Below are 288,358 nucleotides of genomic sequence, written 5' to 3'. Positions count from 1 at the left end.
TGTTTGTTGGACCGCCTCTTGTTCTTGTTGCTTGTCATCAAAAAATCAAGAACATAGTCATCAACATTAAATGAAAGAAAGTCGTGATCCTAAAACTCGGGTGTGATTCTATTTCCCTTGAACTTACCACTACGATTTGAACCAGTAATTTGTATAACAATAAAATTGAAGTAATTTGAAAAATAAATGAACAAATGAAAATGATCGACAATCGATATTTTGATAATAATGAAATAAAATTTGAATTGAAAATTAGAGATTGAGAATTAAGAGAGAATTGTATGAAAAAAAGAAAGAGATGGGGAGCATTTATAAGAGTTGATGTCGGAAATATTTTTTTAAAAAAAATTCAACAGTGAGCCCGTCGGTCTGGGTTGACCTGACGGGTCGATCATTGCTTAACGGTCACGTCATCATGGCCATCTATTTTAAAAGATGATAATAATTAAATATTACCAACCCACTGGGTTCGACCCGTCCAGACCAATGGGTCGACGTGTTTTAGACCCCAAAACTGTAACCAGGCAACCTTTGGTCAGTTACGGTCATGGTTCTGAGTCAAACCCATTGACCTAGTTAACCGAACTGTTGACCACGAGACAAGACCCTGTCTGGTTTCAACCCGACCTGTGGCTAGGTTTACACCTCACTTTCTTGGATTTGCTATAATTCTACCTCATTTTTCCTTTATGATATGTTCATGGTTTTAATATCAATCAAAAGCTCTTGTTAGATCTTCAAAGTGTTGTATTTACTACCTCCAATAAAATGATATGCAGGTTATAAACAAGAATACAGCTTTTTGGACAAGTTCTGGACATTTTTCGACACTTCAACCGTCATATTCATGTTGTTTAACCACTTTTCTAAACTCCAACTGGTTTGACTGTGCTGGTTGACATGCTTGGTTGATCGAGCTGGTTTGACCGATTGTTTTGATCCTGTTGTTCCAAGTCTGGCTGGTCGTCCAACTGGTCCAAGGCCAGCTGGTCCAAGTCGGGTTGGTCAACTTATTTAATTATAGCTCTTGATTTATTGATTTTTGGGTAATGTGATGAACATGAAAATTTTAGCCTTTTGTCTTTGATTTCCATAGAATCAATAATCACTTAATTTCGAGTTTGTATAAGAAAGGTATGCCAATGATACTAGACTATATACATGTTGGAACTTGTTCTTGATTTAATGCATAACCTGAAATTACATAATGGTTTTGCACCATTTTTAGATCCGAACTAGTCTTCAGCTTTGGAATATGATTTGTAGATTATTGTGTTAGGTTCGTAACACATATTGAATTGTTCCATTTTGATAATCTATCTTGCATATATTACCAATATTCAAGATCTGGTTATGTTAATCTGGTTGCAACTTCAATTACATTCAGCTTTATCTTTCGTCGAGTTGGTTTGAAATATGACTTGAAGAATTTTGAGTTGGTTGTTCAATCGCTTTAGTTTCTGATCGTTTGGATCACCGAGATATGAGATATCATCGAAAACTTCATTCTGTCAGAAACTAAGTTGTGTTAAAATTATATTTTAGTAACTTATCATTTCTAAATTGACATTTAACTAAAATCTTGAATAAATATGTTAGGGCACCCACAATGGGTGTTATAACCCTATCTCATATAACGCCCACTCACATTGGAGAGTGGGTGTTAAATGAGTGCTATAAAAAAATATTGGATAATTAGCGACGGTTTGTGAAAAATCGTCGCTATTTGCGACGGATTTTCACAAACCGTCGCTGAACGCGGGCCCCACACACGTGATGAAATTTTCTTATTTAATGTATTGGTTTAAATTTCAAATTTATATTTTTTTAAAAAAAATTCGGAAATTAAAATAAATAAAAAAATGTTAAATTAAAAACTAACGGTTGTTTTTATTTATAAAATTAAAAAATTGTTTTAACGGATAATTAACGGCTAGTTGAACATATTTGGTCACAATACAACAACAATCCTTGAATTAGTATTTTGCATCTTCTCTTAAGTTTAATTTATTTTCTTTTATTTTTATGCAAGTGTTATTTATTATTATATGTTGTACCGTTTAATTTTAGGTTTATAATAAATGTTTAATTTTAAATAAATGACACTCATAAAATTACGTACTAAATATATAAAAACATATTATTATTAATATAAAATAATAATAATTCAAATTTCTTAAAAAATTTGAAATTGAATATATTTAATTTAAAGTAAGAATAAGATGAATGAGTGGACAGCGGGACCTACAAATAATGAGTGTGAATATTAAAATGAATGTGAGAGAATAGATGTGTTAATGTAATGTGTATGTGGCATGTGAACCCTACGATTTTTGATGAGGTGGTGGGTGACCCACCAATGCGGGTGCTCTTAGAAATAAAATAACAAATTTGTTTTATCATCAAATCAAGATTGTTTGTGTTCTGGGACCCAACATAATAATAACATATCATGTCGATCTAATTAAAACATGAATATATTCTAATAAAACAATAAGCTGGCTTAGCTCTTCCGATGATCTTAAATTCACAAAGTGAAAAACTATCAAGGGTCATTTTCTGTGTCACGCCCCGGGACGGGGGTTGGTTGACACCGGCGTTGCTCTCAAATTTACATTCGAAAACAACAAGCCTCAGAGTACAGAATTCAGAAACCAGTCTTTTATTCATAATATGGAATAAATCAATTGTCTGTTACAACTTGAATACTGATTGTTTTACAGCGGAAATGTAAAACCAGACATAACAGTGTCTTAACAGATACAGCGGAATTAACATAAACATAAACTGAGAACAATAGTCTTCTTCACCAGCCCCAGAACTGGATCTGTTCTTCTTATTCTAACTTTTCTTCCTCGTTCATATCTGAGATGTGTTTGGTGGGTGAGTGATATGATTGTCACTCAGTAAGCAGGGGCGGGAATAACTCCCAGTTTTCAAAACCATTTTTAACAGAAACAGTAATACGAATAATATACATAACTCTTTATTTCAGAACAGAAATCAGTATTCAGAAATCAGTAATCGAAAATCATTATTCGGTATTCAATAATCAGAATTTAACAAGTAAGCACTGAGCACGTTCGTGAATTTCATGGCTAAACTGATATCAGTCCCCTATATGTTCTCTCCTCTAAGGGGTGAGGCCAGTAATCAGTAATCAGTAATGTTCAGAATATATAGTCCTACCATTAGTTCAATAAGTTTCAGTGCTTCAAAATCAGATATCAGAAATCAAAAATATACTTTGCTTTAAAACAGAAATCATCAAACGGGTTTCAAGATATTTATACATAAGCCCACTTACAGTAATTTGCTAAATATTTCGGTTGCAGTCTTCTGGAATCTGGTTGCCTCGCTATTGGATTTTACAGCTTCGAAATATGCACTCTCTTAGCTCTAATTTCAAGTGAAAACTCAAGGTTTTGGTAACATCAATTTCAGGGATTGAGGGTGCTATTTATATGTCAAAATCTGACTGTTAGCCTTCCAATTAATTATTATAATCTGCCATTAACAGCCTTTATTCCATGTTAAATGCTTCAATTACCAGTCCTGAGCAGAACCAATAGCTATCTGCTGGAATCTCGCTACTAAACTCTTCTGCTGCTGGATTTTGTCTGCTGGATTTTTGTCTGCTGAAAAATACCATCTTCTGAAATATGAGTTGCTGCTGGAATTGATAGCTTCTACTGAAATCTGCTAACTGCTGCTGGAACTTCAGGTTCTCACATCTTTCACCAACTGTACGACAAATTTTAAGAATTATACGTCTCAAGAATCCTTAAATATCCACAAGTACAAAATATATGATTTCTCCGCCCGAAATGCGAGTATTTTCGGCAGGCATCGATCTTTCTATGCTTTTAGTCTTGGTTTTCCTCAACTACTAGTTTAAGAAAATACCCACAATGGAAGTTCCATCTTAAAATCGACAAAACACTAATCGTGATTGCTTGTCAAGAAATAGATGCTAAAAGTAGGAAAAAAAAACTTTCAATTTGGAGAAATAAGGTGATGATGGCTAGGACACTTGGAGAAGGTGAACTAGGATCTCCTTGAATAATCAAGGTTTTTTACTGTTTAGAATAATTAATAAGGGGTATTGCGAAATTATTTTATCTCGAATGCAATAGGCATACAAAAGTTTCACTAATAGAAAATTTTCTATTATTTTATGTTTCTAACATAACTATTCATTTATATTTCTTTCTAATCCAATAATTCTTACAAAACTATTAGTTGATTATATTTATTTGATTCTTTAACGTTTGACTCAAATTCAACAAAATATTTATTGTTTACCATTTCTAGCATAAGTCATTTATCATCATATTAGACGAACCAAATGATGTTTTATAATTCATTTTTCACTCTTATTTTGAACTATCTATTCCATTCATTTACACTAATCACTTGCAAATCCCACAATTGGAACAGTACATGAATTGAAATCTTACGCAACTCCGAAATAACTGTAGCTAATGTTATATTAGACATAAACAATTGTAAGTTACCAAGCAAATTAAATTACTCTTGCTTTTTTAACCTGTCGCATCTAAAACTAAACGGGGAATGAAAATATGATAAGAATAATTATATTTTCATGCATGCAAAGAACAAGCAGGCAGTAGTAAAGAAATGGAGCTAAATTTTGTCATCTGCCAATGAAAACTCCACTGAAAATCTGACTGTTTCCTCCCAGTGATGCTTCCCATTCAATGGATGACATCCGGATTCGAGCTAGTGCGATGACCGCTTCGCGTATCTCTGGCCTGTCGAGTGGATCGTCGGCTAGACACCATTTTGCAACTTCTGCCATCTGCACATTTTAGAAACTAGTCAGCAGCTTAGTGTCTAATAGAATTTCTTGAAACTAATTATACATGTCTGAGTCTACTACATAATGCAGATGGAATCGATGTAATTATCGACCTTGTATACGTCGTCGGGAGGGTAATTCCCTTTGAGATTTCCATCTATAATCAACTCCAGTGCGGATTCTGGATCTTTTTCTTGGAAGACCTTGTTTACCTGGCCAAATAATATTGAAGTGAGTTTGACATTTGATATTTTTTTCTCTGTTCATACATTTTCTGATCAGTGTTTTGATTAAAGGGATTTTTTTTCCATTTGCTTACTTCTGTGATGAGTGATTTCATTCTATTCGGCTCCTTGTTGTCACGTACTAGTGCACGTTGACCGGTTATTAGCTCAGAAAGAACTACTCCAAACGCAAAAACATCAGTCTTGGTAGTCACTTGTAGCTCTTTCACAGCTCTGCAAAATTAGACCAGATGCATGTTAATCAATGATTTTTTTTTTTATTTATTAAATGGGATAGTTTTGTGGTACTCGATAAAATTTTGTTCCAGGAGTTTAATGCTTACTCCGGAGGAAGATATCCCGGGGTTCCAACTAGTCTAGTTGCTATTAGCTCATCTTCATTTGTTCTACCAACAAGCTTTGCCAGGCCAAAATCTGCGACCTGTGGAAATGGGAACATATCACATTTTCGTGGAATATTGTCATGTTTGATGATGTTCACGACTCATGATCCTTGATTTAAACTATGAAATGCATCAGATTTGACAGTACCTTTGCTCTAAGGCCTTCATCAAGAAGAATATTCGCTGTTTTTATATCACGATGCACGTATTGTGCTTTTGTGTGGTCGTGGATGTATTCGATTCCCTTTGCAGCATCAAGTGCAACTTGCATTCTTGCAGTCCACGACAGGGGCTGGTGGCCTGTTTAATAAAAACTCTTATGCAAGAACTTTCTTCTGGTTTTTAGTTCAAATAAACCTTTTATGTTAATACCTTTCAGTAATGGATTGTGAAGATGATCGCTGAGAGAACCGTTCTGAATATACTCGTAAACCAAGTATAGGTGGTCATCTCCACTAGCATAACCCAACAGCTCCACCTATAACATGAATTCGAGCCATAAAAATCGACCCACTTCGACATTATAAAGGTAAAACTCGGTTCTTGTTAATGAAACATTGAGACCTCACCACATTAATATGATGTATCTTGCACAACACCTTGAGCTCAGCAAGAAATTCCTTGGACTTGTTAGATCTCATTTTCTTGATAGCAACTTCCTGATGTTACCACATGCTATGAGATTAATATCGTCGTCCATTGAAAATCGACTAAGAAATTGATAAACAATGAAGGCTCTTCACCTTTTCCCCAAGCACCCCATGATAGACATTTCCAAATCCTCCTCTCCCAATTATTCTACTTTCATCAAAGTCACTTGTAGCCTCTGCAATCTCCTCAATACTGTAACATGATGGCTTTTCCGACTCAAAAACTGTTATATCTGTGAAACCAAAATGTTATTAAAAGGGGTTCTTCAAACTTTTGACAACGATAATATATGAAGAAACACTACTGTTCTATGTTACCTTCCATTTTGTCTGTTTGCAGGTACTGTTTCTTCAATGATCCAGACTTGTGAGCACTTACAATCTTGGAAAATGCCTCTGGATCTTGCTTGTTTTGTGCCTTGCTTTTCTTTCTCCGGAAAAGGATTATGGCCAACGCGCACATAGAAAGTAATGTCACAGCTGATAAAATGGCTATAATTATAGTCCCTTTGTGGAACTTCTCTGAAAAATGGAGAAAACAAAGTATAGGAAACTTAATACCTTGAACAAATTTAGTTGGGTGGTTTACAAATAAAGATATTTCAGTGGAGATCTTGCTAACCTTTCTTTGTAGCAGGAATTCCATACTTTTCCATAGGCACATATAGATCCATCCAAGATCTATATATGATGGATTTGGCGCTAAATACGAGTTCAAGCTTTCCAATTGTCCATTTTGAGCAGAAAGTAGAACCGAAATAGAGTACACCGTATCCTGTTCCTGAACCGTATAAGTCACCACAACTTGAGAATCATCATCCACACAACCACAAAGAAGATGTATCGTTTCTTTCGTTCCGCTCACGAAATCCCTATCTATTCCTTCATCCCACGCTTGCCCGCTAAATTTCTCATTCGAAACATTTAGAAGACTTGTATTGCTCTCTGGATTGTAAACTACATCATAGAAGTATCCATCTGTCCCCTCAACATTCTTGCAAGAACAGTTTACAGGAACCAAGTGGTCTTGTTTGTTACCATGTTTTATAGTCTTGATTTCCGCTAAATCGACAGAGTACAAGGAAGCAATCTCATCCTCCTGAAGTCCGTTTTTCTGGTACAGAAGAGCGTTACACGAATGTATCTTCGCAGAGCAAGCGAAAGGGAACTTATGTTGGTCAGAAGCTGAGATTTTCGTGATCCCACACAATAGAACAAGAAGAAGAAAGAAAAAGAGACTTATTCTTTTGGAAGCCATAGAGATTCTCAGCATGTAACTAGCCTTGTGTAGGAGAGAAACAGGCAACAATAAAGGAATGAAGGAATTAAACATGGTGATAGCCTTTTCCCTTTGTCATTACATGTTTGGTAGTTTATTCCCTATTAATCCTCCATTAGTTTATATGCTGGCAGTTAGGGGAAACTGTGAATAATTTATTCACACAAGTTGATATTTTATTGGTGCTGACAAAGCCCTCCATCCTATGGTTTAATACTCAAGATTTGACATATCAATCCCATGTCGATGTTCACAACACGCTGAGACGAGGCAGTTGTCTCTGTTGTGTATCAGCAATTTCCCTCATTTTTGTGGCCGCCTCACCGGCCCCTATGTGTTACAACGACCCAAGCATGGTGTTCAGGCTATTCTATGTTTCAAAAGATATAAAAATATATAGTTTTTGGTACTTAAAAAGTTAATAATGCACTTCATGGGCTACACTCGGAGATGATCCAGGCCGTCGCATGATGGATTCGGCACCCATCGTAGGATAGGAGATGAATTCTATGCAGCTACTTGTGGAGATGCTATAGACATCTAAGATTTTCTTGTTTCTTACATGGGAATAAATGAATCTACAAGCAAGTCTGTCGGCTAAACTGCAAACATTAGGAATATTTATGTTAACTACAAAACATCCAATCCTAGTTCTTACACTTGGAAGTTGAAAATACTTCGAAGACATGGCATCATCATTTGATTGAGGTAAATATCCCGTGTTGCTTCTGTATAATATATTTTTGTTTTTCAAATAGGTAGTTTAATTATGAAATTTTTGAAAATAAAAATTTCAAAATATTTTATTTAAAAATGAAAAAAAAAGTGATTTATCATGTATGTGGGAGTTAGTTGAAAAAAAAGGAAAAAATTGGTTAGCGATGTCTGAATTTAGAACGAATCTATACTTCTATACTATTTTATTAAGTTTGAGGCACTTAGAGTGACTAACTTTGGTGTCATGGTCTGTTTTAATAATTATATATATTAATAAAATGTTAAAATTTTAATATAAGTTTATATGTAGTTCAACGAATAGAGTTATTATTTCCTGGAGTTTAGGTTCTGAAGTCATTTTTTTATTCTTTTATTTTTCAATTTATTTTTTAATTTATATATCAAAATTACACTGCAGTCCCTCACTATTTCTTATAATTATATTTTGATCCTTATTTAAATATAAATCAAATGAATTATAAAAAAATATTATACAAGCACGCAATGCGTGCGTCGGTGCAGCTTGTGTAAAATATGATGTTGGGCACAACTGAAAAAAGAAAACTGGTATAACATGTCAGTACCAAAAATAGTTAACAGACTAATTCGCGAGCCTTGGGAATTAATGACATTGACAACTGAAGTCTAAATACATCAACCGGCCGAGAAATATGGAATAATTGGAAACATCCAAGCGGCTCTATTTTTTTTATTTTATCATTGCTCGCATCGCAATCACTTTTCCATTAATCAATCAATTAATCTTCCATTTTGTTTGTTTATTTAATCCTTGATGATGATTCGGGCGAGTGACAAAGTTTTTCTTTCGAAAAAATTATATTTTTGGTTTTGTAAATTCTATGTTTTTAATTTTTGATCTTGTTATAATCAAGTCTATTTACTTGTACTTTTTTCTTCTATTTTGTCATTTTCTTTCATAGTGATAATGTGAAATCGAACACGTTAGTGATGTTTGTCACCAGGTCAACAATTTTTTTATGAGACATCATCATTTTTCGGTGAAAAACAATCATTTTCCCACGACACTCCAGGGCATCGGCGAAATAACTAAATTCGGAAAAAAATAGTGGACTAAAGCTATAAATTGACCTATACCATAACGAGAAAAAAAAAACATTCAAGTTATATGATTAAAAATTATAATTTTTCATTTTCCATTGGTGCTTGATCAAGTATAGATCATAAAATGTTCAAGAAAAAATCATAGGAATATAAAATTAATCACTTAATTAGTTTATTACAGGGAAAATTACAATTTTAATTATATACGTTTGCTACTTTGTAATTTTGGTCATCTATATTATCAAATTTTAATTTTAGGCTCGTATCTTTTGGTTTTTGGCAATTTTAATTTTTTTTTTAATCCGAAGTGCTTGTAGCACTATACACATCAGCGCTACATCAGCACTACAATGGTGCCAAATCAGTGCTATATTGAAAAAAAGACTACAATTTCCAAAAAATTAAATACAAAGAGAACATATCAAAAATGAAATTCGATAATATAATATATAGATATCGCAAAAATACAAATATAAAGGAAAAAAAAGTTTACTACATATGGCAGCTCGATGATATTTTTTTTATTCAATGGAATATGATATGGATTACATCTCCACAGGATTTTCAAACTTAATTATTAATTTATCCTATCTGATATCATGTTAGAAATTATTTATTAGAAATAATTTTTGTCCAAAACTCGATGTTATATGAAGATTTCTATTTTAATATTTTTAGGTTATGGATGAACATTCCATTTTCTTCACTGTCTATATATGCCAATTTCTTGGTGTCACTTTATGACCTTGCAGAGGTATGATGCTTCAATCCTTCTAGACGAAACACCTTCAGGCGAGGATGTGGAGAAGAAAGCAATGTTAGAATTTTTCTCAAAAATCATGTTTCTGTACGTATATAAATATGATAAAACTACATGCGGAAGCGAATCGAGCGTTAACTCCGGCCATCGAGAAATTTGTAAGTTTTCTGATTTCCTTTCGGTTGAAGCCTTCTAAGCACTCAACACACTATGTAGATGATGTATATTTTTCTTATGAGGTGTGTGCTTAGGGACCTCAATCGTCTCTATTTATAGGCGTTTCTCATACCATCGATGAGTGTATCGGGAGCCGAGAGTCAAAAAAAAAATCGTGTACGCATCTCAATTTTCTAAAGTTGAGGCTGCGTACGTAAATTTTGTCAAAATATATAGGCAATAGCCGTCGTCATTTCTTACACATTTAATCTTCTTCTTATATGTTTCATTTTATTTTTTCTTACATTCTCCCACTTGACACATATGTCTCATTTGCCATAGGAGAAAACAAAATACATGAATCATGACGATAGGTCATCTAAAACGATCTTCCATGTATTACAATGTATTATATCTCTCAATCTGTATAACTTAATGAATAAACCTTATGTTTATTCGAGGATCCAACTTTATTGATATTTCTCGAATTAATGTATGTGTGCACAACAAATATGAGAAAATATCACATCATAGTTTCATTAACTTTGTTTTTTACAACAAAATTACATAAAGGAACCAACTCTCATTCTTTCAGTATGATCCTTAAATTTCAATGGTGGCATGCCTTTAGTCAAATGATCTGCAATCATCAATTCAGTGCTAATGTATTCGATAAGTAACTTCTTATCTTTAACACGTTCTCGTATGGCTAAATATATGGATGAGCATAGTTTGGTTAAAACTGAAATAACCGATCGAACCGAAAATTTCGGTTTAAATGGTTCGGTTTTTCGGCCGGTTACGGTTTCAAAATTAAAGAAATTCGGTTTTTCGGTTCGGTTTACGGTTTTGATTCCCAAAAAATCGAAATAACCGAACCGGCCATATTATATTTAACTATAGGGCTTTTTGTGTAATGAGCTAATAAATGAGCCTTAGTCATGTGACAAGTCCAATATTGACAATTGGAATTTCAAATTGTTATTGAAGCTCATATTGTTAAATGTATTGAGATTTGAGATGCAAAATCTATGTGCATTTTGGAGTTGAAAATTGGAATTTAATGACTGTATATCTTTTTATTGAAGAGCTACTGTTTGAAATTGTATTTAAAATTGTTATTAAAACTTAGATTGTTAAGTCATAAGTGTATTGTAATCGTATATGTTCTACTCATCTACTATCATTGTTTCTTTTATATGTGTTAAGCATCAAGTGATGCATAATTTTATTTCTTAACAAAATATTATAAAACCGACCATATAACCGAACCGTATTACAAAAAAACCGGACCGAACCGTAATAAAATGGTTTGATTTTGGACCAGATATATTCAAAATCAAAAACCGAAAAACCGAACCATTATAGAGAAAAATCGGACCGAACCGACCGACGCCCACCCCTAGCTAAATACTTAATGTCTATGTGCTTGCTTCGACTATCACTTTTGTTATTTTTAGCCATAAAAACAGCAGCTAAATTGTCACAATATATTCTTAATAGGCCTACATATAGAATCCATGAATCTAAGCCTCGAAATGAAACTCTTCAACCATACACCATGTGAGGTTGCATCAAAACAAGCTACGAACTCAGCTTCCATAGTGGAAGTAGCAGTCAATGTTTGCTTTGCACTTCTCAAAGATACAGCTCCACCAGCTAGCATAAAAATATATCCTGAAGTGGATTTTCGTGAATCAATGCAGCCAGCGTAGCCAATTACTTTCAAATTATCAGTTCGTCTGAACATAAGCATATAAAATCTTTGGTCCCTTGAAGGTACCTCATCACTTTCTTTGTAGCTTTCCAATGGTCTAAACCTGGATTACTTTGATATCTTCCCAACATCCCAACAACAAATGCAATGTCAGGTCTAGTGCAAACCTGAGCATACATTAAGCTTCCTGACAGCAGAAGCATAAGGAGTGTTTTTCATTTGTTCCCGCTCTATATCATTATTTGGGCATTGGCTCAAATTGAATTTATCGCCTTTTACAACGGGAGCTATACTTGGTGAACAATCTTTCATCCGATATCTCTCTAAAACTTTGTTGATATAGGTTTCTTGAGACAGACCTAGAATACCTCGAATCCTGTCTCTATGTATCTTAATGCCAATGACATAAGATGCATCGTCCATATCCTTCATATCAAAGTTTTTAGAAAGTAATTGTTTCACCTCATATAACAGATCTTTATCATTGGTTGCAAGTAATATATCATTCACATATAGAATAAGGAAACAAATCTTGCTCCCACTGACCTTCTGGTATATACATTGATCCATGGGGTTCTCAACAAATCCGAATGAAGAGATAATATCATGAAATTTTAAATACCATTGACGGGAAGCTTGTTTCAATCCATATATAGATTTCTTAAGCTTACAAACCAATTGCTCACCATTACTAGAGAAGAATCCTTCAGGTTGTTTCATATAAACCTCTTTCTCTAGTTTTCCATTGAAAAAAGCTGTTTTCACATCCATTTGTTGTAAATCTAAGTCAAAATGTGCAACTAATGCTAGAATGATACGGAGAGAATCTTTCTTAGATACAGGAGAAAAAGTCTCCTTGTAGTCGATTCCTTCCTGCTGAGTGAATCCTTTAGCTACGAGTCTTGCTTTATACCTTTCAATGTTGCCTAATGAATCTTTCTTTATTTTGAAGATCCATTTACATCCAATGGCTTTTAAACCATCAGGCAACTGAACAAGATCCCAGACTCCATTAAATGCCATAGAATTCATCTCTTCTTTCATAGCATTAAACCATAGTTTTGACTCATTACAACTCATGGCTTGTGAAAACGTTTCATGATCATTTTCGGCTCCGATTTTAAAATCGATTCTTTTAAATACACAACATAATCACTAGATATTGCTGATCTTCTTATTCTAGTAGATCTCCTAAGGTTGTTTGGTTGATCAACAATTTTTTGTTGTTTTTCATTAACAACTTGATCTACTGGATTTTCATCAGCGATTTGTGGAACTTCAGTAACTGGTTGTCTAACACCCATTTGGTTTTGAGGGGTGTGAATAACGACCAATCTGTCATTTGAATAAGAAGGTTGTGCATTAATGTGATCATTCTCAAAAATTATGTCATGATAACTCCCACTAATCAAGTCATTTTCAAGAAATTTTGTATTTCTTGATTCCACAATTCTAGTGTTGCGAGATGGACAATAAAATCTGTATCATTTGGATTTTTCGACATACCCAATGAAATATCCACTTATAGTTCTTGGGTCCAGTTTTTTTTCATGTGGGTTGTAAACTCTTATTTCAGAAGGACAACCCCAAACGCGTATATGTTGCAAACTCGATTTTCAACCTTTAAATAATTCAAATGGCGTCTTTGGGACAGCCTTAGTTGGAACACGGTTTAATATATACACAGCTGTCTTAAGAGCTTCAGTCTACAAGGATTTAGGAAGTTTGAAACTATTTAACATGCTCAGCACCATGTCCAATAATGTTCGGTTTCTCCTTTCAGCTACGCCATTTTGGTCCGGAGAACCAGGCATAGTATACTGGGCAACAATCCCATGTTCCTGGAGAAACTTCCCAAACGGACCAGGTGCTTGTCCATTCTCAGTGTATCTACTGTAATATTCTCCATCTCTATCAGTTCTCACGATCTTAATTTGTTTTCCACATTGCTTCTCCACTTCAGCCTTAAAAACCTTAAAGGCTTCAAGTGCTTCGTTTTTATTTTGAAGCATGTAGATATACATGTATCGTGAATAATCATCAATGAAGGAGATGAAGTATTTCAGACTTTTCATGTCCATATCTGGACAACAAATATCTGAATGCATGATTTCTAATATTTTTGTACTTCTCTTGGCACATTTTTTATACTTATTGGTCTGCTTTCCCTTAATGCAGTCCACAGGTCTCAAAATCAGTAAAATCTAAAGTACTGAGTACTCCATCATTTACTAATCTTTTAATTCTCTCTATGGAGATGTGTCCTAATCTTCGATGTCATAGTATAGAGGAATCTTCATTTATAACACATCTTTTAATACCTCCTTGAACATGCATAGTGGTGTTATTATTTTGTAAAGAAATATAGAAAAGACCATCAACCATTGTACCATTTCCAATAATATTTGATTTATAAAACAAATTTATTGATTTATCCAAAAACTGAAATGAATAACCAAGTGGTACAAGTTTTGAAACTGAAATTAAATTCCTAGAAAAACTAGGAACATAAAAGGTCTTTTCCAATTTTAAAATATAACCACTATTCAACACTAGGCAGCAAGTCCCAATAGCCTCCACATGCGAAGACATCTTGTTTCCTGAATAGATGATCCGCTCATTTTCTATTGGTTTCCTTAGGTTTTGCATACCCTGCAAGGTATTTGTAACATGGATTGTAGAACCAGAATCAATCCACCATGTGTTATAAATCATATCAACCATATTAGATTCATAACAGAAAAATGAAGTAGGAATACCTTTCTTTTCAAGCCAATCCTTAAATTTAATGCAATCGTTCTTCATGTGTCCCGTCTTTTTACAGAAGAAACACTTGGATTCTTTCTTTGATATCAGGTTGGGGTGGAATTATTCATTTCCCTTTTCTCTTGACTTTGGCTTGCTTCTTATACTTTTTTTGTGTAGTCATAAATACATTATCACCAGTTTCCATCAACAGCCTTCCTTCATCTTGAACACACATGGTCATTAATTCATTAATTGACCATTTATCCTTATGTGTGTTGTAGGAAATTTTGAAGGGTCCATACTGCTGTGGAAGAGTGCATAAAATGTAGTGTACAAGAAAAGTTTCAGATATTTCCACTTCAAGTGTCTTTAGTCGAGCCGCTATGTCTCGCACACCTCTCACACTGGTGAGCCTTAATGAAGAGAATTCCATAATTAGGGTGCTTGCAAGTGCCTTATCTGAAGTCTGAAACTGTTCATCAATAGCCTTCAGTAATTCTGTGACATTATTATGTTGGTCGACAGAACCACGCATACCAGCAGAGATTTTAGTCTTTATGAACATTACGCAGAGTCGATTAGATCGCTCCCATTTTTCATAAAGATCAACAACATCCGGAATGCTGTTTTCAGTAGTAGCAGATGGTTCGTCTTTCCGTATAGCATAATCAATATCCATCCACCCTAATTGAAGAAGAATTTTTTCTTTTCATATTTTATAATTATCGCCCTTCAGTTCGGGAATGTCACATTTCATATCAGAAAAACTCGCAGGTTGCATAACTGCACAAAATATCATATGCTTAAAATTTTGAGACAATATCATGTTTTACCAATATAATTCATGTTTTAAAAATCTATCGACATAAAATTTGCCTGTGGGCTAAAATTTTAATTCAATAAGATTTTTCTGTAACTTTATGATAAAACTATCAAAATGTATTTTTCTTAACTCCTGTGGGTAAATTAAGAAAAATATAATTTGATATTTTAACCTAATTAGTTATATAAATATAATAGAAATCCTATGTAGGGTAAAATTTATTATGTTTATATAATTAGTTACAATCGATGTCCATTATGTGATCCAAATATACATAATGCATAATTTTTCATAATTAAAAATGTTATGGCTATTCCTCAATTATTTAAAATTATACGGTTCACTGGACGAAATTTTGGCTTTAATTTAATACTTTATATAATAATTATTTAGTAACATAATCAACATTTTCCAAGAGTGCTCCCAGGAAAGATAGGTAGTGCTAAGGCCCTTTAAATATCTAACTCCTAGTCAGAGCAACATTCCTCAGGGAGACCACTGGAAAGTCAAGGAAGTTTAAACCGATCTATGAAGAACTCTCTTAGATCATGTTTTATCATGTCATCTTATAATTATTATTCACTTTAATTATTCACATTTATGTGAATCTTTATAAGCCAAATTTTTTATTAAATAACTTTATATTCACATTTTTACTTAATATGAACAAATAAGTTCCCCATCAATTTTTCTCCTCAATCAGAGTAGTGATAAAGTGAGGATCACATTTACGTGAAAATGTGGGCTCCTCATCAGTTTTTCTCTTTTATCAGAGTAGTGATAAAGTGAGGATTATTTGTTTATTTATGAACATCTAAAATATTTTTATAATATTATATTCACATCTTACTTGATATGTTCATTTAAAATTATAATCAACTTAATATAATTTAATATGAACATAATGTGAATATTGATGTACTAATTATTATTATTATTATTTTTAAATATTATTTGCATTTTAAATTTCAAGAATAAATGCAAACATAATATTAAATTTGCATGTATACATCAAACACTTATTCATAATATTTGACATTGTATCTAACATGAAAATAATTTCTAAACATGTATTAGAAATTACAAAAATTTTAAAATATAATTCCAAGTCAAAATTTATTAATTTGAAAATTATTCCCAAATTAAAAAAAAATGAATTTGGAAGAGCCAAAATTCCAAAATTTGAATTTAATTACTAATCAAATTGGTACCTATAACACAATTTTAATTTTCAAAATGCAATATATATTATTATAATATATCAAGTTGCCACACAATTGATATATATATATATATATATATATATCAAATACTTGCCGACACACATACATATATATTTATAGTTGCTTACACTCGTACATATATATTAACTATAATATCTATTACAATATATTATTATAATATAAAATTTGCATGCAATCATTACATTCACGTGAATGGTTGAATTCATATTAATTGTTTGAAATATGATAGCAGCTCATTTGTATATTTCATCGTCTTCAACCTCTCCTCTTTCTGAAAAAACTAGTCACAACCTTCATGGCCTCATCTCCATTTTCAAAAAAAAATTTACTCATCTCGTATCAAAATTTGAGAATCAAATTTATGAAGAGTTCATTATATATGAATTTCAGAAAAATGAAGAACATTTATTTTCAAGGCAGAGATATCACGGCTCTGATACCAAATGTCAGAATTTTTCTCAAAAATCATGTTTCTGTACGTATATAAACATGATAAAACTATATGCGGAAGCGAATCGAGCGTTATTGTGGGGACCCGTACGCTAACTCATCTTCTTAGTCATCATCAAGATTAATTGGGAACAATTAAATAAATTGGATCATAAAATTTTTTTTAATGTTGAACACTATATAAACAAGTGTACAAAATCTATAATAAATTAGGTCTCATCTCATTCAAACACAAGATCAAGTTAAATATCTACAACAAGATCCAAAGTACACGTCTTGTATAAAATGCAAATCATAACAAACTAATGTTCATCCACTACATATCAAGTGATGAAAATATACTCTACTTCTGGGTCCGGATCTCCACTCTAATCTCAATCTCTCATCCTCTTCTCGACCATGATCATGTCCCACCTGTTGTCATGCACACATACAAACACAACAACAGCCGGATAGCTCCGGTGAGAAATATATTCCCAGTATAAACAATGTATACATGCAATCATATAAACAAATATAAAAGCATCGAACATTTATTAATAACATGTATCATAATCTAAAAGACATGAATCGATATAAAACTGTAAATCAAACTCTTTGACTCTTAATCTCAGACTCAACTCTTATCTAGGGATCTCGGTTCCCGGACTTTGGTACATCATATCGAATCTCTACAATAGGAGTCGATCTACTCCTAAGCAACATCGATATAAACCAAATCTCCAGTGACTTGGCACCTCTGCCAAAGACATGTCACATCTGCCATAGACTCTCTGCATGCTTTGCTATAAATCAATAGACTAAGCATATCAATCTCATGAATTGCAAACATCAATGCAATTACAATAAAGTATGTGGTTTTGGGAAACTCAAGCTATCTCTGACACGAGTCGTATCTTCCCGGTCTAACATTGATTTATACCTTTCTTTTGTCAATATGACGAAGTCGAAGTCTTGAATTCGAAGCTTTCAACACTAAATCTGGCAATGACATTATTGAGGAGTACAATATCAATATACAACTCAAAGTAATACTGGATATGATCGTAACTCAATCTAATTCTATTTCGACGGCATAACCGCACAATCTCGATATACCCAGCAAAACAATATCAACAGATACCAATCTCAACAACTCATAATCAATCAATAAACACCATTCCAATACAAAATCTGCATATTCTCAATCAAATTCAATCTGAAAATGATAACAATTTCATACGGTATCCGTTCTTCAGTCTGATTTCGATTATACAATTACAACAATCTCAGGAACACATAATATAGATTAAATCATGATTCCTTCAATACCATATTTTCAAATCATAACGAAACATAAGAAAACTTACGTCCTTTTGAAGCCTTTCATGAGAGAAGCACGGTATCAAACTCGGATGGAAAATCAGACGGTCGGATCTTGTAAAATCAGAATTCTAACCTTCAAAGAAACTTGAAGCTTTTCCCTAAGAATTTTGTCTCGTTTCTTGACTGAAGTTCTGAAGGAAGATTAATAAATTTACATATTACTTGCATGGTAAGTACATGTGGCTCATTCCATGTACTGCACGTCTCGCGCATATGCGCGACCATCATCTGCGCATATGCACGAGACCTACTATCTCGTCGCAACAGAATTTCTCTGCTCGTGCATATGCGCGCCCCATCTTCGCGCATATGCGCGAGACCTACTGTCTCGGCACTTAGCAATGCTACATGCTCGCGCATATGTGCGCCCTCTTCTCGCGCATATGCACGAGGTCTTCTGCCATGCTCGCGCATATGTGCGGCTCGTGTTGTGCATATGCGCGAGACGTTCTATCCTCGCACAAACCATATCACATGATATCTCAAATCGTGTCTCAGAATGGTCCGTCTATAATAACATCAATTCATCAATCAATAATCTCAGATTAATAGAATAAAAATCTCGGGCATTACAGTTACCTCCGGCCATCGAGAAATTTGTAAGTTTTCCGATTTGCTTTCGGTTGAAGTCTTCTAAGCACTCAACACACTCTGTAGATGTTGTATATTTTTCTTATGAGGTGTGTGCTTAGGGACCTCAATCGTCTCTATTTATAGGCGTTTCTCATACCATCGATGAGTGTATCGGGAGCCGAGAGTCAAAAGAGAAATCGTGTACGCATCTCAATTTTCTAAAGTTGAGGTTGCGTACGCAAATTTTTTCAAAATATGTAGGCAATGGCCGTCGCCATTTCCTACACGTTCCAAATGGCCCGTTCGTCTGCGGCTTTGAAGTAATCGACGAAGCAAAAGAGCGATTCGAGGCCGAATGCCCCGGCGTCGTCTCCTGCGCCGACATAATCGCGTTCGCCAACCGGGACTCCCTCGTCAACACTGGTCTCCCCACCTACAAAGTAGCCGCAGGTCGCCGAGACGGCCTATCTTCCCTAGCAGAAAACATCAAAAACAACTTGCCAGTCCCCGACACGGCCCTCCAAGAAATGATCAACATGTTCAAGAGAAAAGGGCTGACCCTGGAAGACCTGGTCGTGCTAGTCGGCGCACACTCCATCGGCACGGCGCACTGCGGCGTCGTCAAATCCAGATTATTCGACCATCGCAAAAGCATGGAAATGGACCAGAATTACGTCGAACAGATGCGATTCATGTGCACGAGGGATGACAACACGCTGCCGTTCGACGCAGGTCACGCAGAACAAAATGGATTCGCAGATTTACAATGAATTCTTGGCCAAGAGAGCGTTGCTCGAATCGGATCACGTCCTGGCGAAAGACCCGCATGGGAACGATATCATGAAGAAAATGGCGGGTGATCAGGCGGCCTGGTTCGCGAAATTCATCGGGGCTATTGTTAAAATGGGAGGGATTGAAGTGCTGATAGGGAGTCAGGGAGAAATCAGGAGACAGTGTAATGCTGTTAAATTGAGAAGGATCAATCCAGCTCTCATTTGGATATGATTCTTGGCAATTTCGTGGATCGATGATATTCTTACATGATACACACAATTGTTTGATGGAATTTAAATGAGTGGAATCAAGGATAAATTTATAAGTTTACAAATTCTAGACAGTTTCCAATAAAAGAAGTCATTAATAATTTTAGAAATTAATAAAAATGGGTTATACTTAAATACTAAAAATAACTCTATTGTATATTCCAACTCTCAATAGAATTATTTTGGAAGACATGTAGTATATCACTGGTCGATTAATGCTGAGTTCAAGATTCGTGCTTCTCTCTGGAATTCTAGGGGAAGAAGTTCATTTTAGGTTGGGAAAATTCTAAACGGTGGTGTTATTAAATTGATAAACAAAATATATCCAGAGAAATAAATTTTGGTATATTATATGTATATTTTAGCAATTATTTAAAGTCAATGATTTGTTGCAAAATAAAATATAGAGTTTTCTATCCGCAAGCCCAATTAAACTACATTTCATGTAATTCCTCAAGAGTAAATATTATTATAGGATGCACTACAATAATAAATGGTTATTGTGATATTTTTTATAGATAATTTTAATTAAATGTTGTTACAAATACTTAATAATGACACTTGTAAAAAATTAATAATGTATAAAATAAAAAAATATATTAGATTATTTATATTGACATTTTTGATTGATATCATTTTTAAGACAAAAACCTGTGTGAGACGGTCTTACAGGTCGTATTTTGTGAAACAGATCTCTTATTGGGTCATCCATGAAAAATATTAATTTTTATGCTAAGAGTATTGCTTTTTATTATGAATATCGGTAGGATTGACCCGTCTCACAGATAAAGATTCGTGAGACGGTCTCACAAGAAACCTGCTCCATTTTTTATATAGAGGAAAATCAATTATTTTCCATCTTCCAATATTTATCCAACCCAAATTAGTCAGGAAATTTTAAAAATTCGAGACTTTATTTCTAATTTATGTAATAATCAAATAAGCCGAGGACAGAAACGTATTTCCATAAAGAAAATAAACTTAATTATTAGATTATGGATTGGGCCTAGGTATTAATAACAGATGCGGCACTCAACCTTCTTTTCTCTTCTTCAACCGGCGATAAATTCTTTTTTCCATTCAGAATTGTGAAAGATTGGAGTCACGGTTCAGATTTACACGGCGCTTCTCATCTCGGGTAAGTTCCAACTTCGTGGTACTTGATTTCATTTATCTTGTAGGAGATTTGGGTCACGGTTTATCGATTGAACGGTCGAAAACACAGTCATAGCCGAAGCACAATTGAATTAGGTCACGGTTTGTTGTGAATTGGTTCACGATTTGTTGTTATGTGTTATTCTTTTTCCCTAAGTTTCTGGACATTTTGTTTATGATATCCCATTCCTTGTAAAAACGATTTGTTTACGTGGTTCGCTTGATTTTCTGAACCGTGTTTGTGACCACAAAAACTGAATCGTGTTTGTAACCACATCTTGTAATGCTTTCTTGAAGTCCTGGACGAGTTAGAATTTGGATTAACCAAGTTTTTGATAAAAAGTATCATAATGAGGATTACTAGAAGGTTTACTGGTCTCATATCCTCTTTTTTAAGTTTGCAATTTCAATACCCTGTTTGAGAGCCTCTCTAAAAGGATCCCTGACGTTCATTTTTGTCAAAGATATCATGTATTATTTAATATTTTCGAATTTATTATTTTATAATAATAATATAACTCGAAAAAAATTCTTATACATGCCTATATTTAAATAAAAAATTAAATGCCCAAAAATTTGGGTTCTCACAATATATGTGGATTCGAGATGATTTTGGGAAGTTAGGAGCTGCGACTAGCCCGAGAAATGTTGTGGGTTGATAAGACGTAATATCTCTGTAGTCCTTAGCGAGATGACAACCACAAAGTAGTAGACTGAAAAAGTGTAGCCATTACGACAGCGTAGCCGAGCCGTTCCTGTTGCTCGAGCTGTTGTTGCACTGCATTTTTCAATTGTGCAGCTACCATTATTCCGTTTACAATTATATGTGGATTTACCTGATAATGAATTGTGTCAACATGTCATACATTATGTTACATGTTTTTATTTTGATTTTATCATACTGAGTTATTACTCACCCTCAGAGACAATTACTGTTTTATGTGAATGATAATAAGGTGAACATAGCATTATTAGTTTGCTTAGTGAGAATGGTAGTGAAACATCTACTTATATGGTTATGTTGACATTTGAGTTTTCAAGGACTCTAGGATATGAAGGTATTGAACTATTTGCGATGTTCATCTTTCTCTCAGCACCCACCATGTGTGGGGCCTTCGACCCGGTAATCACATGCAATTAAGTAAATAATTGACAATTAATCAATTTTACATCATTAATTTTTTCAAAAAAATAATTAATTACATCCATTTCATACTACTAAGCTCGATTATAATATAAGCAAAATAAATCGAGCCTTTCTGTACTTTACAAAAAGCTAAATTGTCTGTTTTCCAAATTTATAAAAGATAACTTCAGAGTAGTGATTTAGTCGGGCTATAATTTGGGCTTTAAAACCATTAAGCCCAACTTCAAACTCGACTTGAAAGCCCAAGAAACTTTCTGTACTCCACTCTCCCATAACAACCGAACTACACCTTTGTTTCTAGGGAAATTGAGAATTAGGGCTTTTTTTATTATCCTCTGCAAGAATATTACGATCTCCGGTGGTGGCGTCGATCGGGCGGATTTGGGTTTGAATTTCCTGCTTAAATTCGATTAATTTATGTTAATTCGCACTAAATTTTCCAAAAAAAAGTGTATTAGTTTTATATTTTTTGACAGAGGCATAAAGATGGACAAAGAGAAGATGGGGGAACTGAAGATCCAATTTCAGCGGTTGTTGAATGAAACCCAGGGATTTGTTCAGAAAGTTCCGCCAACTCAGTTGTACGCTGCAATTGGAGCAATCTTACTCACATCTCTGTTTCTAGTAATCAGTAAGCCCGCCCGGTCTCAATGCGATAACGAAAACCTAATTTTGTTGCAACGTTGTGAAAATATGGAGTTTTTAGGAAATTTTTCGGGTACATTGCTGAAGATGCTTTGCATATGGGTGGGGAGGGTGGTTGCTTGTTGCTTTGTTGGATTTTCTGTTTACGCTCTTTAGCCGTTAATTGCAGCGTTCTTTCTCATTTGGGGCTTTGCAGAGAGTACTCTGTTTTTTCAATATTAGCATACAGTTTGTTCTTTTTTTCGTATTTTTCTTCCTTTTTTACTTCAAAAAAAAAAATCATAGTTAGAAATATTTTCTCTGGAACTGCATCCCTTTACTTGAGGCATTTTTTACATCCTTAATATGCTAACGAAAATGATGATGCCATTTTCAGCTTCAGTTGCTCCACCGCATGAGGTTTAATGTGATTTGCTTAACTATATATTGTTGATTTATAGTTCGTCTGTTCAAGCGAAGATCATCTAACTCTATTGTACTAACTGGGCTTAGCGGAAGTGGCAAAACTCTTCTGTTTTATCAGGTAACAGCATGAACATTTGTTTCGGATCGCTACTCTCAAATAATTTGAGTGAAGTCCTTTTGTGAAATTTATTGATTGTTTGATGTGTAATTTATTGCTTCCAATAGCTCCAAGATGGATCCTCTCATCAGGGTACTGTGACTTCAATGGAACCAAATGAAGGAACTTTTGTTCTACACTCTGAGGTGACTAAGGTAATGCTTTTTAATATATGCGAATACGAGGATTTTGAATATATAGTTAATTTTTTAATCTTAATATGAAATAAGGTAATGCTAATGTTCTGTGAACCGACTGTTTGGATCATTTAGTTTGAAGATGGATTTTTCATCATATTTTTTCCTGAAACAAGTAACTGAGAAATTTAATCCGTCTGAACCTTATTTTTGTTAATTGGCAGAAAGGAAAAATAAAGCCTGTTCACATCGTTGATGTTCCTGGCCATTCACGGCTTCGACCCAAATTAGACGAGTTCTTGCCTCAGGCAGCTGGTGTTGTATTTGTGGTGGATGCTGTCGATTTCTTGCCAAATATCCGTGCTGCTTCAGAGTATGCAATAGCTTGATTTTCTGTGTACACTTGCATACACAACATCGTGGGTCAACCGCTTAAAAGATTGAATCTTAGCATCTAAAGTTGTTATCTGTTTTGCTATAGGTACCTGTATGAGATTTTGACCAAGACAACTGTTGTCAAGAAAAAGACCCCATTACTACTATTGTGCAACAAGGTTGATAAGGTTACTGCCCACACAAAGGATTTCATCAGGAAACAGCTGGAGAAGGAAATGTAAGATTATTTGTACACCACAAGGTTTTCAATCACTAAAATTTTACATGTCACGTTTAATGGTGTATTTCTTGTATACAAGCGAGCTTATACGTTTTATTGATAATATTGGAGGAGAGAGGTGATGCGTCATATAGAGATATAAAATGATTGATGAAGCCAAACTAGATACTTGACCGTTAAAAGATTGAAAAAGTCCTTCCGGATTGGCAACTTTTTAGGATAATTGCAACTTTACATATCAGCATCATCAGTTACTTGCTAAATTTCTCTTTACCCTGCATAATGTCTCTTTACCCTGCATAGTGGATCATCAATTTACTCTTGGTTTCTTTTTTAATTCAGTGACAAGCTTCGTGCATCAAGAACTGCACTATCTTCAGCAGATATTACTAGTGAACATTCCCTTGGAGTAACCGGAGAAACCTTCGCATTTTCTCAGTGCGTCAACAAAGTCACAGTTTCAGAAGCATCTGGTTTAACGGGTGATGTCACTCAGCTAGAGCAGTTTATCAGGGAACATGTAAAGCCGTAAAGGAATGCCCAAATGGATTGTGGAAGGTCTGATTTGCATTGTGACAACCTGCCTGTGCCTGTAAAAATAGGGGAATGAAGTTTCTTGCCCCCCGATGTATGTTAAAATTTGGTTATCTCATCACGGGTTCTATTGCTCACCATTAGAAACTAGTTAAATTGTTTTTACCATCTTCATTTTCTCGGCGTTAGTGTTGCATATTCTCCTGAGAACTAAGTACATGTGTTCAAGCCATTATATTCATTAAAAATGTTCTTTCAGTCCAGTCTGATGAGCTCTGATGAGGGAGCCAACTCAATTTATCCCAAGCTCGAAATTCTCTTTTGGAAATATACATATGGACTTCGAATTTTTTTTAATCCAAAGAAGGTTTGATTTTACGTGTTCTTATGTATGTAAACGTGAATGCGTATAGCTTGAAAAAGAGTCTGGAAAGTTGCATCTTAGAGAGGCATTGTTTGGCTTGGTCATTGGACTTCTTGAGTTTAATGTAATTTACAAAACGGAATTTGTCAATTACTCTGAAGATTTGAATGGATTTATATACTTCTAATTTGTTATTGCGATCTTTATATAAAAAGATACAATTTTTTTAATTCATTTTCTATGTTAGTTTAATATGATCATTAATAGTGTACTTAATTCAATTAAGATAATTATTAATTTGATTTTATTTTTAAATTTAATCTAATTACATTTTACATATTTAGAATTAAAAAGTTTGAATTGTGAGCTTATTATTTTACTCTTTCATTTATTTTACAATTTGTTATGTTCATGAAGTTCTTTAAGTCATTTTCTATGTTAGTTTAATATGATTATTAATATTGTAGTTAATTCAATCAAAATAATTATTAATTTGAATTTACTTTAAATTTGAGTTTGATTTATGAGCTTACTATTTTGCCCTTTCATTTATTTTACAATTTGTTATGTTCACGAGGTTTTTAAGTCATTTTCTATGTTAGTTTAATATGATCATTAATAGTGTACTTAATTCAATTAAGATAATTATTAATTTGATTTTACTTTTCAATTTAATTTAATTACATGTTAAATATTTAAAAAATTGCTAAATATTACTAACATCTATTCTACTATTATAAATGAGTAGGTCTCTTGTGAGACGGTCTCACGAATCTTTATCTGTGAGACGAGTCAACCCTACCGATATTCACAATAAAAAGTAATAATAATAATTTAATTAATTAATTAATACTATTATTAATATATGAGTTTGAATTGTGAGCTTACTATTTTACCCTTTCATTTATTTTACAATTTGTTATGTTCATGAAGTTCTTTAAGTCATTTTCTATGTTAGTTTAATATGATCATTAATAGTGTACTTAATTCAATCAATATAATTATTAATTTGAATCTTACTTTCAAATTTGAGTTTGAATTGTGAGCTTACTATTTTACTTTTTCATTTATTTTACAACTTGTTATGTTCATGAGGTTCTTTAAGTCATTTTTATGTTAGTTTAATATGATCATTAATAGTGTACTTAATTCAATCAAGATAATTATTAATTTGATTTATTTTTAAATTTAATTTAATTACATGTTACACATTTAAAAAAATTGCTAATATTACTAACATCTATTTTACTATTATAAATGAGTAGGTCTCTTGTAAGACAATCTCACGAATTTTTATCTGTGAGACGGGTCAACCCTACCGATATTTACAATAAAAAGTATTAATAATAAGTTAATTAATTAATATTATTATTAATATATGAGTTTGAACTGTGAGCTTACTATTTTACCCTTTCATTTATTTTACAATTTGCTATGTTCATGAGGTTCTTTAAGTCATTTTCTATGTCAGTTTAATATGATCATTAATAATGTACTTAATTCAATCAAGATAATTATTACTTTGATTTTACTTTTAAATTTAATTTAATTACATGTTACATATTTAAAAAATTGCTAATATTACTAACATCTATTTTACTATTATAAATGAGTAGATATCTTGTGAGACGGTCTCACGAATTTTTTTCTGTGAGACAGGTTAACCCTACCGATATTCACAATAAACAGTAATATTCTTAGCATAAAAAGTAATATTTTTTCATGGATGACCCAAATAAGATATATGTATCACAAAATGCGACCCGTGAGACTGTTACACAAGTTTTTGACATTATAAATATATAATTTTCATTTGTAAACTTACTATTTTATCATTTTGTTTGTTTTATAATTTGTCATGTTTATGAGGTTTTTTAAAAATTCAATCAAGATAATTATTAATTTGATTTTACTTTTAAATTTAATTTAATTACATGTTATATATTTAAAAAAATTGCTAATATTACTAACATTTATTTTACTATTATAAATATATGATTTTCATTTATAAACTTACTATTGTAACATTTTGTTTGTTTTATAATTTATCATGTTCATTAGGGATGTCGAAAATGAACCCGACACACTAAGCCGACACGAAAAATATCTGGTTTGGGTTTATGATTTTCGGGTTCGGGTCGAAATGGGTCAGACCCGAATGCAAACCCGTAAAAAAAATAATTTTCGGGTGGGTTCGGGTCACTGGGTGGCCTGAAAAAAATTCAGGTCAACTCGGGTCAACCCGAACCCACCGTTTTTTAAAAAATTTTTTTTACAGTTTGCACAACTTTTGTCCAAGCTTTCTCACTAAAATAAAGCACAACCCAATTAGAGCATCTAAGTATTAACCCTTGTTGTTGTCGGCTTCTCATTTCTCAATTCTCATCTCGTCAAGCGTATCTTTCTCCGCTTCTCACTCAAACAACCAAGTGAAACCCTTCGGCCTTCTCCACTAATCCGCTTCTCGTCCAGCCGTCCAGGTGAACAAACTGAGTTTTATTAAAGTAATCTCTGTTTGTTAAATATGAATATTTTTACATTTGTTAAATATAAAAATAAATAAAAATTATTTTTAGTTATGCTTTTTATCGAGTTTGTTTTCCCGCAAATGTAAACTTCTCCCACAAATTTAACATGTAATTTTTTTTCACCAAATATATTTTTTTAGTTATTGTTAAAACATTTTTTTACTGCAAATGTAAACTTCTTTTGTTAAAACATATTTGTTTTGGTTATTAAAAAATTAGAAGAACAAATAATTTTTTTCACCAATATATTTTAATTATATGTTTAAACATATATTTTAATTATATGTTTAAACCTAACATGAGGGAAGAAACAAACTTTGTTTACAACTTCTTTTGTTAAATAAAGTCAGTGAAAATTGGATATCATTGTATAACATTGATGATTGAAAGTTCGGGACATAATTGGCCTCATTTGACCATATGAGGAATGCATGTGACCAGATTATATTGAATTCAGTTTGTTTTAGTGTTGTACCTTAATAGTTGGTCACCTTCAGAATCTGCTAATTTATGTCGCTAAGCAGGGGTATGCACACATTTTCTTTGGTACAATTCTTGGAGTATATGATTATGTTAAAATTGACATCCATTCATTTTTGCTTCTTGTAATGCCTATATCAAATGAAGTCTTTCAAGGAATTGTTAATTTTTTGCTTGTAGCTAATAATATTGTTATGTCTTTTAATTGATAGAATGAGTTCAGAACCTATTGGTCTTGTTCACGAGGAGGATGGTGTGGAGGGTGTACATGTGTTGGATTTAGATGTTGATGAAGAAACAGGTACTAACATGCAAGGTCGGGCCTCCGGAAGTGTTAAACGAAAGAGATCTTTAAAATCACAATGGTGGCAATATTTTGAGATGCTTCCAGAAGTAGAAGGAGAAGAAAAGCGTTGCAAATGTAAAGCATGTGGGACTACGTACAAAGTAGACAGTAACATGGGGACAGGTAATCTCCAACGCCATATTCTCAAACAATGTCCTAGACAGAGAACTCGTGATATTGCTCAGGCTTTGTTAGAACAAGGCGATAAAAGTCTTGTCATAAGGTCACAAAAATTCAGCCAAGAAAGATTTAGAGAGTTGCTAATATTAGCAATTGTGAGACATGATTTACCGTTTCATTTTTGTGGAATATGAGGCAATTAGATCAATTTTTACATATTTGGAACCTCAAGTCAATCATTTCACTAGAAACACCGCAAGGACTGATATTCTCAAGATGCATAAAAATGAATACAATAGACTAGCTCAAGAAATTTGTTCATGCCCTGGAAAAATTTGTTTCGCTTCCGATTTGTGGACTTCTATTGCCACTGATGGCTATGTATGTTGACAGCGCGTTTCATTGATTCTAATTGGGTTTTGCAAAAAATGATTATCAACTTCTCTTACATGCCTCCACCTCACTCTAGTATTGCTTTGTGTGATAAAATCAATAGCTTATTCAATGCTTGGGGAATTCAGAGAAAAGGTTTTCACAATTACGTTGGACAATGCCGCTGCAAATGATGTGTTTGTTGGCCTTTTAAGAGATCATCTTAGTTTAAATTGTTCATTGGTGAATGGTGGCGAGTTTTTGCATGTTCGTTGTTGTGCACACATTCTCAATTTAATTGTCCAAGAAGGTTTGAAAATAATTGATTATTCCATTGATAAGATTCGTGAATGTGTAAAGTATGTAAAAGGCAGTCAAGTGAGAAAGAAAAAGTTTGTAGAATCTGTTACCCAAACTTCGCTGGATCCTAAGAAATCACTTAGGCAAGATGTTCCTACTAGATGGAATTCTACGTATTTGATGCTTTCTAGTGCCATATATTACCGACGTGCTTTTAATAATTTGAAATTGACTGATACTAATTTCACACATTGTCCATTGGTTGACGAGTGGGTTCAAGCTGAAAAAATATGCAAATTTCTTGAGGTTTTCTATGAGACAACAACTTTGTTTTCTAGGGTGAAATATCCTACTGCCAACCTATATTTTCCTCGTGTCTTTACGGTTCAATTGACATTAAGTCAAGCCTTGCAAGCTCTGATGATTTCATGAGATCAATGGCCAATCAGATGTTTCAGAAATTTGACAAGTACTGGAAAGATTATAACATTTTGTTGTCCATTGCTGTGATAGTTGATCTGAGGTTCAAGATGCAGTTTATTGAGTTTTGTTACAACAAATTATACGGACATGGTAGTAACGAATTAAGTCTGGTGAAATCTAAATTAGTTTCTTTGTTTAAGAATATATGGGCCTTGCTTCTAAATCAAGTAGTAGCAACACATCTACGAGTTCTCACAGTGGCATTGATGATAATGCTTCTCTTCCTCTAAATTCAGACAGTGGATGCAGGATGTTTTGAAGGTATTTATGATAATTTTTTCTTTTTCTCACTATTTTTTACTTTTCGTTACCAATACATTTAATTTATGATGTAGGAATTTGACACATTTCAAAGAACATAATTAAATGATAGAGCTCAAAAGAGTCAATTAGATCTTTATTTGGATGAACCGAAAATTGACAGATCTTCAAAATGTGATGTTCTTGCATTTTGGAAAGCTTACCAATTTAGGTATCCTGAACTTGCACAAATGGCCAGAGATATTTTGAGTGTTCCAATTTCTACAGTTGCTTCTGAATCAGCTTTTAGCACAAGTGGTAGGATACTTGACCAATATTATCGTAGTGCAATGAAGCCTGATGTTGTTGAGGCGTTGGTTTGTTGTAGAGATTGGTTAGTTGGACCGAGAGGTTAGTGATTCTTCTTGTTATTTTCATTTTAAAGTTATCTGTTTTACTATATTTTATTTTTGTAGAAACTATTGAGGTGAGGTTGGATGATTTAACTGAAAATATTATGAATTTATTCATAAATGAGGATGCTGGATCAAACAATGCTGCAACGGATCATTAATGATTCTAACAATGCTATGATACCTAATATTGAAAAGTAAGTTAAATTTTATAAATTCATAATTTTTGAAAACTTTCACCCTTTCCTATTTTAATTTTTTAAATGTTATTTAAAGGTTTGACTTCTACAAACAAATGTAGAACAATGAAAAAGTCAGAAGATAGAAGTGGAGCTTGATTATTGTCACTTGGTAGTTGAAAATTATTTTGTTATGTTTGAAGACTTTTTGAATAGCTTTTGTTATTATGTGATTGAATTAAATGTTATTATTATCATTATGTGTTTCGAATATTTATCTAATTATTGTGTTGAAAAATTAATACTACACATAGACAATTAAAATTCTATTACACACAATCACAGCATTACACATTCTTAATGAGAAACTTGTGAGGATATTATTAGAAATGTTAGCTATATGACATATTATTATTTTTTTATTTAATTTTTTTAAAATAAATAAATAAAAATAAATAAAATTCGGGTTAGGCGGGTTAGACGGGTTCGTGTTCGGGTTGGGGGTTTTAGGGTTGCTTCGGGTTCGGGTTGAAAAAATTACGCGGGTTGACCCGAAACTCGACCCACCTGACGCGATTGACATTCCTAATGTTCATGAGGTTCTTTAAATTATTTTCTACGTTAATTTAATAAGATTATTAAGAGTACTTAGTTAAGATATTTATTATTTTAATTTTAATTTTAAATTTAATTAACACTGACATCAAATTCATAGAAAATTATTATAATAATGTTATAAATTAAAAAATTGTTAATATTTCGAATATTAAGGTAATATTTGGAAGATGGATGATGAGTGAGGTTGAATAAAATTAAATTATTAATAAATATTAAGATAATATAAAACATCTTTTTCTAATTTAAAATAGAGATATTTTTAGACTACTTATATATCAACATAGATACATGATTGAGAGAAAATATTTGTACGTAAGTGATTTCAATGCCAATATTTAAGCATTTAGTCAATTTCGATATATGATGCTAAAAAATATCCCTAATTAATATATTATCTATTAAATATATGGATGAGTGAGGTTGAATAAAATTAAATTGTTAATAAATATTAAGATCATATAAAACATCCTTTTCTCATTTAAAATATAGATATTTTTAGACTATTTATGTATCAACATAGATATATGATTGACAGAAAATGTTTGTATGTAAGTGATTTCGATGCAAATATTTAAGCCATACAAACATTTAAGCATTTAGTCAATTTCGATATATGATACTATACAAATATCCCTAAATAATATATTATCTATTAATAATATCTATTAAATATATGACTTTCATTTATGAGCTTACTATTTTACCATTTTTTTTTTACAATTTGTCATATTCATGATATTATTTAAGTCCTTTTTATGTTAGTTTAAAAGGATCATTAATAGTGTACTTAACTCAATCAAACTATTTATTATTTTAATTTAATTTTAATTACTTAAATTTATACATTGCAGTCAAATTCATGAAAATATCTACCATATTAATGATAGATAATAATGAGAAAACGAAGGGAGATGAGACGGATGTAATAAAAATAAATTATTAATAAATATTAAGTTCATATAAAACTTCTTTCTCCCATTTAGAGCAGAGATATTTTCAAACTCTTTATATGTCAATTGAGATACGTGATTGAGAAAAATGTTTGTATGTAACTGATTTCAAACAATTTTTTTAAGTCATTTGGTCAATTTTTTTATATATGCTGCTAAATAAATATTACTAAATAATATGCTTCATTTGATCATTTAGTGTTTTTGCAATGAGATGAGTTTTTTACCCTAGCGTTAACATGTTTTATTGTTATATGTCATTTGTGTTGATTATGTTGTATGAATGTCATATAAAATGTCAATATTTCTCAAAGAATAAAATCGTTTTTAAAAAAGAAAAAATTCTTCATCCAGAAAAAGAAATACATAAAAAACAAAGCGTACACAATTCTCAATATTCTATTTATAATGGTATGAGAAAAATTCTAAAGCTTTGTGGACACAATAGATCAATTTTGTGAATTTTTAGTAAATTGAGACATTGAGCCAGTTGCACTTAATTTCCTCCAATATCATCTCGATATATTTCGAGGTGCCTAAGAGGTTGTTTTTGTCTTTTTTTTTGGTCAAAGTGGATAATCAGCTAATTTATAAGATATAAGATGGTAGCATTGAAAACTCATCGCCAAATAAATTCATATTTCATCAAATTAATTTTGACTATCATAAAATGCTCATGAAATCTAAACAGTTGTATTATTAGATGAGATATTGAATAAAACAAATACTTTTATATATATCTGAATGATATCTCATATGCATATTTTAATTACATTATTCGTGTCTTTTCTCAAAATTTTTAAAATGCAATAATTAATTTTGTATATCGTTCCATAAGATATAAAATATTATAAACCAAATGTAAACTCGATAGAAGAAAATTTGTTTTGTTTCAATGAATAATATAATATTATGTTCTAGACACAACAAATGAGATTGAGACTATATTATCCCCTGATATGATGAACGCAATCATTGTTCCAAAACTTCTAAAAAATGACTAACGAGATGACTTTCCTGAATTGCGTCAAATTAAACGAGGACACAGTTCTAATATATAGTAATTTGAATAGATTTTCAAGTATTATTTCTCACAATGATTGAGAAATAATTGTTAAAAATTTATTAACCTTATAGCTATATGTTAATAATATTGATATTAAATATATAAAATTGATATTTCAAATATCACAATGTTTGAAAAAATTACAACACCATTAATTGGTTATGTTGTTGAAGGATATATATGTTATACATACTTTAATTCACAAGTGAAAACCTATCACGACTAAAAGAATTTTTTCTTAAGAGTTAGAGTTGATGATTGTCATAAACTGAAAAATCATTCAACAAAAAAAAAAACAAATAGTCCAAATATAAACTACCGGATAAAAACAATGTAGAAACCGAAAAAATGTCATGATAAAGAAGCAAACTACAAGCATGTCATATCCTAGATGAGGATTCTAAATAAGATAATAAGTATTAAAGATGATCATATACTTGTTGAGTATACCAAAATGGTTATACGCATATTATAAAAACTACGACAAAGTCAAAAGCAACCAAGAAGCATATTGAAATATGTGTCATGTTGATAAGATAACTTTTCCGTTCATATACCGTCTATGGTCATGATTTTTATTTTTTGTGGTTTGATTTGTTTCAATTGATAAATGTTAGCTGTTAGCCATATTTTAATTTATTTAAATATTATCAAAATTTCATTCATATATTTTCAGCAGTTTAGTTGGAACAAGGGGTTTGGTTCTATTTGAGCAAAATAATTTTTTTTATTTTAGCTTGTAGAGGGTTTTTTTATATATATTATTATTATGATTACTCTTAAATCTCCTTTTAAATTTGAGATTTTGGAAAAGTTTATCTGGATTTCTTAATCGCGCTTAATCAAAGCTCGATTCATTATAAGATCTTGATTATTAGATGTATGATAAAAAGTAAAATAGTATAATACAATGAGGATTTTTTTTAAAAAAAACATCGGTTTCTAAAAATGCAGCTTCTTCACACTCGTCAAATACAATTCATCAGAGTTGATATTTATACTATTAATTAAACTTGAGTTATGCTTGATAACAAATTTGGTTATGACACCAAACTAAATTTGAATTTATAACTCTTCTAACTAACTAAACTAATGCAAATATCAACAAAAAAGATTGAGAAAAACTAATTAATTTACAACCTTAAAGAACAGGAAAAACTTTCTTCCTCCACTAATATAGCCGGAAAACCATCGTATAAGTTTCAAAATCGTTAATCCAAAAACCAATCAATAGTAATATATAATATAGCAGTTAATTAGTTTCTCTCTTTTTAAAAAAAAATTTTAAAAACCCACAATTTCATTATATTTTTCTTATCAATACAGGTATCTGCATGCATGCACGTGGGATAATTAATACGTCCTGCGACAAATTATTGACTACTATTATAAGTAAATAAATAAGATGGTAAAATCAGCTACACCAAGTAATTAAAATAAAAAATCACAGAAATAGCAAGAAAACAAAATATAAGATGCCCTTTTTTCCCAGTTCAAGCTATGATATTTAAGGCCTCTCCACACTTTCACTTTCAAGAAAGAAAACGAAAGTCTGACTTACAGGTGAGCAAGTTTAAATATCAAGAAAACTACACATCTCTAATAATAGTTACAGGTTATTTATAACACCCCTTGAATCTTGTGCATATTATATCTATATCTATATATATATACGTATATATGTGTTTTTCCTTTGACTATAGAGTTGGAAAAACAAGTCAAATGATCAAAGATACTGAAACCTTACATTCAATTAAACTACTCTGTCGAAATCTATATATATATATATGCATGTATGTGTGTATGTTTATATGCATATATATCAACCTCGTTTCATTCATCTTTTTCCTCCCCACAATATGTCCACCATAGATATTAATCTGCTTAATTCCCAAGATCAAATTTGCTCTGTGCAATGTGGAGTTTGCTCCACGATTTTACTAGTAATTCATAAAAATATATTTAATTTCATTTGCATAAATATTTATTCAATTTTGCTTTTGGGGCCATTTATTTATTTAATTCTGATTTTGAAAAAAAAAAAATTGCAGGTTAGTGTTCCATGCAACAGCTTATCCTTGGTGGCGACAGTGAGATGTGGCCATTGCTTCACAATACTGTCTGTTAACATGCTGAAAGCCTGTTTTCTTCCTCTCCATCTTTTTTCTTCACTTAATCAATTTCAAGAAATGGTGAAATCCTTAAATCTTTTCTTTTTTTGGGTAAAATTCTCATGCAACAATTAATATGTTTGGTAGCAATGAATGAAGGTAGATTAAGGTTGTTATCGGAGTCTCGATTGGTCTAATTAAATCAAAATTGTTTTACATCTTCGGAGACGTACGAAGTTCATATTTTTATGATAATAATATTAGATAAAAATTCAAAACTCTTTCGTTTCCACGCCTGAAATTCGTGAAATGCGTCGCATTTTGATCTATCCCTTTTAACTGTAACGAACTAGGAACAGCAAAAACAGGAGGTTTTGTACGGAGAAGCGGATGCTGATACAAAACAACGCGGCCCGAATTCGCTCTTTTTCGAAGAAGAAGAAGAAGAAGAAGAAGATGATGATGATGAATATGAATCTCTTGAAATCAACCAAATTATCCACAAACGTAAGTACGTAAGGATACTTTTTATTTTCACTTTTTCGCAGTTCAATTATTCTTCTTGATCGGTACTGATCATGACACGTCCTTGCTGGTAGACCCTTTGGACGTGAGAGTTGGCTCGCTATCCATTAATATGTGATGATATTTTCAGCTATTTTAACAGTCTTTCTTCAATTTTTACAGCTCCAGAGAAGAAGCAACGAGCTCCATCTGCCTATAATCAATTCATCAAGTACAATCAAATCTTGATATCACACACACACACACACACACATATATATATATTCAAAGTTGAAATGGGAAAAATTATTGAAGCATTTGCATGCATGAACCTGCAGGGAAGAAATCAAGAGACTAAAGAACGAGTATCCCAACATGAGTCACAAGCAAGCTTTTAGCACTGCTGCTAAAAATGTAAGTCTATATTTTTCCCAGCAAGAAATATTTATTATTATTTCAGTATAAAAACTCCTTTTAATTAATTGAGAAATTTAGAGTTATTTTTTTTATTTTACTTAAAAAATATTAATATATGTATGTGTAGTGGGCCCATTGTCCTCAAAGTGTAGTTAATGAAGAGGAAGTGGTGGATGGCTTTGGTGCAAAAGACCGAAAGATGACTGTTTACTAAATATGAGGTAATTACGACAGCTTCATGGTTAATTTGCAATAATTAGAACAAAATTATGTAATAAATTAACCTGCTGGATGGATGTTTTTTATTTTTGTTAAGTAAAACGTTTACTTTTTGTGTGTATACAAATGTGAAATAAAAAATTTATTTTTATTTTGTATCAATTTAATTATTGAAATAATTATTTTATTTTATTTTATTTGAACTATTTTTGGAAAGGTCAGACCTAAATATAAGCTTATAGGAAAAAAAACCACTTCATAGCTACTAAATATAAAAATTTTATGCAGTTATATAACTTTTTTTATTCCAAAAATTTTTATAGCAATAACTTCGAAATTATTCCTTAATTCATCATCTAAATCGAAGTTTGGATATTTTTGCAAATTTATATTTAGGGTTCAAAATTAGTTTCCAAGATATTGTTTCTCTTATAATAAAGTGTGTGGCATATATATACTGCCTGCATGTTATTTTCATAGTATTTATTCCACTTTGAATTGCAATAATCATATAATTAATGATTAAATTTAATATTTCTATAAAAATTTCAGGTTCATGCTTTTGGCAGTGGATTTTCCCAAAACAAAGGGAATTGACACAATTAATTTATGGGTGTAATTAATTATCTTATTTATCTTCTTCAATTGATCGGCTATGGGAAATGACTTCTGATGATTTTGATAGCATAAGAACAGTCGAAACTTATTGCAGTTGTTGAATAATTAAATGTTTGTTCCCTCTATACTTATTATTCATATAAGATTTTTGTACTATCAAAAATTCAATTTTAATATATATATATAAGAAAGAATATCTATGATAAAGCTAATAATTTAGCAAATAAATAAATAAATAAATAAATATATATATATATATAGTGTGTGGGTATAATATTACTAGTCCTAATACGTAACACGAAATAAGAAATTTGTTGCGAAACATAGTAATTTTCTGAAGCTATATATCAAACTTCATAGATTTATATAATAAGAATTGAATACTTTACATGGAGGGTAGAAATAACATAAGAAAGAATATCTATTCATTGCACATATATATATATATATATATATATATATATATATATAAACAAAACAAACCCTAGCCAGGGATCATTAATATAATTATTACCAGCTATATAAATAGTACTTGAAATGGAGACTTCAGATTTCTCATGATCAATCCTTCTGCTAGTCTATCTGCACTGGTAATTCGATCTTCTTGCAAATCTTGGTGCCCTTTGAACATACCTATCTATAAATTAAAGAAAAGCTTGTAAAAACCCGAATTTGTTGACGAACATAAGGAGCAAGCTAGACAAAGCTATGATGCGATTTCTTTATTATTATAAATTTTTTTTGAAATCTTTGAATTTTCGATAGATCGAACCCAAGAATTGAAGCGCCGTGAGTCCATTAGAAATTAAACATGAATTCTAAGTATGTGTTTTTTGATGATCATATGTACACTTTGGCGCACAAATAATAGTTTTGAATGTACTTAAGACTACGACTACTACTATTGCAACGTGAAGACTTACTGGTATAATATGGCCTTGGAGATATAGATCGATAATATGATTGAAAGAAGTTCTTGTTCTCTTTCTGCAGCTCCTTCCATACTGCAGCAATAGATATAAATTAATCGTTGACCACTTGCCGATTGATTAATTCGGATTCCGAGTAGATTTATCAAGATTTCAAACAAGTTCCACTTCTGCAAAATTGTGTCGTCTCCAATTTTAATTAACCAAACCATATATTTCATGGCTTTAACTAGAGCTTTCGACTATTCTTCGATGTCAAGGTAATAGCCATAAATAGTCATCGACAAAAGGTAGAAAAATAGGTCAATGGGACATAAAGTTCATTATTAACTACGTACACTTATTATGAACCTAATTAAAAGTACTTATAATTAGATGTAACATCAAAGAAATGTTAAATATCTCCATGTTTGATAATATTATGATATTTCTAGAGCATAACCACAGAAGATTCATCGACAAATCATGAAGATACTTACCGGTGATCGTTACGAGAGGTCGAATTTTAGCATGCTCGGCCAAGGCTTTCACACACTGGTCTCTGTCCATATGAAGCAGCAAGCACCTCTCTATAAGATTCTGAACCTGAAAAATGATCGACAAAAACTTGATAATTAGAACAAATTAGAAAGCAAGACTATATTCGAGGATCTAAGAGATCAAATGAGTGAATATTAATTACCATTCTAATGTAGGTGTGAGGGTGGCAATGCAAGCATGGGAAATGGTTCATTTTGTTATCATACATGGCTTTGAAGAATATGGACAAGATCAATTACAAAGAAGAAAATGGGGAATATTGCAAACAAATGAAAGAGGAAGTTGAATTATGTGAGAAAGAACAAGATATTTGAGAAACCACCTCCCCTCCTTATATATGTGGAAAAATTCGGTATCATGGTCTTGTACTGTTGTACAGATGGCGGGTGGGGTGGGGGGGTGGCGTGGGGTACGGTGGGGGGTGATTGTTATCCACAATATCTGAGTGAAGGGCCAAAAAGGATAGAGTAATCCAAACTAGAGATTCACCTCATCCCATAAAAGATAAGAATACTACACATGCATGCATTTGATTTGTACTTGAGAATTAAGGGAGGGGCGCAAATTAAATCAGGTTGCCTATTCCTACTGGTAAGTGGAGCTGGTACTGGTAGCTGGCTCAGTTCAAATTAAAATTTATTTATTTAAGATTTTATTATTTAATTTTTTAATTTTTTTTTTAATTTAATAATCTTAAAATATATATTAGGAATATACATACATACATATATATATATATATATATATATATATATATATAAATTTGTTATTTTGCATACTTTTCTGTCTATCAATGAGATGATATCAAAAGTATATATCCAATAGGTGAATATCAACTCATTGGTAAGCACAGATGTGCACAATTGGTGGACGATAACAAAATTTTTGTGTGTGTATATATATATATATATACATGTCGACTAAATTTTTGGATCTGTATGTGGTTATCTTCTTTTTTTGGCGGATTAAACATGTGATATATATATGTCGACTAAATTTTTGGATCTATACGTGTTTATCTTCTTTTTTTGGCGGATTAAGCATTGTGATATATATATGTCGGACTAAATTTTTGGATCTGTACGTGTTTATCTTCTTTTTTTTTTTTTTTGGCGGACTAAGCATTTTGGCCCCAAATAAATAGATCTTAATTGGAAGAAACCCTAGTTATGAATTCTAGCATTTTCTCGGTCCCCACTACAACAATAAATGACTATTGTGACACTTTTTTGTAGACACTTTTAATTAAATGTTGTTACAAATACTTAATAATGACACTTGTAAAAAATTAATAATGTGTAAAATAAAAAAAGATATTAGTATAGTTATCCTGACATTTTTAGTTGATGTCATTTTTTATATAGAGAGAAACAATTTTTTCCCACATCGTAAAAAATCATTAAAAAACTAAAATTTGTCACTATAAATAAATGTGAGAATATTTGAGTTGGATAAATATGGGGACGAGGGAAAATAATTGTTTCCCTCCATATAAAAAATGACATCAATTAAAAATGTCATGATAACTAATCTAATATGTTTTTTTATTTCCACATTTATTTTATCTATTTTTCCCTACTCTAATATTTATGCAACCCAAATATTCCCACATTTGTTATTGTCACTATAAATAACATACACGGCACTTTTAGTTGTCATTATAAATTATTTTAACTGACATATAAATTTGTCATTATTACTATAATAACAAGGCATGTATAAATATATTTAAAACATGAGTTTTACTGACATTTAAAATTGTCATTATATGAATAATTAGTAACACGTATGAAATTATCATTAAAATCTTATAATGACATTAAAAAATGTCAGGAAGTTTAAGACGACATTGGAATAGACGACACTTTGTTAGAGGTGTCACTAAAACTTAAATGTCACTAAATATTGAATATGATGACATTTATGAATATCACCATAAGCATTTATTCTTGTAGTGCCCATTTTCTTCAAGTGACATGAATGCATGCATTATGCTGCCACTGACCCCTTTGGGTATGTTTTCGTCAAGTCGTTGTTGCATGAATAATTCAACTATTTTTTAGTTTATATGCCATTGTTTTTAAATTTTTTGTATGGTATTATATTATATAGATATATACATACATATATTATGCATATATGGCAAAAATTGGAATCTACTACGCTTGATGTATTCATTAGAAATGCATGGGTACTGTTTAAGTTATGGATATTGTTAAAATATACACTATAAAATCTTTCTTGTCTAGCTTATAGACACTAACATTAGAGCATCCGCATTGTGGGTGTTTTGGGGGGTGTTATACACCCACCACCTGATCAAAAATCGTGGGGTCCACATGCTACATACACATTACATTAACACATCTATTCTCCCACATTCATTTTAACATTCACACTCATTATTTGTGGGTCCCGCTGTCCACGCATTCATCTTACTCTTATTTTACATTAAATAAATTCAATTTCAAATTTTTTAAAAAATTTAAATTATTATTATTTTATATTAATAATAATTTGTTTTTATATATTCAATACGTAAAATAATTTAATTTTATGAGTGTCATTTACTTAAAATTAAAAATTTATTATAAACCTAAAATAAAACGGTACAACATATAATAATAAATAACACTTGCATAAAAATAAAAATAAATAAATTAAATTTAACAGAAGATGCAAAATACTAATTCAAGGATTGTTGTTGTATTGTAACCAAATATGTTCAACTAAGTCGGCACGAAGTTAGTGATGCACATGAGTGTCACGTATTTCGGAATTTGTTCGGAGATAATCATGAAATCCTCGGTACAAGGTGTCTATTTATATTGAAATTTGCAACGGCTATATTCCAACGGCTACTTTGCAACGACTATTTTGCAACGGTTATATTCATCAACGGATACTTTAAACCAATACATTAAATAAGTAACAACGTTTAGCGACGGTTTTTGAAAATCCGTCGCAAATAGCGACGGTTTTTTCAAAACCGTCGCTAAATGTCCAATTTCTTTGGGCATTAAAATAGTTCAAAACACGTGGGGCCCGTGTGTCAGCAAATCGGCAACGGTTTCTATAACACACCTTTAACACCCAATGTGAGTGCCCTTATATTTGATACTGCGTGTTTTTTCATTTTTGGCACTTTCATTAAGCATATTAATTTAAGGATTAATAATTTTTCTCTTCACCAAAGGGTTATAATTTGTGGTAATTAACGATGCAACTCAAATATTTTAAATCGTACAGTGATTCAAATGTCAGGGGTAACTAATAGCAATTATAGCTCCCCCATCACGTTATCATTTTTCTACTCAATGTTGACAATTCAGTGAAAAATGACTAAAATTGAAAAAATATACAAATTAATGTAATAAGACGAAAAATTTACTAACAAAATGATAAAAATTAAAAAAGTGCAATTTTTTCCTCTAATCGGCTCGAAATTTTGTTTATGCATCCGGGAAAGAGTTTACTATCCAACAACCAGAATATATATATATATATATATATAAAAAAATTGTCTCATTGAGACATTAGAATGGATGGTTAGGCTTAAGGTGTTAAAATTGTCGTTAGTTAGAGAACGATTTTTTATTCGTTGCTAATTCCATATTAATATAGCGTGTTTTTGTAGTGTATGCGAAATCTAAATATGATTTCTTGACAAAACGCACTTTGATCATTACTAATTGTTATGTAATTTTTGGGGAAAAATTCATGTATACTATGTGTTCTAAATAATATTTTGTTTGTTATTTGCTTGAATATTTTAATGTGTATTTAATTTTGTTAATATAATTTTGTTTTTAAAGAGTGATGGGTTCTTTTTTTATTTGAGCAGAGTCTTTCAGTTTCCAAGTTTTTTAATAAAGTTTATAATATTTATTTTGTATAAGTTTTGTATGAGATATCCAATATCTAACCATTTGTTAACAATTTTAATTTATTAACTAAAATTCAAAACCTTTATTATTATTTTATTAAATATATGAATATGAACATAATAAAAAGTATTTAAAAAGACTCTTGGCCTCCATGTGGCAGAACCCAATGGTTTAACCCACTGAAGTTTGACCCATTTAAAATATGACAAAATTAGAAAATAAAACTTAAACTTGAATCTTCTAATAAAAATTGGGTTGCATTTCTAAGTAAATATCAGTAAATAATTATTCATATATATACATATATATATATATATATATATATATAATGACAAATAATTATCAACTTTAATATAAAACTATATTTTTTATATCGATAAAAATATAATAAATAAATATTTGTCACCCGAGCCTGGATTTTGTTTCCGGATGACCGAAGCAAAAATAATCACTATTAAAAAATATACTTGCACATGTAATGCGTATGTCTCGATGCATTAACATATATATGTGTGCGTGCTCCCCTTTTACATGTAAGCTGAGACAGAGAAAATATGTAAATCTTTGAAACTGTTAGTTCACTTGTAAGCAATTGGTAATAATCAAATCAAAGAATCATGCATTTGAATTTTTTAAACAAATTTTCAGACTCTTGCACTCATGGCGTCAGGTGATCCAAGTTTATTCCAGTTTTTGCGAAGTACATTTCAGGCGTTCCAGAATTATTATTCATTTTTTATCAAAAAGAAAAAATTTCTTGACCAGAATTTCAAACTTTTGACAGTTAACTCAGGCCTTGCTCAACAAATTACCAAACCGCGTAAATCTTTGTGTTTTTGTTGATTATTTTATTCCACTTTTTTGATACTATATTTTCATCATTATGGCCATCGTTTCAGTATAAACCCACGACTTGTGATTTATGAAGCTCGTGAAATTCACATATATTGCTCGAAAATAAGGAGTCAATTGCTCTGCCAAAATACCACTTCAATTCGAGAATTTAAGGGGCTTAATGAAGGCACATTTGACCACTCAACATAAGCCTTGAACAACCCAAGAATCGGCCATAATGAGCCATTACAAGCCTTAAAATATGCCAGTACAAGCTGAAATCTTGCAAGCCATTCAGCTTCTCTCTCTTCCACCCTATAAATTAAAGGATCAAATCAAGGCAAAAGGCACACCTAACATCTCACTAGAAATCGAGAGAAAAGGCTACCAAATTCGAGCTTTTTCGGCAGCAAGTTTTGTGACCTCACTCTGTCATTTTCGAGCAAAAATACTGTCCAAGTGTTGTCAATTTCGAAGCTTCCCGAGCGGATCCTACAATTGTCGAAGCACCAGATTTGGAATTAAAAACATTTTGGATCTCTTGTTGGTCGCATGCAATTATCAAGAACAGGATTTGCTTGCACTACTCTCGAGCTTGCATCTCGAGTAAAAGAACAGAGATGGTTAATTCATAGCTTTTCCTCTCAATTCATAAATTATTTGATTTGTTTTTTAAACTATTGAATTTGAGTCGAGTTAGATTTCAAATTGTTTTTTTCGATAACATGCGAACTTATATTTTACTGATATAATATAATTATTAATTAAATAAATATATTTCGAGTATTTATTTTCTATAATAGTTCGAATACCCTGCAAATATGCTCAAATATTTCGAAGCTAAAAGTATTAACAAGTGAAGCTCGAATTCGAGCTTTGATTTTTTTTTTTATATATATATTAAACTCGACTCATTTATGCAATAAGAAATTAGCATGATAACTAAACAAATGCTCCAATACAAATTTCGAAGAAAATAAATACTGCAATATTCGCATCTTTTTATATTAATGTCTTAAAAACAATATATACATTAAAATTTTAATAACGTTTCATGCTTAGTACAGAATTAAAGGTAAATTTGAGTAAAATACATTTTTTCATCTTTAAATTAATATTTAGTACCTAGGTATAATTTTTTATAAATCAGTACATGACAATGTGTAGAACCGAGCGCTTGCCGTTTTACCAAAAGCTATAGCTAGTAGTAATGGTACAACTCAAATCTTTTAAATCACACAGCTGCTCAAGCACCACGGTTCGATCGCTCTACCAAGCAAGGACAATTATTGCACCCAATAATCTCCCTCCCAATAATTGCACTCCTTGCAATCAATGAAAATCGAACCCATGACCTTGGCTCTGATATCAATTGTAGGATCGAGCGCTTGTCACTTTACCAAAAGCTATAACTAGTAATAATGGTGCAACTCAAATATTTTAAACCGCACAGCAGCTCAAGCACCACGGTTCGATCACTCTATCAAGCAAGGACAATTATTGCACCCAACACAATGCCATAATTTTAATTTTAACTACCCACAAATTCAAGTTTACATTTTTTGTCATTTTGTTATTTACAATGGAATAAGAGTGAATACTTATTTTGACTCACAAAATACTTATTTTGGATTTCAGATACTTGATTTGGATATTTGAATACTCCAAATGAGTAAAAAAAATACTGGATTTTCGAGGATTACCATAAATGCAATCATTGTTGGTCTTTTCATTGAAAATGCATTAAGATGCCTTATTCATGTCATTTATTAAAAAAAAATAGTTCATCCCTTATCATGGAATAAGAAAAAAGTACCTATTTTGACCTAAAAAGTACATATTTTTGGGTTTCAATATTTGATTTGGCTATTTGAATATCCAAATGTTTAAGAAAATTAATCGATCCTCGAACGATCATCATAATTTCAATCATTGTTGGTCTTTCATGAAAAAATATTAGGATGACTTTTTCATGTCATTTAAATCTTTTTTAAAAAAATATAGTTCATCAATCATAATGGAATCAAAGTAAGTACTTATTTGGAGTTATAATGTACATCTTATAAAGTTTCAGATACTTGATTTGACTATTTGAATACTCCAAATGTCTAAAAAAAATACTGGATCTTCGAGCAATCACCATAAATCTAGTCATTGTTGGTCTGTTCATGGAAAATACATTAGGATACTTGGTCACGTCATTTATTTTTAAAAAACATAGTGCATCACTCATCATAAAATAAGAGTAAGTACTTATTTTGACTTACAAAGTACCTATTTTGAGGATCCATATACTTGGTTTGGCTCTCTTAATACTCCAAATGTGTAAGAAATTATTGGATCTCGAACGATCACCATAAATTCAATCATTTTTGGCATTTTTTGAAAAATGCATTAGGTAGTGTTTGCAATCAATACCTTATTAGTATTCACTCATAATAGTTAGGTAGTGTTTGCAATCACTATCTTATTAATATTCATCCAAAATATTTATTGGTATTCATAGAATACAAAAAATATAATTATTTTGATATCATATTTATTAGTATTCATTCACAATACTGTTGATATAAAAAATACACCATTTTTGTCATGAGATAGTTGATGTGGCCTCTTAAATACTAAAATTTGTTTATTTTTACTTTCAAAAATACACTTTGAATTTAGTTTTGAATGGCTTATTTTGCGTTCATGAAATAACAATATAATATATCTATATATAAATATTAAAGTATCTAATTTTTGTCAAGTGATACTTGACCTCATAAATACTAAAAAAAATTTATTTGTATTGCCAAAAAATAAATTTGGAATATAATCTTGAGTAACTTATTTAGAATTCCTAAAATAACATTATGATAGCTAAATTGGTAAAGAAAATACCTAATTTTTGTCAAGAGATACTTGATATTGTCCCTTAAAAATTAATTTTTTTTACCAATATTTTTTCATTATATTTATGACTATTCATTTATAATAATCACTAATATTCATTCAAAATACTTATTAAATTTCATTAAATAATAAAGGAATACTTCATTTGATATCATCTTTTATAGTATTCATCAATAATACTTGTTGGTAATCATTCATTATATTTATTAGTATTACATCATTATACTTATGGTTATTCATTTATAATACTCATTAATATTAATTCACAATACTTGTTGGTATACAATAAATAACATGTGAATACTTCTTGATATCATCCTTATTAGTATTCATCCACAATACCTATTGGTTATCATTCATTATACTAAAGACTATTTATGTATAATAATCATTAATATTCATTCACAATATTGTTGGTATTCATTAAACTAAAAATGAATACTTAATTTGATATCATACTTGTTATTGAGTTATTTGTGTTTGTGACATACGTGAAGCCAAAATATTATAACTAAATTGGTATTTAAAGTACCTAATTCGAGTTAATAGATATTTTATTTGGTCTTTTGAATACCCTTATTCCATTTGAGGATTTGAAAAAAATATATATTTAGTGCCTTTTTGTTGGTAGCATCGTGAAATAAAAAACAAATTTCTAAATTGGTAATTAAAGTACCTAAATTGAGTTAGCGGGTACTCAATTTGGCCTCAAAAGTACCTAATTCATTCCAATAGATACTTGATTTGGCATCGTAAATACCCTATTTCATTATTTGGATATGTAAAAAATATATTACCGGGTTATTATTGAGTGACTTTGTTGGTGGCATTCTTAAAATCAAATATGATACATACATTAGTACTAAAGTACTTAATTTGAGTAAGTGAGTACTAGATTTGGCCTCCTCATAAATACCTAGTTCGAGTCAATAGATACTTGATTGGCCCCGTGAATACCTTTATTCCATTATTTGGGGACGTAAAAAAATATATTATGGAGTTGATGTTGAGTGACTTGTGTTGGTATCATCATGAAGTTAAAAATAAGATACCTAAATTGGTACTTAGAGTACATAATTCGAGTCAGCGGGTACTTGATTTGGCATCAGAAGTACCTAACTCTAGTCAATATGTCAATATGTAATTGATTTGGCCTCGTAAATATCATTATTCCATTATTTGGGGATGTAAAAAATATATTAAAGTTGATGTTGAGTGACTTTTGCTGATGATATCGCTGATGGTATCGTGAATTCAAAATATGATACATAAATTGATACTTAAAGAACCTAATTCGAGTAAATGAGTATTTGATTTAACCTCAGAGATATCTAAATCGAGTTAATAGATACTTGATTTGGTCTTGTAAATACCATTATACCATTATATATATAAAAAAAAATCTCAATTGTGATATAATTATGAGCCAAAATATTTTAACCATACCAAGTAACATATCATCGATACGAAATACTAAATCAATGATATCATCATTGCTAAAAAAATTAATTATATCAGCATCAAATCAATTATATAAAATAACATTTTACTAATACAAAGTATCATATTAATATTACCTAAATAACACATTAATTATGCTAACATGTAAATATTAAAACAATTAAGTGATCATACTATGTCGGTACCATTCAATCACCTACATATTTACATTTTCTAAATATATTTTTCCAATCGTCGTCAAGAGAAAACACAAAATTTTCATCATTCAATACAATTGAGCAAATTCTTATCTTATTAACTTTAGTTGGATTATTAATTTAAAAAAAACATAAAAAAATAATGTATATATTGAATTAAGAAATGAGTAGATAAAAAAATTGTCGCATGAATACTGAATGAATTCTAATTAAAATCTTCTGATGAATATTTTACCAATTAATGGTAGAATTAATTGCTCCCCAACAAATTTTAATTGTTACCGAAAATCAGTACCAAATTAGTAAAATCAAATGAATGACGTGGCGCCATCTAACTCGCCCGCCAGCGTGAGCGAACAATATTCAACGGTCTATATTCACCAATACTGTCATGCGGTTAATTCTTAAAAGGCAACGCCGCGTCTACGAAATATATAGGGGTGTTTTGGACAATATAAAAATGAGGTAGGAAATGATATAAATGATCAGTGGCCACCTATTTTCATTCTCTCAGAGAGAAGTTATCGTTCTGTTCGCGCTGTTCTGAGGGAGCTCCATTTATCTTTCTCCACGTTCTCTCCAGCACCTCGCCAGATCTTTACTTCCGGGTGAGGTAAAAATCTGAATTGAGTACGAGTTTTTTTTTTTATTATTTTGATTTTGGTGGATTCGCGATTTGATGTGGTTTTTTGTTTGTATTTTGTTGATTTAGTTTCTGGATTTGTGGTGTATGGCGTGTGATCTGCGAGGTTATTTTTTTCGGGTGAATTTTGGTGTTTTTTGTTCTGATGCGGAGGGATTGGTGGAAAAACGAAGCATTGTTTCGTGTGAATCGGGTTAATGTTCTTGTGGATTTTGTGAATGTGCGGCCGGCTGTCTTAGATTTTGGTTTTGTTACGATCTTATCTGAGATTTGAAGTTTTTACCATGAGGATCTCGGTTAATTGTTTTGAGAAGTTAAAATCCTTTCGTTTACGGATGAAAATTATGGATACGCCTGGTTTGGCTTGTAATTTCTGGTGAAAGTTTTGATTTTTGTGAGCTTTAGCACAGGAAGTTTCTTGCGTTTTATGATTTCTGTTTTCTTAGTTGTATCTGTATGAGAATATGATTATGTACTTGATGTAGGCCTTTAATTTATGTAGCCTGGAATCAAAATTATTGGTGCTCCATACGCATTTCTAGTTTGGAATAATTTCATCAATACTTAATGTTTTCTAATGATATATGATTGATTTAATGAAATCGATGTAAGACTAAGTAGTTTTGATGATTGAAAGTTTACGTGAATTTGATTGCATTGCCAATCGTTAAGAAGGTTGTGTCGGTCGTCGCATGTGGATTTCCTTTAGTTATGGACAAAGGTGTCAGGCATACATATGTTTCATAGTGTCTAGATGTTTAATTGGAAAGGGGGAACAAGAATACAAAAAGACTCACGTTGCTATTAATCATTTATTCTCTCTGCAGACATCTCAGCGCACCTTATCGGACTTGCACATATATTTTTACTGTCCTGATTCATGAAATAACATTTTTATATCTATCTTTGTGTGTTATTATTATTTTTTTACTCTATTTGTGCCATGATGGTTGTTAGGGATCAAAGGAAAGAAAGAAAAATGGGGCTGACATTCACTAAGCTTTTTAGTCGGCTTTTTGCCAAGAAGGAGATGCGAATTCTGATGGTTGGTCTTGATGCTGCTGGTAAGACAACCATTCTGTACAAGCTCAAGCTCGGGGAGATTGTGACTACTATTCCTACCATTGGTATGGCTCTTGATTCTGAAATTTGAATGATGCTGTATCTCTCTGTTTTCATGATCCTTTTCAGTTTATCTCCATTTTATCTTTTGGTTTTAAGCTGGATTTTTTGTTTTTACCTTTCTGGGGCTCTCGTTCCATTTTCAGGTTTCAACGTGGAGACTGTCGAGTACAAGAACATCAGCTTCACTGTTTGGGATGTTGGAGGTCAGGACAAGGTGAGACTTGTTTTTAGTTTTTTGTATACCTTTCTATTTGTATTACTTATTGTTTAAATCAAAACACTTGTTAACTTGTTCTCCTTTCACGGACCATTTTTATCTCACGTGATGATTGATTAAATCCTGTTCCATTATGAATCTATTTGTGCCTGAAGTGGCAAAAGAGTTATTGTTTTTTTAAACTTATTTGACAGATTCGTCCATTGTGGAGGCATTACTTCCAAAACACCCAGGGTCTCATTTTTGTGGTAGATAGCAATGACAGAGACCGTGTTGTGGAGGCAAGGGATGAACTGCATAGGATGTTGAATGAGGTGACAATCTTTTTCTTTTCCCTGTTTGTTTCAACTTCCAAAAAGTCAAATCGTATGGCTGTATTTCATGCTTCATGTTTATGGTGATTGGTTGGGGTAGAAATAAACTGGTGATTTTTTCAGCGTATCTACCTCTATTTGTCATCTATCTACATATTAAATACTCTAGAGAACATAAAAGAGATCCACAGTATTTGTTTGTTTACGTAATGTTATGTTTATGGATAAAAATTGAACTATCATTCAAATACATCACACTGCAAATGCCATTATGATGTTGGCTTAGAAAAACAATGCTGCGTAATGTGCATGATTAACTAGTTGAATAACTGTCTTACCAGGCAGCGCCACTGGTAAAACACTCTCAATCTAGTTGCGTTGATCATTTGTTATTGTCGATACATGCAGCGTTTTCTTTAATATAATATCTCTGTGTACAATGAATTTAATGTATGTTAACTCCCTTCTGGTAGAGTTAAGTGAAAAATATGAAGCCCATAAATGAGTCATTGTAATGAACACATGTACTTTTGTTGCCTTGCAATGGTAATGTTTACCCTAAGGGGTAGGCCGTAGGTGTGGGTACAAAAGAAGTTTTATCCTTTGGCCCTGCCCCTATAGCTGCTATCTGCCTTTTGTGGGACTCTTTACATGAAGCAGTTTCATCTCAGCCAATAGAATTACTAAGATTTTATGACTCTGTCTTCGAATTATTGGTCAAAGCTCCTGCTGATCATTTTGCTCAAAATTTGGCCCCCGTTTCTTCAGGACGAGCTGAGAGATGCAGTGTTACTTGTATTTGCTAACAAACAAGATCTTCCTAATGCAATGAATGCTGCTGAAATAACTGACAAGCTTGGCTTGCACTCGCTCAGGCAGCGCCACTGGTAAAACACTCTTAATCTAGTTGCGTCGAGCATCTGTTATTGTACGATACACACACACAGCGTTTTCTTAATATAATATCTTTGTGTGCAGGTATATTCAGAGCACCTGTGCTACCTCTGGGGAGGGGCTTTACGAAGGACTCGAGTGGCTCTCTAACAACATTGCTAACAAGGCATAAATCTTGATAGCGCTGTTTGTCCCCTTCTGGATCTCTACGTTTTAAATCTCTGGTCTCGTGTGGCTTGTTATATTCTGCTTTTCAACTGTGTTGGATATTGTTTAGGAACTTTCAATTGGTTGTATAACTAAATGGTTTTTCATTATACATTTGCAACATTTTGTTTAATTTTGAATATGTTATTATGGAATTGTTGCAAGAAATACTGGTGACCAGAGTGCATTACAAGATATATATTTTACGATAAATATTGCATATTGGTATTATTTTGAAATATTAAAAAAGCATTTGTGTTGCACGAGAAACCAGATTGGTTATGATTCAATTATGCACTGTAATGATTTTAATACTAAAAACGTTATTTTTCATTTAATTTCCTCTTAAATTTGTAAAACTTGAAATTTGACTCATCATATTCTTTGTTTTTTAGAACCTTGTTTCGTACAGTTGTTTATCTTCTTGTTGTTATTTTTAGGAAATATGTTTTCCATTTAAATCAGTTAATATATAAATGATTGATCATTTATTTTAAATTTAAGAGTTTTAGAGGTTATTGTACATTTTTTCTATGGATGTTGATGAAATGTCTATAGAATTACAATATGATATACCTTTTTTTTAAAACATCCTAAGTTTTGTGCTTCTTTCTTCTCGTAGATGTATTTCCTCGACTAATATATACTGGGAAACATGTACATAGCTGTTAATTTTGGTTTGCTTCTGTAACTACAAAATTGAATTAAAATTTTAGCGGCTCGTTTGGAAGTTATTATATTGGTTTTTGAAATATTATATATTTATAATGATTTATATATAGTTGATAAATTTTTAAATATTAATGATTTATGTATTATTGTTAATTTTAGAAAGATTTATTTTATTTATAATGGTTTGTTTATGGTTGTTGATGAATTCGAAAGATTTATGTTATTTGTAATGGTTTGGTTATGGTGGTTGTTGATGATTTTGAAATGTTTATTTTATTTGTAATGAAAAATGTAAGTTTTTTTTTTAAAAAAAAATTGTACAATTTTTTGTATTTTTTATTTATATATATATTTTGACGGGTTGACCAGCCTAATCTACAACTCGTGGTCTGTTAAGGGTTTCCAACCCGTCAAGTTGGTAGGCCAACTTGTCCCGCCCCATTTGATGGTCGATGGAGGGTTGAGATGTATCATGTCTAGCTAATTTGACGGCTTTATTTATACATATGTTGTGTTTTTTTTGTTCAGTCTCTCTTATTTGTGTCATTTGAAATTGGTCTTTCTTATTATGATATTGGACCGAATTTAATCTCGATCGTTATTGATCTGTTTGTAACTTGTTACTTTAATTATTCATCCCCGGTTTGAGTGTATTGGTGACCAATTTTATTTTTTTTTTCTTATAAATTTTACCTTCTCTTTGCCTAATTTCACATTTTTTTTCTCAATTTCATATGGATAAATATCCAACATGTGGTCAAGAGTCATGAAGGATCATTTTGACACAAATGTTACTAAATCGAGAAACCACTAAACTATATATTTACTAAAATAAGTCATATGCTACAAAAGTTGACATCACATGGGACACATGGCATTTATTTATTAGAATAATGGAATTTTGAGAATTTCAGAAGTTAGATGATGACACCAAATGCCTATGTTGTAAGGGCACCCACTCAACGCCCACTCACATGAGAGAGGGTGTGGGGGCGTTCAAACAATTAAACGCCCCTGTGTCAATTTTTTTTTTTGAAAAAAATTGGATAATTAGCGACGGTTTTTCAAAAACCGTCGCAAACCGTCGCTGAACGCGGGCCTCACACACGTGATGAAGTTTCTTTATTTAATGTTATTTAATGTATTGGTTTAAATTTCAAATTTGTATTTTTTTAAAAAAAATTCAGAAATTAAAATAAATTAAAAAAAATGTTAAATTAAAAACTAACGGTTGTTTTTAATTATAAAATTAAAAAATTGTTTTAACGGCTAGTTAACGACTAGTTTAATAAAAAAATAATATATTCATCTATAAATATTCACACACTACACAAATTATTTCAAACATCAAAACATATTATTCTTCACTCCAAAAATCTTTTCTCTTCCATTTTCATCATCTACAATTCTTTTTTTAAAAATTTCTTAAATCCTACTTTGTTCCGAAATGGACGAAAATTACCGAGGGTTTTTTAGAATAATAATAATAATTCAAATTTCTTAAAAAATTTGAAATTGAATATATTAATTTAAAGTAAGAATAAGATGAATGAGTGGACATCGGGACCTACAAATAATGAGTATGAATGTTAAAATGAATGTGGGAGAATAGATGTGTTAATGTAATGTGTATGTGGCATGTAGATCCTACGATTTTTGATGAGGTGGTGGGTGTTATAACACCCACCAATGCGGGTGCTCTAATAGATAACTTAACACAAATAAAGAAATAGATAACAATACTATATATATATATGAATATCGGTAGGATTGGCATGTCTCACAGATAAAGATTCGTGAGACCGTCTCACAAGAGACCTACTCATGTATATATTTATATACATGTGTGTGTGTATATAAAATTTATAAATAATGGTTAGCGAGCATATGTTGTTTGTGCGGAGGGCATGTGTTATTTTAGATAGACGTACGTGACATGATTGTCATTGAGAATAAATAGTAAAGCTGCCATCATGTTGCACAAATGGCATCATGAATTTATCCTTTTTTTAAGGAAAATAATTTATCCCGTTTCATAAAAAGTTGTAATTCAAGAAAAATCAACATTCGAGTGGTTTGAAATAAAGATTGAAATTGTTGGAAGTTTTGCTATTTGAAAAAGGCAGCTGATAAAATTATAAACAGCCAAAGTCCGAAGCATCATCAAAGGTGATAAGCAGCGCACTAACAAAAGAAAGATAAGGCTTCTGAATCTTATTGCTCCACATTTTTAGATGGAAATGGTGGGTCTTCTTAACTTTCTTGAAATTACTATCTTTTTTTATATTTTGGTGATGATGAGCATGGATTTATTGGCTTTCCGATGTTTGGATTTGCAAAATTTCATGTTTTGAATTGTGTCGGCTGTTGGGTAAATCTTTGATTCTTGAATTGGTGATTCTTGTATTATGTTTTTGCTTGATCCCTGTTTTGAATTTTATTTTTTTTTTGTGTGGAAAAAGATCAATATTTTTTCACGTTTCTGAGATCTTGAATATTCGATATAGCGAGAAATCGTTGGCTCTGATGATTTTGGAGTGTTGCTGAATAATGGGTCTATTTTGGGCTATGTTATCATGTGGAGTTATTTATGTAGACTGAGTCGTGGTACTCTTGTTCGATAAGTCGCTTAAGCTTTGAATGAACAATGGGTACTTCATTTTGGTAATCCTGCTTAAAATAGAATTGCGAAAATGGTTGTTTTGCTTTGTAAAAATCCAGTTAAATTGGATATTGCTCTGAAAACAATTCCCCTCTAGATGTTATTATTCTTGCAGCACGTTATTGCAGTTGACCATATACAACACTTAAGTGATTTTTCCTAGTTCCTGCTACCAATATTGATCTGTGCACTTTTTTTTAGAATTTTCATGGCTGATGAACTCGGTTTTCAGGGCGTGCGTGCTGTCAAGAAGTCGTTTCCGCCTCCCGGAATCTCATTTTTGCAGCCTCCCCCAGGTGTTCCCGAAGTTTCACGGATCACAGGTGCCGATGCAGTAGATGGTCCCTCGCATTGTTCTTTGAGCAGTCAACCGGAAGCATCAAAACATCTGAAGGACATCCATGTGGTAAGTTAAAAGCTGCATGATCATGCTTTTAATCAAATCTAGGAATTCATAAATCATAGTTAACGAGTTAATGATTCTATGTACGCTTGATGTGTAAGCGTTTATCAGTCAGCACGTTTGATGGAGGATTTTCTTGACCTTGCAAGTGACAACACCAGCAAGAATCTTGAAACTTGTGGAGTTCTTGGCGCCTTTCTTGTAAGTTATAAATTCCTTATTTTTGAACAAAAGTGCGGTTGCCAGATGTCAGTGAATTTGATAGTGATGAGGTTTTTAAAGTTGCTATAAAAAAATGCTATGGCCTATGGACGATGCAGGAATCCGGAACTTTTTATGTGACAAATCTAATAATTCCGAAACAAGAGTCTACCTCCAATTCTGTAAGAATTAAAGTTTTTCATGTGGTTCATTTTTTTTTTCCATGTGGTTCCTCTTTAAGAGTGAAACTATTTCTTGGTTGCTTTGTTAAACACAGTGTGTTGCCTTTCCTAAATTTTTACTTAGTTGTTACTTTACAGTGCCAGACTGTAAATGAGGTGGAGATTTATTCTATACAAAATGAAGAATCCCTTCTCCCTATCGGATGGATCCATGTAAGTTTTTGCTACTTTTCTTTCTCGAACTTGCCATTGTTTATCGGAAAAGGTTCAATTCAAAGTCAAACTGCTACTATGAGAGAGTAAAAAGTTGGAAGTGCATATGGCAATTTACATTTCTCCAGATTAAAGGGTGTGAGTTTATAAATCTAGTTTTTTGCTCATTCAACTCTTTTAAGATTTTGTAGACACATCCTTCCCAGAGCTGCTTCATGTCTTCAGTTGATCTGCACACCCAGTACATCTACCAGGTGATCGCTCTCATCGCCATTTCTTGGAATCTTCGACTAACATTATCACATGTCGCATCTAGTTTATCATGTTATCATTTTCATAGCTTTAGTAGTTCACTGATCAATATATGATCAACATGATGTAGCTTGATCACTACAGTTGCCTGTAATTTCGATTATGTGCATGAGAATTATCAACATTTTCTAATCTTCATTTTATTTCGTGACCTGCAGTCCTGCACTATTTTCACCTAATTTTCTGTTGCTAAATCTTGGTTATAAGGTGATGGTACCAGAAGCTGTAGGCATTGTCATGGCTCCAACCGATACGTCAAGGTTTCCAAATCTGGCAGCTTTTACATTTTACTACTATTTCTGTTACCATTAAATCCCACCTAGAGTTTTCTCCTGGTTTGTATCTAAATCAATGTAATATATACCAAACAGGAAATTTGGGGTATTCAGGTTGTCCGAGCCTGATGGAATGCGTGTTCTCAAGGAATGCCAGGAGAAGGGATTTCACAGCCACGCAGAACCAGCCAACGGTACCCCCATATATGAGGATTGTTCAAATATTGTTTTTAATCCAAATCTGAGGTTGGAAATATGTGACTTGAGATGATATTGTACGTACATGTCTGTTTTCCTTATCCTACTCGCGTTTTCTTGAGATGGTCGTACTTGTACAATCAAGAAACTGAAAAATGTATGTAGTATCAAATACTTACTATTCACTATAAGCTTTCTCTCTACCGAATCGATCCTTTGATTCTTAACTGTCTAGCATGCGACGACCTGAAATAACCACGTCTGAGGGTGTTGAAAATGGATATGAAATGATCCTCACAAATGTTCCAGTATCTAGATTCAACTAGCTATAGACTCCCAGAAGTGAACCAGAAACTCTTCCATCAAGTGCCACAAACATACATAATGCATAAGCATTGGTTGCTTTGAGCCTTAGCTCGGCAGAGAAGTCGAGCTTAAGGTCGCGTTGGCATGTATTTGTTGATTGGGGTAAATTGTTGATGTTTTTTCTCATTTGAAAATCCGTATAAAATATTGAAAATATGATAATTGAATATCATATGTTTAAGATCTAATAGTAATATATGATTTTTGAGTGCTCAACCATGCATAACAAGTTGTTATTAATTATTTATTTTTTCGAGTGAAAATCGATATAAAACATTGAAAATTGTAGTATTGATATATGATATTTGAGTATCAAATGTTTTATATCTAATATTAATATATCATATTTGAGTACCCAAGCGAGTGTGATAAATATTGATGTTAATAAAGTTGTTCCAATTTTTTTTTAAAATTCAAAATCTTATCTTTTGTATCATGTTTAAAACAATTGGTATTTAAAAGTCATATATTAGTATCATAATTTTAATATTTCGTACCGATTTTCACCTAAAAAAGTATGTAGGCTGAGGGGGTGCTGAATTTTTGTGTGTGAATTATAGAGTGCATAAATATTTTTCTCTGATATGAACTGAACAAAAACCTATATTTAAATATAGAGATTTAAAAACAAGTTTTTCTTGTTGATTTCGTATTTTCTCGTGTGCTTTTACTCAGACGGTATTTAATTTATTATTTATGTTTTTATTCAGTGAATTACTTATTTAATATTTTTAAATCATAATTTATGATAATATTTCAAATCTAATTTATATATGAATATACATTTAAAATCAACCAATTGTGTATTTATTTTATCACGATACCATATCCTTTTTAGTAAAGATCTTATAATATCAAACACATCAACATCTTCAAAGTATTTAAAATATATTTATCTATACATTTTAATAACTTATTAAATTAATATTCTATAATTTATAAGTTCCTAGAAGAACTTGTAAGAAGATATAATTTGTAAGTTATTTATAATAAATTTACCAAAAACCTCAAGCATAAATTTGTAGTTGAATAATTATATGAAAAATTATTTATATAAATAATTAAAGTATTTTCGTGTATATATATATATATATATATATATATATTGGAGTGAGTTGTCGGAATATTATATTTGTAGATGCATACAACAAAGAACATTAATCTCACGAATTTCATTTGCTTTAATTTTCGTGTGAACCGATGAAAACCAACTCGTCAAAGACTTCAAGCTGTTGTCTTTGACCAACATTTCAGGGTTGAAGAATAATAAGAATTCCAACACTCTCCAAAATACAAAATCCACCAATAAAATATTGCAACCTCTGACTAGTGTCTAAACCCTACTCACATTTGTTCACACAAAATCACAACGATCACCTTTGAATCTCGATGGACTAAAGTGAAATTTTTATATTCTTTTTTATAATTATCGAGGAACTAAAGTGAAATTTGACAAATCATCGACGGACTAAAATGTTATTTGAATTATTGAAATAAAAAAAATAAAAACAAAATGTATAATATTGGTATCATATAAGAACAAAATTGGAAGAAAAAGTTGGTGTCTATTTTTGTCTCTATTAAGCCCCACTTTTATATATAGTATAGATTTCATCCTTAAAATATATTAAATTATCTCTTCTCACCCATTCCTAAATTTGTCCTTAAAATGCCAACGAATGTGATGAGTTTATTAAAAAAAATGACCCTCAACATGGTAGGAGAGATTATATATGATATATAAAAACTTACAATTCATAAATATTATGAGTATTTAAATCAAATGAGTGTTACATCAAATATCAAGTTATGATGAGTATTTAAATCTGTTAATAATTGGTTATAATGGATGTTTAATCGTTTTTATAAAACAAAGATACGAAATAGATGTTACATGAAGTTATTATCAAGTAATATTTATGCGAGATAAAAATCGGACATTATAAATATAATATGGTTGCAACAGCATCATTTTTTTTATCAATCATCAAAACAATAAATGTATCAATGTAAAATTATCACTAAAATCTTATATTTCACACTCATATACAACTAAAAATCAACAAAAAAATTTTAATACAAAAGGATTAAGCTTCTCGTGTCAGCAGTTTATTAGCGTATCCTCGAACTTGTTAATAAGGATGCACATTTCTCGTTAATCCAACGTTAGCATTTGTGAAAAAGCCTATCAATTCCGGCCGGTACGGCAAATAAGACCGCCGTCTGTTCTCCTGATTGGCCTTGTTCTTCAGGTACACCGCGTGGGCGGACAACGGCGCCTTTTTACTCCTCCCGCTCTTCCTCGCCTTTCCTGTCTCCGCCTTAGGAGACGGAGGCCCGACCTCCCTACTCCTCCTCTTCACAATCGAGTGCGGTGGAGCTCGGCTCTTTTTCAAGAAGACGAATGCATCTTTCCCATCGCTATTGCTCCTCCCGGCGAAATCCTTGAACCGCCAGAACTTCGAAAACCCGGTTGAGTTACTCTTATTGCAGGTCATCGACGTCGCCGCCACAGCCTTCCCCGACCACTCGCAGCAGGGTCCGGCGATCTCGTCACTTCCCGGTGTAGCTGACGTCACAAGATGTCCTTCGTCTGATCTTTCGTTTGTTTCCACGAAGACTTTCTTCACCGGGAGCTTCGTCGGTAAGTTCTCTTGGCGCAAATCCTTTAACCCTTCGCCGGAAAAGAATAAATCCCGGTTGAATAAGGGGAAAACCTGCTTCACATCCTCCGCCTCCATTGATGGTGTATTTGCTCCTTCAAACATGAAAGAAAAATCTTCTTCTTCATTATCATCATAGTCGTCATCTTCTTCTTCATCGTCTTCGTCTAAATCTTCGTCTTCTGGATCATTATCTTCATCGTCATCTTCATGATTATTTACAGATTCTTCTTCTTCTTCTTCTTCTTGATGTGAATCATCACTGAGCTTCATGTTTGTCATAAAAGCTTGGATTATTTTTGTTTCTGAATATAAATCATGGCCTGTGTCGATTCTCTGCTCGCCTGTTGCCTCCATATTTGAAATTTGAACCTTCTTTCGACCCGTTTGAATTCGCGGAGTTGAAGTTTGATATGTTCGAGATGAAAGCGGAGAAATTTATATATGAAAAGATCACATTGGGTGTCCTTATATACTGGTCGTTTGTTTCTCTCTCCATAAATTACGTGTATGCGGACAACTTCTTGACCTGGTGTTAGATAATTAAGAACCTTCTAATTAAATATATATATAATTAGAGAAAATTGAAATTACGTCATGTAAAAGTTAAATTACATGTTTATTTTAAATTAAAATAAAATCAGTACAACAATTATTGGAAGTTTACCAGATTTATGTATAAAATGTTGAAAATTATCAAATGGATACATTCATTACCTAAAGCCAATTGAAATTTTTTTTTAAAATTAAATTAATATTTCTATGTTATGTATCTGGAAAAAAAATTTATTATTATTTTGTATATTTTAAAATGTAAATCCATCATGCACAATATTTAATTAAAATATATTTCATATTTTAAACTTATCTGCCTGTAAATTTTTACCTTGTTATTAAGGTTTATGCTAATGGTTAAAATATTGGAAAAAATGTGTATTTTAATGTAAAATATTGTCATATCTAAAAAAAATAACATAAAGTTTTTTAGTCAAACATATACAGTTTCATAGAAAAAAAATTTGTTTGGTTAAAGAAAAACTTACACGTTTCCTATTTCAGCAAAGTTTTTATTTTAAGTAAATATAACACATAAAAGATTCTTGTGAGACCGTCTCACAGTCAATTTTATGAGATAGATTTTCAATATGATCCAACTAATGAAAAATTATTTTTTATACAAAAAAATATAACTTCTGATAGAAGATATGAGTCAGTCACTCATATCATAGATATAGACTCGTGACGAGATTTGCTCATGATAATATTTGTAAAGAAACTTTAGTCAACAATTCAACACTTTCATTACATACCAAATTTATAATCGCTGAAAATGTTTATTGCGCTATCAATTAATATGTAGATAACGGATCAATATGAAATATTCCAGAAGTTGACATTTGACTTTGGCTGCATATATATTTGATGAAAATTTATATTTTCAATTTAATATTAAGTCCTCACTTCTAGAAAACTATTGCTTATTATTTTAATTCGAGGGAAGCATGGCTGCTGTCTGTCTGCATGTGAAATCGCACAACTCTGCTTGAGGAAGAAGTAAAAATAAGGGGAAAGGCGTTCGATAAACTAAAACACGCTTTCTCAGAAACTTTTGACACTACTTCTAGTCTTGGATTCTGATTTTTCAAAAATTGACTTGAATTGCGGCACGTGTGTGAAGATTATATTGAATCTAATTTAATTTTACAAGATGATTTTCGAATTTTGTTTAAAATAAATGATTTTGGAGTTTTGAGGTTCTGGGTCGAGGTTACAAAACAATATTAATTTATTTATGATTAAAAATATGTTATGTTTGATTGTTTTGAACGGACTCTGGTCATCTTCTAATCGTAAACTTGAGTATTGTATTGAATAACCTCTCGAGAAACTATGATATATCAAGCTTGTGACATTTACACCGTTTGATTTGATTAGTCAAATGATATCGTAACAGATGGGTTAATGAGATCTTATCTATGTGGACACTACTTCACTTTATTTCAACGGGTAAGATCTTGCCACACATACAATTTCAAAAAAAAAAAATAGATCTTATATATACATGAGCAAATCCTGACCATCTCATCCTATCATGGAGACAATACCCATATAGATAGGATGAAATAAACCAGATGGGGACTGACCCGACGGAAAGAAAAGACGTGGGCAGCTACCCACACTGGTAGCGGCGGAGCTTCCCTTTGGCATGATATTAATAAATAATTAATATTAATGACGGTAGTAACAGTATATTAATAATTAATATTTAATAATAAAATAATAGAATGTAATAATGTTATAACAAATAAAATATTTATAATTAATAACGATGATAGTAATTGGAAATGATAAAATAAATTATCATTATTTAAATATTTTACATATAATATGATTTGGTTTTGGAAAATAATTTTATTTTATTCTTTTCTATTTTTCTGACACCAGTTATAAGAATAAAATATATATACAATTCAATTCTCATTTTGTGTGAAGGTTAGGTTAGTTTTTGTAAGATCAAGCGCTTGCAAGTTTTATCAAAAGCTATGATAATTGTGCAACTCAAATCTTTTAAACCGCACAGTAGCTCAAGCACCACGATTCGATCTCTCTACCTTGCACCCAACAGTTTTCACATAAACAAAGTTTGCCCAAAATTATTTTACTAGCCATCCTTATTTATTGGCCATATAAATTGTTTGCCAAATTAGGATTTTTCTTCTTAAATGTATTATTAATAAACATTTATAAAAAAAAAAAACAAAGAAAAACGTTGTCCATCATTGTCTAAGAAAATTTCATGTTATTTTAAAGCACTATTACAAAAGTACATCTAAATATGGATATTTATCTATATATGTGAGATCAACGGCAAAATTAATAGAAATCATATTATTAAATATTCATACTCAAATTCACCTTCGGAATAATACCGTAAAGATAACGTCTCATTATTTCATCTTCTGGATCATATACTTTTTTATTTTATATGGTGCAAAGGCTATTTCGTAAATGAATTTGTGTTAACCAAATTAAATATCCATTCTCAACTATATGAATCCGAATTACTAATGAACTTAATTAGTAATTTTCATTAGTAAGTTTTAAAAAATAACCTTGGTTAAAATATGTTTTGAAAAATTGATAAGATCGATTGGAAGATAATTATAGAACTACAATACCTCGTTCTTGAAATATTCAAAAATGAACCGAATACTGATAAATTAAATCGACTTTGATTTTATAACCAAGCAGAAGAAGCTTAAAATAATATCTCTAAAAACAGATTAAATATTTTGTAAAACATTAAAAGATATGGAAGTTAAAATACCAAAAAGGTTTGGTTTGAAAAAAATTATGAAATATTTTGTATGCGATAATTTGGTATTTGAAAAACACAAAAAATGATTCAACAATGCGTACAAAAAAAGTAGCAATAATAAGTAAATGCGATAAATAAATATACACGAATTTGTTTATGGATGTTCGGAGATTAACAACTCCTATGTTACCCGTTCTTCCCTTTTGAAGGTATCACTAGAAGACATTTATTTATACAACCCTTTGTACAAACTCATTTCAACTTATAACTTATCCATTGCCCAATTGAAACTCTTAGTACATTCTCGATTGTAGGCCAAAACCTCATAATTAGCATAATGTTTAATGTCTTTTATGTCAAGACTACGAACACAATTTTAATGCCTTTGTTTAAAGACTATCACACAAATATATTTTGAAGTTCAACTATCTTTTGTATAAGTGATTGTGTGTGTGAGGATTTAATTATGTACATTGTATTAATCTCTCAAATATATCTTTACACACAGAAGATAGCTCTCACTAAGTTAATCTTATCTATTTAAACTCTCCTTTTTGGGTTTGCTCTTATCCTAACGTGTTTTTCTTCAATTAAGTTGCACATGCTTTGAATCTCCATCAATACTTATTTTTTATCTTCAAAGTGTTGTATTGATAGCTTCTAAGAATGATGTAGATATTAGATACAATAATATGACCGTTTGAAAATATTTTTTAATGTTTCTGACATTAAAACATTCATATTTGACTTCCTGACCACTTTTTAATTTCATGCTAGCAGGTGGACCACTGGAGCGGTCCGATCGGAGTCTTGAAGCTGAACTTCAGGAGCGGTCCTGTCAGATTTTGGTGCAGCTGGAGTTTGAGTGATCCGGATGGAGTTGGAGCGGATGGAGTTGTATCAACGACTGGAGTTGGACAGCTGGAGTTTGGCCCAAATCTAGCCGGTCTATTCTCTTTATTATAGTTCTAGATTCATCGATTTTTGGACAAAGTGATGAACATAAAATCGTAACTCTTTCTTTTATATTTTCAAAGAATCAAGAATCACTCGATTTTAAATTTGTATGAGAGTGATATGCTTGATAAACTAGACCATACACAATATGGAACTTGTTCTTCGTTCAGTTCAGAATCAGTACATAACCAACAAATTCATCATAGTGTATCAACCACTTATGATATGATTCAGACTTTGACTTTGGATGATAATTTGTTGATAATTGTCTTAACTTTCAAATGCATGTTGAATCATTCTACGACGTAATTGAGCTGATAGATATGATCAAAATATCATAATTGCTCAAGTCTAGCTAGCCGTTTGATTTATCCGTGACCTCAAACTCGATTTTGCAGTATCATGTTAGCATGAATAACATCTGAAAAACCTGACCGGCCTGAAATATGACTTTTAGAGAATTGAGTTGGCTTTCCAACCTTTTTGACGGATTGTCATTTGAATTATTGGTTTGTGATATATGATCAAATCAATGTAGCTCAATAGATCTCTATCTTGACTTTATTTGAATTTCAGCTTCTCAAATCTTCCAAATTGATATTTAGCAACTATAAATTGAATAAATAAGTTAGAAATTAAGATCGTTAACATCTTCTAATTCAATAAAACAAATCCTCCTACACTTTAGAATGTTATTTATATATTTTTTTTAAAGTTGACGAAAGTTATTTTACTAATTATCACCAATTTTCATCATATACACATTGTATTATTTTTTTCACCGAAAATAAATTTATTTTGTATTTAGTTTTTAAATTGTAATGTGATGAAGTAATTAGATTATACCGTTTCTTATTTAAAAAAATGGAATTATACACTTGAGTTTAGAATTTAAATGTGGCAAAAAAATTATTTAAAATTTAAGCTACAAACCAAAAATCAAATTTTCAATTACCGATGGAAAATCAACAAAATATCTTTTGACCCAATCATTAGTCTTCATGGCAGACACAAAATAAATGTATTTAACATGATGAAAATGAATATAATATTTAATTCTGAAAGTTGTACAGTCTTTTTCCAATGTCGTACAATAGATGTTTTTGGTTGACAAAAGGTTGTAGCATTATGAAATGATACAATAAATCATATACATCATCGGACTTCGAATTATCAATATTCAAATTCTATAATTAATTTGTGGTTTATGTGATCCGAATTAGGATTTTGAATATAGTGGGACTGACAAAATTGAAAGAAGAAATATTTTTCAAATATTTTAAATTATACAACACAAAAAAAATATTATGTTACGATTATCATTAAGACAAATGATATAATTGTTAGTCACATCGCAGAGTGTACTTATTTGGCTGTTAATTGACCGAGTTGTTAGCCACATGAGTCCGATGAAATGTATGTCTATCTGTTGATCTTATCTCATATTTATTAGAGGTCAGTCTGACATTTTCTCTATCGCTAGTCTTGTTCTTAGCTGAGACAATATTACTCTTTAAAATTCGACTTCTCTTTTTTATGACCCGCCTTGCACTAGATCAACCGATGCAACGTCAAGAACTTGTTGCATGAAAACTTCATAAAGAGGTCATCAATCTCACTCATACTTTCACTCATATACATTTAACCCACGTGTATTATATAACCTTTTGCAAGGTATTCTTAGGCCATTAATCTCATAACTTAATTAAGTAATAATTTATAATTTTATTGTAATAATGAATGACTTACTGCCCATAAGATTCGATATTTAAACCACTTTCACACTATAATTTCTTGATCGATGCAATAAATTAAATTAACCGACTCGATTAAGTTAGTCGTATTAATTAGTTGATCGTCCCATATATGTGTCTTGTTAAATGTCGCATTCCTTCTTCTTTTTTTGGATAAAAAAAGTCACATTCAAAACAATTATCAGAAGGGTGAGTGTTAATTTGACTAACGAATTAAACTTTGTCAAAAACCTTGAAAGTTGATAAATTTCACATTAACATCAATTAATGCGTGTTAAAATGGGTTAAAATTTTGGGAATTAATTTGTTTTCACCATTTTGTGCTTCATTTCATGCTATATATACACAATATATATGTGGTACGATTGGGATTCAGTTTTCATCGTTTTACAAGCAAATTTTTACATAATTGTAATTGTTATATGAAAAAATGTTGGAAAAAACATAATTTTATTCCAAATGTTTAGCTAGAGTCTCAATTTGATCTACATATTTTCAATTTAGTCCTAAATCTTTTAAATTCTGCCCAATTTGGTCCTTTAAGCTACCAAAAAAAAAACTTTCAAAATTACTAAAAATACCCCTGATTTCATTATTATTAGAAAATAATTATAGTGGGCCATTAAAATGGAATTAGAGCTTGGGGTTTTTACTCTAGACATACTAAATTATTCTATTTAGTAATTAGTTTTGACAGGGAGGATATTTTTTCTGAAAATATGGATCCGAATATATGTTCGAGATTTATTATTTTACATAATTTATTTCAATACCTTGAAATATTTGAACAAGAAGATTTAACAAATGTTAGACATCACGGACAACAAAGAACATATCAAAATCCTAAGGTAAATTCATGGTTCAAAGTAATAGGTTCCCAGAAATAGTCTCAAATTTCTCTAAACTCTCTGGAGACTTTAGATAAATCCAAAAGACATTACAGAACTATGACAATCAATTATACTATATACCACATAAAATTGAAAAAATCATCGAAAAACAAGAAGAAATTCTTGGGACGTCTAAGAATATTTAAACAAGAATCCAAAATTTAAAACAACCACCAAGTTCTAGTAATAAAATTAAGAGATGAAGGTACCAACATCTTTTGGCACTGAATCTCTTTACATCAAAGATGAACGACGAGGGTGATGGAAAAACCTTTAAACAACGAAGAGAAAATGATCAATCTTATCAAAATGTCTCAGAGAAGAAAATAATCTGATGACAACTATAGAAATGACTGATATAGAGGATCTTCAATACCTTGCAGAGTCTTCTGCAAACATCAAGGTCGTAGATCTAAAAATGAACATAACTGGAGGAATTGAACAACCCTTAATTAGCAAGTTACCACCTCATGAACCACCAAGGGAGGAAAGTGTGGGATCCTATAATAAAAACATGGGAGGAACCTGGATAAACTTCCAGACTGGTGGAAAATCACACAGAGCGAGAACATAGTCACGGAGAAATCATTCCCTTGCACAAAACACCACATATAAAGATTGTTTTAGAACTAATACATCTTTATAGGGTTATGCTTAACCTTGATGTACTGGACTTAAAAAACAGAGAAGATATCATGTATGATTGGACATCAGCTATGAGAATCGCAATAGAAATACTTGATATCAACAAAAAAGGTGATTGGTGCAATAATTGTCTCTGCTGGGGAGAACAACCGAAACATGATGTTTGTACTACGGTACAATTTAAAATATTTGAGTTGCACACTTACCACAAGCTATATCTTTCGGTAAAGATGCAAGCGTTCAGTCCTAAAATTGGTATAAGAGTCAATGCCATGGTTTTAATTCTCATGGATTATAAGGAGTGCAATTATTATGAGTAATATTTTTGGGTGCAATAATTATCTTTGCTGGGTAGAGCAATAGAAACGTAGTTCTTGTCCTACCGTACAATTTAAAAGATTTGAGTTGCATAATTACCACCAGCTATAACTTTTGGTAAAACAAAAAATGATCGATCCTACAAAAGAATTCATTAAACTTTTGAAATGAGTATGATGAGATCAATCAAAATTGCATGAGACATGACTTCGGTAGGAACCAAAGATTCGATCCTAGCCATAGTATCTCTTAGCGAGATAGCCAGAAAATTGGCTACACTATACCAAAAAAGAATTTTGATTTCTGAACCAATTATTGAAATGAGTATGATGAGATCAATCAAAATTGCATGAGACATGACTTCGGTAGGAACCAAAGATTCGATCCTAGCCATAGTATCTCTTAGCGAGATAGCCAGAAAATTGGCTACACTATTCAAAGCACAATTTATAGGGATAAACTATTTTGACAATCAATACATGGATAAAAAAAAATATTTTCAAGCTATGTATAGTCTTAAATTACATAAAATCTGTTTATAAGATTAATATATTATGTTATTTACTAAATATAGATAGAATCCATGGGATGAAGAAAATATAACATTGCAACTTTTCTACAAAAAATTGTCAGGTCCCTGAAAAGAAATGCTAATAAGGAAATATATGTTTTGCAATCCAGATACTCTGGCCAGACGAGCCTCTTTTTTGAAATGAAATTTAGCAAAATTTCGTCATATGACAGCATTATAAAATAATTACAATTGATTAAGGGTTATTAATAAACATACTCCTTTATGTTGTAAATAAAATGATCTTCAATTAATAATTAGAAGTAAGTCACAAAGGCAACGAAGCAAGATTTTAGATCCCACCCTTATGCCATAATTGGAAGAAATGAAAGAAGATCTTCAGAAAACAAGAACAATATTGTCTAGACGGAAAGTGAGATCTTATAAATCTGTACGAAGAAGTGGACCATAAAGATGTAGGATGTCATCACAAACATCGAGCTCATCTCAAAGCACATGAAGGACACCACCAAAAAACATTTTAGAACAGGTTGCACCAGAGCTAGTGAAAGTTTTAAAACTGTAATTGCTAGACATGCGAAGCGAAAAGTCATATTTCGATCAACTGTCTAGAAAGTGATAGAAAAGGAATATAGCACTTCAAATAAAACTCCATATAATGAAGAAGTGATTATTACAAAGATTTATTTAAGTATACCATTTTGAGGATATTCTTTCAGACGAGAATATATGTGAAGAAGATGTATTGAGTCAAGAAAAATATGATGGAATAGAATCAAAATCTAATTGAAGGCTAAGTATTTTGATACAAAAGAGACGAATATTTTTCTGATTTCTTTAGCCATATAACTATATCTCACAACATGGTTCAAAAGATCATGAAAGAAAACTCAAGCCTACAGAGATATCAAGGATTTTCTAATGAACATGTAGAAAAGTTCTTAGGAAATCTTGGCCTAAAAAACAGAAAACATCATCTAATTTATGAAGTTTAATAAGAGCAATGGAAATTCCCATGGTACTTATGGGAAAGCAGAAGGAGATGCAATGAATTTATTTTGAAGAAATAAAAAGAGAAATACAAAAACTAAATCAAAAAGTAACATGAACATGTCATAGATTCATTCATATTGGTGCAGTCCAAATCATGATGATAGTTACTTTAAAGAAAGAATTGATTCACTCGTTGATGCAATATTTGCTACTCGCAAGTGTACTGTGTCTAGTTTTATTAATCGATAGAGAACGGATGTCAATCCCGCAAGGAGTGCAATTTAATTATAAATTAAGTATCACAATTAAAATAATCAGACTTTATTTAGAAAATTCACTAGACTGTTTTTTATTAATTACGAACTAAAATTAATGAAAGCGCGCAAACATTTTAAAATCAGTGAGAATAAGAATCTAGATGTACGATTTCACTTGGTCTTCACTATATTTAATTATCATTGACATCAATATTTATAATTTCGACGTGTTTGCTACCCAAAAATTCTCAACTATTTCTACTTCCTTTCCTAAGTGGTGCGTAGAAATCAACTATCTAAAGTCAATTTCAATATCCCAATAAAAAAATCAAACAATAAATAATTTCAATTGCACAATAATTTTTTTAATGAATTCGTTGGAGTTATCGGCCTTCCGAACCCTATAAAGACCAACAATATAGTTTTCTATGGTTGTAGTTGACAAATCACAAATAAATATGATAATTAAATTATTGGTCAAGTAATTGAACGCAATAAAATCCGAAAAATATAAATAAACAAGAAGAAATTCGCATATATAAGTCAAAATTTTTTAAATAGAGGTTCGATCAAGCTACGTCATCCTGTAGATTGAAGAAATTAGTTCATAACGAAAAAATTATAAAATAAATTAATGTTTTCTGACATCACTAATAGACTAAAATTAAACAAGAAGAGGAGAAGAAGAATCAAATCAGAATTGCGACTCTGTCCCCGGTAGAGATGTACTCTTTGTCTTCGTTCTTCCGCTCTTTTTCTCGTTCCCTTGATTTTTGTGCGTGATTGCAGCTCTCCTCTCCTTTGTGGCCAAGGTCCTAATTTTTATAAGCGTGTGAATGGATGCGAAAGCCCAAGAAAAGCCCGTGAAATTTTTTGTTTTCACCTGCGTGCGGTTGAACATGGTGTCGCACAGCCGCATGCGACCTTCTGTTTTCAGCTGCTAGGCGCGCGCGGGGACGCGTGTTTCCGCATAGTCGCGCGCGTGCTACTGTTCACGGGATTTTTTTTAACGCTTGCGCTTAGTCTGCTTTCTTGTTCGGCCCTTCATTATTCCATTTCAAAATTTAGTTTATTCCTCGTTATCACAAGTTATGCGCCAATGATTGATTCCTGCAGTGATATAAACAACAGCCAAGAACATGTAAATCTTCTCGATAACCGCACACTTTCATGCCAATTCTTTAGGTAATTTAAGTGTAAAACTTGCACTTATCACTCATATTGATATTTTTTTATAAAAGAATGGATAACTTTCAAAATTCGATATTGGGAGCTATCTCAATAGATATCTGTGAAGGGAAAATTATATGAGTAATTTATCCAAAAATTACCTAAAATCTGGCAGATCAAGATTTTCAACTGAGCCGAAGAAAATAATGAAAGAAGGTAATAGACCATACTCTATTAGGTATCAAATTCCGTACGCTATCTGTAACACATTATTCAGAATTATTTATTAGAAATGAGTTTACAGAAATTCCAGATATATTTGAAAAGGTTGCACAATCAACTTATCCAGAAAAGGTTGCTCAATCAACTTATACAGGAAAAATATATCCAGATCCAAGAAAAATAAAATTTACATAGAAATCAGAGTTTCAGACGGTAACCAAAGAGGCTATCTTTCCTGGGAGAAAAGATAACAAGTCACATATAGGGAAAAACACTTCTACAAGAAATTTAACCAGTAACAAAAAAATTTTACACAATAGGAAAATTTAGAGGTATAGAAAGATAGAGGAAAATCGAAATAATATTCGATATTACAAGACAAAGAAATCAATTTTCTTATAATACCATATACTATTTGGAATAACTTATGATAAAAACATACCAAATAATGATAAAGATTGGTGAATTGTATGTTCATATTAAAGAACTTCCAAGAAATTGATTCCTTGTCTAAAATTTTTCGAGAAACATAAACTTTAGAAACAACTAGAAAACAAAATTTATTTATGGTAGAGGATCGGATTTGAAAAATCCAATGACCACAATTCCATTCTCAATATACATTCCAATAGTGATGCTTACGAACAATATAAGATAAATACATTGATGTTTTTATTGATTCAAGAGCTGGAATCTATACAGCAAAACGATGAGTCTTTCCTAATGAATTGGAAGAAGAATTATCTCAGATAGCTGGATGAGATTTCTCAAGTGAATCTTAATCTTATGTAAAGAGATTGAGAAAACATAAATCATAATCATAGGCGCTAGACAAACACCTTAGTACAAGTTAAAAAAAACATCGATTTATTTTCATTATGCATGAGCTGACGTATTTTTAGGAAACAATTTTCTGCAAATGTTCAAATCCTATACACAAAAAATGATATTAGAAGATTACTGTTTACAATAACGTGTGATCACAAAGTCATAGTTCAGAGACTAAGAGAGGTATTTTACAAAAAAATTTCAATCCAGTTTCACAGCAAGTGTGGTGATAAAAGAAAACTTTTAAACCAAAAAATAAAAAAATCCAGACGGTTAGAAGAAACAATACTCCAATTAAGAGCAGATCAAAACCTCTAACCAAAAGAAATAAAATTCCTCAAAATAGGACTATACCAGAAGGATGTAGAGTTTGAATCAAATGTCCCTAGAAGATGTCAAAAAAAATGATCAAAGAGAACTACGTACAATAAAGATACCTTCGCATGGTGGGAAATAAACCAACTCTAAGATACCCTTAAAATTAATGAAAGCAAAGAATATGAACTTGTCAGATGCAAGCCTATCCCGATGAACATAGTTGGTCAAAAGAAAATACATATTATTATCAAAGAACATTTGAACTTTGGTTTAATCAAAGCAAAAATATCACCATATGACAATCCAGATTTTCTCGTAATAAATCATGGTAAAATAAAGACAAAAAAACTCAGTCTAGTTATTATTTATCAAGAGATTAATAAAATTATGGAGTTTGATGGATATGCTATACTTAGTAGAGATAATGTAATTAGTTGTATATGCAATGCAAAAATGCTTTTTAAATTTGATTCGTAAGTTGGGATTTTATCAGATTCGGATGAAGGAAGAAAGGAAAAAATTTACACCTTTCTCCACATCACAAGATCACTATTTTTGGGAAGTATTACTAATTATGTGATTGTCTAATATGCCCGTAATGACTCGAATCCTTATTTTGAATGAATAACTAATTAAGAGATGATTAAATAGTTGTTATTAAGCATTGTTAATGAATTGATAATTCGGAATCATTCTGTATGGATCTACAAGATCACTAGTTAAATGATTTATTTATTTGTTTGTTTGTTGAATCTTGTGATTTGAAATAAATAAAATAACAAAGGTAATGAAACTAATATTCTAGGCAAAAACTTGTGTGAGACGGTCTCACGGATCATATTTTGTGAGACATATATCTTATTTGGGTCATTCATAAAAAAATATTACTTTTTATGCTAAAAGTATTACTTTTTATTGTAAACATCGGTAGGGTTGACCCGTCTCAAAGATAAAGATTCGTGAGACCGTCTCACAAGAGACATACTCAATATTCTATTGTTCGGTCTAGAACATAAATCAAAATGATCCTGAAAATCGATGTGTCTTGACAAATATCAAATATGTACTAAAATAGTTAAACCAAAATATCTTACATAAATTCGATCGTCCCAATGAAGTTAAACCGAAATTTTACTAGCCTTGTCGAACATATAGAGATTGCAAAAGTGCGTGGTGGGCTTGATAGCAATATAATCCAACTCAATCATCATTAATTAATTAAAGATTAATGCATATCATTATGTCTTCAAAAACGATATTTCATAATTTATTAGTTGAATTTTACATAACTGGTAGACAAGGCCCTGGTTTTTACGTAGGAATAAATTGATTAATAGCCTGGACAGATAATACATAATTTTTCCGGCTTTTTCGATGCTAATATAGGTATATATGCGAAAAAGGGGTGAAATATGTTTGGTTTTATAAAAATGGAAAGATGTATTGATTTATTAATACTAGAGTAGGTCTCTTGTGAGACGGTATCACGAATCTTTATCTTTGAGACGGGTCAATCCTACCGATATTCACAAAAAAAGTAATATTCATAGCATAAAAAGTAATATTTTTTCATTGATGACCCAAATAAGAGATTTGTCTCACAAAAGAAGACCCGTGAGACCGTCTCACATAAGTTTTAATTTTGCCTTGATATTATTAAAAGATTTTATGTTTTTGAGACTTTTCAAAAGAGGTTTGGTGCAAGCAATTAGCCTATGGCAAAAACTTATGTGAGACGGTCTTACGAGTCATATTTTGTGAGACAGATATCTTATTTATGTCGTCTATGAAAACGTATTATTTTTTATGCTAAAAATATTACTTTTTATTGTGAATATCACAGATAAAGATCCGTGAGACCGTCTCACAAAAGACTACTCTTAGCCTATTTAATTTACAGCTATTACACAAAGTTCAAAACATCAAATACAACAGGATTGCTGGAATCAACGTAACAAAAAACATCAAGCTTGAACCGAAGGAATAATTGATGATATGTACGTATTATTCTATATTCTACAATAGAATGTCTGTGACTAGATAACTTAATTTTAGTCTTTAAAACAAACCAACAAACCAAAATTTTCCGAAAATATTCTTTTCCATAACACGAAAAAATGCAAATATAACTCAGACATATTTATTCCAATACAATTATATATTTATACAAAATTTAGTTTACTTATTTTATACACACACACACGCATGCATGTAATTAAATTGATGCAGGATTCCAAGAGCAGATTGGTAGCTACAGTGTGGGGGCAGATTAAGGATCACATTGGCAATATTTGTGCCGCTTAAAGCTTGAGGTATTCACCATTCAGGATCTGTGATTGCTGCAGAACCCATTGCCATCCAGAATGGCTTGATGCTTGTGAAGCGAGGCGCTTACTGTTCTCGGACTCCTCTCGTCTTGTCCAAATGCTGTAGAGCTACTTCTTTCTGGTAGTTTTAAGAATATTTGGTCATGTCTGTCGTTGTGCTATATATCAAGGTGGTACATCGTTTTGCCTACTTTGTTTTGGTTTACTCTTCACTTTTGTCTTAGATTGAAGGTTCTTAACTATTTAGTTTGATGGATGTAGCTATTAAAGATTTATCTAATGAATAATTTGATTTCTCTTTAATTTTTTTTTAAAAAAAGTCATAATTAGTCATCACCCAATTAATATCATAATAAAGTGAACAATACATTTTATCATTCAGAAAAATTGCCTAATTAAAACAAAAAATCTAATAGAAAAAAGGGGGGAAAACATAACCGATTTCTAATTTTTGGTTTCTTTTTTGTTTTTGGCAAAAAAAGAAACCTAATGCAAGTGAAAAGTATACCAATTGGCAGCCATTTTTCCAACCCATGCAAAACTTATATTTGAAATTTAGATTCTTCTTATGATTTCATGGCACCGCCGCACTTATCCCGATCTTAGAAGTAGCCTTCAGACGTTATCGGAGAATCTGAATTCCGGCCTGTGTCCTCCGCCGTTATAAGGTGGTTTTCCCGCTCCTCCTCCTCCTCCTCCCTTGGCAGCCATTTTTCCACCTGGGATTTTCTTGTCGAACCCGAACTCTATGTCTCCATCTCTCACGCTGAAGCTGGGTTTCTGCTTAGGTTCCCACTCCTTCGGGCCAAGATCATGTCTCTGTTTCTGGGCTTTGGTGTTGTGGCTTGCCTGCTTCGGATGGTAGCGCCGCCGTCTGTTCAGCCGTCCCAGAACACAAGCCACCGCAGACACCAAAATGATCACGGCCAAGACTACGAAAACAGGTCCGAATGAGCCGTTCGAGTGGGAAGAATTTGGCTGAGTAGCGATGGGAGCGGGGTAGAACTCAACTGGTTCTGATGACATTTTTACGTTTTTCTTGTTTGATTAATTTGTACGGAAATTGGATGCAAAGAGATGGGATTATGTGTGTGGGGAATATTTTTTTTGTTCTTTCAGTGGAAAATGAGCCAACCTAGTAAATAAAGGAAGCAATCAATTTTAAATTCATATATAAGCATAAGTGCTCAAAATCGTCCTGTAATTTGTATTATAAATATTTTGATATTTTAATCAGCCAAAATTTGGTTTAATACAATAATTTTATTTGCACTTTTAGCTTTTCACTACCAAAGTAATCCTCCAATTTTAGATAACATGCGATTTTTTTAAAAAAAATAGAAACTTATTATCAGTAATATCATAATTTAATTTGACTAATTAAACGATAAAAAAACGTATCCGGAGAATTTACAAGATGATTTTCAGAATTTTCATTAATTAGATCAAATCATGTTTAGAAAAATAAAAATAAACACATTGTAAAGATTATATCAAATATACATATGGAATGCAAAAAATAGTAAATTTACTTCTGATTTTTCAAAATTAAAACTTTTGTATTCTCTCGTAGGCATTTTATTCTGAATTTGAAATTATATATAACATATATAATTTTTTTAATGGATCAGAGAGGGATTTGGTTTATAGATTCTTTGACAGTCATTTTACTTAGTTTTATTTTTCTGATTTATTTTGTTTTTGGGAAGAAGGGTTTGAATGTCACATTAATCAATAAAGGGTGGCAGATCAAAAAAGGAAAAAAAAAAATAGTCACTCAGCTTTTGCTTTAGTGTTGGATGGAATATTAATATTTGAATCATCGTCACGTCACTTTCTTGGTTCGACAATTATGTGCCAACATTTAGGGTTTTTTCTTGTTAATTTAAATATTATAATAAATTTCAAAATTAAGGTGGGTGGTGGAGTTTTGAAAATTAATACTGTAAAACTCCACCACCTTTGACAGATGATGTAAATTTATTTTTCAGCATCAGCCAAAGAAGAAGGAGGTTGTAGTTTCCTCTGTCAGTAGTAGCGGACGCTCCAAATTTGGCAGATTCATCTATTTTTTTAAATATGTGTTTGTTCAGTTTTTGAAATAAAAGAGGTTTATGTACAATTAAAATTTTGGTGATTCACAAAATAATCTAAGGCTACCAGACTGAACAAGCAAAAACCGTATATTTCAATAAAGTCTAGCCAAACTTAATTCTCGAAGTAAAACAGATCTCTCAAAGGCAACTGATGGATTTCTCAAGACAAGATCACTTAGGTACATCAACCCTTATGGAAGATATGTCAGTCAGACTCTGTCAAGATACACTCAGTCAAGCATCAAACAATATTTATCTAGTCACATTTATTTTCTTAAAAGATCATAGAAACATTCTTCCCTCATGCTTACGAAATCAAAAGAATATCCTCCGAACATAACAGCTTTTAAAAACCGTTAAATGTCAGAATCCATGCGCGCTACCTTTCAATACTATTTCAGGAAATGATAATGACTGATGGCTGCCAGATGCCATATTCGGAAACAGATAAACCTGATTAATGAAGATTCAGACTTGACCGTTAAAACTCATTTATAAAAGGCCAAGGATTTGAACCTTTCAAACTCTACACTTCTAACTTTGAAAAGATGTTGAATTACTAAGTTTGTGAAAGCCAACTGATTAAGAACTGCTAAAGCACATGCTTAAATTCTTATTCGATCTTTGTGATTATCATTAGTTCTAGAATGTATTTTTTATGAAATATTTGTAACTGATAGTAGGAGTCTCATTGATAAGACTGTTTAAGTTGTGAGTTAGTTATGAGTTTCAGTATGCCAGAGATAAGTCTTGCTGAAATAGGTTGTTACAAATCAATTGTAATTACCAAAGTCTTCCAGTAATATCTTTTTGGAAACGGAAGAATGGGTAACGTAAAAAGTATTTTATATGCTAATATCCATAAACAACTTTTTGCGTACGTACTTTATTTTTTATTAGTCACCTAGTCTAACTGACCATGAGCCTAACTGTATTGCTATTCAAATCAGTTCAACGAGCCTTTTTCCACGCACCTATATTTTTGATGGCCTGTTGAACCCAACTGACTGGTATATATTTCAAGTGTTGTTAATCCAATCGATTTTTTTTAGATTTTGTGAATTGCTTTTTTCCCATAATCAATCTTCCAATCTTAATAAGTGGCAATAGAGAGGTTTTATTCATGTCTATGAAAATTAATACAAGATGGTATCTTTCAGCAAGATTTCGGTATTCTCAAAAAAAAATTTGGATTACCTAAAAGATCATAATGTAGGCTCAACTAGCTGCTCATGATTATGATATGTGGTACATTATTATTGATGGACCAATGAAGATTATACAACTGAATGATACACTAGCTCTTAACAATGAACACATCAAAAAAAGGATCAGATTTCCCTTTTTCTTATTTATAGAATGGGATAAATCGAATATTTGATACTCTTTTCATATAATTATTGAATGGATGAGAAGAAAGTGTTGGATAATCTTATTTATATGGATTTATATGTGAATAATTATCTGTTGCGTGTTGCCTATTAAGTTAAGCACCAAATTAAAGTGATTGATTAAATTTTTGGCTACTGAGCTTTAATGTATCTAATAAGTTGTGAGTGTTTAATGTGTAGAGACATAAATGTAATTTTTGTTTTTATGATGGGCTAAAAGAGAAATATCATAAAATAATAATAAATATCATCTATACATGAGTTATAATCCACATACAGCGTAATTTGTTTCTTATTTTCTTCTCCATTAACAAAATAGTCAGAAGAGGAAACTAAAATATTCCCCCAAAGAAATTAGAGCGTAGATATGTAAGATCAAGACACGTTCTAAAGAATTCAGGATTATGGTTTCAAGTACGCTTCCGCTTAAATTTTAAGTCAAATTCTAAATAATTTAGCATGATGGATTCTATAATTTATGTAGATTTTTACCAACAAGTGGTATCGAAGTCACTCGTGCTTGAATCATCGAGATTTGTTAAAGTTTTGGATAATTTTTTTATCCAGATCTGGAAAAGAAAATTTTATTTGAAATTTTTTGATATGACATCAGATTTGGAAAATGTTTTGGTTGAAAACAAATTTTTCGTGGATTTAGGTAGATAGTTTTGAATTATGTTTCAACTTTTTTTTTTCAGAAATTCGAAACTACAGGGTCGCTGCATAGTTTCTACAGCGTTCCAGCACTAAAAAGGCAGCAATTCGTGCATATAAAGTTTTTTAGGATACCGCGGGCAGACGGTGGCTCCCATTCTGGGCATGCCCACACGCCTAGGATTGTCCTGGGTAGGCCCAAGCGCAAAGGGGCACGATTTCGGGGTACTCGCGTGCGTTGTACGGAATTTTTCCTAAAACAATTTCACATTTCATCTTTATTCGATTTAATTTAAATTCTTAATTATTTAAACAATGATAAGATTGTATGTATTTTAAAATAGATAGATTGAAATAAAATGTCGCTAAAGTGACGTCTTTTATAGAAATTAATTTTATTTTGAAATATAAAAGGATTTTGGTATATGTGATTTATATGGATATTGATCGGCCCAAAGGAATGTTAATATTTGACGTGATAGATACTATCGGTATTTGACTGCTATGCCCAGATATCACTTACAAGTTAATCTTTTATCCAAAGATAAAATATTAATGGAGTGCTAGGTATCCTGTTTATGGGGTTTATATTATATAAATATAATGATTTTTTATTTGCATATATGGTTAAACATTTCTATTTGGTTTTTTGTTCTCTACTCAGGTTTGACTCATGTGAAAATTCATTCCAACATAAATTATATACTTATGTTAAATGGCTCGAACTTTGAATCATGATAAGAGAATTTACTGATAGTTCTTAGAGTCATAGATTTGGACCTCGCGATAATGGTTGACTATTCTCCTACGATTAATGATAATAGTATCTATGATGATTAGAGAGTTTGAAACGTGAGATATATCGAATCGTATGCGTATGATGATTACGAAGAGAGTCATTCCAGAAACATTCAGTGGTACGGCTAAGGATTTCCTTCAGAACCTCGAAAAGATGTTTGCTAAGAATGAAAAGTCTGAAATTTGTACATTCTTGTCAAGCCTCGTTTCAATGAGGTACATGGGTAAATGCAACATGAGAGAGTAATCATATAGATGTCTCATCTAGCTTTAGGTTGAAAGCACTAAATCTTGACCTTTCTGAGGGCTTGCTGGTCCATTAGGTTTTGATATCTCTTCTTACACAGTTCAATCAGTTTAAAGTGAACTATAACTGTCAGAAAGAGTGTTGGTCTCTGAATGAGCTCATCTTGCACTGTATTTAGGAAGAGGAAATGTTGAAGCAAGAAAAGAGAAAAATGATCATTATGCATCTACCTTGAAGGATAAAGGAAATAAAATACAGTATAAGGAAGTTGTGGAAACACAATCTCTCCGAATAAACAACAAAAAATACCAGTGATTCTCAAAGATCCTGGTTGTTTTATCTGCAGTAGTAATGGGCATATAAAGAGGTACTGCACAAATTATCACTCTTAGCGTGCTAAGAAATGTATGTTTCTTATTATGGTTTGTTCTTGGCTTAATTTAACTGATTCAATTCCCTAGACACGCGTGGTGGATAGACTCTGGTGTAACAACTTACATCAGTGTGTCTATGTAGGGTTTTCTAGATTAACGAAAACCAAGTGATGCTGAAATATTCGTTTACATTTGTGACATCAACAAAGTTCAAGTTGAGCCAATAGGAAAATTTATATTATTGTTAAAGACTGGAATATATTTAGATCTTTTTGAAACATTTGTTGTACCATGGAATTTAATTTCTATTTCTGCAATGAAAAAAATTCAGTTATTCTTGTCCATTTGAAAATAGAATTTTCAATTTGTTTCATGATTCAAAAATAGTTGATTCTAGTTCTTTACTAGGATATGATAATCTTTATTCTTTGGATGTTATTGTTTCATTTAATGAATTTCTGCAAACAAGTAGAGGCCCTACAAGAAAATTAACAAGTGAGAATTCAGTTGCGTTATAACACAAGAGATTGGGTCAAATCTCTGAAAAGGGAATACGAAGAATTGTGTCAGACAAAATTCTCGAACCCTTAGATTACACATATTTTAATAATTGTGTTGATTGTATAAAGCGAAAAAAAACCAACAAAAGGATATTTGAAGCCAACAAGAGTTCATGCATATTAGAACTTATACATGCTGATATTTGTGGATCATTATCTTTGGCTTTGGAATTGTCGAAAGTATTTTATAATGTTCACAAATGGTTTTTCAAGATATGACTTCATTTATCTCATTCATGAAAAGGCACGGTCATTGGATGTGTTCAAAAGTTATAAAGTTGAAAATCAACTTGGCTAGCTTAAACATTAAAAGCATGATATCTGACCGTGATAGTGAATACCATAGTAGATATGATGGTTCAGGTGAACAACGTCCATGACCTTTTGCTAGATTCTAAGAAAAATGCGTTATCATCCCACATTACATTGTGTTGGGCTCATCCATTATGAATTACATTGCTAAAAACAAAACAGAACACTTAAGGATATGGTGAAGAATATGATTAGTCATTCTACCTTGCAATAATTACTATGGGAAGAGGCGCTAAAGACCGCGACATATATCCTTAACAGAACCAACTAAGGCAGCGACAAAAACTTCTCATGAACTTTGGACAAGCAAAAAGCCTAGTCTTAAGTATTTTCATGTTTGGGGATGTCCAGCTAAGGCAAGGTCTCATAAGTTTAATGAAAAAAACCTGAACTCAAGGATGATCGGCTGTTATTTTATTGGATACTCTGAAAGATCAAGGGGTACAAGTTTTATTATCCTACAAGTAAGTCGATTTTCGAGTTAGGAAATGTCCAGTTCTTTGAGGATGTTGAGTTTTTCGAGGGACACACAATTATGGATATTGTCTTTGAAGAAGAATATGTAAATATTCCAGCAGGTATCTTAGGCATTGATCGTGATTTTATTAATCACCTTGAACAAGACACAATACAACAAGACAATATTGTATATCCTCTCATTCCAGATGAACAAACTCAAGCACATCCATAACCTATGTTATTAAAGGGATCAACTAAAGAGCGTAGAAATTCAATGCTAGATGATTACATTGTATTTCTTCAAGAACATGAAGCGGACATTGGAATGATGGAGGAAGATCGTATCAACTTTCGTCAAGCCATGGAAAGTTCTATCTCTAAAAAGTGGAATGATACCATGAATGAGTAGATAAATTCCATGAAGGACAATGACATATGAGATCTTGTCTCACTGTCTAAAGGTGTGAAGCCTATTGGTTTCAAATGGATATTTAAAATCACGAGAGATTTGAAAGGCAATGTGGAAATATATAAGGTTTGTCTTGTCGCTAAAGGCTTTATACATAAAGAAAACATTGATTATAAAGAGACTTTATTTGCGGTCTCTTCGAAAGACTCTTTAAAGATAATAATGGTTTTGGTAGCGCATTTCGATCTTGAGCTTTGTCAGATTGATGTAAAGATTGTGTTTCTAAATGATGACATTGATTAAACGATTCATATGATACAACCAAAAAATTTTATGTCTAAAGACGCAAATAATATGGTTTGCAAATTTAAAAAATCCATCTATGTGCTCATGCAGGCATCACGACAATGATATTTCAAATTTCATTAAGTAGTCATCTCATTTGGTTTGAGATGAAAGATCTTGATGATGTATCTTTTGTTGATGACATCCAACTTGTTAACAACGATATAGAGTTGTTGCATGACACCAAGAGATTTCTAATTAAGAATTTTGAGATGAAAGATCTTGATGATGTATCTTTTGTACTGGGTATCCAGATACATCGAGATCACTCTCAAGGTATTCTTGGATTATCTCAGAAAGACTATATCGAGACATTTCTCAAGCTATATGGGCTGCAAGACTGTAAACCAACGGATACCTAGTGGCTAAGGCAGACAAATTTAATCTCAAACAATGCCCCTAGAATGATTTTGAGGAGAATGAAATTTAGAAGATTACATATGCATCTGTAGTAGGGAGACTAATGTATGCTCAGGTTTGTATATTTTCAGATATTGCATATGTGACATGAATAATGTGAAGATATCTAAGTAATCCAGGAGTGGAACATTGGAAAGCAGTCAAAAGATTCTTATGGTATTTACAGATAACAAAAAATTGCATGCTCATATATCGGATGTTAGATCAGATTGAGATCATTTTGTATATTAACTCTGATTTTATAGGTTGCCAAGATAGTATGAAAAAATTAAAGTTGGCTATATTTATTTGATGTCAGAGGGTTGTCCCATGAAAGAGTTCTAAAAGGTTATTTATTATAGTCTTTTTTATCATGATATTATATTTTTTAGTTTGTTATGTTGCATCCAATCAAGTTTCTAGGTTGTTAAAGAAAGAATTCAGAGTAGATAGTTGTCTATAAATCAGTTCGGTATAAACCATAATTGTGGATTCAATTATTAAAGGACTATCACCCAAAAGGTTTTGTGCACATTATTTGTATGGGTGTTTGGTCAGTTAAAGATATTCAGTTTAAGTGGGAGTTTGTACTTTTAAATGTTTTATAGACATGTTCAGTAATTCGGTTTATGGACATATAAATTTATTTTCTGCTGAAATAAATTTCAAATTAAGTCACGTTCTGATTATGGTTTAAAGTTTGCTCTCAATAATGTTTAGAGAGGATCAGTTGTAAATAGGCATGTTATGATCACATTGCATGAAATTTTCATGCTACACATCCACTTCATAATTCATTTCATTCAGTTGTGTTGGAATATTTTATCATTGATAGGTCTAGTTATCTTGAGTATATCAAAGACTGCTTTGATCATAGGTTGATGTGATTGATAAAACAAATTGGTTATAAATACATTTCGAAATGACAATATTTTTGAGCTCACAAGATTATTTTCACAAACATAATTATAAGGTTGCACATATAGCATAAGTGGGCGATTGTTGGATCAATTTAATTTATATGGGTTTTATGTGAATAATTATGTGTTATGGTTGTCTATTAACTAAACCTAAAATTAAAGTGATTAGTTAAAGTTCTGCTTGTTGGCTTTAATGTATCTAATAGATTGTGTGTCTTTAATGTATAGATAATAAGTGTAATTTCTGTTTTTATGATTAGTTATAACAGAAATATCACAAGATAACGACAAACATTATCTATATATGAGTTATGATCTTCAGATTGCGCACAATCACGTTCCTTATTCTCTCCCCCGTTAAGAAAATAGTTCAGAAGAGAAAACTAAATAATTCTCTCAAAGAAAAGAGCACGTAGATCTGAAAAATCAAAACATGTTCTAAAGAATTCAGGATTGTGGGACAAGTTCATACAACAGTTATGATCCTGCCGTATAAGCGTCATATAATGGTTACAATCTCACCGTATAAGAGACATATCTTAACATAGTTCAGAAATATTGTCCCATATCAAGTCGAATCATAGCAATGGTTGAAACATAATCCTTAAACAGGACGTGATAATATTGAAACGAAGGAAACATACTCGATGATATTTTTAAAACATATCCGGAAAACAGCCTGTTTTTTCTTCTCGAAAATGGCCAACACCCAATGAATCTAGCACATATGGGATGACCATATGGAGAATAAAAAGTGTGTGTCTTAACCTAGCTTGATACAAAAAAATCCGCCAAAAGGATACTCAAAAGGAAGAGAGTTAAATAAATTTTTGGAGAAATGTGGACGGGTATATGACAGCATTGAACTAAATTTGGCGCAAAATTTTTATTTTAATTATTGATTTTGGCTCTTTAGCTCTATCCACCATCGTAATGGAACGATCTATTTGTTTATGTCTTGTATCGGTTGAAATAATAGATATGATTAATATATATTTCAGTGGATAAAGATTCCAAAGTCAATATTGTCCATAACCTCTTTTGATTTTTTTTTAAAAACTCAGCCATAAAAGTTGCTTTCAATGGATTTTAGGCGAATTGTAACCTGTTAAACCGCACTAGGTCCAATGGATTGCGTCGTCCCCTCACATAAAATAAGTGGATTGAGCAATATCTCGATCCAACTCGCATGATGATAAGTTGCAAGTCGGCTCGTCCTGTCACGTCTACTCTGATTGTCCGCTATGTTAAATAGATGAGTTAGGGTAGACAATTTTCCGACCCGTCAAAATAGCAACATGGTCCACCCCGTGGCTAACCTGTTTTAACAGCATCACTTGTGTTCTTTTAGCTTTTGAGTTTATTTTTATATAGAGGACCTTGTAAAATGAAAAGGCTAGGTTTTTCTCGTCCTATAATTTCCAGTAAATTACCATAATTGCTCTTTTCCTAGGGGTTCTGATCGAGTTATCCTCTTGTGCTGTGTGTTTTTTTAAAAAATAGGTAGAGATCCTCTTAATTTTCTAACACGGTAGTGAAGTTCTTCTTACACAAAACAAAACCAATAAGGAACAACAAACGTGAGCATAGAGAAAAAATCAACTATTTGTGTCATATTAAAAAATAATTAAGATACTTGCAAGTCATGTCCATTGTTCAAAGGCAAAAACTTGTGTGAGACGGTCTCACGGGTCGTATTTTGTGAGATTGTTTCAAATGCAATTAAGCACGAGACGTGAAGAAAATGTTTCGGTTCGAGTAAAAGTGTGAAAAGAACGAAATTTGATCATATCAAACATGAGTTTTTAGAAACATTTTTAAGTAACTTTTTTTAAAAAAAGTAAGTTAACTTTTATTTTTTTTATAAAATTTAAATAGTTTGTAATATAAAATTTTTAAACAAAAAACACTAAAGACGCCAACATATTCATTTTAAGATTTACACATTTATTCTTAATTTTGTATATTAATTAATTTTTTAAAAAAATTATATGTAAATTTCATTTCATTTCATAAATTATTATGTTCCGTCTCTTTAATTTAAAATTTTTTGAATTAATGATTAAAATGTTCTTTATGTCAAAATTTTACAGCAAACTAGCTTTAAAAAAAATTGATAAAATAAGTTGTTTGTTTTATTTTTGTTCTTTTTTTCGTTGTTGGTTTATTTATACGGTGCAACATCAGCACTCAAATGAAAACAATTGACTACAACTGTTAAAAAAAATCCAACTTATTTTATTAAAATCAGATTTTATCTAATTAAATTATTACAAACAAAAAAGTGGTAATTTTTCTTGATACATATTGTTAAGATTCATTATAGATACATTTTGCATTTTGAATCTGCCTATACTTAATTAGGCGCACAACAGTGGAACTAAAAGCTAGTAGCACAATTCATTCATTAGACATGCACTTGTCCGATCAAATTCAAACCAAATTCAAACTTAAAACGGTCCTCACAGCATAATGCTGACCAATATATATAGTATTCCACAAATTCAGACAATGTAGAAAAATTCCCACAAATCATCCCATTAAATTTTCACCTCAAATAATGGCAACTATGGATCAAATCCTACTCCTTTACATCTTATTATCCCTACATTTCCTAGCAAATGCTGCACCTGTAGGAGTCTGTTACGGCCGAGTGGCGAACAACCTACCACCACCTTCCGTGGTGGTCAGCCTCCTCAAATCCAACGGAATTTCGAGAATACGGCTCTTCAACCCTGAGCCCGAAGCCTTGGCACCGTTCTCGGGGAGCAGAATCGAGCTCATGATAGGCGTCCCTAATGAAATCCTCCCCACACTAGCCAATGGCACAATGTTGACTGCACTCCAATGGGTCCAATCCAGCATTTTCGCCCACGTCGCGCCTAGTCAAGTTCGATACTTAGCCGTAGGAAACGAGGTTTACCTAAAGGACCCGTTCTACACTCCATATGTAGTACCCGCTATCCTCAACTTATACCAAGCGCTACAAACACTAGGCTTTGGTGACACGATCAAGATTTCATCGTCTCATGCCTCGATGATATTGTCGAACTCATACCCTCCGTCATCCGGTTCATTCGATCCTAACCTTAGACAAGTCTTAACCCCGCTCTTACGATTCTTGCAGGACACCGGATCACCGTTAATGGTCAACGTGTACCCGTTTTTTAGCTACATAAACAGTGAACAATATGTATCACTAGACTATGCTTTGTTTAGGTCATCGTCCACGGTTGAGATAGACCAAAACCTTGGTTACACAAACATGTTTGATGCAACAGTTGACGCGTTCGCATACGCTATGGAGAGGGAAGGGTTCATGGGGATCCCCGTGGTGGTGACGGAAACAGGGTGGCCGACCGGGGGAGGTGAGGCAGCTAGTGCCGAAAACGCAAGGGCTTATGGTGAAAATGTTGTGAGTAGGGCGTTGAACAATGTGGGAACACCTAAAAGGCCTGGTGTTGGGGTAGAGGTTTTCTTGTTTGATCTATTTGATGAGAATGGGAAGAGTGGGGAAGAGTACGAGAGGCATTTTGGCATTTTTGGAGTCAATGGAATTAAAGCTTATGATATTAGTTTCAATTAAATTCACATTATATTAATTTTATATTATGCAATTGGTTGAATTTGTTATTGTATAGTGTGGATAATATGACCTCGTATACACCAAGATTGATCAGAACCATATGATTCCATGTACGGCCCAGATTGATAAAAAAAAAAAACTTCACATTTCTCCCTTCTTTTTTTTTCACTTTTTTGAAATTTAATAAAAAAAGAGCACTTTTGCTTTTCCAAGTGAAACATAGGAGTAAGCAAAGCATCATCCGAGGATAAATGCAAAGCATCAGCATCGTGGTGGCGCCGACTCCTCTCCGAGTCATCTCAATTTCTGGCAGTAATTCTCAATACGCGTGAAGACTCTCAAAAGATTCCTACCACAAAAATATCTGAATCAATTCTTAAATATATATCCCTGTTTCAGTCACAGGTTCTTCCACGAGACTTGAGCGATCGATTTTCGTCCAAGATTTCATATATTTGTTTTTTGAAGTTGAAATTCAGAAAAACAATGGAGGGCCAACAAAAGGGTTCCTTGGATGTTGATATTGAGGATGCTAAACATGATCTCAAAGCTATTTTATGCTCTGCAAACAGGGATTTCCTTGTTCGGAACAATGGTGATCAGGTCATCCATTCCATCTGTTGATAATATATTTATTTTCTTACTTTTGAGCTTAATTTTGTTTATTTGGTTCGAAATTTTTATAAGGGACTGATTTGTAGGCTGCTAGTTAACTATCTGTTACCAGTGTTTTTTTTTCCTTTTTTGGTTGGGATTTCAACTTCGGCTTCTGGGAGTGTACTATTTTGCAGGAAGATCCAATTTTTTTTTCCTTTTCCATTCAATAGGTGATTGAGTTTATCGTAGATGTATTAAAATTTCTTTACTTTGAATCTAAAACATGATTTTTTTGGTGATTTTATTATTTAACTTGTACTGATTTTCTGGGTTAAAATGAAGAATCTTTAAAATATATTCCTTTTTACTTTGCATATGTTTGAGAAATTGGAAGATTATGATGATGGTCATGGTGAATATATCAATGGCTTGTTCATTGATTTATTCTGTGTGTCTCTGTTTAGTCTCTTGAATAGCTTTCGTTCATTCTTCTCTTTTTGTCACGGGTGGAGTTGTGGCCCTTGGGTTTTAGCATGCTTTGTTTATAATTGATCTAATATAAGGAAAAGTAAAGAGACATAGGATATGATTGGATTGTATCATTTGGAATTTTTGTTTCGAATGTATTTTAGATGCGTGGATAGTTTTCATATAGTTAGATTTTAAATTAATCCCTTCTAAATTTAAGCTTTTGCTCGAATAATTTGATCAAGGTTTAAATCATTGACTCAAATCAAATTTCTCCAACGAAATCAAATCTTTCAACCCCACACCTGGTGCGATTCAATTGGTGAATTTTTCGGCATAGGCAGTGTTGGGATGCAATATTTGCCCACACCTAGTGCAATTCAATTGGTGAATTTGTCGGCTTATGTTGTGTTGGGATGCAATATTTGCTTTAGCTAGGAAAACGATCGAAAGACTGTTGTATGATCTAAAAGATTTGTGTTATATTGTTATCATGACATTAACTATAGCTTTTGGTCAATTCTACATATAGGATTTGTACTGGCATTCATTCTTCAGCTATAGTTGAATCTGTATATTATATTTGGCAATAGCATTGTGCTTTGATTTTTTATTTTAGTGGGAGGAGTGTATGTGGGTGAATCAGTTGGAACTCGTATTCCAAATGACACTAATATTATATACATTTAAAATCCATTGTAAGCATTCATGCTAGAGGTTAACTTTAAAGATGATGAGTTTGATATTTCCCCGTGTCAAAAGTATCCGAACAGTTGAAATGAATTTAAAATCTTTGATTTCAAATAACTCGATCTAAATTCAATCTAAAAGTTTATAGATGCGTTAGCTATTTATTTTACAGGTGGAAGGTTACCTAACACTTCATAATATTGACCAGGTTACAGTGGATAGTCTGAAAGGAAAGGTGGTTGGATTATATTTTTCTGCATCATGGTGTGGTCCATGTCAACGATTCACTCCAAAGCTGGTCGAAGTGTATAATCAACTCCTTCCAGATGGCAAATTCGAGATTGTGTTCGTGTCTGGTGATGAAGATAACGAGTCATTTAGTTCATATTTCTCGAAAATGCCCTGGCTTGCTGTTCCATTTTCTGAATCCGAGACTCGTGAAAAGTTGGATGATTTGTTCTCTGTCAGAGGAATACCTCATTTGGCAATTTTGAACGAAAAAGTAGAAGTATTGACTACTGAAGGAGTGGCAATTGTGCAAGAATATGGAGCAGAAGGTTACCCTTTTGATCCTGAAACAATTGGAAGACTCAAGGAACAAGAAGAAGAATCTAAGAGGAATCAGTCACTGCTATCTTTGCTTGTCTCCCGGTCTCGGGATTATTTGATAACTGCTGATGGGAAAAGGGTATGTACTTTACGTGTACCTCCCACAGTAATGTACAACTTAGTTTTACTTCTCGTTATAAAAAAGTTTCTTGTCATTCGGATTGCAAGGTGCGTGTTGCTGAGCTCGAAGGTAAAACTGTTGGCTTATATTTCTCTTTGGCCACATTCAAAGATTGCCTTGCTTTTACTTCGAAGCTCATTGAAGTATATGGGAGTTTGAAAGAAGAGAAAAATGACTTTGAGATTGTTTTGATACCCCTTGACGATGATGAACCATCTTTTAAAGAAGAGTTTGGACGAATGCCGTGGCTTTCACTCCCTGTACAGGACCAACTTTGTGAGAAGCTAGTCCGTTATTTTGATCTCAATACCCTCCCCACTGTAGTTGTAATTGGGCCAGACGGGAAAACTTTGCATTCCAATGTCACTGAAGCCATTGAGGAGCACGGCACGAAGGCATATCCTTTCACACCCCAGAAATTCATCGAACTTCAAGAGATAGAGAAGGCGAAATTGGAAGCACAGACTCTTGAATCAATTTTGGTGTCAAAAGATTGTGATTTTGTGATCGGAAAAGACGGTGTCAAGGTACATTATTGTATATTCATCGTATTTGCCTCATTTCTCATGTTTGTTTTTCCTATTTAACCATTTTTTTCTGTGTAGATTCCGGTGCATGATCTTGTTGGAAAAACAGTACTTATTTACTTCTCGGCCCATTGGTGTCCCCCATGTCCGCGCCTTCCTACCCAAGCTTGTAGAATCTTATCGAAAGATCAAAGAACAAGGCAATGCACTTGAAGTGGTCTTCATCTCGAGTGACACAGACCAGAATGCCTTTGACGAATTCTTCTCATCGATGCCATGGCTCGCTATCCCATTTGATGATAAAAGGAAGGAGTCATTGAACCGCTTATTTAAGGTTCGTGGCATCCCCATGCTCGTGGCAATCGGGCCAACAGGCAAGACTATCACAACCAATGCCAGAGAACTTATCATGTGTCACGGCGCAGAAGCGTATCCCTTCACCGACGAACGCCTCAAAGAGATTGAAGAAGGATATGAGAAAATGGCCGAGGGATGGCCGAAAAAGTTGAAATCTGTGCTACACGAGGACGAGCTCGATCTCACGAAACGTCAGTTCTTTAATTGCGATAGCTGCGGTGAAGAGGGACAAATATGGTCATATTACTGTGAAGATTGTGACTTCGATTTGGATCCAAGATGTGCTTTTGATACTGATGAGAAGGGGAAAATAGTTGAAGTTGAGGGGGAAAATCCAGAAGTCGAAGAAAAGAAGGGTGGAGAGGGTTGGATTTGTGATGGAGGCCAATGTTACAAGAAATAAATTTGCAGCGTTCATACAATTAAAGGTATTTTAAGGTTTGATTTGTGTTGTAATAATCAGACAATTACTGAAAATGGTTGCTATCAAGTGCTTTATATTTCAGTGTGAGATTGTGCTGTATGGTTTATTTTATTTTTTATTTTTATTATTTTACGCACACAACGTGTTCAATGTGTTCGATTTGATCATATACGAAGTTCGATTTTTATACGAAGTTCGATTTTGAATGTATAATATCTATGATTCTTATCGTTCTGCACCCTTTCATGGATTATAGTTAAAATTGATCACGTGTTTATGTAATATGTAGTATTTCTACGGCAAATGTGTGACATATAGTTGTTAAGATGTTTTTCATTAATTTATATTAAAAGTAATATTAGAAAATAATAAATAAATCGTACTATAAATCATTATTTTCATGATTTTAAAAGGTGAGACTATAACGAGTTGAATATAATATATATTGTTTTATTATTTAATTTTATTCATATGTTATATATAATTTTTTGGTAATTATTGCTCTGCCACGTGTATTTTTAAATTAAACCAATCATCAACAAAGAGATGTCGTTTTACTCCAATTAATTACTAAAGAGCAGATATCTTATGAGACGGTCTAACGAATCTTTATCTGTGAGCGGGTTAATCTTACTGATATTCACAATAAAAAGTAACATTCTTAGCATAAAAAGTAATATTTTTTAATGGATGACCCAAATAAGAGATCTGTCTCACAAGATACAACATATGATATCGTCTCACACAAGTTTTTGTCTTATTGTATTCGAAATATATTTTAGAAAAATATTTACTTGGTACAATGAAAATTTTAAAAATTATAAACTATTTATCCAAATAACCAACACTCTTTTCGAAACGTTATTTCTTGTAATAAGAATAAATTTTCATTGTTACTCATAATTAGATACAAATATTTTATGAGTTTAAACTCCATAAAATTTCTTTAAAATGATAAAGATGATAGGAATTTATCGGTAAATATTTATATCTTTTAATAAAAAATTTAAAAATAACAAAAATAGTATATTTTCATTCATAAAAAGTATATATTGTTCAAGTTTTTTTAAGTATATCTGAACTTGATTCACCTTCAATAATTTAAATACAAAAAAATACTTGAGTTGACTCGATTTGGTTACGTCCTCAAACAAATGATTAAACATTTTTGAAAACGTTGAAAAGAATCTCAGTTGCAATAATAAAAATAGTGTAGCTGAAACATTTTTTATACAACATTTTGGTATTTTATAAGAATACAAAATGTTTCAACAATGTCTATCAAAATAGTAACAAAAAGCAAATTAGATAAAGTAAAGAGATATGAATTTTTTTATGGGAATTCGAATGTTAAATCATTCCAAATCTCTTATTTTTCTATTTCTGAAAGAATTTTATTAGAATACTTTGATTTATACAAATCATTTGTACGAACTCGATCTAACCGATATTATACTCTCGATTGGAACTCCTAGCACATTCTTTGTTCTTGACAATAAGAATACATATTCTTATACACATTCTTTAATGTATTTATGAGAAGACTCTATCTTAAATATTCCATAAAAACACATTTTTTGTGTGAGTAAGGTCTCATTAAATGGTTTATTCTTCAATACTTAAATATGGAAGAGTGTTCTACAAACTTTTTTCAAGTGAGGAGGATTTATATTTGAAAGCTCGTATCTCTTTTTGTTTCCCACCCTCAGTTTCTTTTGATTGTTTTTATTCTAGATCATTTTTCTTTTATAATCTGTTCATACTTTTAATCTCTATCAAAATCTCTTGTTTAATCTTTAAAATGTTGTATTTATGGTCTCCAATAATGATATTAACATTACAAACGAGAATATGACTATTATGAAATATTCTCTACGATTCTGATATTGAAACGGTCATATTTGCGTTATTGGCCATTTTTTTTAGATCGAACTGATTTTTCTATTGACCGAGCTAGATTGACTCGAGCTGGTTTTACTCTACCTGATTCGATCGGCTAGTTGAAGTCTTGTAGGTCACCCAATTGGTCCAAGTCGAGCTGGTAGCCTTACTAAACTATATCTCTTGATTCACTAATTTTTGGGAAAATTAATAACACAGAAAGTGTAGCCCTTCGCATTACCTTTCCGCATAAACAAGAACCACTCGATTTCGAGTTTGTATGAAAGAGATATGTTCAAAATACTAGATTTATGTAAGCTGGAACTTGTTATTCATATAATGAAGAACTTACATTTTCATCGTGATTTTTCATCTTCTTAATATCCAATATGGGCTTCAACTTTGGAATAATATATTTATATCATTTTCTTAGCTCCACAACTCATGCTGAATCGTTCCATTTCAATTATCAATATGAGAGATATAGCCAAAATATCATAATTAGAAAACATTGGGATTTTGCTAAATGAAGCCATTTATTTGAATAATGTTCAAAGACAATAATTAATATGCTCTGATATCACTTGTTAGGATATGAGATTGATTTAGAGAAAGGGTGAATAAATAATCTCAACAAATTTTACAAATATTTCGGTTGTGTTAGCAACACTGAAATTAAATTCTTATAAGTTGGGTTCTCAGTAAGTCGGCAGTGGAAACTGCACGGAAATATAGTAACTGAAAGGGTTTGAACACGAAATGGCTTAAATAAAAATCAATTGGGCTATCAATTGGAAAGTAAAATAGAATGATTGAAATATAAATGACACGAGTTTGTTTCTAGATATTCGGATATTTCAATACTCATATGTCACCGCTTCTTTCTTGCGCCAAGATTATACTAAAAGACTTTGGTAATCACAATAATTTGAAATCATCCACTTTAACAGGACTTACACCGCCTAACTGAAACTCTTAATATACTTCACTCTTTAAACAAATTAGCAGTAAAACTTCTTACTCTCAATTACAAGTATTTCAAAAAATATTTTAAGCACGAATTGATCTTTAAATGATCATATTTTAAACTATCATCGTATGCTTGGTTCGATCAGTTTAGCTCTTCAAGAAGAATGTTGAACTCAGAAAGCTTTGATTGTGTAAAAGCATTTTTCCTAAGAGATTCAGATCTATTTTAAAGTATGCATGACTGATCTATTTCAAGTTTTGCTTGCAACGGTCATCTTTTTGAATCTTGTATTTGTTTACAAATACAGACGTCGTTGTTGTCGTGTCATCGTCCTTTTTGACAGATCGTATATTTTTGAGTATTGCGCATGAACTATGACATTCTGTTGAGAATCAGTGGTTGTTAGTACAAAAAAATTTATCCGATAATTCAGTTGGGCTTTGATTCTTAATTATCGAGTAAACCGATAAACTTCCGAGAATTTTTGTACAATTGGGTTAACTGATTGACTGAGATAAACTGTTATCAATTAGACTTCATCAATTGACTTTTGATCAATTTGGCTATCAGTTATCTATTTGTCTTTGAATAATGCAATAGCATTTTGGCTAGCAGTTTGTCTAACTTTGAAAATATTTGTTCGTAAATATTTAATTTTTTTCTTAAATTCAATTTAGTTACGCTCTGTAATTATACATTATATCAACGTCATTATTAAATCACTGAAACGTAAATGATGTAACAATAGTGATAGTATCGAAAAGTGAAAATGTAACAAAATATTTTTGGTAAAAAGATTACAAATAAGGTGGTAATATTGATTTTTTATTTTGAAAAAAAAAAAATAGGTTCTAAAAAATAAACCAAACTAAAACAGACAAAAAATTGGCATGTTCTTTGGTTTCTCAATTTTGCCCTCATTTTATATCAAAATTACATTTTTGTTCTTATTTTTTTAATTTCAAAAAACATTTTTGTTTTTGTTTTTTTTTTTTTGAAATTACAACTATACAAATAGCACTTTAGTCCCTCGATAATTTGTCAAATTTCACTTTAGTTCATAGATAATTACAAAAAAACTGTACACACGCACCGCGTGTGCAAAGTAGCTAGTTGAAAATAAGAATCTCCCTAATAGAGACAAAAAATTGGTCTGTTTTTTGTTTCCCAATTTTGCCCTCATTTGATATCAAAATTACATTTTTGTTTTTATTTTTTTTAATTTCAAAAAACATTTTTGTTCTTTTTTTTAATTACAATTATTCAAATAGTACTTTAGTCCCTCGATCATTTGTCAAATTTCACTTTAGTCCATAGATAATTATAAAAAACTGTACACACATCGCGTATGCAAAGCAGCTAGTTGTTAATTGAAAATGAGAGAGACAAATAAACATGTATTTTTCGATATATCCATTTCGGTAAGTTGATAGAATAGAAAGCTACAGTATGCAAAAATTTAGGCCTAGTCTCATTCCACGAATTGAATGGGCTGTGCTTATTTGGAATTATGAATATTCCAAAAAAGTACTTGTGTACTAAAAAAAATCATATTATTAAAAAAATTATGTTAAGTTAAAACAGTGAAATTTTAAAACCAATTCATAAATTAGTTGAGGGCATGATGCATAGCCACAAAGATATTCAGGGCAAAAACTTGTATGAGACGGTCTCACGAATCGTATTTTGTGAGACATATCTCTTATTTGGATCATCCATAAAAAAATATTATTTTTTATACTAAGAGTTTTATTTTTTATTGTGAATATCAGTAGGGTTGATCCGTCTCACAGATTAAGATTCGTGAGACCGTCTTACAAAAAACCTACTCAATATGAAATAAAGCAGTCAATTCGGATTGAGTTTGTCAAGTTAGCCTAACCCATCAATAAAAATATTTCAACATATTTAAAGACATGCCAGCTCACGCAGGTAGCGGGCCAACCCACGGCAGGTTGGATTAACCCGTAGATTTAGATTTTTTTAAATATTTGTAGGGAAAGTTCTAAAATTTTTTTACTAACTACTTTAAAATGTTAAATCAATAATTAATGATTTTATGAATAATTTCTATAAATTTTTATTAATTAAATAATCAGTTAATTTTTTATTTTATTTTTTATTTGTAATTTGGCCTGCGGGATTGCTTGCCTACCCATAACCAATTTGGGTTGGGTTGAAGATGCGGGGGACGGCCCGCGGGTTGGCCTAACAGATGGCGGGTTTTGTCGGGCCAACCCGACCTGACATGGGTTGACCCGTTTGAAAACTCTAAATCCCGAAATCAACATGGCACTCAAATTATAATAAATAATTAAAAGCTAAGGAAATTTTGGAAAAATTTATAAAAAAAAAACTTATGAATATATTTTAAAATTCTTATCTGTTTAATTGGGTTGATAAGATTGTATAGAGAAATAATATTATGATTATTAACATCTTTGATTAGATATATAATAATATTGAATAAATAATAATATGTTTGATTTAATTTATTAAATTTAGAATAGGATGATGTTTGATGCAATAATTGTCTCCGTTGGGTAAACATTGTGTTTGAGTTGTTGTACCGTTTAAAATATTTGAGTTGCAGCGTTACCACAAGCTATAAAAAGACAAACTATCGGTCCTACAATTGGCATCAAAGCTAAAGTTACAGGTTCGATTCTTATTGATTTTTAATTGTGCAATTATTAGGAAGAAATATAGTTTGGTGCAATAATTGTCCTTAATAGTTAGAACAATCAAAACGTAGTGCGTGTGCTTTTGTATGGTTTAAAGGATTTGAGTTGAACTGTTACCATCTGTTATAAAATTTTTGATAAAGCGGCAAAAGCTCGGTTTGACGGATGATAAATCAATAAATTATATTTTTATAATTTTCAAAAATTAATTAATATAAATAAAGAAAAATATAAATGATAATATTGTAATGTTAATCCTATTATTTGATTAGATAACTAAGCAATACAGAAAATTATAACTAAACATTTCATTCGATTAAATTGAGTAGGACTACTGTGAGACGATCTCACGAATCTTTATCTGTGAGATTGGTCAACACTACCGATATTCACAATAAAAAGTAATACTCTTAGCATAGAAAATAATATGTTTTCATGGATGACCCAAATAAGATATATGTCTCACAAAATACGACCCGTGAGATCGTCTCACACGAGTTTTTATCGGTTAAATTAGGCATGCTTAACAGACCGGTTCGGACCGGAACCGACCCGAAACCGGTCCGTTAAGCCCGGAACCGGATCCGGAATGAAAGAACCGGACCCGAAACCATATACAATTCATTGGTTTGTGGGTTGAACCGGTTCAGCATATTCTGAACCGGTTCAACCGGTTCCGGGTCCGGTTTCAAACCGATTCAGGACCGTATCCGGAACCGACCCGGAACCGGTCCCAAACCCGAATTCAAAAAAAAAAAAAATTTTAAAAAAAAGAAAATAGCCTTTTGGGCCAACGGCTGCTGCAGCCGTTGGCCTAAAGACTGCCCAACGACTGCAAATGCAGCCGTTGGGCTGAAAAAAGCAGGCCAACGGCTGCATTTGCAGCCGTTGGACACTGCAGATTTCAGTAGCCGTTGGCTACTGAAATCTGCAGTGTTTTTTTTATCAATTTGGCCCCCAATTTTGGGGGCCAAAGTGCAAATATACAATCTTTTTTATAACCCCAAAATTCATCTATAAATACAAGTCATTTTTTACATTTCACATATCAATTTTCTCTCAACTTTTCATTTCTCTACAATCAATATCTTTCTTTGCTATCATATCTCCAAATATATTCAATAATTGTATTATAATTTTATCTATAATCCGTATTATTTTTATTGTTATATATTTACCGTGGTTTCACAATATTTCTAGGCACACACTTAAGAAATATTGTTTTGATATTTACAAAGAATATAAAGAAACACTAAAATCGCATCTTTCAAATATTTCTTGTAGAGTTAGTTTGACAACTGATATTTGGACTAATTTAAAATATGAATCATATCTTGTTGTTACATGTCATTGGATTGACGAAACTTGGACTATGCAAAAAAGAATTTTAGCGCTAGATCATTTAGAATCGTCTCACAACGCATACACTATCGCTAGATATGTTTTAAATGTTGTTAAGATTTATGGCATACAAAATAAAATAATGTCGATAACTTTAGATAATGCGAGTGCCAATATACTCTTGCAATTAAATATCTTAAAGATTCACTAAAACCAATTTTAGAAGGTAATTTGCTTCATGTTAGATGTGCGTGTCATATTATCAACTTATGTGTTAAATGTGCATGTGATGAACAAATGTCCACTGTAATAGAAAAATTCAAATTATGTGGGAAATTATTACGTGAAAGAAGATATGGACGTGACTGGAAAACACTAGTCGAATCAACCGGAATTAAATTTAAAAAATTTCCTCTTCCTATTGAAATTAGATGGAATTCTTTATATCACTTGCTTCATACTTTATAACGTTTTCAAGATTTAGTTACTCCGTATTATAATAATATTGCAACACAAGCTTTAATACTAACAGACGATTATTAGAATATTTTGAGTAAATGTGTTTCTTTGTTAGAAATTTTTAAAGAAGCAACCGAAAAATTTTCTGGCATTAACTACCCTACTTCAACCATGCTTCTACCTTTGCTTTTCAATATGTTTTATAAATTTATTGAATATCGCGATGATTCTGTTATGCGTGATTTTGTTTCAAATATGGAAAACAAATTTTTAAAATATTGGGAAACTATCCCAATTGTGCATGGTTTAGCAACATTACTTGATCATACTCAAAATCAAGGAGGATTAGACGTGTTTTTTGAATATTATGCTAAATTTCTTAAGAAGAATGTTGACGATCAAAAGAAGTCAATCATGCATTCTCTCCAAGAATTGTTTGATTTGTATGCTAGTGAACAATGTGATGAACCGAGTGCGCAGCCGGAGGAGATGCCGACATATAAGAGCAAAAGTGGAGCACTGAACTTCTTTCAAAGTTTGAAACGACAAAAGTTCAAAGGAAAATCGGTGACAACAACCAATTACAATGAGATCCAAATTTATCTAAGTCAATATATTGAGACTACGGATAATTTCGATGTTCTTGATTGGTGGAAAGTAAATTCTAAACTTTATCCAGTGTTATCTGCAATTGCAAGAGATGTCCTACCCATTCAAAGTTCAAGTGTTGCTTCCGAATCAGCATTTTCAGTATGTGGAAGGATCATTGGTGACCAAAGAACTAATTTAAAGCCAGAAACACTTTCCATGCTAACGTGCCTACAAGATTGGTTTGCAGCAGAAAAAAAGAATAGGACCTCTGGCGCGATCGACGAATTCCAAAGCTCAAGTTCCGACGAAGATCCAGAATATTCCAAATATATTTTAATAAATCGTGATGAATTTTAGATGTTCAATTATAAAAATAAATGTTTAAGTTATTCTGTTATATTTTTTTTATGTAATCACAATTATTTGCAATCAAAATACTAAATAAAAAATTATCCATTAATATTACTAATTTTAATTATATAGTAAAATATAATAAATTAAAGTTCGGAACCGGTTTAAACCGAACCGGAACCGGTTTATTCGAAGCCGAACCGGTCTTGGTTTGGATTGGTTCCAAGTTTTTCAATTAGGAACCGGAACCGGTTCCTAACCGGTTCGGACCAAAACCGTTTTGGTCCGGTGGAACCCATAAGGGGGTTAAATTATATATGTTACGGCAATCTTACAGTATTAGAGATTGGGAATGTCTGCTAGAGAGGTGATATAGAGTCCAGCTGGCTTTTCCATGTGCAAATAATTCAACCGGGATTCTTGAAAATGTATAATGAGAAGAGAGAACATGCAATGAAATTATATAGGTATGCATCTTTTTTCATGTTATTTAAAAAATTATTTGGTAATATCAATTATACAATTAACTTCCATTTTTACCCTTGTTTAACAGTCTTTAAATACATAGTTTGTTATCTTTCTAACAATTATTTAATTACAAGTCGATGAATTGTAGCTCATCTGACACCAATCTCCTAAATTTAGAACGATGTCTCAATTTCAAGACTCGGTTATAACATTAATCTCCACCAATAAAAAAAGAATTAGTTATTGACAATACCTCCAATTAAATATGAGTATATTAGGAAAAACGTGGAAGTGAAATGACTAAATATGATGTATATCTATATATTTGAGAAAAATAAAAAAAATATATGATGTATATATAATGAGTAGGTCTTTTGTGAGACGATCTCACGAATTTTTATCTGTGAGACGTGTCAACCCCTACCGATATTCAAAATAAAAAGTAATATTCTTAGCATGAAAAATAATATTTTTTCAATAGATAACCCAAATAAGAGATTTGTCTCACAAAATATGATTTTTGAGATCGTCTCAGATGAATTTTTATCATATAGTTTTTGTCATATATAATTGGGTGGAGGAGTAATATTCCTCTTATAATATAAGTAAAATGAAATATAAATAAATATTGGTTTGGTCAAAAAATTTGTGCGAAACGTGTGGTCAAGATTTATCGCAATGGGAAATTGAAATTGAATGTCACTTTTTAACTCGAAAGTGAATGTCATTTAATATGGTTGTTCAGGTAATAAATGAGTGAGTAATTTCTTTAGTACAGATCGCTGCGGCAACTGACCAGTGTTTTTTTTTAAATAATAATATTTTTTATTGGAAAAATGAATTGTTTCATATACCAAAAAACAATAATATTCAATCGGTCTGTGAATTCATTAGATGGTTGAAATATTCAGAAGGTGAATCTTTGAGGTTTTGATTTGAAAATAGTTTAATTTATATTGGACAAATTAATGCATACTGTATGGAAATATGCGGATATATGTGGGAATATAATACGTAGATGTACGTTCAGGTCGATTTATATGATCAAATGTTTGTTGTTTTAACAAAAGTGTATCATATGGTAAAAATGTAATCCCAAAACTTTTAAACGTACATAAACTAATGTGTCTGTTGTTCACGTCTCAATCGCTCTCTTAACAATATGATCAAGCGATCTCCATCATGTTCAAACCGAATGTTTGAAACACTTTATTAGAGATTTTAATATATTTCTATATTAACTTGATGTAATAAAGAGAACGAGCTCAAAATGGTTGTTAGAAGAGCCTATTTTGTAGTCGCACTTGCATGAATCTTGATTCTAGCTTTGACACAAAATATCATATAATTTGCTCAAGGTTAGTAATTGAAGTTTTACTAAAAATTATAGCTGGTGATAATAGTACAACTTAAATATTTTAAACTGTACAATAGCTCAAGCACTATGTTTCGATTGGTTCACCCACCATAAACAATCATTGAACCCAATCAATTTTGCTTCCAATGATTATATTCATTGCAATCAATGAGAATCGAACTCGTGACATTGACTCTGATGATTATTGTAAGACATAATGTTTGCAATTTACCAAAATTTATAACTGGTGATAATTGTACATCTCAAATATTTTAAATCATACAACAATTAAAACACTATATATCGATATCTTTTCCTATTAAAAAGAATTATTATACTCAACAATTTGATATTCTAAAAATTATACACATGGTATGAATCTTTGACCTGTGGAATCACCATTTAGGACACAAGACAGCTCACTCGGATATTACTGCCCGAAACAACCTGCCAAGCCTGAAAAACACTTGATAATTTAAGGACAGCGATAACAGGAAAAGAGTGTGTATACTTAAATAATTGGTGTACCATAATCATTTAGAAAATTCAATATATTGCTTGGAAAATTCTATACATTTTTTTAAAAATAATTGGTGTATACAAATAATTGCTATGATCAAATTGTTCGAGGGCTGAAATTTGCGTTTAAAAATCTCTATCCATGCGTGTCAAACAATATTTGATCTTCTAAAATCGAGCAACAATAATAGAATTCTTGATTGATCACAACCTAAAATATATGTACATTCATATCTGAAATATTGGAATGTGTATTTAATGTAAAATACCCAAAAATAAAATTATTGTCGGAATTATAATTTTGTCCCATGATGGGATCAGTAATTAATAAATAAATTTCAATTTTTTTAAAAAAATTCTAAATATATGTCATGTCGGTTAAATATATAATTACAATTTGAAAACAAAAACTTAAAGAGTGGTCAAACTTCAAGGACAAACACACACACACACACACAATATATATATATATATAAACATTCTGATTCATGTCCAATAACAAAACTACAAATTATGGACCTAATCACGCGTTAAATTATGAACATCTGATTCATAATGTGCAAACAGAAAAAAAGGAACAAAGTTTAAAAATGTGCAAAAGAAAAAAAAGGAAAAAAAACCAAATTATTGCACACCACATGTCCTACCGGTGGAATCTCTGGTCCTTTTAGCCATCAGTTGACGAGACCATTTTTTATGAAAACTAAACCGGGAAGTTAGACATTTCAGTTTTCATCCGTCGATTTTTTTTGTCTTCAGTCCCTGTATATTTTTTTAATACCACATTTACACATGAAGTGTACCACATTTCCACATGAAATGTACCACATTTTGTATGACATAGTACCACAATTTTGTGGGTAGGGAGTGAACTCAAAGAAATGTTTTGATTGAGGATTTTTCACCAACTTCCCCGAACTAAAACGCATGAATATTACTTTATATATATATGATGATACCGTAATTTTTTCTAGGTCCGATATGATCAGCATGGTCTTCGAACTTACAATGTTTGAGCCGGAACTGATGGAACGCTTTTAATCGGTATAGATGAACAATAGTTAGGGGGTGTTAAAGAATTTTTCCGACGTGACCTCTCCGACGCTCAAATCACATCTTGGCTTAAGGAGAAAGAGAGAAACGAGAAAATGTGATCCGTAGAATGGTGCTAACGGAATTAATATGTTAATGAATCAAACAATGAACTATATTTGGGTATTTATAAGAATTGAGAGGACTAGTCACCATATTGAAAAAAATTATCTTATGTAAAAGTAAACTCTTCTCTAATCCCTGCAAATCTAATGTAATCTCTAGCCCTTTTAAGTCACCAGTTGATGAGACCATTTTTTCACTGAAAAAAACATGTATGAAAACTAAAAAGCATGTATATTATGAATCACATTTCAGTGATAGAACAGTTACCCTAACTAAATATTACTTAAACCGTTGATATGGTTATTTTTCAAGTATATTTAGAAATATTAATCAACGTTATTGGAGTATGAGGTTGCATCTTGTGAATTTGAGATCGATACGACACCGGATGCTTAGATTTTCTTTCCGAATAATGATATTGAGCATTGATATTATAATTCCTGGTACATTATGATGCTTATGATATATAATACATAAGAATAACACAAACTCTTTACTCAGTCGTTTCATTAAAAGTTCAAAAGTCGGGGAGGTTCGGACCACAATACTTCCTATCCGAATGTTTCGGCGCTCGAGTCTTTTCCGACACGAGCAACTGAGTATCACCATCGCGGTATACCAATCACTCCATCGATCTTTTTTGAGAAGGAAAAAAAAAAGCATATCTAATAAAACTAAATGTAATAAATAGATAGAGACAATCCCCGAAAGAAGCAGAGACCATTTAACAGAGGGTCACGGGGAATGCGTAGCTTGGCATGACGCAGAGGGATTTGTGTACTAAAAAAAGAGAGTACGCAATAAATATGACACAAAGCTTCGCGGGCATAAGACAAAGGGCCGCATTGGTTGGGAAAAAAGGTCAAAAAACCAAACCGCGTTCGAATCCCATTTTTAGGCCCCACGATGTTTAGCCAATTATTGCCCTTCACGTGTCGTTCTACGCGTTTCCTGCACTCACCGGTCCGCGAATCCTTGACTCCAACACCAGGCCCTGCCCTCTTCCCATGGGTAAACTTATACCATATATGTCATTAAGAAAAACAAATAAATTTAGTTCTATTTCTTTTCAGTTTATTTTTATTGTTTTTTTTTTTTTTTGTAATTTTAGTAATTTTTTTTGTTGTTGAAGTTTTCCTTCAAAACTAGAAACAAACTGTTTTTTCTGTATCTGAACTGTCATAAATATTGGTCTTCTAATGGTCAATAATATCTAACCTAATCCCCCTTTGCAGGTGTTAAATACTTATATAGTTTATATATTTATTTAAACATAATATTTTTTATTAAGAGTAATATTCTATCTAAATATTTAAAGTTTCATTTTTATTAGTTATGTTATTGATAAATATTATGTGATATATGTTAATTTGATTGAAAAATATTATTTTTATGTCAAAAATATATTGTATATTATATGTTGATTTGATTGAAAATTTATAACTTTTATATCAAAAATATTAATTTTCACCGCATGTATGGACCAAGTCGATCCGTCTCATACATATAGATCTAGAGATCTACTTTTAGTTTTAATATGAGATAATAAATTGGAGAGTAGGTCTGTAATAATGCGATATCAAATATTTATATTCGTGAAACGGGCCCATCCGGTATATATATAGAATGAAAATAAATATTTTTGGAACTAAAAATAATAAATTTTTATGGTTGGGTCAGATAGAATATCTATCTCAGAAAATTGATTTGCAGGATAATCTCATGAAAGTTTTGATATCAATAGAAAGATAAACATAACATAATTAATTTTAACATTAATTTGTTATTGTATCTTGATACAATAACAAAATAACTATATCATCAGAAATCCTCAAAACTATTATAAAATATCATAATTTATAAAAGAGTAGGTCTCTTGTGAGACGGTCTCACAAATCTTTATCTGTGAAACGGATCAACTCTACCGATATTCACAATAAAAAGTAATACTCTTATCATAAAAAGTAATACTTTTTCATGGATGACACAAATAAGATATCTGTCTCACAAAATACGACTCGTAAGACAGTCTCACACAAGTTTTTGCTTTTATAAAATAATAAAATTATCCTCCTTGTATAACTATTCTACTTATAATTTTTTTTAAAATTTTCACATAATCTCTAAATTTTCTACATAAAAAACTAAATATAAAACATAAAATAATTAATTTCTGTACCAACATAAAAAACAAAGTTTATATTAAGTGGTGCCTAAGGCCCTTTCTTCTTGGCCCCATTAGCATGATCAGGAAAAAATTATCTTTTTACATATAAATAAATTTTTTAAATTTCAAATATTTTTAAATTTTAATTTTTTAATTTCGCCCACCTTCTTCCATTACATTTCTTCCCAGTTCCCACCACAGTTCAACAAGAACCAACCCACGCCATTTTCACTCCCTCTTTCTCTCACTACCAAAATGCACTCCAGATTCTTGCTCTTCTTCTCTGCAACGATTTTCTACGTGAGTTCTCAATAAATCTGTAATCTTTTGTGATAAAGTTTGTTATCTTGGATGATTTTTGTTCATGCGTGATTGTGAATTTGAATTTGTTCTGTAATTGATTGTATGTGTGTGTTTTAATGGTGATGATGTTAATGCAGGTGGTATTCTCCGGCTCAGGAGATGATTCCGGCGAGAACCCGTTTACGCCGAAGGGGTATTTGATCCGTTACTGGAAGAAGGAGATATCCACCGATTTGCCGATGCCGGCGTTCTTGCTCGACAAAGCTTCGCCGTTATCCGCGGTGGAGTTTGCAGGTTTCTCGAGGCTCGCCGATCAGCGGGCGTTATCTTTTCAACTTCCCGATTTCTGCAGCAAAGCTAACCTCTTCTGTTTCTCCGATTTGTCGCCGAGTCTCGAGAAGCACGACAGAAATGCGAATTTCGCCGTGTACCTGAACAAGAACTTCACCAACTATGGGGACGGCCGGCTCGGCGGGGTGGATTCTTTCAAGAACTATTCCGACGGGGACAATCTCCCGGTGGACTCGTTCCGCCGCTACAGCCGCGACTCCACCGGCCATGGAGATAAATTCTCCAGCTACGCCACGGATGCCAATGTGGTTGACCAGAGCTTCAACACCTACGGCACCGCCGCAACCGGAGGGGCAGGGGATTTCAGTAACTACAACAATCAGGTGAACGTGCCAAATCTCCGTTTCACTTCGTATTCAGACGACAGCAATGGCCGGAAGCAATCCTTCACCGCATACACCGATGAAGCCAATTCTGGCGACCAGAAATTCACCAGCTACGGCAAAAGCGGCAACGGCGCCGCCAATGATTTCGCCAGCTACGGAAAGGATTCCAATGTAATGGGCTCGACTTTCACCAACTATGGCGAGAATGGGAATGCCGCAAATGACACATTCACTTCCTATGGGACAGATACCAATGTACCTGAAAATACTTTCAAGAATTACGGCACTCAAGGGAATGCAGCAACTGAAAGTTTCAAGAATTACAGAGACCAATCCAACGTGGGAGACGACAATTTCCAATCATACGGCAAGAATTCCAATGCCGCGAAGGTGGATTTTGAGAACTACGGGAAATCCTTCAATGAGGGGACAGATAAATTCAGCGGCTATGGCAATGGTGCTGTAGGCCAAGCAGTCGACTTCAAGATTTATGGACTGAACAACACTTTCAAAGATTACGCGAAAAAGGGTGTCACCTTTACAGGGCTGTCGAACGAAAGCTCGGCTATGGGGGCCTCTTTGGCAGCCACGGGCGAAAAGGTTAACAAATGGGTGGTGGAGCCAGGCAAATTTTTCCGGGAGAAGATGTTGAAAAGTGGCAATGTGATGCCTATGCCTGATATCCGTGACAAAATGCCTAAGAGGTCGTTTTTACCGCGAGTGATCGTGTCGAAATTACCCTTCTCGACGTCCAAAGTCGACGAATTGAAAAAGATTTTCCACGCCGAAGATGACAACTCTACCATGTCAAAAATGTTGACAGATTCATTGAGCGAGTGCGAGAGACCACCTAGCCCGGGGGAGACAAAGCGTTGTGTGACCTCAATCGAAGATATGATGGACTTCGCAACATCCATGCTGGGGCGTAACATCATGGTTCGGACCACGGAGAACACTAAAGGGTCGAAAGGCGACATCATGATCGGGAAGGTAAGCGGAATCAACTCAGGGAAAGTCACTAAATCGGTGTCTTGCCACCAGAGCTTGTTTCCCTACTCGCTCTACTATTGTCACTCGGTCCCGAAAGTTCGAATCTACGAAGCCGACATTCTCGACTCCAAGTCGAAGGCAACCATAAATCACGGTGTCGCCATATGCCATATCGATACGTCTTCTTGGAGCCCTGGCCATGGAGCCTTCATTTCTTTAGGTTCAGGTCCAGGAAAGATCGAGGTTTGCCACTGGATCTTTGAGAACGACATGACTTGGGCAGTCGCAGATTGAGATTATTTTTTACTTAGTTTTGGTTCATCCAGTTGTGTTACACAAAGGGTAAACCACTGGTTTGACCTTTCAATTTAACTCTATTTATTCATATTATCATCACCTTCCAAGTTTACTTTTATCACATTCAACTGTTTATACTTGGAAAGTCAAATTCTTGTGTCACTAAACTTTTGTGTGTGTACATTTCCCGTGTCAATTTTAACTCTATGGAGGTTTTCCACCTTAGCATATGGAAGAAAGGTCTTTTTGTAAATCATCCGATTCATCCACTACGGAATCCTTGGATTCCGGTAACACTTGGTATGAACTCTTCGTAAAATATGACATATACCCACATGATCCAACGACTCTCACTTTTCACCTGGTGGGCGAATGCTAAATTTCGAGATTGGCACGACGCCGTTGGTATGAATCTATCACTCACTCACGAGCAACCCAAAATGATGCAAAATGACAGTTGAGAATACTGTTCTACTGATAAAGATCATAAATGCAAAAGTGAGAAACGGAGCTAGGATGAGAGGAGCCAACAAAAGGGTGAAATGGAATGAATCATCAGAGCATAAAAACGATGAATGCTCACATGTAATGGCAATAGTTTGGTGGTCCTCATTATCCAAATATTATATAGTCTCTGTGTTTGCTTTAATGTGGGTGGGAAGACGACGCCATTTTCCAGCTGTTGTTGGACCAATCCCTCCTCTTTCCTTTTGTTATTTACTCTCTCAAACACTTTCGGAACAAACAACCGAAAGCCCGTGGCGGGGCGATGCACGTTTTAGTCCGACACATTTTTTATAACGTGAGTGTAACAAGAACGAATGTGTCTACTTGCTCTATGTTGTTACCGCCTAAAGCACTCGTACGATGCCTTCATTCATCGTGGGAAGTGGAAAACTTCGAAAAATCTTTCATTAAATTGATTATATCTTGATTGTTATATAATTGTTTCGTTCGGATCTTAATGTCACAGGGGCTTGGTGCATAATGTTATAGGGGCTGTTGCACCAAGCGCTAAAGCATGGGTGTTTTGTATCCATTGAACAAAAAATGCTATATAACCCGTCGAATTATTTTGATTTGATCTTTTAATATTACAATTGTATAAACATTACAGATTATGTATTGACTATGATATCTCTTTCATGCATTAAGCGTGAATATTACAATTACTACGTAACTGACAATGTTGTGTTTTAGTTTTAAGTAGGTCTCTTCTGAGATGATCTCATGAATTTTTATCTGTGAGACGAGTAACCCTATCGATATTCATAAAAAAAAATAATACTTTTAGCATAAAAAATAATATTTTTTCATTGATGATCCAAATAAGATACTCGTCTCACAACATACGATCTGTGAGATTATCTGACACAAGTTTTTACCTTTAACTTTTGCGCCGTCTGTTTGGAGATTAGAGATAGTTAAGAAAGCACACAATGCGTACTGTATAATTTTGAAAGTATCAGATTTTGACATATTATTAAAACATAATTTTCCTGATTTTTTAAATCTGATATACGGCCAATTAAATTATTGATTTATTATTAAATTAACCCAAATAATTGGGTAAAATCAGGATCAACTGTATTATTCAGATCTCTAGTCTTTTCCTTCTCTACTCTGCGACCAAACCCTAGACCACACAGACATGGATCTCCTGCTATCTTCGTACGCCGAGGAAGGCTCCCCGACCCACGGGAGCTCCGACCCGGATTCCTCCCCGACCCGGATCCCCCTTCCTTCGAAATCCGCAGCCCCGAATGTCGACGACACCATGCTCTCTCTCACCGTCTCCGGCCAAGCCCACTCGCAGGTCCACAAACCCCTCGACCCGACCCAGCACGTTGTCTCCTTCAACCCCACCTACGACCAGCTATGGACCCCCATCGTCGGCCCCGCGCACCCCTATGCCAAAGACGGTCTCGCCCAAGGTCTCCGCAACCACAAGCTGGGATTTGTGGAGAACGCGTCTATTGAGTCGTTTGTGTTCGATGAGCAGTACAACACTTACTATAAATTCGGGTACGCTGCTGATCCCTCTGAGAATAGGTACGTTGGTGATGTTGTGGGTTTTGAGAAGAACGATGGGATTACTGTTTATAATATTCCGCAACACGAGCAGAAGAAGCGGAAGCTTGAGAAGAAGAAAGAGATGATGGAGGAGAATGACCAAGTGGTTGATGCGGTGGAGGTGGAGAATCCCGCGAGTGAGACTTGGTTGATGAATAATAGGAAGAGCCCGTGGTCGGGGAAGAAGGAGTGGGTGCAAGGTGAGTTGACGGAGGAGCAGAAGAAGTACGCGGAGGAGCATGCGAAGAAGAAAGCTGAGAAGGAAGGGGTTGAGAGGGAGAAAGGGGAGTCTCACCTTGATAAGAGTACGTTTCATGGAAAAGAGGAGAAAGATTATCAGGGGAGGTCTTGGATTGCGCCGCCTAAGGACGCGAAGGCCAGTAATGATCATTGTTATATACCCAAGAAATTGGTTCACACTTGGAGTGGTCATACTAAGGGGGTTTCGGCCATCAGATTTTTCCCCAGGCATGGTCATTTGATACTGTCCGCTGGAATGGATACAAAGGTGAAGATATGGGACGTGTTTAATTCGGGGAAATGCATGAGAACCTACATGGGGCACAACAAGGCCGTGAGGGATATTTACTTTACTAATGATGGGACAAAGTTTCTGTCTGCTGGTTATGATAAGAATATAAAGTATTGGGATACAGAGACTGGACAAGTGATATCCACTTTTTCGACTGGGAAGATTCCCTACGTTGTGAGGCTTAACCCGGATGACGATAAGCAGAACATACTTCTGGCAGGGATGAGTGATAAGAAGATTGTACAGTGGGATATAAATTCAGGGCAGATCACACAGGAGTATGATCAACATTTAGGGGCTGTAAATACAATAACTTTTGTGGATGATAATAGAAGGTTTGTGACTTCAAGTGATGATAAATCGCTGCGGGTATGGGAGTTTGGGATTCCGGTGGTTATCAAGTATATTAGTGAGCCGCACATGCACTCGATGCCTGCTATTTCTCTGCATCCAAATAAAAACTGGCTTGCTTGTCAGAGTTTGGATAATCAGATACTTATATACAGTACCAGGGAGAGGTTCCAGCTGAATAAAAAGAAGAGGTTTGCGGGTCACATAGTTGCTGGCTATGCTTGTCAGGTCAACTTTTCACCGGATGGGAGATTTGTAATGTCAGGAGATGGCGAAGGGCGGTGCTGGTTTTGGGATTGGAAGAGTTGTAAAGTATTTAGAACTCTCAAGTGCCATGATGGAGTTTGTATTGGTTCTGAGTGGCATCCCCTGGAGCAAAGTAAAGTGGCAACCTGTGGCTGGGATGGCCTGATCAAATACTGGTAAAAATTCTGATCTTGGTTGAGTATGAACCATCTTTTTAATTAATGCTATATATATGTTAAACTTTCAAATATTTTGTTGGAAACTAGTCGAGGATCTCGTTACGGCCTCATGGGATTAGTCTTTGGTAATTTAAATTCAGACGAGCAGCCATTGATATGGGAGGGGGGTTTCATTTCTAGGCAGTAGTTCTAGACCATTTTAGCAAATGTGAGTGATTGGGAGTTGGTGTGACAGATGTTGGCATTTTGGATAGTTTTTAATGACGTAGTTCTTTCGGGACACTGAACGATAAAATTTCATATCAGACTGGTGTTTAGTTTAAGGCCTTTGCTTAAATTTCAATTTAAATATTCTGTGGTCTCTTCAAAATAAGTGGTCAAATTTGGGGACATAACAAGGAGTAAATTTACCATCTACTTATGGGAAAAAACCAGGCAACGTTTGGTTTTGATTTTTATATTTTGGAAAATATGTTAGAGAAATGATTTTGGAAATTAAAAGATGGGTTTGGTTTTATTTTCCGATGAGATAATTTTTATTGTTTGTATCAAATCACGTAGGAGTATTTAGGTAGATATTATTAAATACTATTTGAATTGATGTTTTCGTGGATGGACTAGAGTGAAGTATTTTAAAATTTTATATAGTCATTAAAAATGTTTTTGTATTAACTTGTTTTGGGAATTGAGAAAATATTAGTTAAATATAAGGACTTTGTGAAAAGTAGATTTTTGGTAAAATGATTAAGAATGAAATGATGGTTTCAGGAACGAAAGATTGGTTTTAGAAATTAAACCTGGCATTAGGCAGCTTTCCTGGATTTTGGTGCCTTATCCGAATAAGATAGCGAGATAGCTCCATTTTGGAGATTCTTTTGCAGTTGTTTATTTCACATGAGAGTGGATGCCTATATCAAACAATGAGACTAGATACACAAAAGTTACAGCCGTATATTTGTCCTTGTTACGAGAATATACTTTTGTTTTCCTCAGATATATAACTTGGACTTCTTATGGTGCTTAACATCCATGTAGCCATAAACCTGTAAAAATTGGAAAGATTAAGCTTATTATGTCTGTCCGAGTTCCAGATGTTTGTCTAGAGAGATTTATCTCCTCTGTTTCCTTCGATTTGTTATTTTGGTTTCTTTCAACTTGTTTTTCATGAGTTATTCATAGATTTTGATTGATGGTTTTTCATGTGTAATTGACCACAGATGCATGCTTTCTACTAGTTCCTGCGGTCATCCTTGGCTTTTCAGAAAGTTCAGATATTGTTGTAGAAAGATTTTTTTAGATTCTTAATCGGTCAAGAACAGTTGTACAAAACCAAGATTGCTCTAAATACTTGTCTTTTAAGCTTCCGAACTGTTCAAATGCGTTTTGTCCTGCATCTTCAGGATCTCATCCTTGAGCTCTAGAATTGACACTTTGATGTCAGACCTATCTTATGACCTCTTAGTATTGTCGCTTCGCTATAAGAAAATGCTATACTTTAGTGTTTTGTTTAAATTAAAAAGTATCCCGTTGAAGTAAACACACATCTGCTCATGGTTTATCCCCTTGTTGAGCAACTTAGTGACGGGGGTAGACTCCAAATTCATGCACCACAAGGATCCATGCTTTTTTTGGAATGCAGAAATCAAATCTGAACTTTGTTCTCTGTTTCCAGGGACTAACTGAGAGGACGAAATCATTTGCCCCTTACTCACGGATGAGCTCATTCCAAGTGCTCACTTGGTTGGAGGGCTCGGCTGAAAAAATCTGGAGTCAGGCTCTTGCAGTTCAGATGAAACTGAGGAAAATTCAATTCTAAATCTCCGTGTTTGATCTTCCACCTTCCGGTTAAAGTTGCTGGTTCGTTACTATGAATGAGTGTTAAACTTTTGTAGCATATAAGAGAAATATTACCTGTGTAACTTGTGTGGCCTGTTGAAGGGCCACCATTAAAAGGACATGTAGGCTATGTTTCCTGCTTTTATTAGTTTTCTTGATTTACTGTGTGACGATAGAGGAGATAGCAAGCTTTTTTTTATTTGTTTGGTACGTTGGTTTCCTTTTTCTATAATCAACACCCCCTCGGATGAGGCTAAAAATGGTAACACGTGGTTATATGTTGGACATTTTTTAAAAAATTATGTCTTATTCTTTTACTTTGTTTTGTTTTGTTTTGTTATGGTTTTTTAACAGATAGGAATATACAATGGGATGTTGGATTGGGATGCTAGAATCTATCGCTGCTTCTACCATCAAACCAAAAGAGGGCTGATTGCACTAGGAGGTATCATGTGAGAGTCTAAAATGCATAAAACTCCTGTAAATTATTATGATAATATGTTATTTAGACTCAAATCAATATTTTAAAAAATACCCATCAGAGATGAGTATTTTTCAAAATGAAATATTGATAAAACTAAATAACTAAATACTCCAGAAATATTAATAGATTAATATATATTTATATATTTTTTTAAAAAAACAAGTATGTTTAATTTGTGTGTTGAAAAAACTAAAGCACGTTTACATAATTTGCAAGTTGTTTTATGCAAAGGATTTTCCTTCTTTTTTTCTTTAATTTTTTTTAAACAAGAGATATCGATACAATTTGCTCACTTAATAGACTTAATCTTACAATTTTATATAAAAAAAGCAAAAACTTGTGTGAGATGGTCTAACGAGTCGTATTTTGTGAGACAAATCTTTTATTTAGGTCATCCATGAAAAAATATTAATTTTTATGCTAAGAATATTATTTTTTATTATGAATATCGGTAGTGTTGACAAGGCTCACAGATAAAGGTTCGTGAGATCGTCTCACAAAAGATCTACCATATAAAAAAATTAGGAGCTTAAAGTAATTGCAATGTTAAAAGATTTTTTTTTTAAAATTTCGTTATTTGACATTACTATTTATTTTCTCGTTAATTTTACAATTAGGATATGATCTCTGTTTATATTTGAATATAAAATTGTATTATGACCATGTGCACTACTATTATGTTATAATGACGTTAGTATGAAACTGGAAGCGATTAATATTAATAGCAATGCTGGAGTCGAACCCTACTGCTTGGAAGGCATTTGTCCGAAGCGTTGGACAACAGACGCTTGCGCTTGATACGATCCATTAGTTCATAGAACTATTAACTCGATCGTACACATTTCTGGAACACCTCTAACATAGGAACAAATAGTAAATTTTGAAAGAACTTATTGTCAACCTCTTTCAGATACGAATTTTATTCGTGAGACGAGTCAACCAGACTCATATTTACAATAAAAAATAATAATATTTTATGGGTGATCCAGATAAAATATTTATCTCATGAAATTAACTCGTGACGTTGTCATATAAATTTTTTTAATAAATTGACTCAGATAATTGTTAAATTATCTCTAGGTGGAATACAGATACCTATTTGTCAGTTGATTAAATCGTACTATTGTCATATACACGATACAAAAAAATTGCAGAAAACAATATAAATGCGTTTGCCGGGAGTCGAACCCGGGTCTATTGCTTGGAAGGCAATTATCCTAACCGTTGGACTACAAACGCTTATGTTTTATGATCAGAATTTGTTTTTATAAGTTCATAAATAATTTAGAAAGTTTAGCTTTTGATATTTTGCTAGGTAGCATTCTGATTCGACTACTGATGGAGATTAGCCTCGGCCGCCTCAGCGGCGGCGGAAGCCCGTGGATTAGGCGACAGATGCGAGTCCTCCGTTCAATGATCTCGCCTACATTCTCCCATTCGCTCTTTATTGCTCACCGTTTTTGTTCTGATGGCCGTTCTCTCTCAATCTCCCGGGCCGTCACATGTCACTCCTCTCCCACTTCTTCAGGTAATCCCTCTCTAAGTATACTTATTTAAGTGTAAATAATACTTGATTTATGCCTGTTCTTCTTAATATTTTCAATTATTGAACTGGGCTTTCGGCCCTTTCAAGATTAATATGTTTTAGATTGTGTTTAGGTTCTAAGGAGAACAGTCAAATCCCGATGAAGGGCTCCAAGGTTTTGTTAAAAGGGATGAAGTACACTGAACTTGAGGTATTTCGCTGCATAGCCGTTAGCTCGTATTTCTTCTTAATTGTTGTTTTTTACCTTCTCGTCTTTCAAGTTGGTTTCTTTGGAGCATTGCATGGCAGTGATCTTATGGTTTTCAATGCGAGAGAGGAAATCTTTGGAGCATTGCATGCAGTGATCTTATGGTTTTCAATGCGAAAGAGGCAACTACTTGACAAACTTGGTTGTAGGAATTAACTTTAAAAGCTCCATTTTGTGAGATCGAGTCACACTTTATTAGTAGACTGTATAGTATATTGAGAAAAATCTGAACTTTTAGAAGATTAAGTATGAAGTTTAATTTTTTATTCAGGGCCACTGGCTAAAGCTGCCTTTTTGCCCACCTTGTGAGATGAATGTTTGACTGTGTTCCAAGCAGGAGCGGAGTCGTAGGGTTGTCACCTCTTCCTAAAAATGGGAAAATTGTGTTTTTATGAGTTAGGAAGTCCTATTCCAAAAACTACCTTAACGATATCATCTGTCCTGGGGAGCAGCTGATAGTCCAGAGGCCCCTCGATACTTTCCCTTGGTAGCATAGACGTCTCTCCTTAGCAGGGAATCAACATTGTATGTGATTTTTCTACAACTTAAGTCTTGTACGCTCAAACTATTGCTTATGGATCAAATTTCTGATTCGGACCTTGTTTGTAAGCAATCTTAGATGTTAGACGCTGATGAACTTTTTCAGTATGAGCTTATTCTATTTATCATATGACCTATCTTTTGCCTCACTCAGTATTTATTTTGATCTATACTTATGTAAGTGGCAAAGAGGAATACCAGTCTAACTATTATTAAGTTAATTTGCAGACATAGAACTACAATAACTCAACGTCATCTCTCAGTTTTTTTCAGAAATCAATTTTTATCACTGTTATTGCTGCTTATTTTCTGTTGTCTGATGTAACAGAAATGGGTTCAGTCGCATGGCTATAGACCTGCTCAGGCCATGATGCTATGGAAACGCCTTTATGGAAATAATCTTTGGGTTCACAACTATGAAGAATTAGAAGGTTGTTCTCTCTCTCTCTCTCTAGGCTAGATTTCTTGTGACCCACGTTCCATGCCGGAATATTAGTTGTGACACCGCCTCTTGTAGTTTTGCTTCATAGTTTGAGCAGATTGGAATGAGGGACCCTATCAGCAATCCTTGTGAAAGAACATTTTTATCGGGGAAATGATTTCTAGGTGGCTTGTATTATTCTTTTTTGAAGAGTTAACAATACTCAAAATTTGGTGAAAAAATAATAATTTCAGTATTTTCCCCACTAGAGTTAACATTTAACAATACTCAAAATTTGGTGAAAAAATAATAATTTCAGTATTTTCCCCACTCAAGAGTCTTTCATCAGGTTTTCCTATTTGGCTATTTTCATCAATGTGATCTACTATAATGCAGCTGTTTTCTCAAAACCGAACAAAGCTTAAGGATCCTTCCATCGAGAACGGCAGTACATATTTTTAATGATGCCCCGTTCTTTTGCTCCTTTTGACACTGAAATTTCACTTTCCGCTGCCAGGTTTGAATAAGGATTTCAAGAGGATGTTGAGCGAACATGCAGATTTCAAGACATTGCATTTGAAGGATATGCTCACAGCATCGGATGGAACCAAGAAGGTAAAGCAATCTTTTAGGCTGTTTCGATACCTCTGAATTTCTGTATAGCTTCTTGCTTGTAGGACTGCAGTCATATATGTCAAAACTTTTCGAGAACTGTCACATTTATTTGGAACACACAGGAGGTTACAGATTTTATTTACATTGGAAGATGGACTGGTGATAGAAACCGTTGTGATCCCTTGCCGTGGGGGCAGAAATACAGTGTGTGTTTCCAGTCAAGTGGGTTGCGCCATGAATTGCCAATTTTGTTACACTGGAAGGCAAGACCATCAAAACCAATCATTTTCAATTCATTTTTCTATTTTTAATTCACCCTTGTTTCTTTAAGTACTAGGAACCTCTGCTTTGGTCTCGTTTCAATATAAGCTCCTGCTTTTGGGGAAGTGGATTGCTTTCTTGTAGTAAATACCGTAACTAAGATACTTCCATTGATTTGTATTGCAGAATGGGATTGAAAAGAAATTTGTCTGTAGCTGAGATAGTGGAGCAGGCTGTTTTTGCAAGGCGCTTGCTTTCACAGGAAGTAGGCACCATTACAAACATTGTATTTATGGTAAGTTTATGATTTGGAGTTGCTTGTATTTATCTGTCATATCTAATGACCCCATGGATCAAGAAATTGGTAAATTGCATGTTATTGGCTCTACCAGAAACTGCGGAGCGATTTATATGTTTGAGAGAGTGTTAGCCTAAGACATGTATTGGGTTCGGATTTCCCTATTTGTACTTATTGTCTATCTTGGAGTTATCGTTGAGAATTGGCACAATGGAAGTTGCAACTTGGGAAAGGCTATTGTTATTGTTGAGAACTGGCACAATGGAAGTAGCAACTTAGGAAAGGGCTATTAGTGTCATTAAATGTTACCTGTTTTCACATTATAAAATGGAATAAAGTACATATGCTAAATATTATCAAGTGCAAGCTGACCAAAGTAGGCTTCTACGCGCTTCAAGAGGTAAGCAATGTCGCATGTCCCATGTCGGTTACACAGGCTGTGGAGTGACTTATAAATTAGAGTGGCTGCCCGACTTAATAGATTAGTCCTTTGTGTTAGGACTTTTTTCCTTGCTCTTGTGTCTTAATATTTGAATACCTCTGTCATTTTCCATCCATATTAATATTTCCAACAAGTTCGCGTTAATCTTGGAGGATTTTACTTTAAAACATCAGTATTGTACTTCTCACAAAATCATTTCTCAAATTTATCCCGACGTAGGGAATGGGCGAACCACTTCACAACATCGAGAATGTCATTAAAGCTGCAGACATTATGGTTGACAATCAAGGCCTTCAATTCAGTCCTCGTAAGGTTACCATTTCAACCAGCGGGCTAGTCCCTCAAATAAGACGTGTACTGAAAGAATCAAACTGTGCATTAGCTGTCAGCTTAAATGCTACAACAGATGAGGTGCGTGCTCTCAGTCTCATTCTCTTTCAAGGCGAATTTACTGGTTGATGATTCTTAACGAAATGGGAGAACTAACCAGGTTAGAAATTGGGTCATGCCGATAAACCGGAAGTATAACCTCAGCTTGCTTCTGGGCACCCTTCGAGAAGAGCTTAGTTTTAAACACGACTACAAGGTCTTGTTTGAATATGTAATGCTTTCTGGAGTAAATGACAGGTGGTGTATCCTTTGAGTGCCATTCATTTTTTTCTTTGGAGTTTCCATGTTTCAATAAACTTTTACCGTTTCTTTACACAGTATTGATGATGCAAAGAGATTAATCGAACTTGTCCAAGGTATTCCGTGCAAGATCAATCTCCTTTCTTTCAATCCTCATTGTGGATCACAGTTTAAGCCAACAAAAGAAGAGAAGATGATAGAGTTTCGAAATGTACTTGCTGAAGCAGGGTGCGTTGTTTTTTTAAGAATGAGTAGAGGCGATGATCGGATGGCTGCCTGCGGCCAGCTTGGTGAGCCGGGTGAAATCCAGGCCCCTTTGTTTAAAGTTCCAGCTAAATTTCAAGCTGCACTGGAGGCTGTAGCTTGAACATGCCCTTTTTTGTGCGTCGTCTTTTGGACAGTTTGTGCAAGAATAACTTGTCATGTTTCAAAGGTGGACATAACGCATAAGCTTTTATCCACATTTTTCTCTCCATTGGAAGATGTTATATTTGTGCTACTTCGTTATAATGAGAACATTTCAGAATGTGAATGTGAAACTGATAAATAGAAGTTAAATGTCTGCTTAGAAGCTTATGATATTTTAACTTATTCTACTCCTTTTCTTCTTCAAATGTTGTCCCCATAAGAAGCGTGCCATCAGAATCAAGTGTACACAACAAACTCATTTAAATCTTGCCAAATAAAAGAGGTTCACAAGAAACTACAAGTTGTTGTGAAAAAGTAAAAATTTATGTTAAAAAGTAAAAATTTCAAACTCTCAAAATTTACCAAACTAAACAGTTTATAATATTTTTCTCTCTACTCAATTGTATCAAATCTTTACAAATGGAGACCTATTTGTAGGATTTCTTTGGAAAACAATCCAAAAACAATTTCATCATTACATACATCATCACACACTAATTTTCAATATTCAACACCTAATTTTACCTAATTTTCAACATTCAACATTATAATTTTCAACACAAATATTTTTTATATTTTCAACACTCCCCCTTGTGATGATGATCATGATACGATGATGTCTTCATTACGTGATTTTGTACTGCCTCGTTAAAAATCTTACTAGGAAAAACCCATTGGGATAAAAACCATAGTAAGGGAAAAAGAGTGCAGTCACGTAAACTTCCCCTCATGTTGACACGAACAATTCTTCACAAATTTCGTAGATTGCGCATCCCAATATTATATATGTGCTTTCTGAATATTGACGTAAGAAGTGCCTTTGTGAAGAGATTTGATGAGTTTTCACTTGATTGAATGTGACGAACATCAATACATTTATTCTTCTCTAACTTCTTAGTGAATGCGAAGAACTTAGGAGGAATATGTTTAGTTCTGTCGCTTTTTATGTATCCCTCTTTCATTTGAGCAACACATGCAACATTATCTTCATATAGTATCACAGGTTTCTCGTCGAATGATAATCCACATGAGATTTGGATATATTGGCTCATTGATTTTAACCACACACATTCACGACTTGCTTCATGTAGTGCAATAATCTCGGCATGATTTGATGAAGTTGTTACAAGCGTTTGTTTCTGTGAACGCCAAGAAATTGCAGTGCCTCCACGAGTAAATACATATCCATTTTGGGAACGTGCCTTGTGTGAATCAGATAAGTATCCAGCATCGCCATAACCAATTATACTTGGATTAACATCTTTTGAATATAAAAGTCCCAAGTCTGTCGTTCCTCGTAGATAACGGAATATATGTTTAATTCCGTTCCAGTGTCTCTTTGTTGGATATGTGCTAAATCTTGCCAACAAATTTACGGCAAAAGATATATCAGGCCTTGTACAATTTGTAAGATACATAAGGGCACCGATAACACTTAGATATGGTACTTCTGGACCAAGAATATCTTCATCATCTTCATATAGACGGAATGGATCATTTTCTACGTTTAATGATCTAACAACCATTGGAGTACTTAAAGGATTTGATTTATCCATATTAAAACGTTTAAGGATCTTTTCTGTATAATTTGTCTGGTGAACAAATATTCCACATTCTTTTTGTTCAATTCGTAAACCCAGACAATACTTGGTTTTTCCAAGATCCTTCATTTCAAATTCTTCCTTCAAGTATGACACAACTTCTTGAATTTCCTTATTCGTTCCAATGATGTTTAAATCATCAACATATACAGCAATAATTACGCATCCGGTTGTTGTTTTCTTAATGAAAACACAATGGCATATTGAATTATTTACATATCCCTTTTTCATCAAGTGATCACTTAGTCGATTATACCACATTCGACCGGATTGCTTTAACCCATATAATGATCTTTGTAATTTCACAGAATAACATTCTCTGGGTTTTGAACTTTGTGCTTCAGGCATCTTAAATCTTTCAGGGATTTTCATATATATATTACTATCAAGTGATCCATATAAGTAAGCTGTAACAACATCCATAAGACGCATTTCTAAATTTTCAGATACCGCCAAGCTAATCAAATACCGAAACGTAATTGCATGCATCACGGGAGAATACGTTTCTTCACAATCAATTCCAGGCCTTTGAGAAAAACCTTGTGCAACAAGTCGAGCTTTATATCTTACTATTTCATTTATCTCATTTCACTTTCGAATAAAAAACCATTTGTATCCAACAGGTTTTACACCTTCAGGTGTAAGGACTATAGGTCCAAAAACATTACGTTTATTTAGCGAATCCAATTCAACCTGGATGGCTTCTTTCCATTTTATCCAATCCTGCCGATTTTTACATTCACCAAAAGATTTTGGTTCATGATCTTCGTTATCATTTATGATGTCGATTGCCACATTATAAGAAAATATATCATCAATTTCTTCTATATCTTTTCGGTTCCATATTTTTCCAGTATTAATATAATTGATAGAGATTTCATGATTCTCGTCAGTTTGTGGTTCTGACAGAACATTTTCATCATCATGTGTTTCTTCAGGAACACCATTCTCTATTTTGTGATCATCATGTGTTTCTTCAGGAACATCATTCTTTATTTTGTGATCATCGTGTTTCTCTATGAATTTTCTTTTTCGATGATTTTTATCCTTGGAACCGACTGGCCTTCCACGCTTCAGGCGTTTAATGACATCATGAGTATCTTCAATTTGTTTCTTCGGAATTTCAATTCGAGCAGGGGCATTTGCAGCATGTATATATGATTTAGTTATCCCTTTTGTGTCTGCAAATGCATATGGTATTTGATTTGCTAGTCTTTGCAAGTGCACAATTTGCTGTACATCTTTTTCACATTGTTTTGTTCTTGGATCCAGATGTAACAATGATGATACATACCATGTAATTTCTTTTTCGGTATGTTTCTGTTCTCCCTCTAACATTGGGAAGATTTCCTCATTAAAATGACAATCAGCAAAACGTGCTGTGAACACGTCGCCTGTCTGAGGTTCAAGATATCGAATGATTGATGGACTATCATAACCGATATAAATTCCAACCTTTCTTTGAGGTCCCATTTTTTTCGTTGCGGTGGTGCAATAGGCATATACACCATACATCCAAAAATTCACAGATGAGAAATGTCTGGTTCTTTACTAAATGCAAGCTGCAATGAGGAGTATTTATGATATGCACTTGGTCTGATGCGAATTAATGAAAAAGCATGTAAAATTGCATGTCCCCATATAGAAATAGGGAGCTTTGTTTTCATAATCATTGGTCTAGCAATCATTTGCAGACGTTTAATCAATGATTCAGCCAATCCATTCTGTGTATGTACATGAGCAACATGATGCTCAACAATGATTCCCATAGACATACAATAATCATTGAAAGTTTGGGAAGTAAATTCACCAGCATTATCAAGTCTAATTTTCTTGATTGTATAATCGGGAAATTGATTCCTTAATTTTATTATTTGAGCAAGTAATCTTGCAAATGCAACATTTCGAGTTGACAATAAACATACATGTGACCATCTGCTGGAGACATCAATCAATATCATAAAGTATCTGAATGGTCCACATGGTGGATGGATTGGTCCACAAATATCACCCTGAATACGTTCAAGAAACTTTGGTGATTCAGTTTGGATTTTTGCTGGTGATGGTCTTATAATAAGTTTTCCAAGAGAACATGCTTTGCATTGAAACTTATTATTCTGAAAGATCTTCTGGTCTTTCAGCGGATGACCATGTGTATTTTCTATAATTCTTCGCATCATTGTTGAACCAGGATGTCCTAATCGATCATGCCAATTGGTTAATATTGAAGAATTATCAACTACCATGTTTGATTCAATGGGACTTATATGTGTATAATGCAATCCAGTAGGGAGCATTGGTAGTTTTTCAATCACATATTTCTTTCCTGATTTATATGTGATAAGACACATATACTTCTCATTCCCTTCATTCATTGTTTGAGTATCATAACCATGGGAATATATATCATTAAAACTCAACAAATTTCTTTTCGATTGTGGTGAATATAAAGCATCATTGATCAAAAATTTTGTACCATTAAGTAACAAAAATTGTGCTTTACCACATCCTTTAATCAAATCTACAGGACCTGATATTGTATTCACCGTTGTTTTTGTTGGTTTTAGTTCCAAGAAATATCTTTTATCTCGGAGGATAGTGTGCGTTGTACCACTATCGGGTATGCAAACTTCAGCTTTGCTCATAGCATTTTCCATATTTGAACTTAAAAAAAATATGCAATGAAATAAAATTACTGACAATACATATGTAAATATAACATATATCATAATTGTACAATAAAACATTATTATATGAATACATAAAAATCAAATTATTGTACATTTATATTCTACCATTATATTGTTCATTTTCAGAGAAATCATTGATGAAATCTGTAGCATCAATATTGTTCATTTCTATCCCACCAACATATTGATCATTTCCAGAGAAATCATTTATAAAATCAGCAGCATCAAAATAAGTTGAATCACTCAAACGGTCACTGCGTTCAGTGAAGTTGGTCTCTTTTTTCTTTCCCCTTTATCGATTCTTTATAGAGCTTGCAAAGGTGCTCAGGGGCTCGACAAATACGAGACCAATGTCCTGGAGTGCCGCATCTGAAACAAGAACTTTCAAATCTTTTCGAGTGATTTTCTTTAACACTCATGTTTTCATGATGCCTTTTCTGTGGGTGGTTCGTGACGCTCTTTTGAGATGAGTTATAATAATAACTATCTCGATTGTTTTCAAAACAACGGCCGCGACCACGACCACGATCACTTCCACGTCCACGTCCACGACCACGACCTCGACCTCGACCAAAACATTTTCTCTGGATTTGATTTTGGTTTCCAGGTTTAAATTCATTTTTACTCACAACATTTACTTCTGGAAATGCTGTTGATCCAGTGGGTCGGGACTGATGATTTCTCATTAATAGCTTGTTGTTCTTTTCCGTCACAAGAAGACAGGCGATGAGTTCAGAATATCTCGCAAATCCACGCACTCTATATTGTTGCTGTAAAGTTATATTTGATGCGTGAAACGTGAAAAATGTTTTTTCAAGCATTTCCGATTCTATAACCTCATGTCCACAAAATTTTAGCTGCGAGATTATTCGATACATCGCTGAATTATAATCACTGACTTTCTTAAAATCTTGGAATCTTAATATATTTCATTCATCACGGGCGGTCGGAAGTATAACTTCCCTTATATGTTCAAATCTTTCTTTCAATCCTTTCCACAGAGTCATGGGATTTTTTTCGATGAGATATTCACATTTTAAACTTTCATCGAGACGTCGACGCAAAAATATTATAGCTTTTGCTTTTTCTTGTGATGAAGATATCCCATTTTCTTTAATGGTCTCGCTTAGACCCAATGACTCAAGATGCATTTCTACATCGAGAGTCCATGGCATATAATTTTTTCCCGTGATGTCGAGCGCAACAAATTCGAGCTTTGTCAAATTTGACATGGTGGTACTAAAAAAAATTACGATGCATTTTATTAGTTAATGAATATTGCAATACAAAGTAATGGATAAACAACAAGTACAAGCATTTGTAAAAATAAAGAAAACACACGAGGATGATATTCTCCGATAAATAAAAGACTCGTGAGTATGATAACCAAAATAATTAAAAATAACCTTGAGAAAGCCATCTTCTCTTTTCTTCGAAAAATTTGATGAAGAATAATTTTTAGAGAAGAAGAGAAAGTTGGAGTGATTGAATGTGTTTGTGAGATCATATTTTTAGGGCAAAAACTAGCCGTTTTGTTACCGTTTATGACCGTTGGACAAAAAATAAAGCTATGTATTTGTATAATTTTATGGTAATAATATGATGTATATAATATTAGTCATGTTTAAATAATTATGTATATCATATCATATTATTATAATGATGTGTCATAAGTTATTTTGTTTAAAAACCTTATAGGCTTTTATACTTGTCGTATCCCTTACCGGGAGTGTGGGATGTCGTCTTAACATCCTCCCAGGATTTATAATAAGTTTTTGAAAAAAATTATTTTTATTATTTCTAATTTTATTATATAATATTATATTATATATACAATAAATAAATAACAGTAAAATAAATATTATTACTTTTGTTACCTTTTTCTTCTGTTTGGAGCTTGGAAAAGTATGGAGGACTTTTAGAGCTTCGTGCTGATAACGTGTTGTGAAAAAGTAAAAATTTATGGTAAAAAGTAAAAATCTCAAACTCTCAAAATTTACCAAACTACACACTTTATAATATTTTTCTCTCTACTCAATTGTATCAAATCTTTACAAATGGAGACCTATTTATTGGATTTCTTTGGAAAATAATCCAAAAACAATTTAATCATTACATACATCATCACAAACTAATTTTCAATATTCAACATCTAATTTTACCTAATTTTCAACATTCAACATTATAATTTTTAACACAAATATTTTTCATATTTTCAACACAAGTTAGCTTCATCAGTATTTTTTAAAAAAATAGATGTCTTATAAATGAAATAGAGAAAAAGCGTCTGCGAAACGTAGATAACTCATGCAGTCCACAACTCGGAAAGTCATGAGGTTCATACGATGGGTTTAGGGTTTAGGGCCTCGTTAAAACCTCTTCGTAGAAAAAACCCAAAGGGAAAAACTCAAAAAATTATGAAGAAGAAAAAGAGTACCCCACAGTTAATTGATAATAAGGGAAAATTACTAACTCTATCATTATATACAATTACAAATTACCATATATATTTCATATCTCAAAAAAACTACTCTAAATCATCTATATTTGTTCCTTTCCACCCGAAAATTGGTTCTTCTCCCAAAGATCATCCATGTCGTAAGCCGATGGTTCAAAAGAATCCATTAATGTGCAAATAGTGAAATTGACGTTACTTTGTACTGCATCAGGTTTCAGGGTCAACCAAAAAACGTTTTCCAGATTCTCCATGTTATATATTTGGTCAGTATTGTCTGAAGTACTCCCAAAAGTATATGGAAGTGGTCCACCAATTTGATCTGTCGGGCTTGGAAAATTATGTTGTTGCACCATCAGATAATTCGGCTGATGTACCAAAAGATAAATATCTTGTTGTCCCTGAAGATTCGGAGTCTGCTGGCCCTGGTTCTCACTTTCAGAAGACTTGTTGTTTTCATGTTCTTCAATTTGACAAGAAATTGTAGCAAGATCTTCTTCGACTTTTGTATACTGCCGAGAATTCGCGTAAATCCGACACACAAGTTTTTCCCTTCAAGTTTTTTTTTACGAAGAGGTTTTAATGAGGCCCATTGCAGGAACCTCTCGACTTTCCGAGTTGTGGACTGCATGAGTTATCTACCTTTTCGTAGACTCTTGTACACTTTTTCTCTATTTCATTTATATGACATCTATTTTTTAAAAAAATACTGATGGAGCTAACTTGTAGTTTCTTGTGAACCTCTTTTATTTGGCAAGATTTAAATGAGTTTGTTGTGTACACTTGATTCTGATGGCACGCTTCTTATGGGGACAACATTTGAAGAAGAAAAGGAGTAGAATAAGTTAAAATATCATAAGCTTCTAAGCAGACACTTAACTTCTATTTATCAGTCTCACATTCACATTCTGAAATGTTCTCATTATAACGAAGTAGCACAAATATAACATCTTCCAATGGAGAGAAAAATGTGGATAAAAGCTTATGCGTTATGTCCACCTTTGAAACATGACAAGTTATTCTTGCACAAACTGTCCAAAAGACGACGCACAAAAAATATAGAATAAGAAATTAAGCAAGCAATACGTACATACCTGGATCGTTGCGTATTCTGAAGTTTGTAGTCAAGTTCATATATCCACACACACACACACACACACACACACACATATATATATATATGTAGGTGCACTATTTCACTGTGACGATCGATTTTCTCTTTACCCCTAAAAACTCTTGGAAGCTCCATCCTCCATGGGCAAGGAATAGTCTGTCAGTTTGAGTTAACTTAGAAGTCTCTTAATCAGTTTGGTCACTTTAGGCTAGGTAGGCTATCTGGTTTCAGTTTCTTCTTGGCTGGTGATCTGATTTCAGTTTCTGCTTGATTGATGATCAGTTAGTTTATCTTTTATCTATCAAACGCCAAAAATTATTTGTTCCAACAAGTTATTACGAGCCTTCAATTGCTCATCAAATTTGTTATTATAGTCGTATTTGATTGATTAAATTTAAATTAATTTTTGTAGTTTTATCTAAACAAGCTCATGAATTTCAAATTCGTCTTTTTTTTATATTTATATAGTCGTTTTTTTCTGATGGAGATAAATAAAGGTTTCAGCCGTCTTTAATCAATTTGCATGTTACTCATTATAGATTTCAAATTCATCTAACAATAGAAATATTTGATGATATGATTTAAGATTTCATTTATTGAAATACATATAAATACAGCTTCGTTTATTTCATATCTAGTTTAATAGTTTGTAAATATCACAAAATTTTGCACTGAATGTTATTCTAAACACTTGTCTTTTTCTCAAGCGTGACTTTTTGGCATATGCGCTTAAGTCGTTAAGTTTCTTTTTTGTTTTTTGTGTGATTTTTAGATTCTGATGAAATAAGATACTGTGATTATTTATAATTTGTATGTGTAAGTTACAGCTAACGTGAACCTGAACTTCCGATTTCTTTGGAAATTTGCTTTTATGCATGGGAAAATAGGAAAATCGGTCTTGCAAGTTCATCTTTATTTTTATCCTTTATGTAACCATATCTTCATTGTAGTGCAATGACTTTGTGTTTTCTTATTATTTGTTTCGTCCAAGTTTTATTATAGAGACACATCTGCAATAGCGGGTGTAACCGACTAAACTCAATTAATTTGGTTCGATTAATTCAGAAATTTGGTTTTAAAGTTAGAAAATATCGGTTAAATAGGTTCGGTTTGGTTTCGGCTTTGGTAAACAAAAAAATTTGCTTAACTGAATTATTGAATAATTAATTTTGAATTTTTTTGTTTGGCTTTATATATGATTTATTATATTTGTTTAATGTTTTTTATATTAAATATTGTACGTAATTATTATTATTTTTTTAATGAATAATTTGTTTTATTAGCAACTGTTGTCCAACCTTTTTCCCTCACATCCACCGCATTTTTGCCCTCCCTCCTCGACCAACGCTTTCCTACTTACTTTCAGGGGATGTAAACAATCTAAATCAAGTCAAATGATATTAGGTTTGTGCTTGGTTTATTTAAGATTGATCGAGACTCTAGCTCGATTCGAGATTTTATCATCAGGCTTGAGCTCGATTTGTCTTGAAATTACTAAACTCGCGAAAAACTCGAGCTCGGTTATTTAAAAGCTTGTTTATCATGTTAATCAAGCTGAGATCGAGCTTGGTTCCTTAATAGCTTGTTTATCTGTTTAACAAGTCTGACTTGAGCTCGCCTCGTTTTCGATCCTGTAAAGCATACAATTGAGATCAAATTTGAGCTTGATTCGAGCTTGTTAAAAATTAAATATATATATCATTTATGAACTAATTTTAGATCAGTCATAAAAGTGTAAATTCATTCATAAAAATTTAAAACGACAAACATAACAACTAAAAACACATAAACGAGTCGAGCTAGAGCTCGAGCTTATGAGCCACCTAAACAAGCCGAGCTCGAGAGCCTATTAACGAACATGTTTGCGAGCTCATGAGCCGAATATCCTTAGACTTAAGATTGATTTGACTAAATTGTCGAGCTCGAAATAGAGCTTCAGCTTGGCTTGATATGATGAACAAACAAATTCAAACGAGTTTATTTTATCGAGCCGAGCTCCGAATAACTCTCAAATATTTTGGTTCGTTTACCTCCTTAGTAATTTTACATTTTTTTCAGTTATATTTTGTTTGATATGACAGCAGACGCATTGATATTTTCAGTTCTATGTTAACAAAATCTAATGTCGTATAAACAAGACCAGAATCTAATGTCAAATCTAACATGGTCTGATTTCGGCCACAACATTGTCTCCGACGTAATAAGAACAAAAATCCAGAAATACAAATTCATTGCCGTAAGACCTAAGTTTGACCAGTTAAAACATCGAGATCCAAAATAGGTTAACATGTCCAATTAATTTGACTGTTTTTGCTTTGCCTGAATGATAAAAATATTACAGTATACTCTTTTCGTCCTAAATAATAAATTTATTTTCTTTTTTTTCGCACAAATTAAAAAGTTTTTGTAAAAACACAGTTTTCAAATAAATTTTTTATTTTCGTCATATTTAGTTTATTTAAAAAATAGAGATACGTTTTCCAATTTTTAATTAATATGAATATATTAATAAAAAAAATAAATAAAGATGCTATTGAAGATAAAACCTGACCAATATATTTGAGAAAACAAAAAATGAAAATTATATTTAAGTAACAATTATTTTTGGACAACCGTAAAAAATTACGAAAATTCGACCGATATTTAGCGCATACAAGGAGAAACCTAAGTACATCTGCTCCTGCGTGGAGATCACTCGCTGACAGTTGGCGAGTATGCGGAAGTCGGAACGACAACTTTTGGCGGCAACGCTTGAGTTTGTCATTTTCGCAGTTCATCTGCGTCCAGGTTCCGGTATAAATAAATACTGCTCCCTCTCCAGGCTCGGGCACTAACTGCCATTCCTCTCTCTCTCTAAACTTCAAAACTTCTCTCTCTCAAATTTTACGAAACTTTGATTTATCTCGCCGTATAGTTTTATTTCTGCTTTCCAGGAAAAACATCATGGGAGCTACGTACCGCGACGACGAATTCGGGAGCAACTTCTTCGGAATATCATCGGCCGACGATCGAAGGTTCTCGAAGCACATCCACGATAATGTCCATGGCAACATTTATCTCGATCCTGTATTTCTCTAATTCACCTCCATTTTTCGTTACATGCTTGGATACTGTTCGTTTCATTGAGCTTGAATTTTTTTTTTGAGGAGAGGAATTGGAATTTGTATATTTTTTGCTTTGAATTGGTGAAGTAAACTTCGCCCGGCGCTACTCGTATGGACGCAGGTAGTGTAATTGCGGTATCACGATGAATTGATGCATCGCATGTGTATCAGCAAACTCTTTTTGAAAACTCGATTTGATTTGTAATGTTATCGTTCGAATGATAACGATAGTGAAGTTTCTCTCGGTATTACGTGTTTAAGTATTTGTGTGTTTAATTGAATGATTGTGTTTTCAGGAAAATATCTTAAATCGGTTATTTCTTGTGATTTTTTTAGTTTGTTGATTTGATTTAATATTCGGAGTTGTAAACCTCCAGATGTTGTCTGATCGTCTGATGACGTTTGAGTAATAAAAATATGAAAGGTTATCAATGAAAACAGAGTGAAGCATGGATAAAACTGCATCGTTTCATATCTGCTTATTTATTACTTTGTCATCAGTTGAAAATTTAATTACAACGTTCAGTTATTACTTGCTATCATTTATTTCTCATCCATATTTTTTTTCACACTGCATTCAGCTCTCTTTGAAGTTTATTGACACGGAACAGTTTCAGAGGCAAGTCACCCTTTTTCTGTGGTTGAATTGTTATTTTCTCTTTAAGTTGAATGTGCTTTCATTGTTATTTTTCTTTATGATTCCATCTAAACTTATTTTCTGTCGTGTTTCTTAATCTGATGCAGACTTCGTGATCTGAAGCAGCTAGGTGAGTTTGGAATCTCTTAATTTATGAACTTGGAATTTAGTGTTAAAAATCATTTGGTTGCACTACATTTTAAAAATTAAATAAATAAAAGAATGAGTTCAAAGGATGGAACCATTGAATGTGCAAAGTTGGGATGACGTTCACGCTTTTTATACCAATTGTCATGCTTCGATTCGTTTTTGGAAACTGGTTTATCTTAGTCTTCATATTATGTTTAGGGAGTGGTGATTCTGGTCTCAATGCTCATATCAACAAACATATTTAGTTTCTGATTTTACCACTGTGAATTATAGTTTCTTTCGAAATGGGATATAGTACAAATGGAAAAAAAAATTGAAAATATCTTGGCTATGGCATAATGCTCAATTGGGCCATCATCATTAATGCTTAAGATTGTCAATTGCTTCATAACTATTGGATAAAAGTCTCTAAAATTGAAGATTTCTCTATCTATGATGACTGGTGAACTGCAGCACTTTTGTTGGTTTTTCTTCATGTATGAAATTGCCTTAGACGCGTCTCCAAGGTGTTGACTTTTACCTACTCAACTTGAGATCTGTTTCGTTCATATATTGCAAATACATAAGTAGCATTGAGATCCGTAATCAACTTGAGCATTTTTCTCCAGGTTTATCATACATGGTATATCCAGGAGCTGTGCACTCTAGGTTTGAGCACTCCCTTGGGGCTTATTGGCTAGCTAGTGAAGCCATAAGCAGATTGAAAACCTATCAAGTAATGCTTCATGGTCAGATCACTGCGGTTGTGAACATATAACCGAGAATGATGCTTTATGCTTGTAATCTTTGTAGGGCTTGGAGCTTGGTATTGATCGGTTTGACATACAAACAGTAAAACTTGCAGGTAAATCTAATTCATCTACGGACATTCACCTTGTTCCAGTGATGACTCTAATAATTTGTTTCCTTTGCTAATTATGCATACAGGTTTACTCCACGATGTGGGTCATGGGCCATTCAGCCACACGTTTGAGCGCGAGTTTCTACCAAGGGTTCTCAGTGACCTGACATGGTTATTAGATAATTAGTATTATAACTTCTATTGTCTCTTTAACAATGTTTGCAACATGAACTATCTTCTCTTTGCATATTTGATTAGTTTATGGATAAGCATTTGTCATCTGCTATTGGTATTGGTTTATTAATGAAGGATGTGGGGAATTATTTCCTTAACCTTAGGCCACTTGAATGCAATATGTGCGTAAGCCATAAAGAAACAGGGGTTTAGTGTAGCTAACATGCTAAATAAATATGTCTGGTTTTTTGGTTTAATTTTTTAACTCCATAGTTCTAACAAAACCTGGTGTGGATAATCACCATCTCATAATTCTTGGAAAAAAGATGTTGCTTATGATATCTGAAGATATCTTCTGTTTAAATTGATTTACTTGATAAATAGTATAAAATTATCTAAAAGTTACTTTCAGAAATATTCACATACCTGAATTATTGGTAGAACATTTGATTTAACAAGCCATTTTGTCATGAAGTCATCTTTTTGCGTTCCTCTTTTGCATAGGAGGAAAATATGAGTTTCATTATCTTAAATTGGTTACTGTCATTTTTATTTTTTCTATTCGAATTCTTAGACACCCTAAACATCTCAGAAGATTTAATGTGAAATATGATTTTTATTACTACTAAAGAACCAGAATTCAGTTTGCGTAGAGATTTCTCAACCAGCATATATACTGTATATATCAGGTTGGTACTGAGACACTTGATCTATGTTCCGCCGTAAATACTAATCAAACTTAATTTTGAATAAACTTTTCAGGTCTCATGAAGAGATGTCTCTGAAGATGATAGACTATGTTGTTGATGAACATAACATTGATATTGAATCAGAAAGTCTTAAGAAAGTGAAGGTCTGATCTTTGATTGTTGGTTTTGCTCAATATGTTCACTAGGTTCATTCTTAAAGATAGAATTTATTACTAACTAAAATTTCAAAGTTCATAGGAACCACGGTATATTCTGCTAATTTATTGATTCTCTCTCTTGTTCTCAGGAAATGATTACTGCCTCCGAGAATTGTACATCGAAAGTAAGCCATACAATGGAATGGTTTACTGGTGCCTTCGTTCAAATTTACGTATTCATGCTCCTTTTTTCATTGCAATATCAAATTTGTTATTATGTAGAGTTCCAAGGAAAAGCTTTTCTTGTACGACATTGTCGCTAATGGACGCAATGGCATTGATGTTGACAAGTATGTCTCCATCTGCATTTAGATCAGTTTCAACAGCATAACGATTAAAGAAGTATAACAATGAAAATGTCATGTAATTTTAGCAGTTGCTTGGACTAAACTACCACGTATCTTCAGGTTTGATTACATTGTCCGAGACTCCAGGGCCTGTGGTCTTGGCTGCAATTTTCAGTTTCAAAGGTACATGCTTGATACTTCAGAAAGCTCATCAAATTCATACTATACCAATTTATTAATTTCAAATAAACCGAAGCCATGCAACATTTCCTATTGCAGTTGGCTCTAATATTATTCTGAAGCTAACATGCTCAAATCAAAATAGTGCCCTAACTTTGCTGCCACTAATTGCAGGGTATTAGAAACCATGCGAGTGATTGATGATGAGATATGCTATCGTGCTAAGGAGTGTCAGTATTTATTTTAATTGCAGTATTTTAGTGGTTGCATATGTGACCATCTTATGTTTGAGCATACATTCAGATCTCACCATTCACAAACTATTTGCTGCTCGGGCAGATCTGCATCGCACAGTCTATACACATGCAAAAGTAAAGGTGCCTGATTACTTTTATAATTGTTTTTGTGCCAAGAGATTTTACCCTAAAGTTATAAATTTGATCTGGAATAAACAATTTTATAATTGGTCCTTTTCAGGCAATCGAACTCATGTTTGTTGATGCCCTGACAAAAGCAAATGATATTCTACGTATTTCATCCTACATTGACGAACCAGCTCTATACTGGAAGGTCCCGTGGGATATTGTTGATTAATTTACTGATATAATCTTCTTAAATGCTGTTTGATTACTTTTGTTGTCCATTCATTATGAACTGCAGTTAGATGACTCAATACTGAAAACAATTGAAACTTCTTCCTGCCAAGATCTGAAGGAATCTCGAGATCTGGTCCTCCGCATCAGGAGAAGGGATCTTTATCGGGTACATAGGGATGAAATCAGGGGTGAAAGGACATTAAAATTTTATATGTACTCTTTTCTTTTTTTAAAAAAAGAATTACACACCATTATATTCAAAAGTTTTGTTCATCCCTAACGAAACACTCTCCCGTGATGCTTTTTCCTTCTTTAAAGTCTTTTATCTATATATATATATTATTTTTTTATCACTGCATCACCTTGGCTGTGTGATTTATGTCATGTGATGCTGTACTTGTCTTCTCAAAATGTTTTTGCAGTTTTGTAATGAGTTCGCTGTTCCGAAGGAAAAGCTGGATTACTTTAAAAATATCACTCCTAAAGATATAGTTTGTTCACAGGTCTGACGATAGTTCAATTATCATTCAATCGGGAGGATCAATAGTGTTGTCGATTGATTAGCTTTTGATGTAGAATTCCAGCAGGCAAACCATAGACGAGGAAGATATTGTGGTGAGCAATGTAAAAATAGATCTGACCCAAGGAAGAAATAATCCACTTGAAAGGTACTATAATCAGATATTGCAAAAGATTATTGCTGAGTCTCTCAGACAGTGAACTCATACGATCGTCGAAATAACTTTTCCTTTCCTTTGTTCCTGTGCTCCCTTCACCAGCATCAGCTTTTTCAAGGTACTATTATATTCACAAGCTTTCAAAATGTTAGTGTTGTGATTTTTTACCGTGCATTAATGTATTTGGAAATTTTTTTCTTCCATCATCACAACAATGTCTTTCTCTTCGCTTCTTGCTAAGCTAGCAAGTGATTCTGATCAAAAGAAAAATTAAACCAGCAGTAATTCTCTTCGATAGAAAAATATTTTCCTCATAATTATGCTGGTTTAGTTGCAAGCTTTTCCTATGTCGCCACAACCAGCTTTGAATTGTTCTAGGGGGCGAGCTGCAGCAGTAGTTGCCCAACATGTGGAAAACTGGTTGCAGCCACTTAGAAATTTTAATCTCCCACTGAAAATTCCTCCTGAATCTCACAAAATAATAAAAAATCCCATTTCCCATTCTCCGTAAAAAAATTGCTCAAATATGATTTCACATAAGTTTAAATGTACTGCTGTATGCATGATGTTTGTCTTCCGGCCTTGTCAGGATTTTGAGAGCGATGAGAAATTTGCTGTTAAAGATGATCGGATCAGCCATTTGCTGCCCACATTTTATCAAGATATGATCGTGAGAGTTTACTCAAAGAAACCTGACCTGGTAATGAATGGGAAACCATATCCTCAACTGAGAACCTTGACAATTTTGCCTTCACCCTTCACCTTATTCATTTTTGTCCCTGAAAAATCTCGCAGGTGGAGGCAGTATCTGAGGCCTTTGAAAATTTCCAGGTGAAGACTTATGGCATGAAGGCTCAAGTCCATGAAACTCCTGAGAAAAAGAAAAGGAAGAAGATCTTGAGGTATCGTTAGCTCCACCGGTGCTTCGCTTTGTTGTTTGCGCACCGTTATCTTGAACGTGCATATAATAATGTTTGTATATATTGATTTTGATTGTGAGAATGGTATCACAAATGTATGCTGTCACTCTTTCCACTACGCTAATTTTTCATCGGGTTTTCTGCTGTAAATACAGTTTGTACTTTGTTCAACGCCTTCAAGTGTCCGAATTGTGTTTTTTGTAAAACCGAATAACGCCTTTAAGTGATGAGTTGTGCTCTTTGTTTATTAACCAGCTTCAACTTGATCCCTAGGATTCAGAAAAGCACCTATGCTGGATTGATCCCTGCATGCTGTTACTGAAAATAATAATAATAATATTCATGAATTCGTTTCTCTGAATAATGAATGTATCCTATGCTAGTTCTGTGAGCATTTGCACGATCGTTCGAAATATGCCGTTGCTCAAATATTTTTTTTTGTCTGCATCCTCTTATTTATTTATTTATTTTATTTATTAAAATTAAAATTCAGCTTCAAATTAGTAAGAAAAACAAAGGCCAAATAAAGCGTAATATTAAAAAGATTATAATATTTCAAATCTTGGCCAAAAGGTCATTTTTTAAAAATTCTCAAACAGTAGCTGTATTTTTGCTCGTTAAATTTGAGCTGATATCCTACTTCATATATTTTGTTTATGAACACTAAAAGACTCATCATAAATACCACACTCAGAAAGTCAGAATAGATGGACTAAAAAGTATGGTGTAACGACGAAAGGTAGATGAATCGATATAATTATACGGTCGATCCAAATGTTAGTTGTGTATATTTAACAAATATTGAAAACATAATTTGAGATTTTTTTTTATTCTCTTCACTCTCCTGTCGTGCCCCTCAACAAGGAGCAAGCATGAAATACCTCCTGAAACATGTTTTTTGAACTTGGTGCGATAATTCGTAAAAAAATGTTCGTACATAAACTCTATGAATCAACCGTTGTCTAGATGAATGGGTACTCCCTCTTAGTAGGAAACCACGTATATATCAAGCACTGGAGATAGCCTGAAAGCGACGGGCTAACATATACAACACCAACCGGGACACCAGGAGGAATCAACAAAAATGGATGCATTATTATGATGAGAAGATGATGCAATTCCATCAAACAATACATATGTGTGTACAGAATAGTTAGCAACATCAGAAAGTCTCGAGCACATTAATTTTGTCCCGATTCCCGTAACTACTCTATATGTTCAATGACTCCCTAAAATGTACACAGGCATACGTCTCTCTACGAATACCATTACAACTATAGATGATTCTACCGAGTATCTAACTTTAGTACTTACCGGGATTTTGTTATCTTCCATCCTGTACAGATATGTTATCAGTCGAGTAGTTATGTCCAAGCTAGTTTCCCAGCAATTTTTCGATTGTTATGCCATTTACAGCAGCGGCTAGGGGTCTGATTTGCATTTGGCTCCTTCAAAAGCGTGCTTGAACTCTTGTTTGAGTAGATCCAATATTTTATTTCTCAAACTGGAGGCTTCCTGTGGTATGAACCACTGCCTGCCAAACTGATTGAAAATAACAATATCCGAGGAAAACATTGAGTGCAGAAAAAATGATAGAAAGTTTATTCAGAATAAAGTAAAAGAAGAGTAAATACAGAAATTCATCGTACAAAAAAGTAGGAGAGTGACAAAAGTACCATTGTCAAGTCCTCCTTCTTTAGCCTGTCAGGGGCCTTATCTAGGAAGCGTTCCATAAAGAAAAGAACAAATACGCCGCAGTCATATTCATTTCTTTGTTGTGGTACCTTGCATTGAGAAAATTAAAGCGAGAAATAAGAGACTAATTTTCTTGAACATTTGAATATTAGTGTCATGGAAAGATGACGAAAGATATGGCTAAAAGGTGGCCGCATATAGAACTCTTTAAGCAGCTTTAGGAAACCCGCCCTTTTCCTATCAAGCAGAAGAATACTTGAGAAATGTTCCAGTTTAACGCTTCTCAAGGAAGATAAATGATGCCATTTTCCTCGAATGAATTTGAAAGTAATAAACGACCAAATGGCGGCAAAGATATATTTAAGGCTGAAAATTACCTCAATTACTTTCTCAACGATTTTTCGAGATAACTTTTTCCAGATTTTATCTGCTATGGGAATTTCAGGAGGCATTCTTTCTTGACTAAAAAATTTCCACTCTCCAATTAGGAAGCTGCAGACCAATGTACATATGCACAAGTCAGTAGCAAGATAATGGGTATAACAATATTATTGTTAAAACAAGGACAGCAAATCTGCTATGTGGCCAAGAGAAACAATACGCTACTGATACAAACTCAAAACAGATTATACAAGAAACTGTAATTTAATTAACTAAACTAGAAAAATTACATAAAGATAATGGCCAATCCTCACAAAGAGTGTGGCCACATAGAGCAGAAAATATTCCTCACAGAATAATCTTCCCTCTACCTAGCAACTGCCAGCAACGTTAATTCGAAACAGAAACTACCTTTTCCTCCAAAATAACTAATCCCCATCTTTTTTATATGCTATTTCTATAAATGCCCTATTTGGACCCAGCCCACTACCCCTTAACCCAAACTCTTAACAACTACACACAAACCTTCATTGACTAGCCCCTAAACAACAAGAACATCATGACAGCAAATTCACAGATAAGTGGCACATCATCCCTGTCTTTATCTGAAAATAGAGGGTTATGGTGATAGCTAAATATCATATAAACCGTAATTAGTTGTGCCTGATGCTTTAGCAGGCTTGACTTGATTGTAGAAAATATGAAAAATATTCTCCTACAAAAAGTCGTTGAGCCAGTTAGACGAAACAAAAATAAGAATCAACTAATATCTATTTTTTCACACCAAATGAAGCATAAGGTACAAAGTCGCAAATAAATTCAATTGCGATTAACTTAATCTTTTAACATCACCAACCATAAGGAATCCGCCTATTTTGTGTGTGGGATAGTACATTCTCTTCATACCCATATCCAATTATAAAAGCGTTTTGATCAGAGATCATGTTTTGAACTGCAACATAACCCAACAAAATTCAAATATCTTTTCATTGTATAAATTTATCGTCGAGAATAGGGATAATTTAGGGGAGTTTTGAGCTGTAAATCAAGTAAATATGGTAAATAGGATATTTTAGGTGCTTTATTTTAGGCTAATATTCTTTCCCTCTAAATTAGTTATTCTATCCCTGATATTGGGCTGTAATTATGCTGTAAATTACTATAAAGGCAATCTCAATAGGAGAAAAATATTATTCCCTCAAATTGTCTCTTTCAAGTTGGTATCAGAGCATTTCCCTTTTCTGCCCAGAAATCTTTGTGCCATTACCCTAAGCCAGAACCATGTCAGAACATTCTAGTGAATCAACCACCATTCCTCGGTCTTCCTCACAACCCACAGTGACTAGAGATCGGCCAAAGACAGCCTCTGATTCACACCCTGTTCAAATAACCATCATCAAGCTGAACGGTGACAACTTCTTGAGATGGTCTCAGTCGGTGAGAATGTATATCCGAAGCCGAGGAAAGATGGGGTATTTAACGGGCGACAAGAAAGCTCTGCCAGAAGATGACTCAATGTATGCTACATGGGATGCCGAAAATTCCATGGTTATGACGTGGCTGGTAAACTCCATGGAAGAGGAGATTGGCGCAAATTATATGTGTTTTCCTACGGCATATGAGTTATGGGACAATATAAATCAGATGTATTCTGATTTAGGGAATCAGTCCCAAATTTTTGAGTTGACTCTCAAACTTGGTGAATTACGGCAAGGAGAAGAAACAGTCACCAAGTACTTCAACCTCTTGAAGAGAATCTGGCAGGACCTTGATCTCTTTGATGCCTATGAGTGGAAGAATGCTGAAGATAGACAGCACCACAAGAAAACAGTGGAAGATGATCGTATCTTCAAGTACTTGGCTGGCCTCAATGTTGAGTTCGACGAGGTGAGGGGGAGAATTATCGGTAGGAGGCCGCTGCCATCCCTCGGCGAAGTCTTCTCTGAAGTTAGGAGGGAGGAGAGCCGGAGGAATGTTATGCTCGGCAAGAAGGGACCCGCTGCTACCGTTGAAGGTTCTGCTCTTGCTTCTACAAGCCTAAACATGCGCAGAGGTGCTACCAACCTACGTAAACTAGAGGAGAAACCAAGTGTATGGTGTGTATTGCAACAGGCCGCGTCACACCCGAGAAACCTGCTGGAAGATTCATGGCAAACTCACCAACTTCAAGGGCAGGACAGGGGAGAAAACTGGCCGTGCCTTTCCCACTGCAAATGAGGCCGAGACTACTGCCAGCACCATCACCAAAGAGCAACTGGAGCAGTTTCTAGCACTGATAAAATCTAATCCATCGTCCAGCGCTCCTAATGTCTCCGTGGCACATACAAGTAACGAAATAAATGCTTTTTCTTGTGGTTTCGGAATTTCTACTCCATGGATAATTGATTCTGGAGCATCTGATCATATGACCAACTCCTTGAACTTGTTAAGACTATACTCACCGTGTTCTGAAAAAAGTTAGCATTGCAGATGGAAGTTTTTCACCTATTGCCGGAAAAGGCTTGGTCCAAATTTCTGAAAAAATAGACCTTAAGTATGTTCTCTATGTACCAAAACTCACTTGCAATCTTTTGTCAGTTAGCAAATTATCCAAAGACTCTAACTGTTGTGTGGTTTTTTGTGACTCTCATTGTATTTTTCAGAGCCGGAGCTCGGGGAAGACGATTGGCAGTGCTAGAATGGTTAATGGTCTTTACTATTTTGAAGATATTTTACCTGGTAATAAAATTGTTCAAGGGCTTGTATTATTAGTTCCCTTTCTGTTGTGATCAAATAATGGTCTGGCATTGCCGTTTAGGCCACCCCAGTTTTTCATATATGAAACATTTGTTTCCTGATTTGTTTAAAAAGATGAATCCCTTAGATTTTCAATGTGAATGTTGTGTTCTTGCAAAAAGTCAACGTAGAACATATGTTTCTAAACCTTATCTTGAATCGAAACCTTTTTACTTATTTCACAGTGATGTGGCGGGACCCTCAAAGGTAACTACATCATCTGGAAAAAAATGGTTTGTAACTTTTACAGATGACCATACTAGACTGTGTTGGGTATTTTTAATGAGCGAAAAAACTGAAGTTGGAAAAATTTTCAAAGATTTTTATAATTTGATAGAAAACCAGTTTCAAACAAAAATAAGCATTTTAAGAACCGATAATGGAACATAGTATTTCAATCAATATGTAGAGACTTTTTTGAAGGAAAAGGGCATATTACATCAATCAACCTGTCCTGACAGTCCAGAACAAAATGGGGTATCGGAAAGGAAAAATAAGCACTTACTTGAAGTTGCTAGGGCCATAATGTTTTACATGAATGCTCCAAAATACTTGTGGGGAGATGCAATTTTAACCGCAACATATTTAATTAATAGGATGCCTACACGAGTTAAATACATCACTCCGCTGGGCTGTTTGAAAATTTTTTTTCCGGAATCTCGAATCAATTCGGATTTACCACTGAAAACATTTGGCTGCACCGCATATGTACACATACCTAAGAGATCCCGGTCGAAATTGGATCCTAGGGCAGAAAAATGTATTTTTTTGGGATATGCTACAAATCGCAAACTACAAATTTTTTAATCCCCTCACGAAACGGTTTCTTATAACAATGGATGCCACCTTCATGGTAACAAAACCATATTTTACCAAAAATTTAATTCAGGGGGAAAATAATATAAGGGAACCAAATTTTTGGGAAATATCCGAACCTCTTCCAAATTTGGTTATTGACCAACCTCTTGATTTTCAAAATGAAAAAAATGGGGAGTCTAAATCCACAATTGTCGACCGTGAAATTGGTATGTCGGAAAAGGAAATACTACGAATGAAGAAGAACCGAAATATCCTTGAACCTGTGGTTTATTCTAGGAGAAATGTCCTCAAAAGAAGCGGAGATGGATTAATCATTCCAGCACAAGCTTCATTGGAAGCCCCGGGCAAAGGAACTATGGATACTCCAGGTACTTCTTTTCCCCTCACTCACAGAAAAACATTACTTTATCTATTATTCCTGAGCCTTCCAATGTTAGTCTCGAGAGTCCAACCCCAATTGTCCCACAAGAAAATTATCTGAACCTTCCCATTGCCTTTCGAAAAGGTACTCGAACCTGCACCAAATACCCCATTGCCAGATATATAACATGTGATCAGTTATCCGAAACACACAAGGCATTTACTACTAATATCTCAAAACATGTTGTGCCTAGAAACATTCGGGAAGCACTAGAGGACCAGGATTGGAGATTAGCACTGTTCGAAGAAATGAAGGCCTTAAAGAAGAATGGTACTTGGGAAATTGTTGAAGCACCTAAAGATCAAAAGATAGTAGCATGCAAATGGGTTTTCACAATAAAGAGCAAGGCGGATGGTAGTGTAGAGAGATATAAGGCGAGGCTTGTAGCAAAAGGCTTTACGCAGACATACGGAATAGATTACCAGGAAACATTTGCTCCTGTTGCAAAAATTAACTCAATTCGAGTACTACTGTCACTTGCGGTTAATCTCAATTGGCCCTTGTATCAGTTGGATGTTAAAAATGCCTTCCTAAATGGAGATCTAGATGAAGAGGTGTTTATGAGACTCCCACTGGGTTTTGAACCAAAGTTTGGACTTGGCAAGGTATGTAGACTGAAGAAGTCCCTGTATGGTCTTAAGCAGTCTCCGAGGGCATGGTTTGAACGTTTTGGCAAGGCTGTGAAGCGACTTGGTTATGTTCAAAGTCAAGCTGATCATACCATGTTTTACAAACACTCAAAGGAAGGTAAAACTGCTGTGTTAATTGTATATGTTGATGATATCATCTTAACAGGGAGTGACTACGAGGAACTTGGAGAGCTTAAAGGGAGGCTCGCAAAAGAATTCGAAATCAAGGACTTGGGACTGTTGAAATACTTTCTTGGAATGGAGTTTGCAAGATCCAAGGAAGGTATATTTGTCAATCAACGCAAATATGTCCTTGATTTGTTGACTGAAACAGGTATGCTAGGATGTAAGCCTGCTGAGACGCCTATGGAGAAAAACGTCAAACTGCAACCAGCAGGGACAGAATCTGTAAAGGAAAGGGAGCGCTGCGGTGAGTGTAGTCAGCCAATTCATGCACTCGCCTGGGACAGAACATTTTGAAGCAATGTATAGGATCCTAAGGTACCTGAAGGAAACACCAGGTAAAGGTCTCCTGTTTAAACGTCGAGGACATCTGCAAGTTGAAGCCTATACTGATGCAGACTGGGCAGGAAGTCTAACCGATAGGAGGTCTACTTCGGGATATTGCTCATTTGTGGGCGGCAATTTAGTCACCTGGCGTAGCAAGAAACAGAACGTGGTAGCTCGAAGCAGCGCAGAGGCTGAGTTCAGAGCCTTAGCACAGGGAATCTGTGAGGTTTTGTGGATTAAGAAATTATTATTAGCGTTGAAGACGTCAGAGTCGGTGCCAATGAAGATGCACTGCGACAACAGAGCAGCAATTTCAATTGCACATAATCCAGTACTTCATGATCGCATAAAGCATGTAGAAGTCGACAAGCACTTCATCAAAGAAAAAATAGATAATAGTGTGATTTGTGTGGACTATGTCCATACTAAGGAACAAGTAGCTGATCTACTTACAAAGGGACTATACAAGAAACAGTTCGAATGGTTAGCGAGCAAGCTGGGTATGGAAGACATCTTTAAACCAGCTTGAGGGGGAGTGTCAAGAATAGGGATAATTTAGGGGAGTTTTGAGCTGTAAATCAAGTAAATATGGTAAATAGGATATTTTAGGTAGCTTTATTTTAGGCTAATATTCTTTCCCTCTAAATTAGTTATTATATCCCTGATATTGGGCTGTAATTATGCTGTAAATTACTATAAAGGCAATCTCAATAGGAGAAAAATATTATTCCCTCAAATTGTCTCTTTCAAGTTTTATAAGCATAGGAGAGGGATTACTTATTTTTCACCAAGAGCAAGCCACTTTCATTTACAGAGCCAACAAATCATATAGGTCTGTTCCAAGCAGTAAATTCATGATAATACATATTTTCATACTGCACACTACAAAAGAAAATTATCATCCACTAAAGATAAATTCTGCCACTCTCCTTGATGTACTCTTACTTATATTGCTGATATCATATAGGTAACATCCAATAGCATTAGTTAGCAGCTAAAGGCTACGAAACATGTGAGAGCATTTGGCTAGTAAATACTGTTAATTAGTCGGTCCCATATGATTAAGTTCCACTGACCTCTTCACATCCTCAAAAATGTTACTGCTGGCATGCATTCCTAAAGAATCCAAATGAAGTATGATTGGTCCTGATTCATCTTCTTTATCTGGTATGCAAATAATAATCAAGCTCCAATGAAGACTGCAAAAGAAAGATGAAGCAAATTAAGCAGAGTAAGAGAGCAACAAAAATATTTAGATTGAGGCCAGAAAAGAATGCAGTAAGTTTTAGCAGACAAGAACATGCATGCACTCAAGGTACATAAAAATGAAATTCAACAGAAATAGAAGCAATAAGCAATCATAACATGCACCCACTAGAATACAGATGTTTTGAGAATGAATCAGAGTAATAACAGAAAAAAGGATGAATAACACAGATAAAGTTTCCAGCTTTCATAGGGTAGTAATACAAGTTCTCCAAATAAAATAATGGCAACATGATAACCGATTTCTATTTCAATAAGACGGTTCTTCATCATTCAGGGCAGGAAATATCTCACATCTCTACTAGCTTGAGTTCTTAGATGCCGTAATCATTCGATACCATACCATAGTTCATAGTTATTTAGTACACAAGACGCACTAACACGCTAAGGTACCTTGGAGCCTGAGACGCAAGACAAAGCGCACGCTTTATCGAAGTAAAGCGCACGCTTTAACGAAGTAAGTAAAGCGCATTTGACATAGATTTTAAATTTCAATATACATAAAATCATTTATACTATAATATTACGTAAATTAAATATTTTCAAAAAGATAGTAAACATTATAAATAAAAATTCATTAATAGATAATATAACATAAATCATAACCAGAAAAAAAAATTAATCATCTAAAATTCACTAGTAAATCATCAATTCATAGTATATTAAGAAAAAAAACTTCAAATATCTAAATCATCAAATTCTTCTTCATCCTCCTCAATTATATCGTCGTCGTCGTCATCCAAAACAATGATTAGTCATGAGCATAGAAGAAATTAGTTTAAAAGTGTGCATAAAAATTACATTATCATATAAATCATCAAATTTATCATCATCCTCCTCAATTATATCATCATAGGAGGAAGATTACAGTAAAAGTTTGAATAGAGGACTTATGAACTTTCTGTTAAAAAAATCATGCATAAATGAGTGATAATAGGGTTTTTTTATCATTAAATAGCCACAGACTTTGCTAATTGGCCTTCAAAATTGGTTGAGTTCAAGTTATTTTTATTTACCTACAAAATATTAGCTCACTTCTTTAAAGTGCACGCTTCTGCACCTCTAGGAGCCTCGCACCCAGGCAGAGGCGCACGCTTTAAGCACACTTGTTTCAAGTGCAGCGCCTAGGTAATTACCCAGCACAATGGGTGCGCCCGGCTGGGCCTGTCGCCTAGGCGCAGCCAGGCGCACGCTTTTAATAACTATGCCATAGTCGGACCAGGTGGAGGTCCTACATTGAAATCTCACCACACCTATTTCCATATGCAAGCTTCATATAAGAAGACCTTTTATATATGAAGGGTGTATAGAAGGCAATAAATTTGAAAATAGCAAATTTACGGAATTTAAGATTCTGGATCATTAAACTGATCTTCACCATCAAAGTGATAAAACTATTTCAAATTCAAAGGATATGGCATCCATTGTTATTAAATCACGATTTTCTTTGTTTAGATGAATATAGAACTTTAAAAGACATCACAAGGGAGCAAAAAACTTGGGATTTCACAAATACCTCAATGTTCATAATAATACCAAAAGAAATGCTAATTCTGAAGAGAGGCTAAAATTTCTAGCTCTCAAAAGTTTACAATCAATCATACGCTACTTACGATTCATGAATAGGTAGAAATATGTATGCTTTTTCAAATATATTTACACCTTTCCACCACCGTCTGAACTTTACAAATGAAGTTTCCTTGTCAGCCTGCATCAATATAAACATAAATCTGAATGAAACAACTCATGGGAAAATATAGCATTTCATGTGAAGTTTTAAAAGATACACCACCAAGTACTTCTATCACAAATAAACTTATAATATCAATAAATTATGCCGATAGTTTCGAATTTTCAGTAGCACAAGAGTCCTTGGGAATTAAAAAACAATATGGAAGAACAATAGTTTCTCACAGACAGCGTGCTACATAGTTTTTTAACAAAACTTAATAATATTCTCTGAACTGATTCTTAAAACTAAATGTTTTCACTTCCAGAATTCGGTTACAATCAAGTGAATCTAAAAGATTTCCCTCTGCCCTATGTAATACGCACAGAAGAGGGAAGATCAAACATCCTCTTGTTTGATGTTATGCAAATAATGCCAGTTTTCCTCATGTTGTATACATCAATACATTGATTGAAGTTCCTGTGGAAATTGCAAAAATCAAATACAACCAATCTCGAAAAGTCTTGGATGTAACAGTTAAAGAAGAGAAAGAAATCATTACCTTGGACAGGACATCCCGTTTCAACTTCTCATAGAAGTAAGTATTAAAAAAATGATAGTCACATCTTTCTGAAGCTTTTGAAGATGTTGGCTTCTGCAGATACCTAACCCAAAGGAGAGCAGTGAGTAAATAATCACATAGTGTCAGCATGAAGGCGACCCTATGATGATATAAGGGCGCAAAAGTTCTCGATCATCCTTCATCAAAAAATGAGACAGAAATTCACTAGCTCATGTGGGGAATCTTGATCTTGTATCGACTTACCTGATGTAGAAGTTCATGATCGTTGACGACAAATAAGATTCGGGAGTCAAGCATTGCATGTCCGAGTAGCAAATTTCAATTGCTTCAGGATCATCCCTATTTTCAGAAAAATAATAATTTAGAATACATATATATAATTTATTGTTCGAGTCAGGAAATCCAAGTATCTCTGAGATATGAAGCTGCAGCACATGCCATACCTTGAAGGATAGTAAATCTTGGTATCTCCGATGCTGAAATAAATAAAATACAGGAATTAAATATATACTGATTATAAACACTCAAAGATGGCCTAGTTGATGCAGAAACAGACAGACACAAAATGAAGGTGCAAATTAAAAGGCTGGAGGATTACCTTTGATCCGCTTGGTCTGTTACGTCGGTCTCGAGTTCTTCCTCATCCACTAGGACAACAGCTTTTTGCTGTAAAATTAATGTCCAATTGTTGCATATTAAATTGTAGACAGGTTCAAAAAATACACCAACTTTATAAACAACAATATATGTATACATTCTAGCAGTAAACAAACAGAGGGTAGAACCTCAAAATTCTTCGAAATGCTAAATACATTTAATATAGTCTCAAGAATTCAAAGGATATATATAACTTTAGAAGGCAAGCCAGAGAATTGTCCAGATAAGGCCAACGGACTCGCTTCGTTAAGGTTAGTGGACTAATTGCAGAGCTTAAAATGATGAGAAAAGAACAAATTATGTAACTGCACATAGAAATATGCCACTAATGAACTAAATAGATTGGATTTCAGAAAAACTAATACAAGGATTGGCAATATTTATTATTTTCTTTACCAAACGATATGGATGTGTAAACTTCTTCCATCATAAGTAGATTTCAGCAGTGCAGTACAAACTTTTAGTTATCTGGGAACCTTTACAAATTCCTACTTGATGCATATGATTTCAAATTCATCAATACAACAGAAGAATGATAATTTAATAATGCGTCTTATAGGCTCAAGATTTCCCAGAATCACGAAGGGAAATGGAGCACCATACAACAGCAATTGCAGCATGACATAAGAAGAAATTCTAATTCAAGCTCGGATAGCTTACATTGTTGCGCTTGGACACATTTGAAGGGCGAAAACAAGGAGCAACTTTCCTAAGAATAATGAACGACAAGGTTAAACACATCCACCATGCCATATAAATAAGTTGTTTAATAGGAAGAAAACATTACAAATGGTCATTTAACATGGTCAGAAGACAGTAAAAATCTTTACGGCGAAATGAAAGAAAACAAAGATAAAATCACAAAATACACTTACTTTTTCGCAAAACTGCAGGGTATACTTCCGTCAGAATTATGAGGTGAAGGTCTAGAAGAGTGCCTTCCCAGTTGCTTACCATTTGATTGGGTTGGTTTATCAATATTTACCGAAAGATAGCCTGGAGATTTAAAAGGTTTTTTTCTTGAAGGAAAATCCATTCTCTCAGCATTCCAGAACTGAGATTGTCCATTTGCAATGGCATTCTTGTTATCACAGTGTTTTAAAGTGGCTATTTCTTCTTTAAAGGACTCGGTTTCCCCAATGCTAATCTGTCTTGTCAAAAACAGATAAAGCGCCATGAATTTTAAGCAAAATCATTCAGGAGAAGTGGAGAACTATGCAAATAACATAACAAAAAACTGATACTTTATCATCCATTTTTCCGAAAAAGCATTTTGCAAATGAGGATTTTGAAGCTGGTGTTGATGAGGAAGCTGGTGTTGATGAGGAAGTTCCAGGCAACGTGCTATCCTTGGCACCTACAAAATTCATTTAATTTTCAAATACATCATCAAGAACAGATCAGTATAAGAAATGTGTAGCTTCAAAGAAAGTTGTAATAGTGCCCCGCCAGTGATAATCGTTTTTATAAGTTTTACACTTCCATTATGGAAGAGCTTCAAACTGTCTGGATTGGAATTACTTTTGAGCAACACAAAAGATCCAAATTGATAGAAAGTTTTGAGACTTTACTTGTATATTGAATCATTTTCATAAAAGTTAAAAATCTGAGAAATTATAAAGCAGACAACCTTACCAATACAAGTCAATTCATCACACGATGGAGTGTCCTTCTTGCACTTTTCATCATCCTGTAGGAAAATGTCATCCCAAACTAAGACAAATGCCCTCCCAAAAAGTAAACCAAGATAGTAAATAGAAAGAATAGCCAGAAGCCTTTGAGAATTCAAAGTTTTATATAACAAATCATAACTGACCTACCTACTATAAAGTCTGGCTAAAGCCAAGTTGCTTCTATTAAAGCATGGCAATAACATTTAACATTTAGAAAACTATCATTGGCAACCCAAGTTGTGTGAAAATTGTAACAAATATTACCTCTTAATCCATAAAATCACATACAACCAACTATTACTCGTTAAAAACACTCAAAATCAAGATGTCCCTAACATACACAAACATAAATCGTAAAATTAAGTTCAAAACTCCATTACCTTTATGGTTCTTTGTTTGTAATGTTCACAAAAGCATATTTGACTTAGCCAAAAATCACACCAACGCATCACTCATCAGCAGCTAAAATGCTCGAGTGAAAGCACTCATACACCACAATTGCAAACAATGAGGCATCCTTTATAGCAAATTTAGGGAAATAAAATAAATCCAAAGGCAAAAAACATCACAGATTAAAAAATAAATAAATAATCCAACCTTCTGAAGCTTTCTCCTCTTGAACTCCGCTTCGTGAATCATCAATCGAGATCGCAACTTTTCGCCACCGTCGGGCAATTTTTTGGCCGGACCTGAAGCGAATGCCATCATCCTCATAATTGAATCACTCAGTTCCTTATTAGACATGTGCCTCACTTCAAAGTCCCTAGATGAAGTCTCCTCCTCGTCGCATATCTCCAAGGACCACGGCTTCGGTGTCTCCGCTGCGGGGATCACCTTCAGAGGCGGAGGCTCGTCATCGATGCCGTTTTCGGGGGGCATTAGCTTGTTCCAATCGAGCACTAGTGGAGCTTTCCGCTTCCTCCCTCCGCCCACTTCCCCCATGCTTACTGTGGCGCCGGAGAAAAGGTAGTCACCGGTCAATTTTGGGTCGTCAGAGTACTTCAATTTTGGAAATGCTTTTGCGCAATGCTAATGATGGCTACTCCCTATTCTTTACTCTTTTTAATTTAAAAACAAAAACATTTATTTTAAAAAATAATCAAATTAATTATTTTTCTAAATTATAAAATTCACTGATTTTTTAAAAATTTAATTTGATTAAAAAAAATTGAAACTACAACCTCTCCATCCCGACACACGTTTTTTTACCTATTATTATGATTATCTGTGAAATTTACTATTAGAAGTATCTAATATGTTCAAATTAATTTCAGAAAATATTAAATTGGTAATAAATTGACGATGGAAGGGTGCCATTAAATGCAATTGAAATGAAAGTAAAATTAGGAGTAGGTTTGGCACACAAGATACTATTAAATTTTAATTTTCAAATCTTTTATTATAAATATAAATCCTTAAGCCTTTTCCCACTATCCTAACAACTGGGGGCAATCGAATTGGGTTACCTACCTAAATTTGAACTCGAACTTGAACTCGAATCCGATCGGGTGTATTTGTCGGATAAATCGGGTAATTCATCGGGTTCGGGTAGAAAATGTCTACCCATACTACCTGATCGGGTACCTGAGAACTCGAATTTTTTTCTAAAAAATTATAGACTTGGTATTGAATGACAAAAAAAAACTCTATTTACTATTTTTTTATTGCAAGTGACTTTGCAAGCCCATTAAATATAGATACAAATGTCACATATCTCTCCCATTAAATACAACCGAATTGAAGTACTTATCAAATAGAAACTCACAAAGCTAAATGCAGTTTAAATGGAGATTCAAATGAAACGAGGCCGGAGAAGTATATATATGTTTCTAATTAGTGTGTTCGATGTCTCGATTTACATACTTTTATGGGAAAAATATTTGTTAATTGTTTCTAGTTATTTTAAGTAATTTCAAATATGGATTTTTCTTGTCTAATTTTGTGTGAAAATTAGACTTGATTATTTTCATAAGTCTATTTTTTCTTGATATATTTTTTTTAGTCGCAAAATGAGGAAACCTAAGTTTTTTTTTTTAAAAAAAAGGTTAAGTACCGCGAACCCAAACCGATTGTTTTGATTGAAAATTTTCTCTACAACAATCAATAATTCTGTTAAGCAATAAGAAGAAGCTATTGTGTTGATTAATCTTCACTAGAAAGAAAAAAATATCTCATGTCGAAAAGATGTACAAATTGTAGTTGTGCTCAACTAACTGAATAAAATGACAGAAAAAATGACTTATATAGTTGCTTCTTAGACTAAGCAGGTGAGGTGGTAAAAGCGTGTTCCACTTAACATGTATATCACCAACACTTTCCCTCAAGATTAATGTAGATTCAAGACACCAATCTTGGATAACAAAAATGCATGTTGATCACGACCTAGACTCTTGGTAAAGATGTCTGCTAGTTGAGCAGAAGTAGTAACATGAACAGTTGTAATGATCACATTTTTAATCTTTTCTCGAATCAAATGACAATCAATCTCGATATATTTCGTACGTTCATGATAGAAAAGATTGGGAGCAATGTGCAACGCCACTTTGTAATCACAGTATAAGATCGGTGTAGTAAGTAACGTGATGCCCATGTTTTGGAGGAGACCAATAAACCAAGTAATTTCACACATAGTTGCAGCCATGGCTCGATACTCTGCTTCAGCAGATAATCGCAATATCACGCTCTGTTTCTTGGATTTCCAAGAGATTAAAGAGTTCCACAACTTAATACAAAAACCAGTGAGGGATCGACAGGTCATGGGGCAAGCCGTCCAATCGGAATCACAGTAATCTTTGAGGACAAAAGAACAATCAGTTGAGAGGAGAATACCCAGACCAGGAGCAAATTTCAAGTAATGCAAAACGCGCAAAGTAGCATCCAAATGAGATTTCTTTGGAGCGTGCATAAACTGGCTTAGATTTTGAACCGCGTGATAAATACCAGGTTTTGTAATCGTTAGATAAATCAGCTGCCCAATCAAGCGTCTGTAAGTATCAGGAGTTGACAGTAGAGGGTCCTCAATGGTGTGGGAAGAACTTTGTTGTGCAACCTAATCTAAATCAGCACTAGCGAGTTTAAGATGCTGGGCCATAGGGGTACCAAAAGGTTTAGCTCCAGCCATCCTTGAATCCAATAACAGTTCTAAGACATATTTCTGTTGACTGAGATAGATGCCAGACTTGGAACGAGCAACTTCAATGCCAAGGAAGTATCTCAATGGCCCAAGGTCCTTAAGGTAAATATGGGAGTGTAAAAATTTCTTCGAGGCAAGAATGGAAGCTTCATCACTTCTTGTGACAATAATGTCATCCACATATATTAATATTAAAGTTATGTGAGCAGCGTCTTTCTTAAAAAACAAGGAATGATCATGGAGAGATTGAACAAAACCATCTTACTTCATAACACTGGTGAACTTGGCATTCAATTGTCTTGAAGCCTGTTTAAAGCCATACAAGGACCTAAACAATCTGCATACTTTTCAGCTCCCCCTGGACATAATATCCTTGTGAAAGTTTCATGTATAACTCCTCATCTAAGTCACCTTGAAGGAAAGCATTCATGACATCCATTTGATAAAGAAGTCATCGCATAACAGCTGCCACACTCAACATGCACCGAATGGTAACAATCTTGGCAGTTGGGGAAAAGGTGTTATGGTAATCCACTCCTTGTTGTTGGGTATAACATTTGGCCACAAGCAAAGCTTTAAACTTGTCAACAGTTCCATCCGGATTATTTTTGATTTTATACACCCATCGGCATCCAATAGCTTTCTTACCAGGTGGCAACTCAACTAATTCCCTTGTGATCTGGGTTCCCTATTGGATGAGATGGAGATCAAAAGGCTTGATAAGTTTCAGAAAAGTTGGAATAAGTGAAGCATTGTGAATGAATACAAATAATCGACTGAACTGATTTGAGACAAAGTTGGACAAGAATAATATTTTGTCTAGATTGGAGGCGTAGTAGCACGGAGAGATCTATGTGGGGGTTGAGGGTCACGCTGATCATGATCAATATTAGAGTTGGAAACATGTCCATCTCCAAGAAAAGAATCAAGATCATGATGGAAAGTCGAAGAGCTTGCAGGAAACACAGGCTGAGAAGAGTTAATTGAGACAAAAAGAAATGAATCTTCATGGAAAACCACATCTCTTTATACAAAAAATTTGTTGGTTTGAAATTCTAACAACTTATAACCTTTCTGAGTGCTGGAATAGCCCAAGAAGACACAACTATTGGCTTTAGCAGAGAATTTGTCCTTGGAATGCAAAATGGTAGCATAACACAGACAATAAAATGTTCGAAGATCTGTGAAAGAGAGTGGTTTCTGAAATAAATTCTCAAATGGCAATGGACTTGTTGTACGATTAATTAGATAACAAGATTGAGGACACAATCTCCCCAAAACTTTAATGAGATATATGATTGAAATCTCAGGGCTCTAGCTACATTGAGAATATGCATATGCTTCCATTCAACTACCCCATTTTGTTGTGGAGTATAAGGGCATGAACTTTGATGTAAGATGCCTAAGGAGTTAAACAACTGAGTGCATTCTGTCTTACAGAAGTCAAGAGCACTGTCTATGCGAATAGTCTTGATAACTGTAGAGAATTGTGTTTGTACAAACGTGCATAATTGTTTAAGAAAATGCAAAACATCCAACTTGGAATGCATAAGATATACCTATGTAGCTTTAGAAAAGTCATCTACTGTGAGGCCTATTTACTCTAACGACAATTAATGATCAAAAAATAATGGTCTAATTTAAAACTGCAGCGAAAAAAGGTTTAAAATACTTTAAAACGGACCTCAGGGCCTAGAAAAATTTCGGCATGACTTCCCCGTAAGTAGGACATCCCGAAAACTCAAGCAGCATTTTATATCAAAATATACTCCAACTAGAGTCATTAAAACAAAATCAAAGTCAACAACCTATAGCCGCACTGGCCAAGACTAAACAGAATTTAAAACTTACCAAATACTCGCCAGATCATTAAAATCACAGAGTCGCCTCAGAACATAACAAGAACAACCAAATATCACTACAGATACACGGGGCATCTCCCCGGCAAATAAAATACAATACAAGACTTAAACAAACTCAAGACATACATATAGACTAACTGGGAGACTCCACTGAACAGAACCAAGCAATCCAACCTCAATCCCGAGCTCCACTGGCGGAACCTCGGCTTGATGCTGCAAAACGACTCGGGAGATCTACCATGATGCCCAATAGCAACCACAGCAGCCCCTCAGTAAACAACTGAGGTTAGGATTCTGGTATGAAACAGTTCAACAATAACAACAATAACATAAATCATGCATAATCATATAATAAAATGTAATATGCAATGCATGAAAGGCTCAACGAATAATCGTGATAACAGGAGCCAACAAACGGTACGATAACAACTGGAATAATGCTCGAGCAACAACACAGGGGAGCTACATTGTCATGCAGCTAAACCGCCCTGTCAAGTATGCGAGGTATGCCAAGCTGTGCTGAATAACACCCCTGACTCGGCCTCCATACAGCTGATACGATATAACAGGATGGCACAACAAAACGAACTAGATGACACAATCCCAGCGCTCACCCCAAAAGACTGCACTAACCACGGGATTGTTCAATCACATCTACGGTCTCATCTGTATAGGCCTATCAGCCACACAATGATCTCGAGATAAACAATAGTGCCAGATAACAACGGATATCAACAATGGGCTAACAAGAACGATAGGGCTCAACATGAATATCATAATAGTATGCCCGATGCTAAATGCCAATAATATGTCACAATAATAAACATAGATCGCAACGAAGGCATTTAACAATTTACAACAGCCAACAAGTCATACACCGATCAATGTAACACAGAATGGCAATTAAACATAATTTATGTTTTACCGCCGTATGTTACCGAGCTGTAACATACCTATACCAACTTGACAATCTAATATTAACTTCACTTCAATACTCTCGACCTAAACAAAACCACAATAAGCCGATCATGAAAACTACATTCCACACCAATGTCCGATCTGGCACAAAAGAGCATAAAATTCATATCTCTCTCAAAATTAACTCAAATCAATATCCGCCAATTGAAAATGAAAGATAATCAATTATCTAAGTTTCTCCAGTTGAAACCATATTAAGAATCTCAGTAGATTATTCTCATAATTTTCAAGAACACACTGCTACTTCCGAATTCCGCGGACAGAATCTCATACATTGAGCAGTTCCAGAAAAACAAGCATAACTTGCTCAATTCTTAATGGAATTTAACGAATCTTATATCATTATGAAGAAAACACATAGCTCTACAACTCTTATTTGAATCACAAGTCCAGAATCCGAGCGCTTAAATGCCATAAACCCGAATTACTTTAGGTGTTGTACACAGCTCCAACACAGAATTCCATTTTGACACATTTTGGTAGAAAAAGCATAACAAATCCGCTTCTTATCAAAATTCAATGATTCTAGCGGCTATAGAAAGATAACAAACATAGATACAAGTTCTATTTGAACCACAAGTCGAGATTCTTAACGCACAATACACAAAACTTCGAATTTCAGAAGCACAAAAACTGAACTCACCAAAATACTGCACAGAAACAGGGCTCACGAAATGTTGCTTCGATCTGCTCGCCTCATTGCTCAAAATTCAAGTTTTATGGCTCAAAACAAAGGTACTGATGTAAGGAAGACAACCCCTCAAACCGATCGAGATTTCGACATCGGACGGAGGAGATATTGCAACTTTCCCGTAGCTGCTCCAAGGGTTGCGGGAATTGGGTTTCTTCTTTCTTTTTCCCTTTTCTTCCTTCTCTCACTTCTTTTCTCTTTTCAATGAGATATATGTGTATGTATATGTATATTTATATATTGTGTATTTGGTTACTCAAATAGTAACTCAAGTCCATTTATCCCGGTCTGTATTTATTTTGCTTTCTTGTGTTATTTAAACTCTATATGTATTTTATATCGTTAAATTCTCCGATATTCTAAAATACATATTTTTAACACACTTCTTGAATTTATTTGGCATAAATAATTATTTTAATTTACAACTCAATAATTATTCTAATTATGCCATATTACCGGATAATTAATTATAGGGCCTTACATCTACAATGGCTAAAAAATATTTCTCCCCATTGTACGTGGGTGTATGAAAAGGTCCTCATATATCCATATGCACAAGTTCAAATAGACAAGTTGACTTAGTAAATCCAGCAAAGGAAACTGAAGTCTAGTTTGTTTAGCCTTCGGACAAATGGAGCAATTCTGAAGGTTAACTTTCTTATTGAAAAAATGAAGCAATTGCATTATAGATAATGACATATGCCCTAAATGTTGATGCCACAAAGAATGGGTAGCAGGCACCATAGAACTACTAACAGATGTATTACAGCAGTTGTTAATCAAATGAAACTCGTTATATGGGATAGACCTTGTACTCAGAAAAACTCTTGTATCAAGGTGATATAGCCCATTGATTTTCTTACCAATCCCCATTCCTCTCCCAATCTTGTGGTCTTGAGACAAACAAAAATGAAGAAAGAATGTAATAAAACAACTATGGTCTTTAGTGAATTTGGATATGGAGAAAAGATTGACTTTGAAATCTGCAATTTATAAAACATTTTCAAGTGTGATAGAATCAGTGAATGATACTGATCCTATGTTGGAAACAAGGGCCTAACCGCCATTAGGCAGTTTCACAAACTTAGTGGGAGTTGCTGTAAACTTAGAGCTAGAGATATGCATAGGTTTTCCAGTCATATGTTCATTTGTTCCACTATCTATAATCCAATTCGTGGTTATTTCAACATGTGATATACATGACATGTTAACCACTGGTTCAGTATGGGATTGCACTTTGCACCCACCTAACAATTTCATGATCTCATTATACTACTCAAGAGTAAATACAAAAATTGTAGGATTGATTCCAGTAGGTGAAAACTCTCTTCGATCAACTTCAGAAATGTTAACATGTGCAGGAGGTCTTTGGGCCTTGTAAACCATTTTGGTCGATCCTCTAATTTGTGGCTTGTATAGCTTATGATGAGGAGGATAACCAACTAGCTTGTAACATGTCTCTTTGGTATGCTCATTTCAGTTGCAATGATCACATCTTAACACATCTTTCCTCAAATGATGTACCTTGCTCTTACTGGAGAAGAATGTTGTGGATGGTGTTTCAACAGCAAGCAAAGATTTATGCTATTCCTCTTGTGATATGGTAGAAAAAGCATGCCCTACTATGGGTAATGGACTCATCATTAAAACTGGACTTCTAATATGAGAATAATTCTCATTTAATCTCAGCAAAAACTGCAACAAATTCTATCATTGTTCATATTCCACATATTGCTTGGCTGCAGCACATTCACACGATGGAAGTACAACCAATGAAAAATATTCATCCCAAAGATGTTTCAACTTGCAGAAGTAAGTATATATAGTATTACTTCCTTGTTTGAGCTGACCAATTTCTCTGTGCAACAAAAAAAAATCGAGAACCATTAACCATATCAAATTTTTCCTTGAGATCGGTCCATACCACTAAGGCATCCGTGAAGTAAACTATTCATCCAAAAATCTCCTTAGAACCGTATTCATGATCCAAGATAAGACCAAAGAATTACATCTCTCCCACGGATGCAATGCACCATGATCAACAGCTGGTCTATTGCAAGTTCATCAATAATCTAGTTTTATTTTTTTTTCTCGCAGTGCAATGATCATTGCTCTACTCCAAACACCATAATTTTCAGTTCCTATTAATGTTTCATTAATGAGTTCATACCAGGTGTGTTTGATGGATGAATATACATAGGATTGTTGAAGGCTACTGCGGTTGCCATTGATGTGCCGCTCAATTTAGAAGATCAGTTCTCATATCTATTCCAACGTACTATAAGATTCTTTGCAAAAGAGAAATACCTCAAATTCTTGACTGGAGAGCTTAAACAAAACTATCGCTGAGCTAGAATCACCAAGTTAGCTTGATTGCGAAGATCTGATCTCAATCAAATTTCGTAATCAGAAAACAATATCTCAGATGAATGAAGTGATTTCTGAATTGGATCAAAATACTTGCTCTGATACCATATTAAGCAACAAGAAGAAGATATCGTGTTGATTAATCTTCACTGGAAGGAGAAAAATATCTCCCGCCGAAAAGATGTACAGAGTGTAATTGTGCTCAACTAACTGAACAAAATGGCAGAAAAAATGACTTACATAGTTGCTTCTTAACTAAGCAGGTGAAGTGGTAAAAGCGTGTTCCATTTAACATATATATCACTAACAAATTCTTTATCAATTTTTATTATATTCACGTCATACTAGACTAAATGTTATTTTTTAAACATAATTAATATTTAATTGATTAAACAAAATCTAAATATATCATTCTTGTGATATATTTAGAGTGTTAAATCAAATTTATTAAAAAGCATAACAATTAAAATTTTAAATTTAATTTCTAATTTTTTATATAAAAACATGAAATTAAAATTTTAATTTCTAATTTTTATTAAAAAAACATATATAAAAAACATGCATGAAAAATTTATTGAGAACACTATTATTAATTAATATCCCCCAATATGTACCATTTTTTTGCTTATAAATTACGCAACTCGACCAATGCACAATCACTCAAAAGGAATTGTCTTCATAGAAGTTAGCTAATCATTATAATATTATATTAATTATTTTTCATGTCAACATATACTGTAGACTGTGTCGATAATCCAAAGTCGACTCTTTTGCTTTCCAAGAAAATTTTCCATCCGTAAATATGGAGCAATCACACTTTCTCTTTTACCCAATAATGAAAAAAAAATATTTTGGAAAACATAATAATTTAAAATGGCTATACATCGCCACAGTCCGCACGGAGATTCCTTTGACATACCATGTCGAGTACATCGCCACCAGTGTCCATTGATGGAAGAATCCGGCAAAGATTACGACAGAATAGAGATCATTAAGTTTTTTAAAAGAGAGAACATATTTATTGCCCGTGGAACGGCTGGCTTCCTTGGAAAAGGTACAATTGTTCTATAGTCGTGATCAACATTAGTAAATATTCACTTTCTTCTTTTTTCATGTTTATATTGCATATATTTATCATGCCGATTAAAATTAAATGTAAACATAACTAAGTAAAACATTTTTTTTCATTGTAATATCATTTTCCCATAAGGTACATTAGTCTCGTTTGCGAGGGCTCAGGATTGAGACATGACTGAATGGTATAGGAGCCGCCTTTTGAATTTGCGGGACAAACTACACGGGAGACACCTCTTCAACCTGTTAGACAAAGTGCAACATCTATAGAAGTCATGTCTAGATTCTCGGTGTTGGTAGATCGATGTGTTAGACCGATGTCTCTTTCCAAATGAGGAGTGATTGTAATACACTTATCTCACATAGGAAAAATAAAGATTTAAAATGACTTATAATAAGCTATGATATATGGACTTATATAACAAGTTGTATTAATCATTTTCGTAAACTGAAAACATATATGAAGTAGATGTCATAGAGGTCATTGTGCAAGGAGTGAAATTGATAGTGTGAAATGACGATAATTTGGAGCATTGCCATCCCTTCTTTGGTTAAGAATAAGTCTTACAACTTGGCTTTTTTATATTGTTAATCCTATTTCCGTTGTAGTGCTAACATGACGATAGATGCATTAATGATAGTCAGCGTCATCTCATCACTTCTAAGATTAAAAGATTGAAGTGGAAAAAATTATTGCATCGATGTTGCGATACTTAAATCAAAATCGAATTTGTACCTACTTATGGGATCGATGAGGCTAATTCACTGGAATAAAAATTATTACATCATTTTTGTTGCAAGATTTAAATTTTTTTCTAACCTTTATATTCCTGGTGGAGAAGATATTAAGATCGACACAAGTGGGAAAGATTTACATATTAATCAAGTCGAAGAGTAAGGAAGCGGCATTGAGCAAATTGACAACAAAAGTATTTTTCTTAATTCTCACAACTTAATTTTACATATCTCAGGGATACAGTACTAGAAAATATTTATCCTTGTTGCGACATGGCTATAAATTTCTTCCTATTGCTGGAAATATTAGCAAACGCAACTTGGGAATGTATTATGATTCTACAAATGCATTATTGGAACTGCAAGCTTCCATGGACATGAATGGCATATGACATATAATTTAATATATTGTTAATTTATGTACGTGATTTTGTGGTTAATGATAACTTGGGGTTTTTCTGATCCCACGAAAATTGATGAGGTTCGCTAAATCATGCAAGAATCTCAAACTTTTGTCCGTATATCAATCGGTATGTATGTCACATGCAGAAATATTATGAAATCTGTCATGTATGCTGGTTGATCTAGACAGGATTCTCCGAAGAATTCCAATATAACATCGAATATATTAGCAATGTGCGACACCGCATCAGACGATCAAATTAATTTGCAAAAAAAAGAAACAAAAAACAATGTTGTTGCATTTGAAAATAAAATGTTATATATGTGTATGTAGGTACCGATAGACATGGTGACAAATATAATAATTACAAATCAAGAAATTTCAGAGAAGCCAGAACTGAATGTATACCATGTGGCATCTGCTGATAAAAACCCTTTGCAAATGGGTGACATTTGTCGGCAATTGATTGATGCAAGTGGTGGGCAATCATTGAGGTGCAATGAATAAGCATGCATTTGTTGAAAAGATGACGCGTTTTGAAAATTGCAGACGGAACGCGTTTTATACGCGGTTTCATACCTCGAAATTTTACTATAAATAGGTGCGTCATTCCTTCATTTCAAATCATCCCTTCTTCGAGTTTTCTCTCATCCTATTAGTTCTATAATATTTGTGAGGTGTTTGTTCTCTGTATTAAGAGAGTGTGTTTCTCTTTGGAAACACCGTGAGTGAGTTGTACACCACAAAATATTATAGTGGAATTCTTTTCATCTTACCCGTGGTTTTTACCTTAATAATTTTTTAGGGGTTTTCCACGTAAATCTCGGTGTCCAGTTTATTCTTTATTTTTTGGTTTTATTATCTCAAATTCGCATGTGGGACCAACAAGTGGTATCAGACCCTTGGTTTAATTTCTTAAAATTCTGAGTATGCTCTGTGATTGCAGCCTAGACTGATCTTCCACATCAGAAAATATTTTTTTTGAGATTTTTTATTAAGGCAGGATTATTTTGTCCAGTCTACAAAATTAGTTGTAGACATAATGGCGGACAGGTACGAGATAGCAAAAGTTCAACGGAAGCAATTTTATGTTGTGGAAAATAAATATACAAGCAGTTTTAAGAAAGGAGAATTGCTTGGCGGCTATTGGAGACAGACTGATGGAAATTACGGATGATGGAAAGTGGAATAAGATGAATGATAATGTTGTTGTCAATTTACACTTGGCTATTGCAGATGAAGTACTGTCAAGTATCTCTGAGATAAAAACAGCCAAAGTTATCTGGGATACTCTGACAAAGATGTAAAAGGTCAAGTCACTACACAACATGATTTTCCTAAAGAGAAGGCTTTATACTATTCGGATGGCGGAATCATCATCAATTACCGACCATATCAATACACTAAATACTATATTTGCCCAACTCACTTCCATGGAGCATAAAATAGGGGAAAATGAACGTGCAGAGCTTCTACTTCAAAGTCTACCATATTCATATGATCAACTTATCATCAACATAACCAACAATATTCTTATGGGCCTTCTAAGATTCGACGATGTCTTAATTGTGGTTCTCGGAGAAGAAAGCCGGCGCAAGAATAAGGAAAGATAGTTTGGTAACATCGAAGCAAGCATAGGCTTTACCAATAATAAGAGGAAGATTTATGGACACCGTGACTCCAGTGGGAGCCAAAGAGGAGGTATATCAAAGTCGAGAAGTAATAAGAAAAATATTTACTGCTTTAAATGTGACGGTAAAGGGCACTTCAAGAAAGAGTGTACGAGTATCGAGAAGAATTCTCAAGAAAATGTGGCCAGTACTTCAAGCAGTGATGAAATATTATTCAGCGAAGCGGCAACAGTTGCAGAAGGCAGATACAAATTTTGTGACACATGGATAATAGATTCAGGAGCGACGTGGCACATGACGTCTCGAAGAGAATGATTTGATCATTATGAACCAGTCTCAGGAGGATCTGCATTCATGGGAAATGATCATGCCTTGGAAATCGGTGGGGTCGGTACTATCAAAATTAAAATGTTTGATGGCACAATTTGCACCATACAGGAGGTACGACATGTGAAAGGACTGACGAAGAATCTTTTGTCTTTGGGGCAATTGGATGACATCGGGTGCAAAACCCGTATCGAGAATAAGATCATGAAAATTGTGAAAGGACGCGCTTGTGGTTATGAAGGCGGAAAAGGTTGCTGCAAATATGTATGTACTTTTGGGAGAAACACACAAAGAGACAGAATTAGATGTTGCATCAATTGGTTCGGGAGAATAATTAACAGTGTTATGGCATAGAAAGCTCGGGCATATAGTCTGAACGAAGGGTTGAAAATTCTCTCAGAATGGAAACTGCTGCCGGGACTTACAAAAGTGTCACTACCCTTTTGTGAGCACTGTGTTACCAGTAAACAAAACAGATTAATGTTTGGCACTTCTACTGCCAGGAGCAAAAGCATACTGGAGTTGATTCATTCGGATGTTTGGCAAGCACCGGTTGTATCCTTAGGAGGAGCGAGATAATTTGTCTCGTTCATTGACGATTTCTCTAAGAGATGTTGGGTGTATCCGATCAAGAAGAAATAAGATGTTTTCCAGATCTTCAAAGAATTCAAAGCGCGGGTTGAACTTGATTCAGAAAAGAAAATCAAGTGTCTGAGGACTGACAATGGAGGAGAATATACTAGTGACGAATTCGATGCATATTGTCGACATGAGGGTATCAAAAGACAATTCAAGACGGCTTACACACCTCAACAAAATGGAGTGGCGGAGCGGATGAACAGACCTTGTTGGATAGAACAAGAGCTATGTTGAGGACTGCGGGTCTAGAAAAATCATTTTGAACGGAAGCAGTCAAAATCGCTTGTTATATTATCAATCGTTCTCCTTCAGTAGCGATTGATCTGAAGACTCCGATGGAGATGTGGACCGAGAAGCCGACAGATTATTCTCATTTGCATACATTTGGAAGTCATGTGTACGTTCTGTACAATGATCAAGGAAGATCGAAGTTGGATTCGAAATCCAGAAAATGTATCTTCTTGGGTTATGCTGATGGAGTAAAGGGGTTTCGCTGGTGAGATCCTACTATGCACAAGCTTGTCATCAGCAGGGATGTTATCTTCGAGGAAGATAAAATAAAGAACGGCGCAAGGTTAGTTTTTTTCGAGTTTTACTATTAAATTTTTTTTATGTCTCATTCTTCTTGTACAGGTGATTCATCAAGAAAAGAAGAATTTGAGAATTTTTTGTTGTGAAATAATTCGAGATGTTTCATCGACAAGTATTCACAAGTTTTGCCCAACAAACCGAAGAGCCATTCTACGTAGCATGAGAGAAATTCAATAATTTAGTAACAATATTCAGGAATCATGATTTTTCTAACTATGTTCTTCTTCGACTTTTCCTTAAACGTTTGAATGCAGTTACACGAAGATGGATATTTAATGGGGCATTGACAATTGGTAGTCCACTACTTAGTGGACAGGAAGACTGGTGTGATATATTTGCTAAATGATATGACCGACTTTGACTACCATCAGTATTGAGATCCTTCCCTGCAGAGTTGGAGCCACCAATACACTCCAGGAATTAGCCAATATGATTTTGCAGACCAACATTTCGAGCATCAAGAAGATGAGGGATATAGTCATGAAAGAATCATAAGTCGATTGAATGATATGGTAAACAAGCGCGTGGCATTGAATGAGGAAACTGTTGAGCTTCAGTCAGAAAAGGTTTTGGAAGAAATATCAAACGAAGATGAGGCACCAATGAAGTTGAGAGATGAACAAGCTCCTGAGACTATCGATTTGAGCTCGTCGATAATATTATCATACATACATCTAGGAGATCCTTGTCTTTCTTCATTGCCGATTTCAACAGATTTTGTTCTTCAAGAGCCAACGATGATACTCTCATCTCATACCTATTATTTAAAGTCACGTTTTGTTGAGGAGACGAGCTTACATTGTATACATCAAGCCAAACTTGAGGGCACATGGAACCAAGACCCGTATATGGTGTCATATGACACGTATTTTGGGCGTTAGGCGCTTTTTGAATGAGTGCTTTTGAGGGTCAAGCTGACGACTAAAAATCATGCGCTTTTGGGAGGCAACCCAAATTTTTGTTCTTATTATTTTTAATTTCTTTAATTCTTATTTTTTCAAATAGTATAATTTTTGTTATCTTTGTGTAGAAGATGTCTTCTAACAAGGTGTGATCACGTTTTATAAGAATATCACTTCTGCACCCAAAAATTTTTGTCCTAAATGCAGTAGATGTTTTCTAACAAGGCGTGATCACGCCCTGTGAGGAAACATCTTCTAAAAAAAACAGAATTTACGTTCATTTTATTTAACCCTATATGTTTTCACCCCTTTCACTTATTCTCTCAGCAGCTTTCATCATCGATCCACCATTTCTCCCACCGCAGCAGTAGATGATGTTTCTTTACGATGCTCAACAATTTTCAGGAGAGTTCTCTAACTTTTCCAACTATTTTATCGTTTTAGTTGAGCATCTAGTTTTGTCATTGAAGACACTGTCAGGTTTAGGTGTGGGAGTTTGATTTGATTGTGAGAAGTTTGACTTGACTGTGAGATTTTTGAATTTTTTTATTTTATTTGATTTTTAGTATTTTGATTTAATTTTTCGGCATTTTGGGTAAAAAAAAATAGTGACGTTGTTAATTCCAAGCACCTAGTTCATTTGTTATCTCTTTCTTCTGAATCCTGATCGCCTCCGATGCGAGGAAAAAAATGATGATGTTTTTTTTGCGTGCAAATATTTTTGCATTCTCACGTTCACATTATGAATAAGTTGCTCTTGATGATAGTTAGAGAGGACAAGTGTGTGAGATTTAACACAATTGCTATATTTTTTTATTTAGTGAGCTTTGAGCTTATGAGCAATCAAGATATCATGCTCCATTTTCTTTGATTGTGTGTTTTCATTGTATTGTTAATTTTTCTAGAACTTGCATTGTTATGCATGTCTTTGTCAACACTTTGTGGTGGATTAGGTGCATAGACAAAATGATAAGGGCATTAGGTTCAAACCAATTTCTTTCGCATCATCTGAGCCGTTCTTTGAGCCTACCCTGATTCATAGACCCCTAGTGAACCAAGTTTGAGCCTCAACCTTTTTATTTGAATAAAAATAACCATATTACAAGCCGTGATAAATCTTTTTTGTTGCTTCCCACTTTTTGAACCTTAAATTGGAGAATCATATAAATTTTTCACAAGTAGCATCACTCTATCCAAAATAGTGTGAATTGTTGGGATTTAGTCAATCTCGAATCCTTATAGTCACCGTCTACAAAAAAAGAAAAAAAAAAGAAAAAAAAAAAGAAGATAAAGAAGAGAAGTAGACGAAGTGAGAAAGTACAAAAAAGAGCCGAAAAAAATACTCTTGATTGTTATGATGAGATATAAGAGTTTTGGAATACATTTTTATTTTTGTGAGAAAAGTTTGATATATGGTTTCTCCAATTTCATAGCTCATTGTTTCTTTTTATCCTACCTTACCCCTAGCCACGTTACAACCCATTTATAACCATTTTTGTTTGTGTATTTTAATTCATTCATTTAGTGGAAGGATGTGATATATTTGCAAGCCTATGGTAAAAATTTTCAATGCATATGACATGAGAGTTTGTTGATTTATCATAGACACTAATGAGCGGAATGAGCGAATCTTGTGAGGAGTTGTTAAATCCCATGCATTTTAATTTCTACACATTTTGATTGCAGTGATTGTTCATGACATTATTTTGGGAGATGCTAAGAAATTAAAATGTCTTGTTGCATGAAAAATGTTTTGGATAAGTAGAAGAAGCGTAAGGAGGACGAAAAATTGAGATAATGAGTTGATCTATTTTATGCTTGAGGACAAGCATCGTTTAGGTGTGGGAGATTTTGATAGGCTCGTAATAGTTAGTATTTTTATTTTCATATTTCTCATTATTCCAACCTCCAATATATTTAATTGACACATTTTTGTATGATTTTATTTTAGGAGGAACTTTTACGGTCTTGGAGCAAATTTGAGTTAAAAATGTGATGTTTATCACATTTGAAGTTTCCAAGATATAGTTTTGAAAGAAAATTGCCAAACCAGAAAAGGTCCTGGAACAAGGCGTGGCCACGCTTTGTGATTATGTTTCAGCTGCCTAAAATTGCAAGAAGTGAAAAATCTGATTTTGTGAAGATTATGCAAGATTTGAAAGAATTAATTATGGTGTCTGGTTTAGTGAAATTCTTGGAGGGAAACTCTAGATAAAATATTATCTATTATTTTATATTTTAAGATTTAGGGTTAATTAAGAAATTAGTGGGCTTTTTAGCTTAATTTTAGACCCAAACCAGCCTACCATTCATGTGAACAAAAGGAGAGGCGGCACAAGAATATCAAATCTAATAACGAATACCTCACAGTGATAAATTAAACAGTAAAAACAACCATTAAATCAGATATAAAACTTAGCCTAGAGTTGTGGTGAGAAGATGAGAAATTCTTTCGTTTTCTTCTTGTTCTTCACTTTTCCTGCCTCTTTTCCTTTTGCTCTTCACGTGAGTTGTTGGAGAGGGTTGGGAGAAAAAAATTGATTGTGCCGCCTCTCCTTTTGTTCACATGAATGGTAGGCTGGTTTGGGTCTAAAATTAAGCTAAAAAGCCCACTAATTTCTTAATTAACTCTAAATCTTAAAATATAAAATAATAGATAATATCTTATCTAGAGTTTTCCTCCAAGAATTTCCACTAAACCAGACACCATAATTAATTCTTTCAAATCTTGCATAATCTTCACAAAATCAGATTTTTCACTTCTTGCAATTTTAGGCAGCTGAAACATAATCACAAAGCGTGGCCACGCCTTGTTCCAGGACCTCTTCTGGTTTGGCAATTTTCTTTCAAAACTATATCTTGGAAACTTAAAATGTGATAAACATCACCTTTTTAACTCAAATTTGCTTCAAGACCGTAAAAGTTCCTCCTACAATAAAATCACACAAAAATGTATCAATTAAACATATTGGAGGTTGGAATAATGAGAAATATGAAAATAAAAATACTAACTATTACGAGCCTATCAGAGACAAAGACACACTGAATTCAGAAACTACTATTTTTCAGGTGGAAAATAAGACGGACGAAGGTCAAGTTTCTTGTGAAGCAGTACCAGAGCACGAAGAACAAGAACATGTTGAGTCTGAAGTTTCCAATGTGAGGCAGTCAACTCGAGACAGAAAACCACGAGGTTGGCTTTCAGATTATGTCACTGAAAGCAATATTGCATATTGTCTATTATCAGAGGATGGTGAGTCATCGAGTTTCCACGAAGCTACTCAAAGCTCAGATGTATCCTTGTGGATGATAGAAATACAAGAAAAATTGGAGGCATTGGACAAGAATAAAACTTGGGATCTTGTTACACTACCACGAGAGAGGAAGGACATTGGAAACAGATGGGTCTATAAGATCAAGCGTGATGGCAATAACCAAGTGGAGCGGTATCGTGCTAGATTGGTGGTAAAAGGATATGCTCAGAAAGAAGACATTAACTTCAATGAGATATTTTCTCCTGTGGTTCGGCTTTCAACAGTCAGAGTGGTGCTGGCATTATGTGCGGTGTTTGACCTACATCTAGAACAGCTAGATGTGAAACGGCATTTCTTCATTGAGATCTTGAAGAAGAAATCTATATGCTCCAGCCAGAAGGTTTTGCAGAAGTAGGAAAAGAGAACTTGATTTGCAGGTTGAAGAAATTTATGTACGGTCTCAAACAGGCGCCGAGGTGTTGGTACAAGAGATTTGATTCCTATATCATAAGCCTTGGATATAACAGACTGAGTGCAGACCCTTGTACATATTTCAAGAGGTCTGGTGATGAATTATACCATTTTGCTGTTGTATGTAGACCACATGTTGGTAGCAAGCCCCAACAAAGATCATGTCCAAAGATTGAAGGCACAGTTGGCTATGGAATTTGATATGAAGGACTTGGGACCAGCAAACAAGATTCTAGGGATGCAAGTTCATCGAAATAGAAGTAACAGAAAGATTTGGCTTTCCCAAAAAAATTATTTGAAGAAAGTCTTGCAACGCTTCAACATGCAAGATAGTAAGCCAATTTCGACCCCTCTTCCTGTTAACTTTAAGTTATCCTCCGAGATGTGTCCTAGCAGTGAAGCAGAGAGGATGTAGATATTTCGAGTACCATATGCATCAGCAGTGGGAATTTTGATGTTCGCCATGATATGTACAAGATCGGACATTGCTCAAGCAGTGGGAGCAGTTAGTCGGTATATGGCGAATCCTGGACGAGAGCATTGGAGCACGGTTAAAAGGATCCTTAGATACATTAAAGGTATCTCAAATGTTGCATTATGTTATGGAGGATCAGATTTTACACTCAGGGGCTATGTCGATTCAGATTATAGCAGGTGATCCTGATAAGAGGAAATCTACTACTGGTTATGTGTTTACACTTGCAGGGGAGAGCAGTAAGCTGAGTTTCAAAACTGCAGACAGTTGTGACGTTATCTACGACAGAGGCAGAATACATGGCAGCTACTCAAGCTTGCAAGGAGGCAATATGGATTAAAAGATTATTGAGGAGATCAGACACAAACAAGAGAATGTTCCCTTGTTTTGTGATAGTCAGAGTGCCTTGCACATCTCAAGAAATCCAATCTTTCATTCCAGGACTAAACACAGTGGAGTCCAATTTCACTTTGTGCGAGAAGTAGTAGAAGAAGGAAGCGTGGATATGCAGAAGATCCATACGAGAGATAACATAGCTGATTTTCTGACCAAGCAAGTGAACACTGATAAGTTTGAGTGGTGTAGATCCTCAAGTGGCCTAGCAAAAACGTAAGTAGCAGGGAATGGCAAGATTGAAAGATTGTGTGGAGATGTGTTTGATTCTCAATCAAATCTCCAAGTGGGAGAAATGTCGGCAATTGATTGATGCAAGTGGTGGGCAATCATTGAGGTGCAATGAATAAGCATGCATTTGTTTAAAAGATGACGCGTTTTGAAAATTGCAGACGGAACGCGTTTTATACGCGGTTTCACACCTCGAAATTTTACTATAAATAGGGGTACAAATGAAATGATTGAGCTTCTCGAAAGGACTTGAAAAATATTCGATTCAATTCGAGGTCACTCTTATTGAATTTGAGAACATGTTCAAAAAAATTTCAAGTTAAAAACGAGTCTAATTTATTTTGTTCGATAGTTTGCGAGTCGCTTATATTAAATAAATATATTTCGATTTTTTGACCTTTTGTTTCGAGTAATAATTCAAATAATTTGCATGAATATTCGAATATTTTGCGTGAACTCAAGCTCTAATTCAAGCAAAAAAAATATTTACTATTCGAACTCGAGCTCGCGTATCCAAACCTTGTATTTTTTTATATGTATTTGGTTCGGAGCTCAAGTTCGCGTATCGAAACCTTGAACTTTTTTATGCACACGGGAAATACTCAGAAATTATTGGTAGAAAGTCCGAAGAAGAGCTGATTAGCTTTGAAATCGATGTGACAAAAATAGACTGGAGAAAGTATCTTCAAGAAATTCACATTCCCAGATTGATAAAATATATACTCAATAAGCACAAAAGTATGTCTGAATAGATAACACGTGCCTTTTAAATTTACCGGAAAAATAACACGTGCAATTCACTTCATAGCATTAATTTTTGTTAAAAAATAATTATACAAATGAATTGTTCAGTTAATATTTGAGTTTTGGTATTTGGAGTTTCATATTAATGAATAATATATCTTTTGTCACGCTCTGCTCGAAGTGTTTGACATCGACGTTGTTTGAAAGATAAAATCTAAAAAATAACAAGTCTCGTAGTTCAGTATAAACTAGACCAGCCAATTTCATAAATGATTCGTGAATAACTTGTCATTACAACGAAAATTCACAAGAACAAAGTACAATTACAGAAACGTTTTGCAACTTAAATAAAATTGAGATAATAGAACTAAAATCTTAACTTGAAAACATCTTCTTCATCATCCACAAAACATAGATGTTCCTCAATTTCTAATTGTTCTTCGTCTTTATCTGAGGAGCGAGAGCATAGGTGAGTGTTTTTTGAAATACTCGGTAAGTGAAGGTCGATCGAATGCAATATATATATATATATATATATATATATATATATATATATAACACTAATTGATATCCCCATAAAGATCCGGGTCATCATTAACCCGGCTTATTACTTGGATAGCCCAGATCGGAGCCAATATGCCGGGCACTTTCCTCAGGACCCTGGGCATTTATTCTCTTCCCGGGTAATCACCTAATAGCCCGGGCCCTCAGACAAATACCCGGGTACCTTACCACCCGGCCACCTCGAGAATTGCACCACACTCGAGTGTGATTGGTACAGGATGTCTAATATGTCAGAGCAACTTGGACTTGAAGTATTTTAGAAGTCATCAGAAGCTATAGTATGGGCAGCCAACTTGCCATACTTAGCAGGTGACACTGGAATCGAGGTATCTACCTCATTTTCTATTATAAATAGCAGGTATACTTCTCATTTAATATTTCTGAATCTTTGAACTATCAAGCACTCATATATATTCTCTCATATTTGCTTGTGTTCATCTTCAACCTGCTGACTTAAGCATCGGAGTGGCTACGCCGGACAATCCTCCGGCGCCCATTCACGAGTTACTTTCTTGTTCGCAGGTGTTAATCCAAGCTATTACCTTCACTCAAATTTCTAAACACTAAAAATTACCGATTCGATCCGTTGGAGCTCCTTACTCGGCTCATCCATTGCAGCGAGATCACATCACTAATATTCATCATATTTTACATGACTTACTGATTAGTCCCTGATTTTAATTCTCCAAGGCAGGGGCGGAGGCATGTACTTGAGCCCGGATGGCCCAATTTTTTTTTATTTAAAAATGTATATATAAATTTTGTATAATTTTGGAATAATACGATATTAGCTCGGGTAGATCAATTTAAAATATTAATAGATACTAGAGTTTAAAATTCCAGCCCGGACAGAGCCATATTTCTGGCTCCGCCCCTGCTCTAAGGGATAAGATCGTGACATAGTTATAATAATCTCACTTTTTAGGGATTATATCCTAACATATAAAACTTGAATCATAACAGTGTCTGTCTGGACAAAATTCTAATACAACACATAAAAGGAGGCATGCTCGATCGATTTAACACATATATTTATATTTGAAAACGTAAGTCGACTCACATGTTTTTCTTAAAACAGATTGTTGCATGAAACTCAAACTTGAATAAAACTCAATACTTCGACTGCTGCATGCCTCCATCTTTCTCGAAAATATGTGTGTTGTGTTTGAACCTCTGTTGGGGAATCGGGTAGCACGGGAATTAACATACTATATCACACACAAACATGTATCACAATCCCTGAAGTAAATAAAATGTCCAGAACCTCTCTTGGGGAATTGGGTAGCACGGGAATTCCCTAGCCAATGATTTCCATTCGGTGGACGTGGCTGAATTCAATTGGCTGTGGCTGCTTCAAATATTTTACACGTGCGGCCGTTAGATGTGGTGGAGAGGGATGACAACCGCCGAAACAGGGATGAGGATCCCCGATTTTGTTGGGTTTGGGTTCGGGTTTCGGGATTTAAAAAAATCCCTGATGTAATTCGGGGCGGGTATGAGATTACTATCCACATCCCCGAAATCCCAGAACCCGCCCCGAAAATAATATCAATAATAAAATAATAGTATTATTAATATTAATAATATAATAATATTATTATTTTTTAAAATATTAATAATCTTATTATTATTATTAATACTGATATTGATATTAATATTAATATTATCTCTAATAATAATAGATAATAATAAGTTTTGGTTTTAGAAATCTCTGAATTCGTAATCGTCTTATCATATTAATATTTTTGAAAAGGAGATGAGGGCGATGATGAGAAGTTGATCCCTGAAGTTTCGGGTTTGGGGATTTCCCAAACTCGAAAAAAAGGAGATTGGGACGAGTATGAGGATGATGATGAAATTCGAGGATAGGGATGGGGATGACAAACCCGCCCACGCCCATGCCCATTGCCATCCCTCGGGTGGACGAGGAGAATGGAAATCATGTATCTTTGTCTGCCGACTCGAGTTTGTAATTGCACCTTCATTTCCTATTATTTACAGCAACACCATTTTGCTCTTTTTCCACGATTTTATCGATCTAATATATATTATATTTTATTATTAAATTCCATACACTTAAAATAATTAATTTTGATGTTATAATAAATTATATGTTTTTAAAATCAGAAATATATTTATTTTTATTTGATACAAATATTATAAAAATCTATTTTAATAAATTTATATATTTTCTCATCACTGTCATTCATTTTTCAAATTTTCTAAACTGTTAAATTATTTTTTTAATCTTTATCTAGATTTTTAAAATTTTATATGATTATTTCATTCTTAATATAAAAATTATTATAATAAAATATTAAATTAAAAATAACAAAAAATTAAAACAAAAATATTACAAATAAATATAATGTTTCTTAACATGAATATTTATGTTTTCTTAAACGAAGAATTTATTTAAATACAAACAAATAACCATATAGTTGTAGAAGTATTAATGAGATTATATATTACAATATAGTTTGAATAGATTTTAGTGAACTAGATAGAAATCGAGACCCAATTAAATTAAGAAAATTAATGAATCTTTTTTATAGTCTTATTTAATATAAAAATAAATATATTCGAAAAAAGCATTCATAATCTTTTGACATGTTTTAATTGACATTACGATGTATTATTAAAAATATTTATTAATAGTACAGTGCAAATTCAGAAAAATGAAATAACATGAACCGAACACATGACATGATTATGCATGTATGTGCATACACATAACATCGGGATCAAGAATGATGTATAGTTAGTCAATGTTTTGTAGTTCGTATAACATCAATATCATAAGTTTGAGACTTTGAAACACGATATCGGGTTTAACACTCAATTGTTACAGTCCTCCGATCTCTTTACTTAAAAAATGATATATATACATTATAATATATGTATGTCTCATATATAATATCACCATATCTTATATCCATTTGTTTATAGAAAAATAGTAAATCATGCAAGTAAAATCATATTAAGACATTTCAGCTATCTTAGGTATTTATAGAGTCATACAAAAATATTTTTTTAATTCAAATATCCGAACTCCGCGCTGAGTTATATTTTTTTCTCTTAAAATTTTGTGAATGACATTGTTTTTTATGTCACAAAGTAAGGGATGATGATTATATAGATACATCACTTGAGGATTGTAATAATTACAAAAACATTTATTTAACTTAAAAAATACATTTATCTCTCCTGATAATTATACAATTATTTCATTTATATATTTTTTTAATTTAAAAAATAACATACACCTCATTTCAGATGTATGTCCATATCGCAATTGTCTTTCCCTCTTGAATATGAAAGAACAATGTAGATAAAAATCTCATGAAATATGTATGTATTTTTAAATTTAGCCGAAACAAGTATAATATTGATATAACATCGGGGATGCATATGTAATTTGTAAAGTTAATAGAAATTCAATAAAATATTATAATAATTATTTTATTTTATTATAGAATTTTAAATTTTTTTGTGTGATCATTAAATTATTTTTTTAATTATTAATATTATCATCATTATTTATATATAAAGAAAGTGATTTGTGTATAAAATTATTATTTTCATGATTATTTTTTTGATATTTTAAATTTTGTAATTATAATTGTATATTTATTAGTTAAACTAAAAAAATAAACACATTTTATAAGTATAGAAAATGAAAGAAATGAGGAGTGAGAATTATCATTCTCATCCAAAATAGATCAAATGACTTTTCTATGAATATGAAAATGACATTTATGTTCCAATGTTATACCAATCATATGTATAAGGAATGAGATGATAATGTTTATTCAATTATAACATCGTTCTCTTATACCAAGCATGCTCTTATATTTACATTACTAAATATATTAATCTATTTTTTGGTTGTTTTTGGAAATATGAATTTGAAATTTATGGATTTCAATTATATTTTTATTTTTTTTACAACGATACAATGGATCAAATTATACATTAATCTACTTATTTATAAATTAGTAAGAAAAAATAGAATTAATTTCAAATAACACTATTATTTGTTGAACTTTAAACATATCCTAATTAACATGAAATACTATATAAACATTTTATAAGTGAATTTGAAGTTTATAGTTTCAATTTTCTGAACAAAAAAATACATTTGAAATCTTTTTTTTTTAAATCAATCGATCTAAATACAATATCTATTAATATAATATTGCATATTATAATTTTATTTTTATTTGCCAATATTTTCCTTGTTCATTTTGATAATTGTCATTTTCCCTGTGCAATTTTAAAATTGTCGTTTTATCATTTGAAAATTTTAATGATTACCATAATATATTTATTCTATAATATCTCAGCCATTTTTATATATAAACATGAATAAATTTGCGTTATTTTTTTTTTTTTTAAATACCATATAATCATACAACACTAGGGATGTCAATGGGTTCGGGTTTTACCCAGACCCACAATGGACCCGTCCCGTCTGGGGCAGGTTTGGGCATACTAAATGGGTTATGAGACGGATCTCGGGTCCAATTTTCAGATCCGTCTGAATATGGGGCGGGTCATGGGTTCTATAATACCCGTCCCATATATGTGGATATAAATTGATGTGCTCACGAAGATGGTTGTAAGGTGAGGTGGAAGGTAAATAAATCACATTTTGTTTTTTTATTGTACTTTCATTTTAATTTTTTTATTGTAATTTTACGGTTTTAAATTACATTTTTTTACGGTTTTATATTACAGTTTTATTTTTTCAATGTACTTTCTCTATTTAATTTTGTAGGTAATTCTTCAAGTAATTTACCAACTTGTCCCACCATTCTCGATGAAGAGGAAGATGATCATGAAGAATGTGTCTGAAGATTGCTTACTCGCTGATTTTACATTGATCTGTTTAAGTTCTGTAATGAGTTATTTTTGAGGATGTCGATACTTTTTTTTGGAGAGATAATAACTCTTTTTTTATGTAATACATTATGTCGTGAAAATACTTTGTTTGTTATTATTAAATGTGATAGAAGACATGAATTAGTTTTCTATTATGTTGTATTTAGAGGCTTGTTTGTTTCAAAATTCAGTCATGTGATAAAAGATTACTGTTTTCATTTAAAAAAAATTCGGGCCTCACGGGTCTCGCGGGTATACCCGGCCCCATTTCGTATACGGGGTGGGACGGGTCCGAAAAATATTTAACCGGAGTGGGGCGGATAATGGGTCAAAATTTTCTTCACGAAACAGGTCTTGGGTTTAGCCATACTCAACCCATTGACATCTCTATGCAACACATGTACGAAAACTAATGAATAAATCAAAGTTAATTATATATTATATTAATATCTCTTTGGAAAACAAAATCAACCACTTGACAAACGCAAGGGCAAATTTGATATAACGTAAAACTATAGGGGTGATTGTGTGTAATTAATTCGAAACTGGGGATTTGTTGGACGTAAACTATAGGGAACTTTCCTCGTCTCTATCCATTTTTTCGTTCGACTTTCCACGTCGTTTTGTATTTAATTTTATCATAATTTATTGTTAATACCTTGTATCCTGCGCTTGGTCACTTGTACGTTACATCTGTGTCGCAGCATAAAATCTCTCTCTAGATATAAACTGATGTACTTACCAACAAAATCCTCATTATTACATTCCTCCTCTCAGATTTCGCCGCCGAAACCGCTCGCCGGTGCTACTGCGGACGGAGTTCTCTGATCACCGGTGAGTGTCTATGCTTTTGTTCATTCCGACTTTCGTATGCATTGCGTGAACGATACGAAATGAAGTCGTGATCGGATTTTATGATTTTATCTCTCGGTTCTATAAGCATGATGAAAGATCGAAGACTAAATGATGTTTAGCGATTACATTTTCTGATTACGAAGAGAATTTTATGTGTTTTTTTTTTTAAAAAAAGTTCTGACATTTTTTCCCTGCTCTGTAGAAGTTTAGAGATTCGAGCTTCGTGAGAGGATAAGTTTGTTTCAGGTGACGTTTTTTTTATGTGAATATATCGTTTTTACTGATTCTGGAAATGCTCGTGATGTACTCTGAACAGTGTATTTGATTCATTTCGAGGACTTTGTTGCAGTGATTATATGATTTATATCTAAATGCGTGTATGTGACGATTAATGCATTTCTCTCTACGTATATTATATATATATTTTTAAAATGTTTTGCTATAAAAGCTTTTGAAAAGATTTGATTGATATTGAGAAAACTCCGGCAATTATTTTAATCTGAAAAGTCATTATTAACATTTTCCTTGTCAAACAGGTAATTGGCAAAATGTAGTAATGTTTTTGTAAAATGCTCTTGATAAACTTGACTTAAAAACTAAGTTTTTTACGAAAAATCATGTCTTTTTATTTATTTTTTAAAACCAACATGGTTTAGTTATGTTTCTATATTAAACGGATTTGAATATTTACAACTATTATCTTTAAAGTTTATATGAAATTAAATTAATATATATGAATCTTATTTTATTGATTGACTCACGGATGTCAAATTAAAATAATTGTGCCTTGAATAATTATTTTAATCTCATTTTAGATTTAACTGTTTACTTTTAGCTATGAGAAAAGTTAATTTTATATTGAAAAGAACGATAGATATATGTTAGTTATAACTCGTTAATTGCTATTTTTTATTCTAAAATTCGTATTATTATCCTATATTTGCACCATGCATGGTCAAGGCTCTAACATGTTGTTTGGTGCTTGTATGAATAAGAGAAAACACATGTAACGTTTTGATTCCAAAGTGAGGACAAGTAAAAATGACACTGTGACTTCGAGTTATGAATAATTATGTAATTGTTGAGAGGAAAACTTGAAAAATGTAATGCTGTCTGCTTACATTGTTGTAAAATTCTTCATGGGCTGTAACTATTTTTTCTTGGTCTGTGGGTGTAACAAGTCATGTTCTGCTTATGTAATTTCCGTTAATTGTTGTACAGTGATATACATGTTAAACAGCCTTGTTTTGCCAGCAAACTTTTCTCTACAAGCCTGTGAATACATCTACCTCAGGCAGCTCCTCCAAATTACCCTGAGCCGAGTTTTAAAAAATTTCTGAGAAGAACTGAGTGGGCTGAATTCTTAATGTGATGGCATCAAGATCTTGTGGAAGCTTGTTGGAATTGGCTTCTGGAGAATTTTCGGATATTCCTCGAACTCCTAGAGCTCTCCCAAAGTTGATGACCTGTCCTGATATTTAATCTGATGGTAGTGGGAACAGTAACACTGATTCTGATGGCTCATCGTCTGTTTTCCATGAGCGGAAAATCATAGTGGCTAACTTTCTGCCTTTGCATACCCATAAGGATCATGAAACTTCCAAGTGGCACTTTAGTTTCGATGAGGATTCACTTTTGTTCCAACTGAAGGATGGATTTCCACCTGAGACTAAGGTTGTGTATGTTGGATCTCTCAAAATTGAAATTGAAGCCAAGGAGCAGGAAGAAATCGCGAATAGACTTCTCAATGACTTCAACTGTGTTCCTACTTTTCTACCTCACGATACACATAAAAAGTTTTATCATGGTTTCTGTAAGCAACAACTTTGGCCTCTTTTTCATTACATGCTACCTATGTGCCCTAATCACGCAGATCGTTATGACAGACAGTTGTGGCGGGCGTATGTGTCTGCAAATAAGATTTTTTCTGATAAGGTCTTGGAAGTGGTCAATCCAGAGGATGATTTCATATGGATTCATGATTATCATCTCATGGTGCTCCCCACATTTCTGAGAAAGCGCTACAATCGGGTCAAGCTTGGGTTTTTTCTTCACAGCCCATTTCCTTCATCAGAGATATATAGATCACTGCCTGTTCGAGATGAAATTTTGAAAGGTCTGCTGAATTCTGATTTAATTGGTTTCCACACATATGACTATGCTCGACACTTCTTGTCATGCTGTGGCAGAATGCTGGGCTTGGGATATGAATCAAAGAGGGGGCATATTGGACTTGATTACTTTGGCTGGACGGTGTATGTAAAAATTTTACCCGTGGGTGTTCACATGGGTAGACTAGAATCTGTCTTGAATCTCCCTTCTACACAGAATAAAATTAAAGAGATTCAAGAGCAGTTTAAGAACAAGAAATTGATTCTTGGTGTTGATGACATGGATATATTTAAAGGCGTCAGTCTTAAGTTATTAGCTTTTGAACAGCTCTTGCAGCAGCGTCCGGATTTGCAAGAAAAACTAGTGTTGGTTCAAATCGTGAACCCTGCAAGGAGCTCAGGAAAAAATGTTCAGGAAGCAAAAAGGGAAACCTACTTAGCTGCGAAAAGAATTAATGCATCTTATGGTTCTCCTGATTATGAACCTGTGATTCTGATGGACTGTCGTACTGCTCTCTTTGAAATGACTGCCTATTACGCAGTGGCAGAATGTTGTATAGTTAATGCAGTGAGGGATGGGATGAATTTAGTCCCGTATAAGTACGTAGTCTGCAGGCAGGGTTCTTCTCATTTAAATGAAGCTACATGCATGAAAATGGAATCTCCGAGAACTAGCATGCTTGTTCTATCAGAGTTCATTGGTTGCTCACCATCTTTGAGTGGAGCTATTAGGGTGAATCCATGGGATATTGACTCTGTTGCTGATGCCATGAATATGGCGATCACCATACCGGAGGCAGAAAAGCAATTAGGACTGGCTGCCACTGAAAATGGAATTAAGATTGGCTTTCCCCATGGGATATTGACTCTGTTGCTGATGCCATGAAAATGGAATTAAGATTGGCTTTCCCCATGCGAAGAATTAGGACTGGCTGCTGAACATGGTTACTTTATGAGGTATGATACAAGTTGATAACGTGCTCATAGTTTTTCACACCAATAACAGGGAAAAAAATCAAAGTTCATATCTAATTTTTCTTTCTTTTGAAGCATGTATTTTTGTGTGTAAAGATCTCCTCGTTCATTTCAGGTGGAACAAAGCCTCTGATTGGGAGTCATTAACTGCTGAACTTGATTGGAAAGAAATTGTGGATCCCCTCATGAATCTGTACACGGAAGCGACTGACGGTTCATTTATTGAAGTTAAAGAGAGTGCACTGGTGTGGCATCATCAAGATGCAGACACAGACTTTGGCTCCTGCCAGGCCAAGGAGCTATTGGAGCATTTGGAAAATGTTCTTGCTAATGAGCCTGCAGTTGTTCGAAGGGGACAGCATATTGTGGAAGTAAAACCACAGGTACTCTCTCCATCACAACATTCATGTGTGCTCTAGTGCAGATTTTTCATTAAAACTAGTAGTGCCGTGCCACATACGTCTTACTATGTATAGTATTGTGTATATAAAAATGTTTTACCATTGTTAAAGTACGTGGCATTTCAGTAACTAAAACACACACTGAGTGTTTAAAACACCAGTATAACATAAATTTAATGTTTCATATAGTTATCAGGGCCTCAGGGGGATGGTATTTTACAAAAAAAAAATGATTAACCATGAGACTGACGTCCTTGATATATAAAAATGCAGGGGGTGACCAAAGGTTTGGTTGCTGAAAAGGTCCTCTCAATGATGGTGAAAAACGGCAATGCACCAGATTTCGTGATGTGTATTGGGGATGATCGATCAGATGAAGATATGTTTGAGAGCATACTAGCTGTTGTGTCTGGTTCGTCCCTCCCTTCAACTCCAGAGATCTTTGTTTGCACAGTGGGGCAAAAACCGAGCAAAGCTAAATATTATCTTGATGATACTGCTGATGTTGTCAGACTCCTCAGAGGCCTTTCCACTGCTTCGAATATAATGCCTCTGCCTAGCGAACTCGTCCAGGTTGCATTTGATGCTATTCTATGATGAATGCAAAGCAGGTTGTGTAAATTGCTTTCTTTTTTTGCGTTGCTGACTAAGGGAAAAAAATTAAAATAACTAAGCTAACTTAAAATTTGTAGTTCTACGGATGTACACTGGTGCATGATTACCGTTGGATAATGAGAGCTTCAAGAATTCACTAAGTTTGGGTCTTTCAGGACTTTTCTTTCGGTGGACGGTGGTGTGAACATCTTTAGGGCAGTCCAATATAAATGTATGCATATGTACATATATATCCCTAGTGTGGTCTTGCAGATGTATAAAGGGATTCTTGATTTATAAGAAAGCACCATTCTTTTGCATGGTTTAACATTAATTATAAAAATATCCGTTTGATTTGTTCTGTTGGCCGATCTCATGTGCTTGCTTGTTTTACCATTATTATTATTTTCAGTTTCGATGTTTAAGTTTACCGTTTAGATCTTTGGTTTTGCTTTATTTACATTACAAGGGGATATTATTGGCGTCCTTTTATCACGAGAACAAAATTTATGTTATATATGAGAGACCTATATTTAGAACGAATATATTTGTAGTATAACATACCAGATATCATATATTTACCATGTCTTATGCACGGTGAGCATTCAATTTGGAAGGGTTCAGCTGTTTTGTGAGCAGGGTTACTGGTTGAAAGGGCTGTGCACTTACTACATAGGCCAGATCGAATCATCCCTCTCTGTCATAGCTATTTCGTCGATGTGCCTGCCAAACGTAGCGTTGAGCCAGATCACCGTTTGCGGGTAATAATTGGGATGACAAAATTGTTAGGTATTGTTTGGTGTATATGTGGTATTTGATAAACAAAATATGAGAAATTGTTATGTGAGCAAAAAAAAATTGGTTAGATAGGTAATTTATGTAGTTTAATTAATTATATGGTGTTTGATGAGTAGATGAATCTTATCAACCACATCAAACAGTATTTGACTGTATTACAATAAAGATTCAATTCGTATCCATTTATCTAGAAAAGAACAAGATATTTCTAGATGTTAATGCACCCTCGTCGATTAAAGGTGGTTGGGTGGTCGTCTAAGGAATCTAGTGTCTTGTGAATTTAGTTTATGAAGATTACAAAATATATATATATATATATATATATATATATATATGTGTGTGTGTGTGTGTGTGTGTGTGTGTTGTGCGCACATGCATGAAAGCTATGGAATGGGTGGACATGAAAGACTTGGTGCAAGGCTGCAAGCATGACGGGCTAAGAAGCAATGGTCGTTTGAGTGCCCAAACTATTTCGTTTAGCGTTTTCTTATATATCAAGGTAGTGTTGTGAGGGCCCGTGCTCTTGATTAATTTTTAATTATCAAACAACCAGGATTTATTAGCGTAAACAGAAAAAACGAGTAAAAATTTTTCATTTTGGGCTTACAGATGTTTTGGCATGCCCTCTCCGTAAATAGGACATACCAAAAATTCCAAAACAACAAAACAAAACAATTATACTCGAAAACAGAGTCCATTAAAATAAACAGAATATCAATCGCACACAGAGCCAGTTAGGCTCGATCACACCAAATAGGATCCAACACTCAATAATACAACCATACAAATACACGATGCATCTCCTCGACAAATGACTCAATATATATATATATATATTATAAGTATCTGGGGACTCCCAACTCAAACCGACTCACTAGGCACCAATGGTAGATGCTCCGCTAGCTGCATCAGAACCACCTGTATAACATTCTATAGAATCACAAAACAAACCACAGCAGCCCCAAGGGACACGTGTCAAACCCCAGTACGAAGATCAAATAAATTACAGCATAAATAAATGACATGTAATGAAATAAATGCAATGCTATGCATGTAGGGTACCAATAATCTCGGGTATCAAACTGGATCCAAAGAAACGATAGTAACAACTGTGGCCATATGTGCCAGGGGTGTGACGTGTCAAATACGCCATCGGCCGTGCACATCTGCGTCAGGGTATCAGTCTGCAGAACTGCTCGGCCCTTCCGCTAGTCATCAGAGGTGTGACGCTTAAACGCCCTCGGCTCTGATGTCTAAATAACTCATCCAAGAGTAAACATAAATCTCGGAAACAATGGAGTCATGACTCGATATGAATGCGTGCTCAAAAATATATATAAATCCACAGATTATTCCAATATATTTAAAACCCACATTTATTAAAAAAATGAGGAATAATCTTAAAATACACCCAAACAGCACATAAACACATAATTATCATAAAATCACATCAATTTAATTACACATCGTTATAGACGCTGTAAGAAATCGATCAATCCGTACCTTAACCTTCAAATTAAATTATCACAATAGTTTATGAACTCCTTGGAGCTTCCTGATTATTAAAACATGTGACAAATAATTTATTTCCATCAAATAAAGATTAAACTCTTAGCCAAAAACAAGTTACTAATTCCAGCTTGAACCTAAGCTCGGTTTTAAGGTCATAACTCAACCAAAACTTAACAAAACACACTTGTATGGCTTGAGTCTTAACTCAAAATCCCATATTTCATCAGAAGACATCAGAAAGAAATTCAATCATCTCGACACTGAAAAGCGCCCAAAACCAGAAACCATGGGAAATGAGTTATGAGACAGATCAAAGTTTGACACTTATGAGTATAAAATTCATATCTAACTCATCATTGACTCAAATCGATATCCGTCAATTGGAGATGAAAGAAAACTTAAATATCTAAGTTTTCCTAGAATAAACCATTCCCATAATCCTAATAGATAAATCCCAAAATTATCAAGAAGACTCTACTACATGTGCACTTCTCGGACAGAAGTCTGTACCTGAGCAGTTTCAGAAAAATGAGTATAACAGTTTCAATTCTTAATGGAATTTAACGATTCTTATATCAATACGAAGACAACATATAGCTCTACAACTCTTATTTGAATCACAAGTCCAGAATCCGAGCGCATAAATGTCATAAACTCGAATTACAGTAGCTAATTTACGCAGCTCCAACACAGAATTCCATTTTGACACATTTTGGTAGAAAAATCATTTCAAATCCGTTTTTAATTGGAGTTCCATTTCGTCAGTGGCTACAGAAAGCTTACACATAGAGCTATAATTTCTATTTGAATCACAAGTCAAGATTCTTAGTGCAAACCACACAAAAAACACGAAAATCAGAAGCCAAAACCTGCAACTTGAAAACAGAAACCAACATCTTCTTCCATGGACAAAATTTAAAGCTTAGCTTAGAGACTACCTTCAAAAACTTCCCTTGAACTGAAATGAAGTTAGAATCTACCTCTTCACACTTTAAAGAATCTTATTTTATTGATTGACTCACGGATGTCAAATTAAAATAATTGTGCCTTGAATAATTATTTTAATCTCATTTTAGATTTAACTGTTTACTTTTAGCTATGAGAAAAGTTAATTTTATATTGAAAAGAACGATAGATATATGTTAGTTATAACTCGTTAATTGCTATTTTTTATTCTAAAATTCGTATTATTATCCTATATTTGCACCATGCATGGTCAAGGCTCTAACATGTTGTTTGGTGCTTGTATGAATAAGAGAAAACACATGTAACGTTTTGATTCCAAAGTGAGGACAAGTAAAAATGACACTGTGACTTCGAGTTATGAATAATTATGTAATTGTTGAGAGGAAAACTTGAAAAATGTAATGCTGTCTGCTTACATTGTTGTAAAATTCTTCATGGGCTGTAACTATTTTTTCTTGGTCTGTGGGTGTAACAAGTCATGTTCTGCTTATGTAATTTCCGTTAATTGTTGTACAGTGATATACATGTTAAACAGCCTTGTTTTGCCAGCAAACTTTTCTCTACAAGCCTGTGAATACATCTACCTCAGGCAGCTCCTCCAAATTACCCTGAGCCGAGTTTTAAAAAATTTCTGAGAAGAACTGAGTGGGCTGAATTCTTAATGTGATGGCATCAAGATCTTGTGGAAGCTTGTTGGAATTGGCTTCTGGAGAATTTTCGGATATTCCTCGAACTCCTAGAGCTCTCCCAAAGTTGATGACCTGTCCTGATATTTAATCTGATGGTAGTGGGAACAGTAACACTGATTCTGATGGCTCATCGTCTGTTTTCCATGAGCGGAAAATCATAGTGGCTAACTTTCTGCCTTTGCATACCCATAAGGATCATGAAACTTCCAAGTGGCACTTTAGTTTCGATGAGGATTCACTTTTGTTCCAACTGAAGGATGGATTTCCACCTGAGACTAAGGTTGTGTATGTTGGATCTCTCAAAATTGAAATTGAAGCCAAGGAGCAGGAAGAAATCGCGAATAGACTTCTCAATGACTTCAACTGTGTTCCTACTTTTCTACCTCACGATACACATAAAAAGTTTTATCATGGTTTCTGTAAGCAACAACTTTGGCCTCTTTTTCATTACATGCTACCTATGTGCCCTAATCACGCAGATCGTTATGACAGACAGTTGTGGCGGGCGTATGTGTCTGCAAATAAGATTTTTTCTGATAAGGTCTTGGAAGTGGTCAATCCAGAGGATGATTTCATATGGATTCATGATTATCATCTCATGGTGCTCCCCACATTTCTGAGAAAGCGCTACAATCGGGTCAAGCTTGGGTTTTTTCTTCACAGCCCATTTCCTTCATCAGAGATATATAGATCACTGCCTGTTCGAGATGAAATTTTGAAAGGTCTGCTGAATTCTGATTTAATTGGTTTCCACACATATGACTATGCTCGACACTTCTTGTCATGCTGTGGCAGAATGCTGGGCTTGGGATATGAATCAAAGAGGGGGCATATTGGACTTGATTACTTTGGCTGGACGGTGTATGTAAAAATTTTACCCGTGGGTGTTCACATGGGTAGACTAGAATCTGTCTTGAATCTCCCTTCTACACAGAATAAAATTAAAGAGATTCAAGAGCAGTTTAAGAACAAGAAATTGATTCTTGGTGTTGATGACATGGATATATTTAAAGGCGTCAGTCTTAAGTTATTAGCTTTTGAACAGCTCTTGCAGCAGCGTCCGGATTTGCAAGAAAAACTAGTGTTGGTTCAAATCGTGAACCCTGCAAGGAGCTCAGGAAAAAATGTTCAGGAAGCAAAAAGGGAAACCTACTTAGCTGCGAAAAGAATTAATGCATCTTATGGTTCTCCTGATTATGAACCTGTGATTCTGATGGACTGTCGTACTGCTCTCTTTGAAATGACTGCCTATTACGCAGTGGCAGAATGTTGTATAGTTAATGCAGTGAGGGATGGGATGAATTTAGTCCCGTATAAGTACGTAGTCTGCAGGCAGGGTTCTTCTCATTTAAATGAAGCTACATGCATGAAAATGGAATCTCCGAGAACTAGCATGCTTGTTCTATCAGAGTTCATTGGTTGCTCACCATCTTTGAGTGGAGCTATTAGGGTGAATCCATGGGATATTGACTCTGTTGCTGATGCCATGAATATGGCGATCACCATACCGGAGGCAGAAAAGCAATTAGGACTGGCTGCCACTGAAAATGGAATTAAGATTGGCTTTCCCCATGGGATATTGACTCTGTTGCTGATGCCATGAAAATGGAATTAAGATTGGCTTTCCCCATGCGAAGAATTAGGACTGGCTGCTGAACATGGTTACTTTATGAGGTATGATACAAGTTGATAACGTGCTCATAGTTTTTCACACCAATAACAGGGAAAAAAATCAAAGTTCATATCTAATTTTTCTTTCTTTTGAAGCATGTATTTTTGTGTGTAAAGATCTCCTCGTTCATTTCAGGTGGAACAAAGCCTCTGATTGGGAGTCATTAACTGCTGAACTTGATTGGAAAGAAATTGTGGATCCCCTCATGAATCTGTACACGGAAGCGACTGACGGTTCATTTATTGAAGTTAAAGAGAGTGCACTGGTGTGGCATCATCAAGATGCAGACACAGACTTTGGCTCCTGCCAGGCCAAGGAGCTATTGGAGCATTTGGAAAATGTTCTTGCTAATGAGCCTGCAGTTGTTCGAAGGGGACAGCATATTGTGGAAGTAAAACCACAGGTACTCTCTCCATCACAACATTCATGTGTGCTCTAGTGCAGATTTTTCATTAAAACTAGTAGTGCCGTGCCACATACGTCTTACTATGTATAGTATTGTGTATATAAAAATGTTTTACCATTGTTAAAGTACGTGGCATTTCAGTAACTAAAACACACACTGAGTGTTTAAAACACCAGTATAACATAAATTTAATGTTTCATATAGTTATCAGGGCCTCAGGGGGATGGTATTTTACAAAAAAAAAATGATTAACCATGAGACTGACGTCCTTGATATATAAAAATGCAGGGGGTGACCAAAGGTTTGGTTGCTGAAAAGGTCCTCTCAATGATGGTGAAAAACGGCAATGCACCAGATTTCGTGATGTGTATTGGGGATGATCGATCAGATGAAGATATGTTTGAGAGCATACTAGCTGTTGTGTCTGGTTCGTCCCTCCCTTCAACTCCAGAGATCTTTGTTTGCACAGTGAGGCAAAAACCGAGCAAAGCTAAATATTATCTTGATGATACTGCTGATGTTGTCAGACTCCTCAGAGGCCTTTCCACTGCTTCGAATATAATGCCTCTGCCTAGCGAACTCGTCCAGGTTGCATTTGATGCTATTCTATGATGAATGCAAAGCAGGTTGTGTAAATTGCTTTCTTTTTTTGCGTTGCTGACTAAGGGAAAAAAATTAAAATAACTAAGCTAACTTAAAATTTGTAGTTCTACGGATGTACACTGGTGCATGATTACCGTTGGATAATGAGAGCTTCAAGAATTCACTAAGTTTGGGTCTTTCAGGACTTTTCTTTCGGTGGACGGTGGTGTGAACATCTTTAGGGCAGTCCAATATAAATGTATGCATATGTACATATATATCCCTAGTGTGGTCTTGCAGATGTATAAAGGGATTCTTGATTTATAAGAAAGCACCATTCTTTTGCATGGTTTAACATTAATTATAAAAATATCCGTTTGATTTGTTCTGTTGGCCGATCTCATGTGCTTGCTTGTTTTACCATTATTATTATTTTCAGTTTCGATGTTTAAGTTTACCGTTTAGATCTTTGGTTTTGCTTTATTTACATTACAAGGGGATATTATTGGCGTCCTTTTATCACGAGAACAAAATTTATGTTATATATGAGAGACCTATATTTAGAACGAATATATTTGTAGTATAACATACCAGATATCATATATTTACCATGTCTTATGCACGGTGAGCATTCAATTTGGAAGGGTTCAGCTGTTTTGTGAGCAGGGTTACTGGTTGAAAGGGCTGTGCACTTACTACATAGGCCAGATCGAATCATCCCTCTCTGTCATAGCTATTTCGTCGATGTGCCTGCCAAACGTAGCGTTGAGCCAGATCACCGTTTGCGGGTAATAATTGGGATGACAAAATTGTTAGGTATTGTTTGGTGTATATGTGGTATTTGATAAACAAAATATGAGAAATTGTTATGTGAGCAAAAAAAAATTGGTTAGATAGGTAATTTATGTAGTTTAATTAATTATATGGTGTTTGATGAGTAGATGAATCTTATCAACCACATCAAACAGTATTTGACTGTATTACAATAAAGATTCAATTCGTATCCATTTATCTAGAAAAGAACAAGATATTTCTAGATGTTAATGCACCCTCGTCGATTAAAGGTGGTTGGGTGGTCGTCTAAGGAATCTAGTGTCTTGTGAATTTAGTTTATGAAGATTACAAAATATATATATATATATATATATATATATATATGTGTGTGTGTGTGTGTGTGTGTGTTGTGCGCACATGCATGAAAGCTATGGAATGGGTGGACATGAAAGACTTGGTGCAAGGCTGCAAGCATGACGGGCTAAGAAGCAATGGTCGTTTGAGTGCCCAAACTATTTCGTTTAGCGTTTTCTTATATATCAAGGTAGTGTTGTGAGGGCCCGTGCTCTTGATTAATTTTTAATTATCAAACAACCAGGATTTATTAGCGTAAACAGAAAAAACGAGTAAAAATTTTTCATTTTGGGCTTACAGATGTTTTGGCATGCCCTCTCCGTAAATAGGACATACCAAAAATTCCAAAACAACAAAACAAAACAATTATACTCGAAAACAGAGTCCATTAAAATAAACAGAATATCAATCGCACACAGAGCCAGTTAGGCTCGATCACACCAAATAGGATCCAATACTCAATAATACAACCATACAAATACACGATGCATCTCCTCGACAAATGACTCAATATATATATATATATATTATAAGTATCTGGGGACTCCCAACTCAAACCGACTCACTAGGCACCAATGGTAGATGCTCCGCTAGCTGCATCAGAACCACCTGTATAACATTCTATAGAATCACAAAACAAACCACAGCAGCCCCAAGGGACACGTGTCAAACCCCAGTACGAAGATCAAATAAATTACAGCATAAATAAATGACATGTAATGAAATAAATGCAATGCTATGCATGTAGGGTACCAATAATCTCGGGTATCAAACTGGATCCAAAGAAACGATAGTAACAACTGTGGCCATATGTGCCAGGGGTGTGACGTGTCAAATACGCCATCGGCCGTGCACATCTGCGTCAGGGTATCAGTCTGCAGAACTGCTCGGCCCTTCCGCTAGTCATCAGAGGTGTGACGCTTAAACGCCCTCGGCTCTGATGTCTAAATAACTCATCCAAGAGTAAACATAAGTCTCGGAAACAATGGAGTCATGACTCGATATGAATGCGTGCTCAAAAATATATATAAATCCACAGATTATTCCAATATATTTAAAACCCACATTTATTAAAAAAATGAGGAATAATCTTAAAATACACCCAAACAGCACATAAACACATAATTATCATAAAATCACATCAATTTAATTACACATCGTTATAGACGCTGTAAGAAATCGATCAATCCGTACCTTAACCTTCAAATTAAATTATCACAATAGTTTATGAACTCCTTGGAGCTTCCTGATTATTAAAACATGTGACAAATAATTTATTTCCATCAAATAAAGATTAAACTCTTAGCCAAAAACAAGTTACTAATTCCAGCTTGAACCTAAGCTCGGTTTTAAGGTCATAACTCAACCAAAACTTAACAAAACACACTTGTATGGCTTGAGTCTTAACTCAAAATCCCATATTTCATCAGAAGACATCAGAAAGAAATTCAATCATCTCGACACTGAAAAGCGCCCAAAACCAGAAACCATGGGAAATGAGTTATGAGACAGATCAAAGTTTGACACTTATGAGTATAAAATTCATATCTAACTCATCATTGACTCAAATCGATATCCGTCAATTGGAGATGAAAGAAAACTTAAATATCTAAGTTTTCCTAGAATAAACCATTCCCATAATCCTAATAGATAAATCCCAAAATTATCAAGAAGACTCTACTACATGTGCACTTCTCGGACAGAAGTCTGTACCTGAGCAGTTTCAGAAAAATGAGTATAACAGTTTCAATTCTTAATGGAATTTAACGATTCTTATATCAATACGAAGACAACATATAGCTCTACAACTCTTATTTGAATCACAAGTCCAGAATCCGAGCGCATAAATGTCATAAACTCGAATTACAGTAGCTAATTTACGCAGCTCCAACACAGAATTCCATTTTGACACATTTTGGTAGAAAAATCATTTCAAATCCGTTTTTAATTGGAGTTCCATTTCGTCAGTGGCTACAGAAAGCTTACACATAGAGCTATAATTTCTATTTGAATCACAAGTCAAGATTCTTAGTGCAAACCACACAAAAAACACGAAAATCAGAAGCCAAAACCTGCAACTTGAAAACAGAAACCAACATCTTCTTCCATGGACAAAATTTAAAGCTTAGCTTAGAGACTACCTTCAAAAACTTCCCTTGAACTGAAATGAAGTTAGAATCTACCTCTTCACACTTTAAAGAACCAAGAAAAAAGACAAGCAAGAAGCTGGAAAAAAAAATTAAGCAACAGCTCGGCAACTTGAGGTGATGAGCAAGAAAGAGAAGGAGATGGATGCTAGTAGAATAAACAAGAAGATTTAAGGAGGAAAATGGATCGGGCTTGGGGAAAATGAGCTTCCTTCTTACAAAAACATACATGTATAAATATACATTAATTCAATGATTTAGTTACCCAAAAACTAGAATGTGACCCGGTCCAAAAATTACAACTCCCGTGTGCTTAAAAAAACTCCGATATGTATTTTAATATCGTATATAATTACGATATTTTCTAATACATATTTTTAACACACAAGTATAATTATTTGGCTTAATTATTTTAAATTTAACACTTTAAAATAATTATTTCTAATTCTTGCCAAATATTTAGTAATTAAATTCGGGTTCTCACTAGTGTTTTGTTTTGTTTTGTTTTGTTTTATTTTCAGTTTTTGTTTGATATATTTTCTGAAAAATGTATATTTGAAAATCATCTTGGTTATGTAATGCATGTTTGGTCATATTTTGTCGAAAAATAAACTTTTTACCGATAGATTTTTATATCATACAACAATTTGGGTTATTTAATTGGTTATTTGTTGGTAACTTTTTTTTAAAAATAACATATAGTATATTAATTACAATATAAAATAGTGATGTATTTTGGGAAGAGAAAAAAACGTTGGATGATTACGTTAGAAGATGTGAAATAAATAAACAAAGCTGAAATATGTGATGTTGCCAAAATATCGGGTTAGCTTCTCCTCGTAAATTTCTAGATCAAAATCCAATTACAAACCTCATAATTTAGAAACAAATTAACATATGAAATTAGATCTTATAGTAATCTCAAAATAAATCAATTGACTATATTTCCTCCCAATTTAATAATTTTCAACCAAATTTCATTACATCTTATTAAAATAATAAAAACAAAAAATAATTTATTTATTATAACATGAGCCAATCTTTCTTTTCATTCTATATTATAGTTAATTTACCTTCAATAAAAAGACAAAAACTTGTGTGAAACGGTTTCACAGGTCGTTTTTTGTGAGACATATATCTTATATGAGTCATCCATGAAAAAGTATTACTTTTTATGCTAAGAGTATTACTTTTTATTATGAATATCGTTAGGACTGACTGGTCTCAGTTCATGATAACGTGTTACAAAAACCTACTCCAATAAAAATTATATTCTCTATATAAATTCCCCCACACTCGAAATTCGAGACATCAAAATAAGTAGTCGATTTTTTTTAAACCAAATGCGACATGAGAGTGGTCTTCCTCCAATCAGTCAGCGCAGAAAATTTCAGTGCGCGATTTCTCAGATTCACTTCTCCGTGCATTTCAGCGTTACACAGCGATTCCCACCATTTCAGCACGGTTGATTCCGCAGTACGATTCTCCAGATTCGAAGCAGCCAAAATTGCCCCTTTTCATCAATCCAGATCTTTCATCTTCGTCTCTTGTTGATCTGAGAAATTTTTTGGCGGTAATAAAGTTAATCCGAGTGTGAATTCAGAATTGCTACTGGATCTAGTTGAATCATCGCGGAGCCTCAAAACGGATTCAATCATGAATCCTTTCTCCTCCGGCACTCGTCTGAGGTTGGTTCGATTTCGGCGTTCTGTTATTGGATAAGTCTACTTCGGTTTGATTTTTATTTTGATGGATGGGATTTGTTTTTTCTCTGTAATAGCTTTAGCGTAATCGGGGGATTCGCGTTGGTAATGTCGTTGTGTGTTCGGGTTTAGTGCTGCCAATCCTCTTTATCATTGCTTAGGATGAGGATAGTTTACCTTAATAATGAGCATTACTAAAAACTGTTTGGATGAAAGCTGTCAGAAGAGGGGGATAATAGTAGGAGTGAAACGATTAAATGATCAGTAAATTGAAAATCGAGTTCATGTAGTATGGAATCAGTGTTGGATTGCATGTTAACTGATGAATTGACTTGCGATGTCGGCATGCTGTCCCTGAAGAATTTGATGAGTCTGAGTAGACTAAGTAGTATTTGATGATGTTGAGAAAGAAAAATATGATGGGATGAAAATGCTGGCTTGGTGTCTCCTGCAATTTGTTTGTTGGAACTTTGGGAAAATGACATCATTCATATGATGGCATGAGTAAATGATGGGTGTGATCACTCTTTTGAGGAGTCATTTGAGAAGGTCGATGCTCAGGTAGATGCATTATGTGTTATTGGACTGTTTTTGGAACACTGCCAGAGAAAGATCGATAGCACATGTTTGAAAATTTTAGAGTATATCGTATGTGATGAGGAAATGCAAACAATAAAGATGCTGGCTGTCATAAAAATTGAAGTAACCTAGAAAATGTGTTAGTTAAGTGAACACTCATGACTCAACATTTTGTCATGTTTAAAGACTCAAAAGGAACAAGAAATCTACCATTTATGTTGACAGCAGAGGCTTTGTGGGATGAGTAGGATTTTGGTATATATCAAGTAAAGTGGCTAGTTAGTTGGAATTATTTTTCCCCGAAAAATGGTTAACATTCTTCCACTGGTGTTGTTTCTTATTGTGGCATATCAGAGTCTTTAGGCAGGAGGGCCAGATGTTTAAAAGCAAACTTAAGTCAGTAATCCAAACAATTTTTTAACTTAATTTGATGGTCACTTTGATTACTGAGGCAAATGATTTCTTCTTATACTCTCTTTTCTTGGACTATCCTCCCTCCATCTTATCTCCACACCCTCCTTGGTCTATGTCATCATTGTTGCTTGTTTGTTTTCTTATGATGATATTTTTTTTCACTCTTTCTTGTTGCTGATTATTTTTTGTGGTATGAGTTAAGACATGATTTTGTACTCTTGATAATTTGTTGAAGGGACATGATTCGGGCCATTCGAGCTTGCAAAACTGCAGCAGAAGAACGTGGTGTTGTGAGAAAAGAATGTGCTGCTATTCGAGCAGCAATTAGTGAAAATGACCAAGATTATAGGCATCGCAATTTGGCAAAGCTCATGTTCATACACATGCTTGGTTACCCGACACATTTTGGTCAAATGGAATGCTTGAAGCTAATTGCACATCCAGGGTTCCCTGAGAAGAGAATAGGATATCTTGGTCTGATGCTTCTTCTTGATGAAAGACAGGAAGTTCTTATGCTTGTTACCAACTCAATAAAACAGTATCCATATAAAGCTTAATTTCCTTTGTATTCTGTTTGCTTTGAAACTAGCAACTTCTCCTTGGACTTGCACTGCCTAAAAGGGAAAAATAATGAATTAACATTGGAAAGGGCATGTCTAGCTCTTCTATGTTTTATATTTTAGCTAAGTCATTACCGATGGTCCATTTATTCACTGTGTATTTGTTAAAGTTTCTATATCTTCAGATGCCTTAACTTGTGCACAGAGATCTAAATCACACTAACCAATACATCGTGGGACTTGCTCTTTGTGCCTTAGGGAATATCTGCTCAGCAGATATGGCTCGTGATCTTGCACCAGAAGTTGAAAGACTGCTCCAATTTAGAGATCCAAATATCAGGAAGAAAGTAGGTTTTTTATTAACAAAAATTACCAAATACAGAGTTAAAACTTTTCGAAAGTTAAGAAGTCCTCGCTTCTATTTTACATATTCAGTTAGAAACTATCTAAAAGATTATGGAATTATGTTTTATTACAGTGACATAGAACTGTAAGCTCTATAGTTCTATGATTAATAATTTCGGAACAAATTGCTGAATGATAAAAAAATTTAATATTTTTCGGCAATGGAGTGTAGTTTCTTAAGCTGCATTCCAAATTTTACATCAGTGTTTCATGCTTATTCTTTCTATAACTTGGGATCAACAGTTGTTACATGATACTGCTATTGCCTGAGTTAAGACTACCGTGAATTGTTTACTTCATGGCCATGCAAATTTATCGAAGAGAGTTTTTTAGCTCTAGGCATTAGTTACTGATTTTTTGCTAATCCGAAGCTAATATTAGGAATCCTAAAACTAGTAAATTGGATTAGATATATGAAATTTTTATTATTGCATTTCATATCAACATCTGTTTAATACTTGCTGTTATCATTCATTTATTCTAAAAAACAACGATGATACCACTTTAAGGTAATTATCATTCAATTTGTTTATGTTCTCTCAATTCTTTCATGCAAGACCTTAAACATTACTTATAAGAAAACCTGCTTTCTCTCTGATGTAGGCAGCATTATGCTCTATAAGGATTATAAAGAAAGTTCCTGAGCTAGCAGAAAATTTTATGAACCCTGCTGCTGCCTTATTGAAAGAAAAGCACCACGGAGTGTTATTAACTGGAGTCCAGCTTTGTACGGATATGTGTAAAGTCAGTACAGAGGCTCTTGAGCATTTCAGAAAGGTAATTCTATCCAGCTATATATTTATCCTGGAGTTTGTTGTGAAAAAAGAAAACGTGAAAAACTCTCCTACTTTACAAGTTCTTTTTCCTTTTGGGTGGTTTTAGAAATGCGTTGATGGCTTGGTCAAAGTTCTTAAGGATCTTTCAAACAGTCCATATGCACCAGAGTATGACGTTTCGGGGATTACAGATCCTTTTCTTCATATCAGATTGATCAAGCTTTTGTCCGTTTTGGGACAAGGAGACACCGATGCTAGTGATGCGATGAATGATATTCTTGCTCAGGTAAGAATGGTCTTTAGGCACTACAAATTTTTCCTCTAATGAGCTTGAAGTCTTGTAGTCAATTCTCTATTTCAGCCTTTTTGAAATGCAATTTACCTGCTTTGCAACTTTGGGGTTTGCATAAAGAAGATGATTGATTTGTGACATCTCTTCGTTTGTATTTGCTATTTCTCTTTGGAAATTTGCTGAGTTAATCTTTTGGATTGCTATGTGTGAATTTTTTACCAAAAGTTAACATTTAGTTGCAAGAATCCGGTTCTTGAAAGTATGAAGTGAGCATGCCTCTATGGTACGTCATTGACCTGGACCAGGTTGATTATTGTTGAAGTCATGCTTAATTGTGTGAATTTCACACAGTGTTCGCCTTTTTGTTGCAATTGACCTATGCCTGGGTAAAGGTTTTGATGCAGTCGATAATGTTAATGTGATCGTGATCAAGTTCTAGATCCTAGGTGTTACTTTGAATTTTGATTCATTGGTAATAGTTAGAGCGAAACAATTCGAGAAATTTTAGGGGCACGTAGATTGTGGAACATATACTTTGTCGAATACTCTGCCTCAACTCAGAAAAATGAGAAAATTAGGTAGAACTGAATGTGATTTACTATTATTTTCTGAAGTTTTCATGGTGATAATTGTTGGAAAAAATTATATGTAGGTGTAAAGGATTGAACACATTGAATTTAATGTTTTGCAAGGGATGCTGTGTTCTCAGATCAAAGTTTCAGTTTTGGTTTCCCTGTAATTGTAGGTGGCAACAAAAACTGAATCAAACAAAAATGCAGGGAATGCCATCCTCTATGAATGTGTTGCTACAATAATGACCATTGAAGATAATAGTGGGTTAAGGGTGCTAGCTATCAATATATTGGGAAGATTTTTGTCCAGTCGCGACAACAATATCAGGTTGTTCTCATTCATTTAGTTTGACCCGATCCACTTTTTATTGCGTCGATGAATATGAGGTTGTTTTACATTTGAGTTCCACAAGTTATTTTCATAATCATGAATCAGCTCTAGTTAATTCATTTGTTTTTATTAGAATGTGATCATTCAACCAAGTTCTCATGATATTCGAGTATGTAAAGAAATTAAAAAAAATAAATAAACATTCATGGTATCTGTTTCCACCAAATAAGTTAAAATGGGAAGAACTCTCATCTGACGTTAATTTGAGAGATTGTTATCTAACTTCTAAAGTTAATTTCTTCTCGAGGATTTTTGTTTACGCCTTGCAGTAAAAAGTACCTTGCTATGTGGCTTCTTGTTTCTCGATCATTTTTTCTCTGTCCGACTAAGATGAAACCTTGTTATGTCAGATATGTTGCATTGAACATGTTGATGAAAGCTATTTCCTTAGACAGTCAAGCAGTGCAGAGGCATCGAGCTACAATTTTGGAATGTGTGAAGGTATTATGTGGCCGCCATTTCATGTAGAATTTTTATTCAATTTTTCATAATAGTTCAATTGGCTCCATCCGTTGTGAGTGAGACAAGGATTTTCTGAGATATTTGTTCCCGCCTATGACCTATGTTTTTGTTTTTGAATCTTCTAAATGTAGTCTATAAGGTTTGACAACTTGGTTTGCATTACTGTACTCTCACATGTTTGGATGAGTCAAAGCATATTTTGGGCTTGTATTTAGTTGTGTGCTAGTGAGACTCTCCCTCTAGCAAACCCCATGTGACAATTTTGTATCAGTGAATGTTTTCTCCTTTTTTCAGTGGGGGGAATTTCGATTGAAACTCATCTCTTTCTGAAACTCATGGATGCTTGTTTTTTGTCAGGATTCAGATGCTTCAATCCGTAAAAGAGCCCTCGAACTTGTATACCTTCTGGTAAACGAAAGCAATGTCAAATCTTTGACGAAAGAGTTGATTGACTATCTTGAAGTTAGTGACCCAGAATTCAAAGGAGACCTAACCTCCAAAATTTGCTCCATTGTTGAGAAGTAAGTTCAACTTGTAATGTGATCAATGCTTTCTTGTGTCTTCATGCATGTTCCGTGTACATAAGGTTTTTAATCTCTCATAATTCTGAGAATATTGATCGATTTATTTGATATGACCTAGATGCGAGCTTTGTATTTCAATTCCAAGGTACGAGAAATCTTTCATGGAATGATCTCACAAGATTTGATAAAATTTAGACACAGGCGGACCAAAGGAAATCTTAGGGGGTGGGTAACTAAGGGTGGATAAATACATGTAGGCCTGCACAGACATATTGCTGTGCAGTTAAATAACAGAAAATGTAATCCTTCTCTTTCTGCTCTTTTCCCTTTTCCTGAAATAAATTTTTAGTTTAAAACTGCACTTTGTCTTTCTATCTTTTCATTTCTGTAACTTTATTAGGGTCTCCATGCCGTTGATTCTGTCGCGATGTTTTATGGCTTCTTACCATCAGTGATTGGATGCACTGAATTGACGTCATTTGTAGAAAATTCTAGAAACCTATGATTCTTTTTCCAGTTTATTGAATCTATTCACACAGCCTAATCTAATCTTCTGTGGCGGTGCTCCAGGTTTTCCCCGGAGAAAATTTGGTACATTGATCAAATGCTCAAGGTGCTGTCAGAGGTACTCACTCAACTTTTGGCTCTAAGCTTGAGGTTTGTCTTGATAATTGACAGACAGAAATCATAGAATGTTCTAATCCTGCCAATGGAGCAGCTTTAACCTCAACAAATAGGAGTTGTGTAGGTGTATTAAAAATGCAAGGACTATCTAACACGCAGTTAATCTGGAGGTGCTTTTACGCAGAACAAAACTGCTTGAATGATTTATTGTCGATGTGAATGGGAAGATTCATTTCCGCAAGTAGATGCTTGCGATGAAAAATGTTCCATTTACAGGTTCACTTCTGGTCTGTGATTGATACAAGTCCCATTCAAAATGGTGATAATACTAAATTTTCTTGAAGCACTTAAGGTTTGAGAAAATGCTAAGAAATCAAAGACAGGTTTTGTGAAGTAAATTTAGGTAATGGTGTGTATATATTTCCCTTGATAGAATAATATCTCTGTACAATTATTCTCCTCACTCCCTAGCAGAAGCTAGTATAAACTCTCAACAAGAAAAGTAACTGAATGGTTCACTACGTCACCCCCTATAAATTATATCTCCCTCTCCCCACATGCACTTTCCTTAAGTCTTCTAGAATACACATGCTTAACAATGGGCTTCTCTTTATTCTTAAGCCTATGCCCACATGACCAGCATCATATACTTTAAGGTGGCCGTGGACATTTTCCATCTAAGATTATTAATTAAGCTACAGGACAACATTTTTAATTGTGAACTTGGTATTTTTAAAATTACGAACTTTCACAGTTCCTCCTGGTAATATGAACATTTTAAATTCTTTATATTTCACCCACATGTTTATACATCTTTTTCAGAAATATGCTACGGTCAAATGTCTTTTCAAGGGAGGGCATTGCCTGACCCTTTTTATCTGAATGTGTGTCTTGTATAAGTAATGTGTTCTCAGGGAGAGTCAATAGGTGTTATATTTGTTGCAGGCTGGAAATTTTGTGAAGGATGAAGTGTGGCATTCTCTTATTGTTGTAATCACTAATGCTTCTAACCTGCATGGATATTCTGTAAGGTCTTTGTACAAGGCTGCACAAACAGCAAGTGAACAGGTGTGTCGGAAGTCTGCTGATAATTAATGCTTTGTTAATTTTGATCACGTACTTTGACTCATGTCTTACAATTCTGCCACGTCTTTACCAGGAAACTCTCATTCGAGTTACTGTTTGGTGCATCGGAGAATATGGGGAGATGTTGGTTAACAATAGTGGAGTTCTTGATATGGAAGACCCCATCACTGTGAGTTTGTGCTATTTTAAATTTCAGTAGTGTTCATAAAACTAGCATCGAACTTGGTGCCTTCGTATGCATCTGCAATGTAGCCAGGTCAGCTTGTCTCATTGTAATCAACGTTCGTAATATGTGTCCAACTGGCTCTTCTGTTTAGAGATCATTAAAGAATAGTTATCATTTTTATTGCAGTGTGTTATGTTGAACATTTGAAGTGCACTATCACATTGTAGCTTTATGTACTTATTTCCTTATGCCATGATGCTCTGAGATTGTAAATAATTTTGGCTGTTTTCTGGCCCTTTTACATACTTCAACATTTTCTGGCATACCTTATTAATATAACCAATTTGAAAGTAGATTAATATTCTATCCTTAAATTGACAATTCTCTCAGTTGGTTATCTAGCACTATAACTATATTTTGGCATTTCCTTCCATGAGAGATTAACACTTGGACATAATATTGAAAAATGTACGAGTCACATCGTATTAAGGTCATGGCCAGAATCATCAATCTTCTTAGATTTGCTCTGACAGCAAAATTTCTTAATATATTTTAACAATTTTGTTTTCTGAAGCAGGTAACTGAGGCTGATGCAGTGGATGTTGTTGAAACTGCAATTGGACGCCATTCTTCGGATCTCACAACTCAAGCTATGTGCTTGATTTCTTTGTTAAAACTGTCAAGTCATTTTACTTCATGTTCAAAGTATGTCGTTTATACTTTTTTTCATCTGATAGCTCTACTATATGGTGCATAGCTACAGTTCCAAATTATTTTGCAGAAAGACCTCGTGTTATTATATGTTTGCTAAAAACCTCATTTGAAAATTCAAAGTGTTGTTAAATTCGTAGCTAAAACCTCCCCTGTAAAAATAATTAGATCGAAAAAATTTGTTACAAAAAACCTGCTGTTGAAATATGTACGACATTTTGCCAAAATTAAATTTCTCAAAATAACAAATGATGTTTTATATGTTGTGAAAAATATCACTTAAAATAATACAGGAGTCTTTTGGCAATTTACCCACACTATCCATTCTGAGTGACTACTGTACGATAACCAGATTGACACTTTTCCTCGCATTACCAATTTGTTTAGTTTTATTCAGACCTTTATTTGATGTGATTTGCTTGATTCATGTTCTGTGTTAGGATCACCATCACATATGACCTATCATATTTTGAACTTAATAAGCAAGTTTAAAAATATGTGTATACACTTTTGTAATTAAGTTATGGAAGAAGTTCATCTAATATCAGGAGGATAAATGATATAATTTCTCAATACAAAGGAAGCCTTGTACTTGAACTGCAACAGAGAGCGATGGAATTTAATTCTTTGATTGAGAAGCATGCAAAAATCAGGTACAAAAAGAGGTTTACTTATTTTCTAAATTTATGAATTCACGTGTTGGTTCTCCGAAATTGAGGATGGTGGATGAATTTTGTTTAGGTCTTCACTAGTGGAAAGGATGCCAGTACTTGATGAGGCAACCTATAGCGAGAGGAGATCTGGCTCTGTACCAACTACTGTTTCAACGTCACAAGGGGCTCCCCTTAAACTTCCAAATGGAGTTTCCAAACCCACTTCATCTCCTCTTATTGATTTGCTTGATCTTAGTTCAGATGACATTCCAGCAGCTAGCCCTTCTGATGGAAATTTTCTTCAGGATCTTCTTGGGGTAGATCTATCACCAGCTTCTTCACAGCAAGGTTGATTTTGCTTTAGTGCAAATGCGAGTCAATGGCTAGCTAAGAGTGCTCTGAACTCGTCATGAATATTTTGCAATTTATGCTCTGCATAGTGTCCGCTCTCTTACTTTCTCTTGTTGGGGGATTTTGAAAACCAAAAATTCTTGAGGTGTAGATCCTAGAGTACATGACCTTGTTCTTCCTGACAACCAAATGATACAGAGTCCTGCCATCTTTACCAACACACAAAATATTTATTTACTATCATAAGTCAATTTTTTTAATCTCTGTCAAGAAATTCTGCAATTATTGTTGCAAAATGTAGTTTTACATGTCAGAGTCATAAATCGGATAGAATTCTTTCTCGTGGAAATTTTTTCTTACTAATCCAATTGTTTTTACTTTCAAATTTTCAGGAACTAATCAGATCCAAAAAAGTGGCACTGATGTGTTACTGGACCTTTTGTCTATTGGAACTCCTCCAGCTCAAAGTAGCTCGCCTGCTGTTGGTATGTTATCATCTGGTCAAAATGGCAAAAGTTCCGTGGATTTGTTAGATAAATTGGTTTCCCCTTCTGCACAAACCTCACCCCCTTTAGGAAGTTCTTCCATGATAGATTTGTTGGATGGTTTTGGATCCAACCCATCTGTCCCTGGTATGTTCCACCAGTCTATGTACATTGTTGATTCATCTATCTATGAATCCCATTGGCGTAGTTAATTTGTTCCTGTTTGACGTGTTTCTTTCAGTTGCAAAAGGCAACGGCCCAACCTATCCTTCAATTGTTGCATTTGAAAGTAGCTCCTTGAAAGTGACTTTCAGCTTCTCAAAGGAATCTGGGAACCCACAGACAACTGTAATTGAGGCTCAATTTATCAACAAGTCGCCCAATGTCTTCTCTAATTTTATATTCCAGGCTGCTGTCCCAAAGGTAATTTAAGGATGGATCATTGGAACTTTCTATTCACTTCGTTTTTCTGGTTGTTCCGCTCTGTCTCCTTTGCCGGAGACTGAAAATGACATGAATCATATCTTGCCATAACTTCAGATTTTTATTTCCTTGCATGTTCTTTATTTTGCATGATGTGGAGTCGTCGTTATTTCTTATGTCTTGGTGTTTAGTCTATTCACTTGTACTACACTACTGGCTAAATAGCTGTTGAATATTTAGTTGGTTATGGTTTCTTGTTTCGATCGTTTTCCTTTCAGTCATTCTGCCTTGACTTTTGTTTTTTCTGCAGCCCAACATTGACTACCATTTGTGGTTCTAAATGTTAATTTGGGTGGCAGAGTTTTGCATCTAGTTTTTTTAAAAAATTTATTTAGTTGGTGTTGGGGTTGATAGCCTTTATTTTCGGTCATCGTTATGTCGTGTTTGTTTATTTGGTCCACAGTTTCTTCAACTACAGTTGGATCCAGCTAGCAGCAATACGCTTCCTGCGAGTGGGATTGGATCAATCACACATAAGATGCGAGTTTCAAACAGCCAGCATGGCAAGGTACATACATGGATTTATATGTTTCTTCATCTTTCTACCATTCCTCTAACTTAAATGTCACAGAAGACCGTGTGCGAAAAGTTGTATGCAAACCATCATAATAATTTGATTCACGGGCTTATGCGACTTGAGTTGATTTCTATGTTCGCCATTTCTGATTTTTCAGAAATCCCTCATCATGCGCATTAGGATAAGTTATAAGGTGAATGACAAAGATGTTTTGGAGGAAGGGCAAATCAGCAACTTCCCCCGCAATCTATGAGATAGAATGGCCACGGATAATTTGCATGAACGCTTGATAAATTGTCATCATGGAGAAGCGACTTCTAATTTTCCATTGTTTTGAAGCTGAATATTTATACACTTATTCCAGCGGTAAGGCCCTTGGCGTTTGGTTTCTATTGAGCTAGTTTTATGTACATTTGTCATCTGTATAAGGAAATTTTCAATAATCGGTTGTGGCATCAAGATTGGCCTTCTTTAGGATGCGTAGGAGGTACCGATTTTTCCCTCGTTGAACGATGGCTTCTGATTTTGTTTGATCAACTTGATGTATTCTTTAAAACGCTTGTTTGTAATATAGATTTGTCAATCGAGTCACCAACTCTTGTGGTATTTGATAGATTTCTTAGGTTAACGTAACATCGTTGTCATACTTATTCTAGAGCACACGGAAAAATCTATGCTACACCAGGTGTGGTGGGAGCCTTTAAATCTCGGGAACCCCGCATGGAATTATGTGGGGTCTTCTGCTTGTTTTGGTAGATCCGTTTGGTTGTGCTTTAAGCCTTTAAGGGGTGGTCCGATCTCCCCCTTCCCTTTTTAAAAATCGACTTTTCCCTAATGGCCCTTCACTACGAATTTCTTGGGCCTGGATCCATGCATAAATCCATCCTCTTGCAGTTAATCTTTTAACATGGGTGTTAGTTGAAGCTTCATGAAGCTCGGATATTTTTGCTTGCAAAAAAGGAAAAAAAAAGGAGTCACTAGAATGTTAAGTATATTGTAGCTAATATATAATATGCGAAACGAGAGGAAAGGGTCAAGCAGGGAGTGTTGATTCATCTTATACGGAAAAATTCGTTTCGTAGTAGATTTGATTTGCTGAAGTGTTTGATGAATTGATTTCAAATGATATAAGTTTGATGTATTAAAAATCACTTATTTAATTATAGAAATAGCTTAACTTGAAGTCAATTTCAATCAAGTCTAAAAACTCGAAATCTCTATATCCGAATATAACTAGTACGTGCAAGATTACTTGCTACATTGGTTCTCATATTATTGAAGATACATGACAAAAATTGGGACAATTTGCTCACCTCTTTCAGCACAAAACATGGACCTGATGAACTGGTGGCAACTTCACTAGCTTCCAATCTTGTACTCACTACTCTTCACATGGAATTTACTGTCCCCATCATTTGAACCAATAACATACAAATTTGCCGGCATATGATTGAGTGAATGAGACAAATGAAGCAAGCGTATGCACTAGGGAGGGAAGAAAAAATATTACATTTGATCCATATGGATGCACGTGTGTGTTGTTGGTGTTAAAGTAGATGTCCTGTAAGCCAACTGTTGGCTGGCGAATTTATTGACTCAAGTGTAATAAACAATCTTTATTTTAATATAATTTACTTTTTAATGGTTTCGTTTTACTTTATCTGTATACTCATGCAATCAGCATAGATAAAGTTCTTGATTATGCTTTAATACAAATGAATCGTAATTCGATGTTGAAACTCATTTGTAAACACTGAATATTCTAAATTCGTTCCTAGTCGATTCAGCCGCCTAAAATAAGGATAAAGGCCGCTTGAGCTCGAGACTAGCATCTGTGATGTTGTGTACTGCATTTCTTGGTAAGGGCATAGAGATATCCAAACATACAGATGGGTAGTCATATGATGATTATACCGAACAACCCTCCCTCGGACATTCCAATTGGTTATCATTCATCGAGAGGATAAGTCCGTGGTTATGATTGTACACCATTAGTCCTTACGACCCGGGACAACACTGAGGCTCTATATGCTAGGGCTGTGCTTTGACTCGTTTACCGGCTCCAGGAGAGTCATCAGGTGGCGAGGTTGGGTATAGTTGCGACACATATAGGAGCCAGTGCATTGTAGTCGGGGATTCACCGCTCACCTACGGGTGTGGATATCCTATGTGATCTGATGAATAATAGTGCGTGAAATCTCTGGCCAGAGTATGAGATGTACATTGAAAAAGTTCTCCAATGGTACATGCGATGCCACTATTTATATGTATCATATAGTTATCGATTTATTATGCAACCCCCGATGAACCAATGATTGCAGATTCGATCGGGATATATGAGATGAAGGGACCGTATTGTACGTTAATCATAATCGGCTGGTTCTTGCAGGCACTATCAGTGATACCTAGGGGATCATGGGACGATGCTACTAGACGCTCTTACCATGATCCGATGGGTGCAATCAGAAATGAGTTCTGACATTGTTGATCAAGGTGTTGATGAAAAGAATGGGGCTAACTAAGGTAAGCCCGAATAAGAATAAATGTTATTCTGAATCACAAAGAGTTGTGAACCCACGGCTAGCTGTATCCCTGAACCATTGAGGGTCACACAAACACTGGATCGTTTGTTCCCGTTGAGAGAATAAATTCAAGAAGTTGAATTTATATTATGATACAGTAAATTCAAGGAATTGAATTTATGATAATTAAATTTTGAGAAAATAAATTCAAGGAGTTGAATTTATGAGATAGTAAATTTGGAAAGAATAAATTCAAGGAGTTATTTATAAAATTTGAGAATTTAATTTATTAAACTCAAAAGTTGAGTTTATTAAATATTAAATTTTGGAGGTGATAAATTCAAGGAGTTGAATTTATAATTTAAATATTAAATTCAAATGCTGAATTTATAATGAATTTAATTTATTAAGCTCAAAAGTTGAGTTTATTAAATATTAAATTAAATATAGTGGGAAATATGTTTAATGGGCTTGTAGGAGTACAAGTCCAACATACTAAATAATTAAAGTTCTTAATGGACTTTGATTAATTAATTAAACTAGTTGGACTAGTCCAATTAATTAATCAAGCCCATTAATGTTAATTATGATTATTAGGTTATGACTTAATCATAAATAGGAGTAATCAAGCCATAACCCTAGCCACCACCTTCACAAATTTCGAAAAAAACCTCTCTCCCAAAGCTTGAAAATTCGGCCACTTCCTTTTGAAGGATTAGTTTGAGCCGTCTCTCGTTTTCAATCTCCAACGTAAAAACATCTTCCAAATTTTCTAGTGCAATTTGGAAGAGGAACAAATCATCTGGTCGTGGACTTGATTAGAAGAATACATAAAAGAGATATGAAAAAAGTTCGTAGAGAATTCATCAAGAGCTATCTCCGCTAACCCCGGAATAGTTGGAGCATAGTGATCTATTCACCAAAGGTATAATGATTTACTTCCTATGAATGTTTAATTGTAAAAACCATATGAGTGTCCAAAAGGATCTTGAAAGTCAAGATCAACGTCCGCACGCTGCGCGCACGGCGTGCCGCCGCGCTGCGCGTGCGCCATGGGTGCACCGGGCCCTTGCGGCTGCACGAAACGTTCAGGCAGCGCGGGTGGCTTCCCGGGAGTGTCTCGGGAACCGTGTCTAATGATGGGCTTGAATTGTTTGGGCCTAGGGTGCAATTTTCTGATTTTTTAAATTTTTGGGTAAAATTGATATTTTTGAAAATTGGTTCAATTTTTATTTTGGAAATTAATTTTTGAAAAATTAATAATTTTCTTGTAAAATAAATAATTAGAATATGATTTAATTATTTATGGTAAAAATGAGTTTTACAAGAAATCAATTATTATTGATTTAATTGGAAATTAAATAAAGGCGTTTATTTAATTTGTTAAATTCTTTAATAATTGTGGTGGTTAGCAATAAAATTATTAGATATATTATTTATCAGTTAATTAAATTTGTTTAATTAATTGATGTTAATATTTGATATTAAATGCATGAAGGATGATCGAGAGCCTTAACCAATGTGTTAGGTGTATGCTAGGATATTTTACTGTTTTATTCGTTTTGTTAATATTTGATATTATTAAAGTGGACCTGGTTTATGGCCCGTTCCCACCCCCATGAGATGTATCCCTTATGTGCCATGGCTATTTAAATGTAATCATTAGAAATAGTGGGAGATCAAGACTGGAAGATGGTGGGCCCGATGAACGAGATGAAGACACGTAAAATATTGGAAGCTCTTGTAATAGTTGCATTTGCATCCCTCCATTCACCTAGGTTTTGGACTTGGATCCATGTATGGCTCACATGGGTCTATTAGTGTTGGCGATCGATCATCCTTATTTATTGTTGAATGTCATATTATGATATATGCGATATATAGTAGTATGCATGTATGTATATTATTAAATAATATAGTTGCATGAATCCGACAAACATACAAACATGGTAAGCGATTTTTAAATTAAAATGATGAGACAATTTTAAAATTAAAATCCCTCATTTTGAATATGATTCAAAATTTATATCAAACCAAAAAAATAAAAATTAAAAGAGTTTAATTTTTTCTTGCCTTCCATCAACCGTGGTTGCATGTTGATCGCTACCCGCGGACAGTGTCTGGCTCATATTATTGGGGAGGCCTGGAAGCCGGAAAGCTGTAACTTCCACCGGACATATGATGTGAATTGAGTGGAACTCCCATGAATTCGGCTCATATTATTGGGGGAACTCATGGCGACCGTCTACTACAATTCAATATTGATGGGTCGGTTTGACACGCGAAAATAAACTGCGTCATATTATTGGGTCCTTATTAAACGTGAGGCAAAACATGCAGAGGTTGCATAGGGATGCAATTGGATTCTATCTTTTAGAAATTATAATTGGCTGATATTATTCGAGATTATAATTGGCTAATTGGACTCTACGTGCTCACTAAGGAAATACGATTTCCTTTTTTCATCAGAGGGTGGTGAAAATGTCAAAATAGTGGGAGAGAATTTATAAAATAAAAAATCCATATTTTATATGTTAAAATTATTTTAAAATAATCATCAACCATTATTCTGTTTCCATATCAGTATATTTTCGATTTCGTCACGTAATCCATTTTTGTTATTAACAAGCCAACAGAATATAACTTTCAAGACTGGTTGGAAAAATTGTTCTAAATTCGGAGAAAATGACATACACACTAATGTCAGTCTTGCTGAACTGACAAAGCATGCAAGATGGTAGGACCATAGTATGCAAGCTAAAGTGTAATGTGCTCGCTTCTATGTCAAATGAACTGTAGGGACAATTTGAGGAAATGTTGAATGCTGCTGACATTCGAATACACATGCAAGAGTTGCATGGTACATGAAACTCTTACAGTGGTGCACACCATTTTTAAAAGCTCATGACTACATGCATGCAAGATGGGGCTCTGGCCCATGAGCGTGGTGTACATATGATTGGGCTTATTGAGAATGTGGTGGGCCTGAAATATGTGATTCCTAACGAGTTAATTGATGTCATCAATTTGTTGTCTTTCTCATTTGACGGGGTTATGGTGAACTTCAATTTGAATAAGATAGATGATAGCCTTGAGGAGCTAGTTAATACGCTTATGATATCACCATAAAACAGGGAATTGTTGTTTTTCTAATAAGTCTCTCGTCAGACGAAAAATGGCCCATAAGGTAAGGAAAAGAAATGTTTTGTCCCTCACAAGAAAAACAAACCCAATAAGAGGCAAACTTTGAAGGACACTTAAAAGGCCTAGAAAGCTCGATAAGTTAGAACATATTTATTTCACTGCAAGAAGTCCGGACATAAGAAATTATATGTGCCAGAAATGTTCTGGAAATGATAAGTGAATGTCCAAGTAAACATGATTTCAACAACAAACAAAATAAAGTTAGATGATCCAAATCTCACACAAATATGGCACGCTAGACTATGTCACATTTTCCAAAGAAGGATGCACAAACTAGTGGGAGAAGGCATGTTTGACTTGTAAGACATAAATTCTCTACCTACTTGTAAATCATCTCTAAAAAGAAAAATGACAAAGACTCCATTCAATGGAAACGTGGAACGTGCGCATAGTCTATTGGATTTGATCGACACATACATTTTTGGTCCGCTAAGTGTTAGCATAAAATATGGGCAATCCTACTTCATTACCTTTACTGATGACCATTCGAGGTATGGGTATGTTTATGAAACACAAATCTGAAGCATTTGAAAGGTTCAAAGAATTCAGATCTGAAGTAGGAAAACAACTAGAAAGGAGTATTAAGACACTTCGATCTGATCGAGATGGAGAATACTTGAGTGCTGAATTTTTGGGTTATCTAAAAGAGAATGAGATTATCTCACAGTGGACTCCACCAGCAACACCACAATTGAATGGTGTTTCCGAACATCATAATCGAACTTTGATGGACATGATTCGATCCATGATGGGATTCACTGAATTGCCTGCATCGTTTTGAGGCTTTGCGCTTGAAAATGCGGCAATGTTGTTGAATAATGTCCATACTAAAGCAGTGGATAAAACACTATATGAGATATGGATGGGAAAAACTCCCAAATATTCTTACATGAAAATATGGGTATGTCCTGCTTACGTGAAGCAGCCAGTGGGAGACAAATTATATCCAAAGAATTCTGTTGGATATTATTTCTATCATCCAAATGAAGCAAAAGTGTTTGTTTCAAGAAATGCCAACTTTTTGAAAAGAAATTTCTATTAGATAGAAAAAGCAAGATGATAGAACTTGAAGAAATTCAAGATACTCCCTCAATTGTAGAAGTTGAATCTAATTCCCCACAATCAGTAGTTGAAGTATAAGCTCCTAGAAGGTCTGATAGTGTTATTAGACCACCTGCAAGATATATGCTTCTTCATGAACCACTACAACAAAAACGGCATACGACAACGGATTTTCGTTGTCGTAGCCTTTTTAATACTGTTGTAACTGAGGATGTTGTTAAAACCCTAATACTGTTGTAACTGAGGATGTTGCTAACTAAGTTAGCGACGGTTTTCTTCGTAACCATCGCTAAATTTAGCGACGGTTACAATATAACGACCGTCGTTAAATTTAGCGACGGTATATAATCATGAGTTCCGTCGCTAAGTTGTTTCGAAAAATAAAAAAAAATTCTTCTATTAATTTAATAAATCTAAAAGAAACTAACAATCGAAACTAAAATCGTATAAGAAAGAAAAATTTTAAGTGTTGTAAAGTAGTAAAATCATGTAAGAGAAATAAATTTTAAGTGTTATGAAATAGTGAGAAAAATTTTAAGTGTTGTGTGAAGTGATAAAATTGTGTAAGAGAAAAAATTTTTATGTGTTATGAAGTAGTGAGAAAAACTTTAAGTGTTGTGAGAAGTGATAAAATAGTGTAAGAGAGAAAAACTTTTATGTGTTGTGGTGGAAAATAGATCGAAAATGGAGATATTTATAGAGAGTTTGCGCGGTATTGGGCTTAACCGTCGCTGACGGTTATATAAAACCGTCGCCAAATGTTGCGATGGTTACAAGAAAACCGTCGCTAAAGGTAGCGGCGGTTTTTAAAAAACTGTGGCATGTTTTGACATGCGACGAATTAAAATTTAACCGTCGCTATCCGTAGCGATGGTTTATCTAAAAACGTTGCAATAATTAGCGACGACTTGCCTACAGTCGTCGCTAAGTTGACATTAGCGACGGTGTTATGGAAACCGTCGCTAAATTAGCGACGGAATTTGTAAATCCGTCGCTAAATATGGTAAATATTTAAAAAAAATGTTGTCGTTTGTCAAAAAAACACGCTAATCGACAACGGTTTTCAAAAACCGTTGTCGATTAGCCAAAAAAACGCCAAAACAACGGTTCATAGAAAACCGTTGTTTTTGACCCCCTAAAATCAACGGTTTTGTAAAAACCGTTGTCAAATCGCACCTACGACAACGGTTTTGCACTAAAACCGTTGTTAAAAACTCTACGACAACGGTTTTTCAAAAAAAACCGTTGTCGTAGATGCGTTGTCGTTGGGTGTTTTTCTTGTAGTGAACAAGGCCGTGATGAGCATTGTGTTGGATGTGATCCAATGAATTTCAAAGAAGCAATATCTGATACTGATTCAACCAAATGGCTTGAAGCCATGCAGTCTGGAATGAACTCTATGTATTCAAACCAAGTCTGGACATTAGTGGATCCACCTGAGGGAATCGTTCTCATAGGATGCAAATGGATCTACAAAAGAAAGCTTGTGCATATGGGAAGGTAGTGACCTTCAAAGTAAGACTGGTTGCAAAAGGTTATACTCAAAGGCAATGAATTGACTATGAGAAAACTTTTTCACCAGTTGCTATGTTTAAGTCTATTAGAATACTACTGGCCATAGCAGCATGGTATGACTATGAGATGTGGCAAATTGATGTAAAGACTGCATTCCTCAATAGAAAATCAAAGATGAAATTTATATGTCTCAACCTGAGGGATACACATCAGTAGGAAGTGAGCATAAGGTATGCAAACTTCAGAGATCAATATATGGTCTCAAGCAGGCGTCAAGGAGTTGGAACCTCAGATTTGATAGCACTATCAAAGAGTTTGGTTTTGCTAAGAATCCTGAGGAACCATGTGTGTATAAGAAAGTTAGTGGGAGTGCAGTGACATTCATAGTACTTTATGTTGATGATATCATGCTCATTGGGAATGATGTAGAATTACTACAATCAACTAAAGTATGATTAGCAAGTAAATTCTCCATGAAAGACATGGGTGAAGCATCAAATGTATTGGGAATACAAATCTATAGAGATAGATCAAAGAGGATGCTGGGGCTCACCCAAGCCACTTATATCGATACCATTCTGAAGCGATTCTCTATGAAAGAGTTCAAGAGAGGATACTTACCAATGTGTCATGGTGTTACTCTATCCAAAGCTATGTGTCCCAAAACTGATGAATAGATAGAGATGATGACACGTATTCCATATGCGTCAGCCATTGGTAATATCATGTATGTTATGATATCGACACGTCCTGATGTTGCTTACGCTCTGAGTGTTACAAGCAGATATCAGGCGAACCCTGGTCCAATTCATTGGAAAACCGTGAAAGATATTCTTAAGTACTTGAGAAGGTCTAAGAACTTGTTCATGGTTTATGGGGTGAAGATTTGAAATTGGAAGGCTACACTGATTCTAGCTTCCAATGTGACGTAGATGATTCGAAATCGACATCTGGTTTTGTATTCATGCTAAATGGTGCGGTTGTCTCTTGGAAAAGTTCCAAGCAAGACACCGTTGCAGATTCCACCACTGAAGCTGAATACATTGTTGCATCTGCTGCAGCAAAAGAGGAAGTTTGGATGAGGAATTTTGTCCAAAAGTTGGGCGTTATTCCCAATGGAGTTGATCCAGTCCCGTTGTACTAGGACAACACTGGTGCCGTTGCGCAAGCAAAGGAACCAAGGTCTCATCAGCGATCCAAACATGTACTGAGGAAGTTCCACATCATACGGGAGATAGTGGGAAGAGGAGATATATCAGTCGAAAGAGTCCTATCTGCAGATAATGTTACCGATCCACTTACAAAGCCCTTGCCAGGACCATTGTTTGAAAAGCGTCGCGAAGCAATGCGATTAAAGTTTATGGGTTGTTGGCTCTAGGGCAAGTGGGAGATTGTTAGAGTAGATGCCCTGTAAGCCAACTGTTGGCTGAGAAATTTATTGACTCAAGTGTAATAAACAATCTTTATTTTAATATAATTTACTTTTTAATGGTTTCGTTTTACTTTATCTGTATACCCATGCAATCAGCATAGATAAAGTCCTTGATTATGCTTTAATACAAATGAATCGTAATTCGATGTTGAAACTCATTTGTAAACACTGAATATTCTAAATTCGTTCCTAGTCGATTCAGCCGCCTAAAATAAGGATAAATGCCGCTTGAGCTCGAGACTAGCATCTGTGATGTTGTGTACTGCATTTCTTAGTAAGGGCATAGAGATGTCTAAACATACAGATGTGTAGTCATATGATGATTATAACGAACAACCTTCCCTCGGACTTTCCAAGTGGTTATCATTCATCGAGAGGATAAGTCCGTGGTTATGATTGTACACCATTAGTCCTTACGACCCGGGACAACACTGAGGCTCTATATGCTAGGGCTGTGCTTTGACTCGTTTACCGGCTCCAGGAGAGTCATCAGGTAGCGAGGTTGGGTACAGTTGCGACACATATATGAGCCAGTGCATTGTAGTCGGGGATTCACCGCTCACCTACGGGTGTGGATATCCTATGTGATTTGATGAAATAATAGTGCGTGAAATCTCTGGCCAGAGTATGAGATGTATATTGAAGAAGGAGTTCTCCAATGGTACATGCAATGCCACTATTTATATGTATCACATAGTTATCGAATTATTATGCAACCCTCGATGAACCAATGGTTGCAGATTCGATCGGGATATATGAGATGAAGGGACCGTATTGTACGTTAATCATAATCGGCTGGTTCTTGCAGGCACTATCAGTGATACCTAGGGGATCATGGGGCGATGCTACTAGACGCTCTTACCATGATCCGATGGATGCAATCAGAAATGAGTTCTGACATTCTTGATCAAGGTGTTGATGAAAAGAATGGGGCTAACTAGGGTAAGCCCGAATAAGAATAAATGTTATTTTGAATCACAAAGAATTGTGAACCAACGGCTAGCTGTATCCCTGAACCATTGAGGGTCATACAAGCACTGGATCGTTTGTTCCCTTCGAGAGAATAAATTCAAGAAGTTGAATTTATATTATGATATAGTAAATTCAAGGAGTTGATTTATGATAATTAAATTTTGAGAAAATAAATTCAGTGAGTTGAATTTATGAGATTGTAGAAGTTGAATTTATGAATCTATAAAATTTAGAAAGAATAGATTCAAGGAGTTGAATTTATAAAATTTGAGAATTTAATTTATTAAACTCAAAAGTTGAGTTTATTAAATATTAAATTTTAGAGGTGATAAATTCAAGGAGTTGAATTTATAATTTAAATATTAAATTCAAATGTTGAATTTATAATGGATTTAATTTATTAAGCTCAAAAGTTGAGTTTATTAAATATTAAATTAAATATAGTGGAAAATATGTTTAATGGGCTTGTAGGAGTACAAGTCCAACATACTAAATAATTAAAGTTCTTAATGGACTTTGATTAATTAATTAAACTAGTTGGACTAGCTCAATTAATTAATTAAGCTCATTAATGTTAATTATTATTATTAGGTTATGATTTAATTATAAATAGGAGTAATCAAGCCATAACCCTAGCCACAACCTTCACAAATTTCGAAAAAAACCTCTCTCCCAAAGCTTGAAAATTCGGCCACTTCCTTTTGAAGGATTACTTTGAGCCGTCTCTCGTTTTCAATCTCCAACGTAAAAACATCTTCCAAATTTTCTAGTGCAATTTGGAAGAGAAACAAATCATTTGGTCGTGGACCTAATTAGAAGAATACAGAAAAGAGATCTGAAGAAAGTTCGTAGGGAATTCATCAAGAGCTATCTCCACTAACTCCGGAATAATTGGAGCATAGTGATCTATTCACCAAAGGTATAATGATTTACTTCCTATGAATGTTTAATTGTAAAAATCATATGAGTGTCCAAAAGGATTTTGAAAGTCAAGATCTAAAATTTTTTAAAACTTCCGCTGCGTTTGGGTACATAAAAAACCAAGATCCAACAGTTGGTTTAAAGGTCGTTTTCTCAAAGATGTAACTCTCAGATTTCATACAAAGTATTCTAAGATTCAATATTATATCTTAAATATATTAAATTGGTTCTATCAATGTATCATGACTGGATGAGTATTATTTTCAGTGGGTTGAGAGGTTTTCTACATTTTAGTTAAACATAAAAATGTGTAATTAGTTGATACATTATCATTCGCATCAAATGGTGTAAAAAATATTCACTTTTGGTCAATAAAACAAAGAGTAGGTCTCTTGTGAGACGGTCTCATGAAACTTTATCTGTGAAATTTGTCAATCTTACCGATATTAACAATAAAAAATAATACTCTTAGCATAAAAAGTAATACTTTTTCATGAATCACCCAAATAAAAGATCCGTCTCACAAAATACGACCCGTGAGACCGCCTCACACAAGTTTTTGCCTAAAACAAATTACATTTTTCCCCCCAAAAAACACCACTCTCTACAAGACCCTTAATTTATGAAAATTATAATGAAATGAAAAACTCAAACGCAATGTTCGATAGAAAAAATTGCTCCAACATAAATATTTTTTATGCAAAATTACGCTTAGAATAGCAATTTGTGTTGAACTTTAACCAGTAATCTCAAGTAACTTGTCAAAAGAACTAATACATATAGACATTTGCACGTCTTTTTGGTGGGACAACAATGAAATATATAAATGTCAGCGACCATCTCATTCCATCTTTCCCAAAAGAGATTCCAATCACAAAAAGAAATAGAATCAATGCATTTTCCAAAGATCAATTGGATGGTAAGAAATAAAGGAATTTAGGAAAATTAACTTGTGTTAACTTTGCATAAATTCTTTCCCGCCAATTTGCTTTTACTTTTTTTAAAATTTTTTTTTATAACATCTCAATTTTTTAGTTTTTTTATGACGATGGAACTTGTAACCTTTTTTTTCGCAGCACACTGAATAAACTCTCACGCTAATCAGATAAACAACACTAAGCAAACTCTGGGCGATAGAGTTGCCTGAGTAAGTATTGGTTGGAGAAATCGAACTCATGATAATTGACCAAACCCTACCAACTCCACCAACTCGAACACATCACATTTTTCTTTATTATATTGTCGGTGTCCTATCCTCATCTTGATCAAAAAGTGTAGAAAAACACCACTCTAGCTAATAAATTTTTCTACAAAATTGAATCAGAATTGAAAAAAAGGTTTTTAAAATATTTTATTTTCTTAATTTCCAAAACAATACTATTTGTGTTGTATTATTGTTTTCGTGGCATGAATGAGAGAATGTTTCATAGTTCTCAAAAGTGTGATGATGATTGCATCATTCTTGGAATCCGATAATAATGGCAAACAGTATTTTTCATATTTCATATGTGAGCAATTCAATATATTTTGAAGAGCTAAATTAAAATTTTAGAAAATTATACGTGGAAAATTTTATTTTATTTTCATGTGAAAAAGGAGTGCTAGACCTCATGACTCAGACATTCTCCAGCATTATACCAAGATTAGGCGAGGGCCAAAATATATTTTCAAGGCAAAAACTTGTGTGAGATGATATTACGGGTCGTATTTTGTGATACAGATATCTTATTTAGGTCATTCATGAAAAAACATTTCTTTTTATGCTAAGAATATTACTTTATATTGCTAATATCGGTAATGTTGACCCGTCTCACAGATAAAGATTCACGAGACCTACTCTGTTTTCAAACATATGTTATTACGATAATAACATTGTTATAACGATTCTTTAATTCGAGAATACCATTCTTTACAAAATATTTAACATATTACTTCTGTTAGAAAAATTATATATATAATTTCTTAGAATTTTTTTTATTTAATCTGAAGTTAAACAGAACCACCGATTCACAGAATGGGTAGGTTAGAGGTGAACCATATGCTTGAGAAAATATTTCATGACCCCATATGTCCAACAATGTCTCCCATAATCACAAGAGTGCCTTCCTACCACTTTTCATTGATCCCACCATCCTTGATTTTTCATTCCACAATTGTTGCAGTAAGTGGATAAAGTGACAAAGTTTTGTTTCCAGAAACACCCAAAATTTTTACCAGAAAGTAGCATCTAATTATGCTACACCAGCCCCACTTTAACTTGAATGGATTAGAAGGTTGAAATTTCAAGAAAGATTAGAAATTTCCAAGACTGCAGGTGAAATGATGGCCTGGGAAATTGAGTTTGTGGGCTTGATTTCATAAGGTTTTGTGGGTATGTTTGGGGATGTAAAATCGAGAAGAATCCCAAAGAAATCATATCTACTAATCTTTACAATATTAGATTTTGACATGTATTTGAATTGGTTCATACGATGATACAATGAGCTCTTATAACAACTTGGATCAACCATTTTTGTAGGGCGGGAATTGAAATAAAATAGTTGTTGGAGAAATATATCATGCACAATCGCAGTTGCATAGGCTTGGGATCTAGATCATGTAAGAGAGTATTATGTAATTCGAATTTGAAGATAAAAAGTTTGGCCATAAGTCAATCCACATAGTAGGACGTGGAAAGAGATGCATCATTTTTTTGCATCATTTTTTTATACATACAATTGCATAAAACGAAACCAAAAGAAAAGTTGAAATAAAGCATGAGAGAAGGTAAAAAAAAAGGTAAAAGAAACACATCAAAAAGATCTATCATATATGAATGGGATAACTACTAAAACAATAATCGAAGCAAAACAGAGCACCTTAGTCTATCCCTAAAGAATAACCTCAACTTGATCATCAGGGCATGTACTAGAATTCGAGATATAGGGCGACGAGATGTTGAGAGACGACTCAATAAATTTTTGGGAAATGAAAATTGCAGGTTTTATAAAAAGTTAGAATCTAAGATTTCGATTTTTTTTCATCCGATCGAGTAATCGCTCACATTCGTTGTGGTTCGACCTCTAACTCCCGTCATAAACTTACACATTAATGGAGATGGAATCATGTGTGCTAGTTGAACTAGGGAATTTGTTACTTTTCTTGGACCATTGCCAAATCTTGGAAACAGAAAAGCTTTCACCTTTAGTCCCACAAGTAATTTTCTTGCCACCACCAGCAGCAGTAGCATCTCCATGAGCTGTGAAATTCCCACTATGCCCCACTCCCCATTTCACAAGCCTCACATCACTACTACCCTCAGCACCATGTTCCCTTTGAGACAAGGCCACTTGCAGCTCTGAATCAGCCACCACATATTGAAATGAACCCATTGAAAAACACCTCCTACCATCCAAATTGCTATTGCTAGTCTCCCCAACTTCACTTTCCTTAATCCTATTGTCACTAATTGCACTCTTCAATTTCCCAAGTCTAACTGAAAAAACTCTCTTTTCACTTATAGCAGCATTAGTGTCATCTTCTTTATCTTTTAACAAGCTAGGAACCCCTACTAAACTCGCATATCTCGAGCTTCCGCACTCGATTTCCTTCGAATCATCGCAATAGAAAATGGGGTTTTCAAAAGCATATCCAGGTGTCAAGATCACACCTCTGCAAAGTGGACAGGTTGAATTTGAGAGCAACCATGTGTCTATACAATCAAGGTGGAAAGCATGACTGCAAGATGGGAGTAACCTCAACTTGTCTTGTTCTGAGAATTCACACAAACAAACAGCACAATCAAAGTGTTCCTTTAATCCCATTATGTCCTTGTACAGAAACACTGGAAGCAAATCAATGTAGGCTTGATCTAGACCAGAATCATGCAAGTGAAAAAGGTGCTGCAATTGCCTTTGAAAAGCTCCAGAAGTGGAGATTTCTGGGTAATTCGTGAGATTTGGAGATCTTTGCTTGAGGAGGAACTTCACGAGTAAATGGAGAAGAGCTAGAATGAAGAACACAACAGCTAGGACTACAATGATGAAGAGGATTATCGGGCTCACTTTACTCCCAAATGCTGATTGAATCCAAGACATTTTACTACCAGTAATGAAACATCTGAAATCTGAATCAAACCCGTTAAAAATTTCCAAGAACTTCCTCTTTCGGAAACTTAAATAGAGCAATACTTACCCATTATCAAGAAACAGAGGAAACCCAAATCTTAACCCGATTTTGTGACGCGGACAGATCCAAATGTCGGTTTAGAATGAAACTCGGTGCTAAAAATTGCTGACCCACCAAGGATTTTTTGCGTATGTTTCAAGAAAGTTGCAGACTTGCCTCACTCTTCTCAGTTTCTGCCGTTTTTTGAAACTCAGTTTTAGAATTCCTGGAAGACCCGGCCTTCGAAATACACAAAAATTGTTAGAAAATGGGAGGAAGAAGAGGATTTAAGTGCGTGGCATTAGCACTTCAGGCCAGAGAGGGAGGGGACAACAAGAATGTGCACTCAAAATCACGAGGCTGCCTTTTTTATGGCCTCACAGCAAACAAAAACAATATTTAAATTTAAAAACACAAAATGTAACTAAAAAACAGGATGAGATTCGGGTGATGAGTTGCAATAATATTTAAGAATTATTTAAAAAAAATTGATTTTTTTAAATACAAACATTTCATATGTACAAGCATTTCATATTTCTACGACATGCTTTGATATATTTATAAATATATACCAAGATAGACACTACCAAATAATCAAAATTGTAACTCTTTCCAAAGTATATTTGTATGGTCTAAAATACGATAACGTAATTCAACTGCATATAAATCTAAGAAAATGAAAAATAATTAATTAAATCATTCTAATTGCATTATTTATATGTGATAGACATGCTTACATGTTTAGAATGTGGTTTTTTATTGGAATACATAAAACTGTGTTTTCAAAGATTATTCAAGATGCGACCGATAAATAGAGACCGGTGACTATAAATGAAAAATATTTTTATTAAATGATTATTTTTAATTATTTAATATATGGTATATTTAAGGTGTTATTTTCGAAAATGGTGTCTTTTGAGGTGTTTGTACATGCCGAGTCATATTTTAAACCGTCAATCGATTTTTGAAGAAAACAAGGACTTTTTAGAGGCTCGGTTAATATTTTCGAAAACTTTCCTTAACGAGATATTTTTCCTACATTATAATGAGACTATTATACCAAGGTTCTTGGGTCTAGCTGTAGAGGCCCGTATTTCGTATTTGAAAATTTGCGAAATTATTTAAAATTTTTCTCTTTAAATAAATAACATGCCTCATTCATAAAATGAACTGATAAAAAGATTTAACGTTAAAGTAAAAATTTTAAATAATTCCGCAAATTTTCAAATACGAAATACGGGCCTCTACAGTTGGTATCAGATCCGACCTCTCTTAGTACGGTGTTGTTCGGGGACGAACCAAGCGGAAGCTGGTGGGCATGTGAGGCCCGGGGCCGAAGAGGGCGGGGGGTGATCGCCGGTGCCATAAGGTTGCACGGACAATGAGCGGCTCCTGGCAGGCTTCTAGGTGGAGGGAACATGAATGAACCGATCTCACACCGGAATGAGAGGGATTCCGAGACTGTTCAATGTAATGGACTGTACAGTTGAAAAGGGATTAAAAGATTTGATATGTACTACTCATATCAAGAAGGTGCATCTTCTTTTCTGTAGCTCATCACATAAGAACTCCAAAGTTAAGCGTGCTTGACTTGGGGCAATTCTGGGATGGGTGAGGACAGTCGTCAAATCTGGGACGTTACACTAGCTTTCTACCCAATTATTTATATCAAAATATGGAGTTTCTAAACCACAAAACACTTTCATATCACACAAGAAACCTAGGGTTTCTCCCTAGCAACACACGGCCACGCACACACCCACAAACTTTAAGAAATTCACATCGGTTTTTGAAGGAAAAAAGGCAGCAAAGATTCCCCGTTTCTCCGCCAGCGTTCTTCGCACATAGAATTGTTTATTCGTGCATGAATCACACAAAGGCACGTCGTATTCTTTTTTTCCCTCATCGTGCATACCATATTATGTGTGAATATGTGTTCTTGCATAAAAAGTCTAAAAGTATAATAATATTTTCATTTTAAGGGTTTGCACTTGGAAGAACTTGAATCCTCTTGCATAACTTGATGTTTCTTGATAGCATGAGGGGCTTGATAGGTTAGGGACCATATGGGAATGATTTAGGGACTGTTTAGGAGGCCTAGAAGGGGCTACACAAGGATTGTACATGAAGAAAAAGGGGTTGCACGATTTTTGGGGCCAAGAGAGCTAGGGAAAAACTTTGGGAAGGAAAGAGGAAGGGGGCGACACATGCTACTTTTCAGACGAGGGGCTGGGCTCGTGAAGATCTTAGCCACAAGCCATGGTGGTCCACGGATGGCTGGATGGTCCAGGAAGGGGGCCTTGCACGGCTAGGACCCAATCTAGCCATGCGCGTGAGGGATCCAAGTGAAGCGTGCACGTCCTTGTGCATGGCTGAGTAGGCTAGTCCAAGAGGGGTCCTAAGGGTTCGGTCTAGGTCCTAGAATGGTTGGTTAGGGCCTGGTCTCTTCGGTTAGGGCCTAGGGTCGAAGGAGAGGAAGCTTGGTTGAGGTTAGGGTTTGGTTGAAGAAGTGCAGAAATTTTCAGTAGGTATCTAAGCGTTTAGGATGGTTTTAAATAGCTTGAATTGCGATGGAAAAAGTTTGGATAGGTGTTAATAATCTATGGTTAAAGTTTGACAAGGTTTGGTTAAGTTTCGGGTTGATTCGATTTTAAACCGGGACTTCGGTTCAAATTTTAAAACGAATTTCGAATTTAGTTAAGGGGCTTAAGTTATGTCTAAGAGATGTTTATGAGTGTATTTTAAGGTGTCATGGTAAGTTTGGATGGATTAGGGTCGTCGTTTTAAGGTCAAAAGGTAAAATGGTCAAGTTAGAGTTTTATGGGTAAAACAGTCATTTCATACCTGAATTACTTTAGCAGTCTTGGCAGTGTCTTGAATGCATTAACGAATGTTGAAATATATATTTTGAAAGGTTATGGAATTTTCTGATGGAAATCGTTTAATGTTAAAAAAATAAGTTGCATACTTGGTTTCAAGAAAATGTTTAAATGTATGAATTTTTATAAGTAATGGATATGATAAAATGTTTTGAATGAGGTAATTTGATTGTGACTAATACAAACACGAACACGAATACAAATATGAAATGACATGTAAGGCTAAGGCTCAGTTGACGGGTGAGAGTGTCGCTGATGTTTCCGTCGCATGGTACCATGGTAATACGCAAGATTGATCAGTTGACTAACAATTGATACGAAAGTTACAATTAATGATCTGAATTCATTTAAGTGGAAAACGTATATGTATATGATGATATGAAATAAATATGTTTATGTATGTGAAAGATCATGAAATTTATGTTAATTGCAATACTTTTCATTGTTGCATGTGGATGTATACGTATTGCTTGTTACTATAGTTAAGGCTTGCTGAGTCAATAGACTCATTAGGTGTGAATGATGCAGGTGAGAATTTTGATGTTGAGACACAAGGGTCGAAAGACTGAATTGGCTGGGCGGATAGTGCACTAACCCGAGGACCTATGCATTGTAAGTTTTCCCACACAGTTATACTTTTACTTTACTTTAAAGATTTTGTTGAGTTTTGGTAGTAGGAGTTGTTTTTTGAGAGGAGTTTGGCGTTTATGCTATTTTTTGAAAAATGTTAGCTTTAGATTTGGTTTGACGTTTACGATGTTACGACTTTTACTGCACTTTTTGATTTTGAATAAAATAGATTGTGAGTTTATTTTAAATGATGCAAAAGTATATATTTATATATAAATATATATAAATATATATATATATATATTTCGGCTGAAACCAAGAGGTTTTTTTTTTAAAAAAAATTTCTAGTACATTTTAAAAGAAAAAGAGTTAGAGACATTTCAATATCTCTAGTCTCTTGATGACCTGTGGTACTTGTCATTGTCTACACATAAAGACAATAACAGTTTCCCTTGGGATTAACAAACGCTTTGTATGTAACAACCATAATAAATATGATATGAACATATAAAGTGATATATGATATGCAATGCGTACATGTCGTGAAGCTATCGGGTCAATTGCTCATTCACTGAGAATGTAACTGAATCAATCGAAACGTCAAATCACCAAAGCTCGAGCAAACACACTGATCTTAGTTAAGTACGAGTAAATATCCATATGATAACGTAGATAAAGAGTCATCAAATCCCCAATATCTACCAATCACTCATAGGTGTCACAAATGATTATGTCTTTACGGCCACATAATGCTAAACATAGTATCGTGTTCACAACTTCAAAATCAATCTCAAATCCAATTATATCAAGGTATCCAAGGATCAAGCTCAATATACATGTCATGTATCGATGTATGTATAAAATAATGTATGGTAACATAATATTTATTTTATACATCAATCTATTAATCATGAATGTCATGTATGCCACATCAAATAAAGTAAGACGCATAAACATATATTTTCATTCAAATCAATTAATCATATATCAAATGACGCTGATACATGTCGTATGTTATTCGATCGCAACATATCTTATTTCTTGAAGATCAACGGTTGAATCAAAAGTGGAATGATTCAATCTGTTGGGTGCAATAATTGTCCATGCTGGAAGAGCGATCGAACCGCGGTACTTCAGCAGTTTAAAATATTTGAGTTGTACCAGTACCACCAGCTATAATTTTTGGTAAAATGGCAAGTGCCCGATCATAATAATTGGTATCAGAGCGAGGTCATGGGTTCAAGTCTCCCAAGAAGCATATTTCTATACTTCTTGAGGGGGGAATGTTGGGTTAAGCGTGTATGAGTGAGAGTAGCACTGGAATGAGTGACCTCCTGGCAAGTTCTCATGCGTCGAGCTGCTGACGTTACGTCGCTTGATCTGGTTGGCTAAGTGGGCCGTAAAAGCTAGGGACTGGGCCGACGGTAAGGAAAGGATAAGATTAATCTGTAAGGGATATGAGACAGAGCCAGCAGATAGACACGTACCTCCCCAAATTCATTGGCCTAACAGCCCGACCCATTAGCACCCAAGTAGGTTCACTACGCGTTTCCATTAGTATAAGAAAATAAAGTTGCGTCTTGGCTAATAATTATAGGTTTTGACCTAGTGCTAAACGCTTGTTCCTAACACAATCTATAAAATAAACTATAATTAATCACCTAGCTTAGCACACCTTGTTTTCGGGGCTTACATTTAGAGTACATATTTACAATTCAAAATCAAACCCCAAACTTTAATAAGAGAAGTCCATGAGGTTGCTGAAATCAATTAATGAACATTCTACAAAAATCATACGTGAGGGATTGATGCAATATTCACATTTTCATTCACCAATCCATTCCAGGAGAAATCATCTATAATCCAAAATAATTTCATAAATATTTAATTTCCAAAACCGATTACTAAACAAATCATGTAATCAATATTACACTTGCTATACTACAGAATTACCATGATTGACTTCTCCCATGTTCGACACATCCAAGCAGCATCAATTTACTTTTATTATACATTTCAATAGTCTGCTTATTAGAAAACAAACTACTAGAATACTTCTTAATCTGCTTGAAAAATCTCTTTGCATCATCGTGGTTGGTGAAAGGGATGATTCTGCAGCTTAGCCCTACTAAGAACGAACAATCTAAAATCGGGTTTTTACATCATTGATTTCCCTATCTACAACTGCCCTCCAGAAAGCCATCCAGGTGCCCATTCCACCTGTGCAGGTCCTCTCAAAGTCATCTGAGAAGGAAATCCTTCCCATGATCTTCTGCTCTTTGTGGAGCCTTAGAAGGTAGACACCTTCAGCCCTGAAGATGTCTGCAGCTCGGGGGACGCCGAGACGACGCTAGTACTTCCTCTCTACAAGTCCTCTACAAGGTAGACCTATCTCCCTGTAGAACTGAAGTTCCTGGAGCTTGGACCAGGTTGAATGTGTCTCCTTCAAAACACTGTCCTCATACTTTAGCTTGTGGTTGGCCTCTATGGACCGTTGGAACTATTCTGCTAGATCCGACTCTGAAGAACTGATAGCTTTATCCGTCTCTTGCTTTGCTCTAATTTTATTTCTCTAAAAAGTTTTCAGTGATTTCATATCCAACTTGTTTGCTCCCATTTATAGACAGACCATATGAAGGGTCGCAATTATTATGGAGATTGTTAGATTGACAGAAAAATGCGAAGAGACCTCTGTCAACCACCGACTACTCATTTTAACCTTGTAATATGCATGTATTTAGGGGAAAATATTGGTTAAGTCAATAAATTAATGGGTCAGAAAGAACACGTTTATAACCGTTGCGGTTGACAAGTGGACTACCCATATTTATTACATGAATTCAACCGCATACTCTCTAAAAACAATAAAGTTAAACAAGTCGTTTTTCTTTTTTTGTTTTGGGCACGTTACTCAATGTAATTGCATAAAAATCACTCAACTTATTAACCGTTCTTATATGACGTGACGGTTCTCTCTGTAAAATTTAAAATTACTCATCATACCGCCATCTAAGATTTTTCATTTTTAAAAACCCGTCCACTGACAGTCCGCCACGTGGAATGATATGTGCTTCCCCGAATCGGATATACTCATATCAACTTTACATTATTATTTTTACTCCATTGCAAGCATTCAACATTTTAGCACTCTATTATCTTGTGATTTTTTCTTTTCAAGGTTGTTTTGCAGACTTTGTTAGTCAAAACATTCTTCATTCATCTCATCAATTGCTACTTCTATTGCACACAATATCATTGCTGTCAACTTTGCCTCTGTGCTTGCCATGACTGATAATCCTAAGCGAGCCATTTTTCAAATGCTCGCCACCTCCGGCATGAAATCATTTTTGGGTTGCAGCAAGAAATATTCCGAAACTATTTTGAAGAAGTTCTTTGATTCTGCTTATATGAAAAATGTTAAATCTTCTGCGATATTCAGGGAAGAACATTTGGATTACCCAGAAGATGTTTGCTGATTTGTTTCAGTTACCAGTCACTAGCGTCACAGACTTTGCCACTCTTCCAAATGGAAATGTTGAGATTTGGAAGACTAAATTCTCTCTTTATGACTCTCATATTTCTTCTCTAACCTGCAGAAGAGAGATCTGAAGATCGAATTCAGACTATTGGCTGATATAGTGGTAAAAGAGATTCTCGCTAAGGCTGGTGTGTATGATAAAATCACCGTGGAAAAGTTTCTTATCATGGCCACGATCGTTTCAAATCTTGACATCAACTGGTCTGATGTCATGTTAGAATTAATCTCAAGGCTTTGCATGCAAATATGTATCCACTGCTGCAGGAAGGAGTCCAACCGGTGGACTTGATTGAGGTTGGAAAAACTAAGTTGTTCAACTGGAAAACGGTAGAAAATTTCAAAAATAAAAATCTTCAAACTGATGAGGATATTGTCTCTGTCAATACAGAGAATGGGATCAAATTTCTTAAAAAAAAGAAGACGTCTGTCCCTCCCAAGGTAACCAAGCGAAAGCTGGTTCTGAAATCCAGCTCTGATGAAGATTCTCGGGAAAACGTCCTGGTCTCTCAAGTCTTTAAGAAGAAATGGTTAGAGAATCCCAAAGATAAGAAAATCAAGTTGATCAAGCACCTCTCTGTACCGTTGATCCCTCCTCCAATTCCTACAGTCAAAGTGAGAAGTCTCAAGGGGATTCGAATCGCCGAACTGGAAATCACATCCTTTTTTCTCCAGTGTCTCTTTCCTTCATCCTACAGGTAAGAGGAAGAAATATTTGGACGAAGACCCACCAAAACAAAACAACGTGGACACTGCCATTGTGCTCACAGGAGAAAGGGTAAATGAGATTGTCCAAAAGAAAATTGAGTTGTTTGATAAATGGGTTGAATTCAGAATGATCACAACATTTGAATCCCTCATTCAAACCGAAAAAATCAAAACAGTTGCCAAACTTAAACTTTCAATGATGGAGTGGACAGAAGCCTCTGACATTTCAACCGCTTTGCTCCAATGTGACTTTCTTGAATTACAGCTGAAGGAAAGTGTTCTCCGAGCACTTATCCAACTCAAGAGATACCATTTTGTTCCCACATGTCCAACATCAAGGGATGATTCGTCTGTCATCTCTCAACTTCAACTAGATGCTCTATCACTCTCACAGATTATCATTCTTAAGCGGCATGAACTTCAATTGCTTGCGACTGGCGATAAGGGAAAGTTTGACAGTGAATTGAATCTTGATGAAGTTTTGGCTCCTGATCAAATCGCAGATCTCTCTACCACTCAGGTACCACCAACTTCATCTACTGACGTGCTTACTACTTCTTCTATTTCAGAAGTTTCAGTTGTGATGTGGACAACATCCTGCCAAGCATTGAAATCATTATGTCAAAGGATGGTCCAGTCACTGAGACGGTCACCACACAAAATGTTCCCGTCTCCCCGAACTCTAAACAAGAAATTCATTTGGAAGACACGCACATTCAAGAGTCTGAATCAGCTGTGACTCTTCTCTCGGCGCATATCGGTCTATCTGAAGTACATTTGATTTCTGCTGAGGAAGTTGTGCAATCTCTTTCTAACTTTTATCAGGGAACAACCCACTTGGAGATCTCTTCTCCTCCAAAGTCTGAATCTACTGTTGATTCCGCTCAGGGTATTCCCCAAGAACCGTCAGTACTTCACCTCGTGTACCTAAGGATGACACTGAAATTGTTGCTTCCTTGCCTATAGTCCTTTTTATTCTTGAGGATCCATCGACCGGTCTAGTGGCACAAGAAGTCCCCAGCGAAGGAATTTCTATTTCTTCTGTTACTTTTGACAAGGCGGCTGATGTCATAGCTTCTGAAATCGATGAACCACATCCTTTAATGTCAACTAGGAAAGCATCATCTTCCCGCCTGGCTTCCGTCAAGGCTAGAATGACTTTTTCATTGGACCTCTACGAACCAGAGGAAGATGACCAAAAGTTAATTTTGGACCGCTTGGAGATTATGGATAAATCGATTTGTTGGAATCAGAATTTTGGAATTTTGACAAATTGAGCGATTAAAGACTATCGAACTAATCAACTCAACTGAACATATCGTAACTGAAATTACGTAACTGAAGTTGCCCGAACTGATTAATAATGTGCTAAAACTCGAAAACAACTGAACTGATAAAAGCTAACTGAAACTGTGTAGTTAACTTGTGAGGCCCGGGGCCGAAGAGGACGGGGGGTGATCGCCGGTGCCATGAGGTGGCACGGAAAATGAGCGGCTCCTGGCAGGCTTCTAGATGGAGGGAACATGGATGAACCGTTCTTACACCGGAAGGAGAGGGATTCCGAGACTGTTCAATGTAATGGACTGTACAGTTGAAGAGGGCTTAAAAGATTTGATTTGTACTACTCATATCACGAAGGTGCATCTTCTTTTCGGTAGCTCATCACATAAAAAAACTCCAAAGTTAAGCGTGCTTGACTTGGGGCAATTTTGGGATGGGTGACCTCCTGGAAAGTTTCCCAGGGTGCGTGTGAGTGAGGACATAAGCACGCTGGAAAGACTCGTCTTGGTACAGTGAGGACAGTCGTCAAATCTGGGGCGTTACAGTTGGTATCAGAGCCGACCTCTCCGAGTACGGTGTGGTTCGGGGACGAACCAAGCGGAAGGTGGTGGGCATGTGAGGCCCGGGGTCGAAGAGGGCGGGGGGTGATCGTCGGTGCCATGAGGTGGCACGGACAATGAGCGGCTCCTGGCAGGCTTCTAGGTGGAAGGAACATGGATGAACCGTTCTTACACCGGAAGGAGAGGGATTCCGAGACTATTCAATGTAATGGACTGTAGAGTTGAAGAGGGCTTAAAAGATTTGATTTGTACTACTCATATCACGAAGGTGCATCTTCTTTTCGGTAGCTCATCACATAAAAAAACTCCAAAGTTAAGCGTGCTTGACTTGGGGCAATTTTGGGATGGGTGACCTCCTGGGGAGTTCCCCAGGGTGCGTGTGAGTGAGGACATAAGCACGCTGGAAAGACTCGTCTTGGTACAGTGAGGACAGTCGTCAAATCTGGGGCGTTACAGTTGGTATCAGAGCCGACCTCTCCGAGTACGGTGTGGTTCGGGGACGAACCAAGCGGAAGGTGGTGGGCATGTGAGGCCCGGGGCCGAAGAGGGCGGGGGGTGATCGTCGGTGCCATGAGGTGGCACGGACAATGAGCGGCTCCTGGCAAGCTTCTAGGTGGAAGGAACATGGATGAACCGTTCTTACACCGGAAGGAGAGGGATTCCGAGACTGTTCAATATAATGGACTGTACAGTTGAAGAGGGCTTAAAAGATTTGATTTGTACTACTCATATCACGAAGGTGCATCTTCTTTTCAGTAGCTCATCACATAAAAAAACTCCAAAGTTAAGCGTGCTTGACTTGGGGCAATTTTGGGATGGGTGACCTCCTGGGAAGTTTCCCAGGGTGCGTGTGAGTGAGGACATAAGCACGCTGGAAAGACTCGTCTTGGTACAGTGAGGACATTCGTCAAATCTGGGGCGTTACAGTTGGTATCAGAGCCGACCTCTCCGAGTACGGTGTGGTTCGGGGACGAACCAAGCGGAAGGTGGTGGGCATGTGAGGCCCGGGGCCGAAGAGGGCGGGGGGTGATCGCCGGTGCCATGAGGTGGCACGGACAATGAGCGGCTCCTGGCAGGCTTCTAGGTGGAAGGAACATGGATGAACCGTTCTTACACCGGAAGGAGAGGGATTCCGAGACTGTTCAATGTAATGGACTGTACAGTTGAAGAGGGCTTAAAAGATTTGATTTGTACTACTCATATCATGAAGGTGCATCTTCTTTTCGGTAGCTCATCACATAAAAAAACTCCAAAGTTAAGCGTGCTTGACTTGGGGCAATTTTGGGATGGGTGACCTCCTGGGAAGTTTCCTAGGGTGCGTGTGAGTGAGGACATAAGCACGCTGGAAAGACTCGTCTTGGTACAGTGAGGACAGTCGTCAAATCTGGGGCGTTACATAACTGGACGATCAGTTAAGACTTATCAGTTACACAGTCAGTTCATCAATCGGCAATGAAAGTCAGTTGATAAATCAGCTTGACACGTCGTCAATTAAGGAGCGTATCTATTAAGCGACAATTTGTACAAGAACAGATTGAAATTTGTAGTGGGAACGCCGCATATCAGAAGGCCACAATGTACGAATGTCAGAAGAATGATGATGTGTCTACTAAGGACAAATAAACAGATATAATTATTGAACGCATTCAATATTATCGTTGGGAAGCAAAGCCTATAAATAGCCGAGAAGATTAGCTAAAAAAGAGACTTTAGCACGCACATTCATTCTTGAGTTAAAGAGTTTTTTTAGATCAGTTACAAGAAGCTCACACTTATCAGTTTTATTCATAGTGTTAAGGCTATATTTTTAGCACCAACATAAGCACTCATTGTTATCTTATTCGATCTTTTTAGATCAGTTGTACTTTGTAAACATATCAGTTGCGTATTGATAAAATTTTTAAAGATACTAAGAGTTTCAGTTTGACAGTGTTATGTCCAAACTGAAGTAGGTTATTACAGTTGCTGTAATTAATCAAAGTGTTTTAGTAAATATCATATCCTTGAGATAGAAGGGGTGACGTAGGAGTATTTGAAGTCTCCGAACATCCACAAATCTTTGTGTTCTTTATTTTCAAGTATTCAATCTGTTTTTCAGTTTGTTTTTTCTGCACTTTAAAGTTAACTGATCAACATTGACAACAAGATTATTGAATTCGTTTTTTCACCAAAGTGGTTCACTCTTTCAAAAATATTGGAAAATAGTCAAGTGTTTATTCAACCCCTCCTTCTAAACACTTTCACTCACCCAACCGATCCTAACATGATTGTTGCCCTCAACTGGAATAAATTTGATCTTAAAGAAGTTTTTCAGTCTATGAAATCTGACCTCTCTAAGGAATTTCTCGCAATGAATAGCAGTCTTTCCTCTGACAAGAATGACACAATTCCTCGTATATCAACATGTGCACCGAGCTTTCAGGCTAGATTTCTAGATTACAAGCACATGTTGATCAGCGAATGAATGCCTAAGGAGCTCAACTTACTGAAATCATGCAATTTCTTATGCATGATGATGTCAAAAAAAGAGAAAGAGAGAGGCAGTAGGAAGTACTGAAAGCGGAATAGGCTGTCAGGAAAAGGGTTGCAAATCGTGTCAAAGCTGATGAAGCTTTGGTAAAAAAACGGCTTGAAGAAGAGAAGAAGAGACGAGCAGAAAAAAAGGGTTAATGCATTGGGTTTATGCAATTGTTTGTACCGCGTGTTGCTCGTAATTTCATTCACTCAATGAAATACACTCCTTCTTTTATTACGTTTTATGATTTTTTGTAAGTTATTGTATAGTTCTGCAGCTGGGTTTTGTCATCACCAAAAAGGAGAAAATTTTAAGATATTGTTATTACCTTAAGTTTGGTGATCAACAAAATCAAAACAACACCTAACTGTTTCAGGAAACAACCGCAACCTATCTTGTACAACAGGAACGCTTCAACCGCTTGATCTCAACCGCTTGCAGCATATCAATAGCTTGAAGAGTTTCAACCGTTAGAAGTTTTCCAACCGACTACTTAAAGACTTCAACCGCTTCATTTAAGGAGCTATTTATTGAACACTTAATGAAGAACATTCTCTGACCGGCTCAGGACATTCAATGGTTTTGCACCGCTACAAGTCAACCATGTCTTGCTCTAGTCTCAATAAAAATCTTCATTTATGTCACTATCTCAAAATGGAAAGATTATTCAATTATCCTACAAGTTCTGATGAAGATAACAATTACTATAAAAAGGATATCCAACAACAACTCTTCAGATGAATGTGATTCAAAGTTGCATAAGCAAATAGAACATTACATGTTTTCGCAGCTGATAGTGATACATAATTTCAATGCTACATGTTTATGTTACATATCATTTGTCGACCGTTGGACTGATGGCATATATAAATGAAGAGTTGAAGAATGCAAGTAGAGATCGCTGACTTTTGCACTCTACGACATACAAGCTTTTTAACCGCTATATTGCCACATCACTAAGCTTGCATATCTGAAGGTATTGAGCGCACTCGAAGTTTCATCCTTTATCGCTCATTCAAGCACACACTCATCGGAAATCTATTTGACCATTCAAGGATCGACATCGTGCTATTCAAGCATAATATTTCTTTATATTAGTAACCTTTGGGTTATTTGATTTACTAAGTGGTCTGGTGAACCGAGAATTTTTAAATTTCCAGAAGTGTAAAGTGATCATTAGAGTTCAAATACAGGCATTGTGATAAGTCCTGATTGGAGTGGGCTGTTACAACATTTTGTAAAGCCAAAGTCTTTTAGTGGAATCCTTTTGAAAAGGAAGAATGAGTGACGTAGGAGTTTTATCTCCAAATATCCATAAAATCATGTGTCTTTACTTTCTGTAATCTCTTACATTTTGAACAATTTTCTTGTTAACAAGCTAGCCAACTGGTTGTTGCTATCATTAGAAATTCTGAACCTTCTTCCACACTTTTTAAGTGGTTCACATTTCTAACCGTTCGAGAAAAGTTTCAACCGCCTAAAAATGATTGTAACAAATTTAAAAACGTCAATTTCTTAAAAAGTTTATTCACCATCTCTAAACTATTTTCCGATCCTAACACACATTTTAGTACCCAGAAAACCTCACACACCAATCCATATCTACCTCAAGTTTTTTTTTTAATTACACTGGTCAAGGTTTTTTCACTTCCAAGTAAAATCGAACTCTAACATCTTCTTTACTGTGAGATATTTATGTCGCTACCTCTACTATACATAGGTGGGTAGCATATCTACCTCAAATTTTTTTATATTAATGTAAAAGTAATTTGACTCGTATCCTCGTGTTAGTTAATGTTGAAAGAATCGGCTCATATCTATTAAATTATTGTACCTAGATATAAAATGGTGCAATTATTATCACATTTCACATTCATATGCCATATAATAGTATAGATTTAATTTTTTGTCAACCTTATAATGATATTGTACTCTTAATATTGTATTATAACTCGTATTTAATCCGTGTTATGCACATAATATTATTATATATAATTAAAAATTAAAAGTAATACCGTATTAATTATTGAATAAATATTTAAAATTATTAATATAAAATAAAGAACATATTTAAAATTTAAATATTATTATAAAAAATTATTATATTTTATGTCATTTGAAATAAAATTCAAATGAAGATAATAATATTATGTCGTTAAATTGAATTTTTTAACTTGTTTAAGTGAAATTGTTGCTAATAAAACAAATAGAAAAATTTATTTAAAAAACATATATTAATTTTTTTTAGTCAAAGATGTAAATAATAAATAAATATTTTTCAAAAAATTTCATTTATTAGATGAATAAATTTTGATTAAAATTTTAGTTATTTTTTAGAACATGTTAAAAAATATTTAGATTAATCATAATAAATTATATGCCAAATTTACTGACAATAAATATATCAAAAATTCATGGCGACATTTTTTTAAAAATTTGAAAAACATGATATTATATAAAAAAAATATATTTATTCAATATGATAAAGAGTTGTGTGAATTAAATATACAAAAGTAACACAAAACTATAATCAAAACTAAATAAAATGATATAACAAATGCAGATATTTAAATATAATTTATATTTTCATAAGACATCAAATTCAAATTTGAAGTTTAAAAAAGAAATTGATAAAACTTCACATTTAGTTATATATTTATTTTTTATTTGTTTTCAAATATTAATGTGTTATGTGAATACATTAATGCTGATAAATATTTTTTTATAGCATTTTATTTTTAGCGAGAACGTTTTAAACATGAAAAATCATTGTTTATATATATGCATAAACATATAACACATATATTATATTTTTATACAAACAAGATTGTGCATGTTATGTCATACAAAATATATACTGAATATAATATATATCTTATTCCAAAAACGTAACCGAATATATGACTCTGTTTATGCTACATCAGATGTAGTACACCTAATATGCTTTGATACAAGATTAATTGATGTATTCTTGAATTAAAATATATCAATATAACATTCTCGACGTAACATAAACTGAAACACATAGTATTCTCATATTTAGTTTTTAAAAATATAAACATTTATACATAACACTTTTTCAACAAAATGTCATCTCCAAGTATCTCAAAACATCGTGAATAGCATCATTTTGATCAGGCGATGAGATTATAATTAATACGAAATTCAATAATAAGAGCTATTATTTTGGATGAAAATATAAATTCAAATTTCTTAATTATTAGGAAATCTATACAATCTTTACTTCATATATACGACTTTTAACATTAGGAATTACCATGTGATACTCGAATCTATAGAGAATTTAGGAGTTTTATTTTATAATATATGTATTTATCTAGATTACTTATTCTTTATCATGTCCTTATTTGAATTTATTTGAAGATTTGAACAAAAGAGGAAAAAGTCTTATTTTGGAGATAAGATGATTTAACAAAAATTACAAGAACAACAAAATGCTATAAAAAGAGAAATTTATGTGAATTTCCATAGAAATTCACGTAAAATTCATCAAATTTGAAGAAGAAATTGTTATTCTTTGTATTTTATGAGAGATGAGTTTTGAATTTGTCAATTAAATAAATAAAATGATGTGACCGGGTAAAAATGAGTGCGAGATGTATGAGCAATTTCACCGGATCGGATTATATTCTTTCAGGAAATGGTTCTCTGTGGCTCTAGAAATATCTGCACACTTAAAATAACCGAGATTGTTAGTGGGTGCTGAATGGTTTTTCGGCGCAGCCACTTCGACATTCAAGTCAATATTTTTCAAAGATAGTGAATATTTGATTTTTTAAAAAGAGATATGTGAATGCCTCAGTAATAAACAAACCTTGATTCTTACATGAGGAAAACCAATGCTGATTTTATTTTCAATGCCCAGCTACTACTCATGATGGGATGGCTGCTTCTCTTTTAATGACATTGTTAAGTATGACAGCTCATGCTTACTTCGATTGGGTCATGTCACTCTTTCACACGCCAAAAGATCTCCTAATGATGACCAAGTCATGGTGTCCCATACCTACAATTTAACACAGGACACCTGTATCGGAATGCCCGGGCTCTATCCTCCCGGGCTCACATATGGACTTTGCCCTCGCTACTCCAGTCTTCTGGATGCCCGGGCTCCAATCTCCCAGGATCTTAAATAAGCTCGGGCCCTGCTCGACACAGAGCAAGCCGCCTGGTCTCTCGCTTACCCGGGTTCTAAACCAGAGATGGCCCGAGAGAATATGAGATATTTCTCGGGGTATCATAAGAGTTTTGGACTTTTGAAAGATTTGAACCATCAGTGAGATATAATAACGATGAAAAAGACTACACGCAGGGGAGGATATAACATAATACATTACTACATGTGAATATACGAGAAGAGAGAGAAAGAAGAAGGCAAAACTTAGAGGAAGATAAAAGACAACTTTCTCTTAGGAACTTAGAGTAAGGAGAAAGCTGCTTGGGTTTGATAAATGGGAAGAAGACAACTTCAAAGAGGGAATTACATCAACCACACTGAGATTTTCTTATTTTTTTTTATATTTTTTTCTTATGAATTCAAACATTGTGTTTTTGCATTGCTTTGATTTTATAGAATAAATTTTTTTAGGCTGAAACTACAATAGGGCCAAAATTATATTTTGTTTGATCTTTGGTTTTATTTTCAATATACTATTTCTTGATTTTAATTATTGATTGATGTTGGCTTAATATTTTTTGTCACTTCTTTGATCAACTATTTACATGTTTTTTTTTATTAATTACGAATTGAAAGATGATGAGTTAAATATAGCAACAAAGACATAATCAACATATGGTTAATTGACTAGAAATAATATTCAGTTTCAGTGTGCGGTTTTAGGTGAAAACTGAAATTTCACAAATATTTAATGCATTTAGATCTAATTAAATTCGATTAGAAAAAATTGGACGGTTATATTTAAAAAAGTTTATTAATTCGAGGAATTGTTTAATGAATAAACTGAAGATTTCATCGTGATTGTCAAGAATTTAATAATTAATTGAATTTTAACACGTGTCAACACAGTAGAGTTTGATATTGTTGTGTTTTTCATTTCTTTATTTGAAGTTGAATCTCTCTTTGATATTTGAATCTGTCGTTTTTTTATTGCAAATGTTTTATTTAATAGTTTAGATTAATAATTCATATATCTTCATTTATTTATTTTGTCTAGCTTAAGTTAAGTGATAAAAAAATCTAGTAATTTAATATTTTTCTCTGTAAGATCACTATTTGGACTCATAATCTATTTACTATAATTTTACCTAGTTCGCTTGCTAGATTTATTCTTAATCGAAATCGTCGGTGACCATGTACCCTTAGAAACTTGAAATGCTTGTAATTGTAGGAAATTGAGCTTTATTTAACCATGACATTATATACAATTTGATATGTTTTTCACAAACCATTCTTTTTTTGTCCATTGCTGAGGTGACACTGACTTAGTAAATGTACTATCATGCCCCGGGATGGGGGTTGGTCGACACCGACGTTGCTCTCAAATTTACATTCGAAAGCAACAAGCCTCAGAAGTACAAAACTCAGAAACAAGTCTTTTTTTCATAATACTCAATAATCAATTATCTGTTACAACTCAAATACTAATGTTTTACAGCGGAAATGTAAAACCATACATAACAGTATCTTAACAGATGCAGCGAAAATAACATAAACTAGAACAGAACTGAGAAATGGCAGTCTTCTTCACCAGCCCCAAAACTGAATTTGCTCTTCTTCTTATAATATTTCTTCGTCGTTCTTATCTGAGATGGTTTTGGTGGGTGAGTGATATAGTTGTCACTCAATAAGCGAGGGCGGGAATAACTCCTAGTTTTCGAAATCATTTTCAACAAAAACAATAATACAAATAATATACAGAAAACTCTTCTTTTCAGAACAGGAATCAATATTCAGAACAGAAATCAGAAATTAGCAAGTAAGTAAGCACTGAGCACATTTGTGAATTTCATGGCTAAACTGATATCAGTCCCCTATATGTTCTCTCCTCTAAGGGGTGAGGCCAGAATCAGAAATCAGAATTCAGAAATGTTCAGAATATATATTCCTACTATTAGTTCACTAGGTTTCAGTGCTTCGAAATCAGAGATCAGAAATATATAAAACAGAAATTATCAAACTGATTTCAAGATATTTATACATAAGCCCACTTACCGTAATTTGCTATAAGGTTTCGGTAGAAGTCTGGAATTTGCTAGTTCTTGCTACTGGTTTCTACTGCTCGAAAATAAGCACTCTCTTAGCTCGAAAATTCAAGTGATAATCTCAAGATTTGTGTAACACCAATTCAGAGGTTTGAGGGTGTTATTCATAGGCAAAATCCTGACTTTTAGCCTCCCCATTTAATGGCTATAATCTGACATTAACAGCTTTTATTCCATGTTAAATGTTTCAGTTACAAGTCCTAAGCTGAATCAGTAACTGTCTGCTGGAATCTCGCTCTTTTGCTGCTGGATTTTACCTGTTGTCTGCTGGTGGATTCTAATCTGCTGGAAAGATACCAGCTTCTGAATTATTAGCTTCTGCTGGAAATTTGCATTGCTACTGAAATTTCGCTAGCTGCTGCAAAAATGCTAGCTAGTGCTGGAAATTCGGGTTCTCACATCCCTCCCTCTTTATGAGAAGATTCGTCCTCGAAACATGGCTATACATGATCCTCAAAGAGGTATGGGTATTGTTCTCACATCTTTTCTTCCAACTCCCAAGTAGCTTCTTTTTCAGTGTGATTGGACCATTGTACTTTGACATATGGAATAGTTCGTCGCCTTAGTACTTGGTCTTTGTTATCCACAATTCGAATTGGAATTTCTTCATACTTCAGTTCTTCATTTAAATTTCCCTCAACCAACAGTGGTCCAGCTTCAAGAATATGACTTGGATCGAAAATATATCTTCTTAACTGTGACACGTGGAAAACATTATGGATTCTTGACATATCGGGTGGAAGTGCTAATCTATAAGCAAGTGTTCCCACTTTCTCTAGAATGTCAAAATGTCCAACATATCTGGGATTCAGTTTTCCAGCCTTATTAAATTGGACTACACCCTTCATGGGTGACACTTTCACATATGCCTTTTCGCCAACTATAAATTCCACGGGTCTTCTTTTCAGGTCATCCCAGCTTTTCTGTCGATCTTGTGCAGCTTTTAGTCGCTCTTTGATCATAACAAACTTTATCCACTGTTTTTTGGATTAGTTCGGGTCCAACGATGGCTTTTTCCCCTAATTTATCCCAATACAATGGTGATCGACACTTTGGTCCATACAGAGCTTCGTATGGTGCCATTTCAATACTATTGTGATAACTATTATTGTATGCGAACTCGATTAAGGGCAGATGTTCGCTCTAATTACCACTGAAGTCTAGAGCACATGTTCTCAACATATCTTCTAGAGTTTGAATTGTCCTTTCTGTTTGGCCATCGGTCTGAGGATGATAGGTCGTGCTAAGAGTAATTTTGGTCCCCATAGCTTGTTGAAATCTCTTCCAAAAACGGGATGTAAACCTCGGATCTCTGTCTGATAGTATGCTAGCTGGAACTCCATGTAGTCGTACGATCTCATTCATGTAGAGTGTGGCTACCTTGTCCAAATTATAGTTCATGCGGACAGGTAAGAAATGCGCAGATTTCGTGAGTCTATTTACGATTACCCAGATGCCATCATGACCTTGTCTCGACTTGGGTAAACCAACTACAAAATCCATGGAAATATGTTCCCATTTCCCTTCCGGGATTTCTAATGGTTGAAGAATTCTACCAGGTCTCTGGTGTTCTGCTTTGAGTTGTTGGCACATGTGACACTTAGAAACAAACATTGCCAAGTCCTTCTTCATTCCACTCCACCATAAATTTTTCTTCAAATCTCTGTACATCTTGGTACTGCCAAGGTGGACTGAAAATTTTGACTTATGTGCTTCAGACATTACTTCTTGTCGAAGGTTGTCGATGTCTGGTACGCACAATCGTCCCTTCATCCACAAGATTCCCTTGTTATCCGTCTCGAAATCTGGCGTTTTCCCTTCTTTAACTTGCTCTTTTAGTTTTACCAAAACGGAATCTCTATCTTGACTTATTTTGATTGTCTCTCGAAGACATGGTTGTGCTGAAAGTGATGTCAGGATCACTTTACTCGTATTCTTTTGACTTAAAGTATCTGCTACCTTGTTGGCTTTGCCTGGGTGATAGCTTATCGTCAAGTCGTAGTCTTTCAAGAGTTCAATCCACCGTCTTTGCCTCATGTTTAACTCTTTCTGCGTGAAAAAGTATTTGAGACTTTGATGATCGGTGAATATTTCACATCTAGCACCATATAAATAGTGTCTCCAAATCTTCAGTGCAAATACCACTGCTGCAAGCTCGAGGTCATGTGTTGGGTAATTCTGTTCATACGGCTTCAACTGCCTCGACGCGTATGCAATCACCCTTCCCTCTTGCATGATTACACATCCTAAACCTCCTTGAGACGCATCACTGTAGATGGTGAAGTCTTTGCCTTCCATATGTAATACCAACACTAGCGTGGAGGTAAGCTTCTTCTTCAAAGTCTCGAAGCTTTTCTCACAATCTTCACTCCATTGAAATTTAGAGTTTTTCTGTGTGAGTTTGGTGAGAGGTATTGCTATTGAAGAGAATCCTTCAACAAATTTTCGGTAATAGCCTGCTAATCCCAAGAAACTTCGAATTTCTATCACAGTCTTTGGTCTAGACCAATCTAAGATTGCTTCAACTTTCTTAGGGTCCACAAATACTCCTGTTGCTGATATTATGTGTCCCAAGAATGTGATGCTCTCTAACCAAAATTTGCATTTCTTTAATTTGGCGTAAAGTTCTTTTTATCTCAGCGTCTGGAGGGTGAGACGAAGATGTTCTTTGTGGTCTTCCTTACTTGACGAATATACCAGAATATCGTCGATGAATACCACAACAAACTTGTCAAGAAATGGTTTGAACACCCTGTTCATGAGATCCATGAATACTGCCGGAGCGTTTGTTAACCCGAACGGCATCACCATGAATTCATAGTATCCATACCTTGTTCTAAAGGCTGTCTTCGGAATATCATCTGTCTTGACCTTTAGTTGATGGTAGCCCGACCTTAAGTCGAGCTTGGAAAAGAATGTAGCTCCCTTGAGCTGGTCAAACAGGTCATCTATCCTTGGAAGCGGGTGCTTATTCTTGACTGTGATCTTATTTAGTTCCCCGTAATCAATACATAATCTCATGTTTCCGTCTTTTTTCTTCACAAACAGAACAGGAGCTCCCCACGGAGATGCGCTCGATCGGATTTGCTTCTTATCCAACAACTCTTGAAGTTGTTCTTTTAGTTTTTTCAACTCTGCTGGAGCCATTCGGCACGGTGCTTTTGAGATTGGTGTAGCATTGGGTACTAAATTAATCTCAAATTCCACTTCGCGGTCGGGAATTGTGCCAGGGAGTTCTTCCGGAAAGACATCCGGGAACTCTTGTACTACTGGAATCTCTTCTAGTGTAAGTGGGGTTTCTTTCTTTACCTCGCTTAGCATAGCTAGGTAAACTTCTTCTCCACTATTCATGGCTTTCCAAGTCTGGCATGCAGAAAGAAGAGTCTTTCGTTCTTCTGTCTTAACATGAAATAAAATTTTCTCTCGGCGTGGAGTTTGGATGGTTACCGTCTTTCAATGACTGTCTACTAAAGCATGATTCTTGGCTAACCAATCCATTCCAAGAATTACATCGAATTCCTCCATGTTTAGTTGGATTAGGTTTTTCTTGAAATTCTGATCTTCTATGAAAACACTAATATCCCGATATAGAGTCCGAGTTTCTAAAATTCGATTTGCAGGAGTTGCTATTCTATATAATTCTTCTAAGTTATCAGGCTTAGCTCCTAACTTCTTGGAAAATCTCTTAGACATGAATGAATGTGTAGCACCACAATCAAATAACACATACGCAGGTATATCATTGATTATAATGGTACCTGCCACGACGTCATTTGAGTTGTCAGCCTCTTCTTGAGTAAGAGCATAAACTCGAGCATTTGTCTTGTTTTTCTTAGGCTTGTTTGGAGTGGTTCCTCCTGCTGGACCATTCCTTGGATCTGGAAGAGGGCTATTGAGTAATGCGATGGTCCATCTTTCCACAACAGAAACAAGCTCCATAATTCCTACGACATTCACCAGTGTGAGCGAATCCACAAATTTGGCACTTGACTCCCTCTTTGCTTGATTGAGAAGAAGGGGTTCCTTTGGATGGAGCACTGATAAATTGGTTGCTTGAAAACCTAGGCTTCTTGAATTGTTGGCCTAATTGGTACTGGCTTGACTGAGGACATTTGAGTTTGTTCTCACCTTCACGCCTCTTGATTCAATTCATCAAAACTATTGGGCTCGATAACGGCAAAGGCAGATTGAATACGGTTGTTCAATCCCTTCTTGAAGCGATGCATCTTCAAGGCCTCGTCTCCCATGATGGTTGGGGAGTAAGTTCCCAATGAGTGGAACTTGGACGAATACTCCACCACTGTCATGTTTGGTTTTTGAACCAAACTTTCAAATTCTGATAGCTTCTGCACTCGAACTGCTGTCGGGAAGTACTGCTTCAGAAATACCTCTCGAAACCTTTGCCAAGTGATAGGTCCCGCCCTTACCATAGCTGGTGAGACTCCTTCCCACCATTTGGCTGTTTTATCCACAAGAAAAGGTGTAATCACATCTACCTTGATCCCTTGTGGAACCTCAAGTAGTCGAAGATGGTTCTCCACCTCCTTCATCCAATTTTGTCCGACCTTAGGATCGGAGTTTCCGTCGAAATTTGGGACTCTTGCTCTTCGGAGAGCCTTATAGTGCTGCTTAGTCCCATTCTGAGCTGGAGGTAGTGGTGGTGGCTGATTAGCATTAGGGTTGACAAACCCTTGCAGCGTGGTTGCCACAATCGTAGCTATAGCCATCAGGTCCGCCTAGCTGAGGCCAACTGCTGGTGATTGTTGCTATGGATCCTCATCATTACGGTTGTTGTTGCGATTGCCGTAGCGAGGATTGCAATTGTTTCTAACTGGTCGTCCGTCCATTTCCTACAATTATGAAAGTTCTAAGGTTGATGGCAGAATAGAGACTAAACAAAGGAAGCAAAATGATTGAGTAATTGCTCAAAATTAAATATGAAACCAATGGATAGAAATAAATTTTTATTGATTTCTCAAGAAGTGCAATTACAACTAACCATCGAAAATGCTTACAGAAATGTAATTGAAATGAGTGTTATTACAAAAAACTACTACTGATGGTCTAATCTATCACTTCTTCTAATCCCAAATCCATAGGATCCTCTTCGATTTCTTCATCTTCTTCAGGATCCTCCTCAGGTTCGTCTTCATGGTTGGCTATTACTGCTTCTAGATGTTCAATATGACCATGCAAAACTGCATTCTGGTCGCTAAGAACTTCAACAGTGTCCTGTAGATCTTGAATCTGAACATCAGTCTGTTCACTATACTGATTATGCTGGTGAACGACTTGGTGATTTTGATCCTTAAGCACTTGGATCTTCTCAACCAAGGTATCACGTAACTCGATTAACTCTGCAACAGTCTCTTGGGAGGTTTCGAACTTCTCTTGAGCTTTCCTATTCCCCTCTTCTGCCTCATGCAGATAGTGAGCATATCGTTGAACATCACTTCTTAAGTGTTCTGCTCGACGCTCTAATTCATCTTTGTCCAGCTCTAGGCAGTAATTATGTTCCTTTAGTTTCTCTAGCTTTTTCTCTAAGCTCTTAATGTAGCTAACCTGGTCAGTCATATCCTACATCCAAAACATGAGAGTGAAGGTTCAGAAATGATCTCAAGAATACAAGTCAAACTATAGACAATTACTGGAATGAACAGAATCAGTACAGCCTATAACATTCAATGGAAGAAAATAGCTCAAAATTTTTCGGTCTCAGAATTTCGTGAAAAATTTACTAAAAATCCTTCAAATAAAGAACATGAAGTGTACCAAATTTGGTGTAAAAATACTGAGCCGTTTGGAAATGAAAATTTCTCAAAATTTCAAAATTTTGGAAAATTTTACGGAAATGATGATATCCTTTTCTAAACGAAGGATTTTACGTTGAGAGCTTTCCAACCGTATCTTTTAATAGTAAAAATTCTTCCTGGATCAAAAGTTATGGCCGTTTGAAGTTTGTGTGAAAAACACCTCAACTTCCATACAATCTGCAAGGCCTACTGCTTGCGCCTACTGGAATTCACTTCCTACTGAAATTCTGATGCTACTGCAGTCAAGTCTGCTGCTTTCCAGCATTGTTAAAACCAGTCTGCTGCATTCCGATCTACTGATTTTCATGTGCTGGCTATGGTTCCAGACTACTGGTTTTGATGTTACTGTTTTTTGGTTATCTGCTGGTTCCGGTCTACTGATATTTTTTTCCACTTATTTCAGTAGTCTATTACAGTAGCTTATTTTCAGTAGTCTATTACAGTAACTTTCATAACTTATTTTCAGAAGTCTATCAGAACTTATTATTTCTAGTTCTCCTCCCCAGATTATGAAACCTGGTTAGCTCTGATACCAATTCAATGTCACGCCCCGGGACGGGGGCTGGTCGACAGCGGCGTTGCTCTCAAATTTACATTCGAAAGCAACAAGTCTCAGAAGTACAAAATTCAGAAACCAGTCTTTTTTTTATAATACTCAATAATCAATTATCTGTTACAACTCAAATAGTAATGTTTTACAGCGGAAATGTAAAACCATACATAACAATATCTTAACAGATGCAGCGGAAATAACATAAACTAGAATCAGAAATAAGAAATGACAGTCTTCTTCACCAGCCCCAAAACTGAATATGCTCTTCTTCTTCTAATATTTCTTCCTCGTTCTTATCTGAGATGGTTTTGGTGGGTGAGTGAAATGACAGTCTTCTTCACCAGCCCCAAAACTGAATATGCTCTTCTTCTTCTAATATTTCTTCCTCGTTCTTATCTGAGATGGTTTTGGTGGGTGAATGATATGATTGTCACTCAATAAGCGGGGGCGGGAATAACTCCCAGTTTTCGAAATCATTTTCAACAGAAACAGTAATACAAATAATATACAGAAAACTCTTCTTTGCAGAACAGGAATCAATATTCAGAACAGAAATCAGAATTTAGCAAGTAAGTAAGCACTGAGCACGTTTGTGAATTTCATGGCTAAATTGATATCAGTCCCCTATATGTTCTCTCCTCTAAGGGGTGAGGCCAGAATCAGAAATCAGAATTCAGAAATGTTCCAAATATATATTCCAATCATTAGTTCACTAGGTTTCAGTGCTTCGAAATCAGAGATCAGAAATATATAAAACAGAAATTATCAAACTGATTTCAAGATATTTATACATAAGCCCACTTACCGTAATTTGCTATAAGGTTTCGGTAGAAGTCTGGAATTTGCTAGTTCTTGCTACTGGTTTCTACTGCTCGAAAATAAGCACTCTCTTAGCTCGAAAATTCAAGTGATATTCTCAAGATATGTGTAACAACAATTCAAAGGTCTGAGGGTGTTATTTATAGACAAAATTCTGACTGTTAGCCTCCCTATTTAATGGCTATAATCTGACATTAACAGCCTTTATTCCATGTTAAATGCTTCAGTTACAAGTCATAAGCTGAATCAATAACTGTTTGCTGGAATCTCGCTTTTCTGCTGCTGGATTTTATCTGTTGTCTGCTGCTTGATTCTAATCTGCTGGAAAGATACCAACTTCTGAATTATTAGCTTCTGCTGGAAATTTTGCATTACTACTGAAATTTCGCTAGCTGCTGCAAAAATGCTAGCTAGTGCTGGAAATTCGTGTTCTCACGTGTACAATTTTTGTATGATTCATCATATATATTAGGAAAATGTCATCTCAGTGATAAACTCAAATATGAACACGATTGATAGATATCATATAAAAACTATTACTCGCAACATATAAAAACTATTACTATATATATAATTAACAGTATGATTTATACATATATATATGTATATAAGGCAATATTATATGGAAAGAGTATGATTAGGTTGTGTGTGTGTCGAGAATACTCTTTCCATATAATATTGCCTTTTAAATTAAAAAAAAAACTTATATTTCTACTGTATCAAATGATATCAATAAAATAATTTTAAAAAAAAACTAGAATATTTTGGTCAGATTTGCTTGTGTGCCTCACGATTCATGTGGATGCGGAAGCAAGCAAATATTAATGAATAAATAAATAATTAAATATATTCTAATACAAGCTGAGCTTGTGAGATTCTATTGAACTCCTGCAAATGCACCCACATGCATGAAGCAGTCAAATCTTGTGCGCCACAAAGAAAACCCAACTCCGCAACGCAGAGCTGGAGACGGGCCGCGTGCGGCGGCATGTCGCGGCAATTCTTGCTGCCTTTTGTTGGCATGGTGGTAGCAATGACGGCTTTATCAACCAATTTGACAGTAAGCAAAATGGCCATGTCCAAAGGCGTCAGTTTCTACATTATATCCGTGTATTCTAATGGCTTGGCCACTCTTGTTATTCTCCCCACTGCGTTTATTTTCCGCAGGTAAACACTTTTCTTGGCTTGGTTTTTGGTGGGTATGAATTTTTCAACAAATTTATGTGGGCTGTATTGGGTATTTGATTATTTGCAGGTCTAAATTCCCACCAGTTACGTTTGCGGTTGTTTGGAGAATTTTCTTGCTTGCTTGGTGCGGGTAATTCATTACTTAACTAGTCGGTTGGATTGTTTGTGTCGAGAAGCATTAATTACCCCGTCATGACATCGATCCAAACCAAGAATTGGGGACGATTTAAATGATTTGTATTACACAATTACAATTAACTATATCTTTTGGTTAAACAATAAGCCTTCGATCTCGGGTCGAATTCAGTTTTAACTCCAAGATCATCGTATTTAAGGTTGTTTTCTTGATTTTTCCTGTCACAAGTTGCTTAGCAGATATTGGGAGTTATGCTGGTATCAACTATAGCTCCCCCACCCTCGGATCAGAGCTACTGAATCTGGTTCCGGGTTTTGCTTACATACTCGCCATCATATTCAGGTATGTCAGATTTCACTCCTTTTCGCACTCGATAATCGAGCACTAACGTAAAACTTGATAACCTTAGGATGGAAACACTAAATTTGAAAAGATCAAGCGGAATACTCAAGTTCTTGGGAACTATAATTTTAATCGCGGGGGCGTCTATTGTGACGCTGTACAAAGGGGCAGCAATCTTGAACAAACCATCAAGATTTACCTCTTCGGTACACGTTTTGGCATCACCACAAAATTGGGTTCTTGGAGGAAATTTGCTTGCAATGGCTGCTTTTTTAACCGCAGTCTGGTCTATAGTTCAGGTTTGATTCTAGTAAGGCTAAATAAGTTTACAAAAAATGTTGCAAAGTTTGATATAATTACTTGGTATGTTATATCAGACGACGATTCTCAAGATATACCCAGTGGAGATGATCATAGTGGCGATTTACTGTGTTTTTCTGACCATACAATCCTCGGTTATTGCTCTGATCGCAGAAAAAGATTTAACTGCTTGGAAGTTACAAGCAGAGATGGGCTTAGTTGCAGTATTATATGCGGTAAGAAAATGATACTTTTCTTGGAGTTCAATTTTAAGTCTTTAATTTTTTTTTTTAGAACTTGAAATTTTATGCATTCAATCATAGACTTATGGTGTTTCTATTGTTTGACTTAAAATTATTAATCTTGCAATTCTTGATGCTTGATATAACTGATTCACCATGCTTCGTGTTTAGCTTTTGAGAAACTCACTTTGTCTATAGATATCACATTCATCCGAAATTGGTTTTGAGAAAATAAATATACTAAACTTATCTATTTGAAAGTTGGATTTTCTTTTAACAATCAATCTGCCAAAACCCATTCGAATCTTGGTCAAAATTGATCATCTTTTACTCCAATTTCCTACATTTGTTTATAAAGATACAAGTAAGGAATAATTAAACTATGCAAATGTGAGATTAACCTCTGTAATATAGCATTGAAGATCATAGCAATGACGGGTTCTGTTGGGAAATTGTATCTGTGCACGGAGTAGCCTAATCTAAATGTTGGAAATTCGATCTTGTATCCAAAAAGTTAATATATATTTCAACCTTAATGTTTATACGTGGGGCATTTTATTTCTTGTTTGATTATAACAAGTTCTCTCGTTTCGCCAATGTAGGGACTTGTCAACATATCGTTCCGAATCTACTTGATGTCTTGGTGCCTTTCGAGGACAGGACCGCTTTTCGTTACCATGTTCAACCCCTTGGTGATCGTCATTTCTATGATCACCGGCCTCATCTTCTTTAACGAAGTTCTCTACGTCGGCAGGTATGGTGTTTCACGCTTTCAAGTCCTTCATTGTAGGATGCGTTTTCGACACGCGATTCTTGGTTTATACGAGCAATCCAATTGCATTTCCTGCAGTGTGGCTGGTTCAGTTGTGCTAGTTATTGGGTTATATGCTGTTGTTTGGGGCAAGGAAAAAGAAAACTCGGTGAGGGAAGATATTGAAGGAAGCAATGGACCCTCGTTCCAAGTCCCTTTATTGCAAGATAGAATTGAAGAGGCATAGAAATTCTTACTCCAAATTATTTTATTTTTTATTTTTGTAATAAAAATGGAAATCTTATTAATATTTTGTTTTGTATATATGTTTGGTTTGATTACTATTTTCAAATGTAATGTGAATGTATTGTTTTGTAACTGTTAAAATGTAGCATTTGATGTTTGACCTTATAATGTTCATATAAGAGTAGACAAGACGAATGTGCACTCAAAATCATGAGGTCACCATCTTTATATTAAACCATTTAGTTCCACGATCAATATCATTAGCTTGAAAAATTAAGATTGAATAAAGTTTGACAAAAATCAAATAAATAATACAAAGTTGTTCAAAATTCACCTATCATTGTATCATTTCTGTTATGCAAAAATAAAAATTTATGGTAAAAAGTAAAAATCTCGAAATCTTAAAATTTACCAAACTATACACTTTATAAATTTTTTCTCTCTACTCAATTGTGAATTTCTTCACAAATGGTGAGGCTATTTATAGAATTTCTTTACAAATAATCCAAAAATAAATTCATCATTACATACATCATCACACACTAATTTTCAATATTTACAACTCTTATTTTCAATATTCAAACATTCAACTATTACTTTTTCAACATTCAAATCTTTTATTTTCAACACTCCCCCTTGTGATGATGATCATGATATGATGATGTCTTCATTACGTGTTTTTGTACTGTCTCGTTAAAAACTTTACTAGGAAAACCCATTGGGATAAAAACCATAGTAAAGGAAAAAGAGTGCAGTCACATAAACTCTCCCTCATGTTGACACGAACAATTCTTCACAAATTTCGTAGATTGCACATCCCAATATTATATATGTGCTTTCTGAATATTGTCGTAGGAAGTCCCTTTGTGAAGAGATCTGATGAGTTTTCACTTGATTGAATGTGACGAACATCAATATATTTATTGTTCTCAAGCTCCTTGGTGAATTCGAAGAACTTAGGAGGAATATGTTTAGTTCTGTCGCTTTTTATGTATCATTCTTTCAATTGAGCAACACATACAACATTATCTTCATATAGTATCACATGCTTCTCGTCGAATGATAATCCGCATGAGATTTGGATATGTTGGCTCATTGATTTTAACCACACACATTCACGGCTTGCTTCATGTAGTGCAATAATCTCGGCATGATTTGATGAAGTTGTTACGAGTGTTTGTTTCTGTGAACGCCAAGAAATTGCAGTTCCACCACGAGTAAATACATATCCAGTTTGAGAACGTGCCTTGTGTGGATCAGATAAGTATCCAGCATCGGCATAACCAATTATACTTGGATTAGCATCTTTTGAATACAAAAGTCCCAAGTATGTCGTTCCTCGTAGATAACGGAATATATGTTTAATTTTGTTCCAGTACCTCTTTTTTGGATATGTGCTAAATCTTGCCAATAAATTTACGGCAAAAGATATATCAGGCCTTGTACAATTTGTAAGATACATAAGGGCACCGATAACACTTAGATATGGTACTTCTGGACCAAGAATATCTTCATCATCTTCACATGGACAGAATGGATCCTTTTCTATGTTTAATGACCTAACAACCATTAAAGAATTTGATTTATTTATATTAAAACGTTTAAGGATCTTTTCTGTATAATTTGTCTGGTGAACAAATATTCCACATTCTTTTTGTTCAATTTGTAAACCCAGACAATATTTGGTTTTTCCAAGATCTTTCATTTCAAATTCTTCCTTCAAGTATGACACAACTTCTTGAATTTCCTTGTTCGTTCCAATGATGTTTAAATCATCAACATATACAGCAATAATTACGCATCCGGATGTTGTTTTCTTAATGAAAACACAAGGACATATTGAATTATTTACATATCCCTTTTTCATCAAGTGATCACTTAGCCGATTATACCACATTCGGCCAGATTGCTTTAACCCATATAATGATCTTTGTAATTTCGCAGAATAACATTCTCTGGGTTTTGAACTTTGTGTTTCAGGCATCTTAAATCCTTCAGGGATTTTCATATATATATTACTATCAAGTGATCCATATAAGTAAGCTGTAACAACATCCATAAGACGCATTTCTAAATTTTCAGATACCGCCAAACTAATCAAATACCGAAACGTAATTGCATCCATCACGGGAGAATACGTTTCTTCATAATCAATTCCAGACCTTTGAGAAAAATCTTGTGCAATAAGTTGAGCTTTATATCTTACTATTTCATTTTTCTCATTTCGCTTTCGAATTAAAACCCATTTGTATCCAACAGGTTTTACACCTTCAGGTGTAAGGACAATAGGTCCAAAAACATTACGTTTATTTAGCGAATCCAATTTAACTTGGATGACATCTTTCCATTTTATCCAATCCTGCCGATTTTTACATTCACCAAAAGATTTTGGTTCATGATCTTCATTATCATTTATGATGTCGATTGCCACATTATAAGAAAATATATCATCAATTTCTTCTATATCTTTTCGATTCCATATTTTTCCAGTATTAATATAATTGATAGAGATTTCGTGATTCTCGTTAGTTTGTGTTTCTGACAGAACATTTTCATCCTCATGTGTTTCTTCAGGAACATCATTCTCTATTTTGTGATCATCGTTTTTCTCTATGAATTTTCTTTTTCGAGGATTTTTATCCTTGGAACCGACTGGCCTTCCACGCTTCAGGCGTTTTATGACATCATGAGTATTTTCAATTTGTTTCTTTGGAATTTCAATTCGAGCAGGAGCATTTACAGCATGTATATATGATTTAGTTACCATTTTTGCATCTGTAAATCCATTTGGTATTTGATTTGCTATTCTTTGCAAGTGCACAATTTGCTGTACATCTTTTTCACATTGTTTTGTTCTTGGATCCAGATGTAACAATGATGATACATACCATGTAATTTTTTTTTCGGTATGTTTCTTTTCTCCCCCTAACATTGGGAAGATTTCCTCATTAAAATGACAACAAGCAAAACGTGATGTGAACACGTCGCCTGTCTGAGGTTCAAGATATCGAATGATTGATGGACTATCATAACCGATATAAACTTCAATCTTTCTTTGAGGTCCCATTTTCTTTCGTTGAGGTGGTGCAATAGGCACATACACCATACATCCAAAAATTCACAGATGAGAAATGTCTGGTTCTTTACCAAATGCAAGTTGCAATGGGGAGTATTTATGATATGCACTTGGTTTGATGCGAATTAATGTAGCGGCATGTAAAATTGCATGTCCCCATATAGAAATAGGTAGATTTGTTTTCATAATCATTGGTCTAGCAATCAGTTGCAGACGTTTAATCAATGATTCAGCCAATCCATTCTGTGTATGCACATGAGCAACATGATGCTCAACAATGATTCTCATAGACATACAATAATCATTGAAAGTTTGGGAAGTGAATTTACCAGCATTATCAAGTCTAATTTTTTTGATTGTATAATCGGAAAATTGATTCCTCAATTTTATTATTTGAGCAAGTAATCTTGCAAATGCAACATTTCGAGTTGACAATAAACATACATGTGACCATCTGCTGGAGGCATCAATCAATACCATAAAATATCTAAATGGTCCACATGGTGGATGAATTGGTCCACAAATATCACCCTGAATACGTTCAAGAAACATTGGTGATTCAGTTTGGATTTTGGCTGGTGATGGTCTTATAATAGGTTTTCCACGAGAACATGCTTTACATTGAAACTTATTATTCTGAAAGATCTTCTGGTCTTTCAGCGAATGACCATGTGTATTTTCTATAATTCTTCACATCATTGTTGAACCAGGATGTCCTAATCGATCATGCCAATTTGTTAATATTGAAGAATTATCAAATATCATGTTTGATTCAATGGGACTTATATGTGTATAATGCAATCCAGTAGGGAGCATTGGTAGTTTTTCAATCACATATTTATTTCCTGATTTATATGTGATAAGACACATATATTTTTCATTTCCTTCATTCATTGTTTGAGTATCATACCCATGAGAATATATATCATTAAAACTCAATAAATTTATTTTCTATTGTGGTGAATACAAAACATCATTGATCAAAAATTTTGTACCATTAGGTAAAAAAATTGTGTTTTCCCACAACCTTTAATCAAGTCTACAGGACCTGATATTTTATTCACCATTGTTTTTGTTGGTTTTAGTTCCAAGAAATATCTTTTATCTCGGAGGATAGTGTGCGTTGTACCACTATCAGATATGCAAACTTCAGCTTTATTCATAACATTTTCCATATTTGAACTTAAAAAAAATGCAATGAAATAAAATTACTGACAATACACTTATAAAAATAAAATACAATACAATGCATATGTGAAAATATAACACATGATAAAACATTATCATACGAGTACATAAAAATATTTTACATATTTATTCCACCAGCAAATTGATCATTGTCCGAGAAATCAATCAGAAAATCTCCGGCATCAAAATGAGTTGAATCGCTCAAAGGTTCACTGTGTTCAGTGAAGTTGATCTCCTTTTCTTTCCCCTTTATTGATTCTTTATAAAGTTTATAAAGATGCCCAGGGGCTCGACAAATACGGGACCAATGTCCTGGAGTACCACATCTAAAACAAGAACTTTCAAATCTTTTTGAGTGATTCTCATTAACACTCATATTCTCATGATGCCTTTTCAATGGGTGGTTCGTGACGCCCTTTTGAGATGAGTTATAAAAATAACTATCTCGATTGTTTTCAAAATCACGGCCTCGACCACGACCACAGCCAATTCCACGTCCACGTCCACGACCACGACCAAAACCTTGTCTTTGAATTTGATTTTGGTTTCCAGGTTTAAATTTATTTTTACTTACAGCATTTACTTCTGAAAATGCTGTTGATCCAATAGGTCGGGACTGATAATTTCTCATTAGCAGCTCGTTGTTCTTTTCCGCCACAAGAAGACAGGCGATGAGTTCAGAATATCTCGCAAATCCACGCACTCTATATTGTTGCTGTAGAGTTATATTTGATGCGTGAAACGTGGAAAATGTTTTTTCAAGCATTTCCGATTATGTAACCTCATGTCCACAAAATTTTAGCTACGAGATTATTCGATATATCGCTGAATTGTAATCACTGACTTTCTTAAAATCTTGGAATCTTAACATATTTCATTCATCACGGGCGGTCGGAAGTATAAATTCCCTTATATGTTCAAATCTTTCTTTTAATCCTTTCCACAGAGTCGTGTGATCTTTTTCGATAAGATATTCACATTTTAAACCTTCATCAAGATGTCGACGCAAAAATATAGCTTTTGCTTTTTCTTGTGATGAAGATATATCATTTTCTTTAATGGTCTCGCTTAGACCCAATGACTCAAGATGCATTTCTACATCGAGAGTCCATGGCATATAATTTTTCCCCGTAATATCAAGAGCAATAAATTCGAGCTTTGCCAAGTTTGACATGGTGATACTAAAAAAATTACGATGCATTTTATTAGTTAATGAATATTGCAATACAAAGTAATGGATAAACAACAAGTACAAGCATTCGTAAAAATAAAGAAAACACACGAGGAGGATATTCTCCGATAAATACAAGACTCGTGAGTATGATAACCAAATAAATTAAAAATAACCTTGAGAAAGTTATCTTTTTTTTTCTTCAAAAATTTGGTGAAGAATAATTGGTAGAGAAGAAGAGAAAGTTGGAGTGATTGAATTTGTTTGTGAGATCATATTTATAGGGCAAAAACTAGTCGTTTTGTTACCGTTTATGACCGTTGGTGTAAAAAAAATAAATGTATGTATTTGTATAATTTTATGGTAATAATATGATGTATATAATATTAGTCATATTTAAATAATTATGTATATCATATCACATTATTATAATGAGGTGTCATAAGTTATTTTGTTTAAAAACCTTGTAGGCTTTTATACTTGTCGTATCCCTTACCGGAAGTATGAGATGTCATCTTAACATCCTCCCAGGATTTATACAAGTTTTTGAAAAATTTATTTTTATTGTTTCTGAATAACATTATACTATATATTAAATATATACACAATAAATAAATAAAAGTAAAATAAATATTATTATTTTTGTTACATTTTTCTTATGTTTTGGAGCTTGGAAAAATATGGAGGACTTTTAGAGCTTCGTGCTGATAACATGTTATGAAAAAGTAAAAATTTATGGTAAAAAGTAAAAATCTCAAACTCTCAAAATTTACCAAACTACACACTTTATAAAATTTTTTTCTCTACTCAATTGTGAATTTCTTCACAAATGGTGAGGCTATTTATAGAATTTCTTTACAAATAATCCAAAAATAAATTCATCATTACATACATCATCACACATTAATTTTCAATATTTACAACTCTTATTTTCAATATTCAAATATTCAACTATTACTTTTTCAACATTCAAATATTTTATTTTCAACAATTTCATCATTTTCTTAATGTCCATCACTTTCCTCATTATTTATCCATAATCTCTAAAACATTCAATTCCCTTCAAGGTCAAAGTTTATTTTTATTTTTAAAAAAGTGGCGGGTAGCTCGAGCTAAGCATGTTGAATGAACCGGTTTGGACGGGAATCAGGTGTGGTATGGGTGAACCGGACCTGAAATCATCTCTAATATACTTTAATAAAATAAAGGCATTTAATTTCTGTAGTGTATTGAGTAGTTTTTGCCAACTGCTATTGAATACACATTATTTAATTACAATTTGGCCCTTAATTTTAGGAGCCAAATTGCAAATAGATATATTTTACCTCACAAATAAATTATAAATACAAGATCATTTTTTTAATATTTTCACACATCGATTTTCTGTCAACGATATATTTCTCTATAATCGATTTTCTCTCTTTGCTATTATTTCTCAACATATATTCAATAACTGTATTATAATTTTATCTACATTCAATATTCTCTTTACTATTATTTACTTACTATTTTGCAATTTACTAACATAAATAATTCAAATTTCAATGGAATCATCTTCAAATTGTGGTGATGGTGGAGGTGAATATATTTCCGATTTTACTAAACATTTTGGCTATATTCCTGACTTTGATGAAGTCGAACTTGGCCACGTGGAGGAAGAAGCCACGGAACTCCCCAAAAAGATGCAGGGACACCATCATCCACCCGAGCGAGTAACACGATGGCAACGAGCATGACAACAGCTCGAGCAAAGCGAATCATAGTTTGCGATCACTTCGATATTGAACAACATGGTAAGGACAACTCTTTTGCCGTATGTAAAATTTACAAAACCATATATTCTTATAAAACGGGTGGTGGTTCTCGTGGTATCGACACTTTGAAAAAACATTTAGTCAAAGTACATAAACCCGACTCTGATACGCTACAACCATTCGGCAGGAAAATAACCCAAAATTAATCTTTCAAGTGGTAAAGTTTTCACAACTAGAAAAAAATTTCTCGAAAATTCATCGTAAAATTTGTTACCAAATATTGTCAACTTTTTGTAATAGTTGAACAATAAGTTTTTGTTGAATTTATTAGTACTATTCAACTTGGTTTTCACAATATTTATAAGCATATACTTACGAAAATATTGTTTTGATATATATAAAGAATATCAAGATTTCAAATATTTTTTGTAGAGTTAGTTTGATAACTGATATTGGACTAATTTGAAATATAAATTTTATCTTGTTGTTACATATCACTGGATTGATGAAACTTGAACTATGCAAAAAAGAATTTTAGCACTAGATCATTTAGAATAGTCACACAATGCATACACTATAGCTAGATATGTTTTAAATGTTATTAAGATTTATGATATAAAAAATAAAATAATATCGATCACATTAGATAATGCGAGTGCCAATACTCTTGCGATTAAATATCTTATTGGTTCACAAAACCGATTTTAGATAGTAATTTGCTTCATGTTAGATGTGTATGTCATATTATCAAATTATGTGTTAAATGTACATGTTATGAGTATATCTCTATTTTAATAGAAATTCAAAGTATTTAGGAAATTATAATGTAAAATAAAATATTGACGTGATTGGAAACACTAATCAAATCAAATAGGATTAAATTTAAAAAAATTTCTTCTTCCTATTGAAACTAAATGAAATTCTTTATATCACATACTTCATATTTTGTTATGTTTTCAAGATTTAGTTACTCCATATTACAATAATATTACGGTAGAATCTTTAATGTTGACTAATGATGATTGTAATATTTTAAATAATTGTATTTCTTTGTTAGAAATTTTAAAGAAGCAAATGAGAAATTTCGGGCATTAAGTACCCTACTTCAAGCATGTTTCTACTTTTGTTTTTCAACATATTTTATAAATTTATTGAATATCGTGATAATTTGTTATGTATGATTTTGTTTCAAACATAGAAAATAAAGTTTTAAAATATTGGGAGAATATCCGAATTTTGCATGGTTTAGAAACATTACTTGATCCTAATCAAAGTCAAAGTGGGTTAGACATGTTTTTTTTTTAATATTATGCTAAATTTCTTTGTAAGAATTTTGATGCTCAAAAGAAGTCAATCATGCATTGTCTTCAAGAATTGTTTGATTTGTATTCTAGTGAACAATGTGAACCGATTGCGCAGTCGGAAGAGAGGCCGAGAGATAAAAGCAAAACTGGAGCACTCAACTTCTTTCAAAGTTTGAAACAACAAAATTCAAATGAAAATCAGTGACAATAATAAATTACAATTAAATTCAAATTTATCCAAGCTAATATATTGAGACTACAGAGAATTTCGATGTTCTTGATTGACGGAAAGTAAATTCTAAACTTTATCCAGTGTTAACGACAATTACAAGAGATGTCCTACTTCCTCAAAGTTCAAGTGTTGCTTCCGAATCAGCATTTTCAGTTTGTGGAAGAATAATTGATGCACAAATAACTAATTTAAAGCAAAAAAACATTTAGCACGCTAACAAGCATATAAGATTGGTTTGCAGCCGAAAAAAGAATAGGACCGTTGGAGCTATCGACGAATTTCAAAGCTCGAGTTATGACGAAGATCCGAAATATTCAAAATATATTTTAATAAATCGTGATGAATTTTAGATGTTTAATTGTAAATGTTTAACTTATTTTATTTTTATGATTAGTCAATATTGTTTCATCTCAAAATACTATATAGAAAAAGTCTATTAATTAAAATAATTTTATAATAAAAAATAATAATAGTCAGACCTGGAACCCAGAAACATTTCGACCTAGATTGGAACCGATCTATAAATCATAGAACCGGTCTGCGGTTCGGATTGGTTCCAAGGTTTTGACTTTGAAACCGGAACCGATTAGGGCCAGACACCACCGATCCGAAACCGAACCGAAACCAAAATCGAGGAATCGTTAAACATGCCTAACCTCAGCCCAACTCGCCATCCCAAACCACTTTAACTCATAATTCAAATAAGCTTTTATTTTTTACCAACTTCCAAATGGGTTACTTATTATTATTATTATTATTATTAAAATCTTCACATAATTCACTTTTTTATATGAGGTAATGGCTAGATACACCCAATTCGATTGGTACAAAGAGCCCAGAGAATATATTGTGCTATAACCCAATTAAATTATTGGACTACTGTTTTATTGACAGTGAACCGAAAAGATAGCGGGCTAGAAGACAACAATTTACAAGTTGACAAGAACAACACAATCCCATTTTATGAATTTACAAATATGCACACCTAATCACTAATTCTCAAATTCTAAACACCCAAAAATCCTCACCTACCAATTCATATCTACCTCCGTTTGTTGATAAAATGGACAAGTCATATGATTCATAGTGCTTGTATTAATATCGATCAGGACTCTGGTCAAATGGTCTCATCAGTTTTTTATTCGCGCGACGGGTCAACCCCACTCATATTTACAATAAAAGCAATAATTTCGACATAAAAAAATACTTTTTTAATGAATTATTTAAATAAAATATATGTCTTATAAAATTGATCAATGAGACCATCTCACAAGAGTTTTTATTATTATTATTATATATTTTCTTTCTCCACTTTATTTTTGGATTTTTGGTTTCATTTTAATAATAATTATTCTCCGTTGAAACATTTGAAAATTCAAAAATAATGTCATGGTGCAATAATTGTTGTTGTTTGGTAAAACAATTGAAACATTATGATTGAGATGTACGTTTTAATATATTAGAGTAGCACTGTTACCACTATTTTAGCTTTTGGTAAAACGACAAGCACTCGGTCCTACAATTGGTATCAGAACCAATGTCACGGGTTCGATTCCCATTGATTTCAAATAATGCGACTATTGGAAGAAAAATTGTTAGGGATACAATAATTGTCTTTGTTTGGTAAAACAATCAAAACGTAAAACGCGATGCTTGAGTTATTGTACTGTTTAAAAAATTAGAGTTGCACAGCTACCACCGGTTATAATTTTTTATAAATCGATAAACATTCGGTCCAACAATTTTTTTTTAAAGAAATGAACATTCAACGTATTGATTATCCTCCAATTCCCAAAACATCTATTATAGCTTCATTTATCTCAAGTGATATCATTACAATTATTAAATTGGAAGTGTATACATTTGACTGAAGTTTGAAGTAAATAAATAAAGTGCACACTTGAGAAAGTATTATTTTATATCTTGTCGGATGTTTTTTAAGACCAATCTTTGAAAATTATATTTTGGAGACTTTAACGGCATAAAGTCTTTCTAAATTTTATGGAATATATGTTGCCATGGAAGTACTCTCAACAAAATTTCAGAATAACTTTGATTTTTTTTAAAAAAAAAATCAAAGGTATCATTATATTTCAAATAAAAATTTATCGTATTTAAATTTATATTTATGTTAATATTTAATTTATATAACATAATATATGCCAACATTTACTAGTAAATTATAAAGAATGATGTTATATATACATCAATATTTGTACAACACAAAAAATTCAATAAAAAAATTCAATTTGTAAATATATAAGGTACAAAATATCGCGATATAATGGTTGTATATATCGCTATAACGATATATTATCATTATAACGATATATTAATTGTACATTTAGCATTATTCAATTATATATCTTGTGAGACGATATCACGAATTTTTATCTGTGAGACGGGTCAACCCTACCGATATGTACAATAAAAAATAATACTCTTAGCATTAAAAGTAATATTTTTTCATGGATGACCTATATAAGAGATCCGTCTCACAAAATACGACCCGTGATACCGTCTCACACAAATTTTTACGTAATCTTTAATATGTTTCTATATCTCTCTTATTTTATAGAAGTAGGAAATCGATAGGAAGTAGTTGAAATTTGATTATGTGAGATTGATGTAAGTTACAAAATACGGATATCTGGAATCAAGTGTAACTACAATGGTGAGTTATATAACACACACTAACTTATCAAAAATCGTGGGGCCCACTGCCACATATTTATTATAACAACATATTTCTTTCACTCACATTCCTTTTGACATTAAAACTCATTATTTATGGGTCTCATTGTCCGCTCAATCATCTTAAATTTTTTAATATTAAATAAATATGTTTTACAATATTTAAATCATTAGTATTCTAATTTTTAAAAATAATCTTATTTTTTAATAAAATAATTTTATTAATTTTAAAAAATAATATTATTGTTATTTAAATATTTTTATTAAATAAAGTAGATGTTCGAAAAAAATATCACGATAGAAGAATTATTTAAACAATACATGAACACGATTTATTTAAAATTATAATATAATTAAAAAGTTAAAAAAACATAAAATAAAAAATCCAAAAAAATGATTAATTTAAAAAGTTTTAAAAAAATAAAAAATCCGAAATAAACCTAAAAAATAATTATTTCTTTTTAAAAGAGGCGTTCTCTCCTGTGAGTGGGCATATGCCTACTCACAATGGAGAGATGCGCATGCCCTAATAACATTTGATTTGTACTTAAAATTGTAAAATTTGATATGAACTTGAATATATTTGAATTTTGTTGTGTCAAACTCGAGTCTATATTATTTTATTTGTAGTTTGCGAACTTTAATATTTTATTACTCTTAATATAATTATATTTATATATTTCGAGCTTTTATTTTCTAGTAGCTCACGAACATATTCGAATATTTCGAGTCGAGCTCCAAATCGAACCTAGATTCGAACCAAATTTAAGTCAAAATTATAATATTTTCGCTCAACTAATCGAACCCGAGTTTGAATATAACTAATTCGACTATTAAATTATTATTTTTGATTCGACTCGATTGAGTTTGTTCACTCAAATACCCATCTCATTTGCATTTAATATCATCAATTATATTAAAATCATCACTCACCTTTATTCAACTTAACATCGAGATTAAAGTATCTAACTTCTTTTTCACCTCCAACCCAAATTAAAATAATCACTTTTCTCGAAATCTACATCGATCCTAGAGTGCATATTAATTTGGAGAATGTTCTTTTCGTATAATATCATATATTATTTAAATTATTTCTCTTATGATCGATTGTATCATAAGGTATCCATTACAAATAAAAAAGATAGGAAAAATCTGCAAGTATTTGGTGGGACTTGCTCGGGTGCGTTGTATGGCTGCGGATGGCAGCAAGTAATAATAATTAATATGTAATAAAATACAAGTTGAAAGAATTTTACGTACAAATTGGAATGCCAAGTCCAACACACGCAGCGGACAAATATTCGTGTGCTCCACAAAGAAACCCAACCCCGCAACGCAGAAGCGGAGAAGGCAGCATGGCGTGGCCGATATTCTTGCTGCCTTTTGTCGGCATGGTGGCGGCGATGACTGCTTTAGCAGGCAATATGATAGTAAGCAAAATGGCTATGTCCAACGGTACCAGTTTCTACATTATATCCGTGTATTCCAATGCCTTGGCCACTCTCGTTCTCTTCCCCACTGCATTTATTTCCCGCAGGTAAATAAATTCTTCTCTTGGTTCAGTTTTTGGAGGGTGTTCAAGAAATTGTTGTCGGTTATTTGGGTTTTTGATTCTTTGCAGGTCTAAAATCCCTCCCGTTTCGTTTGCTGTTGTTTGGAAAATTTTCTTGCTTGCTTTGTGCGGGTAATCCATTACTTAACTACTCAATTGGATTGCTTTTGTTATGAAACATTAGTTGTCCATTGGGACAACGAGATTGAACGTTAGCACTGATTGTAGCTTTCGGTGGAATCCAGTTTTAATTCCAACAACATCGTATTTAAGGTTGTTTTCTTGATTTTTCCTGTGACAAGTTGCTTAGCAGATATTGGGAGTTATGCTGGTATCAACTATAGCTCCCCCACCCTCGGATCAGAGCTACTGAATCTGGTTCCAGGTTTTGCTTACATACTCGCCATCATATTCAGGTTATCTCCAAGTCATGTATGTATATCAGATTTCAATCCTTTTCGCATTCGAGAATCCAGCACTAACATAAACGTTGATAACCTTAGGATGGAAACAGTAAATTTGACAAAATCTAGTGGCATACTTAAGTTCTTGGGAACTCTTGTTTTGGTCGCGGGGGCGTCTATTGTGACACTATACAAAGGAGCAGCAATCTTGAACAAACCATCAGTCTTAGCCTCTTCGGTCGAAGTTTTGGCATCAGTACCACAAAATTGGGTTCTTGGAGGAACTTTAATTTCATTAGCTGCCTTTTTAACCGCGGCATGGTCCATTGTCCAGACTACAATTCTCAAGATATACCCGGTGGAGATGATCATTTTGGCGATTTACTGTGTCTTTGTCACAATACAATCCTCAGTTATTGCTCTGATTGCAGAAAAAGATTTAAATGCTTGGAAGTTAAAAGCAGAAATGGGCTTAGTTGCTGTATTATACGCGGTAAGAAAATGATATGTTCATTGAATCAGTTCATTTGTCTGGAGATGGTGTCGAACAGAGTAGCCTAATAATGTTGGAAATTTGATCATGTATGTTTTCGATTTCTTATTCGATTATAATGAATGCTGTTGTTTTGCTATTTTAGGGTCTGATCAATATATCTTTCCGACTCTACTTGATGTCTTGGTGCCTTTCAAGGACAGGGCCACTTTTCGTTACTATGTTCAACCCCTTGGTGATCGTCATTTCTGCGATCATCGGCCTCATCTTCTTTAACGAAGCTCTCTACGTCGGCAGGTATGGTGTTTCACGCTTTTAAGTCCTTCATTGTAGGATGCGTTTTCGACACGCGATTCTTGGTTTATATGAGCACAATCCATTTGAATGTTCCTGCAGTGTGGCTGGTTCAGTTGTGCTAGTTATTGGGTTATATGCTGTTGTTTGGGGCAAGAAAAAAGAGAACTCGGTGAGGGAAGATATTGAAGGAAGCAATGGACATTCATTGGGCCATCATAAAGTCCCTCTATTGCAAGATATATTTGAACAAGCATAGAATCTTTATTATATTGGTGTTTTATTTTTATCGTTTCATACGTCAGCGTTACGTTAACATCATATCAACAAATACGTCAAAGTTTCATACGTCAGCGTTACGTTAAAAAATGAGGAGGGCAACATAAAACTGAAATCCAACCACAAAAAAAAGAAACAAATTACCATGAATCAGAATTACAATATTTAAAAAAGAAATGAAGTTGCTATGAGTTGGAAATTATATGGAAGTTGATGGAATATCTTTGTCTGCAACAGCATTGAAGGTGTAGTCCACTTTATATGTTGTATGTTTTAGATGAGTTGACAGTCCCAGACTGGTGATGTATGTGTAAATAATATGAAATTTGTTTTAAAACATTATCTTGTTTGTTTTAAAAAATAAAAAATTATCTTGTTAATATATTTATAAAGTGGATATTAGGAGAATAAAATATGGACTACTTTTTTTGTATTAAAATATGGAATACATTGATGTAAACTATGAATAATATAATTTGTTTGTAGGGGTGACAGACTAGATTATTAGCTGTCTGGGTGTGGGTCTTTATTAAATGAAAATCAATTATTTGTTGGTTACAGAAAGTAGGATATATTAAAAATAAATAGTTAGAAATTATTAAATTTTGAAGACAAGAATTGTGTGAGGTTCATTTACTCTAATGATAATTAATGATCAAATAATAATGGTTTGATTTAAAGTTGCAGCGGAAAAAGGTTTAAAGATACTTTAAAACAGACCTCAGGGCCTAGAAAAATTTCGGCATGACCTCCCCGTAAGTAGGACATCACGAAAACTCAAGCAGCAGTTTATATCAAAATATAATCCAACTAGAGTCAATAAAACAAAACCGAAGTTAAACAACATATAACCGCACTGGCCAGGACTAAGCAGAAATTAAAACTTACCAAATACTCACCAGATCATACATATCACAAAGTCGACTCAGAACATCACAAAACAACCAAATTCTACTACAGATACACGGGACATCTCCCCGGCAAATAAACTACAATACAATACTGAAACAACTCAAAACATACATATAGACTAACTGGGAGACTCCACTGAACAGAACCAAGCAATCCAACCTCAATCTCGAGCTCCACTGGCGGAACCCTGGTGTCACGCCCCGAAACTCGGGATTGACACCGGCGTCGTTTACAACCACACAATTGAAAACAACAAGCCTTTGTAGTACAGTTTAAACCGAAACCAGTCTAAGATTCATATCTCAAATTAAATAACCAATGTCTTTACAGTGACCAAAATAAATAAGACGACATAGTTTTAATGCAGAAACGTAAATCTACTTAATAATAACTTAAACTGAATTCCTTGAGCGTTCACCATCCCCAGAACTGTTCGGACTCCTCATCCTCGAGTTCTTCTTCGGGCTTATCTGGGAAGGGTTGTAAGGGGGGTGAGTATTTTGGGAATACTCAGTAAATGGGGGAAAATCGAGCACAATGAAGACAACATGCATAAATTTCGAGAATAAAACATGACTTGCATACATACTTCATAACCAGGTATAACATCGACACAGCACTGCGACTCATCTACTTTATACGGTTTACTGACATCAGTCCCTAATTTTTACTCCTCTAAGGGGGCGAGGCCGTATAGCGGTTATGTCCCCCACCGCGTAAGGGTACGTCGTGGTTGGGATTCCCTCCCGTATACAGTCGACTCCTCATAGTGCTTTTGAAATCGTATGACAATTACACGAAAAGAGTAGAAAGAAGATTGTACTCGACTATTTATTTTTCTTGTAAAAATCGAACACATGTATGCATAAATTCGATGCTAAAATTTAAAAATAGCCCACTTACTGAATATTTGATGCTAAAAACGTGGATGATTGGCTTAGAAGATAGGTCGCTCCTTGATCCTCACTTCGGCGGCACTTCGGCGCGATTTTCCTTGGACGACTTTGAGTGGATTTCGGCTGAGGAGAGGATGCTGAATTTCGAGAGCCTCAGCAAGGGTTTTCGAATTTTTTTGAGTGTGAGAATGAGGGGGAGTGGTGAAGTATTTATAGGTGGAGGGAAGGGTGTTAAATATGGTGCTCAAATCTTGCACAAAATTGGCTTAAATCTCATATTTTTGGCTCAAAAATATCCTTCCATGGCTGCTGATTATCTACCAAATCGAGTTCTCCTCCCTCCTAATCTAATGGTTCGAAATTGAGGTGCAAAGGAGGGGAGGATATGCTTCCCCTCTTGAGGCTTATTCTAGCATGACATTACATCCTTAGGCAATACAATATTTAGGCAAAATATCTAGTTGATTTTCGAAATTTGCTAACTCCATACATTGGTTCCTTTAGCCTTGCATGATATCTCCCCAAATTTTGCAATATATCCTCCCAATTTCGAAAATATGCATGCCTTCATAAGAATATTGTTGACTTGATCATCAAGATTCTCAAAAATAAAATCTCCGATACAAGGATTTCCAATAAAAGGATCTTAGCTAATAAAATTTCTTCCCAATATTAATTATTGTAATATTTTCGGTTCTCACATCCCTCCCTCCTTATGAGGAGTTTCGTCCTCGAACTGGAGTTGGCTTGGTCTCCAAATGGGTAGGGATATTCCTTTCGCACCTTCTCTTCAACTTCCCAAGTTGCTTCCCGCTCAGTGTGATTGGCACTGCACTTTGACGTAGGGAATGATGCGTCGTCTGAGGACTTGTTCCTTGGTGTCCACGATTCTGATAGGAACTTCTTCGTATTTCAGTTCTTCTCCCAAGTTCCCTTCGATCACGAGCGGTTCTACTTCTAATACGTGACTCGGGTCTGGAATGTACCTTCTTAGTTGGGACACATGGAACACGTTGTGTATCCTTGACATGCTTGGTGGTAATGCCAGTCTGCATGCTAGCGTGCCCACTCTTTCCAAGATTTCAAAGGGTCCAACATATCGAGGGTTCAATTTCCCGGCCTTACTGAATCGGACAACTCCTCTCATAGGCGAGACTTTCACATAAGCCTTCTCGCCCACGTTGAACTCTACAGGTCTTCTTTTAAGATCTGCCCAGCTCTTCTGTCGGTCTTGAGCTGCCTTGAGCTTTTCTCGGACAATTTTAACCTTATCCACTGTCATCTGTACTAGCTCGGGTCCCACCACGGCTTTTTCTCCCACTTCATCCCAGTAAAGTGGTGACCGACATTTCCTTCCATAGAGGGCTTCGTACGGAGCCATTCCGATGCTGCTGTGATAGATGTTGTTATAAGCAAACTCAATTAAGGGTAGATGAGTGCTCCAGTTGCTACTGAATTCAAGAGCGCACGCTCGCAGCATATCTTCTAAGGTCTGTATGGTTCTCTCCGCTTGCCCATCGGTTTGAGGATGATAGGCCGTACTTAGGGTCACTTTCGTTCTCATGGCCTCTTGAAAGCTCTTCCAAAAACGCGAAACGAACCTCGGGTCTCTGTCAGATAAGATGCTAACTGGCACTCCATGCAGTTTCACGATGTTGTCCATGTACAGTGAAGCCAACTTGTCGAGGTTGTAATTCATGCGGACGGGTAGGAAGTGTGCAGTCTTTGTGAGTCTGTCCACGATCACCCATATACCGTCGTGGTTTTGCCTAGACTTTGGCAATCCTACCACAAAATCCATGGAGATATGCTCCCACTTCCATTCGGGAATTTCCAAAGGTTGCAGTAATCCCCCAGGTCGCTGGTGTTCTGCTTTGACCTGCTGGCATACCTGACATCTGGGGACGAATTCAGCTACATCTCTCTTCATGCCATTCCACCAGAAACTATTCTTGAGGTCCCTGTACATTTTCGTACTGCCTAGGTGGACTGAGAATTTTGACTTGTGCGCCTCTGCCATTATCTCTTGGCGAAGGTTATCACTGTCGGGCACACACAGTCTCCCTTTCATCCACAAGATTCCCTTATCGTCAATCTGATGATCTTGAGACTTCCCTTCTCTGACCTGGTCATTAAGTTTAGTCAGTACCGGGTCTCGATCCTGGTTTAACTTGACGGTCTCCTGTAGGCAAGGCTGGGCAGAGAGGGACGCTAGAGTTACCTTGCCATGGCCCTTCCGACTTAGCGCATCGGCCACTTTGTTTGCTTTACCCGGATGGTAGCTTATGGTCAAGTCATAATCTTTCAGAAGTTCGATCCATCGCCTTTGCCTCATATTAAGTTCCTTTTGGGTGAACAAGTACTTGAGGCTCTGATGGTCTGTGAAGATTTCACATTTAGCACCATAGAGATAGTGCCTCCAAATCTTTAAGGCGAAGACAACCGCTGCTAGTTCCAGGTCATGAGTAGGATAATTCTGCTCATGCGGTTTCAACTGCCTTGATGCGTAGGCGATCACTCTTCCTTCCTGCATGAGTACGCATCCCAGACCTTCCTTAGATGCGTCACTGTAGATGGTAAAATCCTTATCTCTGCAGGCAATATTAACACTGGTGTGGATGCGAGTTTCTCCTTCAATGTCTGGAAACTCTTCTCACAATCGTCATCCCAGATGAATTTAGAATTCTTCTGTGTGAGCTTCGTCAGTGGCACGGCTATCGAGGAGAACCCTTCGACAAACTTTCGATAGTAACCCGCCAATCCAAGAAAGCTTCTGATATCGGTGGCGTTCTTAGGTCTCGGCCACTCGGTAATTGCCTCTACTTTCCTTGGGTCCACTGACACTCCTTCTCTCGAAATCACGTGTCCTAGAAACGACACACTCCTTAGCCAGAATTCACACTTGCTGAACTTAGCGTATAGCTTATTCTCTCTTAAGGTCTGCAGTGCAAGGTGAAGGTGCTCTTCATGGCTCGTCTCGTCAGGAGAATAGACGAGGATATCGTCGATGAATACCACTATGAACTGATCCAGGAATGGCTTGAACACTCTGTTCATCAGGTCCATGAATGCTACTGGTGCATTGGTCAGACCAAAAGGCATCACTGTGAATTCATAATGCCCATACCTGGTTCGAAAGGCTGTCTTGGGGATATCTTCAGCCCTGACCTTCAACTGATGGTAACCTGTCCTCAGATCCAGTTTAGAAAAGACGGCGGCTCCTTTAAGCTGATCAAACAGATCGTCTATCCGAGGTAGAGGGTACCTGTTCTTGATTGTGATCTTGTTTAATTCTCTGTAGTCGATGCATAATCTCATACTACCGTCCTTCTTCTTTACGAAGAGTACTGGAGCTCCCCACGGGGACACACTTGGTCGAATCTGCTTTTTATCTAGCAATTCTTGGAGTTGTTCCTTTAACTCCTTGAGTTCGGCTGGTGCCATTCTGTACGGTGCCTTAGAGATCGGTGCCGCACCGGGAACCAGGTTGATTTCGAACTCCACTTCGCGGTCCGGGACCGTCCCTGAGAGTTCTTCTGGGAAAACATCTGGGAAATCTCTCACCACCGGGATGTCCTCCAGTTTCAGCTCGACTTCTTCTTTTGCCTCACTGACCATTGCTAGGTAGATGTCTTCTCTGGATTTCATGGCTTTCCAAGCTTGAGATGGGGACAATAGTGATTTTCGTCCATTGGATTTACCGTGAAACACGACTTCTTCCTGATTTGGGGTTCGGAGTTTGACTTCTTTTCCCTTACAATCTACTACTGCGTTGTTTCTTGCTAACCAGTCCATCCCTAGGATGATGTCGAAATCGACCATGATCAACTGTATCAAGTCGGCGCTAAAAGTCTGGTTATTGATACTGATTTCACAATCTCTGTAAATCTCATCAGTTTCCATGGCTCTACTCGTAGGTGTGGCTATTCGGAAAGGTTCGGTTAGCTTATCGGGCTTACGTCCTAATTTCTTAGCAAACCTCTTTGACATAAAGGAGTGCGTAGCGTCACAGTCAAATAATGCGTAAGCAGGCACTGATTGAGTTAGAATGGACCTGACACGACTTCAGTTGCGTCGTCAGCCTCTTCCTGAGTCATGGCAAAGATCCTAGCATTGGGTTTGTCCTCCTTTGGTTTACTAGGGCCTGCTCCCGTATTTGGCCCAGTTCCTCTATTTGGCCCTGCTGGTCGGTTGGCGGCGGTAGGACATTCTGCAATTCGGTGCCCCGCTTTCCCACATCCAAAGCATACACTGCTGGCCCTTCGACATTCACCGGAGTGCTTGAAGCCACATGTTGAGCATGGCTTGAGTCCTTGATAGTTAGTGGCGCGGAATTTCCCTGAGGGAGGTCCACCCGACTGATTGGGCCTCTTGAACACTGGTCTCCCTTGAGAAGGTTGGCTGTTAAGGGCTCGCTTGTTCCTATTTTCCCCTTCTCTTCGACGAATATCAGCCTCGGCTCGGATAGCCGCACCCATCAAATCTGAAAAGTTGGCAGGTTGGTAGACCGCTAGAGCTGACTGGATCCTGCTGTTCAACCCTTTCTTAAAGCGTTGCAATTTCAGAACTTCGTCTGCCATGATTGCTGGAGCATAAGATCCGAGGGCATTGAACTGAGAGGTGTATTCCACCACTGACATGTCTGGAGCCTGACTGAAATTTTCAAATTCACTTAGCTTCTGCAGTCTGACTTCTGCTGGGTAGTAGTGTTTCAGAAACGTTTCTCGGAAGATTCGCCATGTGATTGGTCCAACAGCGGTCATAGCTGGCGAGACTGCTTCCCACCATTTAGCTGCCTTGTCTTCCAAGAAGGGCACTATCACGTCCACTTTTAGTGCATTCGGGACTTCCAACAGTCTCAACTGAGTTTCCACGCTTTTTAGCCAACTCTGGCTAACTTCGGGGTCGGCAGCGCCACTGAAGGTTGGGCACCTGTTCTTGCGCAGTGACTCGTAATGAAACTTGACCCCATGCTGTGGTGGAGGTGGGGGCTGCTGATTAGCATTGGGGTTCACTAACCCCTGAAGTGTCGTCGCCACGATCGTGGCTATGGCCATTAGGTCTGCTTGATTGAGATTGAACTGAGGTGGAGGCCCGTTGCCTTCTTCATTAGTGTTGTTGTTGTTGTTGTTGTTGTTGTTAGCATAACGGGGGTTGCGGTTCTGTCTTGGTGGTCTACCGGCCATTTCCTACAAGTCAAACGCTTCTAAGAATTTGTGGTATAAATCGACAAGATTGAATAGGTAAGTTATGCTGGAACAACTGAGTAAATAAACAAACATAATTTGGATATAGATGCACGACTGAGATAAATAATAATCATATTTTATTAATTTTCGAATTTAAAGAAACAACTGAATGAACAAAGCGTACTGAATGGAAATAAGTCATGCTGACTGAAAATAAAATAGCAACAATGGAAGGATAAACTCCTAGTAATAAGGAAAGGTAACTAAGGAACTCTAATCATCTATCTCTCCATCTCCTATGGCAGCTATGGGCTCATCGATCTCTATCGGCTCTTCTTCTTCCGGCTCTTCCTCTTGCAGTATCTCCACCATGTGGGTGAGCTGGGCGTTCTCTTCATTAAGCTGGGCATTCTTTGCATTAAGCTGGGCCACCTGCGCCTTCCACTCTTGAACATCCGCCTCTGCCTCGTCCAACAGATCTATGGTGCTCTGGTGGCGTAGTTCGTACCCCTTCTTATTCTCCTTGATCTTGTTCTTCAGCGCTTCACCCTGTTGAGTCAGCTGATGGTTCACTTTGGCAATGCAGCTTATCGCCTCACTTAGATTTTCGAGTCTCCTCTTACCCTTGGCATTCTGCTGTTTCTCCTCTTCAAGTTCCTTGCGACAGCGCTCCGCATCCTCTCGTATCTTTCCATTTTGATATTTGCATTGCTCTATGACGTCCCGTAGGTCCATGTTATCTCCCCTAACTAGTTCACCCTGATAGATAGACTGATTAAGGCGGACCTGAATCTCTTCTTTCTCAGCGGTTAAGGTTTAGACCTCACTCCTCCTCTCACTTAATCGGGCTCTAAGTCGCCGAATCTGGCGTGACTGGTAGTGAAGGGCAAGCTCCTTCAAACGAAGGGCAGCTTGGACACGAGTACGGGGTCGCGTGGGAGTAGATGGAGCCATTTCCTGAAATCAAAAATGGAAATGCTCAGAATCCGAAGTAGACAGTATATAACAAGTGAGAATATGCGATATATATGAAATTTTCGAAATTTAAATAAATATATAATTTTTTTTTCAAAAATGGAAAGTTTGGAATTAGACATATGGGTTCGAAGCATATGTCGAGAGGATTCCAGAACAGTTGACGGAATCGAATTCGGAGTTTCCTACGAAAAGTTATAAGGGTTACAAAACTTTCCTAAAACGGCAAAAACGACGTTTCGGAGGCCTAAACGAAGGATTTTCGCGATTTCAGCGTGGTGCTCACGACTTTAGGGTGGTGAGCCTTGCTCGTTGGGCCGTTTCGGAGGGGGTAGCATCAGCCTCGAGTTAAAATTCCACCGAAAATTTTTAGGGTTTTTTTTTTTTTGAAAATCGATTTTTCCCAACCGGACTATGAACCTGGCGGCTCTGATACCACTTAAATGTCACGCCCCGAAACTCGGGATTGACACCGGCATCGTTTACAACCACACAATTGAAAACAACAAGCCTTTGTAGTAATGTTTAAACCGAAACCAGTCTAAGATTCATATCTCAAATTAAATAACCAATGTCTTTACAGTGACCAAAATAAATAAGACGACATAGTTTTAATGCGGAAACGTAAATCTACTTAATAATAACTTAAACTGAATTCCTTGAGCGTTCACCATCCCCAGAACTGTTCGGACTCCTCATCCTCGAGTTCTTCTTCGGGCTTATCTGGGAAGGGTTGTAAGGGGGGTGAGTATTTTGGGAATACTCAGTAAATGGGGGAAAATCGAGCACAATGAAGACAACATGCATAAATTTCGAGAATAAAACATGACTTGCATACATACTTCATAACCAGGTATAACATCGACACAGCACTGCGACTCATCTACCTTCTACGGTTTACTGACGTCAGTCCCTAATTTTTACTCCTCTAAGGGGGCGAGGCCGTATAGCGGTTATGTCCCCCACCGCGTAAGGGTACGTCGTGGTTGTGATTCCCTCCCGTATACAGTCGACTCCTCACAGTGCTTTTGAAATCGTATGACAATTACACGAAAAGAGTAGAAAGAAGATTGTACTCGACTATTTATTTTTCTTGTAAAAATCGAACACATGTATGCATAAATTCGATGCTAAAGTTTAAAAATAGCCCACTTACTGAATATTTGATGCTAAAAACGTGGATGATTGGCTTAGAAAATAGATCGCTCCTTGATCCTCACTTCGGCGGCACTTCGGCGCGATTTTCCTTGGACGACTTTGAGTGGATTTCGGCTGAGGAGAGGATGCTGAATTTCGAGAGCCTCAGCAAGGGTTTTCGAATTTTTTTGAGTGTGAGAATGAGGGGGAGTGGTGAAGTATTTATAGGTGGAGGGAAGGGTGTTAAATATGGTGCTCAAATCTTGCACAAAATTGGCTTAAATCTCATATTTTTGGCTCAAAAATATCCTTCCATGGCTGCTGATTATCTACCAAATCGAGTTCTCCTCCCTCCTAATCTAATGGTTCGAAATTGAGGTGCAAAGGAGGGGAGGATTTGCTTCCCCTCTTGAGGCTTATTCTAGCATGACATTACATCCTTAGGCAATACAATATTTAGGCAAAATATCTAGTTGATTTTCGAAATTTGCTAACTCCATACATTGATTCCTTTAGCCTTGCATGATATCTCCCCAAATTTTGCAATATATCCTCCCAATTTCGAAAATATGCATGCCTTCATAAGAATATTGTTGACTTGATCATCAAGATTCTCAAAAATAAAATCTCTCATACAAGGATTTCCAATAAAAGGATCTTAGCTTATAAAATTTCTTCCCAATATTAATTATTGTAATATTTTCGGTTCTCACACCCGGCCTGATGCTGCAAAACGACTCGGGAGATCTACCATGGTGCCCAAAAGCAACCACAGTAGCCCCGGCCCCCAGTAAACAACTGAGGTTAGGATTCTGGTATGAAACAGTTCAACAATAACAACAATAAAATAAATCATGCATAATCATATAATGAAATGTAATATACAATGCATGAAAAGCTCAACAAATAATCGGTATAACAGGAGCCAACAAACGGTACGATAACAACTGGAATAATGCTCGAGCAACAACACAGGGGAGCTACATCGTCATGCAGCTAAATCGCCCTGCCAAGTATGCGAGGTATGCCAAGCTGTGCTGAATAACACCCTTGACTCGGTCTCCATACAGCTGATACGCTATAACAGGATGACACAACAGAACGAACTAGATGATACAATCCCAGCGCTCACCTCAAAAGGCTGCACTAACCATGGGATTGTTCAATCACATCTACGGTCTCATGTGTATAGGCCTATCAGCCACACTATGATCCCGAGATAAACAACAGTGCCAGATAACAACGGATATCAACAATGGGCTAACAAGAACGATAGGCTCAACATGAATGTCATAACTGTATGCCCGATGCTAAATGCCAATAATATATCATAATAATAAACATAGATCACAACGAAGGCATTTAACAATTTACAACAATCAACAAGTCATAAACACGATCCATGTAACACAGAATGACAATTAAACATAATTTATGTTTTACAGTCGTATGTTACCGAGCTGTAACATACCTATACCAACTTGAAACTCCAATATCAACTTCTCTTCAAGACTCTCAGCCTAATTATATTCCATACCAATGTCCGATTTGGCACAAAAGAGCATAAAATTTGTATCTCGCTCAATATTAACTCAAATCAATATCCGCCAATTGAAAATGAAAGATAACTCAATTATCTAAGTTTCTTTAGTTGAAACCATCTTCAGAATCTCAGTAGATTATTCCCATAATTTTCAATAACACACTGCTACTTCCAAATTCGCGGACAGAATCTCATACAATGAGCAGTTCCAGAAAAACAAGCATAACTTGCTCAATTCTTAATGGAATTTAACGATTATTATATCATTATGAAGACAACACATAGCTCTACAACTCTTATTTGAATCCCAAGTCCAGAATCCGAGCACATAATTGACAAAAACTCGAATTACAGTAGGTGTCCTGCACAGCACACTTGCAGAATTCGATTTTGGCACATTTGGTAGAAAAACTCATAACAAATCCGTTTCTTTTCGAAATTTGATGATTCCAGCGGCTATAAACAGAAAACTTAAACCACTACAAAGTTTATTTAGGTCATTTCTACAAATTCAAACTACAAAAATCGCAGCAAACCAAAAACTCTCACCCAAAAATCGAAAGAATTCGTGCAGAAACAGAGCACCGGAACAGCAGCTTCGATCTACCCGAATCCTTGCTCAAACTTCGCGATTTTTGACTTAAATCGAAGCTTAGGATGCTTCAGTTCGATCGAGATTTCGACGCCGGACGGAGGAGGTATCGCGATTTTCCCGCAGCCGCTACACAAGTGACGGGAATGGAGTTTGGGGGAAAGCTTCTTTCTTTTCTCTCCCTTCTCTCACTTCACGTAAGTTATGTGTATGTATATGTGTGTGTGTATATATATATATCTTGTGTATTTGGTTACTAAAATAGTAACTCAAGCCCATTTATCCCGGTCTGTATTTATTTGCTCTCATGTGTTATTTAAATTCTATATGTATTTTATATCGTTAAATTCTCCGATATTCTAAAATAAATATTTTTAACACACTTCTAAAATTTATTTGGCATAAATAATTATTTTAATTTACAACTCAATAAATATTCTAATTATGACAAATTACTGGATAATTAATTACCGGGCCTTACAAATTGTAAATATTGAAAATTAGTGTATGATGGTGTATATAATGATGTATTTATTTTTCGATTATTTCCAAAAAAATTATATAAATAGGTCTCTCAATTTGTGACGAAGAACACAATTGAGTAGATAAAATTTTATAAAGTGTGTAGTTTAATATATTTTGTGAGTTTGAGATTTTTACTTTTTTACTGTAAATTTTTACTTTTAACACGTTATCAGCACGATACTCGAAGATTCGGTTATCCATATTTTTCTAAGCTCCAAAACACAAGAAAAAGGAAACAATATTAAAAAATATATATTTATTTTACTGTTTGTTTATTTTTATTGTGTATATATTTAATATATAATATCATGTTATTATATAAAAAGAGTACATGACATTTCATTATAATAACATGTTGTGGTTATATTATTACACTGCTTATATAATTTTATTGTGTTAATGTTTATTTATTGTATATATATTTGAATAATATCATGTTATTATATAAAAAGAGTCTATGACAACTCATTATAATAACGTGGTGTGAATATTTCATTGTTTATATATTTTTATTGTGTTATATAATAATTATCTACATATTTGTATAATGTTACAGTATTATATAAAAGAGTATTATATAAAAGAAGTCTCTGACACCTTATTATAATATTGTGATTTTATATACATAATTATTTAAACATTACTAACATTATATACATCATATTATTACTATAAAATTTTACATAATACATTTATTTTGTTAAGATTTTCTGACGTCATATATTTGTTCTAAATTTTGAATGTTTGATATCAAATTTCATGTGGAAAAACACAAGTGTGTCCAAAGACTATAGAATGTTTTTTTTTTTTGGGTTAGTCAGATACTATAGAAAAAAATCGATATAACAAAGATTGGACATATATTTAATTATTGAGATGAAGATTTACTAGCGACATAGACTAGTGTTGATGTGTAAATAATATGAAATTTATTTTAATAATTTATCTTTTTTAGCACTAGCGACATAGACTAGTGTTGATGTGTAAATAATATGATTTTATTTTAATAATTTATCTTTTTTAGCATAAATTTATCTTGTTAATATTTTATAAAGTTGATATTTAGGAGAATAAAATATGGACTGCTTTTTTATATTAAAATTAAAACATGAAATACTTTGATGTAAACTACGAAAAATATAATCAATACGAGGGGTGGCGGCTACATTATTGGCTTTGTGGGTCTTTTATTAAATGAAAATCAACTATTTGTCGCATTATAGAAAGTTAGATGCAACTTCTTCCGATATTATTTTTTATATTATTATTTAGTTTGAAAGTTTTTTCTTTTTAATTTTAACATCTTTAGATGACTTTGTTAAATAAAATTAAGTGGAATTTTGACATATAACAATATTAAATCATTATTATAAGGATAAATGTATTTTAAATCTCAACATTCAAACTTAAATTTGCATTCAGTTTCTGTCAGAAAAATTATGTGTTTGCACTCCTTGATCCACATTAAAATGTGTTTGCACTCCCTGAACTTACATGTTTTTTTCTGATGAAATACACATTAAAAATTGATATTAATATATAATATTTGAGTACCAATCATGTTGGGTCCAATAATTGTCCCTACTTGGTAGAGCGATCGAACCGTGATGCTTGAGCTGTTGTACGGTTTAAAAGATTTGAGTTGCACCATTACTACTAGCTATAACTTTTGGTAAGGCGGTAAGCATTCGGTCCTACAAATTATTTCAGATCTGATACTAATATATGATTTTCGAGTACCAAAATGTGTGTAACAAATGTTGATATTAATAATGTTATTTGAATTTTATACTCAAAATTTATCTTTTGTAACAGATTTAAAACAATTAATACTCAAATATCATATATTAAATCATATTTTCAATGTTTTAATTTGGAAAAAAATATGTCATTAATACTAGTATTTGTTATATACGTTTGAATATTCAGAAATTATAAATTAGTATCAAATATAAAATAATTGATACTCAAATATCATATTTTTAATGTTTTGCATTGATTTTTATTAAAAAAAAAAAGAAATGTGAGCCTTCAAAGTTCAAACACAATTTTATAGACACTGAAAACAAATTTTATTTTTTTCGTAGATTTTTGAGCAATTTACCTTTGTTATAATCAACTTGAGAAGGGACAATATTTACATTTGAAGTATTTACTAGTTAGTTCCTAAATGTTCAAATTTGAAGAGATAAAAGCTAAAAGTAAATATTTTCACTTATAAAATGTAAAAAGAATTTTTCACAATAAATTCAATAATTTTAGAATCCATATATCAGTTTTTTTAATTTTTCATGAACGTTAAAATAATGATAATATATATCAATTTGATAATTATGGATAATTCATGCATTAATTTAATTTAATTTTAAAAAAAATATTGTTGTGATGTAATAATTATTTATACTGAGAGATCAATCGATACATGCCCTTTGATTACCGAATGATTTTAAAGATTAAACTTGGGCAACTGAAATATTATATATACTAGTTACTATGCACATGCGATGCGTGTGTCTACAAATTTTTTTATCATTATAGATGAACTAAAATGTAATTTGACAATTTATGGAGTGACTAAATTTATATTTGAATTGTTGAAATAAAAAATAAAAATAAAAATATGTGTTGAAATTTGAAATAAAAAACAAAATAACAAAAAACAAAAGTGTAATATTAGTATCATATAAGGGTAAAACTGGAAGAAAAAATTGGTGTCCTCCAAAGTAGTTACTATCATGTGCTCAACCTTAATAAAATAGCATAGATAGAATAGATATATTATATACAGAATTTGGAAATACAATATATATATATATATACAGAATTTGGAAATAAATATTAATTCGATGGCCATTCATTTTGAAAGAAGCGTAGCAGCCAACCAAAGATCATTATCATATAGTCAAAACGTCCAAACTCCCACGCTAAACACGTTGCCCATTCATCGAAGCAGCTGAAACCGATCATGGCGCTGAGGCAGTGGCCATGGATTGAGACCTCGCTGCCTTTCGTAGGAATGATTTCTGCAGTTTCTGCTTTAGCCATCAGCATGATAATAAGCAAGATGGCCATGTCCGAAGGCACAAGCTTTTACACTTTATCTGTGTATTCTAATGGTTTAGCCACTCTTACTCTTTTTCCAACCGCCTTTCTTTTTCACAGGTGATCCTTTTTGGTGCTTTATGTTTATGGGTAATGGGTATTTCTGATTTTCAAGAAAATATTTTGATGGGTTTTGGGTGTTCAATTATTTGCAGGTCAAAGGTCCCACCTTTATCTTTTCCTGTTCTCTGGAGAATTTTCTTACTTGCTATGTTTGGGTAAGTTATTTACTGAATTAGTTGTGCTATCTGTGCTGCTAATTTCATACCGAGAGTGTGATCTCTTCGGTTGTGTGCCATATTTTTGGGCAAAAATGCGTTGATTGTGTGTCAATGGATGTCAAGAAAATAATGCATAGGTAGATAGGTAACTTGAATAAAGGGAATCGGAGAATGGTGGTTAATTTCACGGTTTGCTCTCTTGATTAATTAGCTGGAAAATTTGAAATGGATGATTTATGCTTGGCTGGGAAAATGCAACACGTGCGTTTTATTGTTGGATTATGAGATATATGAAACATGGCCTTTTTGTATATTTGATGGTCTATGGGTATTTAGCTCGCGTCGTGCATCTTATATTGACAGTATAGAATGTCTCTTGGAATTAAGAAATTCGATTTCTTTAGGTGTATTAAGAAATATAAGGAAATGATATAGAAAGATGATGGAAGCTACATCCCACTCAAGTAGAAATAATGCCAATGACTTATTTCTTAGGAACGATTTGTGCTTGCACTTTTCTATTTCGTATCAATTGGACATCGTTTGTAGAAAATGCAATGTTTTTGAAATGGGCTTTTCCATCTCATCTAAGAATTATACACACTAGATGTTTTATGGGTGCCATATGCTGCACTTGGTTTTCACAGCATGAGACAAGCTGGAAATTTTAAATCTCTTAGGTAGTCAGTCATGTAAAGGAAAATCTCGTGTGAAAACAAGATCAGTAACATTTGCCACCGCCATCACCAGAGATGGCCTCTAACTCTTGTTCATCTGGTTTTCTCATTTGGTTACAAATCAAACATCTTGTTGCCATGTAAATAAGGACTATCAAACCTCAAATTTTTTAGTCTAAACATTTTTTTTACCCAATAATATACGGACGCTGACTAAGTTTACCATTCTTGTTTTGTTAGATGTTTTGCAGAGATTGGCAGTTATGCTGGCATAAACTATAGCTCTCCAACACTTGGTACCGCGTTGTTGAATCTGGTACCAGCATTCACGTTCATCCTTGCCATTATTTTCAGGTTGCATTTGTTCTCTGATATTGCACTCGTTCAAGAGGAAAGAGAATTTCGTTCTATAGCTCCCATTAGTTGCCTAGTTGTTTTGCTTCATTTGAAATTGTTTTTTTTAAAAAAAAAATTTGTGGTTTTATTTTTTGTAAGGGAGAACTCGCAGCACTTAGCACTGGATAACTCTCAGGCTAAACACAGTAACCTGCAAACCATGTCAATTAGTTAAATCGCACTAGGCAAACCTTGTATAACAAGTTCGCCCAATAAGATGTTAGTAGGGAATAAAATTGTGATTAATTGGTTACAAGTACACCTGTTCCATCAACTTGGACACCCGGGACCCTAACACGGATCACAGATATGGAGAAGTTGATTTAAGAAAAACCTTTTTTAAAATGTTGGTTTGCTTTTTACTTTTTGAAAAATCCAAAAGCAGAAAGCTAGAAAATTTGGAATCAGAATTTAGAGCTACTGCTTCAGCTTCTCTTTGAATTTATTTTTAAAAAAATTTCATTCTACTATACCAAGTGCAAAACTGCTATTGTTTTTCCGGAAAAAAGAACACTAAAATATGTTATGTTTAAATAAGTTTCTTATCTTCATCAAGTGCCTATGCATCCAAACTCACACGTATCACCAGACATTGACATAAAAGTTTGGTTTAGAATGGAAGAAGTAGATTGGAGAAGGATAAGTAGCATCGCGAAGTTGGGTGGCACTGCCATCTCCATTGCCGGAGCATTTGTTGTCACTTTCTATAAGGGACCAGCATTACTCAATAGGCCGTTGAGTTCTGGACTTCATTCACAACTTTATTTGTCGTCAGAACCAAATTGGGTTCTGGGAGGAGTTTTGCTTTCTTCCTCAGCTTTCTTCACTGCATCCTGGTGCATATTACAGGTTCGAATCACGTCAAATCACCTTCATGAACTTTGAAATTGCACTAAAATAAAAGACAGACTTAATATAAAATTATATTGGTCATGTTTCAGGCTTCCATACTGCAGATGTACCCGGCTGAGATGTTCATAGTCGCTTTTTACTGCCTTTTTGTAACTATTCAAGCTTCACTTGTTTCTCTCATTGTTCAAAGAGATGCAACTTCTTGGAAAATCGAAACAGTTGTAGGATTAACTGCAATTCTTTATTCGGTAAGCAAATGGTCCAATCATCTCCCTCCATCTTCATTACATCATATGTATGAACAATGCAAGCAATTTTCATTGTACCAAGTGGTATAATTGGTGATAACAATACAACTCAAATATTTTAATGTATATAGTAACACAAACTTCACATCTCAGTTGCTTTGGTACATAGAAAGCCACATAAAAATCGCCCCAAACAATCCCAGTAACTGCATTAGTTTGCTACTCAAATTGTATAAACCATATATAGACCAAACGCTACATGTTGATTCTTGTGCTGCATGGCAGTCACATATTATAACAAGGGCGATTATTATTTCTGAATATAATCACATTTTTAGTAGAATGTAGTTATGGTCTTAAAATACCACTTGTGTGGGTAATTTAGATTTAGATTAGATGCAAATAGGATCCCCAATCCCCCATCGTATAAAAAAAATGTAGTTGAACTGGCGTTCAAGTTGATATTTGCTGATAATGTTTCAAGATTTTATTTTCAGGCAATGATTAACATAGCGTTCAGGCTCTATGTGACTGCTTGGTGCATATGTAAGAGAGGTCCCCTCTTTGTTTCTCTATTCAAGCCTTCAACAATTATCATCGTTATTTTCATTGGAGTCGTCTTTATGAACGATGTTTTCTACCTCGGAAGGTACTCCTAGTCATTATACTACATGGTTTAACATTTTGTTTCTACGAAACGAATCTTGGATACAGGTTTTAAACATTTAAGGAATCTGTTTGGATGTTCCTGCAGTTTGGTTGGTGCATTGATATTGACTGTCGGTTTCTACGGTGTAATATGGGGGAAAACTAAAGAAGGGGACACGATCAGGAGCACAGTTTTATCAGACGATAGGATCCCTCTATTGCAAGAAAAGATCCTAGTGTGAATGTTATATACATATTCTGTTAATTATACATGCAATCGTCTCATTCAGCAAATGTAAATGGAACTTATGACTGACACCATTAATTTCATTGCATCCTGTAATGCTGAATAAAAGTTCTAGTTGTTAGAAGTTTCATGTTTGGTTCATCATTGTCTTTCACTCTTTACAAATTCGTAGTGTCTCAAACTAGCTCTGACCCTGGTTTCGGCAACGGTTTCTAGCAGTTTCGGTTACAGTTTGAACACACATGAATTAGAATTCCTTCATTTAAATTTAAAAAGATAGAAAGAAAAATTAACAATACAATAAAAAGGACAATTTAAATCAGTTGTTAACTATAAAATAGTATCAATATTTTGTTTCTATGAAAGATTAATTTACAGTTTCGGTTACAGGAACCAAAACCTCACATGAAACAACCGTCAGTCATGTTCCAGTTTGACCGATGCTTGCCAACTGAGCATGGCTCTGAGTGAGTGGCCTGCATGGATTCAGACCTCACTGCCTTTCATAGCCATGGTTTCCGCAGTTTTTGCTCTGGCCATTAACATAACAATAGGCAAAATGGCCATGGCCAAAGGCACAAGCTTTTACAGTTTGACTCTATATTCTAATGGTTTGGCCACTCTTGTTCTTTTTCCTACTGCCTTTCTTTACCACTGGTAACCATTTCTGGTGCCTCATTTCTCCGTAGGTAAACTAATGATGGAAACCTCTGGTTTTGAAGGAAAATGAGTTTGGGTTGCAGGTCAAAGGTCGCACCTTTATCTTTTCTTGTTCGCTATGTTTGGGTAAGTCACTCGCTCAATCTGTTGTATTGTCTTGTCTTACTCTGGCTGAGTTCAAATTACACTCAAACGAAACACGGTCGGCGTGTTTACAACCATGTGGTTTTTAAAAATCAAGCATAAAATCACTTACAAAATAGGTAAACTGTTTGTCACGCCCCGGGACGGGGGTTGGTTGACACCGGCGTTGCTCTTAAATTTACTTCGAAAACAACAAGCCTCAGAAGTACAAAATTCAGAAACCAGTCTTTTATTCATAATAATCATTGTCTGATACAAACTCAATGATAAATGTTTTACAGCGAAAATGTAAAACCAGAATATACAATGTCTGAACAGATGCAGCGGAAAATAAATCAGAACTAAGAACAACGATCTTCATCACCAGCCCCAAAACTGAAGTTGCTCCTCTTCTTCTAACAACTCTTCATCGTTCTTATCTGAGATGAGTTTGGTGGGTGAGTGATATGATTGTCACTCAGTAAGCGGGGGCATGAATAACTCCCAGTTTTCGAAATCATTTTCATACAAAAACAGTAATACGAATAATATACAGAAATTCTCAATTTCATAACAGAAATCAGTATTCAGTATTCGGAAATCAGTAATCAGTATTCATAAATCAGGAATCAGAAGTTTAACAAGTAAGCACTGAGCACGTTCGTGAATTTCATAGCTAAACTGATATCAGTCCCCTATATGTTCTCTCCTCTAAGGGGTGAGGCCAATAATCAGTAATCAGTAATGTTCAGAATATATATTCCTATCATTAGTTCATTAAGTTTCAGTGCTTCGAAATCAGATATCAGAAATCAAGAATATACTTGCTTTAAAACAGAAATCATCAAACGGGTTTCAAGATATTTATACATAAGCCCACTTACACTAATTTGCTAAAAGTGTTTCGGTTGAAGTCTGAAATCTGCTTCTTCTTGCTACTGGTTTCTGCTGCTCGAAAATCAGCACTCTCTTAGCTCGAAAATTCAAGTGATAATCTCAATATTTGTGTAACCCATTTCAGAGGTTTGAGAGTGTTATATATAGGCAACATTCTGACTGTTAGCCTCCCAATTAATGGCCATAATCTGCCATTAACAATATTTATTTCGTTTTAAATGCTTCAGTTACAAGTCATGGCTGAATTAGTAAATGTCTGCTGAAATTTCGTGCTGTTGCTGCTGGATTCTAATCTGCTGGAATTTTTAGCTTCTGCTGAAATTTGCTAGCTGCTGTTACTGCTGGAATTTCAGGTTCTCACATCCCTCCCTCCTTATGAGAAGTTTCGTCCTCGAAACTTGGCTATGCATAATCTTCAAAGAGATAAGGGTATTGTTCTCGCATATTTTCTTCCAACTTCCAAGTAGCTTCCCTTTCGGTGTGATTGGACCATTGTACTTTGACATATGGAATAGTTATCGCCTCAGTACTTGGTCTTTGTTATCCACAATTCGAATCGGAATTTCTTCATATTTCAGCTCTTCATTTAGATTGCCCTCAACCAACAGTGGTCCAGCTTCAAGAATATGACTAGGATAGGAAATATATCTCCTCAGCTGCGAAACGTGGAATACATTGTGAATTCTTGACATGTCGGGTGGAAGTGCTAATCTATAAGCAAGTGTTCCCACTTTCTCAAGAATTTCAAATGGTCCGACGTATCTGGGATTCAGTTTCCCAGCCTTATTGAATCGGATTACACCCTTCATGGATGACACATTTACATATGCCTTTTCTCCAACTTCAAATTCCACGGGTCGTCTTTTCTGATCAGCCCAGCTTTTCTGTTGATCTTGTGCAGCTTTTAATCTCTCCTTGATCAAAGCGACTTTATCCACTGTTTCTTGGATCATTTCGGGTCCAACAATGGCTTTTCCCCCTACCTCATCCCAATACAGTGGTGATCGACATTTTCGTCCATACAGAGCTTCGTATGGTGCCATTCCAATACTACTGTGGTAACTATTATTGTATGCGAATTCGATTAAGGGCAGATGTTCGCTCCAATTACCACTGAAGTCTAGAGCACAAGCTCTCAGCATATCCTCAAGAGTTTGAATTGTTCTCTCTGTTTGACCATCGGTCTGAGGATGATAGGCCGTACTAAGAGTAACCTTTGTCCCCATAGCTTGTTGAAAGCTCTTCCAAAATCGAGACGTAAACCTAGGATCTCTGTCTGATAGTATGCTAGCTGGTACTCCATGTAATCGCACGATCTCATTCATGTATAAGGTGGCTAGCTTGTCCAAATTATAATTCATGCGGACAGGTAAGAAATGCGCAGATTTTGTGAGTCTATCTACGATTACCCATATTCCGTCATGACCTTGTCTCGACTTTTGTAAACCAACTACAAAATCCATGGAAATATGTTCCCATTTTCATTCCGAGATTTCTAATGGTTGAAGAAGTCCACCAGGTCTTTGGTGCTCTGCCTTGACTTGCTGGCACACTGTGACACTTAGAAACAAACATTGCCACGTCTTTCTTCATTCTATTCCACCAGAAATTTTTCTTCAAATCTCTGTACATCTTGATACTGCCAGAATGTATTGAAAATTTTGACTTATGTGCTTCAGACATTACTTCTTGTCGAAGGTCATCAATGTCTGGTACGCACAATCGTCCTTTCATCCACAAGATTCCTTTGTTACCCGTCTCGAATTCTGGTGATTTCCCTTCTTTAGCTTGCTCTTTCAGCTTCACTAAATCGGAATCTCTATCTTGACTCATTTTGATGGCCTCTCGAAGGCATGGTTGTGCTGAAAGTGACGCTAGAATTACTTTGTTCATATCTTTCCTACTCAAAGCATCGGCTACCTTATTTGCTTTGCATGGGTGGTAGCTTATCGTCAAATCGTAGTCCTTCAAGAGTTCAATCCATCGTCTCTGTCTCATGTTTAACTCTTTCTGAGTGAACAAGTACTTGAGGCTTTGATGATCAGTGAAAATCTCACACTTAAAACCATATAAATAGTGTCTCCAAATCTTTAGTGCGAACACCACTGCAGCTAATTCAAGGTCATGTGTTGGGTAATTCTGTTCATACGACTTCAACTGTCTTGACGCGTATGCAATCACCCTTCTCTCTTGCATGAGTACACATCCTAAACCTCCTTTAGATGCATCACTATAGATGGTGAAGTCTTTGCCTTCAGTTGGCAATACCAATACTGGCGTGGATGTAAGCTTCTTCTTCAAAGTCTCGAAGCTTTTCTCACAATCTTCACTCCATTGAAATTTAGAGTTCTTCTGTGTGAGTTTGGTGAGAGGCATTGCTATTGAAGAGAATCCTTCAACAAATTTTTGATAATAGCCTGATAGTCCCAAGAAGCTTCGAATTTCTGTCACAATCTTTGGTCTAGGCCAATCTGCGATTGATTCTACTTTCTTAGGATCCACAGATACTCCTGCTGCTGATATTATGTGCCCCAAGAATGTGACACTCTCTAGCCAAAATTCGCATTTTTTGAACTTGGCGTAAAGTTCCTTTTCTCTCAGCGTCTAGAGGGTGAGACGAAGATGTTCCTTGTGGTCTTCTTCACTTGAGGAATATACTAGAATATCGTCGATGAATACCACAACAAACTTGTCAAGAAATGGCTTGAACACTCTGTTCATGAGATCCATGAATACTGCCGGAGCGTTTGTTAACCCGAACGCCATCACTGTGAACTCATAGTGTCCATACCTTGTTCTGAAGGCTGTCTTCGGAATATCGTCTGATTTGACCTTGAGTTGATGATAGCCTGACCTTAAGTCGAGCTTGGAAAAGACCGTAGCTCCCTTGAGTTGGTCAAACAAGTGATCTATCCTTGGAAGTGGGTATTTATTCTTGATTGTGATCTTATTCAGTTCTCTGTAATCGATACACAATCTCATGCTTCCGTCCTTCTTTTTAACAAAGAGGACAGGAGCTCCCCACAGAGATGTGCTTGGCTGTATCTGCTTCTTATTCAACAATTCTTGAAGTTGCTCTTTGAGTTCCTTCAATTCTGCCGGAGCCATTCGATATGGTGCCTTTGAGATTGGTGCAGCATTGGGTACTAAATTAATCTCAAATTCCACTTCGCGGTCGGAAAGTTCGCCAAGGAGTTCTTCAGGGAAGACATCCGGAAATTCTTGTACTACCGGAATCTCTTCTAGCGTACGTGTGGTTTCTTTCTTTACCTCGCATAACATAGCCAGGTAAACTTCTTCTCCACTTTTCATGGCTTTCCAAGTTTGAGAAGCAGAAAGAAGAGTCTTTCGTTCTTTTGTCTTGCCATGAAATAAAAGTTTCTCTTGGTGTGGAGCTTGGATGGTTACCGTCTTTCCATGACAGTCCACTAAAGCATGATTCTTGGCTAACCAATCCATTCCAAGAATTACGTCGAATTCTACCATGTTTAGTTGGATTAGGTTTGCCTTGAAATTCTGATCTTCTTTGAGAACACTAATATTCCGATATAGAGTGCGAGTTTCTAAAATTCGATTTGCAGGAGTTGCTACTCTATATGGTTCTTCTAAGTTATCTGGCTTAGCTCCTAACTTCTTGGCAAATCTCTTAGACAAGAATGAATGCGTAGTACCACAATCAAATAACACATAAGCAGGTATATTATTGATTAGAATGGTACCAGCTACGACATCATTCGAGTTGTCAGCCTCTTCTTGAGTGATAGCATAGACTCGAGCATTTGGCTTATTCTCCTTTGGCTTATTTGGAGTTGTCCCGCCTGCTGGACGATTCCTTGGATCTGGAAAAGGGCATTGAGCGATGCGGTGGCCCATTTTTCCACAACGGAAACAAGCTCCAGAATTCTTATGGCATTCACCAGTATGATTGAATCCACAATTTTGGCACTTGACTCCCTCTTTGCTTGATGGAGAAGAAATGGTTCCTTTAACTGGATCACTAGTGAATTGGTTACTTGAAATCCTAGCTCTCTTGAATTGTTGGCCCGGTTGGTATTGGCTTGACTGAGGACGTTTGAGTTTGTTCTCACCTTCACGCCTCTTAATGTCATTCTCAGCCCTGATGGCGGCTCCCATCAATTCATCAAAACTGTTGGGCTCGATAACGGCAAGGGCAGATTGAATACGGCTGTTCAATCCCTTCTTGAAGCGATGCATCTTCAAGGCCTCGTCTCCCATAATGGTTGGGGAGTAAGTTTCCAATGAGTGGAACTTAGATGAATACTCCACCACTGACATGTTTGGTTCTTGAACCAAGCTTTCAAATTCTGACAGCTTCTGCACTCGGACTGCATGTCGGGAAGTACTGCTTCAGAAATGCCTCTCGGAACCTTTGCCAAGTGATAGGTCCCACCCTTACCATAGCTGGTGAGACTTCTTCCCACCATTTGGCTGCTTTATCCACAAGAAATGGTGTAATCACATCTACTCTGATCCCTTGTGGAACCTCAAGTAGTCGAAGATGATTCTCCACCTCTTTCATCCAATTTTGTCCAACCTCAGGATCGGAGCTTCCATCGAAGTTAGGGACTCTTGCTCTTCGGAGAGCCTCATAGTGCTGTTTCGTCCCATTCTGAGCTGGAGGTGGTGGCGGTGGCTGATTAGCATTAGGGTTCACTAACCCTTGTAGCGTGGTTGCCACAATCGTGGCTATAGCCATCAAGTCCACCTGACTGAGGCCAACTGCTGGTGGTTGCTGTGGTGGTTGTTGTGCATCTTCTTCATTGCGGTTGTTGTTACGGTTGTTGTAACGAGGGTTGCGATTGTTTCTTACTGGTCTTCCGTCCATTTCCTACAAATACGAAAGTTCTAAGGTTGATGACAAAATATGGACTCAAGAAAAGAAACACAATGATTGAGTAATTGCTCAAAATTTGGACATGAAACCAATGGCTAAAAATAACTTTTATTGATTTCCCAAGAAAGTGCAATTACAACTGAACTTCGAAATGAAAACAGAAATGCAAATGGAACAAGTGTTATTACAAAGAACTACTACTGACGTTCTAATCTATCACTTCTCCCAAATCTAAATCCATAGGATCCTCTTCAACAACTTCTTCTTCTTCGGGATCCTCCTCGGGTTCATCTTCATGGTTGGCTATTACTGCTTCTAGATGTTCAATATGACCATGCAGAACTGCATTCTGGTCACTAAGAACTTCCACAGTATCCTGCAGCTCTTGAATCTGAGCATCAGTATGTGCACTATATTGGTTATGCTGGTGCACGAGTTGATGGTTTTGATCCTTAAGTACTTGGATCTTCTCAACCAAGGTATCACGTAATTCGATTAACTCTACAACAGTCTCTTGGGAGGTTTCGAACTCCTCTTGAGCTTTCCTATTCCCCTCTTCTGCCTCATGCAGATAGTGAGCATATATTTGAACATCACTTCTTAAGTGTTCTGCTCGACGCTCTAATTCATCCTTGTCCAGCTCTAGGCAGTAGTTATGTTCTTTTAGTTTCTGTAGCTTCCTCTCTAAGCTTTTAATGTAGCTATTCTGGTCAGCCATATCCTACATCCAAAACATGAGGGTAAAGGTTCAGAAATGATCTTCAAGAATACATGTTAAGTTATAGACGAATACTGGAATGAACAAAATCAGTAAGCCTATAACATTCAGTAGTAGAAAATAGCCCAAAATTTTTCGGTCTCAGAATTGCGTGAAAAATTTACTAAAAATCTTCACATCAAGAACATGAATGGTACCAAGTTTGGTGTAAAAATGCTAAGCCATTTGGAAATGAAAATTCCTCAAAGTTTCGAAAAGTTGGAAAATTTTACGGAAATGATGATATCACTATCTTAAAGAAGGATTTTGGGGTTCGTCGGCGGTGCTAGAACGATTGAGGAATTTCTAGATTAGGTTCTCCTCGTTGAGAGCTTTCCAACGCCTACTCTTAATATCCTGGATCAAAAATTATGGCCGTTTGAAGTTTGCGTGAAAAACACCTCAAGCTTCCATGTCATTTGCAAGGTCTACTGCATTCGCTTGCTGGAATACACTGTCTACTGCAATTCTGATCCTACTGCAATCAGTCTGCTGCCTTTCTAGCATTTTCTGCTGCTTTCCAGCACTATTAGAACCAGTCTGCTGCATTCCGAGTCTACTGACTCAATCTTCTGCATTCAGATCTACTGGTTTCCTTCTGGTGGTTCTGGTTTTCGGGCTACTGGTTTTGGGTCTACTTATTTTTTTTTAAACATGCTGATGAAACACTCAGAGCTCTACTGTATTCTGATTTATTTCCCTACTGATTTTCCTAACTGTACGTAGTTAGTCTATCATTTCAGTAGTCTATTACAATAGTTTATTTTCAGTAGTCTATTTCAGTAACTTTCAGAACTTATTTCTAGAAGTCTATCAGAACTTATTACTTCTAGTTCATCCTCCCCATATTATGAAACCCGATTTGTCTCTGATACCACTTCAATGTCACGCCCCGGGACGGGGGTTGGTTGACACTGGCGTTGCTCTCAAATTTACATTCGAAAACAACAAGTCTCAGAAGTACAAAATTCAGAAACCAGTCTTTTATTCATAATAATCATTGTCTGATACAAAATCAATGATAAATGTTTTACAGCAGAAATGTAAAACAAGAATATACAATGTCTGAACAGATGCAGCGGAAAATAAATCAGAACTAAGAACAACGATTTTCATCACCAGCCCCAAAACTGAAGTTGCTCCTCTTCTTCTAACAACTCTTCATCGTTCTTATCTGAGATGAGTTTGGTGGGTGAGTGATATGATTGTCACTCAGTAAGCGGAGGCGGGAATAACTCCCAGTTTTCGAAATCATTTTCATACAGAAACAGTAATACGAATAATATACATAAATTCTCATTTTCATAACAGAAATCAGTATTCAATATTCGGAAATCAGTAATCAGTATTCAGAAATCAGGAATCAGAAGTTTAACAAGTAAGCACTGAGCACGTTCGTGAATTTCATAGCTAAACTGATATCAATCCCCTATATGTTCTCTCCTCTAAGGGGTGAGGCCAATAATCAGTAATCAGTAATGTTCAGAATATATATTCCTATCATTAGTTCACTAAGTTTCAGTGCTTCGAAATCAGATATCAGAAATCAAGAATATACTTGCTTTAAAACAGAAATCATCAAACGGGTTTCAAGATATTTATACATAAGCCCACTTACAGTAATTTGCTAAAAGTGTTTCGGTTGAAGTCTGAAATCTGCTTCTTCTTGCTACTGGTTTCTGCTGCTCGAAAATCAGCACTCTCTTAGCTCGAAAGTTCAAGTGATAATCTCAAGATTTGTGTAACCCATTTCAGAGGTTTGAGAGTGTTATATATAGGCAAAATTCTGACTGTTAGCCTCCCAATTAATGGCCATAATCTGCCATTAACAATCTTTATTCCGTTTTAAATGCTTCAGTTACAAGTCATGGCTGAATTAGTAACTGTCTGCTGAAATTTCGTGATGCTGCTGCTGAATTCTAATCTGCTGGAAAAATACCAGCTTCTGAAATATTAGCTTCTGCTGAAATTTTTAGCTTCTGCTACTGCTGAAATTTCAGGTTCTCACACTGTTTGTATAATCCCATGCTTGATTTTTTGAAACAATAGAGATATAAAGCCTATTAATTTCACATACGTGGTTTTTAATTTTGTTTTATTTTTACGCCTGATTTTATTCCGAGAATCTGATGTTTTGGCATTGTGTTTTTTGTGTTATTGGGCTGAAATATGATAATTATTTGTCAAGAAAATGAATACGTGGATGAATTGTGGCAAGAGAGTAATGTGAATATCATTGTTGGATAATGAAATCTACGTATAATATATTACATTTCATTATTCAGAAAAAGCGTAAGAAGACACAGTTGCCCCTTGTATAGTTGTCTTTTATAATTTTGAATGGACGACAGTGTTATAATATTTTTGTGATACGATCTTACTGATTTATATATGTGAAAATCGAAATATATTTAGAGATGTAATTATTAATTGATCACATACATGTATAAGATATTTTCGAATTTTTCGTATTATGTTAAATAATAAGAAATTCGGAAATATTAAATAACACATGGTATTCAAAAACAATTTTAATCCAATAAATACATAAAATTCGAAATCCAGTGCAAGATACATAGTAATTTCGAAAATTTAGGCTGAATATCAATATAATTGGAAGTAAATATTGCATACAAAACAGTTTTCTAAACAAGGAAGCTAGATAATTTCTGTGCAATCTAAATACATTATGAATATGTGCAGAAGGCAGTCTACATTCAATCATCCAGTCCGATATCAAAATTCGAAACTTAAATATACTTGGTGGACACGTTTTTCAATTTATGTCATGATATTTTGTATGGAAGAAACATCCCGAATTATGAAATAGTTATCTCGAATTATGGAAGAAGCATATCGAAATTTTCGAAAGATTATTAACGAATTTCGGTAAAATTTTCACATCACCCCTATAAATACCACACCTAAGTCATTCGAAATTTACACTATTCAAACACTCCATATTTCCAAAAAGTTTTTCTTCAAGTGCTACTGAATTTTCGAATTTTCGCACTTTAAAGTATTGTCGAGTGGCGAAGCTCTGCTGCAATCCAGATCCAAGGAGGATTCGAAAATCTTAGCCAAGAAACAATGCTCTTCACGTTTTTTACATCTAGATTTGATGTAAGTTGGCTTGTTTTCAAATATTTTGTGTATGAATTATTTAGTTTTTGAAAGTTTCGATCGAGCACCGTTATTATGTTTCCACCACCTTCTTGATACGCTTATCGTATGTTTTATATTTTGACACTGTAAAGATTCAAATGGATAAGAGTGGGAATCCTAATATGAGTATGTTTATGGCCCTTTAAACAATGAAATTGTAACCGTTTTACGGTCTACCATCCTTATAGAAGTAAAAATTAGGGGCTGATGTTAGTAAAATATGAAATGTAAAGGAATCTTAGTGTCTAGGTCAATATATGCTTATGATACCAACTCTTATGATACCAATTATGTTATGCATGATACGTTTTTATTCAAAAATTCATGTATATTTGTTATGTATGTACTCAAACGGCCTTTACTTGATGAGTGACGACCATATCACTCACCATTTACTCTCCCTCCCAAGATAAACCTGAAGATCAGATAGAGAAAGAAGAACATGATCAGTTTTAGGGCTAGTGATGGTCGAATTAAATTTAGATTTATGTTCGTGTTAGGTTCTATTTGTTTTTCCGTTGTAAATTTGGATATATTCAACTCGACTCGATTCAGTTTGTTTACACCCATATGTCCGATGTCAACATAAATCTCAAAATCGAAACGATTAGTAATTTCCTCAAAATCCACAAAATATTACTGAAATAAAATTGGATTTATTATCAATTGGTGTGCCAGTTTTTGAATAAAATATTCACCATAACTTTTTATTTGATATTTATTTATTTTCATTTAAAAACATATATCCGTTTAATCGAAATTAAATGTATTTAAACTCAAACGAGATTAAGTACCATATAAGCGAGATTATTTTATAGAATTAGGAGT

General features: G+C 34.4%; 21 protein-coding genes, 1 long non-coding RNA gene, 1 other non-coding gene and 4 pseudogenes across 34 annotated transcripts; 20 read left to right on the top strand and 7 right to left on the bottom strand.

Moving 5' to 3' along the window:
• Positions 1-4,537: 4,537 nt before the first annotated feature.
• Positions 4,538-7,408, bottom strand: LOC142522987 (lysM domain receptor-like kinase 3; annotated as a pseudogene).
• Positions 7,409-18,619: 11,211 nt separating this feature from the next.
• LOC142521990 (peroxidase 5-like) lies at positions 18,620-20,241 on the top strand (annotated as a pseudogene).
• Positions 20,242-21,152: 911 nt separating this feature from the next.
• Positions 21,153-25,232, top strand: LOC142523079 (uncharacterized). Of its 3 annotated transcripts, none has more exons than XM_075626721.1 (7): positions 21,153-21,196; positions 22,837-22,991; positions 23,446-23,528; positions 23,636-23,722; positions 23,929-24,077; positions 24,186-24,317; positions 24,663-25,232. In XM_075626721.1, the coding sequence occupies exons 2-7, from the start codon at positions 22,847-22,849 to the stop codon at positions 24,850-24,852; spliced, it is 786 nt and encodes a 261-aa protein (XP_075482836.1). In that variant the 5' UTR covers positions 21,153-21,196; positions 22,837-22,846; the 3' UTR covers positions 24,853-25,232. The 3 variants fall into 3 exon arrangements, with proteins under 3 accessions (XP_075482836.1, XP_075482835.1, XP_075482834.1); XM_075626720.1 differs by lacking the exon at positions 21,153-21,196 and adding an exon at positions 22,591-22,745 and having other exon boundaries at positions 22,837-22,941; XM_075626719.1 differs by lacking the exon at positions 21,153-21,196 and adding an exon at positions 22,592-22,745.
• Positions 25,233-35,100: 9,868 nt separating this feature from the next.
• On the top strand, positions 35,101-37,364 carry LOC142523329 (axial regulator YABBY 4-like). Of its 2 annotated transcripts, none has more exons than XM_075627084.1 (7): positions 35,101-35,256; positions 35,365-35,505; positions 35,784-35,931; positions 36,112-36,160; positions 36,267-36,342; positions 36,473-36,566; positions 37,117-37,364. In XM_075627084.1, exons 1-6 carry the CDS (start codon positions 35,101-35,103, stop codon positions 36,557-36,559), a joined length of 657 nt encoding a protein of 218 aa, XP_075483199.1. In that variant the 3' UTR covers positions 36,560-36,566; positions 37,117-37,364. The 2 variants fall into 2 exon arrangements, with proteins under 2 accessions (XP_075483199.1, XP_075483198.1); XM_075627083.1 differs by having other exon boundaries at positions 35,102-35,256; positions 35,778-35,931.
• LOC142523331 (uncharacterized) lies at positions 36,056-38,998 on the bottom strand. Of its 2 annotated transcripts, XR_012814623.1 has the most exons (5): positions 38,794-38,998; positions 38,591-38,696; positions 38,106-38,186; positions 37,697-37,819; positions 36,056-36,142 (listed from the first exon to the last, which is right to left on the bottom strand). XR_012814623.1 is itself a non-coding variant. In XM_075627086.1 (4 exons), exons 1-4 carry the CDS (start codon positions 38,857-38,859, stop codon positions 37,761-37,763), a joined length of 312 nt encoding a protein of 103 aa, XP_075483201.1. In that variant the 5' UTR covers positions 38,860-38,998; the 3' UTR covers positions 37,658-37,760. The 2 variants fall into 2 exon arrangements, 1 of the variants encoding a protein (XP_075483201.1); XM_075627086.1 differs by lacking the exon at positions 36,056-36,142 and having other exon boundaries at positions 37,658-37,819.
• Positions 38,999-48,410: 9,412 nt separating this feature from the next.
• Positions 48,411-51,493, top strand: LOC142522798 (ADP-ribosylation factor-like). The gene is made up of 6 exons (XM_075626337.1): positions 48,411-48,538; positions 49,526-49,695; positions 49,837-49,907; positions 50,105-50,224; positions 50,993-51,111; positions 51,203-51,493. Exons 2-6 carry the CDS (start codon positions 49,548-49,550, stop codon positions 51,288-51,290), a joined length of 546 nt encoding a protein of 181 aa, XP_075482452.1. The 5' UTR covers positions 48,411-48,538; positions 49,526-49,547; the 3' UTR covers positions 51,291-51,493.
• Positions 51,494-53,887: 2,394 nt separating this feature from the next.
• LOC142523161 (AMSH-like ubiquitin thioesterase 2) lies at positions 53,888-56,653 on the top strand. 4 transcript variants are annotated; one of them, XM_075626811.1, is made up of 8 exons: positions 53,888-54,240; positions 54,861-55,065; positions 55,174-55,263; positions 55,383-55,445; positions 55,584-55,658; positions 55,850-55,912; positions 56,178-56,230; positions 56,342-56,653. In XM_075626811.1, the coding sequence occupies exons 2-8, from the start codon at positions 54,868-54,870 to the stop codon at positions 56,514-56,516; spliced, it is 717 nt and encodes a 238-aa protein (XP_075482926.1). In that variant the 5' UTR covers positions 53,888-54,240; positions 54,861-54,867; the 3' UTR covers positions 56,517-56,653. The 4 variants fall into 4 exon arrangements, with proteins under 4 accessions (XP_075482926.1, XP_075482927.1, XP_075482924.1 ...); XM_075626812.1 differs by having other exon boundaries at positions 53,889-54,240; positions 54,892-55,065; XM_075626809.1 differs by having other exon boundaries at positions 54,236-54,368; positions 54,892-55,065.
• A 2,288-nt stretch (positions 56,654-58,941) lies between these two features.
• On the bottom strand, positions 58,942-59,550 carry LOC142521989 (uncharacterized). The gene has a single exon (XM_075625165.1). The coding sequence runs from the start codon at positions 59,548-59,550 to the stop codon at positions 58,942-58,944; it is 609 nt and encodes a 202-aa protein (XP_075481280.1).
• A 25,985-nt stretch (positions 59,551-85,535) lies between these two features.
• Positions 85,536-86,552, top strand: LOC142521988 (glucan endo-1,3-beta-glucosidase-like). Its single transcript, XM_075625164.1, has one exon. It carries the CDS (start codon positions 85,536-85,538, stop codon positions 86,550-86,552), a length of 1,017 nt encoding a protein of 338 aa, XP_075481279.1.
• A 214-nt stretch (positions 86,553-86,766) lies between these two features.
• LOC142521761 (putative nucleoredoxin 1) lies at positions 86,767-90,432 on the top strand. Its single transcript, XM_075624952.1, is given in 5 exon segments — positions 86,767-87,155; positions 88,516-88,995; positions 89,085-89,564; positions 89,643-89,711; positions 89,713-90,432. Coding segments are annotated over 5 exon segments (1,758 nt in total). The 5' UTR covers positions 86,767-87,038; the 3' UTR covers positions 90,325-90,432.
• A 14,022-nt stretch (positions 90,433-104,454) lies between these two features.
• On the top strand, positions 104,455-106,825 carry LOC142522931 (polygalacturonase-1 non-catalytic subunit beta-like). Its single transcript, XM_075626526.1, has 2 exons — positions 104,455-104,591; positions 104,732-106,825. The coding sequence occupies exons 1-2, from the start codon at positions 104,547-104,549 to the stop codon at positions 106,553-106,555; spliced, it is 1,869 nt and encodes a 622-aa protein (XP_075482641.1). The 5' UTR covers positions 104,455-104,546; the 3' UTR covers positions 106,556-106,825.
• A 1,313-nt stretch (positions 106,826-108,138) lies between these two features.
• Positions 108,139-112,520, top strand: LOC142522292 (uncharacterized). 2 transcript variants are annotated; one of them, XR_012814439.1, is made up of 3 exons: positions 108,141-109,936; positions 111,612-111,796; positions 112,130-112,520. XR_012814439.1 is itself a non-coding variant. In XM_075625574.1 (1 exon), the coding sequence occupies exon 1, from the start codon at positions 108,210-108,212 to the stop codon at positions 109,938-109,940; it is 1,731 nt and encodes a 576-aa protein (XP_075481689.1). In that variant the 5' UTR covers positions 108,139-108,209. The 2 variants fall into 2 exon arrangements, 1 of the variants encoding a protein (XP_075481689.1); XM_075625574.1 differs by lacking the exons at positions 111,612-111,796; positions 112,130-112,520 and having other exon boundaries at positions 108,139-109,940.
• A 906-nt stretch (positions 112,521-113,426) lies between these two features.
• Positions 113,427-113,498, bottom strand: TRNAG-UCC (transfer RNA glycine (anticodon UCC)). Its single transcript has one exon. It is a non-coding gene; the product is annotated as a tRNA-Gly (tRNA).
• A 68-nt stretch (positions 113,499-113,566) lies between these two features.
• On the top strand, positions 113,567-117,850 carry LOC142522394 (uncharacterized). Of its 3 annotated transcripts, none has more exons than XM_075625765.1 (9): positions 113,567-113,763; positions 113,919-113,995; positions 114,921-115,023; positions 115,531-115,628; positions 115,761-115,891; positions 116,076-116,184; positions 116,849-117,040; positions 117,120-117,256; positions 117,338-117,850. In XM_075625765.1, exons 1-9 carry the CDS (start codon positions 113,598-113,600, stop codon positions 117,624-117,626), a joined length of 1,302 nt encoding a protein of 433 aa, XP_075481880.1. In that variant the 5' UTR covers positions 113,567-113,597; the 3' UTR covers positions 117,627-117,850. The 3 variants fall into 3 exon arrangements, with proteins under 3 accessions (XP_075481880.1, XP_075481879.1, XP_075481881.1); XM_075625764.1 differs by having other exon boundaries at positions 113,567-113,787; XM_075625766.1 differs by having other exon boundaries at positions 113,613-113,787; positions 113,908-113,995.
• Positions 117,851-128,239: 10,389 nt separating this feature from the next.
• Positions 128,240-134,204, top strand: LOC142522393 (uncharacterized). Its single transcript, XM_075625762.1, has 19 exons — positions 128,240-128,593; positions 129,213-129,250; positions 129,376-129,398; positions 130,027-130,133; positions 130,211-130,262; positions 130,346-130,430; positions 131,196-131,286; positions 131,430-131,465; positions 131,563-131,630; positions 131,748-131,810; positions 131,982-132,037; positions 132,111-132,184; positions 132,285-132,377; positions 132,468-132,569; positions 132,826-132,906; positions 132,980-133,071; positions 133,183-133,198; positions 133,670-133,780; positions 133,876-134,204. Exons 1-19 carry the CDS (start codon positions 128,471-128,473, stop codon positions 133,990-133,992), a joined length of 1,428 nt encoding a protein of 475 aa, XP_075481877.1. The 5' UTR covers positions 128,240-128,470; the 3' UTR covers positions 133,993-134,204.
• Positions 134,205-135,063: 859 nt separating this feature from the next.
• On the bottom strand, positions 135,064-148,125 carry LOC142522288 (ubiquitin-like-specific protease 1D). Of its 2 annotated transcripts, none has more exons than XM_075625569.1 (14): positions 147,459-147,658; positions 147,041-147,095; positions 146,650-146,762; positions 146,281-146,552; positions 146,066-146,114; positions 145,347-145,414; positions 145,192-145,224; positions 144,992-145,087; positions 144,728-144,830; positions 144,110-144,204; positions 142,307-142,429; positions 136,073-136,187; positions 135,677-135,784; positions 135,064-135,542 (listed from the first exon to the last, which is right to left on the bottom strand). In XM_075625569.1, the coding sequence occupies exons 1-14, from the start codon at positions 147,525-147,527 to the stop codon at positions 135,423-135,425; spliced, it is 1,419 nt and encodes a 472-aa protein (XP_075481684.1). In that variant the 5' UTR covers positions 147,528-147,658; the 3' UTR covers positions 135,064-135,422. The 2 variants fall into 2 exon arrangements, with proteins under 2 accessions (XP_075481684.1, XP_075481683.1); XM_075625568.1 differs by lacking the exon at positions 147,459-147,658 and adding an exon at positions 147,676-148,125 and having other exon boundaries at positions 135,068-135,542.
• Positions 136,199-138,809, top strand: LOC142522289 (uncharacterized). The gene is made up of 2 exons (XM_075625570.1): positions 136,199-138,403; positions 138,719-138,809. Exon 1 carries the CDS (start codon positions 137,358-137,360, stop codon positions 138,291-138,293), a length of 936 nt encoding a protein of 311 aa, XP_075481685.1. The 5' UTR covers positions 136,199-137,357; the 3' UTR covers positions 138,294-138,403; positions 138,719-138,809.
• Positions 148,126-165,029: 16,904 nt separating the features above from the next.
• LOC142522773 (uncharacterized) lies at positions 165,030-270,219 on the bottom strand. The gene is made up of 4 exons (XR_012814525.1): positions 270,115-270,219; positions 268,738-269,542; positions 259,937-260,012; positions 165,030-165,340 (listed from the first exon to the last, which is right to left on the bottom strand). It is a non-coding gene; the product is annotated as an uncharacterized LOC142522773 (long non-coding RNA).
• Positions 175,654-177,279, top strand: LOC142523091 (putative alpha,alpha-trehalose-phosphate synthase [UDP-forming] 10; annotated as a pseudogene).
• LOC142523092 (putative alpha,alpha-trehalose-phosphate synthase [UDP-forming] 9) lies at positions 177,212-178,719 on the top strand. Its single transcript, XM_075626739.1, has 4 exons — positions 177,212-177,350; positions 177,484-177,751; positions 178,043-178,380; positions 178,462-178,719. The coding sequence occupies exons 1-3, from the start codon at positions 177,346-177,348 to the stop codon at positions 178,364-178,366; spliced, it is 597 nt and encodes a 198-aa protein (XP_075482854.1). The 5' UTR covers positions 177,212-177,345; the 3' UTR covers positions 178,367-178,380; positions 178,462-178,719.
• Positions 182,306-183,931, top strand: LOC142523221 (putative alpha,alpha-trehalose-phosphate synthase [UDP-forming] 10; annotated as a pseudogene).
• Positions 183,864-185,371, top strand: LOC142523222 (putative alpha,alpha-trehalose-phosphate synthase [UDP-forming] 9). The gene is made up of 3 exons (XM_075626904.1): positions 183,864-184,002; positions 184,136-184,403; positions 184,695-185,371. Exons 1-3 carry the CDS (start codon positions 183,998-184,000, stop codon positions 185,016-185,018), a joined length of 597 nt encoding a protein of 198 aa, XP_075483019.1. The 5' UTR covers positions 183,864-183,997; the 3' UTR covers positions 185,019-185,371.
• LOC142521740 (AP-1 complex subunit gamma-2-like) lies at positions 189,605-200,612 on the top strand. The gene is made up of 18 exons (XM_075624896.1): positions 189,605-189,951; positions 191,195-191,497; positions 191,725-191,866; positions 192,528-192,701; positions 192,807-192,986; positions 193,738-193,892; positions 194,306-194,396; positions 194,775-194,938; positions 195,512-195,566; positions 196,511-196,633; positions 196,725-196,820; positions 197,395-197,522; positions 198,077-198,181; positions 198,270-198,529; positions 198,925-199,164; positions 199,259-199,440; positions 199,904-200,008; positions 200,175-200,612. The coding sequence occupies exons 1-18, from the start codon at positions 189,920-189,922 to the stop codon at positions 200,268-200,270; spliced, it is 2,631 nt and encodes an 876-aa protein (XP_075481011.1). The 5' UTR covers positions 189,605-189,919; the 3' UTR covers positions 200,271-200,612.
• LOC142523128 (RING-H2 finger protein ATL46-like) lies at positions 214,274-216,206 on the bottom strand. The gene has a single exon (XM_075626775.1). It carries the CDS (start codon positions 215,719-215,721, stop codon positions 214,726-214,728), a length of 996 nt encoding a protein of 331 aa, XP_075482890.1. The 5' UTR covers positions 215,722-216,206; the 3' UTR covers positions 214,274-214,725.
• On the top strand, positions 242,105-244,576 carry LOC142522484 (WAT1-related protein At3g28050-like). Its single transcript, XM_075625911.1, has 7 exons — positions 242,105-242,434; positions 242,523-242,585; positions 242,820-242,933; positions 243,001-243,232; positions 243,311-243,469; positions 244,078-244,229; positions 244,326-244,576. Exons 1-7 carry the CDS (start codon positions 242,172-242,174, stop codon positions 244,471-244,473), a joined length of 1,131 nt encoding a protein of 376 aa, XP_075482026.1. The 5' UTR covers positions 242,105-242,171; the 3' UTR covers positions 244,474-244,576.
• LOC142522397 (WAT1-related protein At4g15540-like) lies at positions 257,140-258,921 on the top strand. The gene is made up of 6 exons (XM_075625769.1): positions 257,140-257,428; positions 257,513-257,575; positions 257,746-257,859; positions 257,947-258,340; positions 258,486-258,637; positions 258,737-258,921. The coding sequence occupies exons 1-6, from the start codon at positions 257,160-257,162 to the stop codon at positions 258,891-258,893; spliced, it is 1,149 nt and encodes a 382-aa protein (XP_075481884.1). The 5' UTR covers positions 257,140-257,159; the 3' UTR covers positions 258,894-258,921.
• A 3,325-nt stretch (positions 270,220-273,544) lies between the features above and the next one.
• On the top strand, positions 273,545-277,214 carry LOC142522834 (WAT1-related protein At3g28050-like). The gene is made up of 7 exons (XM_075626391.1): positions 273,545-273,844; positions 273,940-274,002; positions 274,923-275,036; positions 275,693-275,927; positions 276,020-276,178; positions 276,676-276,827; positions 276,933-277,214. The coding sequence occupies exons 1-7, from the start codon at positions 273,648-273,650 to the stop codon at positions 277,066-277,068; spliced, it is 1,056 nt and encodes a 351-aa protein (XP_075482506.1). The 5' UTR covers positions 273,545-273,647; the 3' UTR covers positions 277,069-277,214.
• The last annotated feature ends 11,144 nt before the right edge of the window (positions 277,215-288,358 follow it).

Source organism: Primulina tabacum, chromosome 13, assembly GCF_025594145.1.
Source record: "Primulina tabacum isolate GXHZ01 chromosome 13, ASM2559414v2, whole genome shotgun sequence".
Lineage (NCBI taxonomy): Eukaryota > Viridiplantae > Streptophyta > Magnoliopsida > Lamiales > Gesneriaceae > Primulina > Primulina tabacum.
This window is presented reverse-complemented; position numbering and strand designations above follow the sequence as displayed.

Excerpts from the sequence above, each read along its gene's own strand:
- LOC142523079 (XM_075626721.1), top strand. The coding sequence starts at position 22,847 with ATGGACAAAGAGAAGATGGGGGAACTGAAGATCCAATTTCAGCGGTTG. Across the intron at positions 24,078-24,185 it reads AATATCCGTGCTGCTTCAGA|GTACCTGTATGAGATTTTGA; the intron begins GTATGCAATAGC and ends GTTTTGCTATAG. Across the intron at positions 24,318-24,662 it reads AAACAGCTGGAGAAGGAAAT|TGACAAGCTTCGTGCATCAA; the intron begins GTAAGATTATTT and ends TTTTTAATTCAG.
- LOC142523329 (XM_075627084.1), top strand. The coding sequence starts at position 35,101 with ATGCATGTATGTGTGTATGTTTATATGCATATATATCAACCTCGTTTC. Across the intron at positions 36,161-36,266 it reads GCCTATAATCAATTCATCAA|GGAAGAAATCAAGAGACTAA; the intron begins GTACAATCAAAT and ends ATGAACCTGCAG. Across the intron at positions 36,343-36,472 it reads TTAGCACTGCTGCTAAAAAT|TGGGCCCATTGTCCTCAAAG; the intron begins GTAAGTCTATAT and ends ATGTATGTGTAG.
- LOC142523331 (XM_075627086.1), bottom strand. The coding sequence starts at position 38,859 with ATGTATGATAACAAAATGAACCATTTCCCATGCTTGCATTGCCACCCT. Across the intron at positions 38,697-38,793 it reads CTCACACCTACATTAGAATG|GTTCAGAATCTTATAGAGAG; the intron begins GTAATTAATATT and ends ATCATTTTTCAG. Across the intron at positions 37,820-38,105 it reads TCCAAGGCCATATTATACCA|ATAGGTATGTTCAAAGGGCA; the intron begins GTAAGTCTTCAC and ends TTTAATTTATAG.
- LOC142522798 (XM_075626337.1), top strand. The coding sequence starts at position 49,548 with ATGGGGCTGACATTCACTAAGCTTTTTAGTCGGCTTTTTGCCAAGAAG. Across the intron at positions 50,225-50,992 it reads TGCATAGGATGTTGAATGAG|GACGAGCTGAGAGATGCAGT; the intron begins GTGACAATCTTT and ends CCGTTTCTTCAG. Across the intron at positions 51,112-51,202 it reads TCGCTCAGGCAGCGCCACTG|GTATATTCAGAGCACCTGTG; the intron begins GTAAAACACTCT and ends CTTTGTGTGCAG.
- LOC142523161 (XM_075626809.1), top strand. The coding sequence starts at position 54,321 with ATGTTTGGATTTGCAAAATTTCATGTTTTGAATTGTGTCGGCTGTTGG. Across the intron at positions 54,369-54,891 it reads TGAATTGTGTCGGCTGTTGG|GGCGTGCGTGCTGTCAAGAA; the intron begins GTAAATCTTTGA and ends CTCGGTTTTCAG. Across the intron at positions 55,446-55,583 it reads AAGAGTCTACCTCCAATTCT|TGCCAGACTGTAAATGAGGT; the intron begins GTAAGAATTAAA and ends GTTACTTTACAG.
- LOC142521989 (XM_075625165.1), bottom strand. The coding sequence starts at position 59,550 with ATGGAGGCGGAGGATGTGAAGCAGGTTTTCCCCTTATTCAACCGGGAT.
- LOC142521988 (XM_075625164.1), top strand. The coding sequence starts at position 85,536 with ATGGATCAAATCCTACTCCTTTACATCTTATTATCCCTACATTTCCTA.
- LOC142522931 (XM_075626526.1), top strand. The coding sequence starts at position 104,547 with ATGCACTCCAGATTCTTGCTCTTCTTCTCTGCAACGATTTTCTAC. Across the intron at positions 104,592-104,731 it reads TCTCTGCAACGATTTTCTAC|GTGGTATTCTCCGGCTCAGG; the intron begins GTGAGTTCTCAA and ends ATGTTAATGCAG.
- LOC142522292 (XM_075625574.1), top strand. The coding sequence starts at position 108,210 with ATGGATCTCCTGCTATCTTCGTACGCCGAGGAAGGCTCCCCGACCCAC.
- LOC142522394 (XM_075625764.1), top strand. The coding sequence starts at position 113,598 with ATGGAGATTAGCCTCGGCCGCCTCAGCGGCGGCGGAAGCCCGTGGATT. Across the intron at positions 113,788-113,918 it reads CTCCTCTCCCACTTCTTCAG|GTTCTAAGGAGAACAGTCAA; the intron begins GTAATCCCTCTC and ends GATTGTGTTTAG. Across the intron at positions 115,024-115,530 it reads CAACTATGAAGAATTAGAAG|GTTTGAATAAGGATTTCAAG; the intron begins GTTGTTCTCTCT and ends TTCCGCTGCCAG.
- LOC142522393 (XM_075625762.1), top strand. The coding sequence starts at position 128,471 with ATGGGAGCTACGTACCGCGACGACGAATTCGGGAGCAACTTCTTCGGA. Across the intron at positions 129,251-129,375 it reads GACACGGAACAGTTTCAGAG|ACTTCGTGATCTGAAGCAGC; the intron begins GCAAGTCACCCT and ends AATCTGATGCAG. Across the intron at positions 133,781-133,875 it reads ACTCAAAGAAACCTGACCTG|GTGGAGGCAGTATCTGAGGC; the intron begins GTAATGAATGGG and ends AAAATCTCGCAG.
- LOC142522289 (XM_075625570.1), top strand. The coding sequence starts at position 137,358 with ATGTCAGAACATTCTAGTGAATCAACCACCATTCCTCGGTCTTCCTCA.
- LOC142522288 (XM_075625568.1), bottom strand. The coding sequence starts at position 148,020 with ATGGGGGAAGTGGGCGGAGGGAGGAAGCGGAAAGCTCCACTAGTGCTC. Across the intron at positions 146,115-146,280 it reads CCCTGCAGTTTTGCGAAAAA|GAAAGTTGCTCCTTGTTTTC; the intron begins GTAAGTGTATTT and ends CATTATTCTTAG. Across the intron at positions 145,088-145,191 it reads AAGATTTACTATCCTTCAAG|GGATGATCCTGAAGCAATTG; the intron begins GTATGGCATGTG and ends TTCTGAAAATAG.
- LOC142523092 (XM_075626739.1), top strand. Across the intron at positions 177,752-178,042 it reads TTGTGGAAGTAAAACCACAG|GGGGTGACCAAAGGTTTGGT; the intron begins GTACTCTCTCCA and ends ATAAAAATGCAG.
- LOC142523222 (XM_075626904.1), top strand. Across the intron at positions 184,404-184,694 it reads TTGTGGAAGTAAAACCACAG|GGGGTGACCAAAGGTTTGGT; the intron begins GTACTCTCTCCA and ends ATAAAAATGCAG.
- LOC142521740 (XM_075624896.1), top strand. The coding sequence starts at position 189,920 with ATGAATCCTTTCTCCTCCGGCACTCGTCTGAG. Across the intron at positions 191,867-192,527 it reads ATCCAAATATCAGGAAGAAA|GCAGCATTATGCTCTATAAG; the intron begins GTAGGTTTTTTA and ends TCTCTGATGTAG. Across the intron at positions 193,893-194,305 it reads AGTCGCGACAACAATATCAG|ATATGTTGCATTGAACATGT; the intron begins GTTGTTCTCATT and ends TTGTTATGTCAG.
- LOC142523128 (XM_075626775.1), bottom strand. The coding sequence starts at position 215,721 with ATGTCTTGGATTCAATCAGCATTTGGGAGTAAAGTGAGCCCGATAATC.
- LOC142522484 (XM_075625911.1), top strand. The coding sequence starts at position 242,172 with ATGCATGAAGCAGTCAAATCTTGTGCGCCACAAAGAAAACCCAACTCC. Across the intron at positions 242,435-242,522 it reads ACTGCGTTTATTTTCCGCAG|GTCTAAATTCCCACCAGTTA; the intron begins GTAAACACTTTT and ends GATTATTTGCAG. Across the intron at positions 242,934-243,000 it reads ATACTCGCCATCATATTCAG|GATGGAAACACTAAATTTGA; the intron begins GTATGTCAGATT and ends TGATAACCTTAG.
- LOC142522397 (XM_075625769.1), top strand. The coding sequence starts at position 257,160 with ATGCCAAGTCCAACACACGCAGCGGACAAATATTCGTGTGCTCCACAA. Across the intron at positions 257,576-257,745 it reads TTCTTGCTTGCTTTGTGCGG|TTGCTTAGCAGATATTGGGA; the intron begins GTAATCCATTAC and ends TCCTGTGACAAG. Across the intron at positions 258,638-258,736 it reads GAAGCTCTCTACGTCGGCAG|TGTGGCTGGTTCAGTTGTGC; the intron begins GTATGGTGTTTC and ends ATGTTCCTGCAG.
- LOC142522834 (XM_075626391.1), top strand. The coding sequence starts at position 273,648 with ATGGCGCTGAGGCAGTGGCCATGGATTGAGACCTCGCTGCCTTTCGTA. Across the intron at positions 273,845-273,939 it reads ACCGCCTTTCTTTTTCACAG|GTCAAAGGTCCCACCTTTAT; the intron begins GTGATCCTTTTT and ends AATTATTTGCAG. Across the intron at positions 276,179-276,675 it reads TAACTGCAATTCTTTATTCG|GCAATGATTAACATAGCGTT; the intron begins GTAAGCAAATGG and ends TTTTATTTTCAG.